The following is a 288,358-nucleotide window of genomic DNA, read 5'->3' as shown; positions in this document are numbered from 1 at the left end:
CACATACATAAACAGGAGCTCTGGAAGCATTACTATTTTGTCACTACAGGTTACATCACTGTCATGAATAATAGGAAAAAGTGCAATGGCATTGGTGCTCCTAGCTGAGGTGGTGGAAAAATGGCTGCAGAAACTTCATTGAGAAGCACCCCAGAAGGTATCTCACTGCTAAAGGAAGGCCATGTTAGGCAAGAGTTCAAAGTGCTGAGGACGTGGAAAACCATATCACCAGAGGTTTTTGAGAATTATAGGTACAGGTGTCTTGGTTTTGGAATTTCCTTTTGAGGCAACCTCCCATTGTGTTAGAAGACAGTCACTGATTAATCTGTTGATTCTCATGCTTGAACTAGAATAGGAGGAGGCTGGAGACTCATGCTCCCTTTTTCCTTTCTGAGTCTCCTGGACACTCCACCTGTTATCTGCTCCCTCTGTAGCTTCAATAAACTCTGGTTTCCCCTCCAGAGAGAGAGAGAGAGAGAGAGAGAGAGAGAACAGAATGAATTTGATCTGAGAACTTCAGATCAGTTTGACTACTTACTTAAAAGGCATTTAACTATTCCTAAACTTGTTCACTTCTTTATTTTATTTGTAAAAACATCTCATTCCCGTTCCCAGTGACCATACTCTGGAGCTTGTCACCATCCAGAACTGCTATACTTAAAGTCTGCAGCTTAGTCATTCCACTCTCTGGCCACAGCCTCTTAGTTACGCTCTCACTATCTGTTCTACGATATCCTGAGAACTTGTAATTCCAGGACCCATTTCCTGTATCTTCACCTATCAGTTTTTTCAATAACTCACAGCTTTCCCCTCCAGCTATGATTCCATGGTTCACATTCTAACCTCTCCTCTCACCAATAATCTAGATTCCTATCTGTTGTCACAACTGCCTCGTAAAAAACCAAGCATAGAGGAATCCAGTGTTTCCTGCACTACACCAACAAAGTAAACTTCCACCCAGTGCCTCCCCAATTTCTCCCTTATCCTTAAAACACTGAAATACTTAGTCCTTAGAGGAAATATAGTCATCTAATAAGAGCCCTCTCCACATCTGTCTCTCAATCTTAAGATTCACCTGCTTTCAAACTCACCAATCTCTTATTTCTTGTCTTTTAAAAGAGTGGTGTCTCTTCTCCTAAAGTTAATCTCTACCTGAGCTCTCTACATTCCTATCTCAGTCAATCCTTCAAGGACTTTACTGATTAATGATCCCACCTCCTTCCTATACTCTCAAATCCATATTCTTTTTCATTTTCTCCTGCTTATCAGCATTAAGCTTGCTCAAAGCTCTCCAGTCCCTTAAGAACAACAAAACTTCCCCCGACCCCATTTTGATTTCCATCTACCCGCATCTTCCTTTCCCATTAAGGACACATCTTTGAGTGGGTTATTTACTCTCACTTCACCACTTCCCAACAACCCCTTACTCTTAATACTTTTCTGTATAATTTCTGCCTTTACAGGTCTATTACCGTAGATTTGTTCTCAGTAATGATTACAGTGATTTCTTATAGTTAAAGCCAATGGATAATTATTAGTCCTCATAACTCTCTGTAGTACTTAACATCATTCTTCAGTTCCTTTCCTCCAGGATCTTTCTTTCCTTAGTGTCTGTGACACTACACTCTGGTTTCTTTTGGTTCTTTCTCTATTTTTCTTTGCTAACCCCTTTCACTCAGATTTTTTTTTTTTTTTTTTGCTAGCTTGTCTCCCTTTGTCCATTTATTTTTTTTTCAATGTTTGTTCATTTTTGAGAGAAAGCATGAGCAGGGGAGGGGCAGAAGGAGAGGGGGACAGAAGATCCAAAGCAGGCTCTGCACTAACAGCAGTAAGCCCGATGCAGGGCTCGAACTGACGAACCGTGAGCTTGTGACCTGAGCCGAAGTCAGACACTCGACCGACTGAGCCACCCAGGTGCCCCTTTGTCCGTTTCTTAAATGTTGATTCTCATCCCTCTTTGTTACAGACACTCTTGCTAATCAATCTCATTAAGTTCCATAGTTCAACTTTCCACCCATATGCTGATGACTCCCAAATGTGTATCTCTATTCCAGTGGCTCTTCTGAGGAACGGACTCAAACTTGCAACTCCTATTGGACTTCCAACAGGTATGTGTCTGCCTTTGTTTGCAAGGCTATCGTAAACTATTTTGTAATTGTTATGGTGGCTGTAGATAGGGACTGTGGAGATAATGGCGCTGGTGTGGTAACCTGTAATTGAGAACATCTGGTATTGTAGGGCTTGCAAGCTAACGTGCCCTAGTTAAATTGCTGTGATGTGAAAGAGCTGGAGAGACATTTAAATCCCACCGGATTAGGGCCCTCCCTACACTTATGATCCCATTTAACTTTAAATATCTTCACAAAGGCTCTGTCTCAAGAAAGTCACGTTGGAGGTTAGAGCTTCAACAGATAAATTATGGGGACGTAATTCAGTCCAAAGCAATGTCCAAGATTAAATTCATTAGATTCATACTAAAACCAGCTCCATTTTCTGTGTTCTCAATTTTAATGAATGGCACCAGAGACAGTATAATCCACTAATAGTAGTAAAGCACCAGTAGTAAAGAAAACAGGTGCTGGAGTCAATCTTCTTGGGCTCAAATCCAGGTTCTTATCTTGTGCTCACAATTTGTCTTTGGGCTCCAGTTTTGTCATCCGTAAATGGGTTTATTATACAGTATCTATCACATAGGAATGTTGTTAAGATTAAATGATTTGATATAATTCTTGAAACCTTCGCAGCACATAGATAGTGTTATCAAAATAGTGTTTAGTAAACATCAACTGCTAGTATTACCATCCACCTGACTGGTTAAACCAAATACCTACAAGTTGTCTTAGACACTTATCTTTTCACCCCTCTGGTTATTTCCTTAATTTCCAGGTTCTACAGTTTCTCCATCCCCTTATCTTTTTTCCTAGGCCAGTAATGACAATTCTTTTCTAAATTGCTAAAATATGTTAGTCTCATGCTGCTTGGCTGACTTCCTTCCAATCTATTCTGTCACCACACCTAGGGTGGTTTTCCAAAGATGCAGTCAGTTGTATGCCTAAATTCATTAAATGGCTCCCCAAAATCTTTATAATGCCTTACAAGGTCCCTCATGATCTGTCCATATTTACCTTTATATCCTCATTTTTCTCCCTCACCAATTTCACTCAGTGTGGTAGCCACACCAACTTTTCACTTTAAGGCAGTACTTTCTAAGAAATATTTTTACTTCACAACACACAGAAAATCATAATACATGCATGACACACTAGGATAAGTCAACAAGTCTGCTTGTGTTGAAGAACAAAAATTCAGCTGAGTAAATTTGAAGTTCTAATTGGCTTCATTAAGCAATTAACGAATCAGGCAGCATTCCATCTAGCAAGTAGAGGAAAGTTCAAAGGAGTTGTACAAATGGAAGGTTTTTATATGAAGAAAGTTGGGGCAAGAAACTTATTAGCAAAAAAAGTCGCTTTCCCTTAGGGGGAAGGATAGGGGATCTTATTCGATGGATTATTTCACCTTCCTTTGGGGAACAGAGAGGGCACCTATGACAGATTACTTTATTGGGGCTGCTCAGAAAATTCCTTACTGATGGTTAAGATTTACATCTCTGGGGGAGCTTGAAGTGGCAGTTAAGGTTAGGTATTAAGCCCTGGTTTGGTGACTTGGCCCTAAGTAATGCCATTTTGAGACAGTGGTTTTCTTTTCAACATTGTGTTGAGATCTCACCTAGCCCCTTCCCTCACCAAGACTAGGGAAATGAAGATTTAAATATATGTGTAAGTCTTTCACATCACAGCAGTATAACTCAGGCACATTAGCTTGAAAGCTCTAATATACCAGATGGTCTGAATTACCAGTTGCCACACCAGTACCATGATCTCCACTGCCCATTTCTACAGTCACCATAACCACTACCAAAGCTCCTCTAAAAAGCAAATCAATCCTTCACACCCCAGTTTATAGATCACTTCCTCTAGAAGACTTCATATAATTACCCTTCATGTCTGGGTCAGGTGTTTTTCTTATGTGTTCCAAATAGCAGCTTGTAACTCCCCTTTTGTAGCTTACATAAATATGCTCCTGAGGAACTGTCTGCATATATCTATAATGCAGTGGTAGATAAACACCTAGGATCTAGTAGGAGCACAGAAAAATCTGCAGAGAGCTTATAAGAATCCAATGTCCTACATAGTTAACTCTCAATAGTACCTAAAAATTCTGACCAATGTTGTCACTTCCTGTACTTAATTAGGTAGATTCTTGATTGACATACTTAAACACTTTTTACATAGTAAACCAACTTCCTTTTTAGCTAATGCAATTGCCTACCTTGGGTACCAGTATAAACTAGCAAGATAATTGCTTTCCTTTAATAATAAGGAAGATGTAGTTTTGGGGAGTGCCTGGCTGTTGACAGAAGGACCAGAGTAAATTTAACTAAATAATAGATATTTACATGTAGATTGATTTTAGTAGGAAAATATTTAAATGCTTTCAAGCATCAGAATCTCTGCATACAAATGGAAGTTCTACTAAAACTTCCAGAAAAAAATGTGTATTAAATGCATGATTAATTTCCCATTTTGGATTCTTGACTCAAGTCTGTTTCCAACTATGTGAATAATTGAGAGTTAACTTGACATTTTAACATCTCTATTCTTGGAAATAATAATGGGGTTCCACCAATTCCCCAGTGCTTATTAAAGATAAACTCAGTGTATTTAACATTTAATGTCCTGTTAACATCTTTGGGAATATTATATATATATATATATATATATATATATATATATATATATATATATATATATTACAAACATTATCTGTTTTTCCTTTAAGCTAATTTATCTGATGTTGAATTGCCATGCATTTTTAAGGAAAACATTTGCATAAGAGGAACACGACAGATATGAGAAAAGTGGTTAGGGGTTTTAGGTTTTATACAAATAAAAATCACAGCCATATCATTAATTGGCCTATTCATTACACAAATAATGCAAAGGAAAATTTAGGAAAATTTATTAGGTAAGAAATTAAAGCCAGCTGACTAGTTAACAAAGTAGCTTTGAAACCTATTATTATGTTAAGAATTTTGTTTGTTATCTTGGGAAGAAGAGGGGATTGACCACATGATATTTTGAGGTTCACCCAAAATTGTATTTTTGCTGTTCATCTCCCTTTGGCCGCCTTTTCTGTTCACCTAGCCTCCTTTCCACTACATTCTCATATTCTCTCCTTTTTTTACTCTCTTCTCCTTAGTTGCTAACACGTTCATATAACCCAATCATCAAGTAGAAATAATATCCCTTGGCTCCACTTCCTTCTCTGGCCACCAGCCTATTTCCCTTTTTCTCTTCAGCCAAACTTATTTTAAGGCCAACACTTTAAGTTAGTTGCTGGCCAAACAACACACTCAACTGGACCAAGGACTGCAGGCTGATCTGTGGTCAGTCCAACTGTGGCTACAGCCATTGTCTCTTTCTCAAATTGATCTCAAGTTCCCAAAGAAGAAAACTGAAAAAAAGGAAAGAGAGAACCTGGTGGAGGGAAAGGGATTGAGAAAATTAAGCACCTATGTGTGATTTGTGAGGTCATGCTCTGTTGTGTTTGTGAGAGTAGACTGTGAGTGAGCCAAGTGTATGCCGAAACTTCCATAGAATGCCACCAGGCAACAGTAGCCATCACAAAATCATGGAAATCATCTAGAAGTTATACTATCTATTACTGGAAACATCTAACATCTTAGGTGTTCCAGAAGCAGCAATGAAGCTAGGTCCAGGAAAGTCCTGGAAAAAGAGATTAAAAGACTATGAGGACTGCAGCCAAGTATCAGGCATCCACAATTGACCTTTACCTTATTTGGTCTCTCTTCAAGAGAACTCTTTTTTCCTCCCAATCTACAGTAGTGTTCCCCATCTTAATGTTGTGATAGTGTTCAGTTGCTTTCCCTCCAGTATAATACTATTCATAGAGCTTTGGCATATAAGGATTTCCTTATTTTTATTTTAATTCCAGTATAGTTAACATATGGTGTTATATTAATTTCAGGTGTACAATACAGTGATTTAACAATTCATACAACCCTGGGTGCTCATCACAGCAAGTGCACTCCTTAATCCCCATTACCTATTTCACCCATCTCCCACCCATCTCCCCTCTGGTAACCATCAGTTTGTTCTTTATAGTTAAGAGTCTGTTTCTTGGCACCTCTGTCTGTCTGTCTGTCTGTCTCTCTTTTTCCTTTGCTCCTTTCCTTGGTTGTGCTGGTAAGCATACAGTGCCCATTGGAAAGGCAGTATAAGGTATTGGTATAGAGTCCAATCCTGAACCCATGACACTAGAGTTCAAATCCCAGCTCTACCTTTTACTGTCTGTGTGTCCTTGGGCAAGTTACTCAAATTCTCTGTGTTTTAGTTTTTTCATCTATTTAAAGTTGGGACCACAGAATTGTTGTGCAGAATAAACAAGCTAACTCTTAGAAAATGTTCAGAAGAGATGTTAATTAAAAATTTCTCCCTGTTAGGGGAGACTCTCAAGATTTTTTCCAGTGTTGAATACTCAACATAGTTAAGACTGACTAATTTTGTCATTTGCTTCACAGTTGGCAAGTCGATAAGTGTATATGTAAAGAAACCCCAACATTTCCAAATAAAGTTTTCATTTTCATTGTTGGCATTTATTAAATTCCATTTAAAGTTATTAAGCTTACTCTAAGCAAAGGGAAACAGCAGAAGGAAACCACCTAATGACTAAACTAGCATTGCATATATATCTACTCACCCACTCACTAGCGGGTGAGTCTCTGCTTCTTGCAACTGACATTTTCCTATTCTGGAAATTGATATTTTGGTCTTTGGGGAATTGGATATCTGTAGGTTCTTGCATCCCAGTTGCATTCAACCTGCTCCAGGTCTGGTGCTTTTGTTTTACAATCTCCTGCAATGTGCCAGGTAGGCGAAAAAGTATCTGTTGCCTTGAGGGATTAAATGTAGATAGATAGATGATAGATAGATAGATAGACAGGCAAATAGATTTTCAGCTGTTATTGAAATAAACTATTTATGACAGTTAAATTCACTCCCATTTCCCCCATTCCCACATAGCTTTCCAGCCAAAAATATAAATTTAAAATATTTAATTGGTCCCGTGTTATATTTATCTGGACTGCTGGAATACTATAGAAGATGTCTATTTATGTACAAATGCTACATTGGGGGAAGTGATCCTATGGAGATTTAGGTCAATATAAATTACATTTTCAGTATGTAAATTACTTTTGAAACAAAATCTATTATTCTTCCTCCCTCTTTTCCCTTCCATTTCCTCTCACTCTTTCCCTCCTCCTCCACTCCAGTCACACTGGCCTACTTTCTATTCCTAGAGCACACCAGACGTGCCCCTTAGATGTCTGTTTGGCTAACTCCCCCAACTCTTAAATCTTTACTCAAATCTTTATGATTAAGTTTACTTGAGATTACCCTGAAGATCCTTTTTTAAATCGCACCCTGTGACATCACACTCTACATCTCTCTTATCCCACTCAGTTCTACATTTTTTTCCCATAGCAAATCATCTTCTAATATACTAAACAAATTTTATATCTGTGGTTCTTGTGTATGTTTCCTCACTCACATGCAAGCTTCACAAGAGTAAGGATCTTTGTCTGTTTTGCTCACTGCTGTATCCCAAGCCAGTAGAACAGTGCCTAGCATATAGTAACCACTCAAAATACTTATTGAATAAATTGGTAGAATAAAGTGTATGAAGAGTAGGTGGCATCCTATTAGTCTAAGTTCATGAAATGTCTGTCTGTTTGTCTGAATGTATGTTCACAAATGAATTGTATGAAATTACTGTGCTTTCCTGTGAAGTATCCTAGTAGGTATATGTATCATTTTTTTTCTATTCTAAAAGAAGTGTCAGTTCAGATCAGAGAAGCTAAAATCTATGATACTGTTGCCTTTTTTAAAAAGTAGATACACAGGGAGCACCTGGGTGGCTCAGTTGGTTGAGTGACCAACACATGACTCTTAGCTTCAGCTCAGGTCATGATCTCACGGTTCATGAGATTGAGCCCTGTGTGGTACTCCATGCTGACAGCATGGAACCCGCTTGGAATTCTCTCTCCTCTCTCTCTGCCTCTCCTCCCTGCTACTGCACACTCTCTCTATCCCAAAATGAATAAATAAACATTTTTAAAAAAATAAAATAAAATCTTTTTTAATTAAAAAAATAAATAAATAAAAAGTAGATACACAGAGAACTTTCGTCAAATTTGTTACATTCTTAGTTAAAATGATCAAATAGATCGTTACTTTCAAGTGTAAAAAAATACATTTATAAACCAGGTGAAAGCTTTGCAAAGTCTAAGAAAAAAAAAAAACGTTAGATTCTGGTACAGGTGTTTCTTATGCGACTTAATTTCTTGGCAACTTGCTCTAACTTTGTGTCTCAGTTACAATCTGTTTTCTGGCTTTCCGGGCCTCTCTGGAAAAAGCTGAGTTCGTGTAAATGCTCCAAGGCATCCTCATTGTAGGAAAGGGATACTGATGAATTTGACAACTCCGTGTCCAACTCCGTGGCAATTCACCCTTTCCGCTGGCGTTCTTCTCGCCCCTCGTTTCCCGTGCTCCATCATGGGCTTCTACATACGTTCTGTGAGTTGGCCTCACTGTATTTCCCAATTCTGACAACTTCCTGAGTATTGAAATCACACTGTAGCCAAGAAGTTCCTTTGTTCTTTCCAGTTCTCTCTGGACTGGTGCCTTTTGTCTGAATCTGACAAAATAAATACAGTACATTAGTCCTTCCTGCTGAACTTCCAGGTTGAGTCATGCTGCGGATACCCAGGTCTGTCAGATATTGAAATTACAGCCTTTTCTCCCATAATTGATGCTGTATTCTGTCTTCCTTATGCTTCCCTTTCAATTACCTCCATTTTTCTCTTGTCGTATATTTCAGTATTCTTTTTTCTATATACATAAGTGGACTTCCTACCTGCTGCCTGACTCTCTGGTTGGTATGTGGGTAGAACTACAGGTGTCAGCCGTTCAAAGAATGCTGCCATCCCGCCACAGTTATCCATACTATGCCTGGCCACATTTCAAGATACCAGTTATATCTCCTTAAAAAATATCAGAGTAGAGGTGCCTGGGTGGCTCAGTCAGTTAAGTGTCCAACTTCAGCTCATGTCACAATCTCACAGTTCAAAGGTTCGAGCCCCATGTTGGTCTCTCTGCTGACAGCACGGAGCCTGCTTTGGGTTCTGTGTCTCCCTCTCTCTCTGCCCCTCCCCTGCTCTCTCTCTCTCAAAAATAAACAAACGCTTAAAAAAAACGGAGTAGACTAGATAATTTTCGGTCTTTTTCTGTTCTATCAGTGTTTATTATGTGAATTGTAAAAATAAGCAGCCAAGCATGGGATGAACTTCTTTATTGTAACACACAGAAGCAATCTAGCAGCAGGTAAGCCAAAGTCAAGAATGAAATAGGCACACATCTACCATTGTCATGATTTGGGTGATATGTGGAGTCAGCTTCCATCCATAAGATTTCTCTTCTTTGAACATTCTCTATTATATTATTCAATATCAGTAGACTATATAGGTGTTGGAAAATAATTATCATAATGCATTGAAATTTGAACTAAACATATCTAGGAGAAACCAAGAACTTTGGGCAGCACCTTTGGAAAAGAGGAAGGAAGAATCTCATCTCTGAAGAACAAAAGCAATGAAAATGTCTCCTGTTGGGAGCTGATTCTGCTCTCACGACGTCCAGGGCAAAAAGTCTCATTAGACTCACTGTTGACTGGGTTGATCACACACACACACACCGTGGTCTTCTGTGTGACCACTTCCTGCTATATCTGCACTGCTATGGCCGGCCCCTGCAAATAAGCACAGGCGGAGTTTCTGGGAGACGTCTTCTTGCACTGCAGGCCATCTGGGAATACAGTGAAGACCTCACCTGACATGTGAGGCGTGTGGGCTAGATGATCCCTTGTCATTTCCAGTTGTAATGATCTCTGACTGAATGCATGTGTGTATGTTCATCTACGGTCCACGATATGTGCTTTCTTTAAAGCTTCTCACTGTATTTTAGAACATAACACTTACTCTAATATATATTTTATAACTGCCTTGTGAATCCCAAAGTGTTATTTACATTACAGTATCATAGGAGAATTGCCACAAAACAGCCAAAAATAGAATAGAAGCTAATGCAATGACAATCTCTTTATGTGAAAAAGGGAGTGCCCTGTTGACCAGTGTGGTCCTTAACTTGGAGAGGCAGCCGGAAGTTGGAAGTTGATAGTTCAGTATTTCTTGCTGATTACTTCAGGCTGGTTGCAGCCAGAACTCTGACCTGACGGACCGCATCTTGCCCTGTCTTGCTTTTCGTGGCTGTGGATAAGTATTCTATCCTGAGGAGTTTTGGAAACCTCCCATAATATACTGGGAGGCAGGCTGAGCCTTCAAGGCAAAAAGCAGGTACAGTGGGGTCCTGCATTTTGGAGCTAGAAAGGAATCTTACAAGCCATTCAATAAAAAGTTCCAATTTTTCAGAGAAGGAAACTGAGATTCAGAGGAGACGAAGAGTTGCCCAAAGCAAACATGAGGCCAGCTGGGGATTAAGAGTCTGCTCTCTTCACTGGAAGCTAGAACTTCTCCAACTTTGCCGTTTTTCTTCACCCATCTTCTATAAGGATTCATCAGCTGGCTTCACAATTCTGGGAGGCTGAGTTCTAGGATCAGTAGTCAGGAAATTTAGATTTGTAGCCAGGCTGACATAGTATAAACTGCATGGGTTCTAGAGTAACATTCCAGGGCTGCTGCTTATTAGCTGCATGAGCTTTGGTAAATAACTTTATCATGTTGTTTTTAGTTTCATCATCTATCAGATATAAACATCAGAGAGTTGCTATATTGCACCCAGTACTAAATAGTCAATATCTTTTGGCTCTTTCCCTCCCCTTATTTCCCTCTAAGGGTTCCATGTCTCTGTCACAGCTTCTTGAAAAAAAAAAAAGAAAAGAAAGAAACAAAACCAGCTAAGTATTATGAATAAATCATTTTAAGTGGTTACTTTTGGGTGTAAATCTAAAGAGAATTACTTGTAATAATTATTTAATAATTAATGTTTTCATTTCAGGCTGGCTGGGCTGAAAGAAAGCGTTTCTGCTTGATCTTTTACTTGAGATAGTAGTATTAGTGATTCTGGGTCCATTTACAAAAGGCAGCTGGAATGGTGTAATTATTCAGACAAGAAGCCAAGATACAGACTAAGCTTCTAATTTTGTTTTTAAAACTAGATCCTGTCTTTTGGAGGGCCCTGTTTCTGTTCTCAGAAAAAAAGCAAACAGCAAACAAGTTGAAACTAGTCTTGCCTGCCTCTCACTTGCAAGCCTAGAGCACTGGTCTTCCTATTTCTTAGTTTGAAAGGAACTTCCAGAATGCAACCTTTACCTTTTCCTGCCCAGTTTCTGCTTTTTACAAGCCCAGCCCACTGTCTGTGCCCTTGAGGCCTTCCTCTCTCTTGCTCAATGAACTGACCTTTCTGTTTTCATCTTCTTTTTTGTCCTTCACCCATAAACATGTTAATCTTTCTTTCAATCTAAAAAATAAAATAAAATTAGACCCTGCCTTTCCAGTCACACATCATTTATACGTTATCCTTTTCACGTCCTTCACGGCCAGTTAAAAAAATGATTTGTTTCTCCCACTCTGAAATCCATTATATTCTAATTCACCTTCAAACCCTCTACTGAAACTATTCTTGTTAAAGATACTGAAGATGTTACTATTGGCAAAGTCAGTGATTTCCTCCAGTCTAGAAATAACTTGGTTTCTCTTTATGCAACTGATACTGTTCCCTTTTTCTTAATATTTTCAAAAAGTTAAAAACAAACAAACAAACGAAATAGGGGCACCTGGGTGGCCCAGTCAGTTGAGCGTCCAACTTTGGCTCAGGTCATGATATGATGGTTGGTGGGTTCGAGCCCCGTGTCAGGCTTTGTGCTGATAGCATGGAGCTTACTTCAGATTCTCTCTCTCCCTCTCTCTCTGCCCCTCCCCTACTTACATGCCCACTCTCTCTCCCTCTCAAAAATAAAACATTAAAAACAATTTTTAAATAAACAGAAATATAATCTTATTTTAGAAAATTAGTACAAAGAAGTAAAAAGAAACAAAAATCACCAACATTCCATTACCTAGGAGGAACTACCAAAAACAGCTAGGTATGTATCTTTACACTAATAGGTATGCTCACTATGAGCATACACACATGTGCGCACACACACACACTTCCCCCTTCCCCACCAAGAATATGCTATTTATTGTATTTGCTATTGTTTGTTCATTAATGTGGTATGAACTTCGTTCCATATAAAAAGGCATATTGTACTTTTGTCAATGTTTAGCACTTATTTTTAAGTTAACTAAATAATTCTGAGGAATATTTCTTACAAATATTTTCTAACCAGTTGAGTATTGTGCAAATAACAATCAAAATAAAGCACATATAGCTATATTAACATCACAACAGATAAAATTTTAAGCAAAAACATTACTAGAGATTAAAGAAGTTCATTTTATGATGAATATAATGAGTTACATGGATTAATTCACCATAAAAAACTTAACAATTTTTTACTTGCATACAAGTAAAATTATAACCTTCAGATGGATAAAGCAAACACTGTCAGCTCCCAATACAGAGATATTTTCATTGCTTTGGTTCCCCAAAGATGAAATATTTCCTTCCTCTTTCCTAAATGTGCTGCCCAAAATTTCCTGGCTTCTTTTAGATATGTTTAGTTGAAATTTCCATGTATTACAATAATAATAATATCTAATATCTATATTTCCTACTGATATTGAATAATATAATTAAGAGTTTTCAAGTCCTTTGTTACACCAGCAGTGGTAACTTTCAAAAGCAAGTCTCTTCAATAATCTATTTGTGTGTGTGTATGTGTGTGTGTTTGTGTGTGTGTGTGTGTGTGTATGTGTATGATTGCTTTTAAATATGTAGAAGTATTTAGAATTTCACCTAAATGTGAAACACACACACACACCTCAAATAAGAGAGAAACAACCTCTTTTTAAAAACATGTGTCAGGACAGATTTTTGTTCCTTTTACGGCTCAAGGATCCATTGCCATCACCCAGAGCTAGAGTCCTGGTTGCAAAAATAGGAAGCTTTTTGTAAAAAGCAGGAAGAGAGAAAATCAAAAAGAAAAAAATAGAAAGTATTGTTACCAATATTACACAGACTCTTTCAGGTAGTATAATAGAAGTAATGTTTCCCAGCTAATTTTGTAAAGTCTGTATAACCCTGATAACAAAGCAGCTGGAAACGTTACAAAAAAAGAAAAATTACAAATTAATATTCCTTATAAATTTGCATCCAAAAATCCTTAACAAGATATAAGTAAGTGAAAAATAATAAATAAAAATAAACTTTCTAAAAAAGATATAAGCAAGTCAAATATAACAACATAGAAAAAGCATAATACACTGTTGGTTTAACACAAAAATTCACAATGTGACCTAAGTATTAAAGAGAAAAGTTATATGATATGGTATTTCGATCATTGCAGAAAATGCAGTTATGAAATTTAAGTCCCAAACCATGATTAAAAAGTCTCTGCAAAATAAGAACAAAAGAAAAAATTCCCAGTCTAATGAAAGGCATCTGTAAAAATTCCAGAGTTAACATCACTCTTACTGGTGAAATATACTGAATGCTCATCCTCAAAAATAGGGAAAAGGCATGGATGTCCACGTCTTTTAATAGACTTACTTTTTAGGGCGGTTTTAGGGGTACAGCACAATTGAGAGAAAGTAGGGAGTTCCAGTACATCCCTGGCCCTCACATGTTACAATCCGTGAACTTACATTGACATATCATCATCACCCAAAGTCCAAAGTTTACATTAGGGTTCACTCTTGGTGTTGTACATTCTATGGATTGTGACGAAAGTACAATGACATGGAGCCACCATTGTAACCTTGTATGGAATAGTTTCATTGCCCCAAAATCCTTTGGGTTCTACCTATTCATCCCTCCCCCACTCCCCCAACCCTTGGGAACCACTGGTCCTTTTACTGTTTATATAGTCTTTCTCTTTCCAGAATGTCATATAGTTGGAGTCATAGAGTATGTAGCCTTTCCAGATTGGCTACTTTCACTTAATAATATGCACTTAAGGTTTTTCCTTAAGTCTTTTCATGTTTTGGCAGCTCATTTATTTTTAGTGCTGAATAGTATCCAATTGCCTGGAAGTACTACATTTATTTACTTATTCACCTACTGAAGGATATTTTGGTTGCTTTCAGGTTTTGGAAATAATGAATAAAGCTGCTATAAACATTCTTGTGCCTGTTTTCATGTGGACATAAGTTTTCAATTATTTTGGTAAATACCAAAGAGTGTGATTGCTGGGTCATATTAGTTGTTTAGGGACCTCCCAAACTATCTTCCAAAGTGGTTGTACCATTTTGCACTTCCACCAGCAGTGAATGAGAATTCCTCTTATTCCACAGTCTCATAAACATTTGGAGTTGTTAGTGTTTTGGATTTTGGCCTTTCTAATAGATATGTAGTGATATCTCATTGTTTTAATTTGCAGTTCTCTAATGACATTTGATGTTCAACATCTTTTTATATGCTTATTTTCCATCTTCATATCTTATTTGTGAGATGTCTGTTCAGGTCTTTTGCCCATTTTTAAATCAGGTTGTTTATTTTCTTATTGAGTTTTAACAGCTCTTTGTATATTTTGAATAACAGTCCTTTATCAGATATGTACTCTGCAAATATTTTCTCCCAGTCTGTGGTCTGTTTTCTCATTCTCTTATAGGACGTACAGATTCTATTAAAAATTGTACTAGAGGTCCTATCTAGCAAAATACAGCAAAAAAAAGAAATAAAAACATACAGATAAGAAAGGAAACAATAATGCCTTTATTTGCAGATGACATAATTGTACTTGTAGAAATTCCTAGGTAATCTATATAAATTCTGCTAGAACTTATAGGTAAATGTAGCCATGTTATAGTATCAAAGCCAATTTGTAAAAATAAATCGTATTTTTATATTCCCCAAATTTGAATATAAGATTAAAAGTAGCATTTATAATAACACCCAAAACATAAAATACTTAGGAACAAATTTAATAGGATTTGTGTTAAACTCTACATTTAAAAACATTAAATATTATGAAAGAAATTAAAGAAGACCTGGAATACGTGGAGAGACATACCATGTTTGTGAATTTTAAGACTCAGCGTTGTTAAGTGTTCTATTGTTCCAAAATTGGGTTATTGATTCTTTGTGATCACAATCTTCGCAGACTTTTTAAAAGTAAAAGTTGATAAGATAATTGCAAAATATCATATAGAAATTCAAAGAAAAGGAGCAAATGATTTTTTTAAGTAAAAGGTTTTTTCAATAAATGGTGCTGGAACACCATTATGGATGTAGACATCCATATGGAAAAATAAAAAATATCTTGATCTCTACATCAAGTCATACACAAGCACTAATTTGAGAAGGATAATAGGCCTAAATGCAAAAGCCAAAACTATAAAGCTTCCAGAAAACATATAGGAGACTATATTTTGTGCTGGGAAAATTATTGTTTTTTTAATATAATTTATTGTCAAACTGGCTTACATACAACACCCAGTGCTCATCCCAACAAGTACCCTCCTCAATGCCCATCACCCATTTTCCCCTTTCCCCCACCCCCATCCACCCTCAGTTTGTTCTCTGTATTTAAGAGTCTCTTGTGGTTTGCCTCCCTCCCTCTCTGTAACTATTTTTTATTCCTTCCCTTGCCCCATGGACTTCAGTTAAGTTTCTCAAGATCCACATATGAGTGAAAACATATGATATCTGTCCTTCTCTGACTGACTTATTTCACTCAGCATAATACCTTCCAGTTCCATCCACGTTGCTGCAAATGGCAGGATTTCATTCTTTCTCATTACCAAGTAGTATTCCATTGTATGTATAAACCACATCTTCTTTATCCATTCATCAGTTGATGGACATTTAGGCTCTTTCCATAATTTGGCTATTGTTGTAAGTGCTGCTATAAACAGTGGGGTACATGTGCCCCTATGCATCAGCACTCCTGTATCCCTTGGGTAAATTCCTAGCAGTGCTATTGCTGGGTCATAGGGTGGTTCTATTTTTAAATTTTTGAGGAACCTCCACACTGTTTTCCAGAGCAGCTGCACCAGTTTGCATTCCCACCAACAGTGCAAGACGGTTCCCGTTTCTCCACCTCCCCTCCAGCATCTATAGTCTCCTGATTTCTTCATTTTGGCCACTCTGACTGGCATGAGGTGATATCTCAGTGTGGCTTTGATTTGTATTTCCCTGATGATGAGTGACGTTGAGCATATTTTCATGTGTCTGTTTGCCATCTAAATGTCTTCTTTGGAAAAGTGTCTATTCATGTCTTCTGCTCATTTCTTCACTGGATTATTTATTTTTTGGGTGTTGAGTTTGGTGAGTTCTTTATAGATTTTGTATACTAGCCCTTTATCCTACATGTCATTTGCAAATATCTTTTCCCATTCTGTCAGTTGCCTTTTTGTTTTGTTGATTGTTTCCTTTGCAGTGCAGAAGCTTTTTATCTTCATGAGGTGCCAATAGTTCATTTTTGCTTTTAACTCCCTTGCCTTTGGAGATGTGGAGTAAGAAATTGCTGAGACTAAGGTCAGAGAGGTTGTTGCCTGCTTTCTCCTCTAGGGTTTTGATGGTTTCCTGTCTCACGTTTAGGTCTTTCATCGATTTTGAGTTTATTTTTGTGCATGGTGTAAGAAAGTGCTCTAGTTTCATTCTTTTGTATGTTGCTGGCCAGTTCTCCCAGCACCATTTGCTAAAGAGACTGTGTTTTTTTCCATTGGATGCACATTCCTGCTTTGTCAAAGATTAGTTGGCCATATACTTGTGAGTCCAATTCTGGGTTCTCTATTCTATTCCATTTGTCTATGTGTCTGTTTTTGTGCCAATACCATACTGTCTTGATGACTACAGCTTTGTAGTAGAGGCTAAAGTCTGGGATTGTGATGCCTCCCGCTTTGGTTTTCTTCTTCAATATTACTTTGGCTATTTGGGGTTTTTGTGGTTCCATACAATTTTTAAGATTGTTTGAGAAGCTTTGAAAAGAATGTCAGTGCAATTTTGATTGGGATTGCTTTGAATGTGTAGATTACTTCAGGTAGTGTTGTCATTTTAACAATATTCATTCTTCCAATCTATGAGCATGGAATTTTTTTCCATTTCTTTCTGTCTTCTTCAATTTCCTTCATAAGCTTTCTATAGTTTTCAGCATACAGATCTTTTACGTCTTTGGTTAGGTTTATTCCTAGGTATTTTATGGTTCTTGGTGCAACTGTAAATAGGATAAGTGTCTTTATTTCTCTTTCTGTTGTTTCATTATTGGTATATAAAAATGCAACTGATTTCCGTACATTGATTTTGTACCCTACGACTTTGCTGAATTCATGTATCAGTTCTTGGAGTCTTTTGGTAGTCTTTCGTGTTTTCCACGTAAAGTATCATGTCATCTGTGAAAAGTGAAAGTTTGACCTCTTTGCCAATTTTGATGCCTTTTATTTCATTCTGTTGTCTGATTGCTGATGCTAGGATTCCAACACTATGTTAAACATCAGTGGTGAGAGTGGACATTCCTGTCGTGTTCCTGATCTCAGGGGGAAAGCTCTCAGTTTCTCCCCATTGAGGGTGATATTAGCTGTGAGCTTTTCATATATGGCTTTTATGATGTTTAAGTATGTTCCTTCTATCCCGACTTTCTTGAGGGTTTTTTATTAAGAAAGGATGTAGTTTGTCAAATGCTTTTTCTGCATCTATTGACAGGATCATATGGTTCTTATCCTTTCTTTTATTTATTTATTTTTTAAAATTTTTTAACGTTTATTTATTTTTGAGAGGCACAGAGACAGAATGCGAGTGGGTTAGGGGCAGAGAGAGAAGGAGACACAGAATCCAAAGCAGGCTCCAGGCTCTGAGCTGTCAACACAGAGCCCAACGCTGGGCTCGAACTCATGAGCCATGAGATCATGACCTGAGCCAAAGTCAGTTGCTCAACCGACTGAGCCACCCAGGTGCCCCTTATCCTTTCTTTTATTAATGTGATGTATCACACTGATTGATTTGGGCAAATTATTTCTTATAAATGACACAGAAATAAAAGTCAACTTAAAAAATGATAAATTGAGTGCTAATATTTAAAACTGCTCATCAGGAGACATTACTAAGAAAATGAATACATAGCCGTAGGCAGAGAAAAACACTTGCAACACATAAATTTGAGAAATAGAGTGGTATTCAGAATATATAAAGAATCCCTACATTTTAATGAAGAGATAGCCAGCCCAATATAAAAACAGAGGAAAGACTTGAACATATACTTCACAGAAGAGGTATATGAATGGCCAATAGGCACATGAGACTGTGCTCAATGTTCTTAACCATTAGGAAAAAAAGCAAACTAAAACCACCATGCGAAATCATTACATAGCCATTAGAAAGGGTGAAATGAAAACATCATGAAATGTTGATAAAGGTGTAAAGCAAAAAGAACTTCATACATTGTTGGTCGGTGTGTAAAATACTACCTCTATTTTGGAAAACTCATAATATTTTAAAGATTTAAATGTATTTCTACCCCATGACCCAACAAGTCCATTTTAGGTTTTTATTCAAGAGAAATATATATATCAAAAATGACTTTTATAAGAACATTCACAGGCAGCTTCATTTATCATAAACTGAACCTGGAAACAGCCTAGGTTTCCATTAATGGAAGAAAGAATAAACAAATATACGATGGAACAACATTCAGCTATGAAATGGAATAAATTATAGATGCAAACAACAGTGTGATACAGAGTGAAAGGAGCCTGATGTAAAGAAATAAATATTTATATGAAGTCATAAAACAAAGAAAACTATTTTATGATGGAAATCAGAACAAAGCTATTTCTGAGCAGGAAGAGACTAACTAGAAAGAAGCATAAGGGAATCTTCTGGGGCCATAAATGTTCTGTATTTTAATAGGGTATAGGTTACATGACTTTATCCATTTGTCAAAACTGATGATACTGGACCCTTAAGGTGTGCCTACTTCACTGCAGTGAAATAGACCTCAACAAAATTCTTTTAAATGGCACAAAGCAAATACTAAAGGGAAATTAAAATTCACCATACAAGATATTTAATTTTCTGTGGACACTCTACCAAGCAGGCGGTCTGCCATAAGGGCCTCTTCCTGCTCCTCTCTACCCCAAACCTTCAGGATCTTGTTTTCCTCTTTCCTCATTCAGCAGATCTGTGTAGAGCAGAAAATGACTGATACCCATATCTGGGCTGGAGGCCAACCTCCAGTGGAGATATGGTCTCCCTTATTCAGTGGAAATGTGGGGTTCTCCTCCTCAGTGCATGTTGCTTTCTGATTCTAATAGTCTACCATTATAGGTTAACCTTGAATCTGACTCAGTACGCTTCTATTACATTACAAACTGTGATTTCCTAATATTATCCAGGGATTGCCCACACAGTCTGCTAAGATACATTTCTTCCGGGTCTGCAGACTACTATTCTTTTCTGGTCATGGTGGTCTTTGACGTGACATTTTTTTCTGCCAGAAATCTTAAGGTCATAAAACTTATGCATAATTTGTGGTGCAGGGTTTTGTCACAATCCATTCCTGTCCCTTTCTCTATGATTCAGTGGTACACAAGGAGAAATGATTGACAAGCTTTTAGTTTCCTAGGTTACAGTAAAAATTCTACTTTGTATCCTATTGTGTTTGCAAGTTATTATTTACTCATTGTATGAGATTGACGAAATAGTACTAATAAGTAACCAGTAGTAAAAACTATGCCCTGGGCTAATGATATGTAGGAACTCTGGGATGTACAGTCTAAAACATTTTTCCATTTAACACAGATATAGTCCATAAGAGAAAATAAAGAATTTGTAAATTGCTTTTTATCATTTCTGAGTACATGCATTGTTAAGAGAGACATTTTTTTTTCTTAATGGGGAAGTTTGAATGTGGTAACAAAGTTCTGACAACAATTTCCAAAAGGCACTTCCTGTCTTTAGTGTGCTGCTTAATATTGTTTAGGTTTTTGGTATGTGAGCAAACATTTGGAGACCTGAATTGTTTTGGTTACACAGTGAGCAACCAGATAAGTGAAGTAGGTTCTAGTATCTACTCATTCAACATCCTGCGAGAATAATATGTTTGAGGGGGTTCTTGTCTCCTGGCAGCTCTTGTGCTTATGAGTCTGAAGAGAAAAGAAAAATGCGTCATTGAATAAACTCAGGTGTAGCCAAACTGCAATCATGACCTCTATTAGCGATCTGCCTGTGTAGATTGGATTTGCCTGAAGCTTAATCTCTTGGATTTATATGCTTGACCATTCTGGAACATATTTTCCATTCAAAACTACATGCAACTGTTATTCTTTAAAATTTATGTATTTGGGCAGCCAAAGCCTGATGGAACTGACTCCCAGTGTGCTGACAGGTAAGGTTGGGTGAAAGACAAGTAATTCACGGATTTACCATCATCTCGCCAATGTAGTCTTCTTTGTTCCACTCCTGTCCCCAGTCTGTGCCACCCTTACATTTTGTACCTATTACAAGATTTAGACTTATTGATACATCATATTTATTTTTTAACAGTAAATTGAGATATAATTCACAACGATAAAATTCACTCCTTTAAATTAAAGTATACACATTGGTAGTTTTTAATACATTCCCAGAGATGTGCAACCATTATTAGAATCTATTTTAGAACATTTTGAACACCGCTTAAGAAACCCCATAACCATTAGTAATCACTCTCCATTTTTCTCCTCACCCCAGCCGTTAGAACCACTATTCTAATTTTGGTCTCTGTGGTTTTGCCTATTCTAGACATTTCATATAAATGGAACCAAACAATGCGTGGTCTTTTGTGGTTGGCTTCATTCCCTTAACATAGTACTTTTACTATGGACTGACCCATGTTTGTAGTATGTATCAGCACTGCATTCCTGTTTATTGCCAAATAATATTCCATTACATTGATAGACTACATTTGTTTATCCATTTATCAGTTGATGGTCATTTGGGTTGTTTCCGCTTTGGTTGTAATGAATAATACTGCTACGAGTATCTGTGTATCAGTCTTCTTGTGAACATGTGTTCACATATGTTTTTAATTCTCTTGGATGGATACCTAGGAAGTGAAATTGCTAAGTAATATGTTAACTACAGTTAAAGACTTGAGTCACTGCCAAACTCTTCTCCAAAGCACTGCATCATTTTACATTTCCACCTGCAGTGTATGAGAAGTATGGGTTTCTCCACATCCTTGTCAACCTTTGTTATTGTCTGTCATTTTGATTAGAGTCATCCTATTGTGTGCAAAGTGGCATGTCACTGTCATTTTGATTTGCATTTCTCTAAGAACTACTGATTTTGAGCATCTTTACGTGAACTTATTGTCCATTTGTATATCTTCTCTGGAGAAATGCGTATTCAAATCCTTTGTCCATTTTTAAATTGGGTTATTTGATTTTTTGTTATTTATTGAAAAATATACACTCCCACAAAACCACACCATGAAGGAAAAATACAGTCCCCTAAAAAGAGGATGCTGTCTTAGGAAAGGGGAACAGATTCTGAATAGCAAAGGTAACTATAAATACGCTCTGTGTTATTCCCTTCCTATTCTCTATACCATTGCATCAAATGCCATTCTCTTGGGATCTCTTTTCCTGGAAAATGATAAAACTCTACAACAAATTGGCTTAATGACTTTAGTTATTTGACATCTGAAGATAGTGATCTTTCAGTCATCCATCCATCCAGTCATCCAGTCATTCATACATTCATTCATTCCTCAATACATTGAAAACTCAGTACTTGCTAATCACTGGGCTGAGTGCTCAAGAAAAGGACCAGTGAAAACAGACATGGTCCTTCATGAAGCTCATTGTGTGGGAGGTAGACAGTGATCATCTAAGTATACAAATTACAAATAGTGATCAGTGCCATGAAAGATGTACTGATCTGATCCAATTTGTCAAGTCAGAGTAGGATTTCCTGAGGAAGAGGTATTTGGATAATTTGGAAGACAAGGAAAAGTTATTAAGTGAGAGGGTGTGTAAGAGGTGTTCCGGGCAGAGGCAACAGTGAGTGGAAAGGCCCTATGGTGAGGATCAAGGTATTGGAAAGAAGAATTGGAAAGAAGCCAGGAAGCTTGAATAAAGAGTGAGGAAGAAAGCAGGCAAGGAGGCTGGGGCTGAGGTGATCTGAGGTTATATCAGTCAGAGCTTCATAGGACATGTTAAAGATTCTCTTCTTTATCTTAAGAGCACTGTATAAGCTTTAAAGACTCTTAAGAAGAAAGAGAACGTGATGAGACTTATATTTTACTTGGCTCACATCGTCTCCTGTGTGTGAGAATTAGGGGCAGGGAGCAAGGGTTGTACAGGAAAATTAGATCAAGAGATTAGTGTAAGAGACCTTGGTATTTGAATTAGGAGTGGTGACAATGAGGAGAAAGAGAGAGAGAGAGATGTGTATAGATTTAAAGATATTTTAAAAGTGTTATCAATGGACCTAGTGATGGGCCTCTTTCCTTATAATCGGATAAGATGTCAAGGGTGACAATGATGTGTACATGCTATTCACTGAAAGAGTTGACACCAGGAGAGGACCAGGTATGAGACAAAGGTTATGGTTTTAATGTGGGTCATATTGAGTCTGAAGCATCTTTAAGACATCGGTGGAGATATCAAACAGAGACATGGGCACATATGTCTGGAGCTTGGAATTTTAGATAACCTGAGAAGTTAATGAGGGGAAAGACTTTTAGCCTCCTACATCTCATAAAAAGAAAAAAACCTGTTTGTTACAATTAGTAAGTATCTTATCAAAACGAAATATAAAATTAACTATAATCATTTACATATAAGAAGTTTCCTGGACTTTCCTATAAAAATGGAAGGCGCTCGCCTCGGCAGCACATATACTAAAAACTGAAACCATACGAAGATTAGCCTGGCTGCTGCACAAGGGTGACATGCAGATTTGTGAAGCTTCCAGATTTTTGTCCCCTATCAGGCTCTCTGCTGTCAGCGTAGAGTCTACTTCAGATCCTCTGTCCCCCTCACTCTGTCCCTCCCCCACTTCTCTCTCTCTCTTTCTCTCTCTCTCTCTCTCTCTCTCAAGAAGAAATAAACATTTAAAAAATGTAAGAATGGGGTGCCTGGGTGGCTCAGTCAGTGAAGCATTCAGCTTTGGCTCAGGTCATGATCTCACGGTTTGTGAGTTCAACCCCCACATCGGGCTCTGTGCTGACAGCTCAGAGCCTGGAACCTGCTTCAGATTCTGTGTCTCCCTCTCTCTCTCTGCCCTCCCCCAACTTTCACTCTGTCTCTGTCTCTCTCTCTCTCTCTCAAAATATAAATAAACATCAAAAAAAATTTAATAATTTTTAAAAATGTTAGGAATAAAATAATATCCCAAACTAATGTCTACCTCCTTAACAAAGCCTGGTCAGATGCATCCCTCTCTTTGCTCAGTCCTTTCTAGCACTGCAGCCAATAATTCTCTTAGCTTCCGTTCCAACCCTATTCATTCTTTCCTTTTCTGATCATAAGGCCTTTTTATGATGCACTTCAGAGCTTTCGTTATTTACGAGTGTGTGCTTAGGTCAGATGTGTTTCTATGTTTTTGTGTTTTTCTACACTTTTTTCCTTATAAACTTCTAATAGAGTAGCAAAGGTTGCCATTATTTAGTAAAGAAATTGCATAATCATAAATAGATAACAAACCCCTGAGTAAAAAATTAGGATTCTTAGAGTAAAAGAAGCAAACAAAATCCTATAAGTCATATATTTCAAAAACCTTCATAGTCACATTACTATCACCATGCTCATGCTAAGTCTGCCCACTCACTAGGCTGTTTGCTTTCTGGTTTCTAAAACAGCAGTAAATATTTACTTATCTTATTCATCTTTGTTAGGCTCTAAATCCCTTGGGAAGAGGAATAGTCCCTTTCAGGGGATTGCTTATCAGCCCAGAGCTTCTGTGGGAGTTTGAGCAGGAAATCATAACTCATTTTCAATGATGACATTTGGATTTACAAATGGAACTCTTGATAGTGTCGGGCAGTAGGAAATTTTGCAAGGTTAGTCTCAGAAGCCAACATTGTAATTCAGGTAATGGGTATGAGCACAGTGTTCTATTCAACTCTGATATTTGCTATTTTGGAAGGACCCTTCTCTTATTACTGCATCCTCTACCTCATTTTCTATAGGCTTTTTTCTTTTTGTTTTTGTTTAAACAAGTTAAAAGAATGCACAGGTGCTCTGAGAATGAAGTAGGAAGTAATCTGGTCTGGACCATACAAATAAAGTGAGGCAGAGTTAAAACTACATGTCAGGTCTCCCCACTCTTAATCCAAGGCTCTTTCCGCAGCACCATGCGGTTAGGTGAGATCAGCAGGAAGAAGGTGGGATAGGGAAGAGGGGCTGTGTGCGTGTGTGTTAGTAGCCATCTCTGTGCATCAGGAGCCACCGCTCACTTAGTATCCTCCTTCCACTCTGCCCCTGCCTCTATCAGCTCCCAAACCCTTTTCCCAAATGATGCTGAAATGTCACCATTCGTATTTCATTTCTTTATATTAAAGCTTACATTTCTAGATGCAAATAGAAATGGTAATTAATAAAACCTAATCCCTCAAATACACTTCAGTGAAACTCTGTGAATCAGAAAATTTCCTAATAGGGGTGTTTGACCACTACATGCTAAAAAAGGGACTAATTGGGGTGGTGAGGAAGCCAGATCAGACAAGGCACCGGGAACAAGGAAAAGTAAAAAGAGGCTCCAGGTGAGTGGAGACAAGCTTTGTAGCTCATATAAGCTTTATGGCAAACCAGACTTTCGCTTTCTCATACAGAACTCTGCTCACAAGTGTTTCATCATTTTTTTACTTCAGATTCCATATTCCAGGACCTCCAATTTAAGACCAATGTCACTGATAATTCCATTGATAAAACAAATGCAGATACACTCTGTACAAACATTTCTCAATATGACCTTGTAGATAATTCAGAGTAAACCATGTTTCCCATCTTAAAAATACAGGACATTTTGAACAGAATGTTTCTTATGAGGGGAAATCATAATCAGAGAACCAGAGTTCTTACTCTTTGTTTCTGTTTCCATAACTGATTTGCTAATGATAGAAATGTCTTTTATGCTAATGAGACTTTGCACATTTGCACTGTGATTTAGCTCTGCATCTGTGACATGACAAACATGTTCAACTGTTAGAAGATGGATGAAATAGAATAGAAAGTGGGCAAATTAGGGGCGCCTGGGTGGCTCAGTTATTTGAGCATCTGACTCCTGATTCCGGCTCAGGACATGATCTCATGGTCGTGAGATGAAGCCCCGTGTGGGAGCCTGCTTAGGATTCTCTCTCCTTCTCTCTCTGCCCCTCCCACCCTCCTTCCCTCTCTCTCTCAAAATAAATAAATAAACTTTTATAAAAAAAGAAATAAGAGCAAATTGAAAATATTAATCTGGGGTCATTGATCATATCACTTTTAAATAATTAAAATAATGCCAAATGATACTAGTAATTTCTGAGCCGGAAAATTCAGGAGTTGCTTAATTCCTTTTCCACTCACAGCTTACCTTAGCCATTGAGTAAATAATACATTTTTATTTACTCATAGTATTATAAGGTTAATAACTCTGTAATTTGTAGTATTATGAAGTCATTACCTTTTTAAAAAAAGACGCTGTTGATTGTTTCTGGATTGTTCTATTCTTCTTTGCCTTACTTATCTTCCCTTTCCATTCCCTTCTCCTTTCTCCCTCCCACCGTCCTTTCCTGAACTAATTTACAATCATGATATAAGCCAAGTAATTTGCCTACTCACAGAGTCTTGTTCAGGTTTTCTGTCCACATTTCCCCTTTTGATACTCAGAAAACATCATATGTTAAAGATGTTAAAGAAAAATTTTTTTTGTATTATAGCTTTTCCCTTTGTAAAAAAAAATCACAAGTATTCTTATTTGGTGTATCTTCATGTTATAATGCAAGCAAGGATATTATCATGTAATGAGCTTATCATACTGTAACATAATCCATATATATGAAGGTATTTTATAACTAGTATGTGATTGATGAGTATATTTTAAATTACAGGACTATTGTGATTGTACTACTATGTAATATTGCACGGTAGATAAAGCATAGCCACGTCCATCATCACTCTAGACATACCTGCAAATCTTTGTCACGTATCAAAGCATGACAAAGGACGGAAGCTGTTTCACTGCAGTTGCTGCCACCGTTACCAAGTTACTGCTTTGAGGACAATTAGACGGGAGGAAAAGTGTAGAAATGTCTTGTGCATAAGAGATGCCTTTGTTGTGTTCCCCTAATCCTCATTCATAGCCTCCAACTCTCCTTCACGTTGGTTTTAGGATCACAGACATCCACAGTCAGTCCTGATTCATACCATTGACTCCAAATTGATCAGTCTGAAAAACTTTACCACACTTGTTGTGTTCAGTTAAACAATATTTTTTTAAAACAATATCTCTCATGTTTTTCTTCTTCCTGCCAGACAAGATTTTATTACTTGCTGACATTTAACTTGTACTTTTTTGACTGATGGTATTTTGATGGGGGATAGCTTTTTTTTAAACTTTATTTACTTATCTTCAGAGAGAGAGAGAAAGCACGAGCAGGGGATGGGCAGAGGGAGAGGGACAGAGAGAATCCCAAGCAGGGCCTGTGCTGTCAGTGCAGAGCCCCACGCAGGGCTCAATCTCATGAACTGTGAGATCATGGCCTGAGCCGAGATCAAGAGTCAGACATTTGACTGACTGAGCTCCCCCAAGCACCCCTGAAGGGGGATATCTAGGTGCACAACTTCAGTGTGGTGAACTTTCAACAAGAGGTCATATCCTACCTTCCTCTACCTTACAAACCCCTTTCCTCCTTAACTCTGGCTCGAAGCAGACACAATCTCTTTCAGGGTAGGATTAGAAATTGATAGCAAAGAATGAATTCCTAAGATTACAGTTGCATTGACTTTGGGCTTTTAGAGATTTGGAAAGATTTTTTTTTTAAGCTTAGAGAGAGAGTGAGTGCAAGCTGGGGAGAGGGGCAGAGGGAGAGAGAGAGAGGAAATCTTAAGCAGCTTCCATGTTCAGCACGGAGCCTAATGCAGGGCTCCATCCTGTGACCCTGGGATCATGACCTGAGAAGAAACCAAGAGTTGGATGCTCAACCTACTGAGCCACCCAGTAGGATAGCCACTTTGCCAGTAGCCACCCTGGAAAGATATTTTGATTTTTGAATTAGTTGCTTGAATACTCCAGACCTTGAAGATTATTAAATTAATTTTATTTAATTAGCATTTTTAAATATATCATTTTTATAAGATGTAAAGTGATCTTGTTAAACTCTACAAAAATCATAAATATTTAAATATTATAGTGTATAAAGACATGACTATGTATGTTAATTACATATATGCAATAAATAAATATATGTCAGATACTTGCATCTAAGATGACCAAAGCAAAATTTGGGATAAAGTAGTGCACTATAAAATATTAAAATTATTTATTGCAACTTATTCCTTGGTTGCCTTTCTGGAGTTTGAATACGCCCACTGTTGAACAATGGCCTAAGACATATAGGAATATAAATAAATGAGAAAAAACTATGAAACATGGCTGGTGCAACAAAAGAAAAAAATTTTGTAATTTCCAAAGTTAAAGTTAATTAAAAACATATCACTGATCAGTGACCAGTGAGGTTGGATCCACATTGTCAATCAATTTGTTTTCTTCCTTTTACTGTGGTACTAATAGAATGAAAAATTTGAACAGAGAGGAAGTTATTACAGGCAGAACATGGAGAGCACAAGAAGTGCATAAATAAATTCATTGATTTCAAAATGTCAAAAGATACTGATGATGTATTTCCTTTTGAATCTTTACCTGACCTAGAAGACCAAAAGAAAACTTGTGATGTATTCTAAATTTGCTTTTTAATGCAATATTTGGTGAAGGCTCAGGAGAGACTCCTATCTCTTTGTTGAAATCAAAGGAATTCATTTGATTTTTAAAAGATAAAATAATATTAAGAACACCAAGAAAAAGATGTCAAACAAAAATATTTTTCACCATTGTCTATTTTATAATTTATTCAAGATAAAACTAAGTATAATTATCAAACATCACCCCCCACCCCGATTCCTTACCTCTCTACCTGTGAGATTGCTTTCTTTGTTGAAAAGGTTCTTTCTTTTCCAACCAGTTATAACCAGTTATAACTCTTTTCTCATTTGGGGTTTTGGGAGGCAGGCATCTGCTTTTCTCTAATAGAAATATTAGAGCGATCAGTGACAATTTGTAATAGTCCTCTTCTTCCATATGAAAATAGAATTGTCATATAGCAAATGGCCAAGACCATTGCTATTAGTCTGCTAGATGGAACTTTCTTTTTTTTTTAAATATATGAAATTTATTGTCAAATTGGTTTCCATACAACACCCAGTGCTCATCCCAAGAGATGCCCTCTTCAGTACCCATCACCCACCCTCCCCTTGCTCCCAACCCCCATCAGCCCTCAGTTTGTTCTCATTTTTTAAGAGTCTCTTATGCTTTGGCTCTCTCCCACTCTAACCTCTCTTTTTTTTTCCCTTCCCTCCCCCATGGGTTCCTGTTAAGTTTCTCAGGATCCACATAAGAGTGAAAACATATGGTATCTTTCTCTGTATGGCTTATTTCACTTAGCATAACACTCTCCAGTTCCATCCACGTTGCTACAAAGGGCCAGATTTCATTCTTTCTCATTGCCACTTAGTACTGCATTGTGTATATAAACCACAATTTCTTTATCCATTCATCAGTTGATGGACATTTAGGCTCTTTCCATAATTTGGCTGTTGTTGAGAGTGCTGCTGTAAACATTGGGGTACAAGTGCCCCTATACATCAGTACTCCTGTATCCCTTGGGTAAATTCCTAGCAGTGCTACTGCTGGGTCATAGGGTAGGTCTATTTTTAATTATTTGAGGAACCTCCACACAGTTTTAGATGGAACTTTCTCAGGGTCTTCAGGAATATATCTCCCAGTTCAGAAACATGGAGATTAGAGATTCCTAATCCAGAATTCTGGGGAATATCTCTTTTGTTAGGGTTTAGCCTCTGCTTCCATTGCCTCCAGCTGCCCTCACTGAGAGAAGTTTTGAAAGTGACATTTCTATCCCTCTGAACTACCTCTCTTCACCCTATGGGAGACACTGCTATTCTGAGCACCTTACATGCACTGCTTGGGTAAGGACAACAATTTTCCGATAAGCGGGATCAGACTGTTAAAGGCAGGTGCCCTGCATTGGCCATTTCTTTGTACTGCTACCACCTGGTCCTGTGCCTATTTTTCATGTGGAAAACTGTAATAGTCTATAAGTCAGAAAGTATGATTATTCAAGGACACACTAGACCAGGGATGGGAGTGTTTTGAAATGAGAGCAGATTTTGCATCTCCGGAGTCAAAAGTCCTTGGGGCAGAAGAAAGAGGGATGGATAGAAAACAGAAAAGCGCTGGTGCAGATGAAACCCCTGTGCAGTCTTTGACTTCTTTCATCCTTGGTCTTTTGCATTCTGTCTTTTCTTGTCATCCGTGTATTAAATTGGTTACTTGTAGAAGTTAAGACAATGTTGTGAATGAGTGCTTGTATTTATTTATTTATTTTCAGGGCTATTTTTCTTTTTGAGTGATGGGAGTAGAGAATGTGGTCCCAGTGAGACTCAGAAGGAGGAGTAGTTGCTATTAGAGAAGAGGGGATAATAATGGAGAGGTTGGGGATCCTTAAAACAAACATCTGAGCTTCAAATTTGATAATTTTGCTTGTTTTGCTGTTTGTTATTATTCCTATAGAAAAAAAAATCAGTTCTTGTCTGGTTCTTCTGCAACAATATGGCTTAAACCATAGAATGAAACTTGAGTATCAGAACTCACTGTTATCTTGGTGCATTATAAAATGTATCAGAAAAAAAAAGTCACATTTTTTTCCCAAAATAGTCTATAAATTGAAGTATTCATGAAAGCACACCAGAGACCCCACTCAGAACAATGAAGCTGGATGCAACGCAATTATTCTGAGCGAGAGAGGCTTTAATGTTCAGTACGTGTGTGAGAGGCTTGGATCTCCATAACAGGATATTGCATTTTGGCAGTTCCCTTGCGGAAAGGGAAATAATAGTGTTGTTACTCTTTAACCATGGACAAGCTTCGAAATGATTGAATAGTGTATTCAGAAACCTAATGAACTATGATATTTCAAGGCAGGACACGGTTATTACGCATTTTCTGAAGGACATACAAGGTTATTCACTCATACTACTCCACTCAACCCCCAATTGTTTTTAACCAGTATCCACACTGAACACACATAACAGGGGAGATTTTTAGTGCAATGTAAATGCTTTGGAATAACTCTGTTCCATCAATGCAAGCATGAACGGTTAGCTCTTGGAGCCTTCTTTGACAACATATAATGAATCAACTCGTTATTGAAATGTTGCCAAGCACCTCATATTTTTACTTCACTGTCTTTTAGGTCTTGTTATCTATGTTAAACAGGTAGGAAATATACATTACTTATATTGGCAGTGTGCATATAGGTGAATTATTGGATGCAAAATTAGGTTAAACAAACAAACAAACAAAACACTTTTTTCCACATTTAGATTCCTTCCCTTTAGAAACATTAACCTTTATTCAAAAGTTTATGAATTGTCCTAATCTGTCACCTAGATCCAGATTGCCTGACACACTTAAGGAGTAAAATAACCAAGCTGATGAAAACTACTTCCACGGTCATGATAGGTCACGAATGGGTCAGAGCTATGTTTGTCCATTAATGCAAAAGATGTTATGTAATTAGTTTACTTTCCACAGTTTTTTTCAAAGTTTTATTTATTTGTTTGTTTTGAGAGAGAGAGATTATGAACAGGGAGGGGCAGAGAGAGAGGGAGAGAGAGAGAATCCTAAGCAGGCTCTGCAATGGCAGCGCAGAGCCTGACGTGGGGCTCGAACTCATAAACCACAAGATCATGACCTGAGCTGAAACCAAGAGTCAGACGCTGACCCAACTGAGCCACCTAGGCACCCCTCCACAACCTCTTAAACACATGAGTTGTTAAAATCAATTGATAATATGACAATATAGAATGCATAAGCCCACCTTCCTAGTTTCCATTGATATACAAAGAAAATGAGAAGGATGCAGGCTTTCCCTCTCCTATTTTCCCTCCAATGGTTTTTTGTTTGTTTGTTTGTTTTGTTTTTTTCCTCCGCAGCAGTAGTCCTCCCTTATCAGTGGTTTCGCTTTTCAGGGTTTAATTACCTGGGTCTGTGGGGTCTGGAAGCAGGTGATTCTCCTTCAGAAGCAAAATCCAAAGTTCAGTAGTAGCCTACGGCTACATCACAAAGCCTGGGTCATTCCCCTCACTTCATCTCTTCACGGAGGCATTTTATCTTCTCACATCATCACAAGAAGGGTGAGAACAGTACCATGAGAGATTTTGAGAGAGAAAGACCATATTCACATAATTTTGATTGCAGTATATTATTATACTTGTGCTATTTTATTATGATTTATTATTGTTCATTTCTTACTGTGCCTAATTTATAAATTAAACTTTATCATAGGCATGTAGGTATAAGAAAAAAAACCCAGAATTTAGAGGGTTCAGTTCTATCCACAGTTTCAGGCATCCACTGGGGGTCTTGGAATATAGCCCTCATGAATAAATGGGGACTACTGTAATTTCATTAGGTTTTAAAAAACCAGACTGCAAGCTGTTTCCTCTTAATTTGCCTCCTGCTAAGCATTTTACATTTGTTCTTATTTTTATTTCTTTTGCAATTAAATTTGAAAAATTTCCTACAGCCTTAGTTTCTCACTCCTGCCTCACCACAACCTCTGTTGTCTCAATGCACCCAGATTATCTTGGTATACTTGCCCTGATTGTGTGAACTTTTACCAGCTTTCCACATGCCATACCTAGGTGCAACTGTATGATATAAACTGTATTTCTTCTTTTTTAATGTTTATTATTTATTTTGAGAGAGAAAGAACACAAGTGGGGAAGAGCAGTGAGAGAGGGAGAGAAAGATTTCCAAGCAGGCTCAGCACAGAGCCTGACCTGGGGCTTGATCTCACAAATGGTGAGATCATGACCTGAGCCGAAAATTTAACTCTTGTCAGATACTTAACCAACTGAGCTACCCAGGTGCCCCAAGAACTATATTTCCTGGTACATGATTTGAATTTCATAGAGGAAAACCTTGCCTATTTGTTAGTAATATAGCCACTTTTCTTAAAGTTCCTATATCATTACATTCTGCAATGCTCCTTTTTACATGAGGAATGCTATAGTTTTTCCTGAGATGATTTTTTTGCTTATTTGTTTCTTTTCAAAAGCATGAGAAACCAGATTCAATTGTATGTTTAAATGAGTTGATCTTTCTGACCGTCATAAATAGGGACATGTTTGTAATATATAAGCTAAGAATTTTTACTGTATTTATTACAATGTTGTGCTTTATAAGAAATATATACACTTGGGCTGCATCACAGCTCACAACTCCCAAAAGGCTCAGAATTTCCTGAGCAATAAGAGCAGTAGAAGCACCTTTTGTCATAATATTTGGTCTCCTGTCCTCAGTTGCTTCAGAGCCATAAAGGTAAAGTGAGTGTCTTGTTATTCATAACAAGTCCTTTCCACCACAACTGTGTTTATATTAATGAAGGTGACTTTTGCAAAGCACCTAAAGTTGGAGCCTGGTTGCCAGGGGAAACAACCAGAAATAGAGGGTTGGAACTTCCAGTCCTACCCTCTGATTTCTGGGGAGATGAGGGAGGCTGGAGGTTGAATCAGTGGCCAATGAGTTAATTAGTCATGCCTACCATAATGAAACCTCCAGTAAGAATCCCAAAAGATGAGGTTGGGGAGGGAAGTTTCCATATTGGGGTTCCAGAACATTTCCACATGCCAACATGCCAGGCCCCAAACTCCATGAAGATAAAGGCTCCTTTGTTCTAGACCTCAACTTATGTGTCTCTTCATCTAGCTGTTGATCTGTATCTTTTAATATCCTTTAAAACATTAAATCAAGTAAGAGTCATAGCTGTCATGGATGAATTTCATTTGAATGCTTTGTTCATTGAAAGGTTTCCTCTGAAACTTCAGGAGCTTACGATGAAAGTAAGAAGTCTGGTGGCCTGACACCCCCTGCTGACCTATGAGAGAATGCTATGTCATTACCTTTCAACATTTACTGACAGGCCAAATTTCCATGCCTTTTTCCATCAGTCATTATGATGACTAATGACACGTATTCCTTCATCCCAAATTACAGTGAAGATTGGTAATTTGGGGGAATCTTAGAAGTTGGTTTGAGACCCTTGTACATTCTTATCCTTTACCCTTAGATTTTATGACACCAAAACTATCCTGTAAATTAACTAGTTCTAGCCATGAACATGCTATCTTAGAATTATACCATATTGCTAGGTCTGGATAATCCTAAATTATTAGGCCAATTTTATTAGACCAATTTTACAGATACAGAAACTAGGTTTAGTAAACAAGACAGATAAGATGATATAGTGCTAAGTCTAGAGAGACTAGTGTTTCATTCATTGGTTTTTTGTTTACTGGTTAGACCATCTAGATTAGTGTGGTTGATGTACATAGATGTCTCCATAGTGTCTAAAAGTCTTTTCTTTTTGAAGTTTATTTATTTTGAGAGAGAGAGAGAGAGCACACCACGATTAGGGGAGGGACAGAGAGACAGGGTAGACAGAATCCCAAGCAGGCTCAGCACTGTCAGCACTGAGCCTGATGTAGAGCTTGATCTCACAAACCGTGAGATCATGACCTGAGCTGAAACCAAGTGTTAGATGCTTAACAGACTGAACCACCCAGGCACCCCAAAAGTCTTTCTATATTCCAATGCATCACTCAGTACCAAAGGCCCACTTATCAGCCACTTCCGCAGGGGGAACATGTAACCCAACAGCCCTTCTGAATAACTCTTGGCTTAGAATTTGAGCCAGCTCTAGGTTTTCTCTTAATGGACACAGATCTGAGGTCATTTTGTGCCTTTAAAATTCTTCCTCTTTCTCTAAAGCCCCCAAAAGTTAATGGTTTACATTATGCAGCAACACTTAAAGAAAATAGCAAAGCTGGAACTTGAATTTGATTCTAAGCTTCTATAAGCTTCTTGAAGATAGAAACAAGAACCTCCTAAAATTACTGTATCACCAAGTAGGCATAATTTCCTCTAAAACCTTTGTTTAATTCCTTTCCAATTGGAAGAATGAATGCTAAGAACCAGAGAAATCTTATTCTGTTTACAGTCCCATAAAAATGTTGACTTTTTCATGGTTCACCACTGCATAGTATTTAAAATACATTCAGTTGACCTTTGTACAACACAGGTTTGAATTGTGCAGGTCCACCTTCTCTTTTTCTTTTTTTTTTTTTTTTAGTGTTTATTTATTTTGAGAGAAAGAAAGTGAACCAGTGGAGCAAGAGCAGGGAGAGAGGGAGAGAAAGAATCCCAAACAGGCTCTGTGCTGTCAGCATAGAGCGCACAGTGGGGCTCAATCTCACAAACTGTGAGATCATGACCTGAGCCAAAATTAGCACTTGGATGTTTAACTGACTTGAGCCACCCAGGTGCCCCTGGATTTTTTCAATAAATACAGTGGACTACTGTAAATGTGTTTTCTCTTCCTAATTATTTTCTTAATAATATTATTTTCTCTAGCTTACTTTATTGTAAGAATAGAGTATGTAATACCTATCACTTACAAAATGGGTGTTAATTGTTTATGTTATCAGTAAGACTTCCTGTCAACAGTAGGCTACTCATAGTTAAGTTTTGGGGGGGACTCAAAAGTTATATATGGCTACAGACTTGCCGCATCCAACCCACCCCACTTGTCAGGAGTCCCTCCGAAGCAATACCTCGTGTGTCTCATTCTGCCACAACAATGGACAGAACCACTCCAAAGTGACTCTTGCCTTGGGGAGAGGGACAGATATCCATACACACCAGTTAGATTGCAGCCCCAGTGGTGGGCTGGGGCAGACATCTAATTTGATGTTGGCCCCACCCACCATCAAAACCCTCACAGTGGGCTGCAGAGAAAGAGAGCCCTGTAGTTTGGGGTCACTGCAACCCCAAAAGACAAACTGCAGACAGACATCTGGTCCGACTACCAGACCTGCCCATGAAAACCTCTTAGCAGACAATTCAGGGAGAGCACCTTGCAGTGTGGTACAACTATAGTTCCAACAAACAGGCTGAAGGCAGGCATCTGGTCTCACCCAACTACAAGCACAATGTGATCCCTGACAGACCTCTTAACAGTACAGGGACCAAACACTGCCCACAACAGGCAAACAGGGCCATTGCATCTGACTGGACTGAAGGAATATGTGGCTCAGCCACAGCAGTAAGGTGCACGCAATACACATAGGAGACATCACTGAAGCTTTAAGTTCTGGTAAACAGGGGGCATTGACCACAGGATTTCTTCATAAGGCCACTACTTTCAAGATCAAGAGACATAGCTGATTTTCCTAATACAGAGAAAGAGACACAGGGAGTTAGACGAAATGAGGAGCCAGAGGAATATATCCCAAACGAAAGAACAGGACACAATCACAGCAAAAGAGCTAAATGAAATGGAGATAAGCAATAAACCTGATAGAGAATTCAAAGTAATGGTCATAAAGATACTTACTGTACTTGGGAAAAGAGTGGAGGATCTCAGACCTTCAATGAAGAGATAGAAAATATAAAAAAGAACCAATCACAGATGAAGAACTCAATGATATTAAAAATACATTAGAGGGGGGGCGCCTGGGTGGCTCAGTCGGTTAAGCGTCCGACTTCAGCTCAGGTCACGATCTCGTGGTCCGTGAGTTCGAGCCCTGCGTCAGGCTCTGGGCTGATGGCTCAGAGCCTGGAGCCTGCTTCCGATTCTGTGTCTCCCTCTCTCTCTGCCCCTGCCCCGTTCATGCTCTGTCTCTCTCTGTCTCAAAAATAAATAAAACATTAAAAAAAATTAAAAAAAATACATTAGAGGGAATAAAGAATAGACTAGAGGAATCAGGAGAATGGGTCAGCAAGCTGGAAAGCAGAGTAATGGGAAGCAACCAAGCTGAATAGCCAAAAGAAAAAAAGAATAATAAAACATGAGAATAGGTTAAGGGAACTCAATGACATCATCCAACATATTAACATCCCCATTATAGAGATTTGAGAGAGAGAGAGAAAGGGGCAGAAAATTTATTTGAAGAAATAATAGCTGAAAACTTCCCTAATCTGGGGAAAGATACAGACATCCAGCTCCAGGAGGCACAGAGAACCCCCCAAAAAATCAACCCAAAGAAGTCCACACTAAGACACATAATAATTAAAATGACAAGAAGTAGTGATAAAGAGAGAATTTAAAAAGCAGCAAGAGAAAAGAAAACAATTACATACAAGGGAAATAACGATGTCAGCTGATTTTTCAGCAGAGACTTTACAGGCAACAGGGAGGGGCATGATATATTCAAAGTGCAGGAAAAAACTTGCAACCAAGAATACCCAGTAAGGTTATAATTAAGAACAGGAGAGATAAAGAGTTTCTCAGACAAACAAAAGTTAAAGATATTCATCACCAATAAACCAGTCTTATGAGAAATGTTAAAGGAAATTCTTTGGATGGAAAGGAAAGGCCATAATCATGAGTAAGAAAATTAAGAAAGGAAAAATTTCATAGGTACATACAAATATAGTAAAAATAATACATCAAACACTTATAAAATTAGCACAGAGGTTAAAGCACAAAAGAAGTACAATCAATTATTTGTATAAAAATTAGTCAGGATTTCACAAAATAAAAGGATGTAATGTATGACATCATATACATAAAAACTGGAAGGAATTCAAGTATACCACTAAAGAAAACCCTCAAACCACAAGGGAAGAGAGCAAGAATAGAAAGGAACGGAGAACTACAAAAACAACTGTGAGACAAGTAACAAAACGGCAATAAGCACCTACCTTTCAGTAACTATTTTGAATGCAAATGGACTAAATGCTTCAATCAAAAGACATAGGGTGACTGAATGGATAAAAAAGGCAAGACCCATCTATATACTGCCTACAAGAGACCCACTTCAAACTTAAAGACACATGCAGATTGAAAGTGAAGGGATGGAAAAACATCACGCAAATAGGAAAGAAAGCCAGGGTAGCAATACTTATATTGGACAAAATGGAGTCTTAAAAAAACACTGTAACGAGAGACAAAGAAAGACATTACATAATCAAAAGAGAACAATTGTAAATATTTATGCACCCATCATGAAAGCACCCAAATACATAAAGCAGCTATTAACAAACATAAAGGAAGCAATTGATAGTAATACAATAATAGTAGGGGACTTTAGTACCCTGCTTACATCAATGAATAGATATCCAGACAGAAAACCAACAAGAAAACAGTGGCTTTGAATGACACATTAGCCCACCTGGATCTAACACATATATTCAGAACATTCTATGTAAAAACAGCAGAATACACATTATTTTCAAGTGCACATGTAACATTCTCCAGAATAAGTCCCATGTTAGACCAAAAAACAACTGTCAACAAATGTAAAAATATTTTTTTTAATTTTTTTTAATGTTTATTTATTTTTGAGACAGAGAGACAGAGCATGAACAGGGGAGGGGCAGAGAGAGAGGGAGACACAGAATTGGAAGCAGGCTCCAGGCTCCGAGCCATCAGCCCAGAGCCCGACACGGGGCTCGAACTCACGGACCGCGAGATCGTGACCCGAGCTGAAGTCGGATGCTTAACTGACTGAGCCACCCGGGCGCCCCAACAAATGTAAAAATATTGCAATCATATCATGCAACTTTTCTGACCACAATAGTATGAAACTAGAAATCACCTATAAGAAAAAAATCCAGAAAGAACGCAAACACATGGAGGTTAAATACCATACCGCTAAACAATTAATGGGTCAACAAAGAAATCAAATGGGAAATTAAAAAATACATGGAGACAAATGAATGTAAAAACACAACAGTCTGAAATCTTTGGGATGCAGCAAAACTGTTCTAAAGGGAAAGATTATAGCAATAGAGGGCTACCCTCAAGAGGCAAGAAAAATCTCAAATAAACAACCAAACTTAAACCTAAAGTAGATAGAAAAAGAACAAACAGTACCAGCAGAAGGAAGGAAATAAAGATCAGAGCAGAAATAAATGATATGAAAACTGAAAACACAACAAACAAACAAATAAAAAAACACCAATAGAACAAACTAGATGCTTGTTCTTTGAAAATATCAACAAAATTGATAAAACTCTAGCCATGCTCATGAAAAGAGAGAGAGAGAAACCAAATAAACAAAATCACAACTGAGAGAGGGGAAATAACAACCAACCAACACCACAGAAACACAAACAATTGTAAAAATAAATAAATAAATAAAAAATAAAAAATAATAAAAAAAATTTAAAAAAAGAAAAAAAGAAAAAAATAGGGGCGCCTGGGTGGCTCGGTTGGTTAAGCTTCCGACTTCGGCTCAGGTCATGATCTCACGGTCCGTGAGTTTGAGCCCCACGTCGGGCTCTGTGCTGACAGCTCAGAGCCTGGAGCCTGTTTCAGATTCTGTGTCTCCCTCTCTCTCTGCTCCTCCCCTGTTCATGCTCTGTCTCTCTCTGTCTCAAAAATGAATAAATGTTAAAAAAAAATTAAAAAAAAATTGTAAGAGAATATTATGAAAAATTTTATGCCAACATATTGGACAACCTAGAAGAATGGGTAAATTTTTAGAACATATAACCTCCCAAAAGTGAATCAGGAAGAAATAGAAAATTTGAACAGACTGACTACCAGCAATGAAATTGAATCTGTAATTTAAAGATTCCCAACAAATGAAAGTACAAGACCAGTTGGCTTCCTGTGTAAATTCTATCAAACATTTAAAGGGACTCTTTGGGTGCAAAGGAGAGACAAAAATGACAAAGACAAAAAAGGATCAGAGAAAATCTCCAGAAACAAAGACAAAACAAGTAATAAAATGGCAACAGGTACATAGCTATTAATAATTACTTTGATTGTGAATGGACTAAAAACCCCAATCAAAAGATATAGCATGTCAGGATGGGTAAAAAAATAAAAAATACAAAATAAGACTCATCTATATGCTGCCTACAAGAGACTCATGTTAGACCTAGAGACACCTGCAGATTGAAAGTGGAGGGGTAGAGAAACATTTATCATGCAAATGGATGTCAAAAGAAAGTTATAGTAACACTACTTAACATCAGATAAACTAGACATTTTTGGTCTTATATTGTTTTTATCCTGCTTCAGTATCACGGTAGTACTGGCCTCATAGAATGATTTTGACTGTGTTCCCTCTATTCCATATTTGTAAGATTTTGATAAAGATTGTGTTATTATTATTATTTTTTAATGTTTGGTAGAGTTCACCAATGAAACCATGTGGTCTTGGGCTGTTCTGTGCTGGGAGATTTTTGGTTCCTAATTCATCTTTCATTCTTGTCCAAGAAGATTTCCTATTTCTTGGATTCAAGATTCATGACTTAGTCTTGGTAGCTTGTGTGTTTTTTAGGAATTATCTGGGTATTTTCTAAGTTATCAGATTTTTTCATATATAATTGTTTAATGTAACTGTGCATTTCTGTGGTTATCTGTTGTATTTTTTTCTCTTCCATTTCTTAAAAAAATTTTTTTAATGTTTATTTATTTTTGAGAGAGAGAGAGAGAGAGAAACAAAGTGCAAGCAGGGGAGGGGTAGAGAGAGAGGGAGACACAGAATCTGAAGCAGGCTCCAGGCTCTGAGCTGTCAGCACAAAGCCGGATGCAGAGCTTGACCTCTGGAACTGTGAGATCATGACCTGGGCTGAAGTCGGCCACTTAACCGACTGAGCCACCCAAGTGCCCCTCTTCCATCTCTAATTTTGGTTTTTGAGTCTTCTCTTTTTCTAGTTAATGTAGTTAAAGCATTACCAATTTTATTTTTTTTAAGCTGGCCACTGCTTTCAAATGTTTTTGTTTTTTTCTGGTCTCTTGTCTCTTATTTTTCTTTGTTATTTCCTTCCTCTACTAAATTTCAGTTGTTTTTTCTTTTTCTAGTTCCTCATTGCAAAGTATTAGCAAATCATTTGAAATATTTTCTTCGTAAAAACACTTACAGCATGAATTTCACTCTAACACCTGCTTTTGCTATATCCCATAGATTTTGGAATATTGTGTTTTTCTTTTGTTTTGAGACATATTTTGATTTGCCATTTGATTTCTAATTTGGTCCACTGTGCAGTAATATGTTGTTTAATATTGACATATTAAATATTTAATATTTACATAGTAGATTTTCCAGCTTTGTTTTATTGTTGACCTTTAGTTTTGTACCATTGTGGTTAGAAAATATATTTGGTATGATTTCAGTCATTTTAAATTTGTAATATTTGTTATGACTCTTTTTAAGTGATTTAACCAGGGGATTCTTCTGTGTGTACTTGAAGAAAATTTGTATTCTATTTTTCTTGGATGGAATATTTCATATATATCTTTTAGAACCATGTATTCCGAAGTATGCTTTAAGTAAAAATGTTCTTGTTAAAAAAAAAACTTTAAATGAGGGTACTCATTTAAAATAAGCATATCAGAGGGGAGGTGGGTGGGTAGATGGGTAAAATAGGTGAAGGGGATGAAGAGTACACTTATCAGGATGAGCGCTGAGAAATGATGTATGGAATTGTTGAATCCCTATAGTGTACACCTAAAACTAATATGACTCTCATATTAGCTATGCTGGAATTAAGATAAAAAAACTTAATAATAAAAAAATCAAGAAGAGTTCATGGTTACTCTTTTCAAACTATTCAAGAAAATAGAAGAGGGAAGAAAGCTTCCAAATTCATTCTACGAGACCAGAATTATTCTGATACCGAAACCAGATAGAAGCTACAAAAAAGAAAACTACAGGTCAATATCTCTGATATTGAATGTGTATGCAAAAATCCTCAACAAAATATTAGCAAACCATATCCAACAATACATTTAAAAAAATCATTCACCATGATCAAGTGGGATTTATTCCAGGGATGCAAGGGTGGTTCAGTATTTGCTAATCATACAATGTGATACATCACATTAAAAAAAATAGTTACACACAAATTTTTGATTATGTGGGGGGTCAGAACCCCAACCCCTCCACTGTTAAAGGGTAAACTATACTTTAGATCTCAAGCTACTTAGAGCATTTACTCAATATGTTCTGTCAGAAAGTATCACAACATTAGAGTTTATCTTCCTCCACTTTGGCACGTTTACAATTCTCATTAAAGTAAAAAAGATGTTAAATTCAGAGTTTAAATAACTCACTGTTTAGAATAGGATCTGGCACATAGGAAGAGCCTATAAACATTAGCTATTACCAGAAAGCTCCAGAGCAACAGTAGCTGGAAAGTGATACATGGATACCCATGGGTCCCCAAAATCTTGTCAGGAGGTCCACAAGACGTAATAGTACTAAGGCATCATCTTTATATTGTTTACTTAACCGTTGCTAGAAGTCATTGTACTCTTCACCATTGGTACTGGCACCAGTGCTGTTGTCATTTAATCCCACCACACAATCTCAGTTAAAAAAAAAGTCAGTGTCACTTAAGAATACCCTTTATGAAGTAGTAAAACTTAGTAACTTGACTAAATTTCAACTCTTGAGTGTATATCATTTTATTTTTGTGTTATTTATTTTTATTTTTCCATTTTATATATCATTGTAATATTTTATGCGATACAGAGAGAAGAATACATAAAACACTCCTGTACCCTGAAGTATGATGGTGTCGGGAAAAAATCACATGTGCAGTTATTTGAGTTGTGAGTAAAACTACCCACATTTTCCATGAAATACAGTTTTAAATTGAAAGACCAAATTGCCGACAAATTATGGTCATTTCGACTTTAATATTTGACATTCATTTTCTCAAAAATGAATGGAGTTAGCCTGTCACTTGAGGGAAGATAACTGTTTGTTGCCAATAATAGCATTTGAAGTTTCAAATGAAAATTAGAATTTTGGAAAACTTATATCCACCACTATGAGCTTGAGAGCTTTCAAATACTTAAAGACTTTCCTGATGAGACTGGTAGTAACAGTAACAAATGTGATGTTTCATTTTCTATGGTGAAATGTGTCGGCATTTTAAAGAGCTGCATAATCTCAGTGACCCAATATTTTCCAAATGGCAGACATATTATACTACAAGATCATGCATGGATAAAAGATCTGGGTAGACAGACCAATGGATATATTTGAAGACGAAAGAGTAAGCCTACTGATATTTGGCTTCAGATTTCACATTTCAACTCACCTTGAAGAAATTGCCACTTGTTATCACTACCATGTGTGGTATCAAAGGTAATTTTTACAACTATTAAAATCGCTCTCTTTTTACAGTAGCATATCTGTGTGTGGCTGGATTTTCTTCATAGACTTGAACCAAAACGATATATTTCAATAGACTTATGATAGAAGCAGCATGAAAGTACAGCTTTCTTCACTTCAGCCAGACATTAAATTTGCAAAAGTGTCCAATAATGCCACGCTTCTCCCTAAAATTTTTTGGTTGGAAAATGTCATTTTTCATTAAAATATGTATTTACATTAATTTATAATGGATTTGTTGTTATTATTTTTAAATGAATATATAGATAATTGAAACATTTCTGTTTTGATTTCAAATGCAGTAGATATCAATAGCTATAAGCTATATAATGGAAAACTTTCTTGGGTCCTCAATCATTTTCAAGAATGTTCCTTTAAAGTGTTGCTGAGACCAAAAAGTTTAAGAAGCACTGTTATAGAATAAATGTCTATTGTGTAGCTCCCTCACACCATATAACCTCGTCAGTCTAGTACTCTAGAAGATAGGATAAAGACTATAATTCTGTGAATAAAATAAACTGGAATACAACAATAATATTGCAATCAGATGCTTGATTCTAGATACTGCTTCAAGGTAAAGAGAAAGGGACACTTTGTTGTGACTAAAGGTATATGATATTTGCTGAATGAAATGTTTTTTGAGAAGTTATTTATGGCTTGAGAGGTTTATGAATTGATTTCAACTAGAAAGTTGTCAAGCTGCTGTTTACTCTTCTTGTCAATACGAGGGTAGTCATAATCTTACAAAATGTCCAAGGTGACACTCTTATCTGTTGACTTGGAAATATCAAGGGAGGAATAGTGGATTTCAGTAAGTTTGAACTTTTTTTTATGTGCTTGAGAGCATCCCCATTCCTGCTAGTTTCATAAGGATGATTTCTTAGATTTCCTTCTTCACTTTACAAACTAGAGTGACTTCACTATAGTCTTTCTGTGTTCTAATTAGTGCCTTCACCCACGCTTGAAAGCTCAATGAGGACTTTGACTCTTTTTTCTTTTTTCTTTTTAATCAGCCACCAAAATGTACTGACTCCTCTTTTCAAAGTTGTTTCACATTTTTCCTTTCTTCTCCATAACCATGGGCCTCCTCTAGTCCAGATGGTCATCACCAAAGCCTGGAGTTTTAGAGGAATGTCTTGGCTGATCTCTCTGCTTCTAGGCACATTAAATATCTGACTAAAGCAGTGATTTGATCGTGTCACCTTTGAGCATAAAACCCTCCAGAGACTCATAATTGCCTATCAAATAGTTCTTCAGCCCAGCATTCAGGGTCATTCAGTACTATTATTTGTCCCTTGACTTTGTATTCAGAACATCTTCTGCTACAGCTCATCAGGTGAGGGAGTGTTCCCAATGTCTTGCATAAGACATGCCTGTTATTGAAACTAGAGCTTTACTTTTGTAACTCTACAGATAGGAATGTCTCCTTCCTCTTTCAATTACAGGTCCCATTTTCCAAAGTTCAAGTCCAAACTTTTACTTGAAATATTATTCCCTTTCTTAAAGAATTTAGAAATAAAAATATTGATAATACAATTAGAGTGCTTCCTTTGTGCCTCAAATCCTAACGCTACGTAATCTGGGTGACTTGAGGCAGAGAATAATGTACTATTTTTTCACTGTTGAGAGACAGTGTGGTAAGCAATAGTCTGTGAAGTTAGAAGGCCAATTTCAAACTCTGGTTATGGTTAAGAAAATTTGGAGGAGTCATATCAACACTTGGTACTTGGTTTTCTTGTGTGTAATATGGAGATGATAATATCCACCTTACAGGATTATTATAGGATCAAATAAGAGAATGTCTGTTGAAAATGGCAAAGCTCCATAAGGTTTATTATTACCATTACTATTATTATTATTATTACCATTATCATCATTATTATTGCTTTTTTCCCCCTTGTGCATATGTAGTTTCAAACCCTCAATTAGGGTATAAGCTTTTGGAAGAGAAGTGTTGAGTCATTCTTTCCTTTTTAATTCCCCCGTGGTACATAATGATACAGTATATAATAAAGATCTGAATGTTTACAAAAAGAGAAGTTGGAAGGGTTGTGGTAACCCACAAATAAATTTTTGTTTTGCTAATAAAAAGAAATATGGAGTGGAAGATTAGCATTGTGAAGATTAATGCTGCTTTCATTGAGAGATTATCTCATAATGATGAAAATAGTCTTACTACTGAAAAATTTTGAACCACAAGAACTCTTAAAGGATTCCAAGATAAATAATTTATAGCTCCTCAGGGGAGAATGAGGTTAAAATTCTGTAGGGAGCGAGTGAACCAAAGAGAGGGGACTTAAGTATGTAAGCAATGTGAAAAATAAAACTATAATAGAAAATGTTTGGCAAAATTCTGGGAAGGTGGCTTACCTCTTACACAAAATAACTTATTAAAGAGATTAAAGCTTAAGTCATTTATATAGTTAAATTTCTAATGTTCAATCAACTGAAGGGTTGATAGCTTATATGATAGATTATGGTATTATAAGAAAACTAGTGTAGGGGCACTTGTGTGGCTCAGTTAAGCGTCTGACTCTTGGTTTCAGCTCAGGTCATGATCTCACAGTTCATGGGTTCAAGCCCCTCATCAGAGTCTGTGCTGAGGGTGTGGAGCCTGCTTGGGATCCTCTCTCTCCTTCTCTCTCCCTCTCTCTCAGCTCTTCCCCTGCTCATTCTCTCTCTCTCTCTTTCTCTTTCGCTCTCTCTATTGAAATAAATTAAAAAATAAGGAAACCAGAATAAAATTAATAAATTTTCAGTGCTTTCAGAATGATAAGAAACACTATTAAACTTCTAGTAATGACATGCTGACTTGAGTTACCCCATACTGTAACTAAAATTAGATTCTGAGCCCATGAGAATGTTCAATGTTAGGAATAGCTGGTAAGAAGAGGAGCACCATACATGTGTATGTATGAAGGGCGAGAAAGAGAGCAAATAGCCTCATAAACAGAGGCATCAAATGAGTGTGATGAACCTAGGGGGTGCACTTAAGGGATAATGTCCTGCCTGTCTTTTCACTGCTCTTTTCCACCTTTTATACCTGGGCCTACTTGGCCCCTGTGTTCAGTGCTCAGCTCCACTTCAGACTCTGGAACTAAGAATCTGCTGAAAGCAAAGCAATCAATCTAGTAGCTCTGACAGTCTGGAGAGCAGGAATTTATGGTCAGCTGGCAGAGCAGAGATATTCATTCATTCATTCATTCATTCATTCACTTCTTAATTAATCTAATGTTTATTGACAATTTACTATGTCCCAAGAAATGTTCTTAGCACTTGGATGAGGCCTGAAACCTTACGAAACTTAAATCCCAGTGAAAGGAGTTTGTTTCTGACTAAATGAATAAACAAGTGAAAAAATTGCTAGATGGTAATTGCAATGCAGAAATTAAAGGGAATCACATGGAAGAGAGACTGATTGTTCTTTTCAATTTGGGAGTGGGAAGGGACATGAGTAGGGGAGGGCTCTTTGAAGATGTGACATTTAAACAAAGACCTGAAGTCAAGAAGGAGTCACAAGCATATACCCAGGGATATATGACCGGGATGAACATAGTCTGACAGAGCAATTCCCAGCAGACAGACTAAGTCAAAAACCCTGGGAGGCCAACGTGGTCAAGAAGGAGTAGGCAAGAAACAAATGACTTAAGTATGCAAGTTGGCTAAGGGAGAATGAGGATCCTGGGAGGAAGGATCTCAGGAACTCAAACCACAATTCTGAGGTTTATGGAAGTTGAGAGTTAGTTCAAAGAGGAGGAGTCCAGGGGCTGGGTGTGGGCATATGTGTGAGATTCAGTCACGGATAAGCTGAGCAATGTTAGAATTGAATACAGTTTGCTGTAAGTAAGGAGCCAGAAGTTATCTTGGATCTGAGGCAGGACTTTATAGTAACTGTAATAATTTTTCTGGTGGTGTACCACCTACCTGTGGCAGGCTCCTGTTTCCTCTTTGCCTTTATACCTTTTACTCATCTTTGCCTGTTGGTTGAAATCAGGTGTCCCATACTCCTTAATCCAACTCCCAAATCATGGAGGAGTTTAGGAGTCCTTACTCAGGGATCCCTCCCTGAATGCATAGTATATTACTATTCCCATATAGTCACATTGCTTTATGTTTGTATTTTTATTTTTGCTGCTATGTGTGGTTTTTCAAGGTGAGGGATTTATGTCTTATTTTTCTTTATATCCCAAGTTACCGATATAGCATCTGACACAGGGAAGTGTTCTATTTTTTTTGATTGAATAAATTAATGAAAGACTAAGTAGATGATAGCTTATTCAAATGCTTTGTGAAATTAGGCAGAGCGACTATATAAAATAAGAGTAAAGTGTATGTGTATGTCTGATATGTGCCAAGTTCTTTACTTCAATCACGTCTGTTAATTCTCATAGCAAGTCAGTGTGGTAAGCAGTGAAATCATCTATCCTTTAGAGACAAGTAAATTGCAGCTCAGAATCAATAAAGAGCAGAAACAAAGCCATACATCTAGTGATTAGCAAGGCTGGGAAACGATGCTGGGTTCTGTCCAGTTTGCCCAGGATCACAGCACGGATGGAGTTGAACTCACAGATATGTGTATAAGAAGGAGGATTTCCTGCCAGGGAGCAGACAGTTCCTGATTGCTGTGAACTTTTTTTGACTTATTAGGTGACGGAGAACCATTAAAGTTTCTGAGTGAGAGCCTAAAATGTCATATGCTACGGTGGATATGATCTTGGAGATCATTATTCTCACTACTCTGGCTACTGCTGCACAGGCTGAATCACAGAGAGACCTGTTAGGGGGTGATCATAGTCCACCAGCTGTGGAATTGTGAAGAACTGCAGTTCTGTATGTCCCCAGAACTAAAAAAGAAAGTAAAAATAATTTAGGAGACATTGAGGAGGAAAAAAAAGGACAGAACTTAAAAAGTCTCATTGGGTGTGAGATGACAAGGAGAGCATTCATTCAAGTATAAGTAGGGTTTTGAGTCCACGGATCTTAAGAGCACTGGGGAGTTTGAGATGGCATCAAATTTGAGGGGTGTACTAAATGCTGCTTACAATTCATTACATTTTTTAGATATACTAGTGGTCCACTAAAAGATCACGGAGTGGGTGAATGCAAATCAGTGTGCAGTTCATGTCTCAGTTCCTCATTTAGAAACTGGTAAGAGTTTTCTTAGGTGATTTTCAGGGTCAGTGTCCTCTCTAAATTCATAAGATTCAGGAATTGCAGCAGTTTATTTTCTTTATATGCCCCTCCTTTTCCTTCCCTCTTCTTATTTCAAAATGAGGGCCTGAAAGTGATCATGATCTGGATGAACAAATATGTTTACAACAAGTATATTATTAGGAATCTTTCCCGGGTTTTGTACACACAAACTGCATTTTTTGGTCTGCTAGTCTTGGAAATGTTTGTGACTGCTTCTTGGCTTTTGTAAGCATTGCTCCGCCCAACCACCTGTTTTCTTTCTTGTCTTAACTGCTTGGGATGGGGCTGTTTTCTATCATGATTTTCTCCATTTGATAAAACTCTTCTTCTGCTTACCTTACTTTCAATCATTTCACCGTAGCACACCCCCAGAAATGGCTAAGAAACCTTGCTGTCATCAACCGTCCAATTGAAGTATGTCACAGAGTCTTAAACATTCATTCCAGAACCTCAATATGGGACACCTACCATACCAAGAAGAGTTTTTCCAAAATAAACAAATGGGAATACATCAAATTAAAAGCTGCTCAGCAAAAGAAATGATCAACAAAATGAAAAGACAACTTATGGAATAATAAAGTTATTTGCAAATCACATATCTGACAAGGGTTACTATCCAAAATATATCAAGAATTCGTGTAACTCAAAAGCAAAAAAAAAAAAAAATTCAAATAAAAATGAACTAAGATCCTGAATATACAAAGAAGACATGCAAATGGCCAATAGGTAGATGAAAAGGTGCTAAGCATCACTAATCTTCAGAGAAATGCAAGTCAAAACCTCAGTGAGATATCACCTAACATCTGTTGGAATGTCTTATCATCAAAAAGACAAGCAATAACAGGTGCTGGCAAGAATGTGGAGAAAAGAGAGCCCTTGTGCCTTGCTAGTGGGATTATAAATTTGTTCAGCCACTATGGTAAACAGTATGGAAGTTCCTGGGAAAAAATTAAAAATAGAATCACCATATCATATGGTAGTATATTCTAACTGACCCAATAAATGACCTAGTAAATTCTAATTTGGAGTATTTATCTGAAGGAAGTGGAAATACTTTGTTGAAAGATATCTACATTTCCTTGTTTGTAGCAGCATTGTTCGCAAGAGTCAAGACATAGAACAACCTAAATTGTCTATCTAACTATATATATAGAATGGGATATTGTTCAGTTATAAAAAAGGAAAAATTCTGCCATTTGTCACAACATGGATGGATCTTGAGGGCATTATGCTAAGTGAAATAAGTCAGAAAAAGACAAACACTATATGTTCTCACTTACATGTGGAATTAAAAAATCACCAAAAGACCCAAATTCATAGAAAAAGAGACCAGATTTGTGGTTACCAGAGCCAGGGGATGGAGGGTGGGGAAACTGGACGAAAGGGGTCAAAAGGTACAAAATTCCAGCTATAAGGTAAATAAACACTGGGGATGTCATGTACAACATGATGACTTTAGTTAACACTGCTGTATGGTATAGGTGAAAGTTGCTAAAAGAGTAAATCCTAAAAGTTCTCATAATAGGGAAAAAAACATTTTAATTTTGTTCGTCTCATATCTCTATGAGATTATGGATGTTAACTAAAGTTATTGTGGTGATACTTTCACGAAGTATGAAAGTCAAGTCGTCCTTACATGTTTTAGAGCAGAATAAATGTTATAATTATTAGGAAGTTCTGCCTGTGCAAAATGGTGAGTTTCGCTAAACTTGTTTTAAGTTATATAGATAAAAAAAAAATAAAAAGAACCTGAAGAAAACAACAACAACAAAAAAACCATGGTCTTTCAAATCAGGAAGACTTGACTTTGGATCTCTGCTCAAATACTTAGTAATTTACCTTAGGCAATTTAATCATAAGCCTTAGTTTCCCATTTATAAAGTGTGGATAATACCCTTCCACGGTGCGGTTGAAAATTAAATGAAATACTATAACTGTTTTCTGGACCTCAATAAGTGTTTGCGTTATCCAAACTTCTGTCTACCTACTACATCCCTTTGGATGAGAATATTTTCCATCCATCTGCTTGATCCAGACTGTTTCCCACAAGGAAACATACAAATGTTAACTTTCCCATTACTTCTCATATCAAAACTTACCTCTTCAATTAATTATAAATTTGAGGGCCGCCTGGGTGGCTCAGTCAGTGGGGCATCTGACTTCAGCTCAGGTCATGATTTCCTCGTTCGTGACTTTGAGCCTGGAGCCTCCTTCAGATTCTGTCTCCCTCTCTCTCTAGCATCCACCCGCCACTCACTCATGCTCTGTCTCTCTCTGTCTCTCAAAAATAAATAAACATCAAAAAAATTTTTTTAATTGTGAATCTGAGCCAAAATTAGTTACAAAAATGTTTATCAAAGTTTTGCTTATAAAAGAGAACAAGTGGAAACAGCATATATTGAAATAAGTCATCCTTTAATAATAAATTATAGCGTGTCCATACATTGTGATATTGTACAACCATTAAAATATATCTTATTAGCATGGAAAAATATTTTTAACGTGCCTCCATAGGTAAAAATAAAGATTAAAAACAGGTATATTACAATGGTATTAAAATGATATGTAAATGCATAGGATAAAAAACAGAGTGATATACAACAAATTATTAGCCAATGTTATCTCTAGGTGGGGGCATGTGTGATTTTTATTCTCTTTCTTCTATGGAACTAGGAACAGTGGCTATGACTTCTGTAACACAGGATGTAAGATGTCACATTTCTTTTATTTTCCTAAATAAAAATCGAATTGTTCCTGGCCCTTATCTGGCTAGAACATTTAATTTCAAGCATTATCGAAATTTCTTTCCACTTAAAATTGTCAAGATTGCACAAGCACCCTGTGGATCTTGTAAAGTTCCAGACATTTAAATAGAATTCTCTGATTTTGATATATTCTGATTACCAATGATCATCCCATACCCAAGCCACATTATGCCTTGAAATTTGAGAGCTGTTCTGTCTCTACCCCAATCTTGAGTTCTGGGAACGCCTGCAGATACAGCCCAATGTTATCTCGGGCACCCTGCATTTTGTAATCTCATCTCTTCTTTCCTCTTCAGATTGTTTTTCAAATTTTCATGTAGCAAAACTGTTCCCTACTAAGAATAAGCTTGTTTCTTTTTCATGTATTAATTCTTGAAGTAAATGGTACTTTTAAGATTAATCTTAATAAATTATTAAATAGTTAATATGTATCGCCATGTATTACTTATGTATTACTATGTAATCATATGTATTACTTACTATGAATAGGGCACAAAAGTCCCTAATTTTATTTATTTATTTTTTTAATGTTTATTTATTTTTGAGACAGAGAGACAGAGGAGAGTAGGTGAGGGACAGAGAGAGAGGGAGACACAGATTCTGAAGAAGGCTCCAGGCTCTGAGCTGTCCGCACAGATCCCAATGTGGGGCTCGAACTCGTGAACCATGAGATCTTGACCTGAGCTGAAGTCGGACGCTCAATCGACTGAGCCACCAAGGTGCCCCCAAAAAGTCCCTAATTTTAAATGGAGTCTCTGAATCATCAATCTTTTTTTTTTTAAGCATTTAGCAACTTTTAAAAAAATTGAAGTATGGTTGTCACACAATGTTACATTAGTTTCAGGTGTACAAAATAGTGATATGAAATTCTGTATGTTATACTATCCTCACCCTATGTGTAGCTCCCATCTGTCACCATACAACACTATTTTAATACCATCGACTATATTCCCAATGCTATACCTTTTATCCCATGATTTATTCATTCCATAAATGAAAGCCTGTACCTCCTATTCCTTTTCACTCATTTTGTTCATCTCTCCTTCCCTCTCCCCTCTAGCAACCACCAATTTGTTCTCTGTATTTATGGATCTGTTTCTGGTTGTTGTTGTTGTTTATTTATTTACTTTGTTTTTTATATGCCACATATAAGTGAAATCATATGGCATTTGTCTTTTTCTGTCTGACTTATTTCATAATGCTTTCACATGCTATTTCATATCATAATACCTTCTAGGTCCATCCATGTTGTCACAAGTGGCAAGATATCTTTCTTTTTGTGACTGAGTAATATTCCATTGTAAAGATTTATCACATCTTCCTTAACCATTCATCTATTGATGGACACTTGGGTTGCTTCCATATCTTATCTATTATAAATAACACTGCAATAAACATAGGTGTGCATATATCTGTTTTGCTTGTTTGTTTCAAAATTTATTTATTTTGAGAGAGAGCATGAGCAGGGGAGGGGCAGACAGAGAGGGAGAGAGGGGATCTCAAGCAGGCTCCACGTTGCCAGTGCAGAGCCTGATGCAGGGCCTGAACTCACCAACCATGAGATCATGACCTGAGGCAAAACCAAGTGTTGCATGTTTCACCGACTAAGCCACCCAGGCACCCCTATCTTTTTCAGTTAGTGTTTTCTTTTTTTTTTTTTTTTTTTTTCAGTTAGTGTTTTCATATTATTTGGGTAGATACCCAGTAGTGGAATTACTAGATTGTATGAATCATCAATCTTATGAAAATTATCTTCTACCATATGGCCAGATAGCCATTCCCCGACAGTCTTGCTACCTGCTCTTGATCTGAGGGATGGGAGTTACCAGTACTTTGTAAATAAACAAATCACCTGGATCTTTTCTACCTTGTCTCCATGTTTGCTTCCTCTCATAATTCTCTATAACAATTTGGGCTTTGCAAACATAACTGACAGGGGAAATGAAAGGAAGTAAGGATTTGAGGTTAGTAATCTCCATGCTTTGTACTGGCTGCTTTAGTATTCATAAAACTTAAAAAATTCTTTGTCGATGGAACATGAAGTCATGGTTGGGAATGGAGAAGGAAAATATACCCATAGCCAGGAGAACTCAATACAAAAGGATGGTACATGCACTTTCAAAATGTTCAACAATGAGCTTCTAACCTATTTAGTATGAATTTTTTTTAACAATAATTTAGCAAGAAATAAAACAAAGCATGTGTATATTAAAACTCCAAACTTTCTCATTTCCTATTTACTTGGGAGCTTTTTCTTTGACTTCTTGGGCTCAATTTATCTGTGAATAGCCAATGGGAAATGGCTATAAAAAGACATACGTAATTGGAGGTCAAAGGTTTGATTTAAAGTCTGACTTTGATGTTCAATCTTGGGTAAAGCACTCACCCTCCCAGAGTCCATTGCATCCTGTCCTTCCAGTGGAATGATAACAACGTGGCCTGGGGCAATGCTGTCAGGACCCCAGTTCATCCCAGAGGTCACTTGCAAATCTAGTGTATGATTCCCATGTACTGGGAAGACTTTCTTCCCTAAGCACTCATGTCTGCTGCTCTGAGGACTTAAAAACAGAGGACATGTTTTATAATCCCAAATCTCTGTGTTTCCTGAGTTGTTTTTCACAACTTTCAGGGGGAAATACTGACTCCAACTAAGAATAAACTGACTTGTTTTCAGATGTAAATTCATGAGACAAACAGCAACTTGAAGATTAAATCATAAATCTTAATAAGACATTATTAAATATACTATGTATAAAACATTAAGCCTCTAAATTTGAACAATCTTATACAGATTATCTTCCCCTACCATGTAGTATGGTCTGATTTATTCATACAGTTGACTTTTGTTGAATTTTTTCAACCCTCCATTTCCATCCTTTCCATCTTGATAGGCTTCCTCTTCTTCAGGAAGTCTTGACACAGTAATGACTTTGGTTTCTCCCTCCCCACATCACTGTCTCTACCCCTCAGTCTATCCTGCTGTCTTCCAGATTACTAGTTTAACAGTGTCATTCCCCTGCTGAGATCCAAAACATCAAAATCCATCTCTGACAAGTCATTGGCTACCAAAATTAAAACAAAATGGTGCAACTAACCACTACCAACTTTGATAACTGGGAAGTTTCTTACTCACTGCAGGAAAATGTCTAAATTTCTATACTATTAAAGAATTTTTATTTTTATTTATTTTATTTTTTATAAGAAATTTTAAAGCCTGACCCCCAACATACATTTCTAAATTTACCTCCCTCCTATTGCTCTCCCCACAAACTCTCATCTCCTACAATTGCCTTTGTACTCCCTGCCAACCATGAATTCCAGTCTACTGGAATTTTCTACTTAAATTTATAACAACCCATAAAATCCCAATCCTGGTTTCATGGCCCAGTTTGGGGATTTTCAGATTTAACTTAGTGCTCCCTTGTCTCTATTTCCTCCCTCTAGCACTTCCTGCTCAGGACACTTAGAATGGTTTTCAGTCATACACATCTTTCATATTTCATGCCACCAATACATTCTTCTCACACTCAGTTTCATGGCTATTTTCATCTTTCAAGTCTCAATGGACATGTATCTTCAGAGAGAACTTTCCTGGACATGTTGATTTTTTTTTTTTTTTTGTCACCATCTTGTTTATTTTGTTCCTTGCCTCCCCATTCACTAAGATATAAGATCCATGAAAATACGAACTTTGTTAATGCAGTTTTCTCTCTCTCTAGCCCCTAATAATATGCTAGGCACATGATACATAGGCAAGACTGCAGGGGAATGGCTACATTAAGTTCTGGGTAAAGTTGGACTATGTTTTCAGGACTTTTTAGGAGCCAATCTTATCACAAAACAGATAAGCTTCTTATTTTCAAGAGATGAAGTGACTTGGCCAATGAGTTTAACAGTGTAACTTAAGTTTTGCCTTCCCAAGTAAATTATAGATTTTAAAAAGGATCTTCCAGCATAGATATTTAAAAATTATTGTATATGAGTGATCAAATGAATGAATCCTATTATTGGTGAATGGATGCTATTTATTAAATATATGTTATATGCAAAGAGAATGCTATATAAGGGTTGGCAGAACATTCCAAAACAAATGACCATATGTAACAAACCATGCATTTATTACAAAATGAGAATGAGTGTTAGGTAAAATGGAAATATCTACAGAACCAAATGAAAGGGAAATTGTTTTTCTAGAACTATTATTTGTAGCAAAATAGTCACACTTTTTTCTCTCTTCCTATTTTAGTGATAAATCAAAATATTATTTGATATTATAATGTTTTCTTTACCTGTATCAAATTATAAGCAAGAACGGGCATACAACTGGTTAGGATATTAGTCTTTTGTTTTTAATTCAGTTTTTGAACCAGTCTGCTGCTATTTTCAGGAAATTAAAAGTATCTCAGTAGGATATTAATTGAGAAATATTTAATTATTTTGTGTTAGCAACGTTCTCCTCAATGGTCCTATCTATATATAAGTCAAAACAGTAGGATCATTTTGTTAATTTGGAATGGATTTGATTATGATGAGTGTTTGGCTTTTTCATAGCAGTTTTTGGAATTTTGTTACAGTTGTTGTGAATTATCTCAAATTTCACTCTACCTAAAAAACAGATTTGGGACAAACTGAAATTAAAGGTTAGATCAAATGTTATGAAATTAAATTCTAGTATGTGACTATCTTTGTTAGTTGGGTGAAGATTAAGAGTTACTTGCTTTTTTTTCATTGTGTTTTCATCAGAGAACAATGACATATCAATGATATCTATATCTATATCCATATCTATCTATCTGTCTATCTATCTATCTATATATGGAAGATTTTCCAAAGAGAAATTCTTGGGCATGACAACATATTTGGACAAATAGCAAAAGTGCTTTTGAAGATGCTTAGTCACTGGTTTTATAGACATAAGTACAGGAATGCTGTTACTATCTTAGCCCTCTTATGAAAACACTACTGACATCTCTCAGAGCTCAGTTACTTGAAGAAGCCTAGACTTTAACTTAGTAGTAATTCTTCCTATTCAGGATTACCTTCAAAGCAAAGGACATGGGCTCAGATCCTCTCATGGTCATCAGCATATTTAAATTCCAAGAGCACAAGCATTTTTAAAATTCTGTTAAGTGCTGGCAAGTTGGTCTCTGATCCATGTAATTGGGCTGGTGCCCATTCTGACAGAATTGCTAAAACTAGCCAAGCATTTTCTTTACCAAATTAAGGGGGATCTTAGAGAGCAGAAAACAACTTGCTAAATTATTTCCTTGAGTAGGTTAAACATTGGACAACTTGGCTTTGTCAAAAGTTCCTGAACGTGGTGTATCTGTAGTCCCAATTTTCTACTGTGTATTAAGTCACATTAATTGTTGAATGTATGACCCATTCTAATTGTACAATATAAATTTACAATTTGTGATAAAATCCAAAGGGATCCTGATTTGATTTTCACTTCTTTATCTGTAAGAAAAAAAGAAATTTTTTTTTTTTTTAATTTACTTATTTTTGGGACAGAGAGAGACAGAGCATGAACGGGGGAGGGGCAGAGAGAGAGGGAGACACAGAACCGGAAACAGGCTCCAGGCTCCGAGCCATCAGCCCAGAGCCTGACGCGGGGCTCGAACTCACGGACCGCGCGAGATCGTGACCTGGCTGAAGTCGGACGCTTAACCGACTGCGCCACCCAGGCGCCCCTAAAAGAAATATTTTTAAGGTATAGTAGTAGAAGTCCATAGAAGGGTGGAGAAAACTGCACGGTAGGAGTCTGGCAATAAAATGATCTGACTTGTAGGGAAGTTTTTTCTGGGAATGAAGTCTATGGTGATGTTAAGAGGGGAAAGGAGATGCAGGGGTGAACCCCAATGATAATATATGAAAGTAATAGTAATGTAAGAGTATAAATTAATATTTCACAGCAAAATGATAAGGAAACTGTAGATATAAAAATTTTGAATATAGAAACCCAAAGATGAATGAAGGAGTTGGGAGTGGGAAGGAGAGGCAAGAGAGTGACCATTTGCTGATGAAGAAGAGAGTGATGGAATGTTCTAGCCTGGCTACTTACAGGTTTCATTTCCTACCAGTGGCTCTACCACCACCACCACCGTCAGGGATTTGGTTGGCTTGGCACAAAGCTGAACAGATGGTTCAACAACACTTGCTATGAGATAGTATGATATACTGGAAAAATTGTCAAGTTTGCCAGACTTGGATTGAAATTCTAACTTCACTGCCAATTTTCTGGGTTTATGTAATATTAGGATTCCAAATAAAGATAATAATGCCTAATTTCATGATTATAGTGAAGGATGCTACAAATGTAGTAATAATACAAACTACCTAGCTCCTTATAGGCTCTATTTAAAGAGTAACAGTGATATTACTAGTGCTTTATTTGTTATAGTCCTCTTACTATATTAAAAAAAAATTAAGAAGGAAAACATTTTAAAGAAGTAGTATTCCTAACATGTTCAATTAAAAATAATAATTAAGAGGGGCGCCTGGGTGGCTCAGTCGGTTAAGCGTCCGACTTCGGCTCAGGTCATGATCTTGCGGTCCGTGAGTTCAAGCCCCGCGTCGGGCTCTGTGCTGACGGCTCAGAGCCTGGAGCCTGTTTCGGATTCTGTGTCTCCCTCTCTCTCTGACCCTCCCCCATTCATGCTCTGTCTCTCTCTGTCTCAAAAATAAATAAACGTTAACAAAAATTTTTTTAAATAAAGATAATAATTACGAGAAAATTATTGCTTCCACTTTTCAGGTCAAAATATTGATGTAAATGTATGGCTGTGGTCAATGTATATGAAAAGTACAGGTGATTCTAGTAGATATTTAGCTATTCAAATATAGTTCTTATAGTTCACAAATACTTTCTAGATCTGTGCTTTCATTATGCCACCTAATTATTAAATTTATTATAAATACATTTTAATTAGAGTCTGTTCCACTCCTAATTTCAGATTAGCTTCATATTACCAGGAATTTTACTACCATTGGTGGGGGGGGGGGGGGGGACTAGAAAAACTAAACTTTCTCTTCTTTAGTAATGATGAAAATGCAGCAGCAAGTAGAATGTTATCTGGGTGTCAGGTTCCAGATATTTTTGAGCCCAAAATCATAGATAACAGATTCAACACATATCCTTTGAGCCCCTAATATCATGCGGACTTGGGGAGTGGGGGAAAGGGTTGATTAGAATGAAGAAGGCTCGTTTCCTGTCATCATAGACCATAAAATATTTTTGCTTTCATGGCCAAGTATAAAACAAATTGACTAGGGCTCGAATGAATGTTCTTTCTCAAGTGGAAAGATTTTTTATGCCGGAAAGGGGAGCTGGTAGAGAAATTTTCCAAAGTGGCAATTGAGTTAAGCTTTGCAGAATGATTATTTCAGTGGAATTTAAGGGAAAGGTGCGCAAGGAGAATTCATTTCTGTGCTGAGACAAAGATGAGGGTCAATTAGCTGGATGCCAAAAAAAAATTCACAGGTGAGAATGTCTTCGATTTTCTTTGATTCAGGAGTTTTACTAACTTGATTTTATCAGTACTTAAAGACAGGAATGACTCATATGAATGATGTTCACAGACAGATAAGTAGTAAGAATACCAGGTTATTATTTTACTATAAATACAGTTGCAGAATGCACCAGAATACTCAACCATAGTGGACAAGAAGGACATATTATTCTGAGCAAATCGGTGAACATTTAGAATCTTCTCTATCTGCAGTCTGGATTAAACTTTCCTATCCAACTCTTAGCACTCTGAGTATCAATTAGCGTACTAGCTAATCATTTTCACTGAATGTATGGATTTTACTACAAATAGTATCTCATTCCTCAAGCCCAAGCTCATAGGAGACAAATCATTTTTGCGTAGTTAAAAGTATAGGATACGTGAAGCAGAAGTTGTAAAAAAATAGAAAGCAACTTCATATAAAGAAAAGCCAATTATAAAAACATCAAGTTCTTCTTTTCTATTTTTTGAGCCATGAGTTTTGACAAGTAGGTACTTCCTTATTAATTACTTCAGCCACTTCTAGGACTTTCCATTTGCTTACTTATCCAGTGCTAGTTATTATTAGGGCTTATTATTAGAGCTTATTATCCAGTCTAAAATTTTAAGATGTTGATGAGTAACAAATGGTATGAAACTCATTGACTAGTAATAATGCAAAAGGAGGGACTGGATTTAAAGGGGCTGCTACCACACCTTCAGTTTCAGATGGGTTGCACCTGTAGTCCTCCTAAATGATCTTCATTGATCACAGGCCCAGGGAAGAGGGGTCTTCAGATCTAACTGGTCCTACAGCCTGAGGCAGTCTATGCATGCAGTGTCTCTCTCACCTAGTGGAGGTGGAGGTCCTTGGAGCCAGTAACATAATTTTGGAGAAAATAGGACAAAGTGAAGGTAGTAAATCTGAATTTGTACCATCCATTTACGGGTCTGTGTAAACAGTGAGATCATAGGTAAGGAGCCAAAATGGATGTGGGCACAGAGGACACAGTGAAGCAATGGGAGGTGGTCTATATCAGTTATAGAGAGGGGGGGACATACTTGCAGAAGCTTTTGTTCACTGCAAGTATGGAAATAAGTCGGTCTCATTTAGTAAGTTTGCAAAGAGGCAAACATCTCCCCATATGTTTTCACTCTAGCCATAGCATATACTGAATTTTTCTTTAAAAGCCTTTAATCAAAACATTTTCCTATTTTTAACATGTAACATATTAGAAATCCTCTCTCTCTGAATATTGAGAGCTACAACTTTTGATTATCAAACTGACTAGAACAGTATGAAGCTCATGAAAAGGGAGTCTTTTTCTGTCAGAGTCGTAGGATGAACTTGCCCTGTGAAACATACTCTTTCACCAATTATACCTGGGGGGAGGGGTGAGAAATAGCAACGTGTTCTCTGCTCCTCTGTTGCACACACACCACCTTTCAAGAAATTCAGGGTCTTCTTTGAAAAGAAAAATATCTTGATCCCCTGAGACACTACAGGCCTTTTTTAGGAAGGAGAGATTTATAGTATGCCAGGTTGCATTTATGGGGGAAAAAAACCAAAAAAAACAAAAAGGAGCTGATTCTTGGGCTGCAGAAAGCAGATGATCGAGAAGCCATAATATCAGAGTTTACAGAAATTACATTCTTTGAAAATGTTACAAGAGAGCTAGGAGAATGTGCTCAGTATTTGATTAAAAGCAAAACTAGAAGGTCCTGAAAACATGATATACTAAATGAATATGTCAATCTTTAAAGACACTGATCCATTCTTGTGGAATTTGGATAAATCTAAACAGTACACCTCCCTTATTACTGTGATACCGGGTTTTTCAATTTGTGTTGCCAACTTGTAATTTAACGTGATTTGATTTTTCCCTCTATATCTCAACAGGTGTATTACAGCCTTTGGTATGCTCTTAATCCTAAATTTACACTCAGTTACCAACTCAGGTGTTTTGAGTTTGGGGAGGAAATATTTGAGTAGATTATATACTTTTAAAATATATTTAGTATTGTTTTATTTCAGTTTAAAACTAGGTTGACTTTTATTATATATCATATATATAAAGTTATTATATATATTATAAAGAGGTAATGGGATACTACAATTGTAGTCAATTTACCAAATTAGAAAATTTTTAAATGTGTTAATTAATAAACCTATAATTATCTAACCCAGTGATCTAACCCAACGATTATATCATACTGATATTTTTCCATTGCATTTTTAAAAATTTAAATCCAAGTTAGTTAACACATAGTGCAATAATTAAAGTGGTCTTCTATTGTTCTTCAAAATGTATCCATTTTATATTTTGGGTTTGTTATAAACTTTGCCCTTTTAAAGAATGCAAAAATGCTCTAGGTTATTCATCTTTTCAATTTTGTTACTTGTTGGGGGGGGGGGGGGCGGTGGACAGGAAGCTGTAACTACTTAAGGATAAGACGTGCTTCCAGACACATACACACAGACACACACAGTAGCATCCACGTGGTTTCGGATCAGCTCACTTACATACTATTTAAGCATGTTTTGGGACTTCAGACTCCGGTTCTGAGAAGTTAACATTTACATTTAAGATACCCGCTTCTTCGAGAACATTGCTTTCCCTCGCTTCGTCTTTCATTCCACCTTAAAACAGCTGCGAAGACTGAAGGAAACCAGCCCACAGTTTAGCCCCTCCTACCAAGGATTGGACTTGAACTCCTCTGTCGTCCCGGCTGAAAAAGGATCCTGACAGAAAGCTAGAGGCATAAAGGAGCCTGAAGAATCTCATGTAACTCTGGGAACAGTAAGCAATATATTTACTCTTGCCCCGCTCACTTCTCTCCCCCACGCTCCTTAGCTTTTAAGTTCGTATCTGACTTGAAAGGGAGAAAGGACGGAGGGAAACCGGTGGTTCGCTGCTTTACAAAGTCTGCCTCTCCTCTGCCTTTTGGAAAGGAGACTCAGATCAGGGCACTTAATTTCTTCGTAACAAATGCCAGCTTGCTTCCCGGGGTCTAAAGGCATGGGCGAATGGATCGACAGGGGTTTCCCTTACTTAGAGCCCCCAAAGAAAGCGACCGGTCGACAGGGCAGTGAGGTGGCTCTTGTTAGAGCTCCACGTGATGCCTCCCTGAGGTTACCGATCCCGGACTAGAGCGGTGTGGTTTTTGACAGCCACTAATACTCCTTAGCGATGGAGTCTGTGGGCTCTGTTAACGTTTTAATTTAAAAAAAAAAAAAAAAAAAAAAAAAAAAAGTCGTTTCGATTACTTATGCAAAGCGTTCCTGGGTTTCTCATATGCTGCAGCGTCAGGAGAAAAGAAAGACCATGTTGGAAAAGGAATTGTAAAACCACTGGTATTCTGATTTGCCCTTCCCTAAGTTAATTGAGGAGCCTGGAGAACAGAGCTAGATCCTGAGCAAGTTTTGAGCAAATACCAAAGTTACGTTTTGAGTGTGGATACTATTTTGGTAACTTTGTTTTAGAAAAAGTTAAAAAAGGCATTTGGCTTTGAAATAAGAGTGGCTTAACCTATGTAAGTCTCCTAGAACTTACAATCATTGGAGTGTTAAAAATAATGATTTTCATCTCAAAGAGTAGAACAAGAAACGCTGGTCACACTGGTTGATGATGTAAGCATTTATTCGGCCAACGCACATGGAGAGTATATAGTAGAGGCATCTCATCTGGATGGGTGTCAGTTCTTGGTTAGGATATTTGCATGTACAACCCTTTGAGTTCAAGGAGGATTTGTGTTTTATTTCTGTTTGTTTCAGAAATTTGGAATTGAAGCTGAAGAGATATTTGCAGGGAATCGTAGTGAAACAAACCCTGTTAAGAATTTTAAAATTTTATTCCTGGAGGTCCCTAGACCCTGCCAACCAAGTTTGATGTTGGGATAAGAAGCAAGTATTTGCTGCTTTCACTGAGCAAAGGAAGAGTTAAATTTTAAATTAAGCAATAATTGTGAAATGCACAGAGAAGTGTGCATTCTGCATTTGCTGAAAGCAGCTTTGCAGACTTCCTGAAAGGGAAGCACATTTTATGGAACAAGAAACTAAGAAACTTATTTAATAATTTTCCTTTTCCTACTTAAACATAAATGCAAAACACCCCAATTGTGACTTACAGTCCTTTTAACATTGTAAGTCACTTTTGAAGTATTTTGCATTTGTATTTTAATAGGAAAAGGAAAATTATTAAATAGATTTCCTAGTACCTGATAAAAAGTTCATTCCGTAGAGCTAATTTGGCCTGTGTTTGTAACCCAGCAGTGTCTTTCCTGGTGTCACTACTTAGAAAGCAAAATCATAAAACCATGTCATTTGTATATTAAAACACAAGTTCCAGGAATAAAAAAGAGGAAGACAGAGTTAGCTGTGGTTCCTTTTCCTCTCATAAGCCTTGTAATTACCTTCAGTGTTTTCCCCTCCTCTTGCTTGCAGACTTTATAGCTCTAATTTTTCTCAACTTTGCTTTTTTTTGTTTTAAATCACAGACCCTTTTACAAATCTTGTGAAATCTATAGACCATTCCCCAGAATAATGCACGTATGCTCTTCCAAAATGTACAAATTTGGAAACACCATTAGGAAGATCACAAACCCACCAAAACAATTCATGTCACATGCACATGTAGTACTTCTTAGAACTTTGGAGTTTTCTACTCGTATCAAATAATTAGCAAATCATTTCACTGATAAGAAGAATTGTTAAACAGTGAATATTGCAGTGCCCATACTGTCATTCATTCATTAGTGTTCTGGGACTCTAAGCAGTGTGGTGTAATGGAAAAAACTACCAAGTGACCTGGATTCTATACTGAACCCCAGTAATAATTAACTGTGTAATATTAAGCTTGCCATTTTTCTGTAACATCTGATATTTTTAATTGTTGATGCAGCACATAAAACAAGTAGGAAAATAAGATACAAGTTATATTTTATTGGATTATGGGATGTCTGTATTTGCTGTTTTTATTCCAAAATTCCTAACAATATTTCCCTGCATGATTGTTTTATAATATTCTTGTTTATTACAAAGATAATTCATACTCACTGCTTAAATTTCATTAAATATAGAAAATTGCAAAGGAGGAAAGGAAAAAATGACCTATAATCCACTCAAGGGCTATTTTTAAAATTTTTTTCAATGTTTATTTTTAAGAGAGAGAGAGAGAGAGAGAGAGAGAGAGAGACAGAGACAGACACAGTATGAGCAGAGGAGGGACAGAGAGAGGGGGAGACAGAATCTGAAGTAGGCTCCAGGCTCTGAACTGTCAGCCCAGAGCCCTTTGTGGGGCTGGAACTCATGAACAGTAAGATCATGACCCGAGCCCAAGTCAGACATTCAACCACCTGAGCCACCCAGGTGCCCCTCCTCAAGGGCTGTTTTTAAAATGTCATTCATTCATTCAGTCAGTCAGTCAGTCAACAAATATTTATTAACTATTAGGCATCAGTACAGAGACAAAGAGACAGGAATTCATTTATATACATCTGTTTATACTTCTAGACATTTTTCTATACATACACTCACAGGTACATTTTACAAAATTGTGATTACATTTGTTAAAAGGTAAGCTGAAGCATATCAAAAATTTTTAAAGTTTATTTGAGCAACAGTTAAGTGGAACGAGACAGTGCAAAACAAAAGTGGACAGAAGCACTTCCCCAGCAGGCTCTCCAAAAAGAGACTTCTATCAAGAAAGAGTGGAATCAATGTAACAAAATTATTGATTGGCTGTAGTTTAAAGCCTAGTTGGCTGTTTGTGGTTGGTTGTCCTTAGGTTTCAATATGTAGGGTTAGTTTTTAGACCGTTTTGGACTTTGGTTTGCTTATGTAGACCACCAAGGCATTAGTGTCACCTTATCTAACAGCCTCCTTATTTCATTAGTTTAACACGCTACTCTTGCTATTTTATAACATGCTTACCCCTCAGGCATGATATTGTCTGTTAAAACATTATTTTTTTATACTTGTGTATAAGTTTGTGTTCATTCTTATCTGAAGCAAATATTATTGAGTCCCTACTGTGTGCCAGGTACTGGACAAGTAATGGCTATCTACCCATGAATAAGAGTGCTTCTCACCAGCATGTAATTTTTGGACTGTGGAAATGTTATATTGGCTGATCATTGATTTTTGGATATTCAGGTGGATTTGTTTTCTACTGTTACAAATAACGTTTCAGCAAAGACCCTTATGTAAATGTTTGTGCACAACTTTGGATAGATTGTACTTCCTTTGGATAGATTCTTAAGAGTGTGCGCCCAGGTTTTAACAAAAGTTCACTACTTACAAGTTGTAAGATCATAAGCCAGTTGCTTTATCAAAGCACTCTTTTCTCCACTGTAAAATAGGAGTAATAATAATAATTGAGTGTTTGAAGGATTCTCAAAAATGCTCAACAGAATTTCACGGAAGGTTAGAAATTATTGTTGCCATTTTGCTCTTGAGAAAAATTGTATCAATTTAGAAGCAGTATGCGAGAGTAGAACTTCCCTATGATAACGCTAACACCGTGTTATCAGTCACATGGGACAAACAACAATAAATCCAAAAATTTAGTTGTTATATGAAAAATGGTATCTTGTTCAAATGTATATTTTTTTCAGAAATAAGGTTGGGCAATTTTATACTGGCCACTCATGTGTCTTTGTTTATGAATTGCCTCTTTCAATGTGATTTTTAAATCCTTTATTTTTCAGTTTTCATTTTGAATATGGTAAATATCAATAGAAATAACTCACATAATCATGGGGCGCCTGGGTGGCTCAATTGGTTGAGTGTCTGACTTCGGCTCAGGTCATGATCTCATGGTCCGTGAGTTCGAGCCCCACGTCGGGGCTCTGTGCTGACCACTCAGAGCCTGGATCCTGCTTCAGATTCTGTGTCTCCCTCTCTCCCTGCCCCTCCCCCTCATGCTAGGTGTCTCTCTCTCTCTCTCTCTGTCAAAAATAAATAAACATTAAAAAAAATTTTTTAAAAAGAAATAACTCACATAACCAAAGGCCTTATTAAAGGTCCTCAATAGGTTGATGGGGGGTGGGAGGGAGGGGAGGGTGGGTGATGGGTATTGAGGAGGGCACCTTTTGGGATGAGCACTGGGTGTTGTATGGAAACCAATTTGACAATAAACTTCATATATTGAAAAAAAAAAGGTCCTCAATAATTTTGAAGTGTTGCGGGGGGGGGGGGGTCTTAATATCAAAGGCTAAACATTAAACTGGAAATACAAATTCTATAACTATCGCTTTTCTCAATTTTGGAAAATTGTTCTTATTGTCGCCTGAAACCTGTTCTTTAAAAATGGGTGAGATGCATAGAAAAATGAAAGAAAGCCATTTTTATTCTCATAGACTGTCATAGTCTACAAAACCAGAGAAGTTGAGGAGGGTTCAGGGAAGTGGGCCAACACCCTTGTAGAATGTCCCACAGCTCCAGGAACATCTCGACTTGTTTCATGTAGAGAAGATGAAGACTAAGGGTTACACGATTCTTTATGAAGGTTTTGTAGGAAAAATAGCATCCATATTTGTCGAGAACCAACTTTTTATTTATAATTTGTTTGAATGCTTACAAAAGCAGAGACAGAGTGTGAGGGAGGGACGGAGAGAGAAGAAGACACAGAATCCGAAGCAGGCTCCAGGGGCTGAGCTGTCAGCACAGAGCCCGACGCTGGACTCAAATCCACGAACCCCACAAACCGTGACATCATGACCCGAGCCAAAGTCGGCCGCTTAACCGACTGAGCCACTCTGAGAACCAACTTAGAGAAAATGAATTTACTAGCATCTCTTCATCTACTCATTGACGCTTAGGGCGGGGACAGTTGGGGGGACCCAACGGTTAGTTGGTTCTGGAGTCCTTTCCAAAGAGGACAGTAACCAGAGCAGACACTGTTCTGATCTTTTGATACTTGCACCTGCCTGAGAAAAAAAGAGATGCACCAAAATTTTGCTGCTCTTGCTGTGTGAATCTCAGTGTTTTTGATCCTTTCTGATTCTTAGTCTACCTTTACAACTTTGTTTGGAAGTACGGTTTATCTCCACTTTGTACAAATATCATTTTTAATTTATTGAAACAACAGGGTAATCCATTTTGTAGACTTTTTACATGTATTTGGTTCAATATTAGGAAAGTATTGAGGAAAGAAATTTAAAGCAATTATGTAAGAATTTACAGAAAAGCAGTTTGGGGAAAAGGGCCTACAGATGCATGCAGCTGTGAGGACATGCTGTATAGGCACCTGCATCTGTAATTAAGATGTCTTTTTTTATGACTTAATTTTATTTATTTAGAGAGAGAGGGTGTATAAGCAGGGGAGGGGCAGAGGGAGAGGGAGGGAGGGAGAGAGAGAGAGAGAGAGAGAGAGAGAGAGAGAGAGAGAGAGAATTCCAAGTAGGCGCCACAGTGCAGAGCCAATGTGGGCCTTGAACTCACAAACTGCGAGATCATGACCTGAGCTGAAGCCCGAGTTGGACACTTAATCGGCTGAGCCACCCAGGTGCCCCTGTAATTAAGATCGCTTAATGTCCATCAGTCCCTTGTTATATATACCGTAAACCTCAAACGGGTATTGTATTCCTTTCCATTCAACTGTCATGAAGAAGAGGCAGATGAATTTAAAATTGATGGAGGTCACAAATTTAGATCTTAAAAAGGTAACACCAGAGTTATCGGTAGTTCATGGCACAGTCTTCTAAATCACTGCTTTCAATATGTAATGGGAATTCACGTTCAGATAAGAACTTCAAAGTATTGTTAGACCCTTGATCCTTAGAAGATGGTACTAACATATTTTAGGAAGATGCCACATAGCAAAAATTCTCATTTAAAGAGATTTCTTGGTTAGTTAAAAATTTAACTGCAGATTATTAAGATGGTTGCTTATAGACTACCACTTGGTACTTATTTTTTGAGGCGGTGTTCACCAAGAATTTATATTTTAAATACATGAAAGCTCATAATATTTATATGGGATTTTTTTCTTACCCTTACCACTAATGATGTCTCTGCTATCAATGAAAAGTAATAAAAGAATCAACTTTGTGAGACTCCTTCAGTGTTTGCAGAAATTCTTCCTGTTGAAATTATTTACTTATTTATTTTTAAAGTTTACTTATTTTGAGAGGGAGTGAGCGAGAGTAGGGGGGAGGGGCAGAGAGAGAGGGAAAGATTGAATCTGAAGCAGGCTCTGTGCTTTCAGTGAGGAGCCCAGTGCGGGCTCAGTCTCACAAATGATGAGATCATGACCTGAGCCGAAATCAAGAGTCAGATGTTTACCTGACTGAGCCACCCAGGTGCCCCTAAATTATGTTTTAGATTGACAGATTGGTTTGGTTGATTAATACCTCGTGAACAATTGTCAGAATGAAAACACATTTGTATAAATCATAATTTTCTATGAGGAAAATACTGTTTTATTAATATAGTATATAGCACTCCTAGAAAAATGGTAGGAAAAATATATCTTTTTAATACTTAGAAAAAGAACAGATATTAAAGGAAACAATTTAGAAAATCTGCGCTCTCTCTGTCACTTAAGAATTTTACTTGCTGAGGGGTGCCTAGGTGGCTCAGTCGGTTAAGCCTCTGACTCTTGGTTTCAGCTCAGGTTACGATCTTACAGTTTATGAGTTCGAGCCTCGCGTGGGGCTCTGTGCTGACAGCTCGGAGCCCGGAGCCTGCTTTTGCTTCTGTGTCTCCTCTGTCTGCTCCTCCCCTGCTCATGTTCTATCTCTCAACAATAAGTAAACATAAAAAAAAAGAAAAAGAATTTTACTTGTTGGGTTAAAAAGAAAAATCCAGAGCTAATATTACCAGGAATTGGTGATCACTGGGCTGTATGCATTTACTCCTTCACCAATTCAGGAAGTTTTAATTCAGACTGACTACATGCTAGGCACTGTGATCCCTGTAGGGGAGACCTGGGTGAATAAAGCAGGTGTGATTAATTCCCTCTTGGAAGAGAGAGGCAATAATTAAGCAAACAATAAACAGATGATAAAGGAAGCAACCTGATTCCAACAGTTGAGAATAATCTGGAGAGGGGCAGGACTGAAAAGTTTCCCTGAGGTGAAACGTAAGCATAAAGTGAGGCTGTGAGGGATGAGAAGCCGAGAGAGAGGAGAGAGCGTAGGAGGTGAATGGAGAGAGAAGGGTGTGGCTTGCGCTGGGGGCTCCAGGCAAAGCACTGGTACCTGAGCCTTCGAGAAAGCAAGCAAGAAGCTGGATGGAAAACCAGAGATTGGGGTAATGTCGTGGGTGCAAAGGAAGCAAAGTGGTTCCAGGGAAACAGAGGGTAGAAAAGTGACTTCACTTGAAAACTTGGTGGTCATTAGTGATCTTGATTAAGAGCAGTTTCAGTGGAGTGATGGGGACAGAAAGTGTGCGTGAGGTTGCCCGTGGATGGGGGGTGAGGACTCTGGGAGCACGGATACCCTGTGAACAACTGGCCCTCTGGAGAAATCTGTTGGTAAATGCAGCAGAAACGTGGAAACATGGAGGGAGGAGGAATATGAAGCAGAGGGACTTCTATGGGCTTGCTCATCAGGTCATCAGGAGAAAGTCATTTTGTTTGTTCAGAAAAGAGAGGTATGACTATCATGTACTTACAGAAGAGAGAGGGCTTTTGTGTCCCAAGAGCCACTTGCGGGGTCAGGTCTCTTAACAGGAGGAGGAATTCTGCTTCCTTGGTGAAGGCAAACGGGACTGAAGTGCAAGTACAGGGAGTTTGCTGATTTGGTGGTGGGAAGATAAGACACTTCCCTCTGGTGTTGTTTTCTCAGGGAAGGGAGATGAGGTCACCAGCTAAGAGAGGGGGGTGGGGAGAGGCAAGGTGGAGAAGAAAGCCATTTTCTAGAATGGGGATGCAAATTCACAGGAAAAACTTAGAAAGATACTGTGTAGTGTCCAGGGCCTCTGTGAATGTTGAGAATGTGAACCGAAAATAAAACCTGTCTGCCAGGTTATGTGGTTTTTCTCTAGCTAAATGCTAGGAGCAAACCCAGAGAAGCTAGAATGGCTGAATTCTTCTAGAGTGGGAGTTTTGAAAGCAAGCAAGCAAGAAAATCTGGAAATCCTTAAGATGAACAGGCAGTACCCTGAGCCAAAACACAAAATGAAAACAAAACACCTAAAACAATGCATAGAAATTCATGAGCTTATAGAATACAGACCTTTTTATCTAAGGTAATTATTAACTAGCAGGGAGTAATTACAAGTTGGCTTGATTTCTAGCATTTTGTAGGAAGGGATTGAATTTGTTGCTTTCACTCTTGTCGGATTCTTACCTTTCCAGTTGCCTGGACTGGATATCACTTTGGCAAATCTCAGTGCCTTTACCTGCTCCAGGAGCCACCATACTGGGCTTTTTACTCTTCTTGTCTTAGTTGCTAGAACTGTCATTGTCATTTTAAATTCTGATTGCCTAACAGTTGCTGTGCCGGCCTTTATTGGGTGCCTAGGTAAGTTCTTATGTCTGCCTTATATCATACCCTTCAGCTTTCCTCAGCTTTTGCTTACTTCTCCAGGCTCCTGGAAGCCATCAGTGCTCCCTCAAGATAGTTTAGTTGCTTTATAGAATTTGAACCATTAGAGCTCTATAGTATAAGGCTGGCCAAAACATGTGGTAGTAATAATCGACCATCAGAAAAAGTTTTTCTTTTATAGCCTTGCTATCAGGATGTTCTTTCATCAACCTGAAATACATCCTTGATTTTGCAACTAAAAGTCCTTTCCTTTTCTTTTTTAATCCTTAGAACTTTGGAGAACAGCTGGTTACCATAACCAGCTGTTACCGTATGGTTACCATATGGTAACCATACCATATGGTTACCGTATATATTTAAATACGTATATATACGTATATATATATTTAAATCCTTATAACATTAAAGTTCTTTAGTTTTGCACTAAGGATGGCTGGGCACTTTCCTGAATGAGAGCAATGAGTCTGTGTGGGTCAAGCCTGGCAACATGCAGAGGAGGGGAAGCTCTTTGTGGTCAAATGCCCTTAAGTTTGCATCTGGCTCGGACCTTTTCCAGATGCACTGCTTGCCACTCAAGGTTCTTCTCTGGCCTCCTTTCCTCCTACCTCAATGAGACACGCCATGAATTGGAAAGTCATTCTGTACTTTATTCCTGGGTTCTGGCCATATTTGTTAGGCTGTGGTTTAGATGTAGTTATCTAACTTCTTCCTGTCCAAAAATGAAGGGGACATCTGCAAACTGAAGGGGAGAATGTAGCACTGTTTTTGTTAATTTCATATTTTTTGCAAGCTCACTGGGAGGGAGGGACATTTATGTCACCAGCAGAGAAGCTCAGTAGAAATATTCTTACAGACTCTACCAATGTCCTTGGTACTGTTCTCTAGCTTGTTGCTCTAAGGTTGAGAAAATGTAAATTTCCTATTTTGAAGCAAATGATGGTGTTTCTAATTTATTCCAGCCTGTGTTTTTTTACATGCAACGTCTAAATATTCAGATTGGCTTTACACATTTATTATGGTGCTAGCAGAGGTAGCACAAAAAAGAACTGTTTTTTTGTTGTTGTTGTTGTTTTTTGTTTTTATCATTTTACCCTTTATGGTGCTGTGAGCTCTTCGGTCCTCAAAAATTTTACATTGAACTTTAGAACTTTAGTTCCACAGAAGTAGAGGGGGAAAACATACCGCAAGTCTCTGAAGCATATATAAGTATCATATAAGGGGTGTACTAGACTGCATAGACTCCATGTATTTTGATAAAATCAGTTTTCTTTGTAATCCAATGTTTTTATTTCATGAACTTTATAATGTCATACTCTACTCAGGGGTTAGCTTTGCCAGATGGCCAGAGTGAGTGGTCCATGGTACAAAAAAGATCAAGAACTCCTGAGGGTATTGCCTTCAAATGCACATTTACACAGCTCTTCATCCTTCAAAAGACTGGGTTTCCGGTTTATTTTAAAAAGCGAATTGCCATTCACAGTATCTAGAAGCAAATTTCTAAAGCTCCTTACAACCTGAGAAAAGAACAGTGGATTTGAATTCCTATTTCATGTAACACAATCCAGGACAAGTAGAATGCTCATTTCCAGCTTAGTGGTTTCGCTTCCTGGTAGTGCCTCGGATGGGTGGGTGTATGGCTCCTCTTATCTTCCACAGTCCTGCTATATTTATTTGTCAACCTTTTCCACTTCAAGTTCACAGTCAACATCCATATTTTAACTACCTCACTAGCTGCCTGAAATAGTTATTGTGTCAGTTGAAGAGTGAAACAAACCCAAAATGTTGATAATTTCATTCAGTAATAAAATGGTTCTCATGAAACATTTAAGCCAACATGACGATTTTCCTGGGGGTTTTCCCTAGACTGTTTACTTTAGAAAAAAGATATGGCTTTCCCCTCCTGTGGCAATCTTGAGTACGTCATGAAAAAAGGGCAGCAATTAAGGGGGAGTGGAACCCTCAACAAAACACAAATACTCTCTAGGGGAGCATTTTTTGCAAACCTCCTGGTCTGGAGAGAGAAAGCTGTGGAAGTAAACATGCTTCTCAAAACATTCTCTTTTTGCTAGCGTTTTGTGTCATGTCATTAGGTATATTTAAAAAGTGGTAACACCAAGGGCATTAATGTATCTGTTTCTTTTAAGAAAAAGAACGTTATTCTACGTTTTCTGAAAATGAACCTAATATAGTTAACACTTGTCAATGTGGTATTATTCCATACTCGTCTATGTGGCAAGAGGAATTTTTTTTTAAATAGTCCACTTCATATTTGCAAGTTAACATCTTATAACTATAATTCAAATTCGGAAAAGTGTAAAAGATGAAAATGACTCTTTTAAAACTTTATTTGACCAACCATATAAATTCAGTTTTTCATTTCTCTCAAATTCATATCTTGAGCCTATTCTGCACCATCAAATAATAACTTGGCAACTTCAGATTTTGGTCAGGCTAAAATATATATATATATTTATATATATTTATATCCTTTTTATTTTGGATGCATCTCCTTTTTAGCCTGAGTATGTGAAGGGCAGGGGAGAGGAGGGAATGTGGTAGGGTACAAAGAAAGAGTAGCTGGTTGAGAGTGAAAGACTTTGTTCAGCTGTTTTTCCTACTGGGTGAACTTGGCTAGTGTCAAGAGGAAAAATTTCTTTCTACCCTTCAAGATTCTTCTGGCTGGTCTACGAATTAAATTGTCATGAGACAGATTAACAAGAGAAAAAAAACCCAAAGTTTAATTATGTGTGCATAGAAGCAAGTTCTAAAGAAATGACCAGGGTAGGCAGTTTGTATACTTTTTAGACAGAGACAATAAATTTGTGAGAAATAGACAGGACAAAGAAAACTTATGTTTAGGCACTTTAATTGATAAGGAATCCTAAACTAATTTGGGTTGGGGTACTAAATTACTAAAAGTAACAAAGATTGTTCAAATAGCCTTTTCAGCTCGGTATTCCCTATCTTTGGTGATGGGGATGTCTCTCTTTACCTTCTGGTCCAGTGAGGGTACCTTTCACATGGGAGATTTATTTCCTGCTTTCTGTAGACAAAGGTGGGGGTGGGACGGTGGGATGTGGCAGTCAGAGTGTTCTTTTTGCATTGGCTATTTCTTAAGTATCTTTTATTTTAAAATAATCAACATGCATGGGCTCCAGGGTGGCTCAGTTAGTTGGTTAAGCGTTTGACTTCGGCTCAGGTCATGATCTTGCAGTTTGTGAGTTCCAGCCCCGCGTTGGGCTCTGCTCTAACAATTCAGAGCCTGGAGCCTGCTTCAGATTCTGTCTGTCTGTCTGTCTGTCTCTCTCTGCCCCTCCCCCACTTGCACTGTCACTCTCACAAAAATAAACATTAAAAAAAATGAGAAAAACAAAAAAAACCCTTAAAAATAAATAAACAAAATATTCAATACGCCAAAGTGGCACATTTTGGAGCAGTCTGCCGTTGGTCTCTCCACTAGGTTTGTTTATACCTTTAGGCCTCGGCTTGTATATTCGCACAAAGAAGTTCTGCCTGGGTGGTAGTTGTGCGTATTTCTTCCAATTTTAAAATTTTGTGAACTGGACATACAGTGAGAATGGTGGCTTGGTTTTGGCCATCTAGAGATGAAACAATGGAAAATAACAGCAAACCAGAGAGTCAAGGAAAGAAAAGCTGACAACTGGCTCAGCGGTGACGCAACATTCTTACTTTGTTTGTAACGCAGCGTGTGAAACTGGGCAGGCCAGTTTCCTCAGCCCTTGCAATAGGTTCATCTGGATTAGACTTCGCAATTGTGAAGTGGTGGAATGAACTGTTACGTATTGTGTTTCAGTTATAGAGTGTGTGTGTGTACATGCATGCATCCGGTGCACGCATGCATGCTCTTTTTAAATAACCGGGGGAGGGAGGCGTGCCCATTTAAAAGATGCTGTGGCCTCTCCTCTTTATCACATCCACAGTTCTCCTTTAGATGCATTTCCTAACACATCTGGACCTCTCTGGCTGGCTGCGCCCCTTTCTCCTCAAACACCGCATTTCTCCATTAGCGACCATATGCTTCTTATTTAATGGCTATGTTTACATTATTGGTGTGTTTTAGACTAAATTGTGCCCACCCTCCATTAATATGATGAAGCTCTAAGCTCAGGATCTCAGAATGTGTCCTTATAAGAAGAAGAAAATTGGACACACATAGAGACACCAGGGGCATGTGGGCATAGAGGAAAGACCATGTGAGGACACAGGGAGAAGGTGGCCATTTGTAAGCCAATGAGAGAGGCCTCAGAAAAAAAACCAATCCTGCTGATAGGTCAATCTTAGACTTCCAGCCTCTAGAACTGTGAGAAAATAAGCTTCTATTTGGTTAAGCCACCTAGTTTGTGGCATTTTATTACCATAGTCCTAGCAAACTAATACAAAGTGCTCCTCCCATCATGCCATCTCTCTGCTAAGATTCTTTCACATGCAGTTGTTTATTGTATGATGTCTTGGAATTAATGCCTGTCCTTTAGGGTCTTTGATGGAGTGGCAGAATGGTATAGAAAATAAGAATTTGATGTGAGGCAGAGGGTCAGGATTCTAGGGCCGTATGACCTGGGGAAAGTTTCTTAGTCTTCCTGGAAGACAGAATTCTCTTGTAGAGTGTGGTTTGGGAGACTGTCTGCCTCAATTTGAGTTGCCAATTAGACAAATCACTTAACTTTTCTTAAGGTTTTTGTTTTGTTTTGTTTAATCTCTAAAATGGCGATAATAATTCCCCTCTTGTTATGAAGACGAAATGAAGTGGTGTATATAAATCACTTAGCTCCGTGCTTGGCACCTAGGAAATGTTTAATGAATGTGAACTTTTCAAATTAAGTAAGCAAATTAAAAAAATAATAAAAAGAAAATAAAGTAAACATTGCTAAAATGTCTTCCAGTTTTGTCGGTCTAGGGTCTATAAATAGGCTTTGTTTCCCCTTGATTATTTCTCAACACAAGACCTCATCTGTGGTTTTCCCCAGCACTCCATACAAATGCCCACATTTGTTCATTCATCTTTTCAGTTAGTAGTAATTGAGGGATCATTTGGGGCTCATGCAGGGGAAGGAGCTAGAACTTCCCTCATGCTGCTCACAGTGAGGGGAGACATACGCTATATATAATGGTAATGTGGTATATAACAGTGTGGTGAGAGAGCTCAAAAAGAAATGCAAGGGTCCTAACCTTGTAGGATAAGGAGATAGTAAAGACAGTCAATAAAGAGATAGTTTACTTCAGAGAGTAAGTTTACACAGAACCCTGAGGGGCAGGCAGAGACTATCCTGTAGAGAACGTGTGAGGGCAGTGGCACAGCACCGGACGAAACTGAGACAGGACAGAGCATCTCCAATGTGGCTGTGGCTCACTGTTCATGTCCTTTTCCTAGAGAAAGTGTTTCCATCTCCCATTTCTCTACATCTAAGCTTGTTCAGGATTTTGAATAGCAGCTTATTCACCTTTTCTATCAAGCCTTTTCTATTTGAAACTGCCTACTTCTTCTCTGAAACTCTAGTAGGAATTCCATATATACTGGTTTGTTTACATAACGAACTTTCAATAATAGAAGTTTGAGAGATAAAGAAGCAGTACCAGAGACCTAGGAGTAAAAACAGAGCAGAAAAAATCAGTTCAAAAGGAATAGCATGGACATTAGCCACTGGGACCAGGTGTCTTTCTGTGGGAAATGGGAGGCAAATTCAATACCATTGGGTTCCTGGTTTAGGAAACAGACCGAGGGAATCAATCTGCACCTTTGTATCTGGTGGCATGCTTTTAGATTTCTTTGGGAACAGGAAAATTCTCTTAACAGATTGTCTGTGGTACACTGAGAATATGGCTTGAGAGACATTTCTATCTAATAAAAAAGCCATTCGTTTACTTATCTTAATTCCTGCTGTTTCTTTATTTTTCTATGCCTGTTGATGATAGCGAACTCTTTGCTTGGCCTAGGTTTTAAAAAAGCTCCAGCAAAATAATCTAAGAATTTCAAACTTTAGTCATGCCATTGTAACAAGGATGGTGATGGTGGGAAAGATGGTGATGGTGGGAACCATGGCACCTTGCCCTTTTTGCTTTTGGAACCCCTTTCTATATCCAGCATAATGGAGAAAGCTCTGAGTTTGGATGCAGACAAGTTAGTGGCCCAATATATTTTTTTAAATTTTAGCAGATCAAAAGCAGGAGTACAATCTCTAACTAAAACTCATTGTTGAGTATGAAAAAGTACACAGTCTTTGTAAGAGCTGCTTAACAAATTTGCCTACTTGAATTTCTTTGACATTTCCATGGGGCGCCTGGGTGGCTCAGTCGGTTGAGCATCCGACTTTGGCTTAGGTTGCGATCTCACTGTCCGTGAGTTCGAGCCCCACGTCGGGCTCTGTGCTGACTGCTCAGAGCCTGGAGCCTGTTTCAGATTCTGTGTCTCCCTCTCTCTCTGACCCTCCCCTGTTCATGCTCTGTCTCTCTCTGTCTCAAAAATAAATAAACGTTAAAAAAATTAAAAAAAAAAAGAAATTTCCAAAGAGCCAAAGAAGTCTCAGGAAATTGAAGCAATTTGGCGGAGGCAGGTGGGGGGAAGCGCCAATTTCATAAACAACAATTGCAAATGATTATTTTGTATATTTGTGACCTGCTGGGCACTGTGCTTGATGACTGACATGTGTTCTCTCATTTCATCATCCCACTGCCTCTGTGAGGTGTGGGGGCCACTTCCCCCATTTCACAGGTTTGGGAATGGAAGATCAGGATCGTACGGTCAGAGAAAAGAGGAGACAACCTTGAACTTAGATCAGTCTGGTTCCAGCAGGGAAGCCTGCCTCTAGTTCCATGCTGAGTCCCTTAGTACCTCCTCTGTTCTGTCACACAATGAAATGGAAGGAAAGAGAAAAAGATCCTTCGCCTATCCACCTTTCCTCCAGAGGCCACAAACCTAGTGATGGCCTCTTCCCTTCCTGTTGTCCTATCACACTGTGCAGGAAAGAAAATGGACTAGTGTGTTTCTGGTTCTTGTTCACTTTTCCCAGAGAAGCCCGTCTTGCCCTGACAGTACGACTAAAAGCGTTTTAGACAGACCACACACTACTAAGCATTCATGGAAAGCCAAAAGTTGCATTGCACAGGCAAGTATGTTAAAGAGCATATCCAAATTTCCCTCTCATTAGTGTTCAGGAAGTTTCTAATGACAGGGCAGCCAAAAACAAAACAAAACAAAAAAAACCATGTATACTCACCGACACTGGTTATTCAGCTTAGTTATAAAAGACAAAACACAAAACCTCCCAAACTGCTGGTTCATGAGCATTCGTGATACTCGTTGTGCAACCTGCTTGCAATAAGATTTCCAGGACTGAGCCAGATGTGGGGGAAAAAACATTTTCCCAGTGTTTAATGTGGTGAGCTGGACAGAATGCCTTAATTTCACAAAAACTTAAAATATCTACTACTATGAAGGGAAATAAATAAAAGGATGAAACGGTGCCTATTTGTAACTGGAATTGAAAATGCTGTCACCGTCTAACAATAATGACCAGTAATTTTATCCTGAAGAAAGTAAACCTTAGTGAGTTTTCCCATAGGACTCTTTTGTTACTTCTTTAGAACTTTGGAATGAAAATTGCACATATAAACTAGATCTATCAACATGTATTGGACTTTTTTTTTTTTTTTAATGTTTATTTATTTTTGAGACAGAGAGAGACAAAGCATGAATGGGGGACGGTCTGAGAGAGAGGGAGACACAGAATCTGAAGCAGGCTCCAGGCTCTGAGCTGTCAGCACAGAGCCCGACGCGGGGCTCGAACCCACGGACCGTGAGATCATGACCTGAGCCGAAGTCGGACGCTTAACCGACTGAGCCACCCAGGCGCCCCTGTATTGGACTTTTTAAATAACTTTTTAAATTTGAAATAATTTAAGAAATGACAAAAAAAAAAAAATCACAGGGCTCTCATATACACTTTACCCAGATTTCCCCAGTGTGACATTTTACATAACCATAGAACATGATCAAAATCATGAAAATGACATTAGCATAAAGCTATTAACTAAACTACAGATCTTATTTGGATTTCGTTCTTCTTTTGTATGTAACAGATTTTATCCAGTCTGACAGCCTCTGCCTCCTTCACTTGAAGGATAATTTTGCTGGGTATAGTATACATTGTTAAGAGTTTTGTTCTCTGAGAATTTTGAATATGTCCTCCTCCTAATTTCAAGCCTCTGTTCTGATGAGAGGTCATGCTTTCATCTTATTTTGGTTACCTCGTACATGATGAACCTTTTTTCTCTTGTGACTTCCAAAATTTTGTCTTGGATTTTCAGTAGATTGACAATGACGTGTCATAGTCACATAAGTGTTCATTTCTCTGTCCTTATCCCACTTAAAATTGGTTGAGCTTTTTGACATGGTTTTAATAAAATGTGGGAAATTTTCAGCCATTATTTCTTCAAATATTTTTTCTTTCCTTTTTTTCTCTCTTGTCCACTGAGATTCCATTTACATGTATGCTTGTATACTTGTTGTCCCCCCAAGTCTCTAAGGTTTTGTTCATTTTTCTCCATTCTTTTTATTTTTCTTCTGTTCTTCGGATTGCATAGTTTCTATTCATGCATATATATATATATTTAAGTTTATTCATTTAGAGAGCGTGAGCAGGGGAGGGGCAGAGAGAGAACGGGAGAGAGAGAGAATCCCAACCAGGCTCTGTGCTGGCCTGATGTGGGGCTCGATCCCACAAGCCATGAGATCAAGAGTTGAGCTGACACTCAAGTCAGCATCAAGTCAAGTCAGCTCAGGTCAAGTGTCAGTCAGACGCTTACCTGACTGAGCCACCCAGGCATCCTATTCATGCATCTTTAAATCCATTGATTTTTCTGAAAGCTCAAATCTGCTGTTTATCCTTTTTAGTGAATTTTTCATTTCAGCTATGTGTTAACTCCAGAATTCCCATTTGGCTATTTTTTTGAATGTCTGTATCTCTTTATTGCCATGTTACCGTGTCCTACTTTCATTTATTCTTTCTGATTTCCTTTAGTTCGGTGAACATGTGTATAACAGATGCTGTAAAATATTTGTTGGTTAAGTTCATAATCTGAAGTTCCTCAGAGATATTTATTATTGATTGCTTCTCTTTCCTGTGTCTGGCTCACATTTTCCTGGCTTTGTCTGTTCGTTTCTTTTGTTTTTATTGTTGAAAACTGAACATTTTAGATTATATATTGCAGCAACTTTAAATTCTCATCTTTCCTCTGGGAAGGTTACTGCTGCTGTTTGTTTTAGTGACTTCTTGAGCTGGTTCAGTGGAGTCTTCCCCTACAGTGTTCAGACTCTGATACTGTGATGTGTCAGCTCAGTTTTTATTTTTCATTCTTGTTTTTGTTTTTAAGCCTGGTTTCCTAACCGTTGCCCCTGGGTCAGCATAGTTTAACTGTCAGGCAGTGATAGCTAAAGTTTTGCTTAGACATCTTGAACAAGTAAGTCTACCTTTTGCTGTTTAATCTGCATGTGGCCCAGGGAATACTTTCAAATACAGGGAAGTTACAAGTTCTCCCTGGTTTTTACTTTCTGGATTTGCAAGGCCTCCCTTTTAGTGAGTATTTGGCTAAGTCCTCTCAGCTTTCTTCTTAGGAGGTACAGCCTTGCATATATACACAGCCTTCCAGACTAGGAGTAAGTGGGTCAGAGCAAGGTGCTCTTTGCTGATCTCCTCCTCTCAATCTTGCTATTAAATTTCTGAACGGTCTGCTCTTTTGTTGGTCACCCCAACCAGTAAACTTCCCACATTGTTTGCTACTGTATCTTTATTGTTTTTTACAATTCACCTGGACATGGGATATTCTATACTTTGTTCCAAATACCAGTTATCTCCTCTCTTCTTCAAACAGAAAGGCAATAGAGCTATAAATCCTCAGGGCTGTCCTATCTTCCCAACTAGAATTTCTATGCTGTGGAACTGGAGGACGGTAGGAACAGCTTCTTGCTATAAAATGTCATAGGCCTCCAGGGCTCTTATTGAGATTTAATAGATACACAACACTGCATTCATTTCAGGAAGGTTGTAACATAGTGATTCAACTTCTCTATATGTTATACTGTGCTCACCACAAGTGTAGCCACCATCTGTCACCGTATTATGCTATTACAATACTATTGGCTAGAGATTTAGTAGAGTTTTAAAAATAAGTGCCTTTCATGTGTTCTGTGTCCTTTGGTTAGTTTCCAGAGTTGTTGTTTATGATAACTCTGACCATTTTTATCAGTGCTTTCTGGAACGAGAATTTCCCAAGTTCCTCATTCTGCCATTTTGGCAGTTGGCACACCTCCATATTGAACTTTGAAGTGGAATCTTTGGTCAAGACTTTAAGACCTAAGACCTAAGATATAAAATACTAAAATAGGTTGTGCTACAGCCTACCCTTTGACATTTTGAGAAAATCAGGTGAGCAAGAGTAGTGTTTAACTCTAAAACACCATACATACTTCACCCGTATGAAAGCTTAGAATAGTAGATATGTAGGGAGGACTTTGAGATCAGAGTTTTGTGTTGTTGTTTGTTTTGGAGAGAATTGCTTGGAGTAGAATCCTTCTTCCTTTGGTGAGAGATCTGGAAGGAATATATCTCCTAACCCGAAGTCAACAGGAGGGACTTTTGGGGCACCTGAGTGGCTCAGTCAGTTAAGTGTCCGACTTTGGCTCAGGCCATGATATCAAGGTACAAGCGTTCGAGCCCCGCCTCAGGCTCTGTGCTGATAGCTCGGAACCTGGAGCCTCTTCAGGGTCTCCCTCTCTCTTTGTCCTTCCCCTTCTCATGCTCTGTCTCTCTCTCAAAAATAAATACATATTAAAAAAATAAAAAACAATAAAAAAAGAGAGGGGACTTTAAAGAGACTACTTGGGAAGTTTATCAGAGAGTCTAATATGGTCTCCTACATTGGCTGGTGTCTCGTCAGGCTTGAAAAACATAGAGGGACACAGGTAGCAGAATGGAGAGTTTCTTTGGGAAGGAATTGCATTCTCAGTCTGTTGAAGAAAAGAAAGGAAGTAGTTATAAGTATTCTCTGTGGACTAAAGAACCATGGGAAAGGATTTTAAGTCCTATACAAGGGGGTTGCCTGCTAGAATGAAAGAACCTCAGAAGACCTGTGGATGTAAACCACAGGGTGCATGGGGGCTTCGAAGAAAGTGCAAGCCTTCAGCTAGAATAGAGATGCATTGCTACATGCCAGGGAATACAAGGAAGAGATCTCAAAAGTTGAGTATCTCAGAAGAATTCCCCAAGGCATCTATTTACGAAAAGAAAGAATCAGCTTTAATATGTACCAGGCCCAGAGATCACAAAGCCTGCTTAGGATAGTAGAGTGAAGTAAGAACTTTTTTTTTGCTTTTGTATCTTTGCCAGCCTTCTCCAGCCACGAGGGGTTAAAAACCAGAGTTCACGAGTTAGAACGATTAGACTCTAGACAGGGAGGGAGAGAAGTCTATGACCTTACCTTTCCTTATAGGCTCTAGTTTGGGGAGGAGAAAAACTTCAATTCTAAATCAAGCCTAATTTGATTGAATACATGGTCCTAAAATTTTCGTTTCTAAACTATATATGTTTTCACAGAAACATTCTGAGGCTGACCGAGGTTTCACCAAGGTAGGAGAAGACTAGCCCTGAATGGATTTAAAAAGCAAAGGAATGTTGCTCTAGGATTAAATGCCATGAGTTTTGCTTGTTTATTATCTGTTTACCTCTTAATTTCTAACCTAATAAACGTGGATAGTTAGCTATCATAAGCATATTTTCTGCCTTTAGCTTTAACATTGGGAGAGCCTCTATCCAGGTCTTGCCACAGGATACAGTAGTAACAGTGGTGGCGAATAGTTAGGTGAGGAGCGCAGTGATTATGAATGGAGTTGCTAGGAATGACAAGAGGAAATAAAGTTGCTGACACCAAACTTTGGGTGCCAGCACACATTTCCTCTCAACATTTTGAGTACTACTCTCATCTGTTCTGAAATAGCAGTTCTGCTTTTTTGTAAAAAAAAAAAAAAAATCAAGATTGATATTTAACATCCCTTGACGTTAAAAATAGGAATGAAAGAGAAGGATATCAAAAGAGGGTGCAGGTACTATTTCTGTGAATCTCCTTCATATATAAAACTGACAGTGTGTATTATTCATCCATCCATCCAATAAATATTTTTATCCTGAACCTACTATATTTTCGGCACTGGTCTAGGCATTAGGGATAACTCTATGAACAAGATAAATGCAGTCCCTGACTTTATGCACCCCTTAGTTTTCTCAGGAAAGGCAGACATTATGTAAGTTGAGCGAAAGTCCTGAAGGAGAAGTACAGATGCAAATGGAGTCAGTAGTAGCAGACCAGACATACCCTGAAGGTCATAGAAGGCTTCTCTATGGAGAAGTGACAGTTAAGTGACAGTTAAGCTGAGTCCTGAAGAACGGGTGACTTGGCCTCCCCTCTGTTTCCAACCTCACCATTAACCAGTTACTCATCTCTCAGTTCCTCAAACTGGAACGCTATATTCTAAGCCCACTCCCTCCCCTCCCTCCAAAGCTAGCTGTCTTCCAGAGATCAGACTTCAGATTATTTTCTAGTTCTGCTTTTTGCTCATTTCCATCATTTTATACACCTCTAATTCTCATCGCTTCATTTATTTCTTGGATTATTTGTTTTCTGACTGCCTCTAGAAATGAGAAAAGGGAATGTAATATATCTAGCTCATTCACTTTCACCTCTCCAGACCCTGGAATAGTGCTTGACACATAGAGCTTATGCCTTAAATATTTGTCGAATAAATGGGTGGAGGGAAGTGGTAGGTTACAGCCCTGAGTGGACAAGAGTATGACACCATTGAAGAAAGGAAAGCAAACAGTATGGCTATAGCATAGAAAGAAAAAGGGAGGGTTGTGGGATAAGACAGAGGAATTTGATAGAAATCATCTTGAAGTCATTGGACCATTAATTTCAAACTTCCATTAGTGGGTCATGAAATCAATTCAGTGGGCAGCTACCAGATTTAAGCACATGACATAGAATTAAAATTAGGATATACTGGTCTTTGTAAAACTGTCAAATTTGCTTCCATATTTTATTTATATATGTGTGTACATACATTTGGGTATTGTGACATAAAAAGGTTTTCCTACTATGGTTTGCCATAAATAGGTATGAAAGCCACACAATAGGTATGAAATTGAAAGATTTCTTTTTTTTTAAATTTTTAATGTTTATTTTTGAGAGAGACAGAGCATGAGCAGGGGTGGGGCAAGAGAGAGAGGGAGATGCAGAATTTGAAACAGCTCCATACTCTGAGCTGTGAGCACAGAGCCCGACTTGGGACTCAAACCCACAACCGTGAGATCACAACCTGAGCCAACGTCAGACGTTCAACCCATTGAGCCACCCAGATGCCCCACGACATTGAACAGTTTGAAACTTTAGAATGAAAGAATAGGAAATCACTGAAACTAATTTTAAAGTTTATTTATTTATTTTGAGAGAGAGAGGGAGAGAGAGATCGAGCGGGGAGGGGCAGAGAGGGGGGAGGGGACAGAGGATCCAAAGCAGGCTCTGTGCTGACAGTAGAGAGCCCAATGCAGGTCTCAAACCCACAAACCGTGAGATCATGACCTGAGCCAAAGTCGGAAGCCCAACCAGGAGCCACCTGGGCACCCCTAAGAATATTTTTATAGAGGAATAAGTTTCAAGATTACTTTCCAACTCTAGACGTTATTCATAGAGAGTGTTGATGCTTTTAGCAACCTGTGAGTATGAAGTACCCAGCTAGGCTGCAGTTATTGCCACCACTAGGTTACCTTATGTTAATTGAGGGCAGAAGCTATGCTTTATTCACCATTGCATTCCCAGTGTCTAGCACAGACCAGGTAGATGATCTCTTGTGTGAAGCTACTGTTTGTGAATTGAAAAGCTGTGGAGCAGCAGATGCTCTTCTGCTATGTTACTGTAATTAGTATTTTTTTAACATGAAAATTTTGGTGAGAATGACTACCATGGTCCTGTTAATATTTCAAGGTTCCACTATGGATAATACCAAGTAAAAAGTGTATAGGGCTACAGTTTCATAATACACAAATGGTCTGGCTCGCCATTTGCTTCCTAGTACTTTGCATAGTACAAAGTGTATTATAGGCATATTGTAGGTATTTGTTGAATGATGAACCCATCAACATGTTGATTTTCCAACAATAATGCCAGGAAACAGTACATCTTTCAAAGTAAATGTATAGTCATTAGTCTATGTAATCTTGATCTTAAAAAGGAAACTTACAACACAAAAGCAGTAAAAATGAATATTTCTGTAAAAAGTCAAGAAACTCAAAAAAGGTGATAAAATAAAATAAAATATACCTAAAACATGGGGAGGAGAGAAGATAAGAATGAGTTCAAACTGGAACAACCATCAACTTAATTTAGACTGCTGTATGAAGAAGAGGATATATACAAAACTAACAGTAACCAAAAATTAAAAACTACTAAACATGCGATGAATAAAGAGAAAGTTAACTCCAGATATATCACTAAAGAAAATCAACAAAACATGGGGCGCCTGGGTGGCTCAGTCGGTTGAGCGTCCGACTTCGGCTCAGGTCACGATCTCGCGGTCCGCGAGTTCGAGCCCCGCGTCGGGCTCTGGGCTGATGGCTCAGAGCCTGGAGCCTGCTTCCAATTCTGTGTCTCCCTCTCTCTCTGCTCCTCCCCCGTTCATGCTCTGTCTCTCTCTGTCTCAAAAATAAATAAATGTTAAAAAAAAAAATTAAAAAAAAAAGAAAATCAACAAAACATAAAAGAAAGATAAGAAGGAATCCAAAAAAATCTTCGGAAACAATCACAAAACAAATAATAAAATGGCAATACATATTTATCAACAATTACTTTTAATGTAAATAGACTAAACCTACCAATCCAAAGACATAAGGTGACAGAATGGGTAAAAAAACAACACCTATCTATATGCTGCCTACAAGAAATCCATTTTAGGCCTAAAGACACCTGCAGATGGAAAGTGAGGGGATGGAGAAACACCTATCATGCAAATGGATGTCAAAAGAGAGCTGGAATGGCAATACTTACATCAGACAAAAAAGACTTCAAACTTTTTTTTTAATGTTTATTTTTGAGAGAGACAGAGTGTGAGCAAGAGAGGGGCAGAGAGGGAGACACAGAATCCGAAGCAGGCTATGGGCTCTGAGCTGTCAGCACAGAGCCAGACGCAGGGCTCGAACTCATGGACCATAAGATCATGACCCGAGCTGACATCAGACACCTAACTGACTGAGCCGCCCAGGCGCCCCAACGAAATAGACTCTAAAACAGAGACTGTAACAAGAGACAAAGAAGGATACTATATAATATTAAAGGGGACAATCCAATAAGATGTAAAAATTATAAATATTTATGCACCTATCATAGGAGTAACCAAATACATAAAAGTTACACATAAAGGAACTAATCAATAATAATACAACAATAGTAGAGGACTTTAACACCCTCCTAATATCAATGGATAGATCATCTAAGCAGAAAATCAACTAGAAACAATGGCTTTGAATGGTACACTGAACTAGATGGACTTAACAGATATATTTAGACCATTCCATCCCCAAACAGCAGAATACACATTCTTTTCAAGTGCACATGGAACATTCTCCAGAATAGATCGCATATTATCCCACAAAACCAGCCTCAACAAATTCAAAAAGATCAAAGCCATACCATGTGTGTTTTATGACCACAACGCTATGAAACTAGAAGCCAACCAAAAGAAAAAATCTGGAAAGACCACAATACATGGAGGTTAAATAACATGCTACTAAACAGTAAATGAGCCAGGAAATAAGAATTAAAAAGTACATGGAAGCAAATGAAAGAGAAAACACAATGGTCCAAAACCTTTGGGATACAGCAAAAGTGGTTCTAAGAGGGAAGTTTATAGCAATACAGGCCTATATCAAGAAGCAAGAAAAATCTCAATATAACCTTGCACCCAAAGAAGCTGGAAGAAGGACAATAAGCAAAATCTAAAACCAGCAGAGGGAAGGAAATAATAAAGATTAGAGCAGAAATAAATGATATAGAAATTTAAAAAGCAATAGAACAGATCAATGAAACCAGGAACTGGTTCTTTGGAAAAAATTAATAAAATTGATAAACCTCTAGCCATACTTATCAAGAAAAAGAGGGAATTCAAATAAATAAAATCACAAATGAGAAAGGAAAAAAAAATCACAAATGAGAAAGGAAAAATACCCATAGAAACAAACAATCATAAGAGACTATTATGAAAAAGCATGCCAACAAATCGGACAACTTAGAGCAATGGATAAATTCCTGGAAACATATAAATTAACAAAACTGAACTAGGGAGAAATAGAAAATTTGAACAGACTGATAACCAGTAAAGAAATTGAATCAGTAACAAACTCCCAACAAACAAAAGTCCAGGATTTTATCATTTTATCAAACATTTAAAGAAGAATTAATACCTGTTTTTCTCAAACTATGCCAAAATATAGAAAAGAAAGGAAAACTTCCAAATTCATTCTATGAAGCCAGCATTATCCTGATACCAAAACCAGATAAAAAATCACTAAAAAAGAACTGTAAGCTAATATACCTGATTGAAAATCCTCAATGAAATACCAGCAAATTGAATACATTGACAAAAAATCATTTACCGTGATCAAGTGGCATTTATTCCTGGGTTATAAGGGTGATTCAACATTTGAAAATCAATCAACATGATATATCACATCAGTAAGAGAAAGGATAAGAACCATATGATCACTTCAATAGATGCAGAAAAAGCATTTGACAAAGTATAACATCCATTCATGATAAGAACCCTCAACAAGTGGGTTTAGAGGGAATATACCTCAACATAGAGGCCATATAGAAAAACCCACAGTGAACGTCATTCTTGATGGGGAAAAAACAGACCTTTTCCTCTCATGTCAGGAAGAAGACAAGGATGTCCACTCACCATTTCTATTCAACACAGTACTGGAAGACCTAACCTGAACAATCAGACAACAAATAAATAAGGCATAGAAATTGGTAACGAAGAAGTAAAACTTTCACTATTTGCAGATGACATGATACTATATGTAGAAACAAAAGACTCCACCAAAAATCTGCTAGAACTGATAAATGAATTCAGTAAAGCTGCAGTATAGAAAATCAACGTGCAGTAATCTGTTGTATGTCTATACACCAATAATGAAGCAGAAGAAAGAGAAGTTAAGACAACAATCCTGTTTACAACTGCACCAAAAATAATAAGATACCTAGGAACAAACCTAACCCAAAAGGTGAAATAATCTGTACTCTGAAAGCTATTAAAATATTGATGAATGAAATGGAAAACAACAGAAAGAAGTGGAAAGATATTCCATGCTGCTGGATAGGAAGAACAAATATTGTTAAAATGTCTGTCCTACCCAAAGCAATCTACAGATTTAATGTTACCCCTATCAAAATACCAACAGCATTTTTCACAGAACTAGAACAAACATTCTAAAATTTGTATGGAACCACAAAAGACCCTGGCTAGCCAAAGCAACCTTGGGGTGGGGGGGGGGGGGAGAAAAAAAAAAACACAGTTGAAGGCATCATAATTCCAGACTTCAAGTTATGTCACAAGCTGTAGTGATGAAAACAGTACAATACTGGCACAAAAATAGACACATAGATCAATATAACAGAATAGAAAACCTAGAAATAAACCCACAGTTGTGTGGTCAACTTATCTTTGACAAGGTAGGAAAGAATATCCAATGGGAAAAAGATGGTCTCTTCAACTAATGATGTTGGGAAAACTGGACTACTTTCTCTTTTTTTTAAATTTTTTTTAAAGTTTATTTTTGAGAGAGAGACAGCATGAGTGGGGGTGGGGGAAGAGAGAGAAAGGGAGAGAGACAGAGAGAGAGAGAGACAGAGAGAGAGAGACAGAGAGAGAGAATGAGAATGAATCCCAAGCAGGCTCCACACTTTCAGCACAGAGCCCAATATGGGGCTCAAACTCACAAAACCGTGAGATCATGACCTGAGCCAAAGCCAAGAGTCAGGCCACCCAGGTGGCCCCGGACAACTTTCTTACACCATACACAAAAATAAATTCAAAATGTATTAAAGACCTAAATATGAGACCTGAAACCATAAAAATCCTAAAAGAGAACAAAGGCAGTAATATCTTTGACATCAGCCACAGCAACTTTTTTCTAGATAGGTCTCCTAAGACAAGGGAAACAAAAGCAAAAATAAACTATTGGGACTACACCAAAACAAAAAGGTTCTGCACAGCAAAGGAAACAATTAACAAAACTAAAAGGCAACCTACAGAATGGGAGAAGGTATTTGCAGATGACATCTGATAAAGGATTAGTATCCAAAATAAATAAAGAACTTAGAAAACTCAACACCCAAAAGACAAATAATGCAGTTACAAAATGGACAGAAGCCATGAACAGATACTTCCCCAAAGAAGACCTACAGATAGCCAATGGACCCATGAAAAGATGTTCATCATCACTTACTATCAGGGAAATGTAAATCAAAACTACAATGAGATTATCACCTCACACCAGTCAGAATGGCTTAAATCAACAACACAAGAAACAATAGCTGTTGGTGAAAATGTGGAGAAAAAGCAACCCTCTTACACTGTTGGTGGGAATGCAGACTGGTGCAGCCACTGTGGAAAACAGTACGGAAGTTCGTCAAAAAGTTAAAAATAGAACTACTTTAGGATACAGCAATGGCACTACTAGATATTTACCCAAGGAATACAGAAACACTAGAGGGAGGCATGCAGCCCTGTGTTTATTGCAGCATTATTTATAATAGCCAAGATATGGAAACAGCCCAAGTGTCCATCTACACAATGGAATATTATTCAGCCATAAAAACTATGAAATCTTGTCATTTACAATGAAATGGATGGAACTAGAGAGTATAATGCTAAGTGAAATAAGTCAGAGAAAAGACAAATACCATATGATTTCACTCATATGTGGAATTTAAGAAACACAACAGATGAGCAAAGGGAAAAAAAAGAGAGACAATCCAAGAAACAGAATCCTAATTACAGAGAACAAGCTGATGGTTACAAGAAGGGAAGGAAGCAGAGGGTTAAGTTAAATAGGTTATGGGGATTAAGGAGTGCACATGTCGTGAGCCTTGGGTGATGTATGGAATTGTTGAATCACTATATAATACACCTGAAACTAACATAACATTGTATGTTAAGTCACTGGAATTAAAATAAAAACTTAAATTTAAAAAAAGAAAGTTTGCATGCATTGAGAATTTATTTACTATGGGCCAGGCACCTTTCACTATAATTAATTCATCCTCACTACGCCATTGAAGGTAGTACTATTCCCAGTTGTGGCAGAATACACCAGGTCTTAAAATGTGAAACTGGAGTTTGAATCAGGGTCTTTTTAATCCCACATCCAGTGGTGTTTTTACCAAATTATGCTGCTTCAATGAAGAGAATAATAGGATTTTCCCTTGGGCATTGAATCCCTGATAGTAGTCCCCTGGCATTACCGTACAACTGCATGGACTTTGCAGCTTCTGGAGGGGGAAGGTGTATCTCTCAGGGATTAGGACTACTGCAGCAGCATAAAGACTTCATGCTCTTGGAGCTTCAGGTGGCTGATCAATGTGCTTGAAAAAAGAATTGCCATTAAGAAATTGCTTCACTTCTAAGGGGTAATGATATAAGGGAAACATAGATTGTTAGACTAAGAAAAGTGCAGGCAATTTCCATGCTCTATCATCCATAAGAATATGTTCCACCAGCAGCTCTAGAGTATGAGCTGTATTCTGACTTGGGACCTGATGTAGGCTATCTTGAATTTAATTGGCATGAAAGCAGTAGCCATTAAGTCATTGATGATCATTTTAAATAAGGTGTCCTAGAAATAGCTCAGAAAATCCTGACAGTGGGAAGGGCTAGTTAGGATTGTACCATCTGATACATGTACATATTTCCTATATAACAAATTCAAATATAAATATCAGGTCATCCTAGTAGAGTGTTGCCTGTATCTTCTTATGCTGTTGTTCCTTTAACATGAAATGTAGTTGTAAGAATACTTAGAGCCTAATCAGAGGCACAGTACAGTATGGTGGTAAATAAATAATTATGTTTGTATGATGTTTGTAATGTGAGGATAATTAGGGGAAATAATAAGCAGGAAAAGAGAAACTTATCCTAGTATAGATTAAGAGAGTGAAATGATGCAGAAGATATAGACAGAGATGAGGAATATGCAATTTGTGGATTAAAAAAAATGAACTTTTACTTGGCTACAGTGTTTTTGTATAACTGGTCTTAAAAGTTGTTTCTCTTATATAAATATATCCATCCATTTGTTCATTCAACAAATATATATTAATTGGCCATATGTACCTACATAGGGGCTGGGAGTATTACAAAATAAAATACATAAAAGATCTGCCTCCATGGAGTTTGTATCCTAATTAAGTGAGAGGGGAAATAGACAAAAAACTAGATAATCCATGTTAGATGGCAAAAAAAGAAAGGTTTCCACCACTTAAAATAATACGGTCAGGGGGTACCTGGGTGGCTCAGTCAGTTAAGTATCTGACTCAGGCTCAGGTCATGATCTCACAGTTCATGAGCCCTGCTTTGGGTGAGCCCTGCTTCTCTCTCTGTCTCTCTGTCTCTCTGTCTGTCTCTGTCTCTCTCTGCCCCTCGCTCGTACCCTCTCTGTCTCAAAAATAAGTAAATAATATAGTCAGGGAAAGCTTTACAGGGAAGATGATACTGTAGTAAAGATCTGAAAGTTACTGACAAGGCAAGTAGATCCAACCAAAATAACAGACAGCTAAGGCAATTAGTGATTGGGTAATATTATAAAAAATTGTATTTAGTTTAAAATAAGCTAATACAAGATTAAGTTTATAGTAGTTTATAAAATCAGAATGATGGTTTGCCTTCATCTTGGTTTAAAATGCTGGCTACATTTTTATCAGGAAAATGTATTATAAGATCAGGGACACTTTGGTGGCTCAATCGGTTAAGCTTCCAACTTTGGCTCAGGTCATGATGTGGTCTCTGGGTGATGATGATGTGTCAGTGTAGGATTATCAGTTGTAACCATCGTCCCACTGTGGTAGGAGATATTGGTATTGGGAGAGACTGTGTATGTGTGGGGACAGGGAGTTTATGGGGAAATTTCTGTACCTTCATTTCAATTATGTTATGACTTTAAAACTACCCTGAAAAAATAAAGCCTTTAAAAATAAATAAATGAATGAATAAATAAGTGCTATTCTTTTTGCTTAAGAAATGATGAAGGAAGTGAGTTTTAGAACTCAAGGGCACTTGATGAGATCCCATCTGTATAAAAAATTAAAATCCTTTCTTTTCCTTTGTACTCTAAATATATGATTATGCATCAGATAGTCTGGAAGGATACACATCAAAATAAAATCGTGATTACACTTTATTCTTTATTTGTTTCCATAGTTCATGTTCATAAAATTGAGCATGAGCTATTTTTTATAATTTTTAAAATGTGATGTTTAAAAAGAAAAGAAACACTTTAAAATTTTTAAATTTTATTCTGAAATTAAAACATATTTTAGAATGTACATATTAATCATAAATAACAAAGGTACTTGAAAAGCTGTTCCAAATTAGATGTGACATATAGAATGCTAAGATATAAATATATATTGTTTTATAGTCTCAAGGGAAAAAAAATCTATGATGGAAGAACAGATGTTCATTGAATAGTTTATTTGATTTTAAATAATATGGAGTAATTGTAGGAGAAGAAAGCAAAGTATAGAAAGCATTTTTTCACTGAAATATTTTTTATTCAACTGCTTCCAAATTAAACTGGTATTTTAGAATGAATACTTTTTTTAAAAATGTCAGCACTGAAGTTGAAATTCAAGGTGAAATATATATGTTATATATTTAATATATATGTTATATATGTATAAATATATATTAATATTATATATGAATAACATGTTACATATTATACATTAATATATACATATACATATATAATATATATTAATAACATATGTGTTATATATTTAAAATATATTTATAAATATATATTTATAATTTTTTAATGTTTATTTTTGAGAGAGAGAGAGAATGCACATGTGCATGAGGGAGGGGCAGAAAGAGAGGGAGATAGAATCCCAAGCAGGGTCTGCACTGTCAGCACAGAGCCTGACGTGGGACTTGAACTCACAAACCAGGAAATTGTGACCTGAGCTGAAATCAAGACTTGGAGGCTTAACCAACTGAGCCACCCAGGCACCCCAACATGAATGTTTTTAAAGCTCTTAACAAACAGCTAAGGTAAAAAATGTTCCTTCCTTAGCATGATTTTGTGTAACACTGGCCCAATTGAGAAAACAAACAATGGGATGTGGCTTTTTAGTTATAAACACTACAAAAATTATTTTAATTTTTCGTAAGTTCAATGAATTTCTCATAAAATACTTGGCAAATGCAAAAAAAAAAATTCTGGACTTTCCTAATAATTACTGACAGGATACATTTGAACAAATAAATATGGAAATTAAACAGTACTATCAAAATATGTTTATCCTTTCCCTAAGTTGTGTGTGTATGCTCAGTCATATAACAAATGGGAACTCTATCTGGTCCCCTTGGGTGGACTTTTACTTCCTAAAGTTCATATTCATCATCATATAAATCTTAGAATTGCATCCAAGAGGAAGCTTAACAATAATGATTATTTATTTTTGTAGGTTTTAAAGAAGCTAGAGTACCAGAGAAGACCTTTGAAGTGTGAAGAGATTTTCTGTAATTGAAACCAAAATGTCATTTATAGATCCTTATCAGCACATTATAGTAAGTCATTTACTGTTTATAAATCCTTTCTGGGAGGGAGGCAGATATATTTCTGTGCACGAGTATTGCTTCTGTTGGCTAATAAAGTAAAGCTCTATGGCAACTCCTGGACTTTTCATGAAACTCATATAAACTACAAACTCCTATAACACATAATAAAAGTAACTCATTTTTTTTCACTGTAAGAGGTACTTGGAGGGGGAAAAAAATACCAAAACATGTGTAACAGTACAGAACTTTCATAGAACAATAAAAAAATGTAGTTACCACTTAGCAACTATCAGTCTGTGTAAGTTCAACCCTTCACATGAATTGGTGGAGAGAAGAAAAAAGAATTATTGAATTGAAGGCTACATTTTGGTATGCTGTGCCAGGGTAATGCATTCTATACTTTCCCTTAGGTAGGTATAGTTAAACCAACTCTTGTATGAGTGGTTAATTATCAGGAAAGAGTTGAGTCATTTCAAATTTTAGTATGTATTTTCCAAACTCAGTTGGAAGTATTCACCTTCTCTTCTGATCAGAGAAACAAAGGAGCAATTGTTTTGCTGAATTCAGCACTTGAGATCCAGTTAGGTTAGGTTTATATGGACTAAAAATAGTTTTTATGGATTTTAAGGAATAATCCACAGCCTTATTATTACTTAAAATGAAGCACTGTTCTCTTACTCTACATCCTTCTCTAGCTACCATCCTCTCTCTCTTTCCCTGCCTGGGTAGCCGTGATTAACATATTACAGTTGTTTTCTAGTGCTTTCTTCTCCTCCATTCACAACCTGAATCATTAAAAACTGGACTCAGCTTTCCCACTTCACAAAAAAAAAAAAAAAAAAAAATCCATCGAGGGCCTCTTTTGGCTCTGAATTCAATGGACTCTTCAGTACTCCCCCACCTGTACTGGTCATACTTTTTCTAAAACTCTTCTCAATTTTCTGTGGTTCTGTTTCCGATTTCCCTGGTTCTGTTTCCTATTTTCTTGCAATAGTTTCCTTCTTGGTTTTCTTTGCAAGCTGTTCTTCCTGTTGGAGTCTTTTTTTTTTTCAATTGAGGGGTGACATAAATAAAGTGCATAAATCTTAACTGTTCAGCTTGATGGATATTAACCTGTATATTCACTCATGAATATATAACCTATATATTCCACCATCATCCAGATAAAAATACACAGCATTAGAGGTAACCCAGAAGAGTTGTTCATGTCCTTTCCAGTCACTAAACCCCACAAAGGTAACCAATGTTTGACTTCTATTACCACAGATAAGTTTTGCCTGTTTTTGACCTTCATATAGATACCTGCATTCAACGTTATATCTGCGAGATTCATTCATGTTGTTGTGAGCAGCAGAATTCCACACTTTCACACTTCACATTTCAATTTCCACACTTTCACATTTCAATTTTCATATCTGAATATACTACAGACTATCTGGTCTCCTGATAACCATCATCCCCTCACTGAATGGTAGCAGTGCCTCTACTGTAAATCAAGCAGCCGTATGTGTGTGGCTTGATTTCTATTCTGCTCTATTGGTCTATTAGTCTTTGTTATATAATACCAGTTATATGTCCATCTGAATTTCTGTAGCTTTGAAATGTATCTTCTGGATGATAGTGTAAATCCTCCAACTTTTCTTCTTTAAGATTGCTGTGGCTATTATCAGTCTTCTGCATTTCCTCATAAATTTTGCAAATAGTTTGTCAGTTTACACACACACACACATACACACACACACACACACAAACACAACTGCTGGAATTTTTAATGGCACTGTAATGATTCTATAGACCAATGAAGGGAGGGATGACATGATAACATTGTTGAGTCTTCCAACCCATTAATAACCCATGAATCTAATCCAGATGAATGTTATTTAGATTATCTTTAAGTCTCTCTGGAGTGTATTGTATTTTTCAGTAAACAACCTTTTATAGTATCCCCACTTGCCTGCGGTTTCAGTGACCTGTGGTCAGCTTTTATACAGAAATAGATGATCCTCTGGATATATTGTCAAAAGGTCAGTAATAGCCTAACACTGTGTCACAAAGCCTGTGTCATTCACCTCACTTCATCTCATCACGTAGGCATTTTATCATCTCACAAGATCACGGGAGGGTGAGTACAATACAAGACATTTTGAGAGAGAGAGCACATTCACATAACTTTTATTACGGTTTATTGTTATTTTGTTCCATTTTATTATTGGTTATTGTTAATCTCTTACTGCATCTAATCTATAAACAAACTTTATCATACAGACATATGTTTAAGAAAAAAAACAGTATATAGAGAGTTTGTACTATCCATGGTTTCAGGCATCCATGGCTGGAGTGGGAGGTGGGGGGTGGGATGGGGATGTGGGGTTGCTTGGAATGTATCCCCTGTGGGTAAAGAGTATCTTCCAAGTAGTTGTTGCATTTATATCAAAATGGAATCAATTTTTGTAGATCCAGTGAACTTACTGAATTCCTTTTTCAATGTTCCATATACAACAGTATATTCCATTTTAAAACTTTTGCTTTATGAATTATGAAGATATGTTATTAGTTCATATAACTTATGAATGTATATATGTCTGTCTAATTGATGTTTTATCATTAGGTCCTTTTTTTATCTCTAATAATAACTTGTTCTAAATTTTACTTTGTCTTTTATTAATTTGAACCCTCTGGTTTCTTTGATTAGTGTGTGCATCTTTTTTACTTGCAATTTATATTTTTCCTTATATTTAAAGTGTGGTGTTTGTAAAAGGCATACAATCAGTGTTTAAAATGAGATGATTGATTCAGACTCATGAAAATAAAATAAAATCATAAAATGAGATGATCTTTGTTTTCTGAAACAGTCTCCTACTTTCCCAATTCTGATTTTCTATAGATGCATTTCAACAATGAAGGTAGGTTCCTTTTGTTATTTTTCATACTAATTGAGTTTTTATATCTTATGCACAGATTAATGTTTCTCATCTTACCATTTCAAGAGTGGTGGGTAATTTCTATCACTTTCAGAGAATTTAACCAAAGTGTTCACTCTTCAACTTGAACATGAAATTTGGCACTAGAGACTGAAAACGAAGAAGGAAGATAAGGTTAAAGTCTATAACCCTGAGCTTGAGACAAAAACCAACAATTATGAATCCTAACATTTGGATTTTCAATTCATTCTACCTCTAAATCTATCGCAGTTTTTTTTTTTTTTTTCTGAGCACTTATCATTATTTATTGAATGCCCATTGTGTACCACTCCCTGTCAGTTGTCAGTAGGCACTGGGGATGCAAAAGTGAATCAAACAGAGTCCCTGAACTGAGCTTACGCCAAACATTTATTTACACGCTAACCATAATATTTAGAAAGGGCTCTGAGGGGCGCCTGGGTGGCTCAGTCGGTTAAGCGGCTGACTTCGGCTCAGGTCATGATCTCGCGGTCCGTGAGTTCGAGCCCCGCGTCGGGCTCTGTGCTGACAGCTCAGAGCCTGGAGCCTGTTTCGGATTCTGTGTCTCCCTCTCTCTCTGCCCCTCCCCTGTTCATGCTCTATCTCTCTCTGTCTCAAAAATAAATAAATGTTAAAAAAAAAATTAAAAAAAAAAATAGAAAGGGCTCTGATAAGAGACAATGACAATAACTAAAAAAATAAATAAATAAATAATAAAACTAATAACTCTGGGAATAACTAATAATTGGAATCCTTCTGAAATTCCTAGAGGGAGTGACATAGACCTGAAAGTTTAGTAGAAGTTAAGTGAAGAGGGAGAAAATTACTTTTCTGGATTGGAAAAAGCAAATATGAGGTAGTGTGGCGATGAGAAAGTTCATTTAAGGAAATGAAAGAAGTTCAGTATGGTTGGAGTGTACTACATTTCAGAGAACATTGTTATTTCAAATGACCTTCACTCTTCTACCTAATCTGACCAGGCTTTATTACTGAGCGTCTTACAGTCCTCACCTGTCTCTTGTCAGATGACCTGTGAACTGGCCATTTAGTTTCTTCTTCTTCTTTTTTTAAATGTTTATTTATTTTTTGAGAGAGAGGGAGGGAGGGAGAGAGAGAGAGTGGGGTGGGCAGGGGCAGAGAGAGTGGGAGACAGAGAATCCAAAGCAGGCTCTGCCCTGTCAGCTCAGAACTTGATGCGGGGCTCGAACTCAAGATCTGTGAAACCATGACCTGAGCTGAAGTCAGATTATTAACCAAACTGAGCCATGCAGGCACCCCTAGTTTCTTCTTTTTACATGGCAGAGTATATTTAAAAATGAAACTGCATCTAGATATTTTAAAACTCATTGCTGTCATCCTTTCTCTCATTTTAACAGTAGCTAAATACTTAGGCCATAGTCATTACCTATGTGGCATTTCATATGATGAAGCATGCAAACCACATACCTGTATCACAGTTTTCATGACCTTTCCCAGCTTCAGAGTGGGACACTTAATTACTATTCCAACTTATATCCCCTTTACAGGAAGAGGATCCCAAGTGCTTTATAATTTTGTTCTTCTTGTTCTTTCTGTGTATGTATGAAAAAGACTGCGTGTGTATGTGTGTGTGTCTGTGTAAATTGTTTCAGTGACGAAATTCCCTGCTCTAGTTTTCGAGATACTTTTCAAAATATGTAAGGGGGTATACTCAACACAGAACAATTTTAGTAAAAAGGAAAGATGGGGAAAATTAAGTCAGCTAACTTGTAATGAGTGGTGTCAGACAGGCTAACACAGTGTTGGCTGCCTCAAGGCACAGAAGATTGGCCTTATTTTCACCACCCCTGTGATGCAGTGACATGTTGGAGAATCCCGTGGGCTGACGCAGCAATTGACAGCCAGCAAGTTCTCTTGCTTCCCATAGTGCTGGCTTTTAAGAATTTGGTAGAAAATGGAGTGATAAACCTATGGCAGAATTCAGTTTCCATATGTTTACAATTGTGAGATTCTTTCCAACCTGAAGGATGTTTGTGTCTCCAGGATTTATTAAAATTCTTTTGGACCAAGGAGACCAATTTTACAAGAATAGATCAAGTATAAAAGATTTATAAAAATTTCCAGCTTTTTACTCTGAAAATGAGTCACTTCCTGGAATGAAAAAGAATCCACAGTTCTTCCCACCACCTATTAGCAATGGGGGGCCACTGTGCCACTTCCACAGAACCTAAGGTTGTCTTCCCATGAGAGACAGTCAACCACATGGGTATGCTAGCATGACTGACTGCCTGCTAAATGCAGGAGCTTTGAAAAACATTATTGTGGGATGACTGGAAATTTTACCAAGAAAGTGGAAAGCTATTATTCTCGATTATTATGGTAACATTGTGGGGGGGGCTGGGTAAGTTGTCAAAGAACTAGTATTCTACTGCTGGTTCCTGTCTTTAGTTACGTGCTCATGAGCACCTCAACTGAGTTTTAGCCACTTCATGTGGAAAACAGTATGAATGGTACCTGCTGTGTCTGCCTCACAGGGCTTTTATAAATAGTAAGTTGATATGTGTACAAAGTATTCTCTAGACACAGTAAAGACAGGCATTTCCAGCCAAGGGACCTCAGAAGGTAAGATACTGCTACCAAGAAATCAAAAATATAAAGGTGGCGAAATTCCTATTGTAAAAGCCTAGCACTGGGCAAAACTAATAGTTTTTATGGCAAATAGCATATTTTGTGTATGTGAGCACTACCAAGTTCTAGAAAAGTGAAAAAAGGATGGGTAGCGATAAGCTTCTAATCTTTCCCTGATACCAGTCATTCCTTATGGTGCAGTCTATGGCAGTTTCAACTTAAAACAGGGGGGTGGTTTACTAGGGTACTCATCCTTCATCGGTGCCCTGCTTAGTCTCAGCCTCCTCCTCTCTGGATCAGCAAATGCCCCTGTGGCAAAACCATGCTTACCTCTCTGGTTTGCTGTGCTCTTTGACTTTTGATCTCCCTCCTGGTAGTTAAGGCCTTTCTATATTGTTAGTTCTTTGTTACTGTATTAGTCAGTGTTCTCCAGAGAAACAGAATCGATAGGACATAGAGTCTGGATTTAGCTTGTAAACAAAAGAAATTTATTGCTCAGAGTTCTGGAGGCTGCAAAGTCCAAGATCGAGGAGCCAGCATGGCTGCATTTGGTGAGGACCCTCTTCCTGGTTTGTAGCCACTCCGTCCTCATAAGGTAGAAGAGGCAAGGAATCTGTCTAGATTCTCTTTCATAAAGACGCTAATCCATTCATGAGAGTTCCTTGTACCTCCCAAAGCTCCCATCTCCTAATCTTTGAGGGGTTAAGATTTCAACAAATGAATTTTGGGGGACACAAATATTCAGACCATAGCAGATAGATCTAGATATGGAGATTTATTTTGAGGAATTGTGTCATGTGGTTATGGAGGCCGTAAAGTCACCCATTCTGCCATCTGCAAACTGGAGACCCAGGAAAGATGGGGGTTTAATTCAGTCCAGTTCTGGAGGCTGGAGAACTCAGGGGGCTAATGGTATAAATAGCAGTCTAAGGTCAGGAGAAGATGAAATGAGGGGTTTCAGCTCAAGCAGTGAAACTCGGAGAAAAGAGGCATATTCCTCTTTTTGTTTTGTTCAGGCCCCCAACAGATTGGATGATGCCAACCCACCCTGGGAGAAAGCAATCTACTTTTCTGAGTCCACTGATTCAAATGATAATGTAATTTGGAAACACCCTAACACACACACACACCCAGAAGTAATGTTTAATCTGAATACCCCAACGTCAGTCACAGTTACTTTTAGGAAAACCTTTACCCACTTCGTAAAACCTTATCCAGTTTTCAGTTATTTTCCGTGGGAAGTGGTAATCCGGATTGTTTAATCTGCCATTATCACAAGTGGAGTTCCCCATTACTTGAAATTGGTAGTGCTTCTGCATAATCCCCAGAAGAGAGAGAAAGTCTGATTTTGACAGAGTTTTGCAGATGGCTAAATTATCCCTCCAACTTGACATTCGATATTGCTCTATGTGAAATTCTAATGTTGGAGTCTGGATTTGTTTCGGGGGACCCTTGACAAATCCCATGTCATTGGTGAAATAATTGCCATTTTACAGATGAGGAAACCAAGGCAGGAAAAACTGAGAAAATATAAGGCAATTTATTGTAAATACCCTTTTGACTTATGTTTATATTGTTTAGTTATGAATCTTTTACTGCTTAATGACAAAGACACAGTAAGACCAAGAGAAGGTTTTTAAGAAGTCCCTTAAAATAAAGATAATAAACTAAAGTCCCTAAAAATAAAATTACCCCAAATGGCATCTGTAAATATATCTACATTTTCAAATGTTTGGATCTACTAGACTTCGTGTACACATCTGAAGATCATCCACGCAAAGACACCTTAGATTTGAATGAACACGACATATTACCTAGATCAGTAATTCTAAACCAAATAAGTATTTCTGCCACCCAAAACATCTTTAAGAATGGGGAAAACTTTTTCAAGTTTTCAAGCAGATGGTGCTTCATGTGTTCTAAAGAGCCTCTCCAGGAGAAGGAGGGGCACCTGGGTGGCTCAGTCAGTTAAGCGTCCCACTCTGTTTCAGCTCAGGTCATGATCTCACAGTTTGTGAGCTTGAGCCCTGCGTTGGACTCTGTACTGACAGTGTGGAGCCTGCTTGGGATCCTTTCTTTCCCCCTCTCTCTGTCACTTCTCTGCTCACACTCTCTCTCTCTCTCTCTCTCTCTCTCTCTCTCTCAAAATAAATAAACTTTTAAAAAGATAAAAAAAATAAAGAGCCCCTCCAGGAGAATGAAGGTGTACCTCTCTACCTCATGGGCCTTAGCTCAGCCATCATTACTCCAAGACCAGTGTGCGTTTCTTCAGGGGTATTGAAGTAGGAAAAAAGCCGATGTTAAAAAAATTTTGTGTGTGTGTGGTACTGTAGCTACTTAATTACCCATTGGACCAGAATCTATATCTCAATTAAAATTCAGGTGCAAAGATTCGGGTGACTGATTCATTTAAGGTATTTTTGAAGATGTTATAGTCACTATAACTTTATGGTGAATGTGGCATTGAGTATTTTAGATGTAAGCTGTCACCATCAAATTTTTTTTAGACTGGTTTTCTGCTAGAACAGTCTTAGTAATCCCAATTAAATAGGACTTAAAATCTTCTAACATCAGTGAAAACGAACCCTATATCATACTTCAATTTTTAAACATATATATGCATATTTATTATGGTATAATATGTTATTACTGTATTTGATATATACATACATATTGTGTAAGTGGAAAGTTTCTTGTTGATGAAGGAGAAGAAATTCAAATCAGATTTCTGATTATGATTTTCTTTTAATGAAGAAAAATTGAACTCCGCTAGAACTAACAAATTCTGTTGACAAATTGGGTATTTGGGGCATTAGGATAATTGCACATAGCAATCCATGACTGAGAATTCTGAGAGTTTAGATAGAATTGTAGGTTGTAAATAGTTAAACTGGTCACTCTTAAAAAATGTGAGAGAGTAGTAGTAACACAATGCCTGTGCCTCTCAAATACATCAGAATGAAACTCCACACCAGGAAGTGAAACCAAAAATAGGTATCTTATCTAAAACACTATCCTAACTCTTAGATGGCATCAATGCAGCAATTCTTTTAAAAACATTTCTGAGATCTGTTTGAAATTGCCTGTTGCTGATTGTGGTGATGACAATCTCTGGGTTCAGTAATGAGATTCCACAGTCTTTATCATACCAACAGTCTTTGGTTTTAGTTTAACTTAAAGTTAAGCAATGACAGTTAAGTAGAGAAAGAAAACTATTTGCATGCAGAATGTACCTTCTCTTCCATCAGATTTGTGTTATGATTATTTCTTCAGTTCTTTATAACAGTAGAACTTTCAACAGATTAGAACAATCATCAAATCGACTTTTTACAAACTGGTTCTTGTTTCCAATGCCCATTTTAGTTACGGTTGTTAATATAATTCTCCAGAATGAATTTAATACAGTAGCTATTTTCATAATGACCGGGAAATTGTGAGACGAAAAAGGGTCATGATTTTCACGATGGAAAAGATTAGGGATGAAAAAGACACTCAAAGTAAGGTAATCCAAGACCTGAAGGCAAAGCTTAATCTTGGTGGCTGAGTCAGTGTATTGAGCTTATATTTGACATCTCAATTGAAATATGGCATCTCTTTTTGCCAACTACCAACTAGCATTGTGCTGAGTCATCAGTTTCCTCCAGGGAACACTGGTTGTGGATTCAATAATATCATTTCCTCTGGCACCACCCCTGAGACATAACCAAAAGTCTCCTATCCAAGTCGGAAGCTAGTCTAGTCCATACTAGTTTGAAATTATAACTGATATTGGCCCCGGGATGTTTCAAAGAATTATCAAAAGGTATTTGGATTTGATTAAAACTAAACATTTTTCTCAAAGAATTTGTATTTACTTTACAGATATTATAATCTTTACAGCTCTTATAAGGAGATGGGCATGATTTTGACACTCATGTTTTGAAAATAACTTACAGGTGATCTGAAGATTTATCGTGTTTCTGAAATTAAGTTATAAGAACCAAGAAATGGTTGATTTGTCCCCTATTTCCTATGAATGGCTTGCAAGTATTTCATTCATTATAGTTAAGACAGAATCGAGGCTAATGGAAATAAAAGTAGATTAAAACAGCTGAATGATACAGGAAATAACTCAGTTACTAGAGGAATGTCAGATCAACTACAGGTATACCAGACAGACTAGATGATAACTGTACCACTTTAATAAATGAAAACTGCCTTTTTCACTAAAGGTGTGGGTATTTGGTATTATTCTCTGTATAAGTGAAGGAATGTACAAAGAGTGAAGACATTGGGGACAGCAAGAATGGAGTCTAATTCAAGTTTAACTTTTCCTATCTATGAGATACTGGGAAATTATTTTACCTCTCAGAATCTCACTTTAGTTATATATAAATATAAATAAAACCTATGTTCTTTATCAGGTTGAGAAAGTTCCCATCTATTCTTTGATTGCTGAGAGTTTTTATCCTAAATAGGTGTTGAATTTTGTCAAATGATTTCTTTGCGCTGTTGATATGATCATGTTATTTTTCTTGTTTCGCCTGTTTATGTAATGCACTACATTATTTGGTTTTTGAATGCTAAACCAGCCTTGCATACCTACGGTAAATCCCACTTGCTTGTGGTTATATTTCCTTGTATATATTATTGGATTCTATTTGCTAATAATTTGTGGAGAACTTTTTCATCTATGTTTATGATAGATACTGGTTGGTAGTGGGTTTATATTTTTTCCTTGTAATGTCTCTGTCCGGTTTGTTATCAAGGTAATGCTGGCTTCATAAAATGAGTTAGGCACTATATCTTCTGCTTCTGTCTTCTGGAAGAGACTGGAGAGTATTGGTGTAATTTCTTCCTTAAGTGTTTGGTAGAATTACCAGTGAATCCATCTGGGCCTGGTGCTTTCTGTTTTGGAAGGTTAGGTATTGATTCAATTTATTTATATATGTAGGCCTATTCAGCTTGTCTGTTTCCATTTGTGTGGGTTTTGGTAGATTATGTCTTTCAAGGAACTGGTCCATTTCATCTAGGTTATTAAATTGTGGGCTTGGAGTTGTTCATAGTATTCCTTTATTATCTTTTTAATGTCCATAGAATCTGGAGTGAACTTCCCTCATTCATTTATGATATTTATAATTTGTGCTCTCTTTTTTTTCTTATGTAGCCTGGCTTATCAATTTTGTTACTCTTTTCAAAGAACCAACTTTTAGTGTCAATGATTTTCTTTGTTGATTTTCCATTTTCAATTTTATTCATTCCTGCTCTAATTTTTACTGTTTCTTCTGCTTACTTTGGACTTAATTTTTGCTTTTCTTTTTCTAGTAGACACTTAGGTGATTGATTTTAGATCTTTCTTTTTTCATATATGCATATCATGAAATAAAATTTGAAATATATGTATATATGAAATAATATGTATGTCAAGATACATATTATTTCATTTCCCTCTAAGCACTACTTTTGCTGCATCCCCCAAATTTTGATAAGTTGTAGTTGCATTTTCATTTAGTTCCAAATATTTAAAAATCTCTCTTGAGACTTCTTCTTTGGCATATGTGTTATTTAAAAGTGAGTTATTTAGATGAACGGATAAAGAAATTGTGGTTTATATACACAATGGAATACTACGTGGCAATGAGAAAGAATGAAATATGGCCTTTTGTAGCAACGTGGGTGGAACTGGAGAGTGTGATGCTAAGTGAAATAAGCCATACAGAGAAAGACAGATACCATATGGTTTCACTCTTATGTGGATCCTGAGAAACAACAGAAACCCATGGGGGAGGGGAAGGAAAAAAAAAAAAAGAGGTTAGAGTGGGAGAGAGCCAAAGCATAAGAGACTGTTAAAAACTGAGAACAAACTGAGGGTTGATGAGGGGGTGGGAAGTAGGGGAGGGTGGGTGATGGGTATTGAGGAGGGCACCTTTTGGGATGAGCACTGGGTGTTGTATGGAAACCAATTTGACAATAAATTTCATATATTGAAAAAAAAAAAAAGAAAAAAGTAAAAGTGAGTTATTTAATCTCCAAGTACTTTGTGATTTTCCAGATGTCATTCAGTTTTGATTGCCAGTTTAATTCAATTGTCATCTGAGAGTATGTATCATATGATTGTTCAACATGAGCTTACGAATGTGTATTCTGGTGTTGGATGAAGTAGCCCATAATGTCAATTATATCTAGTTGACTGATGGTGCTGTTGAGTTCCAACGTGTCCTTACTAATTTGCTGCCTGATGGTTCTATTTCTGATAGAGGGGTACTGAAGTCTCCAACTAATACAGTGAATTTTTTTTTTTGGTAGGGTCAGTGTGTGTTATTTTCAGTTGTATAGGGCAACACACTTTTTTTTTTTACAAGCATTCATTTAATTTATAATTGATAATTTCATTTATACAGAATAAAACTTTGACTACTCAGGCACCTCTGGCTATAGAAGATATTTCTCTTCAATAATAAACTTGAGTAAGAATTATCTTGAAAGATTTTATATGCTTCTCTGCCTTTTTAAATAAAGTATGCTCATCATTCAGGACTTTACCTCTTCCTGATGCTACATTACAAATCTGAACATAAATTATTCTATTGAGAGAGTGATATCTTCAGAAACTGTTGAATTTTATATAACTTTTGATTCTATATCTCACTACTGCTGGTCCTATATATGAATCTGTTTTATAGTTTTTTCTACCTCCTCGATTTTAGACTGTCATTACTCATTTCTCAGTATTGCCAGTATCTTACCTTTTTAAAATCAATTATGGACTTTTTAAAGTGTTAAGCAAGTCTGTTTAAAGTCAGGAAAGATAGGAGTAGCTTATAAGTGTGTGCTTCTTCTAAGGTGAGACATGCTTGAGCTTCAGATAAAGATTTTGTAATCTTTCCAGTTGCTCAGAGAACTTAGTGAATTCCTGCTTCCTTACTCTGTTTTGGTTGATAGAGTTGTTCAGTGACTACTTTCAAGTTAGGTGAAGTATTTAATAATCTTCAACCAGTTATTATTTATCATGTGCACACAAGCTACTGGGCTAATAGAAAATTTTAACATCGTTACATATGGTTTATAACAAATGCATTAAAATTAACATAAGTAGTTTTCCGGTCATCGCCTTGGATCCAAAAGATTTTTAAAACTGCTCTGGAAATGTCTTGCCAAAGAAAACTTTCATTGAACAGTAACAATAAAAGCAAACAAATCTGAATAATGCAAACATCTTGCTCTGACTTTGCCTCTCTAAGCCAGGGCTTCCTCATCATTCAGTACAAAGCCTGATTGTCTTCCTAGAAGGCTTGCAGTCCTGATTTACATTTTCCCTCAAGCTTGGTAAACCTGACAGCAGAAAAGTTCCATCAGTCAAGTCGTAGTGACATTTTTTAAAGCATGATCTAAACTTCTCAATAATTCTGTGGTGGGAGAGAGGAGAGAGAGACTCGAATAAGGAGCAGCCCTGGGATCAAAGGATGTTTCTGGTATGAATGTTACTTCCCTTCACCCTGGATGTTTTTAACCGGTCTCAAGGAAACAACGAGCGTAGTTTGCTTGGATCCTATCTTGGAAGCTAATTTTTAATTTACTATTATTTGTTTCCAGGTGGAGCACCAGTATTCCCACAAGTTCACAGTAGTGGTGTTACGTGCCACCAAAGTGACAAAGGGGGCCTTCGGTGACATGCGTAAGTGTCCTTATTTGCTTTTCTGTTGAAAATGCATAACCTAGTTGCTCCGGCCCTCTGACAAGCCAGGGGCTCCCTCTCTTTCAGATGTGGTTATCTTTGTCTAGATCTTTGAATGATAACATTTCCAACAGTGCTCTGATGCTCTGCTTTCTGTTGGAATAGTGTTTTGTCTTGACTTTACATTGAGAGTACTTGGAGTCAGAAAAAATGACTGTCTTATGACATCCAGATTTCTGGAATTAAAATAAATTCTATTTAATTCTATTTTGAAAAGAGTGCTGAGTGAAGACTTTGAACAAGCTGCCCCTGAGGCATTGTGCCTATTGGATTAAAAAAATGCAGTTTCTCTAGTTCTTATGCCCGTAAATGTGTTTATTATGTGTGAAAATAGCTAAAGAAACTGGTGTAGCACAGCTTCCAACAACGTGAACCCCAGCCTAAGGATAATGTTGAATGAACTTGCTGGCGGTATCCTTTCCCCATGCTTGGCAAAAGCCATTTTCCGAGTTCATCTCACCACTCAAAAGGCTGGGGGTTATGGGGGTAGAAACACAAAGAAAGATGGATAAGGATTATGATGATGAATTTGGTAAAGTTTTAGATGATTGCTAAAATATGGGAACAGGCGATTTACCTCTCAGAACGGGATTTGGAGAAAGAATGGAGATTATAGTTTGTCAAGCTGGGAAGCAGGCAGGGAAGGCTGCCTTGCCCAATGATGTTGAAACTGGTACTTGGAGGAAGAAAATCTTGGCGAGGAGAGTGAGAAGTCCCAGGCTGAGCAAGTAGAGTTTTTGAAAGCGAGAGAACACAGTGCTTATGAGGAACTAGAAGAGATCCAGTGTTGTTAGAGAATAGACGGCAAAGGGGAAGGGGGACCAGCACTAATGTAACAAAGGCTGAGGTTGAGATTTCATCAGAAATACAATGGGAGAAATTTGATGGCATTTTTGTCATAAATCACAAATTGAATTTTCATTCTAAAAAATGTTTGTTCTGGGGACGCCTGGGTGGCTCAGAGGGTTAAGCGTCCAACTCTTATTTTCAGCTCAGGTCATGATCTCACAGTTTCATGAGTTCAAGCCCTGCATTGGGCTCTGCACTGACAACGTGAAGCCTGCTTGGGATTCTCTCTCTCTCCCTTTCTCTCTGCTCCTTCCCTGCTCACGTGTTGTCTCTGTCTCTCTCAAGATAAATAAATAAACTTAAAAACATTTTTTAGAATGTCTGTTCTGGCCATATTGTGTTAAATATATTGGAAGCAAATGTGGGGTATACTTTATATTTTTAAGAATAAAAAATATGATAACGGATGCAACAATAAAAATTAGCTGCTTGAAATCATGCTGAAAATGGGCCAATAAAGTTAAATACTATGGGGAAAAAAAGTGAGCTCAGTGCCCAAGTCTTCAGCAAATGAAAAGAGGTGTCCAGGAAGTGGACAGGACACCTGCGTGGCTCAGTCAGTTGAGTGTTCGACTCTTGGTTTCAGCTCAGGTCATGATCTCACAGTTTTGTGAGTTCAAGCCCCTGCATCGGGCTCTGCACTGCTTACTTGGGATTCTATCTCCCTCTCATGCTCTCTGCCGCGCCCCCATTCACGCTGTCTCTATCTCTCTCAAATAAATAAACCTTTTTAAAAAATATTTTTTTAAAAAGTCAGAAGTAAAATGGGAAACAATGTAGAATCTAATGGCAAGAGTTTTAGATGAGCAGTAGTTTTCATGAGAGATGAGAGTACAAGGATAATTTCTTTCACTCTCATCTGGACCAGGGATTTATACTCTAAATTGTATCTTATACTTCAATCCAACCCATTTAACCACTCCTTGGTCAATGTTCTTCTGAAGTTATTCTTATTTTGCTTTTTAAAATTCTCTGCATTTTCATCATTTAAATGAGAGTTCCCTGGAAGAAAGAGCCACATCAGAAACCCTTTTTAAAAACTGGTATATCCCCCATGACCTTGAGAAAAGGCACAGGCTTTAAAATTCAAGAGGTCGATTGTTAGATAAGCTCTCCTTAATTCCCTTGAAGCCTAGGTCAGTAACTTGCCAGGCATGCAAGTTACTAACCTAATTTGACTTTTAAAAAAATATAGTTATGTCTTATACAAGGCAGCAACAATGCTTTCTTATAGCGCTGAACTCTGTCATTCAGGTACAACAGGTGTTACTGTGGTTAAGACGAGCCCACACAGCAGTTCAAACTCTATACTCTGTGAGTCACCTTCAGCTGGTATGGATCTGATTTTCTAGCTACTTCCCCCAGAGGCACAGGTATTTGGGCTATCGTTATTTATTAGGATTAAGCCAGGGGAGATAGTGGTATAGCAGGTGTCATTTTAAACCTATGTGAGTTGACATTAATAATAATACTTAAATATAAACATGAGATATTAACTCATGAAACAGGGAACAGGTTCATTTTGGATCCTCACAGTGTACACAACACAGTTTAGACCCTTGGTCTCTAGAAGCTTCCTTTTGAAAATGAAGGACCCATGGAAGGAATAGCCACTGGAGATTAATCACTATAGGGGAAAGGACAGTGTCATGACATTCTGGTGAATTTTTATTCAGCATTTGTATTTTGATTTTGTTTCATTTGAGTTGTTACATAATTTCTTGGAGGAGGGGCAATTGTTGCTAACCCTTTATATCACCTTAATGAGTTTATAGAAAGTCAGGAAGAGATAAGAAGGAAGAACAAGAGAAAGTCTTAGAGAAACAAATTCAGTGAGAAGGTTAGCATAAAAAAGTGAAGGGTTGCAATACATCGCCAAGCACTTTATTTCTGAGAAGTTGTAGGAGATTATTACAGTGAGAAAAGGTATTGGCATTAGCTGTCACTTTCCTAAGAGGAGTTTTGATGATATTGCGTGGTGAGCTTGATCAATATGAATTACCAAGTAAACTGAATTTGGATTCTTTGTGTATAGAATCTCTCTCAATATAGACAAAGATAAAACTACAAAAAATGCCCTAAGATCTGTGAAGACTATGAGAGCAGAAACCTACACCCTCTTCTGTTGTTGATATTGTCTGTGTTCATTTGAGAAGGCAAATTTCCATAAAATTTTACGTGTTGATAAAGAAGAATGACAGATTACTACTGGGTTTTTTGGTTTTGCCTGAGTATGTGGGGGCTTTCTCAAGGGTGCCACAAAAAAATCAAATGGTTGATTCCTGGTAAAATACCTATATCTGCCTTTTTCTTTTTTCTTTCTTTTTTTTTTTTTTTTGAGATAATACTAAGATTATATCTATATTTTATTTTGTCCCTTGATAGATCATCTTTTTCTAATTATCTCCATTTAAAAATATCATGTAATGTTGTCAAAACATCATAATAAAATCAGCAGCACCCCATGAGCTGTCTTTTGAGGGGTCAGAGTTGACATTTTAATCACAACATCTCACTTATTTCGTTGTTTTTACCTAAGGGCCTGGGCCAGCCAAGAGCAGGACAGCCCCTTCCCGGACCTGGTTGCTAATCTCAGTGTGCGAAAATGTATCATTTATGCCTGTATCCCAGTGCCCACCCTTCCATGCATTCTTATTCTCACATCATATGAAGAGGTTGTTTGAAGTTCATAATTGCAACTGACTCACCATAGTCTTAGTTTTAAAATAAGTAGTTTGCCTTAATTTTGGCAATATTAATATAACTCTCACTTTTAAAGCTATAGTATAATATATATATATATATATATATATATACACATACATATATATATACATACATATATATACATATATATATACATACATATATATATGTATATATATAAATATATATATATACAGTACCACCTTGGTTTGCAAGCATAATTCATTCTGGAAACATGCTTGTAATCCAAAGCACTTGTATATCAAAGCGAATTTCAAGAACCATTGGTTCCATTGTGATCATGTGACGTTCGGCATCATGTACTCCTCGTATTGCAAGACATAGCTCTTTATCAAGGTAAAATGTACTTATGTTTGCTCATCCTGTGGAACACTCACAGAACAAGTTACTCACAGTCCAAGGTTTTATGGTATATTAAATATAACGTGTAGTCATGAGTATGTCAACACTGCAGCAGCTGCATGTGTTGGATGGATATATATTAAACTCTGTGTTTTTTATTGTCCCTTTCCTCTTCTAACAGAGGTTACACATTTGCAGAATGACTACAGTGACGATAAAATTTCAGTTGGTAATAGAGTTTTCTTTGTGCATGTGTGAAGTGAAACACACAGCCCTGGCCACAAACCTGATTTTAAAACCAAATGAAATGGCTGGCACAAATGTTTTAGCTACCTCCCTGAGTTTCTGCTCCTTTTAATGTTGGGGAAAACACAGATCAAATGTGATAATGGAGGCTAGTCTCAGACTTCACAACTGGATAGAGTCATGTTTCAGTCCCTAAGATGAAGTCAGAAAATGGATAGGATAGTGTTTTTGAAACAATAAAATACTATACCAGTATTAGATATTTTTAATATCCTAATTATGCAAATATACTAATGATTCTTGTCTGGTCTCAACAGACACTGAACTCTTTCTCTTTACAGAATTAGCGTCACCAACGTTAGGGTTTCTGAAGACAGTTATAGGATTGCAGATAGATCTACTTTCCTTAAGTATTCAGGAGAACACAGAGCTTAATTCCAACCTTTAAACTTTAAGAAAAAAATAAATATATTTGGGAGAATTATGAGCTCATTATGTTGAAACCAATTTTAATAAGATTGTATTGCTTCTATCTTAAGGTACTCTTTTTGGGTTTTCTTAAGAACCTCAAGCTTTTATTTGCATAAAGTCTGTGTCTGTGGGTAAATGATGTTTTATTGTAGATAAACTCATAGCAAGATCTAAATCAAGTTCCTGATTTTTAAACAGCTGTGCCATTTGCAGGTCCAAGGCTGACCTAATCTCCCCAAGTAGTGCTTTTCAAACATTAATGTCCAAGTGAGTCACCCACGGTTCTTGTTGAAAGTGTGAATTCTGATTCAGTAAGTCTGGGAAAGGTTTCCCTCTTTCCTCCAGTCTTGTTCTCCCCAGCAGCAGCTCAATCCCCTCACATCTAGGACCATCCAGAGAATTTAGCCTCTTCAAAGGACATGACCCGCAATGCATAGTGTTAATAATTCCCTGGGAAAGGAGCCTAGAACTCAACCTTCCTATTTGTAAGTGTTAGCCTGAGAGGCAGAGTATTGGGTGCGTACGTAGAGGAACGTTATCTATTTAATTTTTTTGAGAATCTTCAGCAGCAGCAAGAGCAATGTAGAAATTACTATAAAAATATATTATCTCTGGTAGACTTTCGTGAATATCACAGTGATCAAATCCCTAGGAAACAGGCCAAATATATTTATGAAAGAGTATGGTCTCCGAAGGCAAAACACTACTCTCTCATCCCATGTTGTTGGGCAAGTTTCCTCTGTCTTCTTTTTTCACCATAGAGATGTTATGAGAATTCAATGCATTAACTAATGTGAAGTACTCATATGCCTGACACATAGTAAGACCTCAATGGTATTATCTATTATTGTTAAAATTATTTCAGATACCAACATAAGAAGACCTTCCTTTCTTTCTTTCTTTCTTTCTTTCTTTCTTTCTTTCTTTCTTTCTTAAGATTTATTTATTTGTGAGAGAGAGAGTGCAAGCAGGGAAGGGGCAGAGAGAGAAGGGAACAGAGGATCCAAAGCAGGCTTTGCACTGACAGCAGCGAGCTCGATGCAGGGCTCGAACTCATGAACCCCGTGAGATCATGACCGGAGCCCAAGTCAGACATACAACCAACTGAGCCACCCAGGTGCCCCAAGAAGACATTTATTTCTTAAATATAATCTTTGTGTGAGCTAAAGAATATTCTTTTGGGATAGTCCATGCACTATAATTTTTCAGTTTTTCACCTTGGAGACAAATTTCCATTGTGAGTTTCTGTGTTGAGCAAATTAACGGATCCTTCTTTTTTTCAGCTTAGAAGAAATAAATGGTAGAATGGCACTTCCGTTGTCTTCTCTGATGCACTTGGGCACAGTTCACTCCTGTGCACCTCTGCCAGCTGTCCAGACTTCTGTTTAACACTTGTCACATAGGCGTCTAACCATGTGTTTATAAAACTGCGGCCTGTATCTTATGTTTTAGAAGATAGGTGTTTAGCCTTGAGACTGGCAAAGTAGTAGTAAGATCTCAGAATTTTGGATGAAGGAATAGACAAATGATATTTGTAAATATGTGTAATTATACCTTTCTTCTTGGGTAGTGCCTTCTTTTTACCTCACTAAAGAGAGAAGTTTAAAAATAATTTTATACTCCATTTTTTTTGTAGATTATAAATATCTGTTATTTCTATCCATAGCTATCTAGAATTTTCCTGGGTTTCAAGGTACATATATTTTATAACACCTTTGGATTAATATAATAAACCTTTTCTTGGATTAATTATGGGGCTTCAAATATATATGTACATAAATAAATGGAACTGCTATTGGCCAAATATGTGTATTTTTTATGGAATCAAACATTTCCCTAGGCTTTAGCCCTTAAGTTATGATGAATGAGTTTCGGCTTACTAATATTTTTGGAATGTTTTTGAGTATCCACCCAAGATTTAAAAAATTCTGTGTATAACGAAACAATTTCCCAGTGGCCTCTTTATGGAAGATAATTTCAAGATGAATAAAGTGTTCCAGAACATGCCTATCTCTCATCTCTTATCTTGTATTTTCTACAAAGTTGAGAAATAGGTTGTGTTAGGAAAGAACTACTGTTCTTCATTCATTTAACTCATGTAGTTTATTAAACGGTCAAATGGTTTTAGGAGGACAGTTAGTCGTTTTTTTCTCTATTTAAATGTCATTAGATCTCTGTGCGTGTGTGACTCGTATGTATATATTTGTGTTTAGGTCTGATGAGTACTGTAAATACTGTTCTATATATTTTGATAATATCAGTTGATCCTTGGGTAGATTTTCACCACATTTATTCAATAAGATTAACAGCATCTTCCAGTTGTATATCTGGTAGCAATGCTTCTGTGAGATAAGGAAAGCAGATTCCTATCAAAATGAAGAGTACGTCACCGGTACTAATAGGGACATAATCCACATGTTCTCTCCTTTTTTTCAAGACTATCAGTGATAGAACCTCCTTAATTTAGTTTTTTATCATATATGTCTTATACTTGAACTTCTTTGTCTTAAAATACTTTCATATTTTTCACAAAAATACTTCAACACGTTAATGTTCTACATGTTAAATATTTCAGCATGTTAATGTTTAATGAAGGGAAATCTTCGTTCTAAAAACTTTTTAAAAACTGAGTGATATGCAGGCTTCTTTTCTTAAGCTAAGTAAATTCTCTTTGCCAAAAATCATACATCACCACTTCTGTATTGAAAATGTGTGATTAATATCTCATGGAGTAAAATTTAAAAAATAGTTAAATGTTTCTTAAGTTTCCTCAGAAAAGTATGCTCTTAAACTTTTTATGTCAAAGAGAATAATTCTGCTGCTCTAAAAGTTTGAGCATGTATGTGAAAACATTTATCATGTATGCTATTTTAGTATATTTTAATATTTTAAAATATTTCTTAAAAATAAAAATTCTATGACATAGAGATTGAAGTTAAGTTAAGTTAAACTCAGTCAAGGGATAGTCTGGGAGTTTTGTAAATTTCACTGACTCCTCATAAGTACTTTTCCGTTCTTACTCCCCATGATGCATCAATATATTTTTTATGAAATATTTTAGATAAAATTCTAGACAAATTTATTTTCAGTTGATATACAAGGTGAATCCAAATCTGCAGTTGCAAAATGAAATAACAGCTTGGAAATTTTAACTTTGGAGAACAAATGTTAAAAGAAATAGAACCCAGTGTTTTTTCCAGCAAGTCTCCATTATTCTTTTTTTACTTTTTATTTATTTTTGAGAGAGAGAGAGTGAGAAAATTGGGGAGTGGCAGAGAGGGAGACACAGAATCTGAAGCAGGCTCTGGGCTCTGAGCTGTCAGCACAGAGCCTGACGCAGGGCTCAAACCCATGAGCCACGAGATCATGAAAAAGTAAGATGCTTTGACTGAGCCACCCAGGCGCCCCAAGCAAGGCTCCATTATTAATGTCCTCATCAATAAATGTTGAGCATCTGCTATCTTGAGAAGTACAAAAAAAATAAACATAATACGTGTGGTAGATAACTTTATTCAGTGCCTATTTCATACCAGAGAGGAAGCATGGCTTAGAGATTGGAGCAAGGACTCTGGAACTGGCTTGCTTGAATTCAAATCTGCCTTCTATTTATTAACTCCATGGTTTTGGGTAAGGTACTTAGCTTTCCTAAGCCTCAATTTCCTCAGTGGTTACACGGGGGTAACAATTATACCTTCCTCATAGGTTTTTTTTTTTTTTTACAAGAATTAAATTAGATTATGAAGCATTTAGAAAGGGGCTTGATGCATAGTATACACAATATGTGTTAAATAAATAAGCAAAACTATTAAGTGGAGTTCATAGAACTTAACATACTGCATTTATTCATCTTAGTAACCCTAGAAGATATATGCTGTTTTTATTTTAATTTTACAGATACACAATTTTTTAAAAAGACATTAAGTAAATGTTCCCAAATCACACAGCTGTTAGGTTTTATGGCTAGAACTGAAATCTCTCTCACTCTGATGTTTACTTGTACAGTAGCTTTGCCTCTGAGCTTTGTATGGCCTAGGTGATAAGATGAAACAGGTGTGAATAAGTCTGGAAAACCAACCCAAGAAGATATGCACTCAGTAATTGTGTGTTTAGGCTGTATGATGTTACTGATTTTGAAAAGTGCTGGCAATAAACTTCCCAGAAGACCTCACAGCTAGAATGGAGACGGATTTTATAACTTCAGTAGAATTTTAATTTGTTATTATTAAATACTTTTGATACTTCAGTTTAGAAAAAACATCATAAAACATCTTAAACATCTTAAAATTTAAACAATCTTAAACATTTTGAAACATCTTAAACATCGGGCTGGCATGGTATGTCTACGGGCACGGTATGTCTATTATTTAAGGAATCTGGCTATTTTTTAATGGTTTATGCTAGTGAATAAATGTCAGGTAGCAAGGATAATGCCTTGTTTGAGTATACTGACCCTAAACTGGGGGTCACTTTTGCTGCACAGGGCACTTTGGGCAATATCTAGAGAGATTTTTAGTTGTCACAATTGGGGGATCCCTTCTGGCATGTAGTGTGTAGAGGCCAGGGACAGCATCTCAGAGCAAAGAATTATCTGACCCAAAATACCAAGAGTGTCAAGGCTGAGAGTTCCTATTTTAATGAAAAATAAGAATTATTCTTGTATAGGGTAGAATGCACACATACAACTAAACCCATATAACTAACATTAATAATATAAATAAATTAATGTGTTTTATAATAATATATAAGAATTTCTGGAGAATTACTCTTTCTCTCCTACCTAAACAGATGCCAAGAAACATTCTAAGTTCTAAATCTTTAAAAAATATTCCAAACATAGATACTGGTAACAAAGGTATTTTTGTTTCCTTCCAAGAAGTTATCATAGAGATTTAAGTAAAAAGGCAATGTAGGTAACAACGAAAATTTCAGTTCTGTTGTAGATTGGCCTTTAGCTTGCTTTGGGTTGTTTTGCATTTATCTCTGTTTTCTTGTGAATATCAACATTCTTTACAGTAAGTTATTTTTACTATATGCCAGATGGTAGACCACTTCACTAATGTACTAAGTCAATTGTTAGTTCAAACTGCACCCAGTCAGTTGTGCAGAGATGCTATTGGGCTTTCTTCCTGACATCCACTTGGCTGATGATACATTCTGACAGTTTCATGTCCCTTTACAAAGGGACACACGTGCCCTGGGAAAGCGCTTTTGTAGATCTGAGGCTGTGAGAAAAAGGAAAATGAAAAAATAAGGAGAGTTCACATTGGAGACTCTATCTGGTAAATGGATTTAAAAATGGTATTAATAAAACTGCTTTGTAATTTCAAATTGTTTTTAACATTTATTTATTTTTGAAAGAGTGAGAGCATGTGCACATACACACATCCAAGTTGGGGAGGGGCAGAGAGAGGAAGACGAGATACAAAGCAGACTCCGCACTGGGAGCCCAGAGCCTAGTGTGGGGCTTGAACTCGGGAACCCTGAGATCATGACCTGAGCCGAAATCAAGAGTCAGCTAGCCACTTAACCGACTGAGTCACCCAGACATCCCTAAAACTGCTTTGTAATTTCAAATAAGGATAAGGTATTCTGTGATTATTTGAGAACATAGACAATGCTGCTGTTGTTGCAAGGGCTTTTCTCTTCTCTGTCCAATGTATCCAGAATCACTACCAAAGTTCTGTTTTACTAAACTATATTGGATTCTTCACTAACTTTTCTAGCTTCTGTATTTCCAGCAGTTTTCAGGGACTGCCCTTCAGCATCTATAGCCATGACCATTCCAATTTTGAGCCTGTTCTGGAAGAAGCAGGGACTGCTATCTATAAACAAGTCCCTTGACACTCTACCGGATTCCTTGGAGGTGTTAAGGGTGGCAAGATGAGATTCAAAGGTTTATTATTATTATTACTGCGTTTAGAACTTGAAAGCAAAGGTTAAATGCAAATGCACTGGGAAGAAATGACTGGCATTGACTCATATTAAAATGCAAATGAATGGGGTGGGACAAAGCTCCAGGAAGGTTGAGACATATTAGGCAAGAGCAGAGAGAAGTTAAGGGTGGGAGATTGCTGTGCCTAAAATGTCACCTTTTCTGCAGTATTGCTCAGGGCTAGCCTATTATCCATTACTTTGGTAATATTTATATATTCCTATAACGTTTCAGACTTAGTTTACAGTTTAGTAGAGGCAAAAATAGGGAAGGGTCAGTGTTGGATTATTTGAAAGAGCAAGGAATTTGGCTTTCAGAAAGCCTAGATTAAAATCCTATCTCTAAATGACCTTGCTCAACTTACTAAAAGTCTCTGGGTCTGTTTCCTCACCTTCATGATGGGAATAATAATATCTAACTCAGCAAGTTGAAGCTTTATGTGGAATTACTTCTGTTTTATGCAGATGTATATAGATGAGGCCTCTGGGGAATATGATTTACAGTAGCCAATTTTACCTGATAAGAAAACAGAACTAGTTGCCTAGAGATGTATGAACAGGATAAGGAAAAAATACAGGTAACATCTCCTTCTGCTCATCCTTTATGTGTATAGTATTTGGACCCTTGAATATTCTTAGGACAAGGACAACACCTTACTAGCATTTAGTTATCAGCTGAAATGCCAAAGGAAAACATAATGGTGTGCACAAGTAAAACAGAAGCCGTGTTTTCTTACTCAGAACAAATGCTTCCACCATCAAGGTGACTGTGTGGAATGTTCAAAATGTTGGATTCCAGAGATGCCACGTGGCCTACATGTTGACTTGTGGGGGTGATTCTGCAGCGTGTGATCGAGGAGGGTCACTGACTGGAAAGAGAACCTGGGGTCCGGTCAGGGGCACCCTTGTGACCCTTCCTCACCACGCATAGGCCTGCCCTCAGAGTCAGTCAGTGCAAGACAAAAGTGTGTTTCCCAAAGACATCGTGGTGGTGGCTTTGTGAAGAGTGGTTGGAATGTGGGGGAAGCAAGCAGCTAGGAGATGATGTGAACAGCCCTGGTGAGAGGCACTGCTTAGTTGGACTGAGGTGGTGATATTTTGAGTGGGCTTGAGGAACCAGACGTGATAGCCGCGTTAGAGGTGGACTAGGTGGGACACGGAGGCAGATTGGATACAGGAGCTGTGAGGAAAAGAGAATGACCCTCATGTGTCCAGCTCTGGGGCTGGAAGTGATGGTTCCATGCAAGTAAGACATTGAAAGTCGGGAAAAATTAACAGGTTTTTGGTTCATTTAGCTTTGTTTTTCTCTTGTCTTGCAGCTAAGGAAAGAAAGGTGGAAAGAGAATAAACTTGTTTTGTACATGTTGAGTGTGAGGTATTTTTCAAAGGCATTCAAGAAGAAGATTCAAAGTCTCAGAGTAGAGAGGGGCTCAGGAATGTAGATTAGGGAGAAAATCATATTTATGTGGAAGCCAGAGCCAAGAAAGGATTCAAGGACTTCAAGAATTGATTCAGAATGGTTAAAAAAAGATGGAGGCCTTTAAAGATATATTACTTGGCAATAGGTTATATGTGGACATGGAATCAAGAATCTCATATTTGTCCTCCTTGCAGCGTCGAGGAAATGAATGTATCACGGCTGCCATTTAAGCCTTGAAGATGATCGGCTTTAAAGGATCTGAGGTTATGGGGGAGGGGAAGGAGAAAAAAAAAGGGTTAGAGTGGGAGAGAGCCAAAGCATAAGAGACTCTTAAAAACTGAGAACAAACTGAGGGTTGATGGGGGTGGGAGGGAGGGGAGGGTGGGTGATGGGTATTGAGGAGGGCACCTTTTGGGATGAGCACTGGGTGTTGTATGGAAACCAATTTGACAATAAATTTCATATATTGAAAAAAAAATAAAAAAAATAATAAAAATAAATAAAAATAAAAGATATGAGATTAATCAAACTGCAGGCTTCGTGTGGGTCATGTGACCTGAGGGGTGCATATTGAGTGTGCTTTTTTAAGACAATATGAATAGTTGATAATTCTTTTATAAGTTGGTTTTGAATACATGAACATTAATTTAAGGGGTTCACTTTGTTTTGAAGGATTCTTTGAAGGATTTGTAAGAGATGTGAAATGAGAGCCCACAATTTAGTGGTGAGCTGAGGGGGAAACTTAGGGCAAGATATACTGAGGGAACATTTACAGAGGTAGGTAGGAAATTGCAAATAATGATATCATTTATTTGCGTAAAGGGTACTGCATTGAGAAAAAAAAATTCATCAAGTCTCCATGGAACCTGTGATTGAGGCATGATTTTTGCCAGGAGCTGGGGGATGGGAGGCAGGAATAGAGAGATGGCAGTCAAAGGGAACAAACTTCCAGTTATAAGATGAATAAGTTCTGTGGATTTAATTACAACATGGTGATTGTAGTTAACAATACCATATGCTATATTTGGAAGTTGCTAAGAAAGTAGATCTTCAATGGTTTCACCACAAAAAGAAATGGTAATTGTGTGAGATGATAGAGGTGTTCACGAACCCTACTGTGATAATCATTTGGCAATATGTGTATCACATCATCATGTTGTACACCTTAAACTTACATAGTGTTATATGTTTAGTATAATTCAGTAAAGCTGAGAAAACAAGTTACAATAGGGAGAATAACACTATGTCATAGAAAAGGTGGAGTATAATGGGTCAGAATTTTACAAGATGATGGGATTAGAAGCTGCAAGTATAGACTGCATTTATTTTTCTAAACTCATGAGGGTAGGAAGGATCTTGAGGAATTAGCAAAAATAATGAATTTATTTTATTTTTTTAAGTTTATTTCTTTATTTTTGAGAGAGACAGAGAGAATGTGAGGAGGGGATGCGCAGAGAGAGAGGGAGAATCTCAAGCAGGCTCCCCACTGTCAGCACAGAGCCCAATGCGGGGCTCGAACTCATGAACCTTGAGATCATGACCTGAGCCAAAATCAAGAGTTGGTTGCTTAACTGACTGGGCCATCTAGGCACTCCTGTTTATTTATTTATTTTTTTGATGATCAGTGTTTGTTTATAGGTTGCGAAGGTGTAGCCAGGGCAAAGCAAATGTTTACAGGTTAAATTTGGGGCTGGGGATAAATGAGAAATATCTGAGAGGAGGTAGAATAGTATGACATTGAGAGAAGAATGTATGGATACTTGTTCTTCTAAGACATGAAGGAAGAACTTAAGTATGAATAAATGCATTTTCTAATTATAAATATGGTTTTACAGTTGTGAAGTATAGGGAAGAGAAATTGAAGGAATCCATCTAATCCTCTCCTTTTGTTTTCTCAGTGAAGTATGAGCCTAAGTTGTACCCTCAGATGAGGAGTAGCAGATAGGGTGGGTGACTTGAGAAATGTAATAAGTGTTGGGCAGTCATGTAAAGAATGGAAATAAAAGGAATAGGGATTAGTATATGTTTGGTCAAGTTAATGACTCAGTAGGCATTGGACTATGCTGAAGCAACTAATAGCAGAACATTCATTTCCTCTGAGTGCAACTTATAAGACACAGGTTAAATTAATTTAAAGAATGTCTGAAAGATTGAAAACTGCTGAGTCAACCCGGATTTGAGGGACCAAAATCTCAGAGGAGAGAAGTCATTGAAGTAGGCCTCAGTGTTCTACAAGCCATCTTTCCCCCCTCAATCCACTGCTGGATTTAGGTGGGTTTGGGGGGGTCACAAGGACGTAGGAAGTAGCCAAGTAGTGAAGAGGCAGACAATCCACCAGGGCTCTGACAATCTCAAAGGATTTGGGGACACAAAAACTGCATTTCCGAGACAAGCCAGTTAGAATTTGAGGGGCAGAGCGTCTGAGAGAAGGGAAACTCAGAGAAGCTGAAAGTCAGCGCCTTCACCATGTGCACTAAACAAAGTCTTAATCTGCGTGGGGCAACAGGCTGAGGAGCAAACATAAAATACCCCCCAAAACAAAGCAGAGATATTGGCAGCATCACAGTGCTAAGAGGGAAAAAAATGGAATTCAGAACTTCCAAATGAAAAGGGGCCTTCGAAACACCCTGGGCTCTCAGTTGAGAAGTTTCAGTGGGACTGAACGAGAGGTAGGCTGAACCTTATAAAGATTGGAGTCAGTTCCATTTTTGATTAAGTTCAGGAGATCCATCCTGTTCTCCCTGCCTGCCTTCCGGAAGATAAGATGGGGCTTCTGTGGAGGTAGATCTAAGTCCCTTCCCATTTTTCATAGAAAGGTCTGGCATTGAGCCAAGAATCACCAGGTATACCAAAGACTAAGATCAAGAAAAATAAATAGATCTGCACAGATTATATAAAATAATTATGGTTGATATGTTCGAGAAAATAGATGAAAAATGGAGAATTTTACCAGGGATCCAGATACATAGGAAAGAATAAAATGGAAGAATTACAACTAAAAACAAGAAGTGAAATTAAAAACTCCATAGATAGGTTTGATGTCGTTTGGACACATCTGAAGAGAGGCAATTAATTAACGGAATAGGTTAGTAGGAAATATCCAGACTGAAACACAGAGAACAAAAAGGGAAATAAACTATAGAGGAAAACGTAAGGAATATCTAGGGCATGATAGAAAGCACTGGGAAGGAGAAAGGGTGTGTGTGTGTGTGTGTGTGTGTGTGTGTGTGTGTGTGTAGGTTATGAACTCAAGGATAAGTACAAAGAATACCAACCCTACGCATATTGCAGTAAAATTGCTGGAAACTAAAGAGAAAGAAAAAAAATGTTCTAAAGGTATCCAGAGGAAAAAAGACATTTAAAAAAACAACCACAAGATAACAGAATGACATCTATGAAGTGTTGAAATAAAATATCTGCCAGAATAACCAAAGAAATTAAAGAAAGACAACTTATACTACCTGACATCAATTTATTATAAAACTAGGATAATTAAGACAGCGTGGCATTAGTGCAAGAGTAAATGAATAGACTAATGGGCGAATAAACCAATAAAAATCCAGAAACAGACTTGCATTTATGTGACCTCTTGATTAATGCAAAAGTTACATTGCCATGCTAGGATTAAAGGCAGTGTTTCCAGTAAATGATCGTGAGTCCCTATGAAAAAAATCATAACACTCCCCTCACACCATACGCAGGAATTGATTCCAATTTAGATCTAAAAAGAAAAAGTAAAACCAGTAAGATTTTTGAAGACATCAATGCAAACTATTTTATGACACTGGAATAGCTAAGGTTTTCTTAAAAGACAAAAAGCAGGGGAGCCTGGGTGGCTCAATCAGTTAAGCACCTAACTCTTGATTTTGGCTCAGGTCATGATCCCAGGGTCGTGAGGTTGAGCCCTACTTAAGATTCTCTCTCTCTCTGCCCCACTCTGCACCTCCATCCCCACTCCCCTCCCCACTCACACACACACATGCACACCGTCTCTCACTCTCTCTCTAAAATAAAAAAAAAAAAGACAAAAAACCTGAATTATAAGAAAACAGTTGGACACACTGAACTATATTAAAGTTCGGCATTTATTTTGGTCAAAAGACATCATTTAAAGTAGTGAAAAGATGGAAACCCTAAATTGAGAAAATATATTTGCAACCTATGTATGTCTGTCAAAGGACTCATCCAGAATATGTAAAGTACTCATAAATTAATCTAAAAAACAAGCAACCCAATGGAAAGAAATGGACAAAGGATTTGAGTATGCTCTTCATTCCAGAGAATCACCAATTGACCAATAAAAAGAAGAGGTATTCAACCTCATCATCATCCAAGATGTGTGAAATAAATCCACACTGAGATACCATCATACATCCACCAGATGTTTAAAATTAAAAGACTGACAATATTAAGTATTGGAAGGATGTGCTGCCGTGTGACTATTAACATCAGCGTGTACAATAGTGTAATAATTTCATACCTAAGGAATTCCATTCTTGGGAATTTTGCAACAGAAACATACACATGTACACAACAAAAGCCACGTCCAGAATGTTCAATGGCAGCACCACCGGTAATATCCCAAATTAGAAACAATCCAAATGTCCATTAACGGTGAAATGGATAAACATTTTATGGAATACAGTGGAATAGTTTCCATCAGTAATAACGAGCATATTTTACACGTTACTGTGGATGAATCTCACATACTTAATGGTGGCCCAGTTGTACATATTGTGCTATTGATTCTATTGATAAAAAGCAGGTAAAGATATTCTATGCCGATAGAAGGCAGGGCACTGGTCACCCTGCTGGAGGGATTTGAGGGAGGCTTCCGGAGTGCTGGTAACGTTCCGTATCTTGATGTGGGTGGTGATATTGTGAGTGAGTTCAGTTTATGAAAACTCAACAGACTGTAGCAATGATCTTCTAACTCTTCTGCCTATATCTTCTCCTTCAACAAAAACTTTACGGTAAAAAAGAACCAAATGGCTCTTGCAATTTGTACATTTACGGTGAGGCTAACAATCACTTTCCTGGCTAGTCACTCAGCCAGCATAGAACCTGGGGAGTGAAAAGTTTGGTAATCATAAAACCTTTAAGTTTTTAAACCTTTAAGTTGAAAAGCTTTAAGTGCTCCCTATAATTACCTTTATCATGAAATCACACATATTTCAAAGAGTGATGACAGCTGAAAGCGATATGCAGAAGCATTTATTTCAACAAATTACTATTTAATTTTTGGTCTTACGGTACTCCTATTTTGGTGGTAACTGAAGCAGAATGCTTGAATATTCAGTCTATCACCTTATATACGTTGCCTGCTAACACACCCCGCATACTTTATTCTTGGATTTGTTTTCATGTGGCTACTTGAAAAGGTCTTTAATGGCTGGAAAGAAACGGAAGTGAATTACTGGATTGTGCTTAATATAGTCTATGGGCAGCATGACTCCATGACAGACGGCCAGTAAGCCTGTTGACGTCTCAGTGCCAAAATATTTCTACTTTTCTGTGTTCTTTATATTATTGTTCTTTAGTTGGTTCTAATCATATACCTTAAACCACATTTTTCTAAATTGTGTACCTAAGAACCACCTGGTCAAGTTGTTAAAAATGCAGATTTCCAAGCCTGAGCTCTGACTGAAGACGCAAAGTATGTGCATTTTTAACACTCCAGACGATGCTGTGAAGATATTTTAGGGGACTAAATTTTGAGAAACACTACCTTAAGTTCACCATCAATAGTAATAGCTATTTGGAAAATGATATTTTGACTGGGAATTTGGGGGGATTATTCTTTTGGGGATTTTTTGGTTGTTTTGTATCAGGTTATGAGTCACCTTCATTTAGAGCAAAGGGTTTAAGTTGCTGAGCAAAGTGGATATGAGAAAGCAAATGGAGAATATTTAAAATAGAACTTAACAGAGTACAGAAGCTGCCATCAGCCCCTCTCATGAATCATATAATATTTTGTTCAGACAAAGCTGAAGTGGCAGATGGGCCTGTTATTAATTTAGGTAGGCACTCCTTAAACTACTAAAGTTTATGAGAAGTTTTACAACCCTGGAATTCTGAAGCTATTTCAGGTGCATGTAGTTTCATGTCATCTTTATGGGAGCAGAAAAAGATCTGTATCCCACACCCCTTGCATTTTTGTTTGTCAGAATTTAGATAAAAGGATGCAATGAGAGGAAGTCTTTGCCCACACATTGCATCTTTGCTTTACCACCTGTTTTGCTGGAACCAATCAAGGCGAAGCTGAATCATTGACTCAGCATCCAGTTACCCTATAGGCATCAACTCACAAAACCATGAACTAAGTATACAGGAGAAAGAAACCCAAACATTTCTTTTCCTACGTTTGACTTCTTTCTCCCCTTAATGCATATCTAGGAACTGCTCTCAAGCACCTGGCTAAGTTGTGCTGTCGAACTGGACTGTTTTCCCTTTTCAAAGCTTCCGTGTGTGGGACGCCTGGGTGGCTCAGTCGGTTTAGCGTCTGACTCTGGCTCAGGTCACGATCTTGCGATTCGTGAGTTCGAGCCCTGTGCCAGGTTCTGTCCTGACAGGTCGGACCCTGGAGCCTGCTTCGAATTCTCTGTCTCCCTCTCTCTCTCGATCCCTCCTCCACTAGTGCGTGCTCTCTCTCTCTCTCCCCCCAAAATAAATAAACATTTAAAAAAAAAGCTTCTAGGCACTATGGTGCCAATGAAGATTATAGATTATATAAAGGGCGTGAGCTGTGTGATTAGCATAATCCAATTTGAAACTAGCATTCTAAAATTCTTTTTCATCTTGCAGTGTCTGCCACTGCCAGATGTTTCTCAGCTTGCAAAGATTAGCAGTGATGCCGACTGCGCTATCAAAGTTTGCAGCTGTCGGTGGTTTTCCACTGTCCAGCACCCTTTGACATCTTAACTGAGGTCTCTCACTAATGAAGCGAGAGGAGAAAGTAAAACAACTACCACTCTTGACAGAAGTTGTAGACTATTGATGCTGGGGACAAGTGAAAAGAAGAATCCAAAGTGACAGCTTTAAACTGGGTTCTGGTTTTCTTAAAAGAGGTCTGTCCCTGTTTTGATGTATAAATGTAGCATTGGCATCCTGTCGCACGGTATTTTCTTTATCATTTTTTCAGAGTTAGAATTTGCCAGGGTGTGTGACCTGAACTGAGCGTCCAGGATGGCTTGGAAGATGGCTATATCCCTGACTGACTTATGCTATTTCAGTTTGCTGCATTCTTTTCTTATTCTTGGGTTTCTCCCCAGGAACGTAACTTTCTGCTTTCTCTTCCTCATTTGGCCCAAGAAAACCTCTCCCTCCTTTCCTCAGATTCAGAGGAAGACCAAGCCTCAAAGGCAATTTCTCCACCTACGATCTGACTTTATTTGTGTGTAATAATCCGAGTGACTGAGTTACTAGTCATGGGCGTAGTGTATCTGCTTGTCTCCCGTTTACCTTTGCCTCTCAAATTAGGCTCTTAGCATTTGAGTCACTTCCACAGTCCAGATCTTCAGTTTCACGCTCGGTGGCCTGGTAAAGCCAAACTGCTTCTTGACAGGTAGTTGCTGGCGTAGAGTAGGCACTCAAATATTTGTTGAGCGAAGGAGTGATGTTTACCATTTGCATGCCTCCTCTTCCCGGACACTTTTTGTTTTCTAGATTGATTTTTGCCTGGTTTTGTGTGTTCTAGTGTTTGGGGAAAACAGAAAAGAGCATCAGCCCCATGAGAAAGAACCTGCCCTATGGGCTAGTGAAGGGGCTCCATTTTTGCACATTTAAGGTGAAGGACCAGTTGAATCGTCTCCTTTAAATCACGTGTTGACTTCTCAAAAGAGGGAAGATATTTTTCTTCATGGCCTTCCACCACCTGCTATTCTAACCTGTAGTTTTGTTTCTAATTTGCCGTCTTGAGCGCTGGTGCTGCGGCAAGAACATGGTTAAGGAAAAGCAACATCTCCTGGTTGAGGAGGTGGGAAGAGTCACCTTGTAGCCTGCCCGCCTCTGCTTTGGCCCGTTTCCCCTTGCCTTCCCTCCTGCTCAGTACTTTTGTTTTCTAGTTTGTCTTCCATGGTCTGGTTGAGAGATACAAGCACTGGGTTAGAAACTGCAATATGTAAATGTATCAAGCCAACACTTTGTCTGCCTTACACTTATGCAATATTATATGCCAGTTATACCTCCATAAAAATAAATAAATAAAATTCCAATAATTACCTATTTCCCTTTTCTCTAAAACAGGGTATCGAAAGTGTGAACAGAAGATGACCTACATCAGTATCAGCTAGAATATTTATTTTAAAATGCAGATTCCTGGGGCATCTGGGTGGCTCAGTTGGTTAAGCATCCAACTCTTGATTTCAGCTGAGGTCATGATCTCCCGGTTTGTGAGTTTGAGCCCCACATTGGGCTCTGCTCTGTCAGCATGGAGCCTGATTGTGATTCTCTGTCTCCTCTCTCTCTGCCCCTCCCCCACTCATGTGTGTGAGCGCGCGCTCTCTCTCTCTCTCTCTCTCTCTCTCAAAAATAACTAAACTTTTAAAACTGCACATTTCTAAGTTCTCTGCTGATCTGCTGATCATAGGTCTTAAGAAATGAGGGTCAGGGGTCTGCAGGTTTTTCTTTTTTTAATGTTTTATCTAATTTTGGTTAAGAGACTACAAGCTGGGGAAGGGCAGAGAGAGAGAGAAGAAGACAAAGAATCTGAAGCAGGCTCCATTCTCTCAGCACAGAGCCCAATGTGGGGCTCATGAACTGTGAGATCATGACTTGAGCTGAAGTTAGACGCTTCACCAACTGAGCCAGTCAGGTGCCCAGTAGAACCCTAGGCATTTATATTACACTCTTACTTTTGAGACTCAGCTGCCCTTAACTATCAATGCATAAGGTCCAAATGGGAAAATTAAATAAAAGACAATTCCAAATGCTTATACCTCATTCACAAATCTTTCCACTTTACCATAAAAAGGCTTTTAAAAATGTGATCACCACATAGAACTATGAACAGCGTTTAAAAATTAAGTGAAGGGCACTGATTAAATTGTTTGATGGCCATAACTACTGTTGAAAGACAAAGGTGTTTTTTTTTTTAATTTCTTTGGAAAACAATCATTTGAGAACTATTATTTTTGCTTTCCCTTTGTTCTCAATTTTTATATCTTTTTGTGTGGACATCTGTGCCACTTTGTTCCTCCCTCCCTCCCTTTCTTTCTCCTTCCCTCTTCTTTTCCATGACTCTTTCTATTTTCTATAGCAATGCCTACCTTATGATATCATCTTTAGAACTTAGGAGCATGATGTCATTAAATGAATGATTGTTGCAGTCAGAACTTCCCCTGAGACTTACCAGCTGGATGATAGTAGACAGATTGCTTAACATCCCTCAGTTCCTGTTGTTTCAACAGAGCACTTACCTTGTAGTACTGTTGGGAGATCTGAATGAGACTTATGTGTGTACAGTGCTTAACGGAGATCCTAGCAGGCATTACTCAACTGTTGGTTTTTGTGGTTATGAATTACAATGGCCACTTGGGAAAGGATGTGTTAAAGAGAAAAGTCAAGTCCTTAAGTTAGGAGACCTATGAATATTGGGATGGTTGTTAAGTTCTAAAGAGATAAAGTTGAGTCAGACTTGATGGCTGCCCTCAAGCTGTTGACAGTCTTGTAGGAAAAGATAAATGTGTAATTACATCCATGAAATGTAGTGTGTGCAATGCTGTAAGACGGTGAAGGATTCAGTGGAACCACTAAGGAGGGAGTGATCAATGTTTCCACGGCTTAGTCAGTTGCCTTGTTGTTAAGTGTATATATAGTGGGAAGAAATTTAAATAGTACCTTTGTTTCTTTCTATTTAAAATGGTACCCACATCATGCCCTGACTCAAGCAAGTCTTTATGTACAGTAGAAAAAGCTGTCACTGAGCACTGGGTGTTGTATGGAAACCAATTTGACAGTAAATTTCATATATTAAAAAATTAAAAATTAAAAATTAAAAAAAAAAAAAGAAAAGAAAAAGCTGTCACTTCCTGGGGCACCTGGGTGGCTCAGTTGGTTAAGCAAGCTTCTGACTTCGGCTCAGGTCATGATCTCATGGTTTGTGAGTTCGAGCTCCATGTTGGGCTCTGTGCTGAGAGAGCCTGAAGCCTGTTTCAGATTCTGTGTCTCCCTCTTTCACTGTTCCTCCCCTGCCTGTGCTCTGTCTCTCAAACATAAATAAACATTTTAAAAAGTTAAAAAAAAAAAAGAAAAGAAAAAGCTGTCACTTCCTTGAGACACCCACTTCCATGTGATTGAGTACTGCTATAATAAATACAGAAACATACATGGATTACTAATACAGGTGCTGTTCAGTGTGCAGCCTGTACAGCTATACAAGGCAACCCTATAACTACAATATTTATCTCACACTGACTGTCATTGTTTGGCAAAGAAAGTAATTAGGATAATTTTTTTCTGTTGTAGACTATGATCCTGAACCCATGACCTTGTCACCATCAGAGTCCTGGGGTGACGGTTATATTGTAGTTAGCTGGGTGAGATTGCTCTCATCATTTAGCAGTTGGACTGACATGTTGACTGAACATGTCCTAAAGTGGACAGAAGAATTCTGAGTAAAGCACCTAATAAACGATTCCTTCCCACAAGACTGTTGTGAAGGGCAGGGACATAATGTGTAAGAAGTATATAACCTGTGATGTTCTTCTGTTATGTAGTATCTTGTCTCAGACATTTTGAATATGTGATGGCAGATTCATTAAAAATAATCTGACAGAGCATACAGTAAAAACAAATTAGGAATTATGAATCACATCTTTGTATCCTTCTCCCTTGTGTTTGCTGTCTATAGTTGATACCCCAGATCCCTATGTGGAACTTTTCATCTCCTCAACCCCTGACAGCAGGAAGAGAACAAGACACTTCAATAATGACATAAACCCAGTGTGGAATGAGACCTTTGAATTTATTTTGGATCCTAATCAGGAAAATGTTTTGGAGGTCAGTGAATCATTTGTGGACTGTTCAATGGTCATAATTCATGTTGAAGTTGGTGCCTGAGCTTTGTCCCTTCTCTTCAGTTGGGTATAGTTGGAGTCCAGCTGTGCAGCATGGCACACTAGGCTCCAGATGGTGCCCCCCAGGTGATGTGACACCCCCCCCCCCGCCCGGGTGATGGGAAGGTCCAGTGGAAAACACAAGAGTTAGGTAGGGCTGGGAAGAATCGTTTATCCTCCTTGAGTGCTTTGGAGAAAACATTTTCTGTTATAAAGAGAAAAGTCCAAGTATAACAGAATAACCCTACTGTCAATTGATTGTGACTTTAAGGTAACTTAAGGTTTCTAACTTAAAATCATTAACTTTCAATGAAGTTAAAATAGATCATTTCCAAAATGGTTGCATGGGTTTTCTACGTTAATTTATTTCTCATACTCCAAAATAGCATTTCCCCTGAGAGGGGATAAAGTCCCATTTTTGAAAGCATGATAATGAAGACGTCAATCAGGAAAATGAAAAAAAAATTATTATTTTAGTAGCAAATGTGTCTGAAAGAAAAGACAAAGTATTATAACAAAGCTGAATGTTGAGGACCTCAAATGATTATTAAAGATCATTTGAAAACTTTCATTTATTGATTGTGGTGGAGATTTTAGATATAATTTCCAAAGATCCAAGAGAAATTGTGTTCTTGTGCTTTACCTTTTAATGTCTACAGGTCACATTAATGGATGCCAATTACGTCATGGATGAAACTCTAGGAACAGCAACATTCCCCATATCCTCTATCAGAGTGGGAGAGAAGAAAGAGGTTCCTTTTATTTTCAACCAAGTAAGCAACACAACAGGATTATTTTTCAACCCTATGTCAGATAAAAATCTCTTTATTCTGGAATTTTATTTCTTTGTTTGTTTGAATGTTTGTGTTTTAAACAGGAAAATTTTGTTTTCCCTTTTACTTCTTATACTAATCTTTTTATTGTTTTGATATTTATAGACTTTGGTTGAGGTGTCACAGTAAATACTATTAAGACATTAATCTCTGTTGTTGCTCTCAGTGAGGCAATGACTTTGGATCCCACTGGCAGGTCTAACAAAACTTTTGGGAAGCTGAAAGAAGATATGAAATCTGAAAGGAATAGCAGAGAAGAGAGAATGAGGGAGTGAACTCAGAAAACTATTGGGACGTCCAAACTGTTCCAAAATTACATGCTTAGTAATAAATTAAGCCTCTGTGGAGGATCTGTCTCAAACAATCCTCAAACAATTAGGGCTGAAGCAATGAAAGGTCAACAGGAATAGTCTTGGGGTTTTTATTCTCTTTATAATGCTAGGTTTGCTGCGTTTCTGAAATTTCAATAATTTAGGAACAATAAAGCCTTAGAAAAATTATCACTACAGAGCAAACATTGGATTTTGAATTTTATAAGAAACTAATTTAATACTTTACAGTGAGAAATGTAAACAACTGGTGGACAAGTATGCAGGGACTGGTTAATACATTAATTTCTTATTGGGAGAGGCTCTGTTTTTGCTCATTCTTGGAATGACTTCAAATTGCTGTCTTCACTCAAACCTGCCTATTCCTTAAGTCTCACCTCCCTAGCCATTGCTATCCCAAGTGACCTCCTCCTTCTCCGAACTCCTAAGATAATTATCTGTGGTATTCATTGGGACTGAATCATTTAAATCATTCCGTTGCTCACCTCCCTCCCTCTCCCCGTACACTAAAATCCTATAGGTCAGGAATACTAGTTATGCATGTCCAATTACAGAGTTAATACATAGGGTATACTTATTGAATGAGGGTATACCGATTTAGAAACCAACTCAAGCCCAAAGGGCCACCTGACCAGTTCATGCAATCAGAGCAGCCCAGATGCCTGAGGACACTCTAGTTACGTACTCTCTGCCGACTCCCTGAGCTGCTTCTGGAAGCATGTCTTCTGTATGTCTTAATCCAGTGCCAAGAGATACACAGCCCACAGTTCTGTTGACTTTTTGAAGTTATTTCGTTCATCCCTCTTGCAAATGTTTATGGAAGTGCCCTGTGTACCAGCCACTGTGTTCTGTGCGAGGAATATAAGAAAGAACAAGACACAGGAGGCTTTTCCCTCAGTTGTCTTTCTGTGGGGTGGAGGTGAGGTAGGGGTGGAAATAGGAAGCAGGCTTAGGAGATGTGAACGTGATGAAATGAAACCACCATCCAGTGAGATAAGCATCAATGAGGAATGTGCAGAGTATGGTAGGAAGACAGAATAAAGACAGACTGTGTTGGGGGAGGAAGCCAGGGATGGCTGCGTATTAGTAGGTGATTTTGAATAGACTGAACAGTGAACATGGTGATTTAATCCCTTGGCATTTGAAGCCAGGCTGTTTGGTGTTGAAATGCCAGCTCTGTCCCTTACTATCTGTTTTATCCTGGTCAAATCACTTAGCTCTTCTGTGCCTCGATTTGCTCATCTGTCAAATGGAGATAATATCTCATATGATTAGATGAGTTAATTTTATTTATATAGTTGTATAATATATAATGTATATTATGTATACATGTATTTTAAATATATTTAGATATAATTATATATTTAATATAGATTTATATAAAAATATAAATATTTATAGATTTATAGATTTATATAGATTTACATATGTTATTTGTATATATTTATATATTTATGTATTTAATTATTATAATTATTTAATTATACTTTTATACACTTTAGTACATAAGGTATAGATTAAAAGTTACTTCTTTTATGTATTTATTAAGTATATAATTTATTACATATTAAATATATAATGGTGCTTGGTTATAGAACTATATATCAATACTGTATGCACATGGATATATCCATACATACACATAGTGCTTAGAACACATTAAGCTCTATATAAATGCAAAGGCATGTAGTCTTGAAAGAAGAAAGCAAGTTGGGGCCTGGCAAGTCACAAGGCTTGGCAGGCACACGTTGATGAGCCGTGGGTAAACTTTAAAGATGGTCGAGGCTAACATCCCCCGACCTTCCTAAGGCATGTTGCTGGAGTTGGTTCTTAATAAACGTTTGCTGAGAGCTTTGTAAGCATGGATTGGCCTTCCCAAAGTATGCTTTTCCCCCTCTTCAGTCTGATTATAAGAGAAAATATTGTAGGGAAACATGCATTTCCTCTCCTCCTGTCATTTCCTATGGTTAGCTGTATAACCTCCGGGCTCTAAAAAAGACTCTCTACATTCCTGAATTTAAAGTAGCTTACATAATTATTTTCTTAAGTGTGCCTGAGAAAACAGTTGGACAAGCAGCTTTTTTTTTTTTTTAATTTTTTTTTTCAACGTTTTTTATTTATTTTTGGGACAGAGAGAGACAGAGCATGAACGGGGGAGGGGCAGAGAGAGAGGGAGACACAGAATCGGAAACAGGCTCCAGGCTCGGAGCCATCAGCCCAGAGCCTGACGCGGGGCTCGAACTCACAGACCGCGAGATCGTGACCTGGCTGAAGTCGGACGCTTAACCGACTGCGCCACCCAGGCGCCCCGCTTTTTTTTTTTTTTTACATCACTCTGTTCTTAAGAGTCCTTTGCAGTTTTTATCTGAAGGACAGTTGTTTGAGTTAGTGACCTGTTATGGTAGAGGGGAGAAAGGTGAATGCGCACCACAGGTTGGAGAGCCCCTGTCTTCTCCAGATCATGTGGTGTGCCCTATGCAAGCTGTCTAGCCTTGCCTCACCTCTGAACCAGACCTTTCAGAGGAATGTGGGCTTCTTTCTACAGTGTTCACAGAGGTGAGAGGGAGCAGACTGGGAGGATATAATGTGGGAAAATAGACTTTTAAACAATTCTTGAAGATGATCATGGCAAAGTAATAAAAAAAAAAAAAAGAGAGAGAGAAAGAGAGATAGAGAACACATATTTCCAGCCAAGACATTAGCAAAAACTTCTTCAAAATTCCCAAAGTCAATACTGAGTCAACATACAGTGATTTCTGTGGCCAGCAGCCAGCTAGAGAAAGAACAAGAGCCTCTAAATGGAGAGTGCCAGATTCCCAAGGAGCCTACTCTGCCCACTCAGGGCAGAAACTGGGAATTAGGAGCCCCATTCTCTGATTTTCTCTAGGTCACTAATTTCGCTGTACAGTGTTTGAGTTGTCACTCTTTCTGTCTTATTTTCTTCATCTCTAAAAGAGAGGTTTTGATTAACATATTTCTAAGACCATTTCTAATTTATAAAATTTTGTGATCTAGAAAGATTACCTTTTTTCATATGACCTTTTTATTCAAACATTTTTAATTCTTTCCATATTGTGTCCATGGACACAAAATAATAATAATGCAGTAATAAAAATCCTTCATTTTGTGCCCACCTGGGGATGCCAAAAAAAAAAATCTTTATTATGTGATTTTAAAATACTGACCCGTCAGTAGATTATTTTTCAGTATGAGAATTTGAGCAGCTAAAATTTTGCAGCTAACGCTTTGCTAAATGTTAAGAAAACTACAAGAAGTTCGTTTTCAAGGAATTAATAAGCTGGAAAGGAGTAGACATTCGCGTGTAAACTGGTAAGTAATATAATAATTAGTGGCATAAGGAATCTCTTCATTAATTTACTTACTTAGGTGTTATTAAACACTTGTTATGTTCTAGACAGTATTGCAGGTGGTGGGCAAACGGTAGAGGACCTGACAGATGATGTTCTGGTTTCCAGTGAACCTGTATTCTATGGGGGGAGGTAAATAGGCAACAAAACCAAAAGGATAATCAGCAGAACATCAGCTAGAGATAAATACTGTGAAGAAAATAGAGGGATGTGACAGGGAATAGTTGGTGGCAACTAATGTTTCTGTCAGGGAAGGCCTTTCTAAAGTATTAGATTTTTTTTCTCTGAATTTTATTATAAAAATCTTCAAGCATGTACAAAGTTGGAAGATTTGAAAAACTGCCACATAGACTCTACAATTAACATTTTGCTGTATTTACTTTGCCACATAGCTCTCCATCTACCTATCCATCAAACTATTTTGATGCATTTGGAAACAAACTGCAGGCAACAAATGTTTTACCCCTAAACACTTTAGCATTTCATTAACTAGAGTTTAGTATTTGCATAATATAGTTTTAAGTGCCAAATAGTGTGGACAATATGTACAATGAGAGTTATAAGAAGGAATTACTCATTCATTCATTCATTTCACGCATAACCATTGAATACCTACTGTGTGGCAGACAGTTTTTAGGCACCACTTCTTCAGCAGAGAACAAAACAACAAGAATCCCTACCCTTATGGAACTTATATTCTTTTTTTTTCAATATATGAAGTTTATTGTCAAATTGGTTTCCATACAACACCCAGTGCTCATCCCAAAAGGTGCCCTCCTCAATACTCATCACCCACCCTCCCCTCCCTCCCACCCCCCATCAACCCTCAGTTTGTTCTCAGTTTTTAACAGTCTCTTATGCTTTCGCTCTCTCCCACTCTAACCTCATTTTTTTTTCCCTTCCCCTCCCCCATGGGTTTCTGTTAAGTTTCTCAGGATACACATAAGAGTGAAAACATATGGTATCTGTCTTTCTCTGTATGGCTTATTTCACTTAGCATCACACTCTCCAGTTCCATCCACGTTGCTACAAAGGGCCAGATTTCATTCTTTCTCATTGCCACGTAGTATTCCATTGTGTATATAAACCACAATTTCTTTATCCATTCATCAGTTGATGGACAGTTAGGCTCTTTCCATAATTTGGCTATTGTTGAGAGTGCTGCTAGAAACATTGGGGTACAAGTGCCCCTATGCATCAGTACTCCTGTATCCCTTGGGTAAATTCCTAGCAGTGCTATTGCTGGGCCATAGGGCAGATATATTTTAAATTTTTTGAGGAACCTCCACACTGTTTTCCACAGCGGCTGCACCAGTTTGCATTCCCACTAACAGTGCAAGAGGGTTCCCATTTCTCCACATCCTCTCCAACATCTATAGTCTCCTGATTTGTTCATTTTGGCCACTCTGACTGGTGTGAGGTGATATCTGAGTGTGGTTTTGATTTGTATTTCCCTGATGAGGAGCGACGTTGAGCATCTTTGGAACTTATATTCTATTTAGTAAGAGAGACAAGAAGCAAGATAAGTAAGTAAAAGTTGCTTGTGTTAGATAATGATAGCAGTAAGTGCTGAATAAACTAGTGAAGGAAGAGAGGGGCATTTGTATATGTGGGTAAAGGGGGTTGCAAGTGCAGTTCCAAAAATGTGGCTAAGAAAACATCTCGGATGATATCGGGGGCAGAAGTTGTTCTGAGTAGAAAAGTCCTGAAGTGAAAGTTTGCCTGCCATGTTGAGTAACAGCAAGGAGGAGAATATGGCTGGAACACAGAGAAAGAGTAGCAGAGATTGTGGTAGGAGACGAGGGCAGGGAGGTGAAGGGGGATGGGGTTTCAGTGAGTTACTTACAGTGGCTACCAATGGCTTAGGCTTGTCCTTAAAGGAAGGATGTGGTTGGATCACTAAAGGGATGGAAAGCCCTTCTGGTGGAGAGACTAGCCTGAGCCTTTGTTCATAGTCATGGGCCTAAAAACGACAAGCATGTTCAGGAAACAGCGTCTAGACCAGTGTGATGGGAGCAGAGCATTCATGCGTGAGGGTAGAATGGGTACGCTGGGATCAAACTATAGCAGAGTTCAAATTTCAGATGTTAGATGTTGGAATTTGGATGTTTTCTTACCGACAGCAGTGAGTCATGGAAGGTTTTTGACCAGGTAATGGGGAATTTCGGGCAAACAGGATTTGGCTTCTTTCTCAGATGTATTAGTAAGCAACAAGTTAGTAGATAAAGAATGTTTACTATTGAAAACAAAAAGGTCTTTTTTTTTCCTTCCCCTCCCCCATAGGTTCCTGTTAAGTTTCTCAGGATCCACGTAAGAGTGAAACCATATGGTATCTGTCTTTCTCTGTATGGCTTATTTCACTTAGCATAACACTCTCCAGTTCCATCCACGTTGCTACAAAGGGCCATATTTCATTCTTTCTCATTGCCATGTAGTACTCCATTGTGTATATAAACCACAATTTCTTTGCCCATTCATCAGTTGTGGGAGAGAGCCAAAGCATAAGAGACTCTTAAAAACTGAGAACAAACTGAGGGCTGATGGGGGGTGGGAGGGAGGGGAGGGTGGGTGATGGGTACTGAGGAGGGCACCTGTTGGGATGAGCACTGGGTGTTGTATGGAAACCAATTTGACAATAAATTTCATATATTTAAAAATAAATAAATAAAGTTTGTAGGATGAAAAAAAAAGAAAACAAAAAGCAGACTACTTCTGTGGCAACAGACAGGTACGAGGAGTGCAGGGTAACTTGAGGAAAATGAGTGTGGCAGCAGCTATAATGCGTCCGTAGGAGTTGAAGGAAAGATTGCTTGCGGCAGTGAGGACCAGAGAAGTCGCAGAGTGGGAATTTACGGTAGATCTGGCCCTTCCCAAGACTGTGATTTGTCACTCCATTATTTATTTATTTATTTATTTATTTATTTATTTATTTATTTAATTTATTTATCATTCTTCTCTTTATTATTATTGTTGTTGTCATTATTATTATTATTATCATTAGAGAAGGCAATCTTAGAGCTGGGTCCACATTTTTTGTTTTCTAGCTGGCATTTAAGGTGAGGTTGTGTTCTTTGTAGCAACGTGTGATGGAGAGTGTGATGCTAAGTGAAATAAGCCATACAGAGAAAGACAGATACTGTATGTTTTCACTCTTATGTGGATCCTGAGAAACTTAACAGAAGAGCTTGGGGGAGGGGAAGAAAAAAAAAAAAGAGGTTAGAGAGGGAGGGAGCCAAAACATAAGAGACTCTTAAAAACTGAGAACAAACTGAGGGCTGATGGGGGATGGGAGGGAGGGGAGGGTGGGTGATGGGTGTTGAGCAGGGCACCTTTTGGGATGAGCACTGGGTGTTGTATGGAAACCAATTTGACAATAAATTTCATATATTGAAAAAATAATAATAAACAAATAAATAAAATAAGGTGAGGTTGTGTTTATTGGAGTCACAACTTGAGAGAGCATCAAAGTTGTCATCTGAGAGAAATTGGCAGGACCTGCTGTTTTTGACCCCCCAGCTCAGAGTCAGCCAGCCGCTGCCTGGGTTGGAATCACAATTCTGTTAATTATTCGCCATGTGATGTTGGACAAGTTGTTTCTTTTTCTTTGCCATCCTCGTCTGTGAAACAGGGTTATACATAGTACCCACCTCTTAAGTTTGTGGTTATGGTTAAATTAATTGACGTATGGAAAGCTTTAGAACGGTGCCTGGCCCAGTAAGCACTAAATAAATATTAGATATTCTCATTATAATTATAACTGGCCAGATTTAATTATCTGTCATTTGGTTCATGGAACCGACTTAACTATGAAACATATTTGTTTGAACTTAGCAAAATGAACTTATTTGTATATACAGGTAGAGCCTATAAGTTTCGTGATCATTTGTTTTAAGACAGTTCAAAAATGCTCTAGTCACCTGTTACTGAATAGATCAAGTGTGGCTGTGGGTTACAGAATCCTGTTTTAAAGTGGAAAGATATAACGTCTTCAGAATTTAGTGTGTTTTTTGTAAACAAAGTAGCCCACTTCAAGAGGATCATAAAAATGCTGAGATTTTGAAGTAAGATATTTATTCTTTTTATTTTCTAGACAAAATTAGTTTGTTTAGGCCAATACTCTGAGGAAGGTGGCCTCTAAGTTTACATGGTATGGTGTTTTTATTTGCCATCTTTACTTAGCTATTAGTGGTATTATTTAAAAATAGCCATGTCTCATGACTGCTGTGGTATCTAGTTCTGGCTGATTGCTTTCTTTGATTATTGCTTATTCATGATTGCAAACTTGAAAATGCAAGAGGTAGTTCAATAGAAGAGATAGTGACAAAGCTTTTTAAAAAAATGGTAGTGTTGATGCTGAGTTCAGAATAAGTTAGTGTCAGGATGATGATTTCTTTGGAAAACCATGTATTGATGTGTGAAGGCTAAGACTATAATTAGCGAAGTGAATGAGACAAAGCAAAGTTTGGAAAGGAAACAAGAGAAGTATATACTTTGATGAGAAGTCTGGGGGATCTTTGGCTAAGATGTGAATGTCATCCGTTGGATGCAGGTCAGAGTTCAAACACAGGCCAAATAATTCCTGGCTTTAAAAGAGAATGCATTTTTATTTGGGGATGCTATCAATGGAAACATATGTGAGTCTTTTTTTGACATTTTCACAAGACAACTTTTAAATTATAAGGCACTTTAGAATGTTCTTGTATCCCTGGGGGGGTCCTCTACTGGACCTAAGTTCCATCAAGTTCCATCAAGGAGTAGAACACATTCACCTTAATTACCATTGCATACCTAGCCTGATACACATTAGATGCTTGAATCATTTTTGGATGAATGGATTAATGAATGTACTTATGGGAAATACAGAGAATCTAGGAACTGCTCAGACAGGAATAATGAAAGTAAATTAAGTTTAAAAAAAAAAACAACTAGAGTCTGGGAAATTCCCATTTGGAGAAAAAGAGAGAATGCTTGGTTTAGTAACAGTGCTCTTGGAAGTCAGGTTTAGAATTTCCAATGTCCACGTAAAGAAAAGGGACCTTAAATGAAGGAAAGAGACATCATCCTCAGATGAAAGGAGGAAAGCTGCGTGATAGAGTGGAACATGACTAGGGGAAATAGTGTATTTTTTAATCTTTCAAATCTTTTAAGACTATCCGTGATATTTGGCGGAGGGTGGGGGCGTGGGACACAGTTATCCTGAATTCTTGGGTGAATGGATTCGATGATTCCTGGTAGTAAATGCTAATTTTATTTTCTTAAGAAATCATATATGTTACCAGACTTACTATGGTGATCATTTTGCAATATATATAAATATTGAATCATTATGCTATATACCTGAAACTAATGTTAAATGTCAATTATATCTCAGTTAAAAAAATAAACAAACATTAGTTTTTCGTTATTAAAAATCAGACACATTTGAAAAAGTGATGTTAGCAGTATCTCATTCCATTTTAAAAGTGCAAAATTTATCTGGAGGGGGTCTGGCTTGTATTGGTGGGATTGTAATTTCTGCTTCACACTTGAGTTGCCTCTTGTTAGATCCACACCTGGTTCCTTCTTCACTGGATAGAGTGACAGTGTATGGAAACATGATTCTTAGTGCAAGTGGCCCTTATTTCTTAAATGTAACTTTATGTTTCTTGCACAGGTCAGTTATACAGAGACAAAGCAGAACATATTTTATAATTCAATGTAAATGATTATTGAAACTACTTGGTGATTAGTTGCTGTTTTAGTCTGCTAAGGGGGAGAAAAAGAGTACCTGACTCGGGAGGGATCAGAATTCAATATAATGTTTTATTGAAAGTGAAGGTTGTAAGTGCTAGAGTATGTTAATAAGAAAAATGTGGCTCAGTCGGTTGAACGTCCAACTTCGACTCAGGTCGTGATCTCGCAGCTCGTGAGTTCGAGCCCTGCGTCAGGCTTTGTGCTGACAGCTCGGAGCCCTGGGGCCTGCTTCTGATTCTGTGCCTCCCTCTCTCTCTGCCCCAACCCACTCACATTCTGTCTCTGTCTCTCTCAAAAATAAATAAACATTTAAAAAAAAAATTTAAGAAAAGGCAGAGTGCATTTGGAGAGCTCTTTACCAATAGGGTAGGTTCTTAAGTTTAAAATCATTTGTCTGCATCTCTTTGTGATAATTTTAAACAACCTCTCTCATGCCAAGCACTATGTTTGTTGCTTTCGCTTTATCATTTCAGAATGACCCTGGAAAGTTTGCAAGGATTAGTGGATTAGATACTTTTAAAACATTATTTTTAAGTTTAAAATGGCTTCTCTATATAGGTTCTTTCCTCTGGGCCCACACCCCCTCCCCACGCTGAACATCTCCTGTTGTAGCATGTAACATTGCTTTCCACTGTGGAATTCAAAGGTGAGATTGTTGTTTTCCACAAGAACGGACAATGAGCACAGCCTGCTTCTTACATTTATAATTCCTAGAAGAGGTGAAGTTCTTCTTCTTCGTCTGGCTCCTAGCTAAGCGTTATGGGGTTGGGGAGAGCCAGCCAGACGGGGTCACCTTTCTTCAACTTACCTTGGTGGTGCCAGCAGTGTGGAAGACTGTGATGCAAAGCTGCTTCGTGCAGTGGGTGGGAAGGAATTTACAATACTTGTTTCATGCCTCACAGGAAGTACATGCTTTTGTGGCTATTGCATCCGAATGACATGTTTCAGGTAAAAGGTGCGGAGAGATTGTAAATGTCAGTCTTCATGGCATGTCTGAGCATGGCACGTCAAGTGGGAGAGTTTAAAATTTCCTCCAGATTGTGGGTGATCCACTTGGGCAACATGAGGAAGTGAAGATCCCCATCCATGCGGCAAGTCCCTCCACACCATATTCTGTAATATTGCCAATGGCAGGAAAATCCTGTGTCTTCCTTTCTCTCATCCTGCCTTCATTTAAGGATTCTTATCAGTCAGTCAAAGATTATGAATGTCTCAGCCAAGAAGTGCTATGGCTGGATGTGTAAGGGACATTCTGAAGACCAATGTGACCATAAACACAGCACAGTTGATTTTCCTTTTACTTATTAAGTTGGCATTAGATATATCCAGGCACTGAATATCTTACCGTACAAATTGCTTAGGGACCTTCCAGTTGGGAAGTCTGTCATGACGTGGCACATTGGACTAGGAAGCCCATTCCAGCTTAAAATCTTTCCATTTGTTAGCAAACTGCACAATGAGTTGTAATGTTGTTCTTTTAGTTTCCATTCTCCCATGGTGTTTTTGCCCTCTGTTTTTGCTAGTCTTATTTTAATACCAGCTTTCATGTATTCGGGGGCATGAGGGAGGGTAGAAAACAGACTTATGTTTTTACCCACGTCTTGTTTTTCTCACTAAATATCCAGAGCAAGCTCATTCAATATAAAGTTTTCCAAGCCCTCTTTAGGAAAGACTCCATTTGAAATTTAGAAATGGGGAATAGACATGATGTGTCGGGATGTGGTCTGAGCGGTGCTACTAACATTGATAGAACAGACTACAGTTACAGTAATTGTTTAGAAGCCAGTCACCTTTTTTAAGATTTTTTTTTAAATGTTTATTTATTTTTGAAAGAGACAGAGCATGAGCGGGGGAGGGCAGAGAGAGAGGGAGACACAGAATCTGAAGCAGGCTCCAGGCTCCGAGCTATCAGCACAGAGCCCGATGTGGGCCTTAAACTCATGAACCATGAGATCATGACCTGAGCCTAAGTCAGATGCTGACCTGACTGGGCCACCCAGGCGCCCCAAACCACTCATCTTTTTTACTTATAACTGAACTATGATTCATCTGGGCATGTGGAATTCTACTTGTACTGGGATTCTTGATTATTTTGATAACTGCAAAGTGATATTGATATGTTGCTTTGATGAGTAAAGGTTCATAGGACTTCATAGGAACGGCTGTCTGTGTTACACCAGCCCATGATTTTATGTTTAGTAGCGATGGAATGTTTCTTAACAAGAAAAGACTGCCTTATGTGCTCCCTCACACACACATGCACAGTAATTCAGCAGATATTGATTATGTCTCATATGCCAAACCCTGCAATGAACTAGTAATAGAGAGCTATATAAAATAGATACATATAAGATACATATAAATACATATAAGATAGATCTATATAGGATAGATACAGTTTAGTGGGAGAGGCAAATTCTTGTACAGATGATTTCCATACCTTTTTCTTACTCATAAAATTCAGTGCTGAGAATTATCCGTGAACTTATTTTAACCTTTTGGAAAGCTCCTTCTGGTTTGTTTTTTTCCATCTTCCGAAACCAAACAGAAAACAAAGCCAGTAATCTATAGCATTTTGTGTTGCTTCTGAAAATGCCGTCTTCACCTTTTAAGAGACATATCTGAGTTCTGGTCTATTTGAAGGTATTGGAAAGGTTCACTCTAACTATATTCTATGGTAACTGATATGATAAAAATAATAGCACTATTTTATAATTATGCAGCAATCTTCAAAACATTTTCTCAATTGGTTCTCAAGACAGTCTAAAATTACATTATTCATAACTAATGACAGGGATAGTACAGAGAATGTCTTTCTATACAACAGAATTATAGTCCCTGGAGAGATACCTTTTAATCCCCCTTTTTCTCTTTGGATATTAATCACTCTCTTTTCCATTAGACTAAAATTGGCTCATTGGCAGGATAGAGTCCTCCCAGAAATTTGGTTAGCTCACAGAGTGTTGGAAAATGAAAACCTGAGCCCCACCTCCCATTTGTAGATGTTTCTTGAGCTAACCACAGTTGGCTGGCCCCTGGTCCTGCTGCCACCTTGGATAGATGTTCTGTCTCCAGTCTCTGACAGCCCACATTTGTCACAAATGCACACGTGTGAATTTTCACCCAGGCTTTCTTTAACCTCCTGACCACTTCTGCCTCTGTCTGGAGGCCCGGGGACAGTTCCTGAATAACAGGCAGAATATCTTCATAGTTTTTTAGGACTCAGGCAATTTTTCAAAAATGTTTTATTATTTTGAGAGAGAGGGGGTGTGAAGTGCGCACACACACGGGAGTATGGGAGAGGGAGAGAGAGAGAATCCCAAGCAGGCTCTGCGTGGTCAGTGCAGAATCCAACATGGGGCTTGACCCTGTGAGCCCCATGAGATCATGACCTGAGCCACTGAACACTTAGGGGCACCTGGGAGGCTCAGTCAGTTAGGTATCCGAGGCTGAGGTCATGCTCTTACGGTTCATGGGTTCGAGCCCCACGTCAGGCTCTGTGCTGACAGCTCAGAGCCTGGAGCCTGCTTCGGATTCTGTGTCTCCCTTTGTCTCTGCTCTGCCCCCACTCATGCTCTGTCTCTCTCTCAAAAATAAGTAAGCATTAAAAAAAAGAAAAAGTCGGACACTTAACTGACTAGCTACCCAGGTGCCCCTAGAGCTCAGGCAATTTTTATGTCTCATCCATAATGACTGCAGAATTCAACTACCTCCTTTTAGTGAAGGAGGAAAACAACTATGCAGAAGCAATTCTTATGTTTACTAAAATGACTGATTAAATAGATTTATATCATTAAAAATAGCAAAAACATGTATTTATTGATGTACATCCATGAAGCTATGTTACTTTTATCTTTAGGACTCTTTTAGGTTAAAAACAATCTGGCACTCAAAAATGGTTTTGACTTTGTTTGCATTATATATAATACACATCCATTTTATGACCGAATCTGATGAATGTATCTGTTCTAGGTCACTGAAATGTTTCTGGAAATGTCTCTTGAAGTTTGGTAAGTGCATTTATTTCATTGGGTGGAAAATATTGTGAGTGATTCACTATCTTATTTTAATTGTTAAGGGTCCACTTTTAAAATAAGAAATAATTCTGAGAGCTTTTGAACATAAAAAACACATTAAATAAACTTTTCTTTAGCTCTTCCCTAATAGCTATGGCATTAAAAAATAATAAATTTTGTATCTTTGCTTACTTTTCCTGGTAGTTTTTATCAGGTCAATAAGGGCTTTTAGAAAGAGTCCTCCCTCTGGTTTACTTCCCGTAGAAATGAACAAATATGGTTAGTTAAGCCTCTTTTTCGTTGTTGATTCAGATAGATACTCAAGAACATGAAAGTAAACATAAACAGGAAACTATAAAAAAGAAAAACTGAAAATGAGATTGTTTTTGTTCACAGAGATAGTAAAGTTCCATGAAGCATGTTGCTGTTTCAAAGTGGCCTCCAAAAAAAATGTTGGAAAATCATTTATTTATTTTCAAATGGTGCATCTTAGGGGAGTTAGGCCTGCCCGGAGAATTAGCTGGATCTAACGCTGAGTTCAGTACATCCGACCTCCTTCAAACTCTCTGTGTCTCCTTGAACTTCCCTGTTGAAGTGGGTTTTACTGAAGTAACTAGTACACATTTAATTCTCCCAAACACTGCATTTATTAGTGTAACATTCTCCTATATTGTGATTTGCCAAATGAATGCTGAGGGACACGTTGACATTGGGCTCGGTATTTCTTTCTCTTATTTTAGGTTCCTAGAACATGTTGATTCAACCTTGTAAATTATTGCATAAATTACTACTTGTCCCTCAAGATATGTCAGGAAGTCTCATAGGACAGTCCAAGTAACTGAGTTGCATTATTTTGCATTGTGTTGATTCTTGCTAAAACATGGTATATTTTGGGGGCACCTGGGTGGCTCATTCAGTTGAGCATCCTACTCTTGATTTCAGCTCAGGTCATGATCCCAGGGTCTTGGCATTGAGCCCCACATTGTGAAGCCTGCTTAAGATCCTCTCTCTCCCTCTCCTTCTCCCTCTCTCCTCCCTCCCGCCCCCCTCGCCCCTCTCTCCCACTCAGGCTTTCTCTTTCTCTGTCTAAAATTTTTAAAAATGTGGTATAACATGAGATTTTAGCATGAGATTAAAAGAACTTTTGCTATTTGAGTAGAAAGTCATGCTATTTGTCTTAATGGGAAATGATCTTCACTGATGTAATTAGGACCATATTATGTAAAAGAAATTTGCTTTAACAAAGTACAGATATCAAAAAATGGAGGGAAAAAACTCAGCTAAATAAGATACATATGTTCAGAAGCAATTTACTATATATTTATAATGAACTTTGATCAAACTATTTTTATCTGTTCATTTGTCTTGACTCTGAAATGGAAATGTTCTTAGAAATTATTATTATTATTATTTTAAATGCTTATTTATTTTTGAGAGAGAGAGAGAGGCGGAACGTGAGCAGGGAGGGGCAGAGAGACACAGAATCCAAAGCAGGCTCCAGGCTCCGAGCCGTCAGCACAGAGCCCCACGCAGGCTCGAACCCACGAACCGCGAGATCATGACCTGACCCGAAGTTGGCTGCCCAACCAACTGAGCCACCCAGGCGCCCCTTTAGAAATTATTTTTTAAAGTTTATTTATTTCTTTTGAGAGAAACAGAGACAGCACAAGTGGGGGAGGGGCAGAGAGAGAGGGAGAGAGAGAATCCTAAGATTCCGCTGCCAGCACAGAGCCTGATGTGGGGCTCAAATCCACGAAGCTGTGATATCATGACCTGAGCCAAAAGCAAGAGTTGGACACTTAACCAACTGAGCCATCCAGGTATCCCAGAAATGTTCTTTAAAGAAAAATTTAACTTTCCGTGGAATGTTTTTCATTAGATATAAAATAAAATCAAGAAATCCAATTAAACAGTTAAAGATAATATGTAAAAGAGGAAAATAAATGAACCAAACTTGTTATTGTATTTATAAAATTACTCAACATTTTTTATTTTTCTTTTACATGTTTGTACTGATCTTCTAAATATCTGTGTTCATTGCTCTGTTCATAGGTTTTTTGAAAAATCATGGCCCTTGTGTTTAATGTAGGATAGTGATCAGCATAGTATGTTACAAGTATATTACCTAGTATATTACAGGGAACAGGAGTTCCAGAATGAGAAATCCTAGTTTTAAATCAGCCTCTTGCTAATTGTGTTAACAGTTGAAACATTTTTAATGACACTTTTGCTCATTTGTGAGATAAGAAAAGAGTACTTTATAAGCATATCTGTTGTGATGATTTAATGAGATGTTCTTTAGAAAAAGAGCACATATTATTTTATATTAATACAAAGTAGAAAAATTTTCCACATGTACACCACAAGTTCATAGTAAAAATGCTTGTAATAGTTTGCAGAAATTTGAAGCAACCTCAATATTCATGGAATAACTTATGCTATAATCATATAATGGAGATACTTCACAATAGTAAAAATGTTTGAATTGTTCCTATATATACAAACACAGATGAATCTTAAAAACAAAATGGTCAATGGAAAAAATATTGCAGAATACATATAGTTGATAGAATTTATAAAAAAATTAAAAACATACAAAATGACTCTATGTATTTTTTAGAGATATAAATATATACTGTGAAGCTATAAATATTTATAATTTATAAATGTATAAATTTATAAATAATTGTAATTCATAAATGTGTAAATACATTGGAATAATAAAGAGCAAGTTTAAGGTAGTGATTACTCTGAGGAGCAGAAAAGGAAACACAATTGAGATGGATTCACAGAGACAACTGTGCAGGTGAGATTTTTATTTCTCAAAGTGGTTAGAAGATACTCAACCTAATATATTGTAATAAATAATAATAGAGAGTCTACCCCTAAGACTTGACTTAAAAAATTCTTACTGATTCACTCGTAACTCTTTTGCTCCTTGGAAAGCTTCATAATAATCAAATTTAATAACTGTGCAATCCAATGCTTTGATGTGCTATACTGATCATTTTTTATTATTGGGTAATATGGCTAAGTGCTCTTTTCAAAATTTACAGTTAATTTTCTTTTTTTTAAAGTTTATTTATTTTGCGGGGAGAGGGGCAGAGGGTGAGGGAGAGAGAAAATCCCAAGCAGGCTCTGCACCGTCAGCATGAACCTGACTTGAGGCTACGTCTCATGAACCATGATATCATGACCCGAGCCAAGATCAAGAGTAGGATGCTTAACTGAGTAAGCCACCCAGGTGTCCCTACAGTTAGTTTTCTTAAAGCATATATCCAAAAATAGAACTACTCAAAGGGAATATACATTTTAATTATTTTTGGTGCTCATCACTTGATGACTTTCAAAGGTGTTTTGCAAATTTATATTCCCAAAATGAATATATTTACTTTTTACTAGAAAATAAATACTTAAAATATTTCTTAAAAACTGCTAAATAATAACAGTATTTTAAAAATTTGCTAGTGAAGCTAAGTATTCTTCTGTTTTTCATTATTAATCATACTTCCTCTTTTGTGAGTTATCCATGTTTGTCCTTTGGGAAATAGTAATTAAAATATTATTGGTAAACAAAGATCATTATAGAGTACATAGCCCAGAGGCTATGGAGTCTCGTCTTTTGGCCTATGTTTTACGAGGAATAAATGCACTGAATTAACAGAAGTTTCCTTAATTTTAATTCACTCTGAAGGGAAGGACTTACTTTTATGAATGGTAAAGAGACAATATTTTATTAGAGAAATTCTTTCTACATTTGGATTTATTCGCATCACAACATAGAGTTCTAGGTTTTCTTGTTCTGTTTTGTTTTTTACTATTTTTTTAAAATTATTTATTTATTTTGAGAGGGGGAGAGAGAGAGAGAGAGAAAGCGGGGAGGGGCAGAGAGAGGGAGAGAGAGAGAATCCCAAGCAGACTCCTCACTGTCAGCGCAGAGCCCAACATGGGACTTTATCCCATGAACCATGAGATCATGACCTGAGCCAAAATCAAGAACCTGTTGCTTAACCAACTAAGCCACCCAAGTGCTCCTGCTTTTTACTATTTTTAAATTCAGAAGCTGGTTTTAGAATACAATATTGGACTTGTTTGTGAGGAATTGTTGCATTGAGGAAAATACATCATCTATTTGCTCTGTGATCCTAACCTCTCAGAGCTTTGGTTTTTTTAATCTGTAATAGGTAGTTAGAAAAATAATATATTGTATAATAACGTGTGAGATTTACTCCCATTATTTCTGCAGGGATACATGCCTACATATCTAAAGTGGTTCTGGCATAGTCTAGGGATCTGAGAAGTTGCCGCCGCTGCTATTATGAGGAAGGGTATACAGTGTAAGAGCTCTGAAATCCTCCAGTCAAACTTACTTGTCGCTGTCTGAAGTTCTAGCGTTAGCAGTGCCTTTTTTTGTCACACGGGGACATCTCTTAGACAAGGCAATTCATTAAGACAGTATTTCTGGGGGCGCCTGGGTGGCGCAGTCGGTTAAGCGTCCGACTTCAGCCAGGTCACGATCTCGCGGTCCGTGAGTTCGAGCCCCGCGTCAGGCTCTGGGCTGATGGCTCGGAGCCTGGAGCCTGTTTCCGATTCTGTGTCTCCCTCTCTCTCTGCCCCTCCCCCGTTCATGCTCTGTCTCTCTCTGTCCCAAAAATAAATAAAAAACGTTGAAAAAAAAATTAAAAAAAAAGAAAAAGACAGTATTTCTGCCAGTATGCTCCACAGAACATAGACTCTTTGGAATGTCAGTGGTATGTCATGGAGAAGTGGGGAATGAAGAGCCAGGGGAAGGAATTCTTGATCAAATAAATTTGGGAAATACTGTGCCAAATAGATCTCAGCAGCTTTATTTTCTGAAATATTTCCCCAAGTCTTTACTATCATACAATGAATTTCTCATTGGCCGTTCGTGTGCCTGCTTGTTTTTTCTAAAGCATCTCCTACTCCATATTTTCTGGAAACACACCTTGGAACATACAGTTTTAAGACAGCCATCATTTTATACCCTCGTTCAGCTCCCCTTCTAGGAAATGGCTTGAGGGGAACAGTGAGCAGGTATCAGCGTTAGCTACCGGGGACTGGGTGATTTTAACAAGGCTACTGGGGACATTGGCTCACGACTGTGTTCTCTATACAGTTCATCCCCAGACCTCCGATTCAGTATGGCTCTGTGTGATCAGGAGAAGACTTTCAGACAACAGAGGAAAGAAAACATAAAGGAAAACATGAAGAAACTCCTGGGTCCAGAGAAGAGTGGAGGCCTGTATTCTACGCGCGATGTGAGTTGGGAAATTTTCCAATGTTACTGCAATTCAATAATAATTGTGTTTGTACTGTCTCCCAAATTTCACCCAAGTATGGAAATACTGAGTTTGAGTATTATATCTTCAGTTTTTTAAGAAGAGGTAAGTGTTTCGTAAATACAGATTCTTTGAGGAAGATCATCACAAATGCTGCCCGTATTTAGCAATATTGATCAGGTACTCTTTTTACAAAGAGGCATAGGCATACTTACACACAAACAAGCTATTGATAGTAAGAAAAGATTAGCCTCAGATGTAAAAAGATCATTGAATTAATTTTATTTTATTTTTATTATTTTTTTAATTAAAGTATAGTTGACACACAATGTTGCATTAGTTTCAGGTGTACAACACAGTGTTTCAACAAGTCTCCTCATTGCGTGGTGCCCACCACAAGTGTGGCTCCCATGGGTCACCACACAACACTATTACAACACCGTTAATGATATTTTCTGTGCTGTACTTTTCATCTCTGTGATTTATTCATTCTATAACCATAATTCTGTATCCCCCACTCCCTTCGCCCATTTTGGCCATCCCTCTAGCTCCCTCCCCTCTGGGATCATTGAATTAACTTTAATATGGACTAAGATTAAACAAATGTGAGACTTATCATCACCAAACAAGAAGAAAGTGCTACAAGTCTTGTCAATGATAACACAGTTAACCAAACTATGTAGATGTGAATGGGAGAGATAAAAGGAAATGTTTCAAATTCTTAATATTTCATCACAGGAAGCTAAAGTCTATCATCCCAGATTGACCAAATAGTTAAGAATGATGACCTCTACTTTTTAATGTTTTCATCATCCTAATGATAGAGAGATCTTAAAATTAAAATATTTTTGTGAACAAATATAGCAAGTACAATCCTTCATTTGTACTTTAACTTCTTTTTCTTCCCTTAATTTCCAGGAAAATAAATATCATTTATTGTTCAATAACATGTAATGTGTAAACCAGTTGTTGGCTATTTGTCCATTTATTCATTTTTCCCTTCACTGATCTATCATCTATCTACCCATCTATCCACCTGTCCATCCATTTATTGGTCTATCCTTTTATTAAATGCATAAGTAACGCATTTATGTGTGTGTGTATACACACACACACACACACACACACACACTCCCATACATGCACACATAGACCAAGGATTCAAGATTACTATAAATTAAGGGCAAAATGCAATTGGAAATGAGACATAAATTCTGAATAAGGGAGCCAGATAGGCACATCTGTCCCAAATGTGATTGCAGATTTCCAAATGTGTTATTTGGTGGACATAGGGGTGTTTGAAAGCCAATCTGCTGCTGCTGCTGGAATGACTTTTTTGTTAAAGGAGTAGACTCTGTGGTAAAGTGTTGCTTATATGGAATTTTTGCTGAAGGAAAGCTTGGAGGAGAAGCAAAACCTCTACTGAGGTTTCTATTAAGGAAAAAAAAGAAGAGAGACTTCTTTTCAACCATCCATCTTGCTTGTCACCATACAAATCCCTGGTAGCATTTGTGGTTGATCATTGTCTCAGGTTAATTACTCTTTGAAGACATTTCCTTCTCTGCATATTACTCAGAAGTTTCTAGCTTCTTGAGAAATTTTTGTCTTCGTTTGTTGTTTTTAATGTATAGTGAATCTTTCAGCAACAGTTCTACAATCTTCTTTTCGTCCCCATCCTTGTTTGGAATTGTTATACCCTTGGAGCAGAGAAATGGTATTTCAAGTTTTCTTTCTTTTTTTTTTTTTTTTTTTTTCATTTCTGCCATTTGTCACTTGTTGAGCCACTGCTAAAAACTAGAGATGAGCAAAGCTGGACAGTCACTTTCCTCGGTGAGTTTAAAGCCTAGTTGCAGAGAAAGACATTTAAGCAGATAACACAGGTTCTTTTTAAAAAGAGGCATGAATGGAAGGATGGAAGAGCTTGCAATAGGGTGACCCACTCTCTCTCTGTGGTGGAGAGATGCCGATCGGGTTCAGGACTCACTGACCCAACATAGGGCAGCTCAGCATATTGAATATGTCAAGCTGAAGGAGTTTGAGAAAACAGAAGCAGTAAGCTCTCTGTGACCTCCTCCCACCCTTCTCCCCTGCGGCAGGCCATAAGACCCTCATGCAAGAGGACCCCTCCCTGTACCTGGAGGAAAAGAGCATCCTTATCTCCAAAGGCAAAGGGATTCCAAGAAGAATATAAACAGACAGGTCTTGCTAAATTTCCTCCAGTTTTCTACATTTCCACTCATCCTCCGGCCTATCCTGCTTTTATATGACTACCCACTCTTCATCAAACCCAGCATTAAAAATACTCAGGTATAACTAGTTCTTTGCATATTCATTTCTTTATGAAGGTTCCCATGTCACATAAAACTCCCCTTAAATACATTTCTATGCTTTTCTCCTGTGAATCCCTCTTGTCAGTTTCATTTTCAGAGCCAGTCAGGGACCTTAAAAGGGTCGAGGAAAACCTTTTCCTCCCCTGCAATGGAAAGTCCTCCTTGGAATTGAAAACTGTTGGTCAGGCCTCGAGCAATGAGTTTGCTAGAAAACAAGCAGGGAATGGATACCTCTGTGATTCCTGGCCGTCAGTTTCTCTTGGGAGACTCTTTTTTTGTAATCTCAGTGTTTCCCTGCTTAGCTGCTTTCCAGTTATTTGCAACAATTATTTCTTTCCCTCCCAGCTGCTGATCTATGCTCTGCTCCCCTCACAACTGATAGAGTTGTCTCCTAATCAAAGAGAGATCAAATGTCATCAGATGACAAATCCTTCATTTCTTGCCAGAGGATTGCCATATCCCATAACCGATGCTACCCTTTGCTCCTGCCCTCTTGAATTCAGTGGAGAAAACAGCTCCTTTCTTTCAAATGCAGATCTACATCAGATACAGATTGCCAACCCCAACTAAGAGCCCCAGGATATCAATTGGTCCTCCCAGAGCCGCTGCACCACCCCCCCCCTTTGTCTGCCTCTACCTCTGTATAGATTTTTACTATAAAAATACAAACTCCGACATGAAGGGGAAAAAAGGAACAACAAAAAGTCTCCCTGGGATGTGCATTCCCTTCCCCCCTCTCTCTACTTCTCTCCCTATGTTCACAAACTTCTCTAGAGTTTTCTGCACAATCTCATTCTCCTTCCTCACTTTCTCAGACCTCATGATTCTACCACATCTGCTCCTCCAGTCGCCAGTACTAATAAGTACAAAAGACCTGGCCCTGTCTCTCCCCAGCCCTGTAGGTGCAAATGATAGATGCTTCCCTACTTTTTGAAACATTCTCTATTCAGTGCAGAGTCTGCTTCCTGTCCTCTGTCCCCCACCCCGCACCTCTGACCCTCCCCGCTTGTGCTCTCTCTCTCTTAAAAACAAATAAAACATTAAAAAAATTTTTTTCTCTCCCTTCTATGTCACCCACCGCCTGTGTACGAAGAATTTCCCCATGTAGGTCAACAACTTAGAACCTCCCTTCTGAGCTTCAGGCCTGAATATCTAGGTACCTACTTGATTCCTTCACTGGTATCTCTTGCATCTCAAACTCAGCAGGTCTGAGTCTGAGCACAACACCTCTATTTTCTGTAGTTCCTCTAAGGCCTTTCCTCCCTCCCCCATGTCCTGTTCACTCTCAAACCCAAGCTTAAAAAACTTTTCCTGCTCTTAGGATTGGCTTCTTGGCATCTTTCTAGCATCCATTTTTGCCAGTTCACCCCCAGTTCACCACACTCCTTCACTAGGTGCCTCTTGGTCCCATGTTCCCTCAGAACCTTTCCCCATGTGGTGCTTTTCCACACAGTTTCTTCTCTCTCTGTGTGCTTCCCTTCTCTCCTCTCTGTGCTTCCCTGTGCCACCCTGTCCCCGCCCCACCGCCTTTTGGGGTACCTAGGACCCTCCCAACTTTAAGCACCACATACTTAGCTTCTTCTGAGGCTGTTGTCCTCACCAGCTCCTCCCTCCTTCCCCCCACATCTGTTAGATCTCAGTTATATTCTCTATATTAATGGCACAAATATATGCACATTATCTTTTTAGCATTTACAACACGTATACTTAAAAAATACTTGTACAGATATTCATTTAATGTCTGTTCTCTCCAGTGGAATATAAGTTACATGAAGACCAGGGCAGTGGCTGTGTTATTTAACCTTCATATTCCCAGCACCTGGCAAAGGCTCCTTAGCACACGGTAGACCCTCAGTAAGTCTTGCGTTGTGGGAGTCAGGGCACAGATTCAGGAGGTAGCTTCGCACTGCCTCCAGGGGATGAAGTAGCTAGAGGGAGGGATCAGAGACTCTGAACCCAGGAACACAGAATCAGGTCGTGAGGCAGGAGACGCAGGTGGAGGAGAAGGTTTGGAGGAAAAGATCCCAGATTGAACTGTTCAATTAGAAACGTATGTGTGCGGGGGCGGGGTGCCTAGCTCAGTTGGTCGAGCGTCTGAATTTGGCTCGGGTCAAGATCTCACAGGTCAGGAATTCAAGCCCTGCACTGGGCTCTCTGCTGTCAGCACAGAGTTCGCTTCAGATCCTCTGTCCCCCTCTCTCTGCCCCTAGGCAGTCCTCTTTTTGTGGAAAAAGGAGTGTTCCTAGGAAAATGAAACTTGGCCTCATATTCATACTAACTGGCTTTTCTGCAAGGGATGGAGAATAAAGTAATTATGTGTTCCGTGGAATTTTCTTCAAAAATATTAAATCTGTGTTTTTGGAAGTCGTTCCTGGAATTATTGTAGTTGTTTCGGTTCAGTCTAGAGTTGTTTTCTCTTGTCCAGAATAATTAGATTAGATATATTTAGAACCACCCATCCCCACAAGTAATGTTTTCCTGTTTTTTAAAAAAAATTTTCTTCATTTTTGAGAGAGAAGGAGCATGAGCAGGGGCGGGGCAGAGAGGGTGGGAAGATAGAGGATTCGAAGCACGTTCTGCACTGACAGCAGTGAGCCCAACACGGGGCTGGAACTCATGAACCATAAGATCATGACCTGAGCTGAAGTCAGATGCTTAACCAACTGAGCCATCCAGGCGTCCCTTTCGTATTTTTATGTTACTCCTTGGTGAGAAGGGTGTCTTAAGTTCCCAATTCCCTTGCTCTCTGATAAGACTTCACTTTCTACTCAGTTCTTAATTCTCAATGCAGAGACTGTGCTTGTCTTATTCCAAGTGTTCAACAGACAGCATCCAGTTTAGGACTTCAGCGTCAAATTGAAATGTCAAATAAATTAGAGCAGCATAAACTTGGGCACGGTCCTTCACTTCTGTGCTTCACCTGTAAAATGGAGCCTGGGGCTCTTATTAGGTCACAGGATGAGTACTACTGCTTATAAGCCTCCAGCACAATGTGTAAGAGCATGTAGTAGTTGCTCAAGAAAATAGTATTGTACCTGAGTGTGGCTCTTCTGTTGCATAACACCCGAGGGCAATAATTGTCAAATTTAATAAAATCTGAGCTTTTCCATCTGGACAATGAGTTAGTCAAAGAGCCGAGGCATCTAATAACTCAGGAGTTTATTCTCTTAAATACTAAGACTTTAAAAAAATGTGTTCTCAATAATTAAAAAAAAATTTTGAAATGTATTGATTTTAATCATTTAGATGGAAGTCTTTCTAAAGTGACAGGTCATTCCTCGTCCCGACTGAATGGATTTGAGTGTTCTCAGGTCTGTCTCCTTTCCAATCAGCTGCCATCTCTCCATGCCTTATGTGTTCCCTTGAGGTAATTTCTTCAAACCACTCCTTTCTCTTTCAACTTTGCTGTTGTGGAATTCAAATCTGATAAGCAGGCTTGTTGTTAGAACAGTGTCTCTGACTAGTGTGATTTCTTTATGAATAAAGGCCTGAGATCTTTCCTATGACTAAGACCTGCAAGCCTCTGTACGTGGGGATTTTTGGCATAGTTGGATCGTTCAGAGGCCATTCTTATGAATTTTCTCGTCTGAAAATACTTCTTGGTCAGATGAAGTTCCCAGATTATAGGCTTCTGTGAAGGGAAATGCTACTCACTAGTTTTTATGTTCCCTAGTAACTGACCATAACAAAGCAAAGCTGGTTAGGGGACTAGAGTCTGGAACTATAATAGTGGGAAAGCAAGAGAAAGTAATTTTACTTTCACCTGCAGCAGAGAACAAAAGAGAAAGTGTTTCGTCCCAAGGCACAATTTATGAGATACTTTCAATTTATTTATTATTTTTTTAATTTTTTTTTAACATTTATTTATTTTTGAGACAGAGAGAGACAGAGCATGAATGGGGGAGGGTCAGAGAGAGAGGGAGACACAGAATCTGAAACAGGCTCCAGGCTCTGAGCTGTCAGCGCAGAGCCCGACGCGGGGCTCGAACTCATGGACTGCGAGATCGTGACCTGAGCCGAAGTCGGACGCTTAACCGACTGAGCCACCCAGGCGCCCCAAGAGATACTTTCAATTTAAACAAATATCTTTTGATGAAAATCAAAACGGACCTTGAGTAATATATTCTGTGAGTGCTATTCTTACTTAAGTTTGTCCTATAAAGGAAGTGAAAGACTAGAGAAAAGAGTCCATTTGGTGACAGAGAACGAAGCAAAGCAAAGCCGTTTCTGAGGGAGGTAATAGAAGTCAACCTTGAGTAGTCAATAAGAATTTTTATTCCTCGTTTGTGTTGTTTCTGTCATCTAGAACATTCTTCCTCTTGCTCCCTCCCTTCCTGGTGACAACAGCACTTTGTACTCTCAATTCCTATTCCCCTCCCAGAATGCAAGTATCACAGGGAAGACAGTGTGAAAGTCCCAAGGGTAGAGGCCAGAAAGGAGCACTGAGCGGGTGTGAGCTTCCGAGGACGCACAAGGTGGAGTTGGAGTTTTTCTCCTCTGAGGTAGTGGTGGGATGTGAACAGCCAAAGGAATAAGAGACCTGGAAGTTGGTCTAGAAAGTAGATGTCCAAGCGGCCCAGACTGCACTCAGGAGGGTTGTCCACTATGAGGCAGGTGACTCCTGCAGACCACAGAGCTCTCGGGGAGACAGGCTCAGGGGGAGGCACGAAAGAACACATGTGTCAGGAGCAAGGAAGGAGGAGGCCGATGGGGACAGGTGCTGGATTTGCTGCAGGTTTCGGTGATTTGTTTTATAAATCAGGCATTATGTGAGGAAGCTTACTGGGCTTGAAGGGCCAGCGGCCCGATGCAAACAAAATGCTAGTAACAATAATATATTTTAATTTAACGTAAACTCACTTTTTAAATTTTACATGTGAAATTATGGCTGTGCTGGGGAAAAAATGTAAATACGTTGAAACGAGATCATATACACTATTTTTTGTATGTTTCATGAAGCAAACCAAGCCAGTGAGCTCCTTCTCTTTGTGTACAAAGATGTTGCCTAAGTTTCTGACCAGAAATGGACTGGGCAGCACCTTGGGAGGGCTGGTACTGGGCACAGGGTGGTGGGGAGGCAATGCACACTGCAGGGATTACCATTTACACAAGTCCGGGCAGCCATGTCTGCTCCTACCATTGCTAATACTGTGAGGATGCACTGGTTAATCAGACTCGATAATTGTCAACTTTGCTTCTATACTCTAATCCAAATGATAAATAATAATAATGATAATAATAACAACAACAGCAACAACCTAGGATGTACAAACTAGCAGTGTAAAACCTAACAGTTTTAATATGGAGATAATCAGTCTTTAAAAAAATCAATGCTACATTTTCTGTCCTCCTTTACATTTACAGGGTTGGCTCTCTAATTTTCAATAGAGCTTCTCTGGCACCTTTTATAAATTGGACTGGTCAGTTGAAGATCGTAAAACCAGGACCTGGCTACCTCCTGGAATGCATGTTCAAGTGCTTTGACTCTGCTTTGTGGGGCAGAGGGTTTGGAGGTGGTTGGCACTGTGGAAAATTGACTTTCAGTAAAAGTAGAGGAAGAAAGGGTTCTGATTTTATATTCATACCAGATTTCTCTTCAAACTGGCAAGAACATAGAGATAATTGGGGGCAAATTAGAGGGCATAGAAATAAATAATCAGAAATAAATTTCAATAATGTGGAATTTGTGACATTCATTCTTTATTTGCCTGATTTTTTTAAATTTAAATCCAAGTTAGTAACATTTTGTGTAATAATGGTTTCAGGAGTAGAATTCAGTGATTTATCACTTACATATAACACCCAGTGCTCATCCCAGCAAGTGCCCTCCTTAATGACCACCACCCATTCATCGGATCCCCCCCACCCAACACCCTACCAGCAGCCCTCAGTTTGTTCTCTGTATTCAAGAGTCTCTCATGGTTTGCCTCCTTCTGTTTTTAACCTTATTTTTTCATCCCTTCCCCTATGTTTTGTTTCTTAAAGTCCACGTATGAATGAAATCATATGATACTTGTCTTTCTCTGACTTAGCATAATACATTCTAATTCCATCCACATTGTTGCAAATGGCAAGATTTCATTCTTTTTGATCACTGAGCAATATTCCAATATATGTACATATATATATATATATATATATATATACACACACACCACATCTTCTTTATCCATTCATCAGTCAGTGGACATTTGGGCTCTTTCCATAATTTGGCTATTGTTGATAGTGCTGCTATAAACATGGGGGTGCATGTGTCCCTTCAAAACAGCATGTCTGTATCCCTTGGATAAATGCCTAGTAGTGCAATTGCTGGGTCGTAGGGTAGTTCTATTTTTAGTTTTTTGAGGAACCTCCATACTGTTTTCCAGAGTGGCTGCACCAGTTTGCATTCCCACGAGCAGTGCAGAGGTGTTCCCCTTTCTCTGCATCGTCAACATCTGTTGTTTCCTGAGTTGTTAATGTTAGCCATTCCGCCAGGTGTGAGGTGGCATTTCATTGTGGTTTTGATTTGTATTTCCCTGATGATGAATGATATTGAGCATCTTTTCATGTGTCTGTTAGTTATCTGGATGTCTTCTTTTTTTAAATTTTTTTTTTAACGTTTATTTATTTTTGAGAGACAGAGACAGGACATGAGTGGGAAAGGAGCAGAGAGAGAGGGAGACACAGAATCCGAAGCAGGCTCCAGGCTCTGAGCTGTCAGCACAGAACCCAATGCAAGGCTTGAATTCACAAACTGCGAGATCATGACCTGGGCCAAAGTCAATGTTCAACCAACTGAGCCACCCAGGCGCCCCTCTTGTTTTTCTTTAGTGTTTATTTATTTTTGAGAGAGAGAGAGAGAATGAGAGTACGAACAGGGGAGAGACAGAGAGAGAGGGAGACACAGAATCCAAAACAGGCTCTAGGCTCTGAGCTGTCAGCATAGAGCCCAACACAGAGCTTGAACTCAAGGACAGCGAGATTATGACCTGAGCCAAAGTCAGACACTTAACTGAATGAGCCACCAGGCATCAACCCTGCCATCTGGATGTCTTCTTTGGAAAAGTGTCTCTTCATATCTTTTCCCCATTTCTTCACTGGATTATTTGTTTTTTTTGGGTATTGAATTTGTTAAGTTCTTTATAGGTTTTGGATACTAAGCCTTTATCAGATTCATTGCCAATATCTTTTCCCATTCCATCAGTTGCCTTTTAATTTTGTTGATGGTTTCCTTCACTGTGCAGAAGCTTTGTATCTTAATCAGGTCCCAATAGTTCATTTTTGCTTTTGTTTCCCTTTTTATTTGCCTGATTTTGTCAGTGAAAAAAGAAAAAGGGATAATTTGTAAGTGATAATTACTAACAAAAATGAAACCCAGACACATAACAATCTAAATGATTATAACCATCTGTCTTTGATACTACTAGTGAAGAACTGGCATAAGTAATTCTAACACTTCTTAACTTTTTTGATTTGTAGTCCTCTTTCATACTAGTCAATAAAATAATAAGCCATCTTAGAAATTTAAAAATGCATTTAATGAACTGGACTAGGTGTATTAAAAAGTACTATAAGTAAAATATTTTAAGTCTATATTTTACTAAATATAATGAAGTATATTTTTATCTAATATCAGTAGAGTTATGTATTAAAAACACCTTTTTCCCAATAACAAGTGAAAAATGTTTGTTAAATGAATAATTTACCAAGGAAAAAAATTTTCTCTTTGTGTTTTTCATAATTTTTGAGCATTATTTTTAATACTTGATAGTTATGGCACAGAGGTGGTTATATACTTTTACCTCTTTAAAACATGAAATGGGGCTATGATGGTTAAATTCATGTGTCAACTTGGAGGGTGATTTTAGGTGAGATTAACATTCAGATCAGTGAATTTTCAGTACATAAATTGCCATGGGTAATGTGGGGGGAGAGGGGGTGTACAATCATTTGTAGGCCTGAATAGAACAAAAAGATCAGCCTCCCTGAGCAAGAGGGAATTCTCCAACAGACTGCCTTTCTCTTCATCTGCACTCTTGGCTCTCCTGGGTCTCCGCCTGCCAGACTTCAGACTAGAACTGTATTTTTTAAAATTTTTTTAATGTTTATTTTATTTTTGAGAGAGAGACAGAGAGTGAGTCGAGGAGGGGTAGAGAGAGAGAGAGAGAGAGGGAGACACAGAATCTGAAGCATGTTCTGGGCTGTGAGCTGTCAGCACAAAGCCTGACACAGGGCTCGAACCCACAAACTGTGAGATCATGACCTGAGCTGAAGTTGGATGCTTAACCAACTGAGTGACCCAGGCACCCCTAGAACTGTATTATTGACTCCCCTGGTTCTGGAGTCTGCTGGCCCATACTGCAGATTTGGACTTGCCATTCATCCTAATTTCATGAGCCAATTCTATATAACAAATCTCTTTCTAGAGAGGTAGATATATAGATACATCTTGTTGATTCTGTGTCTCTGGAGAACCCTGACTAATAGGGGAGCCAAGGAAGCAAAAAGTCTCTGTATAATTTTCAGACCATAAAAATTTATGAAAATGTAAAAAAAAATCCTTAAGCATTTTAGAGTTTTCTTTTGCAAGGGAGGAAATTAATAATATCCATATGCCCCTGCATTACAATAATTTAATCAAAACCACAGGATATTTGGTAAGTGAAAATTCATTTCCTGTAATCATATGAGAGAAGTATGAGAAATATTCATTGATCTCATTTATGCACAAATTCTGATGCTATAAGGTCTAAATATAACCCCAAAACTTTCAATAACCTTTGTTTTAAATCGTTTAGACTTTGAGCCAGGTCTAACAGCTGCATCTTATAACTCTCCAGCTTTCTTTGAAGCTATTTTGGAATGACCAAGACATTTAAAACATCAAAAGTTAGCCTTCATTTGTTAGGTAAAGTTGTGCTGATATCATCTGAAGTGACACATGAATCTGAAATATAAATTAGCTAAATATCAAATGGTTTTTTTTCAATAAAGATTACCCTGTCTTTCTGAACAGTGAGTAAAAGGAAAGGGAATGAATTATCGTGTCAGTGACACCTTTGTTCACACCATGGTTCTATGACCTAACAGCTGTCTGTATGTGGACAAGGTATTTATGTGCACTGAATTGCTCTTCATCTGAAAAATGGAAATAATGCTGATCTCCTTTAGAGGCCTGGGAAGATTAAATGAAACACATTGAATGAAAGTACCCAAGCTCATACCAGGTACACAGTATTTTCTTGATAAGTTTAATCTCCCGTTTTTGTAGTTAATAAAAATTTATACTTTTATAGGTTGTTTTTAAGTTTATTTTGAGAGAGAGAGAGAGAGAGAGAGAGAGAGAGTATGTGTGAGTGAGGGAGAGGCAGAGAGAGAGGGAGAATGAGAATCCCAAGCAGCCTCTGTGTTGTTGGCATGGAGCCTGATGAGAAAGTCAATCTCACGAACCTTGAAATCATCACCTGACCTGAAATCAAGAGTCAGATGCTTAACCGACTGGGCCATCCAGGCACCCCTATCCTGTGCTTTTATAGTTTTATAATTCATATTCTGTAGTAGTTATAGAATCTAGAGTGTTACTAGTAGCAAGAAGCCTCAAGGTTGTTCATTGTACCCAATATTTCTACATAGAAGTAAACAGAGTTCAAAGAGGATTTTCTTTGCCTCGGGTCACAAAGCTAGTTGTAAGGAAAGCTTTCAGAGACAGTGGAGCATAGTGAATTAAAAGCTTTGGAGTCTGACAGATCCAGCTTTGAATCCACAGGACATTACTTTCTAGCTTTATGATAATGGAAAAATGAACTTCTTTGTGTTTCAATTACTTTATCTTTAAAATGTAGGTGAAAATATATATCTCATAGAGTTATGAAAATTAAATGATAGACATAAAAACAGATTAATTCATATGTAATAAATGAGGATGGTAATTATAATCTTCATAGTCTTTCCATCATGTGATTATTCAATTTTTATGTGCAAACATCTGACATTTTTTTACCTGATAGCAGCTCAGATATCAGACTTAAAAATCTTCTGTGAAAACTCTCTTTAAGAACTTACTATAAAGCAATAATGAAAACAATGGGTTATACAACAACGAATTCCAGAGCAAGTGGCTGTTTCCAGAAAATTCCCAACAATATAAAATAGGCATCCATAAATTATGCTGGGCTACTGGCTTAGGAAGAAGGGCAGCTGGGGATTGGAGAAGGTCTCATGTTCAATTTTCCAACTTTTCTTATTAAATCTGACTCCAAACAACAATACAGGTTGTATGTTCTGTGTTGAACAGTGTACTCCGTTACTAAGGGTTTTCTTTCTCTAAACTATCTGATTTGTATAGGTTTAATGTTATTATTAAAAATAACATGTTTATTTGTTTTTTGAGAGAGAGAGTGACGATCTTGGCCTGATCTTAGGCTCAGTGCTTGGCACATGGCAACAATAAATGTTCACTATTATTACTACATTGCCTATAAACTCAACTCCTCTCTCAAGGCCTAATTCAAATCCCTCCTCCTTCTAACTTCTTAGCTGGCCTGTTTACAACTACACTGTACTGTGCTCCACTCACCCACTTTATAAACCACTTCTGTTTTCTATCTTAGCTTTCCTTCCCCTCCAGATCAGTTTTTAAGAGCTTATGTGTTTTACTTTATTGACAATTTAAACATTTGTGTTTGAGAACATTCTGTGTATCTAAATATACACAGGTTCAAAGCCATTTAAATTGCTCCATTGTGCCGGTGGAATGCGTTTTCATCAGTGAGGTCCCCAAACTGCATCTAATTAGGATGCCTAGGGTCTTCCATGTTGGGACCACTTGGTATTAGACAAAGCCTTGGATGAGGAAATTAGTCCTAGGTGTCGGGCTCTTCACCGTCCTATCTCTGCTAAGACTTCCCTTTCCATATATAAGAGTTTGATAGACTTTTGGTTCTTCTAGTTCTAAAATAATAGTTCCATATATATATATATATATATATATATATATATATATATATCACATTGGTCAATGAATACCCAAGGATCAGAATCCAAGTGATTGGAACACAATGCATCCGTGTTGTGTATTTTGCATTTCTGAGATTGAGTGCAGTATTTCCCCTGCAGCTGGCCCCTTGCCCCGGGGGTTCTTCTCCTGGGCAATGGCCACATCATCTGCTGGGAGCAAAGCTAGAAACCCTAACAGTCTGACCACACTCCTTCCTCTTTTGTGCCTAACATCAGATCAGTCACCAGCTTCTCCTTGTAAATGTACCTTGATTCTGTTTCTCTCCTCACAAGCTTCGCTTTAGGGGGTAGAAGAAAGGAGGAATTGTTTGCCATTTGCACCTCAGAAGAAGAGGATACCATGACTGTTACAGATAAGATGGAACTGCCGAAAATACTTGAGCTCATCTCTGCACATGCGCTCCATGATTTGGACATTGATTTTGCAAATGAGACTTTGTCACATATGTAGAAAGGAAAACCTGATAACAGTAGGAAATTTTTATTTAACTCCAGTCAGAGCATCCCCACACAGTTCAGGTTCTGCTCTGCTACCCATGGGGGCTTGTTTCTTCACTTTGTTTCTTCTAAAGCCTTGAATTGCTCCATGATCTAATATCTTTGCTCCATGAACTACTCAGTCTTCTGTCTCTAACTTCTTCTTTGATAATTGTTATCACTGAGAAACAATGTCAAACAAAAGACACCTCTTCTCCCTGGCAATCTCACAATGCCTCCACATCATCCTCTGTCCGTCCAGTAAATATTTCCCTCCATCCACTCCCTATGCCTTTGTCTGTTCTTCCCACTGTCTTGTCCTCAACAGACTCTGAATTTTACTGGAAGATGTTGGATTGTGCTCACCATGTGCCTGATAGTCTTAAGCAGTTGTTATTAACCATTTTGGTCTCAGAAATCCATTATACTCTTAAAAAATACCATAAACTTCTAAAATATTTTATTTATGTGGGTTATCTCTATGGATATTTACCATATTAAAAACTGAAACTGAGAAAACTTATTAAAATATGTATTTATTTTAAGTATGTTGATGTTGGGGCACCTGGGTGGCTCAGTCAGTTGAGCGTCCGACTTCAGCTCAGGTCATGATCGCACAGCTTGTGAGTTTGAGCCCCGCGTCGGGCTTTGTGCTGACAGCTCAGAGCCTGGAGCCTACTTCAGATTCCGTGTCTCCCTCTCTCTCTGCCCCTAACCCACTCACATTCTGTCTCTGTCTCTCTCAAAAGTAAATAAAAACATTTAAAAATTTTAAATATGTTGATGTCATATTAATATAAATAACATTTTATGAAAATAATCAAATTTTCAAGAACCAAAAAAAAATGAGATCCATTTTTACAATTATCTTTGTTGTTTGACTTAACAGAAAACAGCTGGATTCTCTTATCTGCTTTTGAATCCAATCTGTTGCTATATCACACATCCTGTAATTTCTTGAAAAACTCCATCACACCCTCGTGAAGTAATGAGAACAAAAAAAGGCAAATGACCTCTTACTGCTATCATGAAAATAGTTTTGACCTTGTGGACACCCTGAGAGCTGTGTACACTTTAAGAGCTGTTCCCTAGAGTAGAGAGAGAAACCACCAGCTCTCTTAAGCAATAATGGTTGAGGACCACAAAGAAAATGACAGTCTCTTCCTCTCCAAACAAACACTCGTGTTTTAGTCATGTTGCAGACAGCCTTTGCTTCTCTACTGGAAAGACTCTTGGTTGACTCATGCTGCTTCCGTTTCCAGACCGGCCTCCTTCCCTGCCCTCGTCCCTCCCTATTGAATAACTGTGCATCTTTAAAATTAAGAACCGGTTTCTTTTTTTATTTATGAAGCTCTCTCTACCATTTCAGTTTCTCTGATTGGAATTCACCACACCTTCTGGACCTCACGTACTCCCAACCTGTAGCGCTTTATTTTAGTAAGGCATGTTAGCATGAACCCCAATGTAGGAACCTGGGGTTTGACTCCTGACTGCGATTTATTAGTTGCATGACCCAGAACAAGTTTTCGAGGTCTTGCTTCCAAGTACCTTGGTTGCTCACCTATAAAAGAGCATAAAATCCTATACACCTGTAAAATCTTCATGTGGATTTTGTGGTAATCAAATGAGATAATTTCTATGAAATACTTAGAACAGTTCCTATCAGATAGTAATTGCTCAACAGATATCATCTGTCCCTATTCGTACTATTGTCATAATTATTATTATGTTTCTGCCTCACTTAAATAAACTATATTCCCCGGATCCACCTGTGATGACTGAAAGATAGAGACCGCTCAATGAGATTTATCTAATAAAGAGTAAATAAATTTTTTAGGTCTTGTCACATTCTTTTTTAATTGCTTGAATAATAGCATGTATTTTGAAATGAGTCAGCATAAAGGAGTAGTAAGAATTATGCGCCAAGAGGGCACAGTGCTTACTTAACTAGAAGTCACCAGTTAATAGGCCTTATGCAAGTAATATCACCATTGTAGAACTTCCATCTGCAGAACAAGCAAAGACTTTTTTGTTCACCTTGCAGGATTTTTGAGAGGATAAAAAAAATGCACCCGAAAGCAAGCCAAAAACTGCAAAGGGTCAAGTAAATATAGGGAGTTACGGTTGTTATTTTTAAATAGAGTTAGTTGGTGTTTTAGCAATGTCTGCCTTCTAAGAGACATTAATTCTTGATTGTCTTATATGAAACATTTTCCTTTTTAAAAATTAGTTATTATTAAGGTATGATGGAATTTACAATTCCTGATTACCAAATGTAGAACATATAACATAAAAGTTGAAACAAAACAGAAATGTATTTTATGGCTTCACAAATGATCTCTTTGTTTCATCATCCCAGGTGCCTGTGGTGGCCATACTGGGCTCAGGTGGAGGGTTCCGAGCCATGGTCGGATTCTCCGGTGTGATGAAGGCACTATATGAATCAGGAATTTTGGACTGTGCTACTTACGTTGCTGGCCTTTCTGGCTCCACATGGTTAGTATGCATTTTAAATCTTAGTTATATCATGCTAAATGTTTTGCATTTATCTACCTCAAACCTTAGAAAAGAAAAGAAGATTTAGAAAATTAACCTTAACTTCACGTTACTGAAGTACTGCAGCTTCATTGAATAATTTGCTTCTTAAAAACGTTTTTTACGGCAAATTCATACATAATGATGACTCTTGTCATAAATTTACTCCCTTTAAGCCTGTTTGTAACTTAAAATGCAGTTAAATGTAAAATTTAAAAATAGGTCAATTGAAATTCTATATAAATATCACAGAGGTGGAATAACATACTCCACCCGTAATTAATTTAATCTTCCTATAATTTTCTGATTTGTAATCTTTCAGCAATCATGTCTAAGTCTCCATGATTCACTGGGTATTCATTTTCTTCTCTAGGGCAAATAGAATGAAATGCAAGATACCTTAGTATATAAAAGAAGAAAAACAACTTTTGAGTGCAGAAATGCAATAAGTTTCACTGATTTGCATATAATTGTGAAATTAATCCTTTAAATGTATTTAAGCGCAGCTAAATCTGGATAGAAACATAAAACATCTGCATGTATAATATTTGTGCACTGTAGATTTGACTTTTCACAAACGTGTATAAAACATGTTCAAAGACTCTACTGTGTACTTTTTGGTTTGCCTAACTCATAGAAGCACATTGAAAATCAAATATTAGTTCTTCCCCAGATGTCTCAACTATGAGTGTCACCTTATTACAAAATGTCTGACTTTGATTTACAAGGCTTTTTAATCATGCAGCCATAGTAAAGTTCATCTATTATAATACTATACTAAATATGTCTAGCACTCTAAAATTTCTGTACCTTCTCATCCTGTGAGATGGATCTGAGTTTTTTCATTTTTCAACTAAAGAAAATTTGACTCAGAAGCCAAGTGATTTGAACCAGCATGTAAAGTCAGGCTTTTGATCCTCTGTTCTAGCATTCTTTGAATTAAACCATAACCTTCTATTGGACAGGTATAGATTCTACATAGAGATTCACCTATAAAGAGTCTATAGTTTCTTAAACATTTTGAATCAGATTCTTTAGCTAAGAAACAAAAACTTAGAATTATGGTTGCCACCTTCTTTGTATGTACCCTCAAAATGATTTATCTCTTTTGAAAAAAGGGTGTAGCCCATCATTATTCTTTCCCTTGAAGGAAAGAACAGGCACCTGCCTGTTTAATGAGTAATATGATGGAAAAACTTGGACCCTTAGATTAATTCGCCTACTCAAGCATTTTGTTATTACTCTTTGAATGGCTTTCTTTCTCTGAATTCAATATTTGTTAGATCCCTGTGGTCCGTCCCTGACTGATACATTACAGGAAGCTTACTTTCTTAGACTCAGCTAGTAAAGACAGAGCAGGTATGATTTGGGGTGCTGATTTGAGGGTATAATAATGCATGTTTAGGCTTAATTAGAGCTGCAGTCATTGAGTTGGTTATGGATTTGGGGCAACTTTGGGCAACATCTTATATTCTGTCGGGATTCGAAAAACAAGTCCTGCAAAATGTAATTAAGAGAATTTCAAATGTTACAGGCCAATCATTTAAACATTTACAGGCCATGCGTTTCTATATACAAAAATTTCTATATACAAAAAATTGTCTAAATTCCTCAAGATTAGCCTTCACTAATTTATTCTATTTCCTTAAAGGACACTCACTCCTAAAATCCTTACAATTGATTTTCACCTGAAAGCACCTAATTTTCAAATATAATGGTGTCTTGAAATTCTTTTCCTCCTTGACTTTTTGGGGGAGCCAGGGAGGATGAGGTTGGCAGTTGGGACATTTCACACATTAGCTGTCCCTCTTACAAATCCCTCCTACTATGCCTTTTTGTTTTTATTTCATCCTCTCTTATTGCTCTGCCCTCCATACTGTCTTTACTACTTTCACTGCTTTTCTCCTTAATGTGAGGAGACCTCCTTTTTGTTCTGTTATATCTACACCCCCCCCCTTGGTAATTTCACCAATTTCTACCACTTCAGCTATTACTACCAATAATTTAGTTCATGGGACTCTAGAACACCCCAAAAGCTAATGGACCAAAAAGGGAAGGAAATCCCTAATGGACAATGCAAAGTAGCTGTCAGAGAAGAGCATCACGTAAAAAATGACCCAGAGGTCAAGGGTGGAGAGTACTTCAAGAAGTAGTGGGTCTTTTAATAGAGTGAAACATGTGTGAGAAGCTTAGCTTAGAACTGGGTTTGGAAATCTTTAGTGGTTTTAGCAAAAATCACTAAAGGAAATAAAGAAAACTCTTGATCTTGAAATTGCAAGTAAGAAGTGAATAGAAGATGAAGAAAGGTGGGGAGGTAAACCTTTCAGGTGCTGTATTTCAAGAAGGGGAATATAGGAACTCGGGGAAGGGTTTTGGTTTTGTTTTATTTTCAGAATTTCAGGGACTTGGATATTTTTGTAGAAGTCTGAAGTAAAGGAAATAATGTAAAAGGATAGATGGAAGGTAAAGAAATAGGTGGTTCGTGGATAGAAAAAGATTCAGACAGAGACAGGACGGGACAAGAGAAGAAGCACAAGTGAAAGCTGTTCATTGTGGAGAGAAGAGATACTTCCTGAACAGAAGAAAAGGTGGTCAGGATGATGCATGTTCATTTTCTCTTGAACAGCATAGGCAAGAAGGTAAAAAGTTCAAAGGAAGGAATTCGGAAAGACTTGGATAAACAAATTACACTCTTGTGTTGTGTAAGTTTTTATATTCTGCTGACACATGACCATTACTTGGCACAAATGAGGTAATACGGAAATATTTGGAGAAGCCCTGGACCTCCCAAAAAGGTTTCTGTGATCACAAAAGAGAATTTTATGTAGGACAAAGGCTTCCCTTGTAATGGCTACTACCCTTATGGTAATTATTTCTGAAATTATTTTGGGATGATACTGTGCTATTCATTACATATAAATGTTAGCCAACCAGTTGGCACAACTCTCTTCCCCAGTACAGCTTCATCTGCAGAATCATAAGGGGCTGTGGGCTCTTGACTGCCACGCTTGTATGACCTTGCCATCTAAAGACAAATCAGAGTAGCTCTGCAATGATAGCAGTGGGGCTCAGTCCATTAAAGTGACCCAAACGGAATTCAAGGAGAACTTTCAGTTCAGGAGTCTGAAGACTTCCTGCAGCATTGAACAATGAAACAATTTTAAGAGACGTTGTCAGATAAGAGGTGATAGTCTAAAAGATCAAAGTGTAAGTTAGAGAAAAATATGTTGTTTGGGGTGGTGACTGTGCTTGGCTTGTTCGCTTAATGAATCCCTCCAGTTTATCACACGCTGAATGACTAAATGAAGATTTGCATAAGTAACTGCCTTTTGAGGGGAAAATTAATCTAGAGATTTCTTTAGGGTTTCAGGCTATTTGCTTCACAAATGTCAAGGGTCTTCTCAAGCCATTCTGAATTTTAGTTGCTTTTGAGACTTGCTTTTGACACTTTTTTAAGCATAGAAATTCTATATGTTTACCCCTAAGGATTCTGATTTGGCAAGTCCTTGGAGGCCAGGCACTGATATTTTAAAACATTGGCCAGGCGATCTGGAGGAAGAAACTGCACTGAGAATTCCTTGTGCAGTTTTAACATGATTTAGGTATTAGAATTTCACACTTAGCCTAAAATGCATTCATATGGAGAGAATGATGTGTTCCATCATATAAATATGTTGAAAAATTAGAGGCCGATATCTTCAGATTTATAGAGAAATAAGTTGAGGATCCTTCCATTCATTAATTAACTATTTGTAAAGGCCCTGCTATGTCTAAGTCACTTAGTTTCAGAAATTTGATTGGTATAATTGGGAATCACGTATTAGTAAAGAGATGAAAATTAAGACTTAACTATAGAGTTGCAAATTGGGGTGATGTTTGTGTGCTTTAGATGGTAGCATGTCCACAGAAACTAGTAACAGTGAATCCTGCCTTGGTGCAACCAAGGAAACAAAGACAGCTATTTAAGGAAAACTGGCCATTGCCTACCCCTCCATCTTTAGCATCACCAAAGCTAAAACTCAGGTCTTGCATGTCACCATGATGACATCATGAAAAGTCTGTCCAATTCACACTCATGAATTCTAAAAAATAAATGCTGAACAAGCAGAGAACATTAACCCAGTGCCAAAGGCTGAGGTATCTAGGTCTTTTTGTCTTTGGCTAGGGCTTGTATCCTCAAACCAAGTGCTTCATAGTAGGGAAAGAATCAGAGAGGGAAAGGGGGAGAGAAAAATTCCCTCAAGTGAATGAGTTTACTTCAGCATTTAGAGAAAAGAAATGGACTACAACCTTCCTACATGGAACAGAGAGAATTGGGCTGACATCTGTATACTTTTTGGCCATTTAAAAAAATCTACCTCTGAAACTGTGGCACAAGTCCTAGCTTCTGAGCAATCCTCAAACCCCAGAGGAAGGACTTTCTTGATCTAGAGCCAACGGCTAACATTGAGGGGAAGGGAAGGGAAGGGAAGGGAAGGGAAGGGAAGGGAAGGGAAGGGAAGGGAAGGGAAGGAAAAGGAAGGGAAGGGAAAGGAAGGGAAGGGCCTTCAGATCTTGCTGGGGGCAATTCATGGGGCAAAGGTACTTACTAGAATCATAAGTTGATTCATTTAAAGACCAGCTAAGTAGAGATGGAGAAGGGAAGTCTTAAATAATGTTATTTCAGATTTGAGTAATTACATCTTTCTGCTGAATAGTTGGAAATGACAACTTCCAACAGCAGAATGATCATATTATTTCCTTTTTATCTGTCTTTTGAAAAGATTATTCTGAGGCTAAATTGTTCTCTACTGACATTAAGTGTTTGGTCCTTTTCTTTATTTTTACCCTGCTTCATTAAGGAAAGGATTTAATGTATCTTATAAAGTAAAACTGGGTTGCATACAATAAGGATAGAAGTGAAAAAAGGTAAGTAAATATATAACTAGAAATTCAATTAAAAATTCATTCTATAACCTATAGCTCTGAAAAGCATGAAACACAGGCTTGAGTTTAAGCCTTCTAAAGTCCAAGGCAAAATCGAACTATGTAAAATCCAATTACATAATATAATTTTTAAAAAGCTAAGGGCAAACCAATTGTCCATGGAGGTAGAAATTATTCTTGTTAATAAAACCAGTAAAGAAGTTCTTAGTGTTCCCATAAAGAATGAAGCATATCCTGGATAGTTCCAGAGTCAACCAGTCAGAGGCACCAAAAGATGTTTTATTTTCCTATTTTTATTATGTTCTTAAATACAAACCAATGCATTCCATCAATGCACGCAATTATTGAAAAGTAGGATGAGGTCCAGAAAACCAGACGTTTATTGATTTTTATGAGTCATGTGATAGACCTTAGAATAACTACAGGAGTAGACAGACCCTGGTATCTCTCAAGTACTCTAAGCTGTATTTTTATAGATATTTGGTAATTATCCCAGGCTTGAGTCTGGAGTAAGTCTTTTTTATTTATCTTTATCACATGTTTTGGGGGAATTTTAGGAATCCAATTTATGTAATAAAGATCTTTTAAGAATTCTTATTTGTTTTTATTTATTTATTATTAAGTTTATGTTATTTTGAGAGAGAGAGAAAGTACACATGTGCACACAGGAGGGGCAGAGGGAGAGAGAGAATCCCAAGTAGGCTCTGTCCTGTCAGCGCAGAGCCTGACACGGGGCTTGATCCCACAAACTGTGAGATCATGACCTGAGCTGAAGTTAAGAGTTGGACACTTAACCAACTGAGCCACCCAGGCGCCCCAAGGATTTTTATTTAAAAAAATTTTTTTGTGGGAGGAGCGCCTGGGTGGCTCAGTTGGTTAAACGTCTGACTTCGGCTCAGGTCATGATCTCCCAGTCTGTGAGTTTGAGCCCCGCATGGGGCTCTGTGCTGTCGGTTCAGAGCCTGGAGCCTGCTTCGGATTCTGTGTCTCCCTCTCTCTCCGCCCCTCCCCAACTCACGCTGTGTCTCTGTCTCTCAAAAAATGAATAAACGTTAAAAGGTCTCTCATCACTCTCCATTTGTTAACTTATAATTATTCTCAACTTGTCTCCAAAGAACTCTGAATCCAATAAGAAATTCTAATTTCATGTGAAATGGAAGTAGTTTGGTCTCTAAGAACTGAAATCTTGTTTAAGAGATTTAATAAGCCTATCAGGGGAGAAGACACATTTTAAATTCTCATTCTGTTATTAATTGGGGAACTGTGAACATTTATTTAAATTCATCAATCCTCTCTTTCCTCATCTTTAAAATAGAAGAATTGAAAGCATTTCAGGTCTTCAAGGCAATAGCTTATGTACAGTTAACCAGCTCAGGCTTCAGGAAGGGCAGGGACCCAGTAAGGGTCAGGTTTCTCCCCTCCCTGAAGGAAAGATAAACCATTATAGTAGGCATTTCTATTTGAATGTCAAGGAAACAGGAGATTAAACTATGCCCTGTTTTCTCTTTGGTTGGATGAAGGGGTGGAGTATATATTTCTTTCATTATTTTGTTTTCTCAGTTCAGTAGTTCAAAAACTGTGCTTTCCATGTGCTGGGCATTTGCTAGTCATTGAGGCTAGAGAAGATGAATAAACAAAGTTTTCCCAGCAGGAGATCACAAGACTAAGGGAGACAGATAAGTAAAGTCGTACTTAATATTCAGTACGGAGAGCTACAATACTAGAGATATTGGTGCACAGGAAGGAGGGTGGTAACTGAATGTTTATTGTCTAAATATCAAATACCAAGGTAGTATCTACTGATTTCCAGTATTACTAGAAGTGGCCAAATGGCTGGTGGCCAAGAATGTCCATAAGAAAGCATTTACCTTGAAGACTTCTTTCTCTCTAGGATTTCACAATCAGATTTGGATGCCCAGAAATTCTGAGACCTACAATTGGCAAGACTCGGGATTCTACCCAGCTGGCAATGGGCAAAATAAAAACAAAAATACATTTGTTAGGAGAACTAGGCATTCACAATAGTTTAGACAGCACATTTCCTACCTATAGTTAATCATTATGGAAAGTCAAATTACCAGATTACTTGACTGGTATTATATCCAGACAAATAAGTTTATTTACATGACTTAAATGTGTTGTGTTCATCAGTCTCTGATACTCTAATAGGAATTACCCATTCCCAGAGGCTAGACGGTGGACAGCCAGTAAGCCCACTAGGGCATCCTCTCCTCTGGACTGGGCTTGGGAAGTCCACTATTTCCTTTGAGACCTCTCTTTTACTTTGCCTTTGTTGTGGACCAGCTCCTTTCTGATTGATACATTCTTTCCTTAAATGGATTAATATCTTTAATCAGATAATTAAGTTAACCAACCATTTCTAACATTCTTTATTTTTCTTATGACAGAGAGCACCTGCCTTCTTTGGAGACTACTATGTGACGTCCTTTCTCTTTACTAATCATCTTTTGTCTTCTTTACAGGTACATGTCAACCTTATATTCTCACCCTGATTTTCCAGAGAAAGGGCCAGAGGAGATTAATGAAGAGCTAATGAAAAATGTTAGCCACAACCCCCTTTTACTTCTCACACCACAGAAAGTTAAGAGATACATTGAGTCTCTATGGAAGAAGAAAAGCTCTGGGCAACCTGTCACCTTTACTGACATCTTTGGGATGTTAATTGGAGAAACACTAATTCACAATGTAAGCTATGGCTCAAACTGCAATCCTTTTAATACAAATCGGCCATGTGTATCATAATGTTTTAATAAAACAAAATGATACATTTGGTTTTTCTTTTAATTTATTTAAATTCAAGTTAGTTAACATACAGTGTAGTACTGGTTTCAGGAGTAGAACGCAGTGATTCATCATTTCCATATAACATTTTATAAAAGTCACTTGACTCAACTGATTCTATCAACAATGTGTCCTGAGTACACATTGTCCTGCCAGACATAACACTTCTACATTTCCAACTAGTGCTTACTAATTCTTTCTGTGTATCAGTTTTGATGTATAGAGAAGTACTTTTGTATTCTTCAATACACATTTTGACCTCTTACTGTCCACTCCTCCACACCCCAATGGCAGTCTTTTTAAATAAAGGGATGAATACAAGTAGTATTTTAGTGGTAGAGGAAAAATGGAGTTTCCCTAAAGAAAGCCAGAAAAGGGAATAAGTCACAGGGAGCAAGACTATTTGACACATGACTACAGTGTGACATTTCATCTGAAGATAAAGTGTGGGAGACAGAGTCTGTGCCAGGGAATCTGGGGTCCAACTGCTTTCTGGGCTTCGTAGCTGCCAAGTTCTTCTTCAGTTCAAATGTAGCCATAATCTTTAAAAGAGTTACGGTTGTTCTTAGAATGAAGATAATAATTACCTCCATAGAGCTTACTTGTCATTTATTAGGACCCAGAGATTTCTAGAAGAAGGAAGACTGATTTTTATTAGAAAAGTTTCAAGTGTCTTGATTGGAAGTACTATTTTAAATAGTTTTCTCTCTGTATATGTTTCTATATTGAAAACCATTTCTTTATTTCTTCTGTGGACAGAGAATGAACACTACCTTGAGTAGTTTGAAGGAAAAAGTCAATTCTGCACAATGCCCTTTACCCCTTTTCACCTGTCTCCATGTCAAACCTGATGTTTCGGAGCTAATGTTTGCAGGTATGTGATTTCCTCTTTCGAAGCATTTCCAGGAACCTTTGAACTGCGGTTTCTAATGATTTTCATTAGAGGAAGATCCTAAGCAATTTTAGTTGTCTATTTTAATGTATTTTCGGTAACATAAAAACATTGGAAGATACAAGACAATGTTAAGCTAGATGATTTTCTGGTTGGACAGACTATTCCATGAAACTAATATACATTCCAGTTACTAATATACCTTCATTTAAATTAGTAAAATAAAAAAGGAATTATTAAAAAGTCATGAATATAATCACCTCAATTTTAGTTACTCATTCCTCAAGGACTTTTAACAAAATAGCATGCTTTTAGGCAATGCATATGCTTTTGCTTACTGCTTATATTTTCATTAAATTGGGTAACATGATATATGTTTATCATTCAAAGCACCATTTTCGTCTTTATAATTCAGCATTCAAAAAGTACTAGTCTATGCTTCTGGCAGCTGGCGAACAAAATACCTCATATTGTTAAATCTCACATGTAAATATTTGTTTTCTCTGTGGCTTTGCTTCTTGTTGGGTGCTCTAAAAGTATGTGACATCATACTTGTGGGGGCCTTTGCTGGTCCTAATCTGCAATGTGGTAGCATTTCTGACTGTAGATGGTAGGGTTCATTGTAATTTTAGGAAAAGTACCTCAGTGAAATCAGTCACTCCATGAGCTTAAAAAAGTCATTGTGAATGGAAGGTAATTAACAGATTTGTAGCCAGAATCCTTTTGCAAATTTTACAAGGTCTCACTCTTTTCGACTGACTATTCCCAGGCAAGAATTTTGAATTGTTTATAGAAAGCAGTGCACCTGGAATTCACTCATTCTAATCTTTATCAGTTAATTGACTAAAACATTCGTCATGCTTATGATTCAGAAATCACTTACTATATTTATTATCTTATTCAATTTTTACTATAACTCGGGAAGTGAGGTATTTTTAGCTCTGCTTCTTAGAAGCAAAAACAAAACCTCAGAAAAATTAAATGATTTGCACATTGCCGCGTAGAAAGTAAGCAGCAGAGCTGAGGTTTGTTCGCAAAAAGCCCTTGTTCTTTTTATTAAAATAATGGCTTCTCTGGTTACTGACTGTGTAGACGTAGTATGACAGGTGCTAAGCATGAACTCCCCTCCCCCGCCCCCACAGTATATTGCCCCTGTTCTATAAGACCTTATAATCTGTTTGGGAAATCTGCGATAATTGTTAAACAAGTTAAGATACAAGAAAGAAGTTACTGTGCATTGTTCCCTTGACCAAGTTACATGCCTTTTTTAGTCTCAGTTTCCACATCTGTTAAATGAGGATGAGACTCTCATAGTGTTTTCACTAAATAAATGATATAAAGTATGCAAAGTACATAAAAGCAGTGGCAGGCCCAAATTAAGTTTAAGTAAGTCTTAAAAATGTAGTGCTCTGTGAAAGCTGTATGAGAAATCAGAGATCTTGGATCTTAATGATAAATAGGATTTGTATATGAGAGGCAAATTTAATTTTCGAATGGGAGGTAAGGCACGCGGTAGGAGTCTGGGATAACCATGGCTTGTCAGCAGCAATTGGGAGCAAGATCTTGAATATAATGTAGTTCAGAGGGAGAGGTGAAATTTATTCACGTAAGAAAAGTAAGTGCCATGATGAAATTGCTTTTGTTTTGTTTTTGCTTTCCTACAGCTGTTGTTTTTTGAGGTCCTGGAATAATTGGAGATAGGTTGATAAATCCTCCTAGTAAGCTAGTCAAATCTGTGCATAGCCAAATAAGCCATTTTACCCCACAGCATTATGCTATGGTCAAATAAGCACTAGACCAATTTGGAAGCCTTGTCTTATTTCTGAGCTGAAATACATTAGGTGGGTCATTTAATCTGATTCTTATTTTCCTCATTATTAAAAAAATGATATTAATAAATATCAGGTTTATATTACACAGCTGTTAAGACAATCACATGAGACAGGCAGAAGACAGAATATCGTAAAAGAGACCTAAAATATAATAGTGCTATTACTATTGTTAAAATTGTGATGACATTTTGACAGTTACCTTTTTTCATTCTTAACTTTGAAGCAGTAGCAATTCTCAATAGAAAATCTCATCGAGATAATTAAAGAACAAGTAATATTTCAGCAAGTGAATATTTTGGATTCATTTAGAATTGGGAAAGGCCGTTTTATGTTCAGTTGGTCATCTTTTGACCTGGATGTGTCTTATTTGGGCCATCTGCCTAACTGTGATACTGGTACCAGGATGAGAGATACACCATTAACCTTCATTGTTAAGCTTCTATGATAAGGAGATTCAAAGCTGTTTCTTCTAACAGAGTTGGACAAAGCCATCAAGCATTAGTTATGTGGATCTTATACCCGATAAGACACTCAAAAGTGTATGTTATGAAGGTTCAAGTAGCTTGGGTTATTGAAGGAAAAAAAGGAGACATGTCTCTACTTTATTCTTTTAAAGTTTGCTTAGATTAAAAGTGAATATTCAAGGGAAAAAGTTGAAATATTATCTGAATAATATTTTTAAAAGCCAAGGAGCCAAATTATCTTAGCTTACAGAAGTTTGATCACCTTTATTTCAACAATATTAGAGAATGTTTTTCTTCCCTTTAGAATAGTTTTAAACATTTTCCTCTTTTGAAGATTTTAAACAAACAAACATTCATTGTTTAAACTGTTAAATATTTTTGACTCCTTCACTTAACTACACTGCTTTTGTTTTCATTTCCATTGATCAGTAAATTGCATTTATTGAGTACAACTTACCAACATCATGTTAAATTCTTTGAGATACCGTCAGAGTAAAAATATGGCATTTTTCCTCCAGAAAGTTACAATCCCATTAGCAAGAAAAAAACAAAACATGAAAAATGAAAGAGCCGTACACATAGAATATTATGATCTGTGTTTTTAGTATATGTGCTGCTGAAGTGAGCACGAATATTATGGTCTATCAAAGTGTGTAGAACTGATCTAAGTGTAAGATATCGTACAGATTTATTACAGTCATACGGACAGCTTTCTGAGGTGATGGAGCTCCGATTCCATTTGAACATGGAAAGATCTATCAAGTGGAGGTGAATAGTCCTCTTTGTGTGAAACAGGATGAGAAAATGCTCGGAAAGAGGGTCAAAAATATGTTTTCAAGAGCAGTAAAAAGAAACCAGACTTAGTATGAGCCGGTGAAGGGTGATATATTTGGGAAAATTATTAGTGCCAAGTTACAGAAAGATTTGAATTCCAGACAGAAATATTTTTCTTCAGTTATGAAGATAGTGGGAAACATTTAGTGTTTAGGGGTAGGACAATGAAATTATTTAGTGTTTTTGAAAAAAGTATTTTGTTGATTCATATGGGTAGATTAACAAGGAAAGAAACCGGAAGCAGTGCTATCACTGTGCGTTTGTAATAAAGTCCTGGAACTAGGGAGATACTGATAAGAAGAGCAGAAGACGGAGGTGAAAAGCCCAAAGGTTATCAGTGAAAGGTGGTCATGGATTGGTTTGATGTGAGTGAGTAAAAGAGTGGTTTCAATTTTTGAAAAATTTCTTTTTGAGGGCTGTAATAGTGTTGTTTACCAAAAGAGGTAGGCTAGACTGGGAGGAAAGGTGATGAATTCCTTTCCAGGCAAGCATAGTGGGATGCGACGACAGTGTATGTAAGTGTAAATCCACAACAGGAAGTTGGAAAGGAGTAGATGGAGGTGTGGGAGAGAAGTTCAAGTTTGAAACATACGAGTTAACAGCAAAAGAATAATAGTCACGCACTACCATGGTGAGTTCTTGACTAAGGAATAAAGAGCAATCTTACCTTGAGAATGCTTTAATTACGTGTACACAAACCACAGCATTAATAAAGATGAGATTACTCGAGAAGTTATTGTGTTTCAGTACCCAAGATAAGGGGATGAGATTCAGAGATAGGTAATTACTTTTAGTGATACAGAAATTTTCCTAGCAGCCTCTGATTCATTGCTAGTCATATCTCACTAACTCCATGTAAATCATTATAAAGCACATCACTTTATGAAGAAAGGTATATGTGCCACTTGGCTTTGATTTGAAATGAATTATGTGTTCTCATCACAACTGTGATTTCATAACTTACTTCACAGAAGTAGAATGTTATGATCTACCACTGAGTAAGCAATAAATATACACCCGCAATCCCTTTTCTAAAACTAGAGATAGATGTTTTGGAATTCAGAACATTTTAGATTTTAAAGTTTAAAAAAAAAAAAAAAAAAACTTGCCGTGTATGGTACATAATAACCGCTGGGGATCTTATAATCAAATAGAGTGATTTCTGTAATAGAATGTGTCAATATGCATATTTAGTGAGTTAAAAAAAAAATAAGCCATACATCATTCAGGACTGTTTTTTTCTGCTGAATGAATTCAGGTCAGATTTTACCACCAAATGAATAGCAAAAAACTTTGTGGAGTTTTAAGTTATCTGGATTTTGGTTTGTTTGAATAGATTTTTAATAGTTTCAGAAAGGGGAGTGGATAAAGGAGGGCAGAGGGTTATGGGTTAGGCAAGGGTAGATAATGGTGGAACTTCATAGAGGATGGCCAATGAAAATTGACCTTGAACTAAGGGATAAGAAGGAGCAAGCCTTGTAATTGCATAAGGTAATAGCAAGCATTAAGGCACTGCAGTGTCAGTGAGCTTTCTCCTGAGGAACATTAAGAAGATTTGTGTGGCTCAAGTGGAAAGAGTAAGACCAACATAATGGGAGATTGGTTAGGACATGAGGTCAAGAGGCACTAGCCAGACCATTAAGAAGCCTTGTTGACCGCATTTTTGTGTTCAGTGTAATGGAAAGCCATTGGGAAGCTTTCAGCTGGCATTAGTGTGCTGTGATTTCTATTTTTAAATTTTTGTTCTGGCAACAGATATCAAAAAGATAGCAGGGGAACAGAGAAGGGATGTTTTAGAAGACTACTGGGGAGATCCAGGGAGGAGGGTATGATAGCTTGTACCAGTAGGGTACAAATGGATGGTGATCCATGATGGACAAATGGATAAGCAGCCAGTTTCTAACCTTATCTGATAAGAGAGTCTACAGAACTTGAGTTTTTGTATGTAAGATATAAAGGGGAAAGAATTGTCAAGGATAAAGTATATATAGTGGTATGAATATATGAAAAGTAGTGCCATTTACCAAGAAAAGGAAGACTGAGAGAGAAGCAAGTGTAGGAAATGGGTGTCAGAAATGGGAATTCTTTTTGGATGCATAATTAAACATAGTGATAGCCATGGAAATACATGAAATATAGTAGTGGCTACCATTTATGGAGTGATTAAGATGTGCTATTCCTTCTTCTGAGTTCTCTACATTTTTAAAACATTTTTTAATGTTTATTTATTTTTGAGAGAGAGACAGAGTGTGAGCAGGGGAGGACAGAGAGAGAGGGAGACACAGAATCCGAAGCAGGCTCCAGGCTCTGAGCTGTCTGCACTAAGCTTGATGTGGGGCTCGAACTCACGAACCATGAGATCATGACCAGAGCCGAAGTCGGATGCTTAACAGACTGAGCCACCCAGGCGCCCCTACATTTCTTAACTCATTAGATTTTCACAATTCTACAGTCTCCTGATTTTATTCACATCCTATAGATTAGGGAAGTAAGGCACCAAGAACACAAGTAATCTACCCAAGGTTGCACAGTTAGTAAGAAGAAAAATGGGATTCGAACCTGGGACTCTGGCTCCATAGCCTCTACTCCTAGAAATTAAACTTTATTGACCCTATTACCATGTATTTCTTAAGACACTCAGCATAAAAACTTTGTGTTATAATCTTGTGAGTTAGAACAATGGTTAATAGGCAAAATTAAGGAAAGATAAAGAAAAGGAAAATATTAGAAAACAATTTCTTCCACTTTCATAATCTACTTGCATTATCAGAGTTTAATTTCTTCTATCAGCTTCATGGATTTTACATCTGAGTTAGCAGTTTTCTGTTTTCCATTCTTTAGAATTAAGATGGATTTTATTAAAGATGTCTGAGCTTTTAATGCAAAAGATATTCAGCTTGTACAAATTTGAAGGCATTTTTTTTTTTGTTCTCATTTCAGTAAGTTTTTTCCACTGACTTCTCTACAATGGCATATACATAATAGGCATTTGGTTAAGTTTTAAAAAATATTTTAAATAAATGAAAATAATCAAGGCATTGTTGGAAGTGATCTTTAACGGTGTGCATTTCTGTAGTATTTTCCTACTAATGGACTGTGCCTTTTAAAAATGCTTTCAGATTGGGTTGAATTTAGTCCATATGAGATTGGCATGGCTAAATATGGTACTTTTATGGCTCCTGACTTATTTGGAAGCAAATTTTTTATGGGAACAGTTGTGAAGAAATATGAAGAAAACCCCTTGCATTTCTTAATGGGTAAGTGATCAAAATCTACTCTTTGTCTGCCTGACTGTTTTAAATCTTGGTGAATTCTAAGTTATTCTTCATTTTTGCTTTATTTTAGGTGTCTGGGGCAGTGCGTTTTCTATATTGTTCAACAGAGTCTTGGGAGTTTCTGGCTCACAAAATAAAGGTTCCACAATGGAGGAAGAACTAGGTATTGTAAAAACATGTTTCTGTTGACCATATTATGCTAAACTGGCAAATTTTAACATGCATGTATAGACAATTAAATCATCATAAAGACTGTAGTTATTCTGAAGTTACCAATAGCTTGGTTAAATCAACCTAAATATTTCCTGGAAATCATATGTATATTACTTCCTAAATATTATCCTGACACTGAGGTTGTGAATTTCATAAAAACTATCAATTCCTAAGAATAATTTTCAACTAGGCATCTCTATTCCTCTTAGTCATTAAATATCTAAACATACTATTTGTTTCCTTTTATCAAATACAGTTAGTTTTTACAACATTAGACTCATCAGCAGTTAAACACAATATGACACCTAAATTCACACTTGCGGGTTTACTTACCTCTAAAATACTAACCCACTAGAATTCTGTTAGCTTCCTATAGCTAAGTCACATCAAGAAGGAAGAAAAAATTATTTCAAATCACATCTAGTAAATGAACACTAATGGTTTTCTTTAAATCTAACTTCCTGTCCCATAATAAGTTAAAATATAATATTTACAAAACTTGAAAAAGTAGACCAACTCATTTGAGGACCAGTGGTTTTCATTCGTTATAAGATTAACGACAGGAACTTTTATGTTTTGTTTGATGAGTAAATTTGACTCAAAGCAAACAAAATGAAACATACCTTCAGTGTCTCCCAAGTGCCGACCCTGTTTCCTTATGGCTACTTTGATTGGCTGTGGGAAGGAACAGTGAATGCTAAATCTGAATTGGGAGTCAGCCCAGCACGGACTGGGGAAGAGGGTCCTGTAGATTATCCGCACACTAACTACCTACTGTCTCTTCTCTGCCCATGAAATATCACAATCTATGTAAGGATAGAGTTAACAGAATAGCATAAATGGCTTTTTCAACAATCAATTCATTTGAAGAATACTTGGACGTAAAAAGCTTAATGTAGGATTTTTTTTGACAAGCTGCCCTTAGCTTTTCCAGGCAGTGACAGTTGATTCAATTAAGTTTTATATGCAAAAAAGAAAAAAGAACACAATTGTAACATTAATTAATGCGCTACAAATTGGCTTATAAGTAGTGTTATTCATCCTGCAAAATTGAGTTTAGCTATTTGATATGTGTATTATGTTCACAGCAGTTCTCCATGGTCCTTAATTTTTTTATTAAATAGTATCATTTGTATTTTTGAGTAGCTCTTGATAAGTAATAGAGAAGTGATCTTAATGATTGCACTAGAATGAAAGATTTTAAAATAAAAATAAAAACAATAAAGAAAGCACTTTGCCTTCTGTCCTCTGGGCAGCACTCACTTAACAAGCAGTCAGGGTTGGTGGAAGTTTTGAGCCTGCTCCGACCTTAACTTACAGAGCCACGTTCTCTTAAGAGTAACTATAAAGCCGAGTGTATCATGCTGAAATGTTCTGACTTGACTTTTTAAAATGAACATCACAGCGCAGATGGATAAATAGCCACCTAATTTTGCAGAAATCACTAACTCTTCTCAAAATTCTGTGAAGATTTCAGAATAAAAGAGGAAAGAAACAGAAGGAGCCCATGTTATAATGCTTGCTTCTCTGAGCTCCTTCTCTGTTGAATGATCCAGATACCTCTAGAGCTTGTTATTTTTTCCTCCGATGGCAGGAAGAGAATAGGACTGAAATAACAGATCCGAAGGTGGGTGAGACAATGGCTGAAGGCCAAGGAAAAGGAGAATGTTTATATTAAACAGTCTTCAGAATATTCTTTGCTGTTGGATGTTTCCTTTGAGGCCAGTGGTTTGGCGGCCTATTTACTTGTCCTCTGTGTCAGACTGTGAGGGGTATTATGTGCTTGTGACCCAGGATGCGTGTTACCTCAGATTAGGTAAGGCTTTCCAGAAATGAGACCAGAGAGGTGACTGAGGGGAATCTGAAGACTCCTGCTGATTCTTTTCATCCACTGGCTGATTAAAGTTTACCTCTTAAAGGGGTGTTCAGAGGTTGTTTCTGTTTTTGCTTTTTCCCCTCTGAAGAATGACATTACGGAAAATTGGACTATAATCCGATAACTCGAAATGAAATTCTTCACATTTTCTCAAGGAATTTTGAATGTGAGCCATCTATGCTTTTGAACAGATGGAGCTACATATCATACCATAGTGATGGACAATAGATACGTTCAAATATTAAGCTGTTCATCTCTTGAAAATATCTTTGTAAAATTGAATGATATTTTGGTGAACCATTTTCTTAAAGGAGAGTATCAAGTTGACCGAAAAAAAAATGCTTAAAAAAAAAAAAGAAAGAAAATTTTGTTCTGCCAAAATATATATAGGACCAAAAACATACCTAATGTATATGACACCCACAGTGGGTCATTTGCTAACACCTCACCCTCTTCTGTACAACAAAACTACTTTCTGTAATACTCATGAAATTAAATGAATAATATTAGTCTGTGAACACTGTCTTTTATTGAATTTCATATGTGCAATCATACCAGTAAAATTAAATAAATCTAAAAAGTTAACCTACTACCTCAAGCATTTAAAACCCTTCCGTTATATACTCTCATTCAGGTATGTGACATTTATGCAGATATAATAAACATACACAGAGTAATATGGGGAAACTATATGTTATACCTATATTTCTCCAAGTTTAAAGCCCCTAAATGATTCTAGAACGGAAAATTAAAAATTTAGAATCAGGGTTTTTTTTTAAATAAAAAAAAGTCTATTGACTCATAGAAGGAAAAAAAAAAGTCACTGTTATATAGAAAGTGGTTTCATGTAAGTGTTCGAAGAAAGTTTGATTCTTCTACAAATGATAATAAGGATGGTCTGTGTGTTCTAAAAAAACAATGACTAGTTATTATGCCAGATTTTACTCCTGTCTTTGTTTTAAGGGTATATGGTTTCTAAGTTTTAATTTTCATAACTGCCCTCTTAATATGTTCTGAGAAAGCACAAATTTTTTGACACCAAAAGGCACATTTCAATAAACAATTTTCTGTATTATTGAAAATCAAAAGATACCTTATATTAGTAGCTTTCATTCATTTTGAAGGAACTGTTCTGTAGTCTTCCTATAGATTTTGGCTTTGCCCTGAATTTTCCCTCAGAAACAGCCTTAAACATATTTAATTAAAGAAAATTATATTGTTTTGCTATAACAGGAGCCTCCTGTGACCAAGTTATTCTTTCTGTCAGAATTAAGAGAAATAAAGATCCTTTCCTTTAAATCATGAAGGAGTAGTTTTAGACTAATTTTTCCCGTCCCAGGAAATTTGTTTTCCAATGGGAAATTTGAAACTATTGAATTAGGTACTAAATTGATCTAAATTTCCACTAATAAACCTAGTAGATCTCACTTGGTGGTTTTCCTCAGATTACTTCCTTATGATAAGTTTAATTGTGAGCCTTGACACCTGAAATAGTCCAACTGTTTTGTTTTCTTTCCACAGAAAATATTACAGCAGAGCATATTGTGAGCAATGACAGCTCGGATAGCGATGATGAATCACAAGAACCCAAAGGTAAGGGAATTTGCTCTGGCAGAGGTCCATTAGAAAAGAATATGAATGTTGTGTCTGATTGTCTCACTGAGTGCTATCGAATTGCAGCGTTCAGTTCACAGAGAAAATCAATGTTGTATGTGTAATAAAATGTACAACAGAAATATCCCTTATTCTTTTCTTTTTAATAGCTCAAAATGTTATCCATGGGACAAATGGAGAATAAACTAAGACGGTAGAAGTAACGAATTCTAGGTCTGATTAGAGCACCAGGCTTCTTGGCATGAAAATTGTGATATAGGAACATTTTCTAAGTTTATTTATTTATTTTGAGAGAGAGAGAGTGCACACAAGCAGGAGAGAGGCAGAGAGAGGGAGAGAGGGAGAGAGAATCCCAAGCAGGCACTGTCAGCACAGAGCCCAGCATGGGGCATAATCCCATAAACCGTGAGATCCCAACCTGAGCCCAGATCAAGAGTTGGACACTTAACCAGCTGAACCACCCAGGCGCCCTCTTATGGGAACATTCTTACATGGCTTTAAAAGTTAAAATTTTATCTTGAAAAGTTTTATTATTGATAAAGTACCATGTGAAAACTTCTTCACACTCCCTGAGCCTTACCCCATTGTCAGCAATCTATCTTTTAGGAAGAGATCGGTGATAAAGTGGGGGAGAATTATCAAGAACTTTTTATTGTATATGTTATTTCTGAGTGCAAATGAGTTCTTTCACACTTCGACAAGGCAGCTTTGAGCTTGGTGTGGATCAGGACATCAATGATGAAGTCGGGGCAGGGACAAGGTGAGGATCAGGGATATTTGATGCCAATGTTATGTGGTAAATGGAGTGATTTTTACATTTTATAACAACTGGGTAAACATCCTACAACAGTTTGAATATGATCACCTAGATTTTAGGAGATATTAAGTGCTTTCTTGCTCTAAAGTTCAAGAATTCCTCCAGCCGTGGTGTAGATGTTGGAAGAGCCCGTTTAATCCTTGCTGCAAATCAACATTTTCACGCCTGAGCTGTGACTTACTCATCAGATGAGTTTGTATAACCTAGGAGAAAGGTACCTTCTCTGCAAAATTCAGCAGCTACACAAGCCCACAGCTTGGCTAGCATGTAGTTTCTTGTAACGTTTTTAAAAAAATAACCTTTCCCTGGGCAGACAGAACTTTCCACCAGGCACTAGGTTTGACCACTGCTCGGTTTGCACTTCAGTCCCAATTTGCCCACTGTCCGGCTGCTTCATGCAGTCAGTGATTTGCCTCATTACATATAGTAGCCAGGTCCTTAGGCAGGAACCCTGCGCTGGAAAGAACTCAGTCCTAATTCCCTCTCCTTCATAGTTTTAATTTTAATTTTTTTAGTTGTTCAGGTCTTCAGGTCTTTTTATTATTATTATTATTATTATTATTATTATTGTTATTATTTTGAATTTCCTTTTAATGAAGGGAGCTAGCCAGTACAAAGGGAATAGACAGCATATGTCTAACATTACTAGAACTGATATTGACATAAGGACTATCAGATAGACATAATAATGGCTTGTTAATTATTAAGTAAATTACTATAGATGGTCAGTGCATTTGATCACCTCTGGTTACCCTAGGGCTGAGAAGTTCAAAGACCCTTTGAACATGGCTGCTTTGATTTTAGTACCAGCCTAGTTTGGTGAAGGCTGTTGAGGATTATTTGGGGATTTCTAGTATTAGCTCTTAATATTCATTTTCTTCCTTTTAAATAAAATGTTTTTATAGTAGTTTTAGATTGACAACAAAATTGAGCGAAAAGAACAGAGAGTTCCCATATACTTCCTGAACCCCCACACACACAGAGCCTCCCCCACTATCAACATCCTATATCAGAATGGTACATTTGTTATAATCCATGAACCTACATTGACACATCTTTATCACCCCAAGTCCAAACTTAAGGATTTACTCTTGGTCTCGTATATTCTGTAGGTTTTCACAAACGTATAATGACATGTATCTACCATTATAGTTTGATGCAGAGTACTTTCACTGCCTTAAGCATCCCTCTGTGTTGTTTATTCATCCCTCTACCCCCACCCCCCCCAACCTCTGGCAACCACTCATATTTTTACTATCTTCATAGTTTTGCTTTTTCCAGAATGTCATATTGTTGGAATCATACAGAGTATAGCCTTTTCATATTGACTTCTTTCACTTAGTAATATGCATTTTAATTTCCTCCATGTCTTTTCATGGCTTGAGAGCTCTTTTTTGTTTGTTTTGGTTTTGTTTTGATTTGTTTGTAGCACTAACATTCCATTGTCTGGATGTACCAGTTTATTTATCCATTCACCTATTGAAGGGCATCTTATTTTCTTCCAATTTTTGACAAATATGAATAAAGCTGCTACAAATGCTCATGTTCAAATTTTGTGTAGATATGTTTTCAACTCCTTTGGGTAAAAACCAAGAAACATGATTGCTAGATCATGTGATGGGCATATAATTTAGTTTTGTAGAAACTTCCAGGGGTGCCTGGGTGGCTCAGTTGATTGGGCATCTGACTCTTGATCTCAGCTCAGGTCCTTTTTTTGTTTTTTGGGGGTTTTTTTTGTATTTTTTTTTTAAATTAAATTCGAGTTAGTTAACACACAATGTAGTATTGGTTTCAGGAGTAGAGCCCAGTGATTCATGACTTACATATAACACCCAGTGCTCATCTCAACAAGTGCCCTCCTTCCTTAATGCTCATCTCTAATTTAGCCCATCCTGCCATCCACCTCCCCTCCAGCAACCCTCAGTTTGTTCTCTGAACTTAAGAGTCTCTTATATATTCTACACAATATTCTATTGTGTATATATGCACACACACAATAGAATATCACTCAGCGATCAAAAAGAATGAAATCTTGCCATTCGCAATGATGTGGATGGAGCTAGAATGTATTATGCTAAGCAAAATAAGTCAATGAGAGAGAATTTCACTCATATGTGGACTTAAGAAACAAAACAGATGAACATATGAGAGCGGCTGGAAAGAGAGAGGGAAATAAACCATGAGAAACTCTTAATGATAGAGGACAAACTGTGAGTTGATGGAGGGAGTTGGGTGGGAGATGGACTAGCCGGGTGATATGATGGGTATTTAGGATTGTGGGTGTTGCATGTAAATGATGAATCACTGAATTCTATTTCTGAAACCAGTGTTGTACTGTATGTTAACTAACTAGAATTTAAATAAAATTTTGAAAAGACAAAAAAAAGAGTCTCTTATGGTTTGCCTCCCTCTGTTTTTATCTTATTTTTCCTTCTCTTCCCCTATGTTCATCTGTTTTGTTTCTTTTTTTTTTTAATTTTTTTAACGTTTATTTATTTTTGAGAAGAGAGAGAGCATGAGCGGGAGAGGAGAGAGAAAGAGGGAGACACAGAATCTGAAACAGGCTCCAGGTTCTGAACTATCAGTACAGAGCCCGACATGGGGCTCGAACTCATGGACCGTGAGATCATGACCTGAGCCAAAGTCGGATGCTTAACCAACTGAGCCACTCAGGTGCCCCATCTGTTTTGTTTCTTAAAGTCCACATATGAGTGAAATCATATGATATTTGTCTTTCTCTGACTGGCTTATTTCACTGAGCATAATATATTCTAGTTCCACCCAGGTTGTTGCAAATGGCAAGATTTTGTTCTTTTTGATCACCGAGTAACATTCCATTGTGTGTGTATGTATATGTATATACATATCACATCCTCTTTATCCATTCATCAGTCGATGGACATTTGGGTTCTTTCTGTTATTTGGCTATTGTTGATAGTGCTGCTATAAACATTGGGATGCATGTGCCCTTTCAAATCAGCATTATTTTATGCTTTGGATAAATACCTAGTAGTGCAATTTCTGGGTCATAGGGTAGTTCTACTTTTAATTTTTTGAGGAATCTCCATACTGTTTTCCAGAGTGGCTGCACTAGTTTGCATTCCCACCAACAGTGCAAAAATCAGTGATCTCGGCTCAAGTCTTGATCTCACCTCCAGTCATGATCTCAGGGTTGTGAGTTTGAGCCCCACATTGGGCTCTGTGTTGGATGTGAAGGCTACTTAGAAAGAAAGAAAGAAAGAAAGAGAGAAAGAGAGAAAGAAAGAAAGAGAGAGAGAGAGAGAGAGAGAGAAAGAAAGAAAGAAAGAAAGAAAGAAAGAAAGAAAGAAAGAAACCTCCCAAGTGGCTGTAGTGATTTGCATTCCCATGAGCATGTATAAGTGTTCCTGTTGCTTCATATCCTCACCAGCATTCAGTAATGCCAGTGTTTACAATTTGCACATTTCTAATAGATGTGTAGTGTTATCTCATTGTTGCTTAATTTGTATTTCCCTGATGACATATGATGTGGAGCATCTTTTCATGTGCTTACTTGCCATTTCTGTGTCTTCTTTGGTGAGGTGTCTGTTACCCATTTTTTAAATTGGGATGTTTGTTTTCTTATTTTGAATTTTAAGAGTTCTTTGTACATTTTGGATAACAGTCCTTTCTTAGATGTCTTCTGCAAATATTTTCCCCCAGTCCGTGTCTTGTCTTTTCATTGTCTTGAGGCTTCTTCATTTTTCGTCTTATGATTTTGAGCAAGGTCTTCAGGGATTTTCAACTTTGGTTTCTTCAAATCTATACTGGCATCATTTTACTTGCTGTCATAGAATTGTTATAATTATCAAATTGCAAATGCATACAAAGGACTTTAAGTTGTAAAAGACTATGCAAATAGAAATGTGCTTAGTATTCTAACTAAAAAAGCAGTAGATTATCATTTATATGTTGAAGCCTGGGTTTGTCCCACAAATGATGCCATTTCTAAATGTCTCATAAGGACAGTAGATTTTCTAGTGCAGAGTGTTTATTTAATAATAGCAATAATAATGATGATGATGATGGTAATTATGATGGTGCAAAAGAAGGAAGAGGAGGAGAAGGAAGGAAAGAGGAAGAAGGAGAAAAAGAGAGGGAGGTGGAGGAGGAGGAAGAAGCTACAAATTACTGATTATCTTATTCATATCCTGTGTAACTGAAGATATAAATCATTCACTTTATTATTTATTTATTTATGTATTTATTTATTTATTTTTGAGAGAGAGTGCATGCGAGTGGGGGAGAGGAGCAAAGGGGGAGAGAGAGATGGAATTTTAAGCAGGCTCCACTCTCAGTGCAGAGTCCAGTATGGGGCTCAATCCCATGACTCTGGTATCATGACAGGAGTCAAAATCAAGAGTGGGACACTCAACTGACTGGGCCCCTGGGCACCTCTAAATCATTCATTTTATTTGTTTTAATGATTATTTACTTATTTTAAGGGAGAGAGAGAGCGCGCATGCATGAGCAGGGGAGGGGTAGAGAGAGGGGTCAGGGGGGGAGAGAGAATCCCAAGCAGGCTCCATGCTGTCAGCACAGAGCCCAGTGTGAGGCTCAAATTCATGAATCATGAGTCAGATGCCTGACTGAACCACCCAGGCACCACTAAATCATTCACTTTAAAGCCTAATTTGTTCTCATGAAAGATTTTCTTTGTCGTATTTGGCTTTAGAGAAGTGTGAGAGTAGGAAAATGTATATGTTTTTTGTATGTAGTCATCTGAATTCGTTCCTGAAAGAAATATCCATTCATTTACTTAGCTTAGTTAAGCAAATCTTTATGAGGATAAAAATCAGTATTTATTATGGTTTTCTGTATGTTTAATTAACATTTACTAGAAATTATGAAGTTTGAACATAGACTTTTTTTCTCAAATACACACACATACAGTTTTACATATTGCATATAAAGAGAGTTCCCAGAAATCTGAACAGAGGGATGTAGGCAGGTGGGGTTATACTCGACCACAGTTTTCTTTGATTTGGATTGTGAATGAATCATGTCAATGATAATGATTATGCAGCTGCTGCTGTCACCACAACTATCTCTTCCACTAACTAATGTTTGTTAAGAATTTAATATGGGCCATGCACTTTTCTAAGAGATTTACACAAATGCACTATCTCAGTCTTCACAACAGCCCTGTGGGGTTTACTGATGAGGAAATGAAGGCTGAAAAGAGTTAACTAGTTAAGCAGCGGAGAGAGGATTGAAATCCAGGCAATCTGATTCTGGAGCCAATGTTCTAAACATGGCTTCCCAAGTAACGGTGATATGTGTGTAGGTTTGAAGGAAGATGTCATTTAAGACTGCCTCTTTTGGAAAGTTGCTGAATTGTAAGACATTTTAAAGCACATGTTTAAATTACATGGCTTTAAATTCCATACTTTACAAGCAAGGATGAAATGACTATTTATAGAGTGTTTATTGAGCAGCAAATATGCGTGTTGAATCCTTCAGGTGCCTCTTCTCGGTTTGCATGATTTCTGGATGTTTACTAAACAGGATACAGAACGCAACTTAAGTAATGAAGAGGAGAGGACTATCTACTGTGGAATTTCCCTCTGTGTGTGTGTGTGTGTGTGTGTGTGTGTGTGTGTGTGTGTGTAGCCAAGAGAAAAGGAAGAAAAGGACTAGGGAAGGACAGAAAGGGGAAAGTAGCAGTTTGCCTGAAAACCTAAGCATAGACCAGGTAACACATTAAGAACATAACCTCTAGACTGACTATAGGTAAAGGATAAAGTAAGAAAAATTTAAGAACAAAAATTATTAACTGAAATATTTTACTGCATTAATTTATACAAATAAATGCTTGTTAAATCAAAAGCCATAGAGCTTCGCTCTTAATTTTTTTTTATTTTTTAAGTTCATTTATTTATTTTGAGAGAGAGAAAGCACACAAGCTGGGGCGGGGCAGAGAGAAGGAAAGAGCCCCAATGTGGGGCTCGAACTCACACACTGTGAGATCATGACCTGAGCTGAGATCAAGAGTCAGATGCTTAATCGACTGCGCCACCCAAGCGCCCCTAGCTTTGCTGTTAATTTTAATGTTCAGTTGCCCAAAGATTTTTTCAATGGATTTGGGAATCTACACAATGGTTTGTTTTTTTTTTTATTTTTCCTTAGGCACTGAAAACGACGATGCTAAAAGGGAATATCAAAATGATAACCAAGCAAGTTGGGTCCATCGTATGTTAATGGCTTTGGTGAGTGATTCAACTTTATTCAATACCAGAGAAGGACGTGCTGGGAAGGTACACAACTTCATGTTGGGCTTGAATCTCAATACATCCTATCCAATATCTCCTCTGAAAGACTTTACCACACAGGAATCGTTGGATGAAGATGAATTGGATACAGCTGTTGCAGGTAAGCACACAACACAAAATCCATGTGTTTCTTTCTCCTAATTCAGGAGATCTGTATTCCTTTCTAGGGAGAAGAAGCCTTTTGATCATATTCAATATTTATTCACATATACTCAATTACAGCTACATCCATGTAATGTGTGAAGGGCTTCAGATTACTGTTTTTTAGAAGAAGAACATCCATTGGACAGGAAAGGGCATAGTTATTTCAGCATAGAAAATTTTCATTGAAACATTGAGGAGGGATCTTAGATCCTCTCTGTAGTGGACAAGGTTCACTCAGAAAACAGGAAACCCTCTCCCTTGTTTAATTGAGAGGGGTTTAAAGTAGGGAAGTAGGTGTTTACAAAATTGCTCCAAGGCTTGGAAGAGCAAGCTCCAGACTGAGCTTCTAGAAATGATTCCAAAAACACTTTAGAATCACCCCCAATAAACGCCCACACAACTGTGCTTGGCAGTAGAAATGGCAGAAATGTATCTTCTGTCTCATTTCCTCCTTTGAATCTCATGTGGGTTTTTCTCCTTGGCAAAGGACAGGTCTCAGCAGAACCAGTGCTGGAAGGGATTCTGGTAAATGGGGTCCTTAGTTGGCCATCTGCTGCCACACAGTAATGCATGCAACCCAAGTGCGTGAAATAGAGTTGAGTTCACCAGTCTCAGTGACCATCAGGCTACTGAGTGTGTCCCTCCAGTTCTCAGAAAGGTTAGGTAGCTTTCTTAAGGCCAGCTGGTCAGAACCCACTCACTGGGCCAAATTCCAAAGAATAATTCCCTTTATTCTTCAGTTCATTTCATGTTTCAAATTAAAAGTTAAATTTGCCTTGGTGACTAATCAATTCATAATAATCTTTCTTATAATGATTCTGTCATCTTAAATCTTTCTACTACATCACACCATCATTTTTTCTGTTAACTGCCCAAATGTCATTTCCCACTCATTTCTGCCTAAGGGCATCAAGAGGAAGCTTTAGAAACTTAAGCGGAATTTTTCCAAAAACCTTTCTTCTACTCTTTGGTTAAGCATCATGCCTATAAAATATTTGTGAAAATCAGGGCATGACTTTAGGTTTGGTGGTGTTTCTCATAGGGCTGTTTCCATTTGTTGCTTGAGCTTACGGGAAATTGCAAAAGCAGAAGTTGCCCTTGTTTAAACAAGAGGAGTAGAAACTCACTATACTTTGCATTATGTTTATGGCATCCAAGTCTAGGATGTGAAGTATGGTATGATTATATACCTGCAATCCAAACCCTTTCATATATTAGCAATGATAAAAGTCTATTTGTGATAAAATCAATATCCCATTTGAAAATGCATCCAAAATTAAAAAAAAAAAAAACACTTGACCATTTATCAGTGACATTACTTGTCTTGTGGCACATGATTATACTTACTGCTGTTATAATCCCCATTCTCAAAGGTCATTTAGAATCAGGAAGAATCTTTAGTTATATTCCACTATAGAAAAGGGAGATCAAAGAAAATCGTTCCCATTTTCCAAAATTTATCAGCTGAGCTAGAATGGGGTCACAGACCTCGGCATTGCTCAAAAGCTCTTCCTTTCTGCTACACTCCATGTCTCTGTTAGTCATTGTTTTGCTGATGTAAAATGGAAGTTTCCTTTCTGTGTACTATATTACATCTGTTTTATGTTATTACTTTGATTGCATTTACCCAGCATAGCTCTGTGGTTTGCACAGCATGAATTCTTCACACTGCATTTTAACAACTTCCTGGTAGTTTTGCAATATTTTATGTAGGTTCAGAGGCATTAGGGTTGCTAGATCAAATACAGCAGGCCTAGTTAAATTTGAAATTCAAATTATATATTACACATATAATATATATATATTGTATATATTACATATATAATACACACACACACACACATATGTAAATATGGCCCCTACAACATTTGGGACATACTTGTCCTAAAAAATTATTTGTTGTTTGTTTGAAATTCAAATTTAACGGCATCTTGTATTTTTAGTAGATAAATTTGGTAACCTTAGGAAATGCGCGGCTTTTGTTATTTTTCACCTTTTTCTTGCAAATTGTTCTTCATTTTCATCTTCTTTCTTTCCTTTGTTCATGCATTTACACAGTATTTGCAGAGCACTTGCAATGTGTTTGGTTCTAGAGACCCAGTGCTCAACAAGACAAATGTAATTCTCACCCTCATAAAAATTAAAATCATTTTGGACCTTTCCTTAAAGTTTTGATTCATAGGAGGGATTTATATACTCTAGTTAAGAATAATAGAAAAGTAGAGTAAAACTAAAACCCAGCAACCCTGATTCTGGTGGAACTGTGGGACACAGTCCTCACTTCTCTCCATAGTGCTTGGAGAACAGAGTTGTACATCACCTTATCTGACTCCTTTCTTTATTGGGTGCTCTTTGAGGGAAGTCTCATGGTTGGTTCTCATAAAGTAAAATGAGGAAGCAGAAAAATAAATCGTCTCAAAATATGGTATTACACTGACTAACCATTCTTTTGTTGGCCTGTTTTGGAATGTTTTACCCGAAAATTGTTTTAAATTAATGATCTTTGGAAGGAACTTTAAATTTTTTTCTTTGTGTTGTATCTCATAAAAACTCTGTTTCACTGACTTTATATTTATCCAGTTGAGAAAATGTATACGGCCTATTGATTTTAGTCAAGAAGCCAGTCGGGTCAGTGATGAGCTCGTTCAAATCTATAATTCACAGATTAACGTTGCTAAAAAATGACTGCAGATTAGACTGGATTTGCTAAATCGATTAGTGCTTTTCCAGACAGCTCCTTACTAAGGTAGACCCTGTTTATCTCCTGATTATTTCCAAGCTTTAGACTAACTATGTCTGTGGAGCTTAAAGTTAAAAGATGTATCATAAACTATAATCATCGACTATAATCATCTTGGTTCATAAAGTCTTCATAATGAACCAACTATAATCAGCTTGGTTCATAAAGTCTTCATTAAAAGTTCTATTTATTATACACTTTAAAATACCATATCTTAATTAAAACATTCACCAAATTTCTTTCTTTTATTTTTGTACCACACCCCTATGCAAAAAAAACCCCACAGATTTTAGGAAAACCTTACATTTTGGTTTATCTATGATGATTTTGTTTTTACAGATTAAAATTTGAGTATCTTAAAATTAAAACAATCTCTTAACCTAAAATGAGAAAAAAAAAATAGTGCAGTTTTTGTGCCTATTACCTCACCTTGCAGACAATCTTCTGAAAATAAGAGAAGGTGGATTCCTCTCATTTGTTTACTTCAGAATCATTGTATACCTTTAGAACCTAATTTTGGAGAAGCTGCCCATTAATTACATAACTTCTTTCCTGTTTACTTTTGTGTTTATGTTATTCACTGTGACACATACCATCTGGAATAAAAAATCGAGGCATGAGTTAATTCAGGCCAGAGTTCAATACACAAACAGCCAAACATTTTGGTACATCATAAATTGAATCTGTGTGATGTGTTTATAAAATTACCGTTGCAGATACCTGGAGATACAGTATCTGCAGATACAGCTGAACTGCTTTAAGGAGGTGGTACGTAATTATAGAACCCAGCATGTTTCCATACCTATCAAAAAACCTGATTAACTCACTTACAGGTTTAGAAACCATGTGGGCTTTAAACTATGGGAGGATATTCCTCCGTAGTGGTATTCATCAAACTCTCTATGACATTCTAGTGGATATCATACAATAAATCGGGTTCGAATTCAAATAAATTTGGGAGAACTAACAGCTCCATCCCCCTTTTCACAATGCAGTGGGATACTCTAATGAATTTAAGCAGACTGGCTTACTTAATGTGCCTCAAGTATAGGACTTGAAAAGCAGACTGGCTTCCATTTGAATCCTGGGTGCGCCATTTATTAGCAGGACAGTCTTGGGCCCTTACTTAGCATAAGTCTCAGTTAACAATGGTAGAAAAGTGGAACCAAACTAAAAACCGACAGCCCTGATCCTGACGGAACCGTAGGGCAGTGAGGTTGCAGCAATCCTCACAGTTTATTCCTTATAAAATAGAAATAATAGCTTACTTATAAAATAGAAGTAATAGTGATATCTATCTTAGAGACTTACTGTGAGGATTAAATAGCATCTTCATTAAAAAGAGCTATTAGCCCAAGGCAAACACAATAACTGGCTATTACTTTAAGCTGTTGAAATCCTATTTCTCAAGCCCATTTGATCATGGAACTCTTATTTTGTGTAAAGAACATCTGTTAATATCTTGCAAAACTATGTTGTTTGCAACACAAGTAGGAAACACTACTTCCTGTCAGTTTATTTGGAAGGGTGGAAATACGGTGTTTAGTTATGTGCCACAGCTGGGAATTGGCGCACATAATGATTTGTCTCTCAGGTGTTATCTTGGATATAAAAGAGGAAGAGGGGCACTACCAGTGCAGTGTAAAAAAAATACTGCCACTAATATGTTTTTAAAACTTTTGTGTTTACCTCTAATGAAATACACATATTAATGTGGTTTTAATGATTGACAGATGCATGTGTAGGTAGCCTCTCTATATTTTAATTATTGCTTTTTAAGTTACCCATTGTATTTACTTTTTTTTAATTGTATATGTTTTTTATTTTAGAGAGAAAGTGAGAGCAGGGGAGAGGGAGAGAGAGAGAGTGAAAGAGAGAGAGAGGCGGGGGGTGGGGGGAATCTCAAGCAAGCTCCACACTCAGTGCAGAGCCCAACGTGGGGCTCCATCCCATGACCCTGGGATCATGACCTGAACCAAAATCAAGAGGCAGATGCTCAACCCACTGAGCCACCCAGGCACCCCTTAAGTCATCCATTTTAAACCCTTTCAATTTTATGGCCATGCCACTCACTGAAGTAACAACATGACCCTATGCAGAAGGCTTAGACCCTGTGGGCCTGTCTTAGAATCCAGACTGTCACTGTGTGAAACTGGACCCCTCGGGTTTTAGTTTCCTTATCTTTAAAATGACACTCGTAACACCTTTTTTGTAAGAGTATTATGGGGATGATAAATATCATATATGAAATTTCTAATACATTATAGACCCTCAAAATAAATGAAGCTGTTTTTAGGAGAAATAAAAGTACCCAAATAATGAATTTCAGCTCTTATTAAAATATTTAAAAACTAATATAAGAAAAGACTCACAAACATTCACATAAAACATTCACATATGTAATTTTTAAACAATAAGAATTTCAGAGGAATAAATATTAAAATCACATTTGATAATATATGTATTTTTCAGTGTTATAATTCTTAGGTTCCAGTTTCTGTGATGGATAGAAATTTAGAATCTTGGCTGGTAGAAAAATACCTTGTCACTACAATCCATACATACTTGATAAGAAAGGAGAATTAACCTAAAGATAATTATTTAAAGAATAATTTCTTTTGTCTCTCCTTGCTGGCCTATTTATTCACCTTAGACATAGCAAGACTTTTTCTTTTTTTTAACTTGGCCCACATTTTCATTTAGTTATATAACCTTATTCTTGTCTAAACCACTCCCCCCATAGCCTTTTTTTTTTAAGCATATTTGGTTTTTTGTTTGTTTGTTTGTTTAAGGTCATTCATTCACACCCTCTCATTCAACAGTTCTGGGCGGTACAAATCACCTTGCTGTAAACTCTGTTCTGCTTCGTTCATAAACACACTAATATATGTTTGTAGCATTCACTTGTTATTCAGTATTTTAAGGATGAGAAATTTTAATAAATATGAGAGAAGAAAACACATGACTCTGTGTTAACTGTAGAAACTTAGAAGGATAATAATATTTTCTTAAGTAACTAAACCAAAGTCTAATTTAGAACTGTTTTCGATTCACACGGAATAAACATCAAGGCTAATTGTCTCATCGGTGCTTTTCAGCTTTTAATGATGATGAGGATTGTGGATTTAATGGGACAGTAAGAAGTTAAAGATTTGCCTAACTTTTGGATCTCTTGCTCTTACGAAACATAACAATATAATTCACTATATAGTCAGCATCATTCTTACTTAGAAATATATGGAGGAAACTAACATTCAGTGGGTTCCCATCATGTGCTGAACATTTTCCTGAATAATAGGTATTAACTACATTTTCAGGTGATTCTAGAAACACAGGTTGGTCTGACCCTCTAGTTTTGATTGTTGCCTCTGTGAAAAGGCTTGCCAAGTGGAATTTCAATGCTTCCTCAGAGATCATAATCACTCTGTTCTTTCTTGAGCATAATCACTCTGTTCTTCTTAACAGTCCACGTGTGAAGGCAAGGGAACAGAACTAAACAATTACAGGTTATTTCATTCAGCTCAGATCACTTCGGTTCTGATCACATTCCTTTTTCCTGGGAAGTGAATGTGGAGCACCACACATAAATGTGAAGAGTAGCATGTTACCATTTTATTCATAAAACAAATGATTTCTAGACCCTGCTACCTTTCAGATCCTCTGTCACCTCATTTCACTCCCCTCTGATACTGTAGCCACACCAGGCTTCTTGCTGTTCTGCAAACATACCAAGTCAGATTCTGCCTTAGGGACACTGCTCTGGCTCTTTCCTCTCCCTAGAAAAAAAATATCCCTCCAAATCGTCAGCTGGTCAGTTCTGGTCTTCTTCTCAAAGAGGTCTCTCTCATTTATCCACCTGAAGTTACTCCCTATTATATTACCCTCTATCATTTTCTACATTGCATTTATCACTACCCGAACTATTTATCAGTCACGTGCTCTGTTAGAACAGAGTTTGCATCTTGTTCAGCACCTGAAATACAGCCCAAATATTAGCAGACAGTACACGTTTGCTGAATGTATTGGCTGGATTATTTCCTTGGACGCCCATCAGGGAGATGCAGTGCGGGATCCATTCACTCTACCACCCCCCCCCCCCGTTCTGTACTGTAGAGATGGATGTATTTCATCCTTCATTTATAGATGTCGTCTACCTCACATGTCTGTTATGACTTAAAACCAGATAATGTATGAGAAAATGTTTTTAAGCCAGTAAAGACCTAGGTAATGTGAGGTAAAGCTGTTAAAGGGGTACATAGCTTAGAATTAATGCCAGGGCCTGAGCTAAGTACTTTCCATGCATTGTCTCACTTCATCTTCACAGCACCTTTATTTGATTCTTTTACCTGATGGTACAGATACGGAAACTAGGAGTTAAAGACAATAATTAATTGGCAGCTGCTAAAGCTGGACTCCTGCCCAGCTCTGTTTGTCTCCAAAGCCTGAGGACCTAACCATATAAAACTTTATTCACAAACTTACCTTAAAAATATTTTGGGGGCACCTGGGGGGGCTTAGTCGGTTGAGCATCAACTCTTGGTTTCGGCTCAGGTCATGATCTCATGGTTCGTGAGCTCGAGCCCCAGATTGGGCTCTGCACTGACAGATCAGAGTCTGCTTGGGATCCTCTCACTCCCTCTCTCTCTACCCCGCCCCCATGCACTCTCTCTTTTTCCCCTCTCTCAAAATAAATACTATTTTTAAAATGCATTTTTTATGTTCTAAATAATGTGAAATGGCCATTTAATTTATTCTTTTCTTTCTTCCCTTTTTAAAGATCCTGATGAATTTGAGCAAATATATGAGCCTCTGGATGTCAAAAGTAAAAAGATTCATGTAGTGGACAGTGGCCTCACATTTAACCTGCCATACCCCTTGATCCTGAGACCTCAGAGAGGAGTCGATCTCATTATCTCCTTTGACTTTTCTGCACGACCAAGTGACTCTAGTCCTCCATTCAAGGTAAGGAGAATTTATACAACATTCCATTATCTAACATGTTCATTTGCATGCCTTGTAGATATTTTAGTCCTCTTCACTCCAATTTCTTATCCCTTTAGCCTACTTTCTACATTATGATGAGTAATATTTTAAAAACACAGATGTGATTTAATCACTTCCATTCTTAAAGAAATTTGTAAAATTTAAAAATTTTTAAAAGAAATTTGTAAATGATTTCACATGACCCACATTAAAGTTCACAGTCTTCAACAGAACAAGAATGATGCAATGTATCTGACGTTCAAGGAAATGAGGCTGAAAGTTGGATGTTAGCAAGTAAAAGATAATTAAAACCATGCCAGGGGAATATATACTCTCAAGAAGAGGACAAAAATAGTATCTTGAAAATTTAACAACAACTATCAGGGAAAAATAATGAAAATTAAGGAATTGTACAGTGGTATGAAAACCAGTTGAAGATCTTTAACAACAAGGAAATCTTCAGTGAACTGGACAAAGGCAATTTCAATAAGGTTGTGAGGGGAGAAATCATACTGCATTGATTTGAAGGAGGAGTGCAAGATAGGAAAATGGAGACAACTCTATAGACTGCCCAGGGAAGAAGGAGATGTACTATATCCGCAAGAGGATGTGGGGAACAGGAAAACTATGTGTGTATGTGAACAGGTGGGTTGTTAATAGAAGAGATTTGAGTGTATTTAAATGCTGATGCCTGGGAGTCATTAATGAAGATGTTATTGGAGAGTGGAGAGATGACATATATGATAAAGTCAGAGTCACAGTCCTGGAAACTTACAGGGGTGAGGAGTACAAAGCAGATTTTAAAAAAATACAGTTGGAAAGTAGTATAGAAATGTCCATATTGGGGCAAGAGGGTAGGATTTTTCACTGTTAGGCATGGAGAGGGGAAGATAGGAGAGTACTTATCTGATGACTTCTCACTCTTGTAGGAATTAGAAGTCAATGTTATCTTTTGAGAGTGAAAGGGTAGAGGTGGTGGAACCAGGGTCATGTGGAGAATAAAAGTCTGCCTCTGAAGAAATGAGAAAAAGTTCAGAACAGGCAACATAGATTGCTCAGCAACACTGTGATATTACCCAAGCGAGATCATGAATATTATTCCCTCCACCTGGAACACCTCAAACTTTCTTTAGATGCATCTCAAATGTTATCTTTCTTGACCTCCACAGATCTAGTTTCAGTACAAAGGACTTAGTATATTCTTCTAACATGGCAATTTTCATGGTGTATTGTCTGTATTTGTTTACATATATATCTCTTCCACTGTCTGTGAACTCCTTGGGAACTAGAACACTATTTTGAATGTATGTTTTGTTTTAATCATTTGGTTCTAATTGTATTATAAGTGCCAGCCAAAGTGTAGGTAGGTCATTTTTTCGTTGGTGAATGAAGGAAATGTTATAACAGATATGGAGTTACTATCCCCATTTCATAGATTAAGAAATGGAAATTCATAGAAAGTAAGTGAAATAGTCCATGATCTCCCAACCAGGAAGTCAGTGATAACCTGAGTCCTCTGGTATCTGCTTTCCTTTCTGTTATACTATGACTAAACTGCTCTCCAGACTAATAGTGGCTGTCATAATAGCTCCTTAATATATATAAAACCTCCTATTTTAAAAATGCTTTCACATTTAATTTTTTTAGAGGCAGTTAGTGGTATTCTGACAAGGAAACAAGTATTGGTGAGATAAGCAATTTCATCATATCCTCACATTAAATAAGATAATGGGTAAACAGAACATAGTCCAGGACCTGGGTAGGAAAGTGCTAGTTAAGAAGTGGTCAAGCTGAAGGTGCCTGGTGGTTAATCATCCAATTCTTGATTTCGGCTCAGGTCATGATCTCACAGTTCATAAGATTGAGCCCGCATGGAGCTCTGCACTGACAGCATGGAGCCTGCTTGGGATTCTCTCTCTCCCTCTCTTTCTCTGCCCCTCCTTCACTTGTGGCCTCTCTATATTTCTCTTTCTCTCTCAAAATAAATAAAATAAAATAAAATAAAATAAAATAAAATAAAATAAAATAAAATAAAATAAAATAGACAATGAGTAAACAGAACATAGCTCAGGACATGGCTAGGAAAGTGCTAGTTAAGAAGTGGTCAAGCTGGGGGCTCCTGGGTGGCTCCATCAGTTAAGCATCCAACTCTTGATTTCTACTCAGGTCATGATTTCATGGTTTGTGAGATCAAGCCTGACACTGGGCTCTGAACTAACGGTGCGGAGCCTGCTTGGGATTCTCTCTCTCCCCCTCTCTCCTTGCCCCTCGCCCACTCATGCTCTCTGTCTCTCTCAAAATAAATAAACAAAACTTTTTTTTAAAATGCCTTTAAAAAAAAAGAAGAAGAAGCCGTTAAGCTGGACCAGCTTCCAAGGCTCCAGAATGACAATCTAACGCTCTTTCTCCTTCACTAGCTGCCTCCTCCGTATACATTGTAGATGTACATTTTTCTGTGCTGTGTGCTGTGTGCAGCAATTAATGATAAACCGTGGTTCTTGATTTACATAACATTTTAGCTTTCTTGGGGGAAAGGCTTTACATGCGAGAGTCATTTGGAAGGAAATTAAGAAACTTACTGTTAAAGAGTTATTTTGATTTATATGAGCATGGGTGTTATGGGAGATCCGTGTAAGAATAGATTGGTATGTCCTGGGGTAGATGAGCAGGGAAATAAATAGACCAGGATGAAAATGGCACAGAGATGGCAGTGAGCACATCTGAGGAAGTGGAGTGATCTGATTCGAAGTGATAGATATTAAGCTCCCATTAGGAAGGCTTTAGGGGAGACTCTAAAATTGGATGATAGGAAATAGAGAATCAGTGAAGGCTTTGCAGCCAGCAAACAGCCTCATGAAATTGGAATTTTAGGATGATTAATCTGACAGTGGAAAGTAGGACGGATTGAAGAAAGAAGAGCAAAAGATTAAAATTAAGAGGGATTTAATGCAATCCAAGCCTAGGATAATGAAGTACTGTACAGGGCAGGTGACTGAGAAAGCCAAGAGGAAGATCTGATGACCTACGAGCAGCTATGGGGGAGTGAATTTCAATGGATGACTGTAAGAGGATAGCTTGGAAACTAGTTCTGGACATGGAAGAAACTGTATTATTCATTTCACCAGGGGGGCTGGAAAATGTCAAAGCCATAATTTTATATATGAATCACAGCCCTGCCACCTCATGAGTTAATATGGGGAAGAAGGTTTGCACCTTCTTTGGTTATCACTTTGTACCTCTAAAAAGAACTTGTACTTTGTTGTAGTTTTTAAATGTACTTGACTCATTGTTTCTAATTAAGAAGAATGTATACTTATTATTTAAAAATTTGGATATTTGGAATATATATTAAGTGCTTCTTGTACACAGACAACAGCTGCTGATATTTTGCAATTTTCTTCACGTGTGTGTGTGTGTGTGTGTGTGTGTGTGTGTGTGTGTGAACACCAGGATAATATAGTCTTGCATTTTGCTTCTTTCTACCTAAAATTATAATGTGAGCATTTTCCCATGCCATTAAATAATTTTTAATGTTTATTTATTTATTTTGAGAGAGAGAGAGAGAGAGAGGCAGAGAGAGAAGGAGAGACAGAATCCCAAGCAAGCTCTACACTTAGCACAGAGCCCAACATGGGGCTCAGTCTCATGACCATGAGATCATGACCTGAGCCAAAATCAGGAATTGGACACTTAACTGACTGAGCCACCCAGGCACTCCCCCATTAAATTTTTTTTAACATAATAATAAACACAGCATGCCGGGCACGTGGGTGGCTCAGTCAGTTAAGCGTCCTACATCAGCTCAGGTCATGATCTCATGGCTCATGAGTTCAAGCCCCACATTGGGCTCTGTGCTGATGGCTCAGAGCCTGGAGCCTGCTTCGGATTCTGTGTCTCCCTCTCTCTCTGTTCCTCCCCTGCTTGCACTCTGACTCTGTCTCTCTCTCTCTCTCTCTCTCAAAAATAAATAAAAGTTTAAAAATTTTAAAAAATTATAAACACAGCATGGTATCTCTATATGTATGTGAATATGCAACAATTTTTAACAAGGCTCTATTTTCAACTTTCAGATTATTGCTCTTTTGTCACTTTCTCTGTGATCATCCTTGCACATGAATCTTTAACCATACTTTTTATTAATTGCTTAGGTTGGCTTCTTAGATAGGTATTAGTTTAGGACTTTTAATAAATATTTTTGGTTTGCTTTCCCAAAAGGCTGCACCAATTGACATTACTATATAAGATTGTATATGTGAGTCCTTATTTTACATGGCTCTTCCGGCTGAAAAAATATTGAAAACAAAGTTAAAAAAATTTACAATATGACAGAAAGAAAAAGAAGCACATTTTCCTCCAACTTTTCCCTTTGCTTGTGAGTGTAAATAGTTTGTTATGGTTATTTATATTCGTGTTTTTAAACTACTTTTAATTGGATTATTACTATTGCTGCTGTTCATTAATATTTTATATCTTAAAGATATTAAAATTTGTCTTATTTTTGCAAATATGATCTAATGAGTATTTGTGTTGGAATTTTTATTTCTGATGATTTTAACATTTTAAATATTTATGTAGTCACTTCTCTCACTGGTTTTATTCTTGAAATTCATATTAACAAAATCAGTTACATATAGACTGATATTTTTCTTTTTTTCAAATTTTTTAAAATGTTTTTTCTATTTTTGAGAGACAGAGACAGAGTATGAGCTGGGGCTGGGGTGGGCAGGGGGGACAGAGAGAGAGGGCGACACAGGATCTGAAACAGGCTCCAGGCTCTGAGCTGTCAGCAGAGAGCCTGATGCAGGGCTTGAACTCACGAACTGCAAGATCATGACCTGAGCTGAAGTCAGCACTTAACTGACTGAGCCACCCAGCCACCCCGGTATTTTTCTTTGTATAATATTCTCTTAAAATATTCTAACTCATTAATATTTTTCAATATATGAGGTGCATAATAACACAATCCCTCAAAGATATTATTTGCAATGCTTCCTTTATCATGTACTACAGAATGCCTAGATCTGTTTTGTATGTATCTATTGTATTCCATTGGTTTATCTGACAATCTGGTAATTCTTCTCTCAGTACCACACTGTATTTTAATAACTGTAGCTTTATTATGTATTTACTATCTTAGAGCCTACAATCCCTCCATCTATATAGATTTACAAATTCTGTAGACATTTCCAGCTATGCATTCTCATAGATGTGCTATAGAAATTTTGTCAATTCCTTTCATCTCACCTCTCTCCCCAATATGTATGTATTTCCTTTTATTATTGGTTTAGTATAGCATAAAACCCATTACTCTGGAAATAAGGATTTATATTTTCAAAGACTTACTATAAAGGAAGTTACACACTATTGTTTATAATGTTTTCCTCCAGAAATTTTCTTTTTTTGAGTTGAAATATAAATGCCATTTGTAATAAAAGAACAGAACAAAGATGCTGGGCCAAAAAATAAAACCATAAACCTTATTTCGCAATTATTGATAGAAGCATTTCATAAGTATCGTTAAAACTCAGATTTTGTCAGGGAGATATGAATGATAGATATCATGGCTTTTGATGGAGGCGATCACAGTTTTTATAGTATCTATGTTGTAACTGGCCTTGAAAACTGATGATGTCAATGTCAATAATACTGGAAGGTTTTTATGTTTTGTTGTTTTTTTTGTTTTAGATTTGTAGGCACACACCCTAATAGTAGGCTGGATATAAAGAGCCTCATGATTCTAAATAATATTCTTACTGATTTGAAAAAAATCAGTTCTATGTTTCATTTTGTCAAGAGTCTTTTTGTTAACTCTATAATAACTTAGATATATACCATACAAATTTATTTCACCATTAGGGTCCATTCAAGGAGAATTCTGATAGCGTTTGTCTTTAATGTTGGTCATGAAAATAAGCCAGGGGTGTTTTCACATTCAAGTCTGCGAAATGAACAGACTGATTTTAGGAAAAACATTTTTAAGAAAGCTTTGGCTCTTTTAAGGAGCAAGCAAAGAATATAGGAGAATTCAGAGTTTACTAGAAATTTTTTTTAACCTTACTAAATTTTATGGAGAATAATAGAATAGTTATTATGCCGTAAATAATGTTATTTTATATCATGTTACCATATATTGGACATAAGTCTAACTCAGTTTTTCAGTGCCCTTTTAAATGCGTAATGAGCAGAACCCAGAGCAGTGGGTTCATTTTCTTAAAAATAAAAGGAAAGAAGAACAGAGAAAGGAAAGGAGGCAAGGAGGGAAGGAGAAAAAGAGGAGAGAAGAAAGGAAAGTCTGAAATGAACAAGTTTTCACCAATGATAAAAGTAATTTATCTAAATTAGCTTTATCTTGTTATATTTCACTCAAGGTCAAAATTCCATCAAACTGACAAAAAAACAGAGAATTGTATTTTTCCACACTAACCTGATTTATTTGTTAACATTGTGGCATGATCCTTGTGTGAAAACCTCTGCATATGATTTATTCATGACTTTGTTTTGGGTCACACCATCATGGCCAAGCCAGTCCAAGTGTTAGCTTGCTGGGCATCGATCTACTGTGGCCAATAAAGGGAACTACCCATTATTAAACATAGCATTTACAGATTTACCTCAAATATTAGTTTCCTAGGGCTGCCATCACAAATTATCACCGATGTAGGTATCTCAGGGCCACATTTCCTCCAAAGGCTCTATGGCTAGAATTCATCCTTGCTTTTTCCAGCTTCTGCCAGCTCCAGGCTTTCCTTGCCTTGTTGCTGCATAACTCCAATCTCAGCTCTGTCTTCATATGGGCTCTCCTATATGTGTGTGTCTTCTTATAAGGATCTTTGTCTCTTATGAAGACATTTGTCATTGGATTTATGCCCCAGCCAGATAACCCACGATGATCTCATCTTGAGACCCTCAGCTTAATTACATTTGCAAAAACCCCTCTTCCAAATAAGGTTACATTCACAGGTTCTGGGGCAGGGTGGGATGTTAGAGCGCATGGACTTCTGTTTTGGAGGGCCACCATTCAACCCACTACACCTGTATTTGTCATTAAGGATCAGATGCCTATTGATGAGCAGATATGCCCAACATTAATTTCTCTACGTATTTTTGTGAAGTTATAGTAACGTCTTGGTGAAGAACTAAAGAGAACTGTAAAGTGCTATGTAAATACTCTACGTTATTAAATATACAAAATTACTTTCACACCCATTGCATTATAAAGCTCTTGGATCCTAATACCAGCATGCTTTTTATTGGAAGCGATGATGATCATAACCAGAAAATAGTGAATTCTAAACTGTAGATTCTATCCATTGTATCTTTTTTTTATTGTTTTAATGTTTATTAATTTTTGAGGGGGGGGGAAGGGTCAAACAGAGAGGGAGACAGAATCCAAAGTAGGCTGGGTTCAAACTCGGGAACAGCAAGATTATGACCTGAGCTAAAGTTGGCCACTTAACCGACTGAGCCACCCAGGCACCCCTATCTATTGTATCTTATGTTACTTGCTTCGTTCATTTTTTTTAAGATTCAATTTATGTTCATATTTATACTCCATACCTCTTCCCAATCTAAAAATGGATTGTAAATATTGAGAAACATCATAGAAAGTACATATCCTAGGTTTGGGCAGAGAAAATGCTCGTTTCCTCTAGAGAAAAGCTAATTTAGTAGATACAAATATATATTTATACATTTAAAAATACATATAAATATATATTTATCCACATATAAAAATAAATAAAATGTCACATATATGCCATTCACACTATAGTTTGTATATATTTCTATTTTATTTAGGCTGTTTTTCTTATCCTTCACAATGTTTTTGTGCTCAAAAATGAGTACTTCTTACAAAGTGTTGCTTTGAAGGGTACTCACAAATTTTTGTCTCCACAGAAAATCATTTTAGTAGTATGTAAATTTGCCATGAATTAGTCTATGGAAATCAGAAGTGTGAGGTGTCCAACAACCAAAATGGATACTTGTGGTAGAAAACAGTTCAGGCAGAGTGCCATAATTTGCAAAGCAGCAATGTTCTTGCTCATGGCATTCTTCTAAAATACTCTTTTCTAACTCGTCTGCTCTACTCATAGACTGTGTCATTGTTTCTCAGTCTTGACAGAGAAACGAGACATCGGGGAGGAGGTAGTTTTTCCATCCTGTAATCACCATCTCTACAGTCATCGGATTTTAACGTTTTCCACAGCAGGATCATATCAGGAAAGGGAAAGTTTCAATCGCTTCCTGATTCCAGCATAAAATATCTAACTAAAAATAGCTTGGTCTTTTACCTCACACAGTTCCTTTTCCTCTTGTGAAGAGGAAACTATCCACACATAGTTAGTCATCCTGAGTCATGTTTGTAAACACTAGAAAGCTCTTTTTTTGCCTCGTTCTCACGCAAATGATCCACAGTATGAACTTTTGGTTTTATTTTGGTGTTGAATAATCTTGAATGAATAATTGTGAAAGTGCCAAACAAGAACTAAACTGAATAGTTCAATGGAACAGGGAGCAAAAAGGGGCTAGTGATAAAAGTTTCATCAAATTTCAAACCAGAATTTATATGTATATCTGTATATATATTTCAGTAAAATATAATCATATTTTGCCTAGTAGTTTATGAAATAACTGCTTTAATATACATTATATCCTTTGTTCCCCCCAATTTTTATTTCTTGTAAATAAAATGTAAATGGCATTGAGAGTTAATCAACTTAAAATTCCCAACATTCCAGAAGCATCAAGAGTACTGAAAGGTTCAATGTATACTTTTATGTAAATTTAAGGTACTATTTTAAATATAAACACAAATATCAGAGTGCCTGGGTGGCTTAGTGGGTTAAATGTCTGAGTTCAACTCAGGTCATGATCTCATGGTTTGTGAGCTCAAGCCCCACATTGGGCTCTGTGCTGACAGCTCAGAGCCTGGAGCCTGCTTTAGATTCTGTCTCCCTCTCTCTCTGCCCCTCCCCCACTCTTGTTCGCTCTCCTCCTCTCTCTTTCTCTCTCTCTTTCTCTCAAAAACTAATAAATATTTTTAAAAATAAAATTACAATTAAAAATATATATACATATACAAATATAAATATTTAAACTATAAGTTATACTGTTAAATATAAATTACTGAGTTTTTTTTAATACATTACCTCATTTCATCATCACAGCAATCCTGAGGAAAATAATAGTATTAAACTTTACACACAGTGGTAGAAAATAAGTTGCTGAGAAATAAGAAACAGAAGGAATAGAGGTGAAATGGGTTTGAGAGTCTACTATTTCAGGGATAGTGAACAACCTGGTCCCTGTCTGGTTGGTTGGTTGGTTGGTTGGTTGGTTCTTATGCTTCCCATTAGGGGAATATCACTACATACTTCAACCCATAAAATAATTTCGTCCCTGTTGACTTGTGGTGGCTCAGCAGTTTGACTCAGACCACCCAGGTAGCAAATCAAGGTGTCTCTGTTTGAGGTTGGCCTTTCAGGCTGCACAGCCCACACATGAAGCCATCCATCACATTCGCTGCCTCTATCATATTGCACTATAATATCTGTTATTCCTCTTTCCCATTGATTTATAATCTTCAAGGATTCAAAGACAGCCTTTGACTTATGCCTAGAACAAAACAGGTGTCTGATAATAATGGTTGAATGAATTAATGTATGCTCTGAAGAAATAGTCCACATACACTGCAAATCTCATGGTGAAGACTCTGTAGCGTTTACGACAGTTTTAAACCCAAGGAATTACTTGGTCACTATCTCTTACCCACCAGGCTATAAATCCCATAACTACAAGAGTTTCATTCACTGTGATGTTCCCACCTCCTAGCATGGAGCTTTGATTTGCAACTGATGACTATCATCGAATCAATTGATGTGATTGATGACACAGAGTAGTTAAAATAACTTAAGATTGCAGTGATCATTTCCCTAATACCTCACCTCTATGAGAATTTCTCTAATACTGTACCTGTCTCTCTTTCTTTTTCCTCTTTTCTTTCCTCACTTTTCCCATTCCACCTCTTTCCTCTCTTTATTGGCATTTATTTATCAAACATTTGTATAGCAAATCATAAGTGTCAGACACTGTTCTAAATGCTGTACAGAGATTATTTTATTCGAATGGCAATCAGGAGATATGTATTATTATTATTACCTTCCTTATTTTACATTTGAGGATATTGAGTATGGAGACACTAAGAAACATGCCCATAGGCTCAGAGCTTGTGCTTTAACTCAGGCAATCGGGCCCTAGAGTCTGTGCTTTTACCACTGAGAGTCTGCTTCTTATTTTTCCCACTCCCCCTAAAACTGTATATAAATATAAATAGGCTCAGGGACCCTGGGTGGCTCAGTCGGTTGAGCGTCCAACTTTGGCTCAGGTCATGATCTCACGGTTTGTGAGTTCAAGCCTTGTGTCGGGCTCTGTGCTGACAGCTCAGAGCCTGGAGCCTGCTTCGGATTCTGTGTCTTCCTTTCTCTCTGCCCCTCCCCTGCTCATGCTCTGTCTCTCTCTCTCTCTCTCTCAAAAATAAACATTGAAAAATATTTTTAAATATAAATAAGCCCTATTTATGGCATCTGTCCATATTGATTTGTTTTCTAGTTCAACACTCTGTGCGTGTGTGTGTGTGTGTGTGTATGTCTGTGCGCTTACCCACCCTTTAGTCAGCCTTGATGCAGAAACAAATCTAAAATCTCAGTGGCTAACAAAAAAACATGTGTTCCTTGGTCACATTACGTGTCAGCAGCTACAAATCATCTGCTGTGACTATGTGTAGGTGTCTTCTCATTCTGGTGGGAATGTATAATTCTCTTATCAGGAAGGGAGCTAATATGTGGAAACAATCACACCATTGCGACACCCACTAACTAAATGTTTGGTTTCCCTGTCTGGCCCACTCTTGGCCACTACACATTTAATAGCATTCTGAGGCCAGAAGCTAAAATCTTTTTATAAACAGAAGATTTAAAAAAGCTGATTCAGAGTAATTCAGATATGTTAGCATACATGAAATTTATTAATTTTAATTGGTTGTGTTAAGAAGATACAGGTAAGAATTCAGTAATAGAGTGTTCCTCATTTAGCTTCTTCAGATCTTTGACTCTGAAGGGTTATAGATAACCAGAGCCCTAATATTTTTTTCCTATGGCAATTACATCAATATAATTTCATTCAGTTCAGTCCATCAGTAAATTTTCACATGCCTCCTATGAGGCCAAGAATTAACATAATAGCGAGTTTGTTTGGAGGCAACTATGTATCTTTTTACACTAATGAGCTTCTTGTGAACAAGGTCATTATTCATCTTAGCAAGGAGCACATTGCTAGGACACAGTCAACACCTAATGAATATTGAACGATGGCCAGACCAACTGAATACATGAAAACTGAAAATTCCCGAATGCATCTTTACCTCTCCTCCATAGGAACTTCTACTTGCAGAAAAGTGGGCCAGAATGAACAAGCTTCCATTTCCAAAGATTGATCCCAATGTGTTTGATCGAGAAGGACTGAAGGAATGCTATGTCTTTAAACCCAAGAATCCTGACGTTGAGAAAGATTGCCCAACTATCATCCACTTTGTTCTGGCCAACATCAACTTCAGAAATTACAAGGCACCAGGTACGTTGGGAATATATTATATCTGTAGAGTAGAAATCTGGGAAAGGAGCAAGACTGATGTTAAGTGGTTTCATAATGGTACTTGCTGTACCAACTATTAAAATTTTGAATTCTTCCCTTCTCTTAATAAATAGCTACTATCCTGAGACCCCAAGTACTTCCCCTCTTTCTCACTCCAAGATCCCCTGAGTTCTTCACAATTCAGAAACTGATATATTAACATATCAATAAAAGTCTCTGGGGCTTTACTCCAGAACCTGGGCTTGTGTTTGTTCTGATTGGTCGGTGCCCTTGTCATAGGGATTGTTAAATATTTTGAAAAATCACCCATGCAAGAAAACCCTTGTTTCAGAACAAATCAGGCAAAAACTCTGAGAACTTTAAGTGACCACAGGATTAATATAATACAACATAGCTAGTAATTTCAGGTTGCCATGTTATATTTTGTAGAAAAAGAGAATCAAGTTCAAGGCATGGTCATCCTGTTTTACTACATCCAGAGTCTATAGACTCTTCAATATCCTAGAAGATACTGATTAACAAAAAGGAGATCTAGAGATTGACGAGCGGGATGCTCAAGGCCTAAAAATCATATTATCCTCGGACCAGAAAGTGCAGTTGTGAACGGAAAGATACAAAAGATAGTCATGGAAGATTTGACAGGGGTTGATGGAAAAGAAAGTGATCTTCCAGAGAGTGGAGGAAGACAAAGAAAAGATCAGTCGGGGTGGGGGGTTGGTTACTAGGAGTCATACTTCAAAACAAGAGAAGGAAGAATTGGCTGGCATTTTCAATTATTGAGCAGTAGAGTACTTAAAACCTAGAGAATCTTCTATCACTGTTAATACTCAAGAAGAGGCTGTGTAGGGGATTCCTGTGGCATGAACACAGATAATGTCTTGGTTCAGATTCCCCCAGAAGCACATGCTGAGAAAGAATTCAAGGGCAGATGGTTTATTTGGGTGGACTAGGGAACCTTAGTAAGGGAGTGGGGAAGTGATAAAGGAAGGTAGACAAGCAAAGATGTGTTAGTAAGCCAGCTACCATGAGGAGAACTTGATCCTGTTGGAATACTCTAGGAAAAGGAATAGAGCCTATGCTCCAGAATCATCCTTCCTTTTCATGCAGCAATAGGCAAGGGAACTGGAGTATTTATATCCTACTTCCTAGTGTCTTTGGTTGACTACTGCCTGGGGCAGAGTGTTATTTACCAGACTTTACATCCTGCTGTTAGAGAGCAAAGCAACCTTCCCCAGTTGCAGGATGGGGTAGAAAGTCCTTAGGCACAGGGATGCAGCTGCTGGCAATTGGAAGTTGCCCAGGCAGAACACATAGAAATCCCGACCCAGGGAATATGGGTGAGAGCAAAACAGTGCGTACTACAGATTACATGACCCCAGTGGGGGGCTCCCAATGTTATGTTTATGGCTATTTGTATGTTTTATTTCTTGGGTTTTAGAGATATTTTGTAGTTTTCAAAATCACACCAATTAAGACTCTTTGGGTATTTAGGTATCCCAAGAGAAACTAAGGAAGAGAAAGAAATAGCTGATTTTGATATTTTTGATGACCCCGAATCACCATTTTCAACCTTCAACTTTCAATATCCAAATCAAGCATTCAAAAGGCTGCATGATCTCATGTACTTCAATACCCTGAACAACATTGATGTAAGTATCTCCTGTGATCATTGATGGTGTCACATACTTCTATATCACATAAACATAGCAATACCTTTTTAATTAATTAAAAATAAAGTTTATGAATGATGCCACCCAAAGTGTACAATTTTATTTTTTGTAAATTATTTTATTACTCTCCAGAAGAACCCTATAAAATTCACAAATAAGAAAAGCAATCTTTCCAAGATTGCTTTTGGGCAGAGCCCACATTTTATACTATTATTTGATTGAAGGATTGTTTAATACTCTCAGCTTCTTTCCCAGAGTATCTAATGTATTCATCATATGATAAAATAAATTATAAGTAGGAAGAAATGTGATAAAAAGGAAATATAAGAGTAGGAAAATGAATGTAATAGAAGTGTAGTTAATCTGCTAAAATATCAGGAGCTTTCATAGATACACTCACATGCTTTTAAACGTCTTTATTTTTGTATATCTTGGGAATGTTGCCATCAGTCACAGCCTTCTCATTTTTCACCTATGAGATATTAAGTATGCTTTGCATTAGGAACTTCAGCAACAAGTCATCCTCTTCAGTATTAGTCATTCCTATCCCCAATAAATCTGCTGCTAAGATTCTGCGTCTATGTGACATTCTGTAATCTCTAATTCACCATTCAGGAACGTGGTTGTGTAACTGAAATCATGTTGGTTTGTAGTTCCAAACCATAGTGTCTAATAAATTACTATCAGTTGTGAAAGCCCAAGTTCAGTAGCCTAATTGGATTTTGCACATTAAAAAAAAGAATAAAAGAAAAATAAAGGTATCAAATGGAGAGGGAAAGGTATCCTATCTGACTTACCAGTCTTTTTGGATACTGTACAAATGATGCCAAAGAAAGCACAGTATGTGGATGAGTGTTCCATGTGCATTAAGAGAATTCTGGCACGTCTGGTTCACTTGTGGGTTTAGTTGGCCTGAGACTAGTGGTGATCAATTGTGTACAGTTATAACAGTTATGCCATAATATGTTTATTAATCAGTATCTTTAATTTTTATAAACATGAAATTTTTCCCTAATAAGCTTCAGTTCCTAAAACTCTAAAATGGTTTCTTGTCAGCCTTTACTTATGAATAATATGTGATAATTCACATCAAACATGCTTAGTAAAGTTTATAGCATGTATCATTTTCTAAATATATTTATCTTTTTCTTGTTTCTTTTATCTTACAATCAGTGGACATCTGAAATCCATAGGCTACATTGTTTCTGTGGTGATTGTAAAAATTTAAAGAATATTAAGAGAAAATCAGTATTTTAATTTTTAACTTATAGGGGGTGAACAGACATTCTCAAAATAGAGTTGTGTTTTATAAAACCCCATGCTGTCGGAAGAGAACTAAGGGGTAATATCATAGTAATCCTATATCTGGTATGAAACCAGCAAACTCAAACCTATGTATTCCTTGGGATTAAATGCATTAAACTTGACCATTTGTCCTCAAATGGAAAAAAAATATAGAATATAAGAATATGTAAATACCCTGTTAGACTTGGAAAAATAAAAGAATACCCACACATACATATGCATATTTACATCTGCATATTTACATACCTCTATATAGTCTGAATGTGTGAGTGGATAGATATAGATATATAATTTAAACAACTACATTTCTCTCATTGCTTTCACTTCTGGTTTATATAAAGTCTGCTAAGCTATTTGCTATAAAGAATGATACAGTTCTATTTATATATTCTCAAAAGTAGTTTGACACGTAGATGAACAAGCAAAAGCCTAAGCAAAAATGGACTGAATTCCAAAATAACTTTCCTGAAATATAGCTCATCAAACATTAATTAATAAAACAGGTTTAAATTGCTTCTAAGAATGTTTCTGGCATAGAATGTAGAAGTAAGGCCTTGGGCTTTATATCTTATTTAGATTTCAAAGGGGCCACTTGTGTGACTTTGAATAAGCTACTTTTGGGGTCTCAGTTTCCTCATCTCTAAAACAGATGTAACAGCACCTATTATAATAGCTATAGTGAATCATCGGGTGATGTATGTACAATAACCTGCAAACAGAAGCCGCTCAATAAATGGGAATCTTACCTACGTGTATCTATATCCTATACCATGCTAGATACCCCCAAGACCTTCGCAAATGCCCAGAATTAATAACATAGACAAGTCTGTACAGGTAATAGTAGCCTAGGCAGTAAATTGGCAGGGGGGAATGGGAGGTCATGAGTGAATGTGAACTTCCTCTTAAATTTTATGACCGTTGAGACTTGTGTTCAAGTGATTCCTGTGTGTGTGTGTGTGTGTGTGTGTGTGTGTGTGTGAACGTACACGTGGGTACATTTCATACCCAGCCGGGTAGGAATTCCAGTATTCACTGACATTTTATCTCTTTCTTGACTATTCCCCCAACCCCTCACTTGTAACCAAGGAAACAAATTTTATCAGAATCAAAGCTTCTTGATAAGGGATGATAAAACAGAACAATAAAACTGCCAGGGCAGGATGCTGGAGAGTTCATTAGACTCAATCATTAGCTAAATCATTCATTCCCACACCACCTGAATAGCGTAGCTTACTAATTCATACTTCAGCAACACAGCACATATTTACTTCCCATGGACTGTCAGTTGCTTGCCAGTTGTGGACCCTAGGAACAGAAATTCTTTTAATGCAGACCCCTGACTGCCAACTCCATAGAAGATGGTTTCCAAGTTTGTGGCCATGGCCACTGTTGGCTTGGGGCAAATTTTCATCTTCGATTAACATTCTGGCTTAACTTTTTACTCTGAAAAGGCCACCCTGTCTCTGACAGCTGTATGCTTCTGTTGGGTTATTTTCCCAGAGATCCTAGCTGGCCTTCTTTGCTAAAGCTAAATTTTAGTTCACCGTTAGAGAATTCTTGCTCTGTTTCTGCTCACATCGTGACAACAGCCTGGGTTTCTCATTAGCATCAGGTTTCTGCACTTACTCAGTCCTCCCAAATTCTTTCTCACTGAACATTGCCTCGGTGCTTTTACAATGGCGGTATTTCATTGGGTGGGGGCGGGGGTGGGTGCTGGGTTTTTTTGTTTGTTTGTTTGTTTGTTTTAAGAAACCTACCATAGAATGACTTATACCAAAACATGTGGTATGGAAATGAAGGGCCTTTGGAGTCAGACCAAATTGGGTGTTCAAATCCTTGCTTGCTGCCTCTTGGCTGGGTGATCTTGGACACGTTGGTTAACTTTTCCAAATTTTGCCTCCCTCACTTGTAAAGAGAAACAATGATACATATCTTACAGTAAAATATTATTAAGTAAATTATTATTAAGTAAAATAATGTAATTTAAGGGCTTGGCATGTAAGAGACACTATAAATTGAAGCAATTAATATGATAATGATAATAATTATTATCAGTGTTCATATTGTCTTCTACTTTTACTTATAAATTTAAACCCTTTGAAAACTGTAACTTGCCTTATTTACCTTGTGTCCTCCAGAGACATTGATCATGATGCCAGGCACCTAAAATAAATATGCGATAAAGTTTTTGTGAATGATTTTTAAAATGTCATTGAGTTACTGGCTGAAATTATTGAAGAGTTTGATGTCATAGGAGGAGAGGAGAGCAAGTGGCAGGACACAGGTCTGTTGGTTGGAGGCAGAATTTCTGACCACACAGAAACTCTACACCTTATATGCCTGGGCATGGAGCGTGCTGGACTCATAAACCCCCAATTTGATCTGGAGGGAATATGGCCTCTCCTTCCCAGGACCTTGTTGATTTAACTGCCACAGGGAAATGCACTGTTAAACAGCCTCATTCATTCAGTTGATTACTTTGGTAGGCATATTCTAAGGTTATGTGTCAACTTATTCAACATGTTCCAATGATGCATAATAATGAGCTTTTAAAATTCTTTCGCAAACAGTTCTTTAAAGCGGAAAATACTAGATGTTAATTAAAATGAGGAAAAGCATGTATCCAGAAGTACTGGTACTTAATTCTTCATCATCATCATAAGAGCACTTAGGTACAAGTTAAAGTTTTTATCTTTTCCAAAATAATTTAGGAGACCCTGACTGGCTCAGTCAGTAGAGCATGGGACTCTTGATCTCGGGGTTGTGAGTTCGAGCCCCACGTTGGTGGAACCTACTTAAAAAAATTAAATTAAAATATTTTTAAAAAATACAAAGAGGTTAAAAAAATAATTTAGAAGCTTATTATATATGATGGCCTAATATGTTAGGCCCCAAATCATCTACCTTTAATGCTGCCTATAATCTCTTTCCATCTTATTTATTCATTAACTCAACACAGATTTGTTGGGTATCTACTGTGCCAGGCACTGTTTTCGTAACTAAGGATATGACAGTGTACAAAATAAAAAGAACAAAAAAACAGTTTTGAGTGTTTAAGATAAGCTAGATATTCTCCCCTAGAATAGTTAACACTTAAAATTAGCCTATGAGGTAGGTATCTTTATTTATATGTGAAGAAACTGAGTCAAGGATAACGTAGGCAGATTGCTGGAAGCCACACAATCATGTGAGGAGTCAAGATGGGGGTCACAGGGTTTTTTTTCTCACTTTTTCCTCACTTTTGAAGCATCTTTTTCTCAAGAAGCCTTCTTTCCTGTTTCCCAAACATAGTCTCCTTTCCTGCCAGGCCAATTCCCAGATGTTTCCTATGTATGCCATGATCTCCTATCTTCAGCCCATTTTACAAGATCGTCTAGAATTCTACTGAGAATGCCCAGTCCATCCACCACACTTATAGAATCTTCATGTCCTTCTATTCATCTCATTATCTCCATGAGTTGAACTTTGTTTTGATCAACTTTCCATGCATTCATTACTTTGACAAATATTTATGGTTCTCCTTCTGTGTTCTAAATGCTGGGATCAAAAATGACAAGACTAATAGGGTGCCTGTTTCTATGACACTCGGTTTATTTTGGAAAGGCAGGCATTTGCTGGCAAATTCATAGTAATTTAGACCAGAATATCTTCTCATAGTCTTCTATGTTTGTAATTTTTATTTCTCTTTCAAAATATACAATAACTTTCCTCTTGGGGATCATTTTTCATTTTCTGTTGTGGGAATTCAGTATTTGCTTGTGGATTGCTTCTAATCTCATGCCTCTAGGGGAGAAGATCACATTTAACATGTTTCCTTTTCTTATTCTTGGCCTTTATTGCCATAGATTTAGAGTCTGGATCAACATTTGAAGGGTACTGAATGGCACAAGTGAAGGATGACATAGGTCAGTCATACTTAGGGATGAGCAGGGGGATGGAGAGGTTTGAGAGATGAGGGCTGTTGTAATATAACATGAAAGGGAAGAATTTGGAATCTCAATGAATTTCAGAGGGGAATGAAAGAGGAAATTAGATACAAACACTATTGAAGATTACCCCTAATACCATTTTAAAAATAGGAAGATTCAAAGATGGCATATTGCCTCTTTGTTTTGTGGGGGGGTGGCCTTTTTTTTAATTTAATTTTTTTATTATTTATTTTATTTTATTTTTTTAATATGAAATTTTTTGTCAAATTGGTTTCCATACAACACCCAGTGCTCATCCCAACAGGTGCCCTCCTCAGCACCCATCACCCACTTTCCCCTCCCTCCCAACCCCCATCAATTCTCAGTTTGTTCTCAGTTTTTAAGAGTCGCTTACAGTTTCCTCCCTTCCTCTCTAACTTTTTTTTCCCCTTCCCCTCCCCCATGGTCTTCTGTTAAGTTTCTAAGGATCCACATTAAGAGTTCTTTGGATACATGTGATCGTACCATGGATCATGCCAGAAAGTTTGGATTTAGCAACTGATGCAGTATTGAGTCTAGTCTCTTCTGTTTATATCACAGAATTATAAATCACAACAAAGGGCTGTCTTCTGCAGCCATCTGAAAAATCTGGGCAATGCCTTCATAGTATTAATGTGCCACCTAGTGGTTCAACTTGCGCATTTTAACTGTGATTTGGGATTTTCAGTTAATAAATGTAAATATTCATTTTCCTGTATAAAAATGGCCTGTTTTCTAGAAACACCTCCAACGTCCACTTACGGTAAATCCACTAGTTCATGATACTGATACTGCTCATTTTTGCGTGTTTATGAATTCATTATAAAGGAATTGACAGCAGTCATTATTAGTATAAGTGCCCTGTGGTTTGTTATATTTTAAAGCTTTTTAGGTATTTGGAAAATAAATCATTGGTTTTTATTTTACTTGGGTATTTCTCTGCAGCGAGGGTTCATGTGTCTTGTGCTGGCATGGTGAAGGAGAAACCAACTGAAAACTTGCTGACATAAGATCTAGAAAGGCAGAGAGATTACTAAAAGAAGACGTAGGACACACTTGATAGAATTGGTTTGCTGACTTCTACCATATAATAAGCCCACAATTGGATATACCTTGTGTGTTTATTTCTGGTAGACTTTATAGCCTCACATCCAAATTAAAGCTCCTAAATTCTCGCACACATGGTCAGTTTAAAAATAACAACAATAAATAGGTGCTAGTTAGGGAATGCTTCCTACGTGCCAGGTATTGTGCCAAACACTTTATATAAATGATCTCCAATCCCCACAAAAGCCAAGGTTAGTATTATTATTCCCACTTTAAAGAAGAGGAAACAGGAGTGCCTGGGTGGCTCAGTCAGTTAAGCATCTGACTTCGGCTCAGGTCGTGGTCTCTCGGCTCTTGAGTTTGAGCCCCTCATCGGGCTCTCTGCTGTCAGCACAGAGCGCACTTCAGATCTTCTGTCTCCCTCTCTCTGTCTGCCCCTCCCCTGCTTGATTTCCCCCTTTTCTCTCTCTCTCTTTCTCTCTCTCTCTCAAGAATAAATAAATATTTTTGAAAGAAAGAAAGAAAGAAAGAAAGAAAGAAAGAAAGAAAGAAAGAAAGAAAGAAAGAAAGAAAAGGAAGGAAGGAAGGAAGGGAAGAGGAAACAGGTTCAAGGATTTAAGCTAATTCCCCTTGACCTCACATAGCCAAGAAGTAATTGAGCCTGGAGGTCCTTGGTCAAGGTCTCCTTCACAGGCCTGAAGCCTCTTCTGTCACCATAGAATTAATTATGTTTCCCTTACTCGTGGGGAAAATGGCGTCAGCAAATACCCACTTTACTTAAAAAAACTCAGTAACAGTTGAGCCCATAAGATAATTAAATATACATAAATGATACTATGTTTTATTATATATATTCTCTCTATATAATTTAAAAATCATAGAGCAAATAAAGGTGTCCCATTTCTGTGATAAATACCTCTTTCCAGAATACAACTGTTTGTTGTTTAAAGTTACCATTGGAGAATTAGAGGAGCCTGCCCTTCGGGCCCAACACAAAGTCACAGAATATTAGTTACATGTTAGCACTACTCAGCTCAGTATCTCTCTCTTTCAGGCATTGACCTGGGCTTGCTCAGTGACACTGGCTGTGGACATGAGTTTGCCAAGGCTTCCTACCTGTGGCTAAGGGCTCAAACACAGGCAGATAATACCTTAATGCTGTTTAACAGTCCCTGGGGTAGAGAATAAAGGGGATTGTAAAATTATCCCTGTGATTTTCTTCTGTGCCCTCAAACTTTTACCTCGTTGGTTAAGATGAAATCCTACAGTCCAGTCCTAGGGAATAGAGTCTTCCTGATTTGGACAGGGTTCCAAAACAGCAGCAGAGCCAGGCCTCTCTGCCAAAGCCCATTCCCATTCTCTGCAACAACCGCTTCAACCAAATTCCAAGTCTTGTCTTCTTTCCAGAAGTTCTTAAGTAGGTTAACTTCACACCAGAAGAGAGTATGAAAATTGCAATGGAAGTTCTTAGAGGTTATAGTCACCATTAATTTGAGTATATATGAAGATTATTCTGAATAAAAAAATAGTGATCATCCATAAAATCACTAAGTATGGCATTTTCTAGATAGAGGACATCCATGTTTTATCCCTGTACTTGTTTAGCTGAGAAAGCAGGGCAGGTCTTCAGCAATGCCTCTTTTCTCTGTAGGTTTAAAGAAAGTCTTCTACTTCCTTGTGTTCCCTCATTTCTGCTTATCCACTAACAGCAAAGGACATAAATTCTAGATTTACTTGTTTCTTCCCTCTTGACACCTTCCCATAGAAAACCAGAATAAGGATACATTTACCAGGTTACAAATGTTTTATTCACAATTTTATCAGCACAAAATCTGGAACATTCCCAGAATACTGCTTTCTCTTGTTGGGGAGGGAAGATTATCTGGATATGAGCTTAATAAGAGTATAAATGGTGGGATGTTAGAGCTAACTATACACATGCATGACTCAGAGATTTCTCTCTCTCTTTCAAAAAGAAAACTATACTAAAAAGATCAATTAGATATTTGTTTTGACCAAACAAATGCTTACAGGGGGCTAGAGCAATACTAATTATGCATACTTTACCTCTATTTGCAGGTGATAAAGAACGCCATAGTTGAAAGCATTGAATACAGAAGACAGAATCCGTCTCGTTGCTCGGTTTCTCTTAGTAATGTTGAAGCAAGACGATTCTTCAACAAGGAATTTCTAAGCAAACCTGCAGCATAGTTTGTGTTGTGGAAAGGGTAGCAATTTCTGAAGCTGAGGCAGTTTGAAATGCCATTACTACTGGATTTGAAAACACAGTATAGATGTTAGTACTGATCACAAGAGACTGGCTGATACTCAAAGTTGAAGTTACTTAGCCACGTGAGAATTATACGGTTATAAATTTGTTAGGTTGGCAGATGATGTGATCATGTAAAATTATGCTCAGCTACATTCTCTGTCAGTATGAATTTCCTGATGCAAATGTAGGGACATACACTGTCGCTAAGACATTCCTCACCAACTATCTTATGTGTCCTCTTTTTAAAAAATTGTTTTCTTTTAAGAATCTTTAACGGTTCAGTCTCAATAAGTAAGATTTCGCATTGTGTGTAAATGTTATTCACTGACTGGATTTATTCATACCACGAGACAACACTATTTTTTATTTATATTATGCATACATACATACATGAAATAAATACATCAATATGCAATTAACATAACAGATTTTTTGTTTATTTTTAATGGGGTATTGCACTGTAAACTATGAAACATTCTCAGATTCAAAGGTTTCGAACACAAAAGTTGTTAATCTTAACTGGTAATGTGAAACGTATCATTTTAAATCATGGTTATTTTTCTTAAAGGAGAAAACATGTAATCTGTTGAACAAATGGTATGCATTTATTCATCGAGTAGAAAAAAAATGTAACTTCCTCTAGTTTAATATTTTACTTTGTTGAGATTATCTTGGACTGTTTGCCCACCAGAGAACAGTTGACCTCAGAGAAAAATCCAGAAGAGTAGCATAGGCTGTATCTGGAAGTCTTGGCTTAGGGACAGTCTGTATCGCATGACAGTGGTTTCTGTTCCCATTGAACTGCTAAGGTTCAGGGTTGGTGTAAACCTAAGGAGAAACCAACATAGTAAAGAAACTCACCTGTCTTGGTTATCTTGGTTATTGTCAGTCATCTCCACTGGAATGTAAGGTCCTTGAGTGTGGGGACTTTTGTCACTTTTGTCCACTGCTGTATCCCCAGATGCTGCAGCATGTCTGATGATGTGTACTGGGCACCAGTTTCTTGTATGCATAAATCAGCCAAGGAAAGAATGTTCCCTTCTTCTTTGTTATTGTTTCTTTATCTTTCCTCACACGTATGAATGTGAATAAAAGGTGATCGAAAAAAGACAAATGAATAGAGAACGTAAAGAAAGGTAATTCAAAGAAGGAAGAATGAATGTCCAATTATTAGCACCATTTATTGAAGAGACTGTCTTTTCTCCATTGAGTATTCTTGGCTTCCTTGTCAAATGCTAATTGATTATATATGCTTGGGTTGCTTTCTGGGCTCTCGGTTCTGTTCCATTGGTCTCTTTGTCGGTTTTTATGCCAGTACCATACTGTTTTGAGGACTATAGCTTTATAGGGTAGCTTGAGGTCAGGATGTGTGATGCCTCCCGCTTAGTTCTTTGGATTTCTTTGGCTATTCAGGGTCTTCTGTGCTTCCATATAAATTTTAGGAGTGTGTTTTCTACTTCTGTATAAACACTACTAGAATCTTGATAGGGATTGTACTGAAACTATAGAATCTGGTAGTATTGACATTTTAACAATATTAACACAGGATGTCTTTCTATTTATTTAGATTTTTTTTTTTACATCAGTGTCTTCTGGTTTTCAGAGTAGACATTTTTTTACCTCCTTAGTTTACTTCTAAGTATTTTATTGTTTTTGATACTACTGTAATGGGATCAATTTATTTCTTTTTAAGAAAATGTGTTGTTAGTGTATAGAAATGCTACTGATTTTTGTGTGTTAATTTTGTATTCTGAAACTTTATTTTTTTTTTTTAGTTTTTTAATGTTTATTTTTAAGAGAGAGAGAGAGAGAGCAAGTGAGTGGGGGAGGGGCAGAGAGAGAAGGAGACACAGAATCCAAAGCAGCCTCCAGGCTCTGAGCTGTCAGCACAGAGCCTGATGCAGGGCTTGAACCCACAAACCGTGAGATCATGACCTGAGCCGAAGTCAGATGTTAACCAACTGAGCCACCCAGGCGCCCCTCTGAAACTTTATTTTGTACACTGCAATGGAATTCATTGATTAGAGCTTTTTTTTCTTGGTTGAGTCTTTAGGATTTTCTGTATATAAAATGTCATCTGCAAAGAGACAATTTTACTTTTTCCTTTCCAATTCTGCTACCTTTTATTTATTTTTCTTGCTTGATTGCTCTAGCTACAACTTCTAGTACTATATTGCATAGCAGTGATAAGAGTAGACACACTTGTTCCTGTTCTTAGAGGAAAAGCTTTCAACCTTTTACCACTGAGTATGTTAGCTGTGAGTTTGTCATATATGGCCTTTACTATGTTAATATATGTTCCTAATTATGCCTAATTTGCTAAGAATTTTTATCATGAATAAATGTTTAGTTTGTCAAATGCTTTTTCTGTGTCTATTGAGATGATCATATGTTTCTTTTCTTTCATTCTGTTAATGTGATGCATCACATTGATTGATTTGCATATGTTCAACCATCTTTGCGTCTCAGGGGTAAATCCCACTTGATCATGGTGAATGATCCTTTGTATGTGATGTTAAGTTCAGTTTGCTAGGATTTGATTGAAAACTTTTGTATTTATATTCAGCAGGATATTTTTTTGATCAGCCTGTAGTGTTCTTTTCTACTAGTGTTCTTTTCTGGTTTGGTATCAAAATAGTACTGGCCTCATAAAAAGAGTTTGGGGGTGTTCCCTCCTCTTTGATTTTTTGAAAGAGTTTGAGAAGCATTGGTGTTAATCCTTCTTTGATGTTTGGTAAAATTCACCAGTGATGCCATATGGCCCTGGGCTTTTCTTCATTGGGGGATTTTGGATTACCTATTCCATCTCCTTACTAGTAATTGGTCTATTCAGATTTTCTATTTCTTCCTGATTCAGTCTTGATAAGTTGTATGTTTCTAATAATTTTTCCACTCTTTCTAGGATGTCCAGTTTATTGGCATATAGTTGTTCATAGTAGCCTCTTATGATCTTTTGAATTTCTATGTTATCATTTGTAATGTCTCCTTTTTCATTTGTAATTTTGGTGATTTGGGCTTTTTTTTCCTTAGTTGGTCTAGCTAAAAGCTTGTCAATTTTGTTTATTGTCTCAAAGAACCAACTTAATAGTTTGTTTAATCTTTTTTAATTGTTTTCTGTTCTACATTTCATTTATGTCTGCTCTAATCTTTATCATTTCCTTTCTTCTGCTAACTTTGGGTGCACTTTGCTGTTCTTTTTCTAGTTCCTTGAGGAGTAAAGTTAGGCTGTTTATTTGAGATCTTTTTTGTTTCTTAGTGTGTTTATTGCTGTAAACTTTCTTCTTAGAACTGTTTTTGCTGCGGTTCAAATTCTGGTATGTTGTTTCCATTTTCATTTGCCTCAATCTTTTTTTTTTTTAATTTCCCCCTTTAATTACATCTTGGATCCACTGGTTTTCATTAGAATGTTGTTTAATTTCCATGTGTTCGTGCATTTCTAGTTTTCTTCTGGTTGTTGATTTCTAGTTTCATGCCATTGTAGTCAGAGAAGATACCTGGTATGATTTCAATCTTCTTGAATTTGCAAAGACTTGTTTTATGGCCTAATGCATGGTCTATCCTGGAAAATGTAATGTCTTTTTGATATATTGACCCTTTTTTCATTATATAATCACCTTGTCTCTTTTTACCTTTTTAGTTTAAAGTCTATTTTGTCTGACATAGCTACCCTGATGTTGTTGTTGTTGTTGTTGTTGTTGTTGTTGTTGTTACCATTGCTTGAAATTTCTTTTTCCATCTGTTCATTCTGTCTGTCTTGATCTTTAAGGCTAATTTGAGTTTCTTATAGTCAGCATATTATTGGATTTTTTTAAAATTCTTTCAGCCACTCTTTGTCTTTTGATTGGAGAATTTAATCAGTTTATGTTTAAAGTTACTATTGATAGATAAGGACTTACTATTGCCATTTTAGTAGTTATTTTCTGGTTGTTTTGTAGATCCACTGATCCTTGTTTCTTGTCCTGCCACCACCTTTTTTGTGTGTTTTGATGTCTTTGGTATTGGTGTACTTTGACTTGTTATTTGTGGTTTTGTAGGCATGCAGTTACTATAGGATTCTCCTTTGTGATTATCATGAGTCTTATATAAAATAGTGTAAACTGGTAACACCCTATTTTAAACTGATACCACTTAACTTCAATAGAATTCACCAACTTTGCACCTTTACTTCTCCTGTCCCTCACATTTTAGGTTATTTTTGTTACAATTTACATTTTTTTAAATATTATGTTGTAGTGATGGTTATTTTTACTAATATTGTTATTTATTTTTATTTTTTTAACTTACAAACTAGAGTCTTAAATGAATTATGCACTATAGTATTACCATTTTGTACAATCTAACTATGACAATATATTTACCATTACCAGTGAGATTTATACTTCTTTTTTAATGTTTTTATGATGTTAATTAGTATGCTTTTCCTCCTACTCAAACACCTCCCTTTAGCATTTCTTGTAAGGCAGGTATGGTGGTAATAAACTCCCTCAGCTTTTGTTTGGGAAAGTCTGTATCCCTCTTTTGTTTCTGAAGGACAGCTTCACTGGGTATAAAACTCTTGGTTAACAGTTACTCTCTTTCAATATTTGAATATGTCATTCTATTCTGTCTTGGCCCCTCAGGTTCCCGTATAATCCCTGTGGTGTGAAGTCAGAGAAGGGGCTCCTGCAAAGCAACTCACAGTGCTGGGGGTTGGCGGGGAGAGCTGTGGCTGGTTGTCTCCCTAGGTTCTCTTTCCCCACTGGAGGAACCAGAGAGGCTCAGGAAAGACCTCTCTGCATAGTGCTGCACTGGTCTGTGGAAGAGGCAATTCAGTCAATGTGTAGCTGCCTCCCCTACCCTTCTAATGTGATCTGTCTTGGTCTCTGTGGTGCAGGGGCAGGGGGTACTTTAGCACTACTCCTATGTTCTAGGATTCTCAGTGGTGTCTTGTTCTTGAATAATTGTTAATTGTCCTTCTTGTGAGGGGAAGAAAAGTCAGGAGCATCCTGTGTTGCCCTTTTGATGACATCACTCAATTTTGGCCTTTAAATCTCATTATTTACAAAAAGAAACCTAGGCTTTTTGGAGAAGTGGCTGATTTCAGGGCTGGGACAAGAAAAGTATAAAATAATCTTAGACCATTTTATTTTGCCAGAAAGCAAGGAAGTGCTCAAGGAATAATAGGAACATGTCCAAAAGACACAGAATCCAGTTTGACTGACTCCCTTTGGGAAAATTGAGCATTAAAATAAATAATGATAATAGATCATAATCTGTTGGCTATGCAACAGATCATAATCCCATCGAATAATATAGGAAACCATTACTGTATCTTGATGAATAAATATGTTGATAAATAATAAATCATCTCAATGTTTATTAATTACAAAGTGGGAAAGTAACTTTATAATGGAAAAATCTGGCAGAATAATCAAAATTATCATCAGCAATTGGACAGATTGAAATCCTGCACACCTGACAGGATGCAATGGGAATGGTGCAGCATTCTCCTGTGATAGTCCCACAGAGACATCACCTCAGTCTGTTCATGAGTAAATAGTGGGCAAGCCCAAACTGAGGGAAACTCCAAGCATAATTGCCGGTAATCATCAAAATTATTATGGTCAGAAAAATCAAGGAAAAACTAAAGAATGGTTCTGAACTGAGGAAAACTAAAGAAACATGACTGACAGTTGAAGACAGTGTGTGATTCTCACCTGGATTCTTACTGTTATAAAGGATGTCATCAGGAAAATTGTTGGTATCGATGTTAATATCCTGCTTCTGATTGTTGTATTGTGATTATATAGCAGATTATCCTTATTTGTAGTAATTACACATTAAAATTCTCAGGGTGATATTATGTTGGCAAGTTACTTGCAAATGGCTCACAAAAGAAAAAAATATTCTCTTCAAATTCTACCTGCAACTTGTCTGTAAGCTTGACACTGTTTTGTTTTTTGTTTTGCTTTAATTTGAGAGAGAGGGGGAGTGTGTGTGAGCAGGGGTGGGGGGTAGAGTGACGGAGAGAGAGAGAGAGAGAGAGAGAGAGAGAGAGAGAGAGAGAGAGAGAACTTCAGGTAAGCGCCATGCTCGGTGTGGAGCCTGAACCAGGGCTTGTTCCCACAACCCTGGGATCATGACCTGAGCCAAAATCAAGAGTCACACACTCAAACCAACTGAGACACCCAGGTGCCCCTCGTTTGCACTATTTCAAACTGTTAAAAGTTCTTAAAGTTTTGGCAGTAGGCTCTCAGAAGATTCTCAAATAATTAAGGAGGTTTTACATGAGTGGATTCCTTTTCATATCCACATTTTCTTCTTTTAACTCTTCTTACAGCTGATGTATGCAAATTCTACTTATCTATATTGAATAAAGGCCAGCAAAATAAATCATAGGCTAAAAATTCTATGAAATTGCTTTCACTGAATATTCTTTTAATGTTTACTTATTTTTGAGAGACAATGCCAGTGGGGGAGGTGCAGAGAGAGAGGTAGATACAGAATCTGAAGCAGGCTCCAGGCTCTGAGCTGTCAGCACAGAGTCTGACACGGGGCTCGAATTCACAAACCATGAGATCATGACCTGAGCTGAGGTCGGACGCTTAACCAACTGAGCCACCCAGGTGCCCCAGCTTTTGCTGAATATTTTAAGGAATAGAGCTTTATGACATCCTAATGATTTTTGTATTTCTTCCATTACTTTAATACCAAAATGATAAATCCAATTAGGGCCACCAATGGCTGCACAAACACCAAAGCAAAATAAGCAATAGTAAGAAAAGTTTTGTTGAATAGAAAAGTGGTTCTTCTGGTTGAACACTTTGAAAAGTGCAGTTCAGCAGACATTTATTATGTCCCAGTATGTGTAAGATGCCATGCTTGGTTCTGGAGAGAAACTATAGCAGGAACTGTTGGTGGGTGGCCAGATCCCCGTTGCCTGGTCGGGGGCCCCCTTCCTCCAGCTGCTGTAAGTATTGGCTTCTAAAAGCCCATCCCTGCAGCCTTCTCCTGAGCATTGCCTTCAGCTGAGGAGATATGCTGGCGCTGTTAGGACTTCCTCCTGGAGGAAGCCTGCAACCAATGACTAATTGATGTAGGGCTACAAAGGGCTGCCTTATCCCATGATGGGCTGATTGATGCTTTTCCTGCCCAAAGTTCTCCCAAGGATCAGGCTGAGGTAAGAGTACAGTTAAACCCACTTTTTGTGTAGCTTCTCTCCTTTATTGTTTGTCTAAGAGTACTCCTTCAACGTATTACTTACATGGGGCACTTAGGTAGCACAGTTGGGTAACTGTTCAACTCTTGATTTTGGCTCAGGTCATGATCTCAGGGTTCGTGAGTTCCAGCCCCAAGTCAGACTGCGCTGACAGCATGAGCCTGCTTAGAATTCTCTCTCTCCCTCTCTCTGCCCCTCCCCCGCTCATGCATGCTATCTCTCTCAAAAATACCAACTAAAAATTTGAAAAAATAAGTTAAATTACTTATGTAAGAACCTTCATCTCAGTCTCTCTCCCTAGAGAACCTGACCTAAGGCAGATACCAAAATGCATAAGACTGGATTGTTTTAGAGGTTACAAACTAGTAAAAGAAAAGAACACCTATAAGATGACAAATGCCAAAAATTATGTTTATACAAATTGCTGTGAGGGTGATTCATTAAAAACAGGTTAATTAGGGGGGGACACCTGGGTGGCTCAGTTAAGTGTCCGACTTCAGCTTGGGTCATGATCTCATGGTCTGTGAGTTTGAGCCCCACATTGGGCTCTGTACTAATAGCTCAGAGACTGGAGCCTGCTTTGGATTCTGTGTCTCCCTCTCTCTCTGCCCCTCCCCCACTCATGCTCTGTCTCTCTCTGTCTCAAAAATGAATGTTAAAAAAAAAAAATTAAGGGGCTAATTAGGGAAACTTTCATGGAGAACTGGCATTTAGATTAATTCTTAAAAGGTAAGTAGAATTCCAAGTAGGATTTAGGGACAAGTATTTCTCTACTGGAGCAAGCTTAATACCTCTTTGTCGATTCCGTATACCTCTATACATCTTAATATCACTTTAGGATTTGTTTTGGCATCAACCCACTGACCTGTATTAAGTTCATGAACTCTAAACCCTTAGAATATTTTGACAAGTAATTTTCTTTATATGTTGCAACAAGTTAAATCTAAGATGAAATTTAATGGTCATGAATGGAGAACCCTATACTGGAATCCAATAAACCAATAATGCAGTGGAAAAGAAGTATGACATCAAGGTTTTAGGGTAGACATTGTCTAGAATATCTAAGGAAAAATGACTTGAGAGCAGGGGTGGGGGTGTGACTAGAAACAGTGTCTTGAATCCACTGATAAGACATTTATTCAGATTCTTCTATATACTAGGTGTTAATTCGGGAACCACTTAAAGCACAGGCGGTAGAGCTGTTTAAAGCTATTGGCTTCAAATATCTCAGTCTGGAATGAAAATATATATCCTATATGTTGCCACTCTCCCTTCCAGAATACTCAACTGACCTAGCCATTGAACCATCTTTCTTCCTGATGAATCTGGACAAAGTTGTAGATTCCTGCTGGGTACCGCCCCAGGTCATTCATACATTGATTAGAATTGGCAGGAATTGAAAACCACTACCAGGTTTCTTGTGGAAGAGGAATTAAATACTGTGCAGCTGTAAATAGGGGGAAAGTTTCTACCAGTTACGGAATGGAATACAATCATGATGTGAATAAATTCCTTGTCACTGGAGTTATCCACCTATTCACAGAACATGAGTTCAAGAGATTCATTTGCTAGGTGCAGTGGGGGACAGTTTAGGTGGACTCATGCCTCTTTCCAACTCGGAGTATATAAAGCTGTAGCTCTGTTGGCACTTTAATCAGGATGTTTGTTCATCTCTGAAGAGAAATTTCATAGATCAGGGGCGCCTGGGTGGCTCAGTCAGTCAAGCGTCCGGCTTTGGCTCAGGTCATGATCTCAAGGTTCATGGGTTCGAGCCCCGCATCAGGCTCTGTGCTGACAGCCTGGAGCCTGTTTCGGATTCTGTGTCTCCCTCTCTCTCTGCCCCTCCCCCACTCACGCTCTGTCTCCTTCTGTCTCAAAAATAAACAAACATTAAAAAAATAAATAAAAAAATAAAAAATTTCATAGACCAGATACCTGGCTGGAAGGAGAGATTTTAGGCAGAGTTCTAACCATTACCATGTGTGCTGAACCCCACCATGTAAGTTATTGTCCGTACCTTAACAAAGTGACTTTTAATAACCTTCCCTTTCTCCATTTTAGCCTGAGCTAATTTCCTCTGTTCCCCCACACTACACTGAGTGAAGATGCAAAGCAGATAGTAAATATAATGACTAGATATTAAAAATATTATTGAAAAAAGAAGCTAAATGTAGCATGGCTTATGAAGCTCTTCATATCCACACAAACTTCTAGGCTGATTTCTGACCACTCTTGGCCTGCTCCAGCTGAATGAACTTCGCGTGTGCTTTCTCATACTCCGATCCTTAATTGCATTTTTCTCATTAACAATTCCTTTGGACAACTTTTTTCTTCTGGATTGTTCTTCTAGATCCAGTGGAAATATTCTTTTCAGTGAAGCCTCAAAGTCACCTTTGCAGAGTTAAGCATGACCCTCTATGCTCCCACCCCTGTGCCTTTAGATCAGCCTTATGTTCTGTTTCCACCAAAGAAACAGCAAACCCATCCCAGGCCCAGTTTCTGATTTTCATCAGCCAACCTCTTGTTTCATTAATTTCTGTCTTAAGTATTAGCATTTATGTCATGCTCACTAAGGCCAAGTGCTATACTAAGCCCTGTAAAGCATCAAAGGAAACGGTGGTAACATTAATCAGCTCTAGGAGAATAAGGTTAATAGAACAATCATATATTTATTTTAAACAAAAACAGAAAAAAGGGAAAAGTCTCTGATAGGAGACACATTGGAATATACCCTCTGTTGACTAGAGCACAGGAGTCTAGTGGCTCAGTGTCCTTACAGGTGTCCCCGAAGCAAGTTTCATCAGCCCCCCAATCCAGCCTTCATGCTGCTACAGAGCCTCCTTTCAAAAATGCAAATGTGATTGTCATCCTCCCGTTGAAATCTTTTCAGCGCTTCCTCATTCAGTCCAAGAAAGCAGTCACAACACTACAGAGACACCTAGAGCTTGGGGCTGTCTGGTTTCCACCTACATCTTTAGCCTCCCTTTCCCCTCTCTCTCCCATCACACCCCTATGCCTCTCGCAATCTGCATTCCGTTCACCAGTCTGCTTCATTCTATCTCACAGCGCCCCCCCCCCCGCCTTTATATTTACTGGTCACTCCATCAGCAATGCCTTCCCCATGAAAACATATCTTCATTGGGAGTCCTAGAAACATCACCTCCTCTGTTGGGTACCTTCCTCACTTCTTGAGGCTGACTGAGGAATTCAATTCTATGTTCTCATTTGCATTATAATACTGGAATTACAACTTTGATGAGGATACATTCTATGCTCCTGGAAAAGGACCTGGCACACAATTTTTAATGCTTTTTGAGAAGAGTTTGACAAGAGTGTTTTAAATTAGTGACATGTTTGGGGCAGGAAAGAAAGGGGGATTCTAGCCTCAATCTGTTTCCATGGTATAATCTGAGTATATGGAGGGTATAAACAAGTAAACCTAATAGTCTTTGTCACTGTCATGGATTCTTGTGGGAGAACAGGTCTCTCCCAGTGTCCAAGCCTGCACCTACACAAAGGACCTTATCACTCTGAACACACATATCTTGGCCCTTAAAACCTCAGTCGGTGGGGCCCGGGGTGAGGGAGAACTGCAACGAGAGACACCTGGGAGCCCTGGTTCGTGGAAGGCAGCAAGTCCACATGGGACCTAATGGGACCCTAATGGGACCAGATGTGAGGCGCTGCCTCAGAATCTTCCAGGTGTGAGCTCCCTCAACATTAGATTCAATGTGGGTGGTTGGGTCTGAGCCCTAGTTACACAGGCCCGGGAGGGTCCACGCTGCCTACTGCATCTAAAGAGGGACAGAATGCACAGCACCTGCAAGGGCACTTCAGGGTACTCAGATCTGGGACAGAGTCTAAGTCTGGAGAGGCCAGTTCAAAGGAACAGCTCTTAGGGGACAAGACATATACCTAATTGCAAGCCCAGTAACTGGGGAATATTCTCCCTGAAGGAACAGATCAAGGCAATTCTGTCTTGCAGGGGGGCAGGGGGCGGGAAGGAGAGACTAAGTACTCTAACAAGAAACACGTGGGAGTGCTGGTTGTGGGCAAATCCCGGGACCCCATCAGGCAGGAATACGCTGTCGTCATCCTCATAGAGATATTTGGGGAAGGGGATCCCTCCACCTTATAGGCTATGTAGGGAGTTGAGGCCCAGCACAGGAACCCCATGATCTGGTACAGGGAAGCATAACGCACATGCACAACAGTTCAGGGTAGCCAGGGACTTGGATCAGGAAAGCCAGAGCAAGGGACAGGAATGACCAAGTCACAGGAGCAGGACCTTGGGAGACCAAGGCATATGCCCAGTTCCAAGACCTAACCTACACAAATACCCATATTCCATGCTGGCAGAGCTCAAGAACACTGGATTGCTTGGCAAGGATGTGGCCAGGCAGACTGGGTGGGAAACCCTCTAATAAAGCCTATGTGGACGCCATGGTAGCTGAAAAGCCTAGGACCCTATCAGGCAAGTCCAAATGGGGACTCACTGTTGCTCATGTGTAGCTGCTGCCTCAGGGTGATTTGGGGGTGTGGGTCCCCTGGGTGCTAGAGCCTGTGTAGGTTGTCAGGGCCAGGCCCCAACTCTACAAACCTGGGAGGCCCAAGCTGAACTCAGGCCAGCTGATTGGGTGTGAACTACACGTATGTTTGCAACATAGTTCAGGGAAACCAAAAACCCAAACCAGGTCACTAGTCTTTAGAAGCTGGGTCACAGGATGGGGATCTTGGAGACACGAGGCGTCTGCCTCTTTTCAAGCACTGACCTACACAAATGTACACATTCCCTCTGGAGGCAGGACTGGAGATTACTGGCTTGCCTTGTCAGGATGGAGCCAGGCAGACTGGCCCGGGTACCACCTAATAAGAGAAGCCTGGGAGAATCAGTTGCTGGAAAAATCCAGAACCTCTTCAGGCCGCGAGTCCAGATAAGGAGTGACTGTCACTAATGTGCAGCTTTTGCCTCACAGTGATTTTCAGGGGTGGGATCCCTCCACACTGGCCTATGCAGGTCACATGGGACCGGCTCCACTATACAAGCCTGACTGAAGGGGACAAACTGCACACTAGTGCAGGGCAGTTCAGGGTACAAGGGACCCACAAGGGCACAAGGAGAGGCTGGGTCTCTGAAGGGGTTCTTGGAGACAAGGCATATATGTACTTGAAACCTCTAACTACCACATGGAAAATATCCCCCATACATGCAGAACTTGAAATTCCTCAACTACCTTGTCAGGGGTGGGCCAGGAGGTCTACCCTGGGATCCACCAACCGGGGACACCTGGGAGGCTTGCTTGCTGGGGAAGCCCAGGCCCACTTCAGGCAGCCAGTCCAAATGGGAACTGACCGAAGCCAGTTCAAGCAGCTGTCTTGAAATGACTTGGGGGGGGGGGGGGGGCAGGGCACTCTCCAGCTTGAAAGCTATGAAGGTTTTGGGGACTGGCCTAAACCCAAACAGCTGGAAGAGTGCAGGCAGCCAAAGTCCAGATGAAGACAGTACAGACTGCCCATGCGTGGCGGTGCGGGTCAGGAAAGCAAGGAACCTGCAACAGAGCAGCTGTACCGGGAGGCTGGGGCACAAGACTGGGCGCTACTGGGGCTACCGGCATCTGCCCAGTTCCAAGCCCTGCCCTGCACAAATGTGCATGTTCTTCCAGAAGGTAAATCTGCAGGAGTCTGGACTCCCCAGCCAGGGTATCCTTCACTGACAGACACATGGGAGACCTGATTGCTGGTAAGCCCAGAACCCCATCAGGCAGCCAGTCCACATGGGAACTAACCATCTTGTTTCAAATGGGGCCTCGAATAAACTTCACCGGCGCGAGCTCCTTCCACTCTGATTACTTTCAGGTGGTTGAGCGTCCTCCCCAGCTGCGCGAGCCTGGAGTGCCCTCTACAGGCCAAAGCCGGAGGACGAGGTGAGGAATGCGCATGTGCGGGCTGCGCTGGTGCGGGTTGTCGCGGGGGATCTGGAAGAAGACAGCTGGAGGGAGAGGCCTGATCACAGGAGCGAGTTCTTTGGGGTACCTGGCATCTACTTTATTCCAAGCATCATCCTCCGAAAATGCACATATTCCCTCTGAAGCAGAGCCAGAGGAAACTGCACTGCCTTGCCATCATCTGGCTCAGCAGACTGGCTGGGGTATCTATCCTTCAGTAAGACCTATCTAGGAGCCTTGATTGCTATGGAAGCCGGTCCAAATTGGGACTATCACTATTCTAAAGCTACTTCCACAGAAGGATTTTCGGGGGTGGACTCCATATGCCCAAAAGGCTATGCGGGCGTTTGGGAACAGGAAAGAACTCCACACACAGGCCTGAAGGATCCCAGCTGCCCAAGGCCGGCCCGCAAGTGCCTACTTAACACAAGTGCATGCGGCAAAGGTCAGACGAGCTAGGGACCTGTTACAAGTAAAGTGTCTGGGGAGGCCTGGTCCCAGGAGCAGGCTGACAGGGGATATAAGGCATCTGCCTAATTCCAAGCCGTAATCCACACAAATGTGCATAGTCTCCCTGAAAGTAAAGCTGGAGGTGTAAGGACTCCCCGGCCGAGACAGGGATGACCAGGCTGCTGGGATATCCCACACTGAGACATCTGAGAGCCCAGATTATGGGTAAGTCCGGGGCCCCATTAGGCAGTTGGTCCAAATAGACTGGACTGTTGCCAGGTTAAAGCAGCCACCTCACAAAGATGGGGGGGGGGGGGGGGGCTATTGCGCTGGAGGTTATGCAGTTGACTCCGGACTGACCCCGATCCACACACCCAGAGGGCCCTGAATGCCCTGCCTTTCAGGGAGGGCTGGTTTTATAGGATAGGCTATCCTTCATTTAGCGACACCTAGCAATCCTAGTTCCTAGGGATGTACCCCATTAGGCAGCAAGCCCACCTAAAGACCCATTTGTACCTGTTGGTTCAGGACTCTATTCAGCAGGTGTGATCCCTCCATGCCTGAGGCTATGTAGGTGTTTGGGGCCAGGCCAGAGTTTCACTGGGAGCCTTGATCGCTGCTGAAGTCTGGGACCCCAGCAGAGAGGGAGACAGACTGTCGCCAACTTCAGCTGATGCTTCAGAGTGATTTTTGGAGGGGTGGGCACTCTCTACCCTTGAGACAAGGTGGTACTTTTTTTTTTAATGTTTATTTCTGAGAGAGAGAAAGAGAGCACAAGCAGGGCAGGGGCAGAGAGAGAGGGAGACACAGAATCCTAAGCAGGCTCCAGGCTCTGAGCTAGCAGCACAGAACCCAGCACTGGGGCTTGAACTCATGAACATCGAGATCATGACCTGAACCAAAGTTGGATCCACCCAGGCACCCCAAGGGGGTACTAGTTTGGCTCTAGCTCCACAGGCCTGAAGGGGCCTGGCTACCAAGGGCAGATGACCAGATATATATGGCTTGTGCAAATTGTCCCAGTCAGGCCAGCCAGGTCCTTGAAAGAGGCAAGTGTTGCAAGAGGCTGGTTCATAGGAGTGGCCCCTTAGCAGTGCAAAATGCCAGACAGATTGCAAGGCCAAACTACCCATTGTGGAGTGGGCACCCTAAAGAGAGAGCTGGAGGTATTTTACATGCCTTGGGCCAAGTGGACAGGAAACCGTATCCTCCATTAGAAGCCACGTAGGAGTCCAGGTTCCTAAAGAAGCCCAGAACCCAGCAAAAGCAAATCCACATGGGGATTGTTGCCCATTTGCAGCTGCCACCTCAGAGGGATTTTTGGAAGGTGGGCTTCCTCCACGCTGCAGGTTATACCTGTGGCCAGAGTTTCTAAGCTTTGGGGAGTCCATCTTTTCAAGGATGGTTTACAGGTTCTCACTGCACATGTGCAAGCCTCACAAGTCTGGGTAGCCAGGCACACACAAGCAGGGCAATGTTGGGCAAGGATGGGTCACAGGATGGGGCTCTTGGAGATACTGATTGGCATCTGCCTAATTCCAAGCATTAATCTCTACAAATGTGCATATTCACCCTGAAGACAGAGTTAGAGAAGTCTGGGCTGTCTCGCCAGGGCTGGATCCAGCGGGCTGGTCAGAGTATTCATTACTAACAGACATCTGGGAGCCTTGGTTACGGGTAAACTCGGGACCCCTGCAGTCAGCCAGTCCAAATGGGGACTGGTTGTTGCAAGTTTAAAGCTGTTATTTCACAATGATGTTGGGGAGATTGGACTCCCTCTGCACTGGAGGCTATGTATTTGGTTGGGGACTCATCTGAGCTCCATAGCACTAGGGTATCCAGCCATCCAAGGATGGCTGATGGGGTGCATACTGCCCATGTATGGGCTGTTGCAGGTCTGGGAAAGCAGGGACCTGAAGTGGGCCATGTCCAGAGAATCTAGGTCCCCAGAGTGATTTGTTGGGGGGACAACAGCATCTGCCTTTTTCCAAACTCGAACCTACACTAATGTACACATGGGGACCAAGAGCAGGCTACCCCAAGATATGCCACTTTGGTGTACTTGCTATTTTGAATTAAAGTTACTTCAGAAACAGCCAGTGGAATAAGGACACCCAGATTCCCCTTTGTCTCCTGAAAGCAGGAAACAAATCACCCATGTCAGTGGTACCCTCCTGTACCAGAAAGCAAAGAGACCCCCTTATCATCAGAGACCGTGTTGATTTGTAACCCTCCTAAGGGTTTCTCAGTTATCATTTTAAAACCAGCCCCCATACACAGAGGACAGGTAAAGATCACAGAAAGAAGCAGGCAACTCTAGGTAGGTGGCAGTTTTAATAAGCAAAGAAAAGTTATATAGAGGCGTGTCTTGGGTAGCAGCAAGAGGAAAGGGTCCTCCCACCCGCCTGCCAGTCTTAAAAGTTTATAAGGAGGCCTTAACTGGGTTCAGTCATATATACAGTACAGGTCTTCTCAACACATCACTATCTCAAGGCTTTGTCTTGGAGCAGCCTCTGGGAACAGGAAAGGCAAGTGTAACCCACATTCCAAGGACAGAAGAGGGGGGTGAGGAGCCTCCAAGAGCCCAGTCCAGCCTATAGGTCAATCAGTGGTCATGTCGTTTTGATGACATTCCTCAGCAGACAGGTAATTCGTGGCTGAAGAAGTATGTGTGTGTATATGTGTGTATGTGTATGTATGTGTGTGTGCATATATATATGTGTATATATGTGTATATATAAGGTATATATATATATATATATATATATATATATACACCTTTTTACTTTTAGTAATTTACTACTCCAGCCCAAATTCTGTTTAGAATTCCTTACTAATTCAAGTTCCCACATGTAAGTTTCATTACTATCTTTCTGCTGTCAATTCTACTTTTTCTACAGCCCATTTCTCAAAGATTTCTTATTTCTTTATCTAAAAAGTATAAAAGCTGCCAGTCTTTGTTGTTTCTTTGGGTCTCAATTTAAATATTGGACCTCTGTCCACAGCTAATGAAATTTGTTTTTTCTCCTGTTAATCTGTCTCCTGTCAATTTAATTCTTAGACTAGCTAGAAGAACCTTGAAAGGTAGAGAAATATTTCTCCTCTCCAAAAGTTGCTGTAGTCCGCAGAATAAACTTCTCTGGCTGGACACTGCTGCAGCTGAGAGACCCTGGGACATCTTCCAAAAACCAGAAGAAGGTAGGAATCTTTACTATGTCAGTACTCACCCAATCCCCATCCCCACCAGCTCTCTGCCTGAAGAATCTCATGGAGAAAGAGTATGGAGAATCCTTTTTCTCTTTCTAAATTTAGATCATCAGAAGAAAATATTCATGGAACCAGTTCCTTGGGCTTGGCAACTCTTATAAATTTGGTAAAGTACTCTTGCTCTGAATGATTCATTTCTTCCCAGAGACCGTCACTGTTTTTCTTTGTCTTTTGTGTCATTTGTCATAAAAAGGAATTACCATAGGGAGGAAACGCAGACATAGGCCTCGTTAGCCTGCTGTTCCAGCCAGCCTCACAGACTGATGATTTCAAGGTTCTCATCAGACTAGTGTCTGTTTAAACAAACTTTGCTGTGGGTCCTCTATGTACAATCTTGATGAGGTTTTCCTTTAATCTTGTTCTGTGTCCTCAGAGCTTGGCTTTATTACCAGGGAGAATGTTCTCTGGTCTTCACCAGCCACAGGGTACAATTACCTGGGTGGACGTTGGTCAAAGAGACTGGGGTTGCAAGATGTGCACTTACTAGCAGCACTCTCTTTGTCCAGACATGCCAGCTCATGCCAGACATGTTTGTTATAAGAAGTCCCAGCCATGAGGGACCTTTGTCACCTTACCCCTCATTGCTTGTTAGTGCTGGAAAAGTCCCGTTGTAGCAGTGCCTGCCTGGTGTCACAGATTAGCAGGTCTGTGACTAGAGACGCTGCATATTTTCATAGGAAACTGGAGATACTGTTGTCGCCACACATCCTTACTACCCGTGTGATTAAGGCCTTTTCCTTAGTAGGATTCCATCTGTCGGTGGCCAGATAGATGATAGATCCTTTAAATTGGCCAAATTTGAAAGAAAAAAGGAATTCTTCATAGAGTGCTCAATTGTCTTATTAATAGAAAGGCTATTAATAAGAAAAGTAAAGTTTCATTCAGTTTTTACATATGAGACCCACAGCAGAGTTTGTCTAAACACCTGCCAGATTGACAAGAATCACGAGCATGCCCGTCTGTGAGGCTGGCTCGAAAAGCAAGCTGACAAGGCCAATGCCTGCATTCTTTCCCTGTAACAATTCCTTTACTAATATAAAGGCTATACTTAGGGACTCCTTTGACATGTGAAAGAACAGAAATTAGATGTAAGCCAAAGCTTAACATCCATCTCCAACATAAAATCTCTTTCTTACAATCTGGCACCATCTGCTTGTTTTAACTTTCACTACATGAGTTACACAGGGCAAACGTGAATTCTTTCTCTTTCCCTTAAAGTTATAAATCTTTTGAACTGTAAACACATCCCACAGTCACTTGAGACTGAAGAAGAAAAAAAAGTAAAGAGACTTTTTTAAAAACCAAACTGCTAAAAGGCCTCTTGTACCCAAACTCCAGCACAGCCTCCTTAAGATTACTTACGGGGGCAAATACAAATCTTAGAAGTCTTCTCCACAAATAGTAAAAGACTTTAGCCATCTGAGCGAGTATACTTAATTTATTCCAATTGTTATTTATAAACTAGTGAGTTTTATATTGTTTTAAAGCAAGCTATAAGATCTCTGTGTTTGACTAGATGTATTTGAATGCACGTATGTTAGAGTTATGGTATTTTCCTACCTTCAGGTGGTGTTACCATAATAAATTTGTAAAAGAGCTCTGTTTAATTGGCTTAAAGAAAATTAAGTGCTTATATAAATTTGGCTTTCAAAAAAATTCTCCAAAATAAAATAGAAATTTAATCCAAATGAATCTCAGGTTTATGTGATCTGGAAAATAACTGATATTAAAGCTAATTTAAGTTTACTTGTTTAATGAAAATAGACATGTCTTTGGAGTTATCAGCATTAAATATAATACTTTTATCCTACCCAGGTTTACTAAGCAAATAACTTCATGTTACCCCTATTACAAAATTTGTCAGCAAAAGTAGCAGAATGCTAACTGATTTTGTTTAATGTGTTGTGAAGTTTTTGTGGGTGATCAAAACATAATTGTTGGGAGCAAATGTTTTAGATAAAGTGAGTGGAATAAGAGTTTATAGATAATCTTTTTAGCAACAACTATATTTTATTCTATACATGCCTAAGAATAGCTCCAAAATCATTTTTGATAACATGAAACTTTAAAGTTTTGCTAAGTGATAAGTTAAATTTATTGAATATCTACAGAATTTCTAAATAAGATAAAATAATGAAACATTAATTATTGAATATAGGTTTATCCACTTTTGATTTCCCTATTACAAAGAAACTAAAGCTAAAATGTGGGTCTGTTAGTAAACATGTTTTTTGCTTTAAAAGATTTACTGTGAATAAACATTTCTAGAAATTATAAAACGTTTTCATAAATTTGCCAATAAAAAAAATGCTGGTATAATAAATAGTTCACAATTGCTTACTACTTAGATTTCATTAGACATTAAAGTTTCTACTGGCTAAAAATTCCAAAGAATATTTATGGTTAAAGCCACTAGAAATAAGGAAAACTCTCCATATGTAAGTAAGATGTATGTTTTCAGTAGAAGAAAGTATGGGAAATACATTTTTCTTGAGGGAAAAGAAAGTAATTTTGTCTTAGAGGTTAGAAAAGAGGGAAAACATGGGACAAAATCTACGTGTAAAAAAGGAAGTTGTAAAAGATTTCTAGAAAAGGAATCTTTGCAAAGGAATTTTATGAGTGGTCAGGCTGGCTAAGATTGGAATAAATTTAAGTAAATGAGTTTTAATATTCAAAAGTACACTGGTGCAAAGTGAAAATTGGGTTTACTCTTTGTTAAAAGAACAGTTTTCTTAAATTATTGGGTTCCTCTTGATAAAGGATTATAAACAGGTTTTTTGTTTTGTTTTTTACCTTTTTAAATTATCTGCCTAGAAAACAAAGACTATGTTTTAACAAAATAATTTCTCATGCTTCATGGTATCCTTACCATCAGGTCTTTGATTACTTAAGAAAACTGAGTCATCTTAATATTAAAAGATCTAAGTTTTGCTCACAATTAGGTAAACTTCTGCACTTGCCTTTGAAATCTTTTATTGTCGTTTTGGTTAAATAAATAATGTTTCATAATGTTCTGTGATGAGATTTAATCAAGTGTTCAAATTTGGATATTTTTTAATAGACTTTCCAAAATCAAATTCTAAAATGAAGTCTTTTGACAACAAACTAACTTTGAGGTTTTATAAAGGGTCCCTGGAACAATTAAAAGGATTTGTTCTCCTCATTTAAAAAAGAGATATTAAACTAATTAGGTCTATTGGGTATGTTAAATCACATGGGAAGCATTGTCAAATAAGTGATGCTAAACCTTCTTTGATTATATTTGTGTAAATATATGTTGTTGAAATAAGTGTTCTAGAAAGTATATCAAACTCCTAAGAATCTGGTATGTCCTGATACGTTATTTCTTATAATTTTAATTATCTAATTATCTTCTTTTTGTGTGACAGAAATAACCAAATTTCCTGGTCAATTGCACTGTAATGAACTTGAATCAGATCCTTAACCATGGCCATTACTAAGTCTTGTATCATTTACAGACAGTTATATTTTATTTGGATGCTTTTGCAAAGGTGTTCCTGAAGAAATGTTTCATCTTCAAGGAGATTCATGAAAAAGACAAAAATATAGGTGTCTCATAATTTAAATATCACAAAACTGAAGTTGGTAAAAACTTCCAGAATTAATGGGAAAAACAGGATGAAGCAAAACAAGAATTACTTGGGACAAAATAAATTGAAGAGAATGATTAAGATTTTTATGACTTTTTGTTTGAAACATTACTAAGTTTTAAAAAAAATTTTTTCCAGATTTAAGGAAAAAATTTTTAAACTGCTATACAGTAGCTTGGTAAATTACACCTTTGTAAGCAGAACTGAAACATTTATCTTTTTCTCCCTACCTGATCCCTCCAGAATTCAACTCAGAAACAGTATCCTTATATTTTCATGACAATATATGTATTGCATACATTCAGTAAGAATCTGCTTTTCTCGCAACAGGATACAATTAGATACACTGGTTATATTAACAAGGCTTTGACAGGAATGTCATATTTGAGAGAAACATGCATGGACTCAGATATGACCAGACAGCTTTAAGGAACTAAGGTTGGCTTTTTTGGAGCCAAATAAAGCCCCTGGGAAAACAGCCTGACACCCTGCTTTACAGGGTTCCCAGAAGCCTTACCAGGTAAGTAAAGGCCATTTCCTGGCAGGGGCAAGAACCCAAGGATATTTTGAGGACCATGAAAAGAGGGAGTAACACGAATCTATAGGTATTGCAGATAAAGACTGACAGCTGTGTTTCTTAGTCTTGAGAGACTGTTGACGTTTCTCTATGAAAAGTTCCAGCAAAAATTTTAAGAAGTGTTTATGACCAAATGCTGTTCTTGCTGCAAATAATCAGATCAAGTTTACTAAAACTAAACTTATTTTATAAATAAGACTTTATCTGGCTAATTTTGAAAATAGGGTGACTTCAGAGAGAAAAATTATGTCTCAGTAACACAGCTTTGTAGGTATTAGATCATGGTTCTTTTGTCTTTGAGGTTTTGTTTCCTACCTGTAAACTGGACTAGATCCCAGATTCTAGTTTCCTCCATAGTATGGCTACAACTCTCCAAAATAACATTTCTAATTTTCTCCCATCCTTTTGACTTGGAATCATTGAGAACCAAAACTTCCCTTTTTCCTGAAGCTCTGCAAACCGAATATGAATGACTTTATATAAACTTCAAGAAAATCACCACAGCAGCCCATATATAATTTTCATGCCTGCTGCTCTATGGGCCACTCCAAAAGATCACCAGAGACATTCACACTACAAACCAGGAAACTCTGTCAGATTGTCACTGCCTGCTCTCCATCTGAAGATGCTTTGAGCCTGCTATCTATGCAGGTGTTTCTCCACAGGCCTGGAGGTCCATGGCTGCCCAAAGCTGGCAAACTAGGTGGGTACTGAGTATGCATGGCCATGTGGGTCAGCTGAGGTAGAGACCTGAAACAGAGCAAGTGTTGGAAGACTCTTGGTTATGGGAATGGGTTTTTGGGGAGTTCATGCCATCCGCTTAATTCCAAGCCCTAAGCTACACAAATGTACATATTCCCTCTGAAGATAATGCTGAAGGATTCTGGACTGCCTTATGAAGACTTGGTCAGGCAGGCTGGCTGGGGCATCCAACATTAAGAGACACCTAGGGGCCTTAATTGCAGCAGAAGCTTGGGACTTTATGAGGCAGTCATTTCACATGGGGCTGGACTGTTGCCCATTCAGTGGATGCCTCAAAGCAATTTTGAGGATTGGGTTTTCTCCATCCTTGAAGGAGTGCAGATTTGGGGAACGGGAGTGGACCCTACCTCCATAGCTTGGAGGCCTGCCCAAGAGCACCTGAAGGGGGGCATACTGTAGATGTGTGGACCATGCAGGTGAGGGTAGTTAGGGACCTAGAATAGGGCAAATGTCAGGAGAGAGTGGGGCACAGGAGTGGGCTCTTGAGTTTGTAAAACATCAGTCTAATCAGAAAGACTATGGACCCACTATGGAATATTTCCCCTGAAGGAGGTGGTGTGGGTATACAACTGCTTTTCCAAGAAGTAGAAAACAAGACAGGGTATCTGCTATCGGGAAATTCCTGGGAGCCCATGTTTCCTAGAGAAGTCCTGGACCCATCAGATAGCAAGTCCACATGGGGAGTGACTATTACCCATTTATAGCTTTCAGCTCAGATTCATTTTTCGAAGGTGAGGTCTCTCCATGCTGGAAGCTATGTGGTGGAGGTGGTTTGTGTCTGGTTGGAGTTCCACAGGCTTGGAGCACTGGGTCTACACATGGGTGGCTTCTGAGTGACATGTACTGCTCATGTGCGGGCCATGCAGAACAAGGTGGTTGGGGGACTGAAACAGAGTGAGCATCAAAGACAGAGTCACAGAAGCACTCTATTGAGGTTACCTGGCAAATGCCTAAGTTGAAGTCTTATTCCACACAAATGGGCTTATTCCCCCTGATGGCAAACCAAGACTAATTGGACTGTCTTGCCAGGGTGCAGCAAGGTGGGATGGCCAGGGCACCCTTTAGTAACAAACACCTGGGAACCTTGATTGTTGGAGAAGTTCTGGACCTCATCAGGCAACCGGTACAAATGGAGACAGTTTGTCAACAATTTATAGCTGCTGCCTGAAAAAGATTTGTAAGGAGAAAGCTCTCCACCTTACGAATTTTCAGAAGAATGGGCATTGCCCAAGTTCCACAGACCTGTCAGCATTCTCTACCAAATTCTGGCTGACAAGGTACAAACAACACATACATGGGAGGTGCAGGTCAAGGTAACCAGGGACATGGAACAGGACAGTGTCCTGCAGGGTTGGAGATGGACCCTAGATCCACAGGCTTGGAGGGTCACAGTTGGCCAAGAACAGTTGGTAGGGTTCTAACTCTCATGCCCAGCATTGGAGGTCAGGCTCTTCAGGGACCTGGAACAGGGCAATGGTGGGAAAGGCTGGGACACAAACTTGGGGGACTATTGGAAGTACCTGGCATCTGCCTAATTCCAAGCCTTAACCTATGCAAATGCCCATATTTCCACTGAAGGTAGAGCTAGAGAAATCTGAACTGCTTGACCATGGCTGGATTGGGCAGGCTGGCCCAGGTATCCCCCAAAAAGAGACAGCTGGGAACCTCGATTGCTGCAGAAACCCAAGATCACCCAAAATAGTAAGTACCTGTGAAGACTGTCACTCATTTTGATGGTCCCCTCAGAGTAATCTTTGGAAGGTGGGCTTCCTCCATCATTGAGGCAATGCAGTTGTTGGAGATGGATCCTAGATCCACAGGCTTGGATGGCCCCAGCTGGCCAAGAGCACTTGGTGGGTTCTAGCTGCTCATGCCTAGTGTCAGGGTAGCCAGGGACCTGGGAACAGGGCAATGGAAGGCAAGGTTAAGTCATAGGAACAGGCTATTGGCAGTACCTGTCATCTGCCTAATTCCAAGTCCAGCTCCAAGTGTAAAGGTGCAAGTCTCATGTTCCTAGAGCACATTGCTAAGTGCTTGTTGAGAGACAAGATGATCATCCTTGAGGGGTGACTGCACAGCTCTGGCCGCCGCAGGTAGAAGTGTTGTCTTTACCAGGCAGGAGCTAATTGCCCCACGGTCCTCAGAGAGCTATTTTACATCAGAAAAGCGTAGCCTTGTGCAGACAGAGCACTCTCTTCTCATCCTCATAAATGCTCTGTATTTGCAGTCTTGTGGCCCCTTGCCATAGTTCCTTTTTCATACATTTTTATTAATAAGCCCCCAGCAAGTCCCCTCATGAGCTGAGCTATCGAGTTCTTATGGGTAAGGACAGATGAACTAACATCTTGACACCACTTACTTCATTCTTATATCAAAACAACTTTCTAACCAACTTTTTTTTTATGTTTGTCATAAACAAATGGATTTGAAATCATATTAAACCAACACGCAATATCCACCCTATGATTCCAAACCCTTCCCACGTTAGTTAATACTAAGGACCTAATAGCCAGTATAAATCTAAGTTCACAAAAATATCATCACACCTTGTGATTCTACATCACTTACAGTCTTAATCACAAACACTCATTCATCTTTTGGGAGTATTTTTATTTGACGTGCATCCTTTTACACCGTAGTTTAATAGCCAGTTTAAGCAACCATGTTCCCATATAATAACAACACTTTAGCATGGTTCCATATCCTATTGCCAAATTACCAAAACTTAACTTTCTTAAACCACTCTGTTTAACTTTATTGACAAATATGTTTCTAAATAAAGATCACTTTTATAAAGCTTCAGGTGGTGCAAGTTTGCATAACACTATCAAGTACATGTTCAATTTCCATAACACTAGAATTCAAGGCTATCATCATTTTAGGGAATGTGTGTTTCTGTTCTCTTTTCAGTTCCTGCCAGGTTCTTTCATCTTCCAAGTGTGGCTTTACTTAAGTTTACTTTAAGTTTTCTTTTTTTTTTTTTAAGTGTATTTATTTATTTTGAGAGAGAAGGTGCACGCATGCAAGTTGGGAGGAGTAGAGAGAGAGGGAGAGAATCCCAAGCAGGCTGTCAGTGCAGAGCCAGACGCAGTTCTCAAACCCACAAACCGTGAGATCATGACCCGAGCCGAAGTCGGACCCTTGACTGACTAAGCCACCCAGGTGCCCCTTTACTTAAGTTTTCTAATGTAGAATTTGCATTTATTAGATTACTTTTGTTACATTTACACTTATGACATTTATTAGATTTTAGCAGGTTCAATGTGAAATATTTCTCTGGTTATTTTAATAGTTCCTTTATCTTCCATTGACCACAAACGACATCTTTTTTTCTTCTATTGTCAGATTCACTTTTACACATCCCATCATGTTGTGTTCCTTGCCTTTCCCTTGACTCCAATAGGTTAGAGTAAGAGAGAGAATACTATTCGGGTCCAGTTTCCTTCTGGTTAAGGAGGTGTCAGGGCCACAGTCATTGATACCTGTACTGTAGGTATATCCACAGTCTGGTAGAATAAAGGTATTTTGGTTCTGTTCCAACAACACGTCCTTAGCAACAGGTTTTCCTTCTATTATAACGGGGTTTTCTGTGGCCTCCACTCTCCCTTTTGATATTGCAGAACCACAAAAGTGGGGTAACCCATGTCATACTTCCTCCTTTAAGTGTGAATATTCACTTTACAGTTGCCCAAGGAATCACAGCCATTAGGATGTGTGATATCTACTTGACTTCTGGTTGGGTTGTGTGTTATCTCAGATGACAGGCATTGCCCTGAGATTATAGGTGTTCTAAGAGTATTCCCCGCACCAACCAAATCTTAACTGCAACATTGACAACCTACAGTTAGAGAAACATCTTTAAAATCGTTTCTTACTGGCGTGCCTGGGTGGCTCAGTTGGTTGAGCATCTGACTTTGGCTCAGGTCATGATCTCACAGCTCATGAGTTTGAGCCCTGCATTGGGCTCTGTGCTGACAGCTCAGAGCCTGGAACCTGCTTCGGATTCTGTGTCTCCACCTCTCTCTGCCCCTCCCCATCTCACAATCTGTCACTCTCTCTTTCTCAAAAATAAATAAACATTTTAAAAAATGTGCTAAGGAAGACGGCATGATGTGGAACTTCTACTTACCCTACAACCCAACTGCCTCTGGCTCCACTGAAAGGTGTAATGGCTTGCTCAAGCAAAAGCTTAGGTTGCTTGCTAACAATCTAGATAGCAAAGCTTGGACTAAATAAAACACAATGTCTAAAGCATAGCTATCTATGGAAAGGATGGAAAGACTCCTATTGAATTCATATTGCAGTGTGCATTCCACCAAGAGTGCACAAGCATTCCTTTTTCTTCACATCCTTGCCAACACTTGTTTCTTGAGATTTGTTATGTTTTTTTTTATTTTAGCCATTCTGACAGTTCTGAGGTGTTATTTCAGTTTTGATTTTCGTTTCCATGATGATGAATGATGAACATCTCTTCATGTGTCTGTTGGCCATCTGTATATCCACTTTGGAGAAAAGTTTGTTCATATCTTCCACCCACTTTTAATTGGATTTCTTGTTTTTTAGGTGTTGAGTCATATAAGTTCTTCATTTATTTGGATACTAACCTGTTATCGGATGTGTCATTTGCAAATATCTTATCCCAGTCAGTAGGTTGTCTTTATTTCTGTTGATAGTTTCCTTCACTGTGCAGAAGGTTTTATTTTGATATAGTCCTAACAGTTTATTTTGCTTTAATTTCCCTTACCTCAGGAGACAGATCTAGAAAAATATTGCTATAGCTGCTGTCAGAGAAATTACAACCTGTGCTCTCTTCTAGGATTTTTATGGTTTCAGGTCTCATATTTAGGTCTTTAATCTATGTTGAGTTTCTTTTTGTGTATGGTGTGAGAAACTGGTCTGATTTTATTCTTTTGATTGTAGCTGTACAGTTTTCCCAACACCATTTGTTGAAGAGACTGTCCTTTTCCCACTGTATATTCTTGCCTCTTGTTGAAGATTAATTGACCATATAATTGTGGGTTTGTTTCTGGGCTTTCTAACCTATTCCACTGATGTATGTGTCTATTTTTGTACCAGTACCATACTGTTTTGATTATTACAGATTTGTAGTATATCTTAAAATCTAGAATTGTGATACCTACAGCTTTGTTTTGTTTTTCAAGATTGTTTTGTCTATTTGGGGTTTTTTTTTGGTTTCACACAAATTTAGCATTATTCTAGTTGTGTAGAAAATGCTGTTGGCATTTTGATAGGGATTGCATTAAATATGTAGATTGCTTTGGGTAGCATAGACATTTTAATAATATTTGTTCTTCCAATCAATGAGCATGGAGTATTTTTCCATTTGTTTGTGTCTTTAATTCCTTTCATCAGTGTGTTACAGTTTGCAGAGTACAGGTCTTTTACTTCCTTGGTTAAGTTTATTTCTAGGTATTTTATTATTATTTTTGGTGCAATTATAAATGGGATTATTTTATTAGTTTCTCTTGCTGTTGCTTCATTATTAGTGTATAGAGATGCAGTGGATTTCGGTACATTGATTTTTGTATCCTGCGACTTTACTGAATTCATTTATCAGTTCTAGTAGGTTTTTTTGGTGGATTCTTTCAGGCTTTCTATATATAGTATCCTGTCATCTGAAAATAGTGAAAGTTTGACTTCTTACTTACCAATTTGGAGACCTTTTATTCCTTTTTCTTGTCTGATTGCTGTGGCTGGGACTTTTACTACTATGTTGAATAAAAGTAATGAGAGTGGACATCCTTTTCTTGTTCCTGATATTAAGGGGAAAGCTCTCAGTTTTCACCATTGAGTATAACGTTAGCTGTGGGGTTTTTTTCTTATATGGTTTTTATTATGTTGAGGTATGTTCCCACTAAACCCACTTTATTAAGGGTTTTTATCATGAATGAATGTTGTATTTTGGAAAATTCCTTTTTTTCCCATCTATTGAAGTAATTATATGGTTTTTATCCATTCTCTTATTGATATGATTGCATCACAGTGATTGATTTTCTGAATATTGAACCACCCTTGCATCCTAGGAATAAATCCCACTTGATTATGGTGAATGATTTTTTTTAACATATTGTTGGATTCAGTTTGCTAATATTTTGTTGAGGATTTTTGCATCTGTGTTTAAGAGAGATATTGGCCTGTAGGGTTTTTTTGGGTTTTTTTGTTTTTTTGTTTTTTTTTTTGTAGCATCTTTATCTAGTTTTGGTATCAGGTTAATGCAGTCCTCATACAATGAATTTGGAAGTTTTCTATTTTTTGGAATAATTTGGGAATAACAGGTATCTTCTTTAAATGTTTGATAGAATTCACCTATGAAGCCACCTGGACTTTTATTTTGGGGGAGTTTTTTGATTATTGATTCAATTTCATTGCTAGTAATAGGTCTGTTCAAATTTTCTACTTTTTCTTGGTTCAATTTTGGAAGGTTATCTGTTTCTAGGAATTTATCCATTTTTTTTCTAGGTTGTCTGGTTTGTGGGCATATAATTTTTCAAAATATTCTCTTGAATCTTTTGTATTTCTGTGGTGTCAGTCATTTCTCTTTCATTTGTGATTTTGTTTATTTTAGTTCTCTCTTTGATGAGTCTGGCTTAAGGTTTATCAATTTTTTTCTATATATATTTTCAAAGAACAAACTCCTGGTTTCATTGATCTGTTCTATTGTGGGGTTTTGTTGTTGTTGTTGTTGTTGTTGTTGTTGTTTTAGTTTCTTTTTTGTTTCTTTCTAATCTTTATTTCCTTCCCTCTATTGGTTTTGGATTTTGTTCTTTTTCTAAATTCTTTAGGTGTAAGGCTAGGTTGTTTGAGATTTGTCTTCCTTCTTGAGGTAGGCCTGTATTGTTACAAACTTCCCTCTTGGAACAACTTTTGCTGCAACCCAAAGATTTTGGACCATTGTGTTTTCATTTTCATTTTCATTTGTCTCCATGTATTTTTTTTATTTCCACTTTGATTTCTTGGTTGATCCATTCTTTGTTTAGTAGCCTTTTATTTAACCTCATGTATTTGTGCTCTTTCCAAAATCTTCTTATGGCTGATTTCTAGTTTCATAATGCTGTGGTCATAAAAGATACATGGAATGACTGATCTTTTTGAATTTGTTGAGATTTAACTTGTAGGCTAATATGTGATCTATTCTGGAGAATGTCCTATGTGCACTTGAAAGTGTATTCTTCTGCTTTAGGATGAAATGTTCTGAATATATCTGTTAAATCCCATCTGGTCCAATGTGTCATTCAAACCACTGTTTCCTTGTTGATTTTCTGTATGAATAATCTAGCCATTGATGTAAGTGGGGTCTTAAAGTCCCTTACTATTATTGTATTACTTTCAAGTACTTCCATTGTGTTTGTTATTAACTGCTTTAAATATTTGGGTACTATCATGTTGGGTGTGTAAATATTAACAAGTGTTTCATCTTCCTGTTGGATTATGCCATTTATTACTATATAATGTCCATTGTCTCTTGTTAATCTTTGTTTTAAAGTCCATTTGTTTTTTGGGGGGTCTTTTGGGTTTTTTTTAATATGAAATTTATTGTCAAATTGGTTTCCATACAACACCCAGTGCTCATCCCAAAAGGTGCCCTCCTCAATACCCATCACCCACCCTCCCCAGCCCTCCCACCCCCCATCAACCCTCAGTTTGTTCTCAGTTTTTAAGAGTCTCTTATGCTTTGGCTCTCTCCCTCTCTAACGTCTTTTTTTTTTCTTCCCCTCCCCCGTAGATTTCTGTTAAGTTTCTCAGGATCCACATAAGAGTGAAAACATACGGTATCTGTCTTTCTCTGTATGGCTTATTTCACTTAGCATCACACTCTCCAGTTCCATTCATGTTGCTACTAAGGGCCATATTTCATTCTTTCTCATTGCCACGTAATACTCCATTGTGTATATAAACCACAATTTCTTTATCCATTCATCAGTTGATGGACATTTAGGCTCTTTCCATAATTTGGCTATTGTTGAGAGTGCTGCTATAAACATTGGGGTACAAGTGCCCCTATGCATCAGCACTCCTGTATCCTTTGGGTAAATTCCTAGCAGTGTTATTGCTGGGTCATAGGGTAGGTCTATTTTTAATTTTTTGAGGAACCTCCACACTGTTTTCCAGAGTGGCTGCACCAGTTTGCATTCCCACCAACAGTGCAAGAGGGTTCCCGTTCTCCACATCCTCTCCAGGATCTATAGTCTCCTGATTGGTTCATTTTAGCCACTCTGACTGGCGTGAGGTAATATCCCCGTGTGGTTTTGATTTGTATTTCCCTGATGAGGAGCGACGTTGAGCATCTTTTCATGTGCCTGTTGGCCATCCTGATGTCTTCTTTACAGAAGTGTCTATTCATATTTTCTGCCCATTTCTTCACTGGATTATTTGCTTTTTGGGTGTGGAGTTTGGTGAGCTCTTTATAGATTTTGGATACTAGCCCTTTGTCTAATATGTCATTTGCAAATATCTTTTCCCATTCCCTTGGTTGCCTTTTAGTTTTGTTGATTGTTTCCTTTGTTGTGCAGAAGATTTTTATCTTCATGTGGTCCCAGTAGTTCATTTTTGCTTTTAATTCCCTTGCCCTTGGGGATGTGTCAAGTAAGAAATTGCTGTGGCTGAGGTCAGAGAGGTTTTTTCCTGCTTTCTCCTCTAGGGTTTTGATGGTTTCCGGTCTCACATTCAGGTCCTTTTTCCATTTTGAGTTTGTTGTTGTGAATGGTGTAAGAAAGTGATCTAGTTTCATCCTTCTGCATGTTGTTGTCCAGTTCTCCCAGCATCATTTGTTAAAGAGACTGTCTTTTTTCCATTGGATATTCTTTCCTGCTTTGTCAAAGATTAGTTGGCCATACTTTTGTGGGTTTAGTTCTGGGGTTTCTATTCTATTCCACTGGTCTATGTGTTTGTTTTTGTGCCAATACCATGCCGTCTTGATGATTACAGCTTTGTAGTAGAGGCTAAAGTCTGGGATTGTGATGCCTCCTGCTTTGGTCTTCTTCTTCAAAATTACTTTGGCTATTCAGGGTCTTTTATGGTTCCATACAAATTTTAGGATTGCTTGTTCTAGCTTCGAGAAGAATGCTGGTGCGATTTTGATTGGGATTGCACTGAATGTGTAGATACCTTTGGGTAGTATTGACATTTTAACGATATTTATTCTTCAAATCCATGAGCACAGAATGTTTTTCCATTTCTTTATATCTTCTTCAATGTCCTTCATAAGCTTTCTATAGTTTTCAGCATACAGATCTTTTACATCTTTGGTTAGGTTTATTCCTAGGTATTTTATGCTTCTTGGTGCAGTTGTGAATGGGATCAGTTTCTTTATTTGTCTTTCTGTTGCTTCATTATTAGTGTATAAGAATGCAACTGATTTCTGTACATTGATTTTTGTATCCTGCGACTTTGCTGAATTCATGTATCAGTTCTAGCAGACTTTTGGTGGAGTCTGTCATGTTTTCCATATATAATATCATGTCATCTGCAAAAAGTGAAAGCTTGACTTCATCTTTGCCAATTTTGATGCCTTTGATTTCCTTTTATTGTCTGATTGCTGATGCTAGGACTTCCAACGCTATGTTAAACAACAGTGGTGAGAGTGGACATCCCTGTCGAGTTCCTGATCTCAGGGAGAAAGCTCTCAGTTTTTCCCCATTGAGGATGATATTAGCTGTGGGCTTTTTATAAACGGTTTTATGGTGTTTAAGTATGTTCCTTCCATCCCAACTTTCTCGAGGGTTTTTATTAAGAAAGGATGCTGAATTTTGTCAAATGCTTTTTCTGCATCGATTGACAGGATCATATGGTTCTTATCTTTTATTAATGTGATGTATCACATTGATTGATTTGCGAATGTTGAACCAGCCCTGCATCCCAGGAATGAATCCCACTTGATCATGGTGAATAATTCTTTTTATATGTTGTTGAATTCGATTTGCTAGTATCTTATTGAGAATTTTTGCATCCATATTCATCAGGGATATTGGCCTGTAGTTCTCTTTTTTTACTGGGTCTCTGTCTGGTTTAGAAATCAAAATAATGCTGGCTTCATAGAATGAGTCTGGAAGTTTTCCTTCCCTTTCTATTTTTTGGAATAGCTTGAAAAAGATAGGTATTATTTCTGCTTTAAATGTCTGGTAGAATTCCCCTGAGAAGCCATCTGGTCCTGGACTCTTATTTGTTGGGAGATTTTTGATAACTGATTCAATTTCTTCGCTGGTTATGGATCTGTTCAAGCTTTCTATTTCTTCCTGTTTGAGTTTTGGGAGTGTGTGAGTGTTTAGGAATTTGTCCATTTCTTCCAGGTTATCCAGTTTGTTGGCATATAGTTTTTCATAGTATTCCCTGATAATTGCTTGTATCTCTGAGGGATTGGTTGTAATAATTCCATTTTCATTCATGAGTTTATCTATTTGGGTCATCTCCCTTTTCTTTTTGAGAAGCCTGGCTAGAGGTTTATTAATTTTGTTTATTTTTTCAAAAAACCAACTCTTGGTTTCATTGATCTGCTCTACAGTTTTTTTAGATTCTATATTGTTTATTTCTGCTCTGATCTTTATTATTTCTCTTCTTCTGCTGGGTTTGGGGTGCCTTGCTGTTCTGCTTCTATTTCCTTTAGGTGTGCTGTTAGATTTTGTATTGGGGATTTTTCTTATTTCTTGAGATAGGCCTGGATTGCAATGTATTTTCCTCTCAGGACTGCCTTCGCTGCGTCCCAAAGCGTTTGGATTGTTGTATTTCCATTTTCGTTTGTTTCCATATATTTTTTAATTTCTTCACTAATTGCCTGGTTGACCCATTCATTCTTTAGTAGGGTGTTCTTTAACCTCCATGCTTTTGGAGGTTTTCCAGACTTTTTCCTGTGGTTGATTTCAAACTTCATAGCATTGTGGTCTGAAAGTATGCATGGTATAATTTCAATTCTTGTGTACTTATGAAGGGCTGTTTTTGTGACCCAGTATGTGATCTATCTTGGAGAATGTTCCATGTGCACTCGAGAAGAAAGTATATTCTGTTGCTTTGGGATGCAGAGTTCTAAATATATCTGTCAAGTCCATCTGATCCAATGTATCATTCAGGGCCCTTGGTTCTTTATTGATCCTGTGTCTAGATGATCTATCCATTGTTGTAAGTGGAGTATTAAAGTCCCTTGCAATTACCACATTCTTATCAATAAGGTTGCTTATGTTTGTGAGTAATTGTTTTGTATATTTGGGGGCTCCCGTATTCGGTGCATAGACATTTATAATTGTTAGCTCTTCCTGATGGATAGTCCCTGTAATTATTATATAATGCCCTTCTTCATCTCTTGTTACAGCCTGTAATTTAAAGTCTAGTTTGTCTGATATAAGTATGGCTACTCCAGCTTTCTTTTGACTTCCAGTAGCATGATAGATAGTTCTCCATCCCCTCACTTTCAATCTGAAGTCTCTTATAGACAGCAAATAGATGGGTCTTGTTTTTTTTATCCATTCTGATACCCTATGCCTTTTGGTTGGCGCATTTAGTCCATTTACATTCAGTGTTATTATAGACAGATATGGGTTTAGAGTCATTGTGATGTCTGTAGGTTTCATGCTTGTAGTGATGCCTCTGGTACCTTGTCTCACAGAATCCCCCTTAGGATCTCTTGTAGGGCTGGTTTAGTGGTGACAAATTCCTTCAGTTTTTGTTTGGGAAGACCTTTATCTCTCCTATTCTAAATGACAGACTTACTGGATAGAGGATTCTCAGGTGCATATTTTTTCTGTTCAGCACATTGAAGATTTCCTGCCATTCCTTTGTGGCCTGCCAAGTTTCAGTAGATAAATCCGTCACTAGTCTTATCAGTCTCCCTTTATATGTTAGAGCATGTTTATCCCTAGCTGCTTTCAGAATTTTCTCTTTATCCTTGTATTTTGCCAGTTTGACTATGATATGTCATGCAGAAGATCGATTCAAGTTACGTCTGAAGGGAGTTCTCTGTGCCTCTTGGATTTCAATGCCTTTTTCCTTCCCCAGATCAGGGAAGTTCTCAGCTATGATTTCTTCAAGTACACCTTCAGCACCTTTGCCTCTCTTCCTCCTCTGGAATCCCAATTATGTGCATGTTATTGCGTTTAATTGTGTCCCTTAGTTCTCTAATTCTCCCCTCATACTCCTGGATTTTTTTATCTCTCTTTCTCAGCTTCCTCTTTTTCCACAATTTTATCTTCTAATTCACGTATGCTCTCCTCTGCCTCTTCAATCCGAGCTGTGGTCGCCTCCATTGTATTTTGCAGCTCATTTATAGCATTTTTTAGCTCCTCCTAACTGTTTCTTAGTCCCTTGATCTCTGTAGTAATATTATCTGCTGTCCTCTATACTTTTTTCAAGCCCAGCGATTAATTTTATGACTATTATTTTAAATTCATTTTCTGTTACATTGCTTAAATCATTTTTGATCAGTTGGTTAGCTGTCACTAATTCCTGGAGTTTCTTTTGAGGAATATTCTTCTGTTTTGTCATTTTGGGTAGTCCCTGGGGTGGCTCCAAACTGTCTGTCTGGAGTAACTTGCATTGGTGGGCAGGGCCGCAGTCAGACCTGATGTCTGCCCCCAGCCCACCGCTGGGGCCACAATCAGACTGGCATGTACCTTATCTTCCCCTCTCCCAGGGGCGGGACTCACTGTGGAGTGGTGTGTCCCCTGTCTGGGCTACTTGCACACTGCCAGGCTTGTGGTGCTGCTTCGATGGGATCTGGCATATTAGCCGGGGTGGATTCGCAAGGTGCACAGGGGCGGGAGAGTCAGCTCACTTTGCCTTTGGTGATCCGCTTCAGGAGGGGCCCTGCAGCACCAGGAGGGAGGCAGACCCTCTTCCGTGGGCCTCTCGTCTACCCTTGGCTCTGGAGAGTCCGTTCTGCTAGTCTTCTGGCAGTTTTCTGGGTTATTTAGGCAAATGTGGGTGGAACCTAAGTGGTCAGCAGGACGCGGTGAACCCAGCGTCCTCCTATGCTGCCATCTTCCTGCCAGCACTCCTGTATTTCTGGAATTTTCTATTTTCAAAGTACTTCCTCACACATCTCTTAACCTCACAGTAACTTCTAAAATGTGTAATTCAAGCAGCCTAAAGAGCCTGATGGGCCCTCAAATGGTGTCCATTGACAATCAGAATGATATAATAAGCTGGGCCTGCTCTTTCTGTCCACACAGTAAGTCCAGGGTCATCTTAAGACGCTCAGGGAGATCCGGAAGGGATTCCATTGTCCTTTCGGCCTCCACCACCAAGGAGATCTGTTTTAAAGTCCATTTGATCTGATATAAGTATTGCTACCCCACATTTCTTTTAAAATATATTTGCTTGGCGTCCGACTTCAGCCAGGTCACGATCTCACGGTCCGTGAGTTCGAGCCCCGCGTCAGGCTCTGGGCTGATGGCTCGGAGCCTGGAGCCTGCTTCCGATTCTGTGTCTCCCTCTCTCTCTGCCCCTCCCCCGTTCATGCTCTGTCTCTCTCTGTCCCAAAAATAAATAAAAAAAAAAAAAAAAAAAAAAAAAAAATATATATATATATATATTTGCTTGGTTAATATTCTCTATCCCCTCACTTTTAATCTACATGTGTCTTCAGGACTGAAATGAGTCTCTTGTAGGCAGCATATAGATAGGTCTTATTTTTGTTTTGTTTTTTTAATCCATTCCATCACTATACATATTTTGCTTAGAGTGTTCAGTCCATTCACATTCAAATAAACAACTGATAGGATTATATTTATTGCCTTTTTGTTACTTTTTTTATGGTGGTTTTTGTAGTTTTTCTCCATTTTTTTCTCTGCTCTCATATCTTACGATTAGCTGGCTTTCTTTACTGATATACTTGGATTCCTTTCTCTTTATTTTTTGCATATCTATTACGCGTTTTTGATGTGTGGTTAGCAGTTTGTATATAACATCCTTTGTGTTTATATTAAGTCGATGTTTGCTTAAGTTTGAACCCATTCTTTACTCCTCCCCATGCTTTAGGAATATGGCATCATACAGTATATCCCTTTTTTTTTATTCCCTTGACTGATTTTTACAGATGTACTTATTTTTACTGCGTTTATGCTTCCCATTTTGCTTATTCGTGCTTATGGTCTTTCCTTTCCAGTCTAAGAGTCCCCTTTAACATTTCTTGTAGGTCTGGCTTAGTGGTCATGAATTCCTTTAACTTTTGTTTGTCTGGGAGACTCTTTATCCTTTTATTCTGAATGATAGCCTTGCTGGGTAGAGTCTTCTTGGCTGCAGATTATTTTTCTTTTCAGCACTTTGTTTCTTTTTTTTTTAACGTTTGTCTTTCTCTCCCTCTCAAAAACAAAGAGTGTAAGCCAGAGAGGGGCAGACAGGGGGGGAGACAAAGAATCCGAAGCAGGCTCCAGGCTCTGAGCTGTCAGCACAGAGCCCAAAGTGGGGCTTGAACCCACGAACTGTGAGATCGTGACCTGAGCCGAAGTTGGAAGCTCAACTGACTAAGCCACCCAGGTGCCCCTCTTTTCAGCACTTGGAATATATCATGCTACTCACTTCTGCCCAGCAAAGTTTCTGCTGAAAAATCAGCTGATAGCCTTATAGGGTTTCCTTTGCATATAACTGCTTTTTTTATTGTTGTTGCCTTTAAAATTCTCTATCACTACTTCTTTTGACATCTTAACTACTATGTATATTGGCGTAGACCTCCTTGGGTTGATTTGGTTGGGAGATCTCTGTAACTTCTTGATCTGGATTTCTGTTTCCTTCCCTACATTAGAGAAGTTTTCAGCTATTATTTCTTCAAATAAATTTTCTGCCCCCCTTTCTCTCTACTTCTTCTGGGATCCCTGTAATGCAAATGTTATTACACTTGATAATGATGATGTGTTCCCTAGTCTATTCTCATTTTACATAATTTTTTTCTCTGTCTTGCTCAACTTGATTACTTTCTATTATTGTATCCTCCAGGTTGCTCATTCATTCTTCTGCTTTGTCTCATCTATTTATTCAATCTAGTGTATTTTTAATTTTATTTATTGTGTTCTTTATCTCTAATTGGTTATTTTTTATCTCATTGTTAAGGGTCTCACTGTTTTCCTACACTCTTTTCTGAAGCCCAGTCAGTATCTTTATGATCATTACTGTAAATTATCAGGCATATTACTTATTATTATCCCGTGCTGTGATTTTGTTCTGATCTTTCGTTTGGGACATAGTCCTCTGTCTCCTCATTTTATCTAACTCTGTGTCTCTTTCTGTGTGTTAGGAAAGAGAGGTTTGTCTCTTGCACTTGAAAGTAATGACCTTATAAAGAAGAGGTTCTGTAGTACCCTGTTGTGCAGTGTCCTCTATTCACCAGAACTTGATGCTTCAGGGTTGTCTCCTATGTGTGATACATACCCTCTACTATTGTGGCTGAGCTGCTTTTTCCTTCAGTCATCTGCAGTGGTTCTTTTTGCCTGTTGCAGACAGTGTTTGGTCCTTGTGGTGTTTGTGGGTCAGTCTGGGGATACCTTGGGCTTGAGTTGAGTTAGACCAGGTATTTGCCAGAGATGCAGTAGTACAAAACTGCAGGGCACTTTCCTTGTGTTGTCCCCTGAGAAGCTTTTGTTGGTGGGTAGGGCCTCCAGCCCACTTCTGTGGCCTGTCTGGCTAGTATGTGTGATTATATTTCCATTTTTCTAGGGCAAGAATCACTTTGAGTGGGTGGGGAGGGGAAAAGGAAAAAGAGTCACTTTGGAGTGGTGCTGGCCACTATTGGGGCTGTTTGCACACTGCCAGACCTGTGGCACTGCCCTGTATGGTTTCTGGCCAAGAGCATATTAGAGAGGAAAGATCTGCCAAAGCACAGCACAAGGGAGTGGGGCGGCAGGCTGGCAGTGCTAGTAAGTTAGGTAGTGGATGCCCCAAATGGTTTTGTGTTTATACTGGGGGTGAGGGAGGAAATGGCATCTGCCAGTTCCTTTGTTCCTGGGGGACTTCCCCTGAAATTTCTGTATCTCTGGGACACACTTTGAGATTAGTAAACAATTCTCCCTCCCTTATGCTCCAAGAATTTTTCAAACTCTGCTTCTATGTTGTATCTTTGTGGCCTGTTTGTTGTACTGTCCCTTTAATGGCATGGAAGGTTTCCTTTTATTCTCCCAACTCTCCTAGAGCCTCGCCCACTAATTTTTTTTTTTAATTCCAGGTTTTACATTCCATTGGTTGTAAGAACTCACAAAATTCAGCCCCTCTAGTTTTCAAAGCCAAATGCTATAGGGAATCATCTTCCCTATGCAGGCTTCCCAGTGTGCGGATCTGTTTCTCTCCCTTCTCCATGCCCACAGTGTCCCTCCTTCCCACAGCAAGTCCAGTGAGTCTATTTAGTTCCTTTGTCTTTGCCCTTCTTACACTCTTTGATGTGGCCTCTTCTCAACACTTAGTTGTGGAGATTATTCGGTCAGTCTTTGGGTTATCTTCTGGGTTATTTACACTGATGTGAGTGTTTTCTAGTTGTATCCATGGGATGAGGTGAGCCTGGGGTCCTCCTACTCCACCATCCTCCCCAAAAGTCCCTAAATCATTCAGGTTTTTAAAGTTAAATTTTAGAAATCTTTGCCTTTTTAGTTTTCCTAGTGAGTTTGTCTACCTGGTTATTTGGTTCCTTCAGCATTGTCCTTTTGATATATGTCATGAATATGGAGATGTCAGCTAGTGCTATATTCTGCCATGTGCCCTTACCCCATATGTTCTTATTTCTCATTTGCATGATTTCCTCAACATGTTCCTGACCAAAGAGCTACTCCATTAGCTACTGCCCATTTAGTCTGAGAAAAGTTATACTTCATTCTGATTCTCATTAACAGACAATTCAATCACCTATTTTATGACTATTTGTTGAGCATATTGTGCTGATTCTTCTGAACCTGATTCTGTTGGGGTTAGAAGACCATCATTAGTCCTCAAGGCCATGAACAGACAGCATAATTCAGATGGTGTCATGGAGGTGATCCATCTATAGACCGTGTATTGTTGAGCCATAGGCAAGAGTGCTCCTGATTGCCCAATCACCTGAGCTCAGATGGGCTCACCCTTTGAACATCTGGCACCATTACTGGCTTTGCTGAGATTAGCTTAGCTTATGCAGAGGGTTGGTCCTCCATCCATTTGTCCTGCCTAGAAATATGCCATTTCCATGATAAGAGTTTATGGTCAGGAATAGTTTCCCTCTGTCCAGAGTCTGCTTTACCCATTCCAGAATAGGCTGTTGTGTGAAGTATAATTCATTTATTTTTTGTCAGTGGCTCTGTATTTTGTAGGGCCTCATGGAGTACCCAGCTGAGCTTTTCAATTGGCTGGTATGCAATCTATGTTCTTTATGACTGGGTCTGATATTTTTCTGCCTTCAGGAGACCTACTCATGCCTAGAAATTTTACTGTAGCTTGGGATCCTTGGTCATTACTTGGATTCATATGGATGGAATTAAATTAACTCTATTTTTTACCCTTTCTGTTCTTTCAAATTATCACATATAAGGATGTCATTAATATGCATAATGCTGGTTTGTAGGTGTTGTGTTTTCATCAAAGGCCTGAATGTCTTGTGTTAGATGGTTGTGGGCTCTTACTGAGCTGTTAAGGTATCCTGTGATACCCTAGTAAACTGGTATTGTCTGCCTTCCCATGTGACTGCAGTCATGGGTTGGCTTTCCTCACCAATTAGAATAGCAAAGAACATGTCAGATAAATCTATCACCAGGTAATCAGTTCCAGATCCAGTGGTGATATTTATGATAGCATCTATATATGAGAGTGCTCCCTCGATTTGGGAAGAGTGTTTGTTTAAATTCCTATAATCTACTATAAATCTGTATGATATGTCTGGCTTTTTAATGGGCCATATTGGGTTAATATATGGCAAAAGAGTAGGCACAGTAATTTATTTATGAGTTCCTAAATGTTTACCTTGATTTTTGTATGTCCTATCATCCATTCCAAGAATGTTTTTTTAATTTATTTTTTAATTTACATCCAAGTCAGCATATAACAGTATAATGATTTCAAGAGTAGATTCCAGTGATTCATCCCCTATGTATAGGGCCCAGTGCTCATCCCAACAAGTGTCCTCCCATAAGCCCCTCACCCATTTAGCCCATCCCCCACCCACAATCCCTCAGCAACCCTCAGTTTGTTCTCTATATTTAAGAGTCTCTTATGTTTCGTCCCCCTCTCTGTTTTTATTTTTGCTTCCTTTCCCTTATGTTCATCTGGTTTGTATCTTAAATTCTCCATATGCGTGAAATCATATTTGTCTTTCTCTAATTTCGCTAAGCATGATACCCTCTAGTTCCATCCACGTAGTCGAAAATGGCAAGATTTCATCCAAGAATGTTTTCTAAACTGCAGCCTATACGGCATTTAGCTGTAATGAGGTGGCCTATATCTATCTTCCATTGCTAGGAATGTAGATAGATACCCATGTCCCTGGGGTTAATTTTCCTCCTAATTCTTTAATAGTCCCTTTTTATTGTGAAAGAGTTTTCTAAATTAGTAGGATATCCTTGTACCAATGTTACTTGGGAAACTTTAAGAACATAATGGCATACTGTAGTTATTTTTATTTACAAAAGGGTTGACAATGGCCAATGTAGCTTATGGGCAATTGCCTCTGGCTTAGGCCTAGAGACAGAGGCTGCTGATAGGGTTTTGCTCTCTTTGGCAATCCCTGGCTTGCTTATTAATGGGATTAGGTTTCATAAAGGAGCTAGTGTTTACAGTAAATAGGTTAGTGACTCCAAATGTGGGTTTATATTCTGTAAGTCTATTTACTTAAAGGTTTGGTTGTTTCCATTTCTCTAAGACTGTATGTAGTTTTTGAGGTTTCTATTTGGATTTCTATTTTTATAACTTGTTTTAAAGGGTGGTGGTCTAAATGGTTTCAGAGGCTAATAGGACCTTATAACTGTAGATCTATATGGTCTATTTTGATTTGATATATTGTATCAGCCTGTTTTGTCTGTGTGTGTGTGTGTGTGTGTGTGTGTGTGTAAGCCATAGTCTTTATCTTGACTTAGTTCCTCAGTTGTTCCTATCAAGCCAATCAGTCCTGTGTTTCTGGCACCTGCAAAGACTGAATAATCCTGCTCTGTCCTGCAGGGTGCAGCTTTTAGACTGACCTTTTAAATTTGTTCTGTTGCTTCCATAAGTAATGGTGAGGGTATCTGCCCCCTATCATTAATCATAGTTAATAGCCATCATTTTATTATTAATAGTTTTCCCTGTTTTCCATAGAGATGTTTTAGGGAACGTATATTAGGTATAGGCCATTTTAATCTCTAGGTTGCTGCTCCCTAAGTTTCTTTGTAAATTAGTATTATTTTCTCCAAATGCTCTAAGGTGTTGTTTCAATTTAGCATCAGTGGTAATGAGTCCAAGTTGCACAATCTCTGTTCCAATAAGGACCATGTTTTGTTTTTCTTTGGACCATAAATCTAATAGCTGCTGAGCTTGTGTCCATTTCAATTTGTTAGAATTCCATTCTAATGTTTGTCATTTCTTGTCTAAGCTCGCTCTTCAGTGTCTCTGATTGGTTCCATATTCTCATTTGTTTTAGTTTTGTCTGTTTTCACAGGCCTGGCTTTTTAGTTAAATTTATGAGGGTCAAAGGGGTTAAAATAATCCTTTTCCTGGGGTGTGGATTAGTGTCCTTAAGAGAAAAGGGACTAGTTTCTTCCTGCTCTGGGGATTACTTTCTATGCCAACACTTTCCTCTCTACATCTGTTACTCAATGCTCCTAATAAGAGCACTGGAATGTTTTCCTCAGTTCTTTTCAATATGGGCTAGAACTCACTGAAATGGGTGATCAGGTCAACACCTGGAGTTTAAGTTTTATAGGTCTCCAGGGATCTTTGCAGTTAAATATCACTCAAATCATCTCGAGCAATTTTGTAGGGTGAATGAGTGAGGCATAGTTACCATTGTCTTTCTTGTTGCCTGATGGGGTCCCATGCTTCTCTAGGAACCAGGACCCCAAGGTGTCTCCAAATGGAGGATACCCTGTCATGTGCTTTTAGCTCCTCCCCTGCAAGTCAGTTGAAAAATCCACAGCTCTGTCTTTAAGCAGAATGTGCCACTGTGGATAATTAGGCCTTTATGCATTAGGGTTGATGTCTTATACCCCCCCATGACCCTCCTCCTATGACCTAGCCTCATCCAACATTGCCCTGTTTTATGTGTCTGGCTACCCTGACCTGTGCGGCCTGTGCCTGTACAACCCACACTCTGTCACCTGGCCTTCAGGCCCAGGGAGCTCTGGGTGGCCCCCAACCCCTTTAATGGCCTCAGAGTGCAGCAAGCCCACCCCTTGAACATTAAATGGTAGATTTAAACTGGCAACAGTCTGTCGCAATTTGGACTGGTTGTCTGATCGGGTCCTGGGCTTTTCCAACAATGAGGGCTCCCACAGAAGCCCCTGGTTTAAGCTGGAAGCTAAAAGGTTGGCTTTAAGAGATACCCGGGAGTCTTGATTACAGGTAAACCTGGGACCTGTTTATGGGGATTGAATGTTGCCAGTTTAAATTTGTCACCTCAGATTCATGAAGGGTGGTGGCATGGATTTATTTCTCCCTGGAGGCTATGCAGGTGGCTGTTGACAGGCCCCAGCTCCAACCACCTGGAGGGATCCTGGTGTCTCAGGCCAGCTGATGGAAATGAACTGCACATGAGTGTGTTGCACAGTTTAGGGTAGCCGGGGACCTAAAACATAGCCATGGTCTTGACAGGCTGGGTCACAAGAGAATCTCTTGAAGAAAAGACATATGTATATATGCAAACCTAACCTAATTCACTCCCTGAAGGCAGAGCTTGAATTAATGGCCTGCATTGGTGGGGCAGGTCTGGGAGTGCTGGCCATGGTATCATCTAATAAGAGGTTCCTTCAGTCTAAGGTTGCAGAAGTCCCAAACCTCTCAGACATCAAGCCCAAATGGGGACTGTTGCCAGTCACCGGCTGCTGCTTCCAGGTGATTTTCATGGTGGGCCCACAACATAGCAGAAACTGTGCCATTATTTGGGAAAGGTCCAAGCTCCATGGGTCTAAAGGAACTGAATCCCTCAAGGAACCTGAAGGGGATAAACTGCGAATACCCAGGCCACGCAGGTCAGGTAAGCTGGGAACCTGGAAATGGGCACGAACGGGAGAGGCTGTGGCACAGGAACAGGATCGTGGAGACCTAAGGCATCTGCTTCATTCCAAGCCCTAACCTACACAAACGTGCATATTCCCCCAGATGACATCACTGAAAGAAACCAGACTGCCTTGCCAGGGTGGGGCTGGGCAAACTAGATGAGGTACCCTTCAGTAAGAGACACCTGGGAGCCTTGATTGTTGGAGAGGCCCAGGATCCCATCAAGCAGCCAGTCAAATATGTACTGACTGTCACCAGTTTAAAGGTGTTGCCACAGAAGATTTTTGAGGGTGGGATCCCTTTGCCCTGGAGGTTATGTAGGTGGTTGGGAACTGGCCTGAGTTCCACAGGCCTGGAGGGCCACAGCTACCCTCAGTGGGCTAATGGGCTGCATACTAAGCAAACACCAGCTATGCAGGTCAGGGGACCCAGGGACCTGGAACTGGATAACGTTGGGAGAGTTCAGATCTCAAGAGTGGGCTTTTGAGGATCCATGGCATCTGCCTAATTCTAAGCCCTAACCTACACAAATGTGCGTATTCCCCCTTAAAGCATCGCTGGAAGAAACAAGACTGACTTTCCAGAACAAATCCAGCAATCAAGACTCCCAGATGTCTCTTGTTGGAGGATACGCCATCAGTCAGCCCGTCTACACCTTGGCAAGGCAGTTCAGTTTCCTCCAGCTCTGTCTTCAGGGGGGAATACGCACATTCATGTAGGTTAGTGTTTGCAATTAGGCAGATGCCTGGTACCCCCTACAGCCCATTCCTGTGACCCAGCCTCCTGACACTTGCCTTTTAACAGGTCCCTGGCTTCCCTGGCCTGTGCTTGTGCAGTTCCAGCCTTGGGCAGCCTAGAACCTTCAGGAATGTGTAGTACCGGTTGTCCCAAACTACCTACATGGCCTCCAGGGCAGAGGGAACCCTCCTCCTGAAAATTTTTCTGAGACAGCAGCATTAAACTGGCAAGTCTCCATTCGGTCTGGCTGCCTGATGAGGTCCCAGGTTTACCAGTGGAGGGGCCCAGAGAAGGCCACCCAAAAATTTCCACAGTGAGATATTATTTTGAATTAAAGTTACTTTAAAAATGGCCAGTGACCTTCCTTTGTCGCCTGAAAGCAATGAATACATCTCCTGTGTGAAAGGTACCCTCCCTGCACCAGAAGGAGGAGAGATATTCTTCTCATCAGAAAAAAGGTAATTCAGGGCTGAAAAACCCTCTATAAACAAACTGTGTCACTTTTACTAATTTATTACCTCAGCCCAAATCTTGTTTAGAATTCTTTACTAATTGAAGCTCTTGAACATAAGTTTTGTTTGTCCTGTCCATTCCTCACAGATTTATATTTCTTTGTCTAAAACATGTAAAACCTACATGCCTTCGTCATTGATTTCTTAGGGCCTCTATGCACACATAATTTGACTTTTTTTTCTTTTTTTCTCATGTGAATCTTCTCATGTCAACTAAAGGTAGAGAAAAAATTGTCTACCCCATCAGTTGGGGTAGGGGCGGGATAAATTTCCCAGACTGGATACTGTTTGCTTTGAGGCTGCTGCAGCCGAGAGATGCCAACACACTGATCAACAGCTGGCAGAAGGTAAGAATCTTTACCACAATAGCTTTCTGGTTCTCTGCCTTCAGTGTCTGACAGAGCAAGAGTGGGGAGAGGCCTTTTTCTCTAAATTTAGATTAGCAGAAGAAAATATTTGTGTAACCAGTTCCTTGGGCTTAGCAACTCTTGTAAATTCGATGGACTACTCTTGGTTTGAATAATTCAACTCCTCCTAGAGATGGAATTGCTTTTTTGCTTCATAAAAAAGAATTACTATAGGGAAAGAATGCAGGTATAGGTCCTTACAGGTATAGGTCCTGCTGTCTGAACCAGCATCTGTTTAGACAAACTTTGCTGTGGGTCCTCTATGAAAAAAAAAAAAAAAATCCACAAGGCTTTTCCTTTTGTCTGTCTTGATATACTTGAGAGCTTGGCTTTGTGACTGGTGAGAATATTCCCTCTGGTCTCCATCATCCAGAGGATGCACTATCTGAGTGCACCTTGGTGGCCAAATAGGCTGTTTAAAGGTACGCAGTTGTAAGCAACATTCTTTTTCTGGCCATTCCAGCTCTCAGGGGAGTTTCTCGTAAGGGGTCCCAGCCCCTAAAACACATTTTTCATCTCAGCCTTTGTTGCTTGTTATGTTAGTGCTGGAATGTACCATTCCAGTAGTGCCTGTTCAGTGTCATGGACTAGCATGTCTGTGACTGGAGAGGTGTCATATTTTCACAGGAGACCAGAGAAACTATCTTGATTACACCATTCTTACTTCCGGTACAATGAAGGCCTTTGTTTTCTTATACTATTTTCGGGCAAAAACTTTTCAATAATGAGGGCCAAGGGCACCTCTGTGTCCATAATCTCAGACTGGAAAGTTGCCTCAGGGTCTTTCCATTAAAAAAATGTTTATTGGTCTGGGTCATCATTAAGATTAAGAAGATCCTATTCATCAATGGCCAGATGATGGATCCTTTAAAGAAAGAAGAAAAGCTTTATAGAATGGCTGGTCTTACGGACTCCTTTAATAAGTCTAATTTCTGATTTTTCATTTTAATATCTACATTCAATGTAAAGTTTCCTTCTCAAAATCTCTGGCCTCCAACTGCTTCTTCCTCAAGGATTTACAGAGAGCACTCTGGCCTAATCTTTAGGCCAAATTATACAGGTTACTCATGTAAATCCTGAAAACCAGAAAGTAAATTTAGCAGAAGGTGGTCCTTGTAATTCCTTCTACTTTTTAGGGCTCTGCAATCAGGCTCTCCTGGCTTCAGGCATTCTCATGCATTGTCCTTTGCACATATATCCTAAACTCCCCACTAAAAAGAAATTCGTGTCCCCTGGACAGCAAATCTTTTAGAAGATCCTACCAAATTTAGAGAAAAATTAGAAAGATTCATGACGATTCACAGCACCCCATCACAGAGAAAACAGATGACGAAAATTTCTCCTAGGCCCTCCTACAAATCATCAGCTAAAGGCCAATATTCAAAGCCAAGGCAGAACTGTGTATTCAGAATGCTGTACACAGACTTTACAAAGGCATAAATCTTTTCAATCTCCCTGACAGAAAGAAGTTAGAAAGGTGGGTTAGTCCCTTGATATTCAGGTTGTAATTACAGTTCTTGCCTTGCAAATCCCTACAAAACCAGAACTGCAAATCTAGAAAAAAGGTCAAAACCCACCTATTTTACCAATCCCCAAAGTGACCTATTCCTCTCAAAATGCTTGTAGATATTATAAAAGATCAGGACATGGGAACAAAATTGAGCTGTCCTTAAAGCACTTACAAACTTAGATTTCTTCTCTGTCCCTTAAAGTTATAGATTTCATTGTGTCTTTGAAGTGTAAACACAGCCCACAATCTCTTGAAAATGAAAAAGAAAAAGAAAAAAATGGAAGGAAAGAGGCCTTGTTAAAAATAGAAAATGCAATTAGTACTCTTGCCCAAACTATAGATCACAGCTTCTAGAAGATTACTTCCAGGGACAAATACCAGTCCTAAAAGACCTCTCCAAAAATAGCAAATTACTTGAATCATCTGAGTAAATTAATATTCCCCCTACGATTCAAAAACTGGTAAGTTTTATATTGTTTTAAAACAAAGCTCTGAGATGTATTTGTCTATATGCGTATGTGTGTATGTCATTTAGAGGTAGGATATTTTTTTGTTCCTGGATGTTACTGCCAAAATTTGTAAAACATCTCTATTTAACAAGCATTTGTATAAATTTAGTATTCATAAACTCTCCAAAATAAGATACAAACTTAATCCAAATAAATTTCAGGTTCATATGACCTGGTAAATATTTGGCATTACAAATAATTTAAGGTTTTTGAGTTAATTAAAATAGACCTGTAAGTGAAAACGTTTACTCTGCTCAGTTACTAAAAGTTAAATAATTTCATATTATATAGGCTGCAAAATTTTTCAACAACAAAATAGCTTGGGAGAATGGTTAATTTTGTCTGAAATCTCATGAAGTTTTTGTGGATGATCTAAACATAACTGTTAAAAATAAGTAAATTGAATACCTGTAAAGTTAAAAAGCTTTTAGGTAAACTTTTCAATGGTTGCCCAATGTTTTTGATAACCTGAAACTTTAAAATTTTGTTACAGGATGAGTTAAGTTAAATTCATTGAATATCTAGATCATTTCCAAATAAGATAAAATTAAATATTAATTACTGAATATAGGTTTACTTAGTTTTGGCTTCCTTAATACAGAGAAACTAAAGATATATTTGGATCGGTTACTAAATATTTTTGTGCTTCATTGAAAGATTGTATTATAAAGAAGCACATGTTTCTAGAAATGTATTCATAAATTTGCCAATCTAAAAAATGCTGGCGTAACAGATTCACACTACCTAGATTTTACTAGAAATTACATTTCTGAGAGTTAAGTCTAATACACATGAGTATATATAAAAAATAAGGGAAACATCTCTAGTAAAATGTGTGCTTTTGGTAGAAGAAGGTATGAGGAATGGAAATGAATTTTTGGTTGGAGAAAGAAAGTAATCTCGTCCTAACATGAGGCTGGTTATTTAAAAAGGAAAAACTTAGGACAAAAATCTGAATATAAAAGAGGAAGTTATAAAAGGTTTGTGAAAAGGGAATCTTTAAAAGAATTGTAGATTAAGATTAAAATGAATTTATTTAGGGGCACCTGGGTGTCTCAGTCAGTTAAGCGTCCAACTTTGGTTCAGGTCATGATCTCAAGGTTCATGGGTTTGAGCCCTGTGTTGGCTTTGTGCTGACAGCTCGGAGCCTGGAGCCTGCTTCACATTCTGTGTCTCTCCTTTTCTCTCTCCCTGCTCTTCCCCTACTTGTGCTTGCTCACTCTCTAAAAAATAAACATTAAAAAAATTTTTTTAGTGAATTTACAGGCTCTGGTTTAAGGTTGTGATGTAAGATCCTGAACTCACCTCCTCCGCAGACACACCAAATATACACCTATTTCTAGAGTAATTCCCTCTGAAGAACTGAGGGCTGAGAAGCTCCTGCACAATCAAAGACTGAGAGAAGGGCAGGAAAGATGGAGACACTGGAAGAAAGGAACTCTCACTTTGATGCTATAGATTGCAGCAAGGAGGAATAGTACCCAAGGGATTATGAACAGATCTGTTTGCCTGGGGCACATAAAAAACAAAAACAAACAAACAAACAAACAAAAAAAAAAAAAAACCTACAGTTCCAAAGGTCAACTAGAATATAAAGGAACTAGCCCTAGAAACCTGCCCTGTGGTGAGGGGTGTTCTGGAACTCTGTGGGTCCAACAGGCTGCTGAGCACCTTGGTTTACATTCCCCAGCCACCCTGATAACGCAGATGGAAGCAGCGTCCAGAGCCATAGCTGTCCTTCTATGTCCTCAGTGAACCCTGGGCCCCTACCACACACCAGCCCCATGTCCCCTGGGTACTGACAGAAAGCTGTGGTTTCAAGAGCAGCTAGAATATAGAAGATCCAGCCCTAGAACTCTGCCAGATGGAAAGAGAGTGCTTGGAACTCTGGGTCAGAGGGGCTGGCGAGTACCACCGTTTATGTTCCTTCTCCACCTTGGTAGAAAGGATGGAAGCAGCGTCCAGGTGTCTCGGCTGGCCTACCACCTCTTGGGCCTGGAGCCCCTAGCCCACACCTGTCCCAGTCATCTCAGTAAAGTGTCCCCAGTGCAGTGCACACCAGCCTAGCCCTGGGCAGTGTTTACTACAGCTCCAGCCATGTCACCAAGGTGACAGAGAGGTAAAGCATGCCAGAACACTCCAGAACCATACCACTTTGGCTCCAGATGACTTGTAGGGCACCTCTGGTGCAGAGCACTCTGGGACCTCCCAGCTTAGGCCTGCCTCTGCTTCCGCTGCCCCACCAGGGCCCCCCTTTTGCTGAGCACCCCAGGACACCCCAGCTTGCACCCATTTCAACTTTATCCATCCTTCCAGGGCACCCTCTGCACAGAGAACCCTAGGACCACCAATCTCATGCCCACATCAGCTGTGGCCATCCCACCAGGACAGGCCCAGGATGGTATACCCCAGGACCCCCATACCAGCCACAGTTCCAGCCAACCAGCCAAAGTCACCAGGCACACATAATCTACATAGGGGTTGACCATACACAAGACCACTTTCTCAAGTTTAAGAGAAGTAGCTGTTCCATCTAATTCAAAGAAGCAAACACAGAAAGTCCAGCAAAATGAAGGGATAGAAGAATGTGCTCCAAATGAAAGAACAAGACAAAGCCTCAGAAATAAAACTAAATGAAATGGAGATAAGCAACATGCCCGAGAAGACATTTAAAGTAATGATTATAAAGATGCTCACTGGACTGGAGACAAGAATGGAAGAACTGAGTAAGAGCTTCAACAAAAAGATGGAAAACATAAAGGAACTAATCAGAGTTGAAGACCACGATAACGGAAATAAAAGTACTCTAGAGGGAATCAACAGTACATTAGCAGATGCAGAATAATGGACCAGTGATCTGAAGTCAGAGTAATGAAAACTCCTAAGCTGAAAAGTAAAAAGGAAAAAAAAATTTTTTTAATGAGGATAAAGGATCTCTTGGACAACACTACAAAAGACATTTGCACGTTATATATCCAATAAAGGGTTAATATCAAAAATATATAAAGAATTCATACAACTGAACACTAAAAAAAAATCTGATTTAAAAATGGGCAGAGGACCTGAATAGACATTTTTGCCAAAAAAGACATACAGATGGCCAACAGATACATGAAAAATGCTAAACGTGTCTAATCATCAGTAAAATGCAAATCAAAACCACAATGAGATATCACCTTATACCTATCAGAATGGTAGAATCAAAAAGAAATGTTAGGATGTGGAGAAAAAGGAACTCTCATGCACTGTTGGTGGGAACAAAATTGGTGCAGCCACTGTGGGAACCATATGGAGATCCCTTAAAATATTAAAGATAAAAAGACCATATGATCCAGTATTTACCCAAAGAAAATAAAAACACTAATTGGAAAAGATATATGCACTCCTATATTTAATGCAGCATTTTTTACACTAGTCAAGGTACGGAAGAAACCCAAGTGTCTGTTGGTAGATGCATGAATAAAGAACATGTAGTATATTATTACTCAGCCATAAAAAAAGAATGAAATCTTGCTATTTGTGACAACATGGATGGACCCAGAAGATGTTATACTAAGTGAAATAAGTCAGAGAAATACAAATACCGTATGATTTCACTTATATGTGGAATGTAGAAAGAAAACACATGACTAAGTGAACAAAAAGCAGAAACGGAAGCATAAATGCAGCATACAAAATGATGGTTGCCAGAAAGGGCGGTGGGGAATGGGCAAAAAGAGGAAAGGGGAGTGGAAGACCCAGGCTTCCAGTTATGGAATAAATAAGTCATGGGGATAAAAGGCACAGCATAGGAAGACAGTCAGTGGCATTGTAATAGCACTGTATGATGACAGATGGTGGCCACACGTGTGGGGAGCATAGCACGACATAGAGAGTTGTCAAATCACTCTTGTACACCTGAAACGAATGTAACACTATGTGTCAATTTAGAAAGTAAGCTGGTACAAAACTAAAATTTGTGGGTTTTGTTGTTGTCGTCTTGCTGTTAAAAGACCAAAGTGAGGGGTGCCTGGGTGGCGCAGTCGGTTAAGCGTCCGACTTCAGCCAGGTCACGATCTCGCGGTCCGTGAGTTCGAGCCCCGCGTCGGGCTCTGGGCTGATGGCCCGGAGCCTGGAGCCTGTTTCCGATTCTGTGTCTCCCTCTCTCTCTGACCCTCCCCCGTTCATGCTCTGTCTCTCTCTGTCCCAAAAAATAAATAAAAAACGTTGAAAAAAAATTAAAAAAAAAAGACCAAAGTGTTCTTAGATTACTGGTCTGATTACAATAAGAAATTGTAAGCAGAGATTTTTCTTTAACAGTGTCATCTACCTAGAAAGCAAATGTTCTATGCTTTATCTTTATCAAATGTTTGGTTACTTTTAAAAATCTGAGTCTATTTAATATTAAAAGAGCTAAGAATTTTTATAACAATTTAACTTTCTGTATTTACTTGTGAAGTCTTCGGGTCATAGTGATCTGTGACCTATCAAATTTCCTATCAAATTTCCACACGTTTTGATATTTTTTGACAAACTTCTCAAAACTAAGTTCAACAGTGAAGTCTTCTGGGTGGCTCGGTCGGTTAAGTGTCCAAATTTGGCTCAGGTCATGATCTCCTGGTCTGTGGGTTCAAGCCCTGCGTCAGGCTCCGTGAGGACAGCTCAGAGCCTGGAGCCTGCTTCGGATCCTTTGTCTCCCTCTGTCTCCCTGCCCCTCCCCTGCTCACACTCTTGCTCTCATTTGCTCGCTCTCAAAAATAAACATTAAGAAAAATTTTAGATGAAGTCTTTTGACCACAAGCTATCTTTGAAATTTTTCAGCAAGTCCCTGGAACGATTCAAAATACTTACTCTTCTCATAAAAGAGAGATTAAATAAATTAGGTATGTGAAATCACATGGGAAGCAATGTCAAATAAGAGTTGCTAAACCTTCTTAAATTGTATTTGTGTAAATATGGGTTACTAAAATAAGTATTCTATAAATTGAATGAAACTCCTGGAAATCTGATATTATCCATGTTATCACTTATAATTCTAGTTACTATCTTGAAATGCTGTATATCGCAGAAATAACCAAATTTCCTTATTTATTGCATTATAATGAACTTAAATCAGATCTTTGACCATTGCCATTTGTTGAGACTCTTTGTAATTTAGAGAATTCTTCTTTTATTTTGATAAAGAATTATTTTTACAAAAGTGCTTCATTTTGAAAGAGATTCAAAGGAAAGATTCTGAGAGGTACTATAGAATACAGGTCTCTAATAACTTTAAGAGCATACCATTGAATTATGTAAGGATTTATAGAACTCTAATGAAGAAACTGACGGCTTCACACAACTGCTAACAAAAAATCAAAATCAGTTACACAGTACTGAACAAACTGAGGAGGTTAATTTTACTTTTTTATGATGTTTTGCTTGAAATATTACTGGATCTTTCGTCTTTTCCAAATATACGAAAACCTCTCCTCTTAAGTAATTATTACTTATACTAATTTGGTAATTATACCTTTGTAAGCAGGATTGAAACATTTATCTTTTTCTCCCTACCTGATCCCTCTAGAATCAGAAACTCCCAGGGCGTATTTTTATATTTTCAGGGCAATATATTTATTTGCATGTGTTCAATAAGAATCTAGTCTCTGTGACAGGACACAATTGGTAAGATTGGTTATGTTATCAAGGCTTTGACTTGAATGTCCTATTTGAGAGAGACATGCGTAGACTGAGATATGACCAGACAGCTTTAAGTCAGGTTGACTTTCTGAAGCCAATAAAACTCCTTGGAAATATTGGCCTGATACCTTGCTTACAGGGATCCCAGCGGCTTTACCAGATGAATGAAGGTCACTTCCTAGCAGGTGTAGGAAACTCAGGATATTTTGAGAGAACTCAAGAAGACAGGAATTAACCCAAACATCAAGTACTGCAGGTGGAGGATGATGGCAAGTAGTTGACTTGGCCTCTTCATCTCAAGAGGCTTTTAGAACGTCAGTCTGGGATTCCTTATGAAAAGTCCCAGCCAAGCAGATTTTTAAAGTGCATATATGATCGATTGCTATTCTTGTTGCACTTGTATAAATAAGCAAGCTAGATTTATTGAAACTGGAGTTAATTTGCAAACAAATTAGTCTTCCTATTATTGGTAGAAATGAGAGTAATTATAGAGAGAAAAATTACATTTCAATTGAAACTATAATACATACTTTTGGATATCAGATTCTAATTCTGCTCACTATTATTAAGGTTTTGATTTCTACCTGTAAGCTAGACTTGATCCTGAATTACTCTAGTTTCTTCTAAAGTCTGGATACAACTCTTCAAATTAATTTTTCCAATTTTCTCCTATCCTTTTGACTTGAAATCATTGAAAACTAAAACTTCCCTTTTTCTTGAAGCCTTCCAAACTGAATATGAATGACTTTATATAAACTTTAGAGAAATAACCACAACAGCTTCATGTATGAATACTCTTGGTGCTGGCAGCCATTTTGTGGCCACTAACAAAAATCACCAGACATTCAAACACCAAAAAAAAAAAAAAAAAAAAAATCTACCAGCATGCCATTGCCTGCCTTCACTCCCTATAAAAATACTTTGATCCTGACATCTGGAAATCATCTCAACTGGCTACCCTCATAATTTAGAAATTGACTTATAATGTGTTCCAGTCTTTAGCCAGTGTTTTATTTTGTTTCCATTGAAATGACTCTTATTTAATCAGATTACGTATTACTGATTACTTGAACCACAGGCCTAACTTTGAGAAAACATCTGCACACTGCCTCCTGAAATGAGTTTAACTGAACTGACCTATTGTCAGGGCAAAGAGACGGGTTCAACGAGAGGAACAGTCTACCAATTTTAGTATGCAAAACCTTAGATTTTAGTTTGCAAAACTTCCAGGGAAGTTTCAGAGGAGGAAACCATAGCTAAAGGCCAGCTGCCCACCATCCCCCCACAAATGTGCCCCTTTGACATACTGATTATTTTGATTTAAAGTTACTAAAAACTGGCTACTGTATGAAGAACACTCTGGCACTCCTTTATCTCCAAACAGCAGGAAATATATCTCCCATGTGAGAGGCACTCTCCCCATACCAGATAAAAGAGACATCCTAACCATCAGAGCTAGGGAATTCAGAACCAAGAAGGCTGTGTAATCAAAATACTTTACTTCTTCAGCCCAAATCCTGTTTAGAATTCTTCACTAAGCTCCAGAATATAAATTTTGTTTGTCCTGTCAATTACAGATTTATGTTTCTTTGAATAAAACATAAGCATGACGTGGTCATGTTTTGGGTCTTAATTTCATCATCAGGCCTCTGTATACACATAAAACTTCAGAGGTTTTTTTCTCCTATTAATCTTTCTTAGATCATTTAGAAGACTGTTGAAGGGTAAAGAAAAAAATTTCCTCCCAAAAACCAATAATCAATGCTCCCAAGTATCTCTTAATGAAAGGTACCCTCCAGCCTGCCTGGCGGTGCCCTGGCGAGGCAGTTCATATTCCTCCAGATCTGCCTTTAGGAGGAATATGTACTCCTGACACTTATACTCTTCCAGCTCCCCAGCTATCATGGCCTGCACAGGCCATGCGTGCATAGTATGTATCTGTCAGCCAGCCTTGGGAATCCCAGGCCCCCCAGGCCTATGGAGAACCATCTGGTCCCCAACTACCTATATCCCCTCCTGGGCAGAGGAGGCATCGCCTTTAAACTGGTGACATTCAGTCTCTATTTGGACTGGCTTCCTGATGAATTCTGGAGTTCAGGAATGAAAGCTCCCAGGTGTCCCTTATTAGAGGCTACACCTGCCAGTCTGCCTGTCAGGACCCTGGCAAGGCAGTCCAGTTTCCTCTTCTCCAGACGGACTACACACACATTAGGGCTTGAAGTTAGGCAGATGACTTGTACCCCCAAAAGTCTGCTCCTGTGACCAGGCTTCTGCCGAAACTTTCTACAGTCGGTGCCTGGCTACCCTGACCTACATTGCCCACACATACCCTGTTTGCACCCCAACAGCAGGTTTCTACAATAAAACCTATTTAAAACACAGGTGTGAGCAACAGGAGGCCAATAATTAATATGCCTCACTCACTAGCTTTACCAAAATCACCTAAGAGGTGGTTTAGTGGTCGAATTGTTTATATATTAATTTCTGAGGATCCCTGGAGAACTATTGAAGACAGTCCAGACAAAACTTAAAATTAAGGAAATTCCAGATATTGGCCTGATCACCCAACCCAGGGAGTTATATTCTATATTAAAAAGAGCAACTCAGGAAGACATCCCAGTACCCTTTTTAGGAACATTAAGTAACATAGATGCCAATAGGCAGAAAGAAAACGTGCCTGCACAAAAAGTGATCTCCAGAGTATAAAGAAACCCAGATCCTTTTCCTCCTAAGGAAAAAGGCACCTCCTAATCCTAAAGGCACCAATCTACCTGAGGATGAGGATTATTTTAACCCTTTTGAACCCAGTAACTTTAAATAACTAGAAGCCAGGCCCATAAAGGCAGACAAAACTACAACAAATGAGAAAATGGAACCAATCAGATGCACTGAAGAGCAAACTTATACCAGAGAAGAAATGACAAAAGTTAGAATTCCAACAAATTTAAATGGACACAGAAACCCACTGGCTATTAGATTTTTGACCTGAAGAAAAAACATGGTCCTTACAGGAGCAGAGATGTACAACTTGGAGCTGTCACCACTGATGCTAAACTGAATCGACACCTTAGAGCATTTGGACAAAATAATACTATTTTTAAAAGATCTTGGGTAGCAGAAATCTGGAAATTAAGATGGCCTATACCTAATATATTATCCCTTAAAACATTTTTCATGGAAAACAGCAGGGAAAACTACTAACACAACAATGAAATTAGGACTATTAAATATGATTTAAGATAGAGGACAGACATCCTCACTGCTATATGTGGAAACAACAGAAAAATTTTAAAGGTCAGTCTAAAATCTGTGTCCCCACACAATAGAACGGCATCATTTACAGTATTTGCAGGTGCCAGAGACACAAGAGAACTAATTGGCTTGATAAGATCAGCTGAGGAACTGAGTCAAGATACAGGTTATGGCTTTAACACTCGTGTATATAGACAAAAAGGCCAACACCTAACGTAAATAGACCAAATCAGAATAGAAAACATAGACCTAAATCTACAAGGCATTTTTGGCAACCTAAACCATTTAGACTACCACCATTTAATACAACTATAAAAATAGAAACCATTAGAAACCTCAAAACTATATACAGTGGCAAAGAAATGGAAACAAACCTTTTAGAGTAAAATTAACTTATAGAAAATAAACCCAAATATAGGCTTGCTAACTCATTTATTATACACACTAACTCCCATAGAAAACCTAATTCCATTAATAAGCAAACCACTGATAGCCAAAGAAGAGCAAACCCCATGAGTCTCCCAGAGAGACTCAGCAGTCTCTGTCTCTTGGCCCAAGCCAAGAGCCAATGTATGTTACATTGACCATAACAATAAAAACCCTTTTTGTAAATAAAAGTTCTGTATATACTAGCATGTTGTTAGATACTGCATCTCAAGTAACAATGACACAAGGATATCCTACAAATTTAGAAAACTCTTTAACAATAAAAAGGGACTAGTTGAAGGATTAAGAGGAAAATTAACCCCCAGGACATGGGTACATAGATTCTTAAGAATTGATGACAGGCCACCCATTAAGGCTAAATACCTTATAGATCCCAATTAAGAAAATGTTCTTGGAATGGAGGTAATAGGACATACAAAAAAAAAAAAAAATCAAGGAAAACATCCAGTAACTCCTAAATAAACTATTGCACCTACTATTTCACCATATACTAATCCAATCTGGCCTGTTAAAAAGCCAGGTGGATCATATAGATTTACAGAAAATTTTAGGAATTTAAACCAACCCTCTCCCCAGATTGAGGGAACACTCCTGAATATAGGTGCTAACATAAATATTATCAACACTGGATCTGGAACTGATTACTTAATGATAGACTTATCTAACATGTTCTTTGCTATTCCAACTGATGAGGAGAGCCAATTCATGACTGCATTCACATAGGAAGGCAGAAAATATTAGTTCACTAGGGTACCACAATAGCCCAGTAATGGTCCCCAACCATCTAACACAAGACATCCTGGCCTTTCATGAAAAACACCACATATATACAGATTAGCATTTCCTATATTGAGGACATATTTATGGTGATAACTTGCAAGAATAGACTAGTGTCACAATAGAGTTAAATAAACTCCTTACACTCAGAGGATGGACAATTGACCCAAGTAATGGCCAAGCACCCCACACTACTATAAAATTTCTAGGCTTAAGTTGGTCCTCTACAGGGAGAAAAATACCAAATCCAATCATAAATAAGACAGATTGCAAACCAACTCCTACCACAAAAGAAGCAGCTCAGAACCTGACAGAACTATTTGAATACAGGAAACAGCACATACTGCCTATAGGGATTAGATTAAGACACATTTATGAAATAACGAGAGTAGGGAATTTAGATGGACAGGCTCAAGAGGCAGCCTTATTTGAAAAATGCTGTCAAAACTTCTTAACATACTGGCACAAATTAATGAGGACTCTAAATATAGAGTGCCTATACTCATAAGAGTTTACAGAATAGTCACTGTGGACTGAAACAATGCAGGACCTAAAATCTTACCAAACTTCATTTTGGAGTAAGAGGTTTCCATGGTCCAAGAACATATACCAACCAACTGAAATGCTCACTCTCTAAGGCCACAAAATACAGAGCCACTACTCAGTTGGTTAGCTGTCTGACTTCAGCTTAGGTCATGATTTCGTGGTCCATGGGTTTGAGCCCCACATCAGGCTTTGTGCTGACATCTCAGAGCCTGGAGCCTGCTTTGAATTCTGTGTCTCTCTCTCTCTCTGCCCCTCCCCACTCACATTCTGTCTCTCTCTGTATCTCAAAAATGAATAAATGTTAAAAATTTTTAATTTTTGTAATGTTTATTCACTTCGGAGAGAGAGAGAGATAGAGTGTAAGTGGGGAGGGGCAGACAGAGAGGGAGACACAGAATCCACAGCAGACTCCAGGCTCCAAGCTGTCAGCACAGAGCGTGGCACAGAGCTTGAACTCACGAACTGTGAGATCATGACCTGAGCCAAAGTCAGATGCTTAACAAACTGAGCCACCCAGGTGCCCCCAAATTTTTTAAAAAATACGTAGCCACTAATAGATAACACACTAGTTAACTTAAATTTCAACAGCCTATTCTGGAATGGATAAAGCGGACCCCTGACAAAGAGGGTAAAATACTCCTGACCATCAACTGTTAATGTGGAAATGGTATATTTCTGAGCAGGAAATTTATGGATGAAGGGTCAACCCTTGGTGTGAACTGAGGAAATTTCAGCAAATCCAATAATGGTGCCATAATTTTCAAGGGGTGAGCCTATCCAAGATCAAGCAATTGGGCAATGGAGAGCACCATGGTCTATGGAACTCAACAATGCATGATTTATAAATGGATCACCTTCATGACACCATCTGAATTATGTGGGCAGCCTGTGGCCTTCAGGACTAATGATGGTCTAACCTGACACAATCAGGCTCAGGAGAATCAACACAATATATTCAATAGTCATAAAATAGGTGATTGAATAATCTGATAATGAAAATCAGAATGAGGTATATCTTTCCTCAGACTCATGGGCAGTAGCTAATGGAACAGCTCTGTGGTCAGGAACATGTTGGGGAAATGACAGGAAAATGGGAAATAAGAACATATGGGGTAAGGACATATGGCAGAACATAGCACTGGCTGACATCTCCATATTTTCCACACATGTCTCTGCACATCACAAGGACAATGCTGAAGTACCCAAATTTAATAACCAAGCAGACAAACTCACTTGGACAGCTAAAGAGGCAAAGATTCCAAAAATCTAAAAGGAGAAGGATTCATTGCTAAGGAAGAAACCAACTCAAAGCATAACCACACACATACAAGAAGGGCAGTGCAACATATAACTGAACATTACCAGTTGATAGGATCATTGCATGGGCAGACCGCCAACAAGGTCATGCTGCACACACAGCTGTAGAACATGGTTAGAGAAAGACACATGTATATACCCACCAAAAAAACTCCAAATTCAAATTAAATGTGAGGATTGCAAAGTATAAAGCTTGTAGGTTATGAAGGATCCAGATAAAGTCAAAGCTGACAGACCCTCCCAAATTATACAAATTGATTATACAGGACACTTGCCTATATCCGAGTATAATTACATGCATGCCCCACTGTAGGGACATGGGCAAGAATAGGAGAACCCTATCCTTGCAGGAAAAAAATGATTTTAAAAGATCCACTCTTGGAGTATTAGAAACCTAGATGCTAGCTAGGTTAGCAACCATCGTAAAATCAGATCAGGGCATAGACTTCACAGGAAAGCAGAGACAAGAATGTGCTAAGGAACAAGGAAGAATATGGAACTTCTACTTACCCTATAACCCAACTGCCTCTGGAAATGTAAAATGGCTTGCTCAAGCTAAGGCTTAGGTAGCTTACTAACAATCTAAATATGAAAGCTTGGGCTAAAACTATCAGGAAGCTGTAAGATATCTAAACCATAACTATAGAAAGGATGGAAAACCTCCTATTGAACTGATGTTGCAGACACCCACAAAGACAAGCATTAGCACTGTCAACCTAGAATTTAAATTAAAAGGAAAATTGATTTTATATATATAATATATATATAAAATATTTAAATATATTTATATTAAATATATTAAATATATATTAACAATTATTAAATTATTAAATAATATATATTAAATATATATTTAATATATTTTATGTATATAAATAAAATCTATAAAATAAAATCTATGTATATAAATAAAATACGTATATATACATATATTTATGTATATAAATAAAATAAAATAGCACCTGACACTAATAAAACCTACTGGGTGACTGAAGGAAAATGCATATTACCTCAAATTAAAGAAAATACCATCATGCCTCTAGAAAAATTTCAGACGTGAAAAACACCATCTTTTATTGTATCAACACCAGATGCCAAATGTTTAGCCAAGCATGATGCAGGGTGATCATGCTTGGAGAAATATTAGCAATAATAGCCGTTATAACTATAGATTTCCTTGAATGGCAAGAACAATATGAAAGAATTAAAAATGTATAGGACACTATCTTTATTTTGCAGACATGAATCCAGGATGCGTCTTTAATCCTATCAAAATTATTAAGTGGGTTAGTGCAGCATGCTACTTCTGACCATAATGTTTTGCCCATTGCTTACTATTGGATACAACTCTCATTGCAGCTATGGATACCCCTTCAACAACTCCAGTAATAGCATTTGCACAAAGTTAGTTCCAGGTTAGATTGCTGCTTTCTGGTCCGATACAATGGCATTGTCTGTGACATCCTCTACTCCCTGCATGGATCACCATTCTGGTCACCTTCTTGCAACTGAGGACTCATAAGTATCACCAACATCACCAGCATCACTAACCCCAATCTCTCCACCCCACTCTCTCCTATCAGCATCATCTAATCCCTGGGAAATCTTCAATCAGTGGAGAAACCAAATACTTAGAGAAGCTGAAGAAGTAGAAACCTCCACTTCAATCTCCACAAGAGTCAAGGAGGATCCTGAACAATACCCTCATTAGACACTGACTTAGAGGATAAAGATTGGGCTGAACTACTAACTGGCTGTTGGTATTGTAACATCGCATATCGTATCATCTCTTACTGAGTTGAATGAAACATTGGATATGTAGTAGAAACTGTTGAAATAACTCCAATTTAATTCCTGATTTTCTTTGTGATTTAGTATTTCATAAAAGAGGAGATACTGACTACACAGAATGGGCAATTATATCTTTGAATATAAATAGGGCAAAATAGATGATTTAGTATAATCCCAATTTACACTATTTAATCAATAATGACCTATTGGAAAATGAATAGATCGATGGACTCTACGTTCAGACTTTAAAAGAGCATGGACACATTGTAAGGTATATAGAGGACACATAGGAAACTTAGCATATAACACTTATTATCCTTCATGGTATAGGCAAGGCTTCTATCTCACACCACAGATTTATACCCCAAGTATATGGAAACCTAGGTTCATAATAAAATCAAAAATAAACTATTGGGACTACACCAAAATAAAAAGCTTTTGTGAAGGACACCATCAACAAAATGAAAGCCATCAACTGAATGGGAGAAAGTATTTGCAAATTATATATCCAATAGCAGGTTAATATCAAAAATATATAAAGAACTTATATAAGTCAACACCAAGAGAAAAACCCAATGAGATTAAAAATGAGCAGAAGATATGAAGACAGTTCTCTGAAGAAGACATACAGGTGGTCAACAGACACATGAAAAGTTGCTCAACATCACTTATCATCAGGGAAATGCAAATCAAAACTACAATGAGATACCACCTCACACCTGTCAGAATGACTAAAATGAAAAACACGAGAAACGAGTGTTGACAAGGATGTGGAGAAAAAGGAACCCTCATGCACTATTGGTGGGAATGCACACTGGTGAAGCCACTGTGGAAAAGCATGGAGGTTCCTCAAAAAATTAAAAATAGAATTATCTTAGTAATTCCATTATGGGTATTTACCCAAAGAATATGAAAACACTAATTCTAAAAGATACATGCACGATGTTTACTGCAGCATCATATACATTAGCCAAATTATGGAAGCAACCCAAGTGTCCATCAATGGATGAATGGATAAAGAAGGTATGGACTTCTTTTCTTTTTTTTTTTTTTTTTCAACGTTTTTTATTTATTTTTGGGACAGAGACAGAGCATGAACGGGGGAGGGGCAGAGAGAGAGGGAGACACAGAATCGGAAACAGGCTCCAGGCTCCGAGCCATCAGCCCAGAGCCTGACGCGGGGCTCGAACTCACGGACCGCGAGGTCGTGACCTGGCTGAAGTCGGACGCTTAACCGACTGCGCCACCCAGGTGCCCCTGGACTTCTTTATGGACTATTACTCGATGGACTATTACTCAGCCATTAAGAAGAATGAACTCTTGCCATCTGCGACAATATGGATGGATCTAGAGAGTATAAGTGAAATAAATCAGAGAAAGACAAATGTCATGTGATTTCACTCATCTGTGGAATTTAAGAAACAAAACAGAGAAGAAAGGAGACAAACCAAAAACAGACCCTTAACTATGGAGACAGGAGGTGGGTGGGAGGATGGGTGAAACAGGTAAAGAATATTAAGAGGGCATTTATGATGAGCACTAAGTAACGTATAGAACTGTTGTACACCTGAAACACTAAATTGTACACCTGGAACACTGTTATGTGTCTGACGTAACACAATCCAACCAGAAATGGCTGGACTTCTGGGCAACTAATGGCAAATCCTAATGGCTGTGATTTCTGGGCAACTGTGAAATTAGACTCTTGGCACTTAAAGGAGGGAACATGACATTGGATTATGACACTTTTACAGATCCCCAATATCAAAAGGGAGATTGGAGCCTAGAGAACATAGAAAGCCCCCTTATGATAGAAGGAAAACACATTCCTAGGGATATTTGTTGGAATGAAACAAAAATACCTTTATTATTACTAGACTTTGGATATACCTATGGTACAAGTACCTGTGGCTATGGCCTTGACACTTCCTCTACCAGTTATATATAATATGGGAAACTGGACCAGGATAATACACTCCAAGGCAAACCTCACCCTAACTTACTGGAGTCAAGGGGGAAATAAGGAACATGAAACATGCTGAGATGTGTAAAATGAGAACAGGTAATGAATGTAAAAACAGAAGGAAAAAGATGTAACTATAGTCAATAGAAGATAAGAGAACTAGGGATGCCTGGGTGGCTCGGTTGGTTAAGTGTCCGACCTTGGCTCAGGTCATGATCTCACGTGGGTTGGTGGGTTCAAGCCCTGCATCAGACTCTGTGCTGATAGCTTGGAGCCTGGAGCCTGCTGTGGATTCTGTGTCTCCCTCTCTCTCTGCCCCTGCCCCTGCCCCACTCACACACACACACACACACACACACACACACACACACACACACACTCTCTCTCTCTCTCTCTCTCTCTCTCAAAAATAAACAAACATTAATTTTTTTTAAAAAAAGAAGAGAACTATTAAAATAACCAGGGAAATATTTCACACTAAATTACTAAGTATATTACTAAAATAAATAAATGGAAATCATACGTTAGAAAACTTAAAACAAATATGGCACATTTGGAAGATGAGACTACTAAAGTCAAAATAACTTTGCAGGAATTGAAAAGAACAAAAATGTGCATCCCTAAAATAATGACAGGCTTGAATTCTGATGTTATAGCAATTGACAGTACTATGCAAGCTTGTGCCCCCTGGAGCTTTATAAAAATAATCTCTACTTGGAAATGTGCTTGTCAAGGAAGTTGAGAGGTTTAAGAAAGTTTTGTACTCATTTGGCAGTTGGATATGGTACCATGGTAGAGAGTTCTTTACGTTTCTATTGATAATATTAGGAATATGGTTGCTTAAACTGGTCATTAAACTATGGTGTACAAGAATGTGCACTGAGTAAAAATAACCCCAAAAGATGAATGAGTGTGATTAAGTTCATATGTGAATCACAGAGTGGACTGATATTTTTGTGAGCTTAGATTTGTACTGGGCATTAGGCCCTTAGTATTAGTGTGGAAGTGATTTGAAATCACCGGGTAGAGGTTGTGTATTGGCTTGATACTATTTCAAATCCACTTGTCATAAACAAAGACCAAGAAAAAGTTGGTTAGAAAGTTGTTTTGATATAAGAATGAAGTAAGTGGTGTCAAAATGTTAGTTCATCTGTCCTCACCCATAAGAACTCGAGAGCTCAGCTCATGAGGGGCCTTGCTGGGGGCTTATTAATAAAAATGTATGAAGAAGGAACTGTGGCAAGGGGCCACGAGACTGCAAATACAGAGCATTTCTGAGGATGAGAAGAGAGTGCTCGGTCTGCACAAGGCTACGCTTTTCTGATGTAAAATAGCTCTCTGAGGACCATGGGGCAATTAGCTCCTGCCTGGTAAAGACAACACTTCTACCTGCGGCGGCCAGAGCTGTGCAGTCACCCCTCGAGGATGATCATCTTGCCCATCGATACCAGGACTGTCACTGCTAGCAACGTGCTCTAGCGACATGAGACTTGCACTTTTGCACTGGCAGCTGGACATCAGCTCTCAGTTGGCTAAGCCATAATCCCAAGCAGCAACTCACATAAATATACACATCAACTAAATTTACACCATTCCTTTCATCTCCCCTTGCCTGGAGCGATCGTGTGATTAACAATGTTTTGGGGTATGTCATTTCTTTAATTACTAATTAACAGAAATTGTTCTGTGTGCTGTTGGCTTGCAAAATTCGCACAGTGAACCAACCCAACTACATTGCTGGCAAAGACAAAATCATGGGGTGCCTGAGTGTCCCAGTTGCTGCAGCATGCAACTCTTGATCTCAGGGCTGTGGGTTCGAGCCCCACGTTGGGTATACAGATTACTTAAAAACTTTTTAAATCTTAAAAAAAAAAAAAAAAAAGAAAAAGACAAAAGCAGTCCCTGAGCATTATTTGCCTCCCCAAACAAAACAGCCTACAGGGTGACTATGTGCATTTGCTTAGACTAGGGTTTGGAATCAGCAGATGCCAGGTACTAACAATAACCTGTCCCTGGGACCTGGTCTTGCCTGCCATTGCCCTATTGCAAGTCTTTGGCTACCCAGATCTGTACACCCATATGAGACATCCTCACTCTGTCAGCCACCTTGGCCAGCTGGGACCCTCCAGGCCTGTGGAGTTAAAGCCTATCTTCAACCAAACGCATTGCATCAAAGGTAGAGAGAGCCCACTCTGAGGGAACCACTAAAATAAGGGATAGTCAGTCCCCATATTTACTTACTGTCTGCTGAGGTCCCAGGCTTCTGCAGCAATCAAGACTCCCACATGTTTCTTATTAGCATACACCTCAGCCAGCTTCTGGACCCAGCCATAGTAAGGCAATACGGAGTCTTCCAGATCTGCCTTAGGGGGGAACATGGGCATTTATATGTGGCATTTATATAGGTTAGGGTTTATAGTTAGTCAGATGCCTGGTACCCCCAATAGGCCCCCCATGACCTGGCTGCAGTAGACACTGACCTGTTCCAGGTCCCTGATACCCTTGCCCTGTGCCTCCCACGTATGCACAGCCCATACCTAGTCAGCCAGTCTTTGGTTGAGGGGGTCCTTCAGGTCTGCAGAGCTCAGGCTTTTCCCAACCACATGCTTACCTTCTGGGATAGAGAGAGCTCACCCCAAAAATCTTTCTGAAGCTAAAACTTTTAACTGATGACGGTCAGTCCCCATTTGGACCTGCTGCTTGATTGGGTCCAGACTTCCCCAGCAATGGAGGCACCCAGGTGCCTATCACCGGATACCCCGGCCGAACCTGCTGGTCCCACCCTGGAAAGGCAGCCCAGACTCCTCCAGCTCTACCCTCAGGTGAATATGTTCATTAGTGTAGGTTAGGATTTGGAATGAGTCTGATGCCATGGACTCCAACAATCTGCTCTTAAAATCTGGATTCTCCTGACTTTGCCCAGTTCCAGGATACTGGGTACCCTGAAGTATGCAGCCTGTGCATGAGCACCCCAGCTGTCCTTGGCCTGCCTGGTACTCCAGTCCTGGAGGTCAGACAGGTCTCCAACTGCATAGCCTCCAGTGTGAAGGCTGCCCAACCCCCCACCCCCAACTGTTCTGAGGTGGCAGTTTTAAACTGGTGACACTTAGTCCCCATAGTGACTTGCTGCCTGAGTGGTCCCAGGCTTCTCTAGGAACCAGAACTTCCAGGTTTCTACAAATGGAGGGATGGCCTGTCCTGCCAGGCACCCTCTATCTGGAAGAGCCATTGAAACACTCCAGCACTGCCTTCGGAGAGAGTATTCCACATGCACATTAGGACTTTGTACTGTATCCCCAATAGCATCCTCCTGTGACATCGTCTTATTCCAGGTCACTGGATACCTGATCTGCATGGCCCACACATGTGCCGTCCACAACCTGCCACCCAGCATGGGCGAAGGAGGTGTTCCATTCCTATGAAGCTCCAGCCAAACACCCACCACCTTGAGCCCACACCCCCCTCCTGAAAATCTCTGATACTCCAACCTAAGCTGGCAACTCTCAGTCCCCATTTAGACCGGCTGCCTAATGGCGTCCTGGGCTTCTCCAAACATCCGGGCACCCAGGTGTCTCTTACTGAGGGTGCCCCAGCCATCCCACTTACCCCTGCCCTGGCAAGGCAGTCCAGATTCTTCCAGCTCTGCCTTCAGGGAAAATACATGCCTTTGTGGAGGTTAAGCCCTGGAATTAGGCACATAACAGCCACTCCCAGTAGCTCCCTCCTGTGACCTGACCTTGCCCCTAATTGCCCTGTTTAAGGTCCCTGTCAACTTTGACCTACACGGCTCACAAATGTATAATCCTTACCCTGACGCCTGGCTTTGGTGCTACAGGACCAAAAGCTCTGGACCCCAACCATCTGTATGGCCTCAGCGGGGGAGGGTCCCCACTTTCATACATCTTTCTGTGGCATCAGCTTTAATGTGAACATAGCTGTCTCCATTTGTACTGGCTGCCTGATGAGGCCCCAGGGATCTCCAGGAATAGGGGTTCCAGGTGTCTCTTTTTAAAAGATATACTGGCAAGCCTTCCCGGCCCCTCACTGGCAAGGCAATCCAGATTCCTTCACCTCTGCCTCCAGGGGAATATGTACATTTATGTAAGTTAATCTTTATAATTAGGCAGATGCCAGGTGTCCCCAAAAGCCTGCTCTTGTGACCCGGACTCTCCTGACAACGCCTGTTCCAGGTGCCTGGCTACCCTGACCAACTCGTCCCACGGATGGGTAATACTTCAAAAGCTGTCCAAAAGTATGGTCCCCCAAGTCTGTGGATCTATAGCCCACTCCCAACCACCTACATAGCCTCAAGGGTGGAGGGAGCCACCCCCCCCCCAAATTATTCTGAAGCAGCCACCTCAATGGGCCATAGACAGTCCCCATGTAAACTTACTGTCTGCTATTGTCTCAGGCTTTAGCAGCCATCAAGTTTCCCGGATGTCTCTTATTGGAAGATACACAGGCCAGCCTTCCTGATCCAGCCCCGGAAAGGCAGTTCAGATGACTCCAGTTCTGCCTTCAGTGAAAATATGCTCATTTGTGTAGGTTAGGGCTTGAAATTAGGCAGATGCCTTGTAACCCAAAGGTCCGCCTCCTGTGACCCACTGGCATTGCCGAGTACAGGGACAGCTGGCTAATCTTGACTTGAAAGCCTGTGCGTGCATACTTCATACCCATCAGAGGGCTTCCGACTATAGAGAGATCTCTAGGTCTGTGGAACTCTGCCTGGAATCCAACCACCTCAATGGCCTCAGAGTGGAAGGAGCTCACCCTTCGAAAAGTTTTGAGGTGGCAGCTTTAACGTGGTGACAGTCTGTCCCCACTGGCTGCATGATGGGATGTCAGCCATCTCCAGCAATTAAAACTCCTGGTGTCTCTTATTAGAGGAGACATCCCTCCCAGTCCTGCCCAGCAGTCCAGATTCCTCCAGCCCTGTCTCCAGGGAGAATATGCTTGTTTCTGTGAGTTAAGCCTAGGCATTAAATGCCAGGATACCCAAAGCCCCCTGCTGTGACCTGGCCCTACCCATTTCAGGTCCCTGGACACTGACCTTTGCAGCCTGCATGTGCGTGCGCAGTCCAAATGCTGTCAGCCAGTCCCAGTCCTTGTCTGTCAGGGCCTTGTGGAGCTCAAACAGGTCCCCAAACCCCTCCTAGCCTCCAGCGTAGAGAGAGCCTACTACCTGAAAATCTTTCTGAGGCTTTCAGCTTAAACTGATGATAGTCCCTATTTGGTCTAACTACTGATTAGGGCCTCAGGCTTCTCCATTAATGAATGTTCCCAGGTGTCTGTGCTGGAGGGAACTCCGGCCATCTGACCCAAGCTTGCCCAAGCAAGATTCCTCCAACCCTGCCTTCAGTGGGAAGGGAAGTGAAAACTGACATACACCAGGCCCCTCCAAGAGCACCTTGCTGCGACCTGGCCTTGCCCAACTCACCCTGTTCCAGGTCCCTTGTTACCCTGACCTGTGAAGCCTGTATCAGCACCCTATTAGCCACCCTTAGCTGTTGGGGCCCTCATGGCTGTGGAGCTTAAGCTGGTCCCCAAATACCTGTAGCCTACAGGATAGAGAGAGCTCACCCACCCGCTAAAAATACTTGAGGCTCTATCTTAAACTGTCAGCCCCTTCTTGGTCTGGCTGCCTAATGGGATCCTGGGATTCCCCAGTAATTA

The 288,358-nt window shown here is 38.3% G+C and overlaps 1 protein-coding gene and 1 non-coding gene across 4 annotated transcripts; both read left to right on the top strand.

Moving 5' to 3' along the window:
- Nucleotides 1-23,055: 23,055 nt before the first annotated feature.
- Nucleotides 23,056-23,159, top strand: LOC122212499. The gene has a single exon (XR_006199178.1). It is a non-coding gene; the product is annotated as a U6 spliceosomal RNA (small nuclear RNA).
- A 37,443-nt stretch (nucleotides 23,160-60,602) lies between these two features.
- On the top strand, nucleotides 60,603-220,712 carry PLA2G4A (phospholipase A2 group IVA). 3 transcript variants are annotated; one of them, XM_042926228.1, is made up of 18 exons: nucleotides 60,603-60,907; nucleotides 92,406-92,508; nucleotides 105,618-105,699; nucleotides 128,595-128,743; nucleotides 129,459-129,572; nucleotides 143,035-143,072; nucleotides 148,216-148,357; nucleotides 164,543-164,679; nucleotides 172,128-172,350; nucleotides 173,206-173,320; nucleotides 179,588-179,725; nucleotides 179,814-179,906; nucleotides 183,354-183,425; nucleotides 190,411-190,653; nucleotides 198,215-198,399; nucleotides 209,853-210,048; nucleotides 211,561-211,718; nucleotides 220,118-220,712. In XM_042926228.1, exons 2-18 carry the CDS (start codon nucleotides 92,476-92,478, stop codon nucleotides 220,247-220,249), a joined length of 2,250 nt encoding a protein of 749 aa, XP_042782162.1. In that variant the 5' UTR covers nucleotides 60,603-60,907; nucleotides 92,406-92,475; the 3' UTR covers nucleotides 220,250-220,712. The 3 variants fall into 3 exon arrangements, with proteins under 3 accessions (XP_042782162.1, XP_042782164.1, XP_042782163.1); XM_042926229.1 differs by lacking the exons at nucleotides 60,603-60,907; nucleotides 92,406-92,508; nucleotides 105,618-105,699 and adding an exon at nucleotides 126,968-127,197; XM_042926230.1 differs by lacking the exons at nucleotides 60,603-60,907; nucleotides 92,406-92,508; nucleotides 128,595-128,743; nucleotides 129,459-129,572 and having other exon boundaries at nucleotides 105,673-105,699.
- Nucleotides 220,713-288,358: the final 67,646 nt, after the last annotated feature.

This window comes from Panthera leo, chromosome F3 (assembly GCF_018350215.1).
Source record: "Panthera leo isolate Ple1 chromosome F3, P.leo_Ple1_pat1.1, whole genome shotgun sequence".
In the NCBI taxonomy this organism is placed as follows: Eukaryota; Metazoa; Chordata; class Mammalia; order Carnivora; family Felidae; genus Panthera; species Panthera leo.
The sequence above is the reverse complement of the archived record's forward strand: the minus strand, read 5'-3'. Positions and strand labels throughout refer to the sequence as shown.

Bases quoted from the DNA above. Each gene is read 5' to 3' on its own strand.
- PLA2G4A (XM_042926228.1), top strand. From the start codon at position 92,476: ATGTCATTTATAGATCCTTATCAGCACATTATA. The intron at 128,744-129,458 runs GTCAGTGAATCA...TAATGTCTACAG, and splicing joins ATCAGGAAAATGTTTTGGAG to GTCACATTAATGGATGCCAA. The intron at 129,573-143,034 runs GTAAGCAACACA...TATCTGTTCTAG, and splicing joins TTCCTTTTATTTTCAACCAA to GTCACTGAAATGTTTCTGGA.